Source organism: Bos taurus, chromosome 2 (assembly GCF_002263795.3).
Source record: "Bos taurus isolate L1 Dominette 01449 registration number 42190680 breed Hereford chromosome 2, ARS-UCD2.0, whole genome shotgun sequence".
In the NCBI taxonomy this organism is placed as follows: Eukaryota; Metazoa; Chordata; class Mammalia; order Artiodactyla; family Bovidae; genus Bos; species Bos taurus.
Genome location: NC_037329.1, coordinates 106998142 through 107276573, shown reverse-complemented (window position 1 = coordinate 107276573; position 278432 = coordinate 106998142). Strand labels below are relative to the sequence as shown.

Sequence of the window (278432 nt, the reverse complement as noted above, 5' to 3'; positions counted from 1 at the left end):
GGACTGGGTAAAGAGGCAGTAGTCCTTGGGATCTGTTTTATTAAAAGAGGAGTGGGCTCCTAGGTTTGGGTGGCTGTGGGGCCGGTAGGGGCTGGGTAGGCGTAGGCAGGGGCAGGGCCCGCCAGCGATTGGCCCAGCTGCCAAGGGAGGGTTGTGCAGATTCAGTCTGGCTAGCCAGCGGGTGGGAATCGACAGTCCGGCGCAGTCCCTCCGGCAGCTGACTGCCATCTCTTCGACTTAGGTGGGGAACCAGCGCAGCAAGCCCGGGAGCATGCAGCGCCAGCTGTGGCTCGGGGGCTTCCGGGGGCTCTGGCTGCTCGTCTGCTTCCTGCTGCTGAACAGCCGCCTGGGGGGCTCCAGCGACGTTAGTGGTCACGGTCAGGAGGAAACCTGGGGTGGGGTGCGGGCAGGGCCAGAGAGTGGTTCTGAGTGAAGTGGGTCTGGGGACCTCAAGGTTAGGAACTTCGGAGGAAAACAATGTGTTTAGGGAGTAAGAAAAGAAAAGTGCGCGGAAGGACGCGCAGGCTTGGAATGGGGATCGGTGTATGGGATCTGGACCTAAGAGAAGCCGACTCAGGGGAAGATTGGGAATTAGGAAAAAGGACGGAAAAACACAGGGGCTCAGGGAAGTAAAACTGGCATGTGCGGCCACAAGAGAAGCAAGACTTGCCGAGGAGCGGGGGAAGAGATGCCTATGCCTCAGGGATAGTCAGGGGCCAGAATCTCTGGACAGTAGGAGCAGGGATCCCGGGTATCCGGGCCCTGGGAGAAGACTGGGCCGAGAGATGAACCAAGACTTCTTTGTAAGCCCCTGGAGCCTGGTATTTGTGATCCAGTTTCCGGGAAGAATGGGAGGGCTAGGCTGGGGGAAAAGAAGATGAGGCAGAAAAGGTCCATCTTCTTCCTCCCCCTTCACTGCGCCATCGCTGACTCACATTTGAGCAGCCAGAGACCGACTGCGCAGACTCGAGGATTCCAGCACCCGGAGCTTCTGGCAGACGCCGCAAACTCCTAGGCTGGCGCCAGCTCTGCTCGCCCGATTCTTGGGTTTAGAGGCCAGTGCAGAGAATTCACGAAAACCTGTAGGAGGAGGCCCGGTGGGTGGGGGTGGGGAGAGAGTAGAACCCTCAAGCTTCTTAGGGATGCCTAGCTCTCTTTACAGCTCAGAGCTTCCTCCATGCCAGGATTTGGCCACCGCTCAGCACCGCGGACAGCGCCAGGTGCCCCTGTAGGTTTGACTGAGGGTGTCCGGGTCACCCTGCCAGTTCTGGGAACGCTGCCCCAGAGAACGATATCTCCTTCCAGAACTTATATTCCTTCTTAGTATGACGTTTTCCTCCTTCTCAAAGCCAGGGAAATAATAGAATCCATTTAAATCGGGAGGAGAATTTCCTTTCCATAATGACTCATGGTAATTCCACCGTCGGAAACAAACACCACCACCCCCTCAAAAAAAAAAAAAGAAAAAAGAAATAAGCAAACAAAAAAAAAACCAGACTCCAACCCTACCCCATCTACTTGGAATGAGAAAAGTGTATAGCATTAGGGATTATCTCCATCCCCCTAGCCTTTCCATATGCCCAGTGGCAAATTTTAGCCTTCAGGACAAGGCTCCAGACACTCAAAACCTATGCATACCAATACTTTCTTCCTCTAAAGATTTCAGGACTCCTCTCCAATTGTCATGCGTGTGTGCTCATGCCGTACTCACATACTCAGTTGTGTCCAGCTCTTTGCGACCCCATGGATTATAGCCTACCAGGCTCCTCTGTCCATGGAATTATGCAGGCAAGAATACAGGAGTGGGTTGCCATTTCCTCCTCCAAGGGGTCTTCCTGACCCAAGGATGGAATGATTCTTTACCACTGAGCCACACTCCAGTCCCCTTCAATCCCCTCCAGGCTTTAAAGCCTTCCCTAAATGCAATTCCCCTACTTTCCATGCCCAACCTGTTCACCTGATTATCCATTTATGTGTGTGGCTTTTTGAGTATCTGCTTACCTCACCCTCCATGGGCTGCTCTTTGCCTGTAAGCTTGGCTCTTATCTGGAAGTTGCTACCAAAAGTGAATGAGGTGGCAGGGGTTAACAAACAGGGAAGGTGGTGATGGGGGGAGGGAAGAATAAAAAGGAAGACCTGAAGGGAGGAGGGGGTCAGGTGAGGGGGACAGGGACCATTGAACCCAGGGGAGATAGTGGAAGGAATCTGCTTTATTTCAACTGGAATTTGGAAGGCTTCTAGTCAAGATCCTTTCTCACACCACTTTTTTGCCCTCAGATGGTCAGAGCCAAGTGGGAGTGGGGCAGCTCTGGCCCCTCCCAGGATTTACCACCCCAGTCTTCAAGCACTTGCAAGTTTTACTCCAGCAGATTATGCCCCACGGTGAGTAAGAGCTAGAGAAGAAAGGCTGGGGCTTTGTTACATACAGAGGTATAGTGAGGGGCTTTTGATCTGAGAACAGGCTTTCTTCCCCTAATGTCTCTACTTGACTCTCTCTATCATGTTCACTTCATGGAGAATGGGGAGAGACCAGAATGGGGATGGACCTGGAAGGGCAGGCTGTTTGCCCTCAAACCCCTGGAAGGGCCCAGCACAGGCTTCTAGAAGAAGCCCCTGGAAAAGGTCAGCATCTAATTCCTTGAGACTAGCCCCAACTCCAGGCACTAGCAGATTTTTTCCAGAACCAGGAATCTTTAAATTCTCAGCCAGGAAAACATACATATACACACACACTTAAACCTCTGAGTAGGAAGCATAATAAATTGTATGACAAATACAAAAGAGGAAGGAAGGGAGTGGGAAGTCCTTTGAAGACAGACGGTTGACCATTTCTTAGAGGAGATTTTCATGAATGAGGGAAGAGTCAGATAGGAAATCTGGCCAGAATTCATATTACTACTATCATTACTGATGTCTAATATGTGTGTAATGCCTTAGCACAGTCATTCTCAACATGCATCCTCAGACCAGTAGTATCAGCATCACCAGGAAACTTCTTCAAATTGCTAACTCATGAACTTCACCCCAGACCTCCGGAATCAGGAACTCTAGAAGGGAAGAACAGCAATCTGTGCTTAACAAGCCTTGCAGAAGATTCTGATGTACCCTGAAGTTTGGGGATCACTCACTGCCTTAGAGTTTTCACAGCACTCTTCACATCCCAAATCTCGTTCAATCCTCACAATAGTATCAAATGAGTTAATGAAAAAAGTACAGCCCTAATCTTAGCCGAATATATATTACATGCCAGGCACTGTGCTAAGCAACTTTTATGTGCCATCTCATTTAATTCTCTCCACAGATTGTGACTCTTTGTCTTACTTTGAGGGAAAGGGGGAGTGTTTGCTTCACTCTGGTCCCTGGAGTGGGCCAGTCAGAGCATCCCAGGTGTTAATTCACCACATCCTTTCACCCTGCAGATTTGTTCTGGAAGGATGACATGACCCAGGAAGTGATGACCCAGAAGATGGGTCGCACCAGCAAACTCCATCCTGAGGATCCATGTGTGAGGAGTGGGCCAGCAGCCTTCCCCACCAGAACCCCGGGGGTGAGGTGTGTGAAGCCTATGGTCAGCCCATGCCGTCTAGTGGAGGGATGGAGCAGGGAGGGAATGGGTGTTCAAACTGCAGGAAAGAACTGCCAGGAGTACTCTGTGAATGATTCAGAGGTCCTGTCTTGGATCTGCAGGAGAAAATTCCATGAGCCTTAGTGACCTGCAAAGGCAGAGGAGAGGGGTTCTGGCAAGCCTAGGTCCCATTTGTCATCCTCATCTCTTCTAGGGGCAAGCAAGAGGAGAAACTTCGACTCCTGTTCCCCAAGGTGAGACTCATGTGTCTTCTCAAGACTTCTAAAGCCCTGACTTTGAGTTCTATCTCTTTTTCTCTGGGGCCCTGACACCCTTTTCAGCCTCCTTCTTGACTCCTGGCTTCCCTCCTCACAGAGCCCAATGGTCAAGGTGAACAAGGATCAATGCTTTACCTCCAAAGTGGTTTCAAAGGTTCTGAAACATGAGGTGGCTAACCCAGTCAAGGTGAGAGGCTCTCGCTTTTTCAGGGGAGGTTGGAATTGCCAAGGACATGTTTAAAGGAGGGAGGCAGGTGTGAAGGAGAGAGTGGGTATTGGGCTGTGAACAGAGAAGCTGAAGAAAAGATCTCTCCCAATTGAAGGGTACCCCCACTTTCCTGCCTTTCTCAGACTACTTGTGAACATCCATGTAAGAGATTGGGGTCGTGATGCAGGTTCCAGGCATCTCTAATGATCATCGCAGACAATCATGCATCGGCATTGAGTTTACAATAGACATGGGAAACTGCAGAGTTTTCAATATTGAGTAAAAGGTCCTCCTTTCTCCACACACTCCCTTGTATACAGGAAGTGATAGCAAAGCTTCTTTGGATGAACAGGAGAGAGAGTCCAGAAGACTTCAGCAATTCCTGACTTTGCTCTACTTTGTACCCTGGGCAAGTCACCTGGGCAAGGCTCTGGGTTACCTCCTTAGGAGGCTTGAACTCTTCAGAATCCAGGTTGAAAACACCCATCTAGCCCTCCCATCTATCTTTACATCTGAGACTTTGAGGCCCAGGCTAGTCCAGCAACTTACTCAGGGTTGCATAGGAGGTTATTGGCAGACCCAAGACTGGACCGAGGTCTCCTGATTCTTAATCCTTTCCATTGCACAGCTCCTGCCCTTCTTTCTGCTCAGACACTGCAGTGGGGATGGGGCTGCCCCAGACATCAGACCTCCACATTGACAAAAGTTTTTTGTTTCGTTTTTTTTTTTTTGACTAAGACCTAAATTACAAGAAGGTGGTAGCCAACAGAAGATATGAAGGAAGGGCCTCCCAGGAAGAGGACAACACAATGAACATGTCTGGAGACAAGGATACTATGGCATGTCTGAGGAACAGATGGGAAAGTCAGTGGTAGAAGATTAGGTTGGAGAAGTAGGTCCAGGGTTGACCACACACCAGCTCATAGATCTTGGTGAAAGTTTGGATTTTATTCCAAGTGTGGTGGCAAGTTGACTGGGAGATTCTGAGGAGGGGGATATTATAATGTGGTATGATATTAAGAGGCCACACCAGTGATATCGGGGATGGACTATAAGGAGAGTGAGAGTGAACACTGAGACCTGTAAGGAGCTGATCAATCTGGTCTAGGGGAGACAAAGGTGTTGGCTGTGGAGCTGGCTCTCCAGAAGCAGTCTGCACCTCTGGGGGCTTCTAGCCCCTCATGCTCTCCTAGGAAACCACTTCCCACTCATAGGATGGCAGCTGTGCTTCCAAAGCCCAGATCGTTTGCTGGCTCCACACACCCAGAGCTGAGTGACAGACCCACCTTGAAGAACAGGTTGTTGGAGAGCTTTTGTGAAAGCAAACAAGGCGCTGCCATTCTTCTCTAGCCCAAGCCCAAGGGCAAACCATGGGACAAGAGCTCTGTGAATTCTGTGTGGGAGTAAAGGTGACAGGCCCTCAATTGATGGGCTGAGTCACTGCGGGCTGACTCAAATCAGGCTGTTATAGAGGCATCTGGGGGAGGAGTAGGTGAGAGAGGGGCCACCTCCCCACGTACTGATTCCGATCTTCTGTTTCTGGTTTCAGGGCTTCTTTGAGTCGCCCCCCACTGTGGGCCACAACCTTGTCGCCGACTGAGACTTCATGTGAAGCCTCTTTGCCCCGGTGCCCTCCTCATTGCCCTCCAGAGGGGCAGTTCTGGGATGATCAAAACCTGGATCAATAAAGTGACTTTGATGCGAACACTCTGTGACTTTCCTTGAGGCAGGACAGGTCAGGTTTGGATGTGAGAGAGGTGGGGCCAGAACAGTGACTGGGGTGAGGAGAGCACAGTTCCCCAGTGCTGCTGGAGAGTGCTTCTGTCTTGTTTTCCTTCCAGTGACCATTCCTGAAGTGAGGATAGTAAGGGTGGGACCACAGCTGGAATGGCAGCCTTCTTTACACGTATCCAGCCATGCTGTGTGGTCCAGTTGCCCATCCTTCCATGTCATTGGAAAAGACCCTGAGGCTGGGGAAGATTGAAGGCAAGAGGAAAAGGGGCCGACAGAGGTTGAGATGGTTGGATGGCATCACCAACCTGGACGGGCCTGGACTCTGCTGTTTTATAAGGGTCTCCACCTCCAATATTATAGCCCCTGCCAGGGCTGCCCCATTCTTTGTGCTCCCAAAAATCAACACACAGGTGCTACAATCAAAGTGTACACACGTTAAATGATATTTTGCTGACTCTTCCCAGTTTGCTCCTGGTAGCTTGTTCAGTTGCTCAGTCATGTCTGACTCTTTTCAACCCCATGGACTGCAGCACCGCAGTATTCCCTGTCCATCACCAACTCCCAGAGCTTGCTCAAAGTCATGTCTATCGAGTTGGTGATGCCAACCATCTCAACCTCTGTCAGCCCCTTCTCCTCCTGCCTTTAATCTTTCCCAGCATCAGGGTCTTTTCCAATGAGTCAGCTCTTCACATCAGGTGGTCAAAGTTTTGGAGCTTCAGCCTCAGCATCAGTCCCTCCAAGGAATATTCAGGATTGATTTCCTTTAGGATTGACTGGTTGGATCTTCTTGCAGTCCAAGGGACTCTCAAGTCTTCTCCAACACCACAGTTCAAAAGCATCAATTCTTTGGTGCTCAGCCTTCTTTATGGTCCAGCTCTCATATCCATACATGACTACTGGAAAAACCATAGCTTTGACTAGACAGATCTTTGTCTGAAAAGTAATGGTAGCTTAAAAATCTTACAAGGGAGTGAGTGATCTGATCATTCATACTCAGCCCAGTCAAACACCAGAATGTCCTATTTGCAAAGCTTTATACTTTCAAGGTACTCTCAAACTCATTTAACATTGCCAGATGTAAGCACATGGGCAGATAACAAGATTTTGTTCCTCTGAAGAACTGGGATTTGGCCACACATCTCATCCAATTAAACAACCCAGAGAAGTTAAGTGACTAGTTCTTGATGGCACAGAGTCATGGTCATGCTGCTATTTTTTCTCTCTCCGCCTCTACTTGGTGTGTTCAGGAAATGTTTCTAAATCCAACACTAGACCAGTCGCATTCATTTGTACCTAGTTCTCATTAAACTGGGCAACTCCTGCACTTACCCACATATCCCCCTTATTCATTCCCTTTTTATTTCTAAGAAGGAAAATGGGGAGAAAAAGATGGGTATTTTTAAAAAGGAAGGTAAGTTTAGTTCTTATTGCAGAGGAGCAGGTTATATGATTTGGATGATATAATTTGATAGAAAATGGGAAACCAGTGAAGGTCTGTTGAGCAAGGGAGTGACACCATGAAAGCTGAGCTTAAGAAGAACAATCTCACATTTCTGTGTAAGGATGGACTAGAGACTGGGAAAGGGGTGGAAACATGCCAGAAGAACTGCTGAAATAGTGTGGCATGCCACGTAAGGACCTGAATTGGAGTCAAAGAGGACATATAAGAGAGATAGTTTGAAGGATAAATTAATAAGCCTTGGCAATTCTTATGGGTTGAATCCTGTCCCCCCTAAAACTCATATGTTGAAGTACTAATCTCTTGTACCTCAGAACATGATGTTATTTGAAAATAAGAATGTTATAGATGTAAATAATTTAAGATGAGATCATTAGGGTGGACCCTAGTCCAGTATGATCACCTTCCTTACAAAAAGAGGAAATTGGAGACAGACATTCATAGAGGGGAGATGACATGAAGAGATACAGGGAGAAGATGGCCACCAATAAGCCAAAGAGAGGGGCCCTGAGTAGATCCTTACAGCCCAAGAAGGAACCAACTCTCGTAACATGTTGATTCTAGACTTCTAGCCTCCAGAACTGTGAGACAATAAATGTCTATCATTTAAGTCCCCAGTTTGTCATACTTTGTTTCAGCAGCCGTAGGAAACTAATTCAAGTGACTTTTGTTTTTGTTAGAGATGTTCTGTCTCAGTGAATAATGGACATCTGGATGGTTGGTCAGGGAAGAAAAATGGATGTTCTCTTAAAGCTTAAAGCTAAAAGCCTACTCAAGGACATCAAAACGGCAATCTCCTAAGCCATTACTTATTGCCTGCATGCCTGATTATTTTCATCAACATATAAGTATACTACAATATCTCCTTTGTTCAGTTTAGTTGCTCAGTTGTGTCCAACTCTTTGCGACCCCATGGACTGTAGCATGCCAGGTTTCCCTGTCCTTCACAAACTCCTAGAGCTTGCTTAAACTCATGTCCATTGATTCAGTGATGCCACCCAACCATCTCATCCTCTGCCATCCCCTTCTCCTCCTGCCTTCAATCTTTCCCAGCATCAGGGTCTTTTCCAATCAGTTGGTTCTTCACATCAGGTGCCCAAAATATTACAGCTTCAGCATCAGTCCTTCCAATGAATATTCACAACTGATTTCATTTAGGATTGATTAGTTTGATCTCCTTGCAGTCCAAGGGACTCTCAAGAGTCTTCTCCAACTCCACAGTTCAAAAGCATCAGTTCTTCCATGCTCAGCTTTCTTTATAGTCCAACTCTCACATCCATACATGACTACTGGAAAAACCATAACTTTGACTAGATGGACCTTTGTCAGCAAAATAATATCTCTGCTTTTTAATGTGCTGTCTAGGTTGGTCATAGCTTTTCTTCCAAGGAGCAAGTGTCTTTTAATTTCATGGCTGCATTCACTATCTGCAGTGATTTTGGAGCCCAAGAAGATAAAGTCTGTCACTGTTTCCTTGTATCCCCATCTATTTGCCATGAAGTGATGAGACCAGATGCCATGATCTTAGTTTTTTGAATGTTGAAATTTAAGCCAGCTTTTACACTGTCTTCTTTCACTTTTATCAAGAGGTTCTTTAGTTCTTCTTGACTTTCTGCCATAAGGGTGGTGTCATCTGCATATCTGAGGTTATTGATATTTTTCCCCACAATCTTGATTCCAGCTTATGCTTCATCCAGTCTGGCATTTTGCATGATGTACTCTGCATATAAGTTAAATAATCAAGGTGACAATATACAGCCTTGATGAACTCTTTTCCCAATTTGGAACCAGTCCATTGTTCCATGTCCGGTTCCAACTGTTGCTTCTTGACCTGCATACAGATTTATCAGGAGGCAGGTAAGGTGGTCTGGTATTCCTGTGTCTTTAAGAATATTCCATAGTTTGTTGTGATCTACACAGTCAAAGACTTTAGCATAGTCAGTGAAGCAGAAGTAGATATTTTTCTGGAATTCTCTTGCTTTTTCTATGATCCAACAGATGTTGGCAATATCTCCTAAATTTTTTTCCCCTCAATTTCTGCTTCTTATGGTAATAGTTCACTAGATAATTCAAACTATCTGACCTTCTGACAATTTGTCTTAATCTGGTTCCTCCTCAAATCAAAGCCTGAAATAAGGGTTTACCTGGGGATCATGTAAATTAGGAAGAAACACAAGCTGGAATCAAGATTGCTGGGAGAAATATCAATACCCTCAATATGCAGATGACACCACCCTTATGGCAGAAAGTGAAGAAGAACTAAAAAGCCTCTTGATGAAAGTGAAAGTGGAGAGTTGAAAAAGTTGGCTACTCAACATTCAGAAAACTAAGATCATGGCATCTGGTCCCATCACTTCATGGGAAATAGATGGGGAAACAGTGGAAACAGTGTCAGACTTTATTTTGGGGGGCTCCAAAATCACTGCAGATGGTGATTGCAGCCATGAAATTAAAAGACGCTTACTCCTTGGAAGGAAAGTTATGAGCAACCTAGATAGCATATTGAAAAGCAGAGACATTACTTTGCTGACAAAGGCCCATCTAGTCAAGGCTATGGTTTTTCCAGTGGTCATGTATGGATGTGAGAGTTGGACTGTGAAGAAGGCTGAGCACCGAAGAATTGATGCTTTTGAACTGTGGTGTTGGAGAAGACTCTTGAGAGTCCCTTGGCCTGCAAGGAGATCCAACCAGTCCATTCTGAAGGAGATCAGCCCTGGGATTTCTTTGGAAGGAATGATGCTAAAGCTGAAACTCCAATACTTTGGCCACCTCATGCGAAGAGTTGACTCATTGGAAAAGACTGTGATGCTGGGAGGGATTGGGGGCAGGAGGAGAAGGGGACAACAGAGGATGAGATGGCTGGATGGCATCACTGACTCGATGGATGTGAGTCTGAGTGAACTCCTGGAGTTGGTGATGGACAGGGAGGCCTGGCGTGCTGCGATTCATGGGGTCACAAAGAGTAGGACACGATGGAGTGACTGAACTGAACTGAACTGAACTGATTTAAATTAGGATTAGATTTCAAGATGAAGACTGAGAGAATGCTAAGGCTGAAATATGGGGACTCTCTCAGGCATCAAGTACAGTGTACCTGACAACTGTCCTCTGAGATAGAGAAAAGGAGAGTATTCTATAGCCCAATTTCCATTAGATCAAAGGTTTCTCTGTAAGATGCTAAACTCCTCATACATTCAGGTTTTTCTCGCATGAGAATGTCTGAGCAGATTCCCATGGATACCTAAAGCTGTGGTGAAAGAGAGGACTCAGGCCAAAAACAAAAGATCTGCCCTGTTTCTGCTAGTGGGTCAGGTGCTATCAGCTTACATCTGTACGTAGGTGGTGACTGCAGTGATGGCTACAGTTAAAAGGTAACCCAGGAGGATGCAATAAATGGTGTCTGATATACCTTAAAAGCTAAAAGTAAAAATACCCAAAATCTTCTTAAAAGCATTAAGAAACTAGCAAAAGACTGAAAAGTGATACACTCGGGTCAAGATCCAGGAAAGGAACAGAATCCAGAGGTGGTAAACCCAATGTTCACAGTTGCTTTGGCCTGGGGAAATACTGCATTTTAAGAAGCAGACAAAAAGCTGATTTAGATAGCCTGTGGAGCTAGAGGAGCAGGTATCAGTGTTCAAGCCCTTGAAAGGAAGAACTGCTCCCTGTTTTGATCTGGGACCAAGAAGCAAACTTTAGGAATAAGGAGAAAATGAAGTCAATCTACCCTTACTCAGATTGCAACATGTATTAAGGTTAAGGTTATACCAGATCACTAGTGCTTTTAGGCACCTGTAGAAGTAAATTAAAATCCTCTAAGACTTTAAATTATTTCTACAAATAACTTTTCAAATGCCATACTCTGCACGATAGATAGGGGTTCCCTGGTGTCTCAGTGCTAAAGAATCCACCTGCAATGCAAGAGAGCTGGGTTCATCCCTGGGTTGGGAAGATCCCCTGGAAGAGGGCATGTCAACCCACTCCAGCGTTCTGGAAAATCCCAAGGACAGAGGAACCTGGTGTGCTACAATCCATGGGGTCACAAAGAGTTAGACACATGAAGTGACTTAGCATAGCCCAGCACAATAGATAACAGAAACAGACTCACTGCAATCCAATGTTTCCAAAGCAAAGCAACTGTGCTTTACCATGTTTAAGTATATAAATGCCAAATTGTAATTTTTGACAAGGATCTAGAAATCACAGAAAGTAATATTGGAAGATTTTTTTTTAAAGAATAAAACATATCAAAATACATGAGGCAAAAACTGATAGAACTGAAAGGAGAAATAGAAAAATTAGCTTTTATAATTGAAGACTTCAACACTCCTCTGTCAGAAACTGATAGATCAAGCAAGCAGAAGATCAGTAAGGATATAGATGACCTGAACAGAACAATTATTTGATTTGATCTAATTAACATTTTGGCAAAGAAAATGGCAATCCACTCCAGTATTCTTGCCTGGGAAATTCCATGTCCATGGGGTCATAAAGAGTTGGACATGGCTGAGTGACTATCACTTTCACTCAAAAGTATAGAATATACCATCCAACAGCAGCAGAATACGCATCCTTCTCAAGCTGATGTGAACTGTTCATCAATACAGACCACCGTAAAGCACGCCTTAACAAATTTAGAAGACTAGAAATCATAAGATACATTCTTCAACCACAATGGACTTAAACTAGAAATCAATAACAGGAAGATAGCTAGAAAATCCCCAAATATATGGAAAACACCTCTCTAGACAATCCATGGGCCAAAGAAGAAATCTCAAGAAAAATTTTAAAATATTTTGAAATAAATGAAAATGTAATTTATCACAATTTGTGGCATGAAGTGAAAGCAGTACTTAGAAGGAAATTTATAGCATTGGATGCACACATTAGAAAATAAGAATGATCTAAAATCAATAAATTAAGTTCACGCTTTAAGAAACCAGATAAAAAAGAGCAATTGAAGTTTAAGCAAGCAGAAGAAAACACATAACAAAAATTAGAGCAGAAATCAAAAAAAACTGAAAACAAGAAAATAATAAACAGAAATCAATAAAACTCAAAATTGGTTCTTTGAAAAGAAAGAGAATCAAATAAAAATTCAAAACCTTAAAAATGTGAGAACCCAAATTTTAAATTAATTGAATAGATATAATGGATTCAGTTCAGTTCAGTTCAGTCGCTCAGTCGTGTTCGACTCTTTGTGACCCCATGAATCGCAGCATGCCAGGCCTCCCTGTCCATCATCAACTCCTGGAGTTCACTCAAACTCACGTCCATCGAGTCGATGATGCCATCCAGCTATCTCATCCTCTGTCGTCCCCTTCTCCTCCTGCCCCCAATACCTCCCAGCATCAGAGTCTTTCCCAATGAGTCGACTCTTCTCATGAGGTGGCCAAAGTATTGGAGTTTCAGCTTCAGCATCATTCCTTCCAAAGAAATCCCAGGGCTGATCTCCTTTAGAATGGACTGGTTGGATCTCCTTGCAGGCCAAGGGACTCTCAAGAGTCTTCTCCAACACCACAGTTCAAAAGCATCAATTCTTTGGCGCTCAGCTTTCTTCACAGTCCAACTCTCAAATCCATACATGACCACTGGAAAAACCATAGCCTTGACTAGATGGACCTTTATTGACAAAGTAATGTCTCTGCTTTTCAATATGCTATCTAGGTTGGTAATAACTTTTCTTCCAAGAAGTAAGCGTCTTTTAATTTCATGGCTGCAATCACCATCTGCAGTGATTTTGGAGCCCCCCAAAATAAAGTCTGACACTGTTTCCACTGTTTCCCCATCTATTTCCCATGAAGTGATGGGACCAGATGCCATGATCTTAGTTTTCTGAATGTTGAGCTTTAGCCAACTTTTTCAACTCTCCACTTTCACTTTCATCAAGAGTCTTTTTAGTTCCTCTTCACTTTCTGCCATAAGGGTGGTGTCATCTGCATATCTGAGGTTATTGATATTTCTCCCAGCAATCTTGATTCCAGCTTGTGCTTCTTACAGCCCAGCATTTCTCATGATGTACAAAAAAGATCTTCACGACCAAGATAATCACAATGGTCTGATCACTCACCTAGAGCCAGACATCCTGGAGTATGAAGTCAAGTGGGCCTTAGAAAGCATCACTATGAACAAAGCTAGTGGAGGTGATGGAATTCCAGTTGAGCTATTTCAAATCCTGAAAGATGATGCTGTGAAAGTGCTGCACTCAATAATGGATTAGAGACTGCTGAAACAGAACTGGTGTACTAGAAGATAGGTCACAAGAAACTTGGTCCATCCCTCCAAAAAATACAAAGAGGCAAAGGGCAGAAAATGTAGAAAGAAAGGATAAGAAACCAAGAGCATTCAGTGAAGAGGTCCACTATTCATTTACTTGAAATCCCAGAAAGAGAAGAGAGAATAGGACATAAGCAATATTTTAAAAGATTACGGCTGAAAAATTTCCAGAGCTGTTAAAAGATATCAACACACTGATTCAAGATTGGCAACAAATATCAAGCAAACTATTAAAAAATAAAAAACTAAAACTAAAGCAAAAAATAAGATGAAACTGCAGGAAAGCAAAGACAAAGGAAAAAAAATTTAAAGCAGCTGCGAATTTGGTGGAGGAGAGGATTACTTTCGAAAAAGCAACATTTAGTCTGATAATTGACTCTAAGACAGCAGCAATAAAAGCCAGAAGACAGAGAAATGATATCTTAAGTGTGCTGAAAGAAAGTAACAGTCATCCTAGAATTCTATAACTAGCAAAATTATCCTTCAAAAGGAAAGAGCTCCACTTCTGTCTGGGTTGCAGGAAACTCAAAAGATAAAGACTCTCATTCTAACAACAAGAAGATAGCTGGTTTAACCACAGAATCTTTTTTTTTTTTTTTTTTTGAGCACATCACAGGAAATGTCTGGTATACACAATGAGACTTCTAGGGTGCTAGAAATGTTCAATTTCTTGACCTGGATTACATGGGTGTTCATTTTGTAATGATTTATTGAGCTGTTCCCTTTTGCTTTATGCATTTTTCTGTTTTTTATGTTTCACAATTTACAAAGTTTTTAAAAAGGAAATAAATGGGGTGAAGTGATAGATATAGCAGGGGCAATTGTGGATGGTGTAGAGAAGACTTTCTGAAGTATATTTTATTATGTGAGTTTGATCTTTAAACAATGCAAATATTTTACATATTCAAAAAATAAAAGTGTAAGAATAAAAAGCAAATCCTAATACTGAAAATAAACAAACCAAATTATATATCAGATTGGTAAAAAATGACTAAACAAACAAAAGAATTATTTCAAATGACTTTAGAACACAGTATTTTGATGGCATGGGAAATAGATGGGGAAACAGTGGAAACAGTGTCAGACTTTATTTTGGGGGGCTCCAAAATCACTGCAGATGGTGATTGCAGCCATGAAATTAAAAGACGCTTACTCCTTGGAAGGAAAGCTATGAGCAACCTAGATAGCATATTGAAAAGCAGAGACATTACTTTGCCAACAAAGGTCCTTCTAGTCAAGGCTATGGTTTTTTAGTGGTCATGTATGGATGTGAGAGTTGGACTGTGAAGAAAGCTGAGCGCCGAAGAATTGATGCTTTTGAACTGTGGTGTTGGAGAAGACTCTTGAGAGTCCCTTGGCCTGCAAGGAGATCCAACCAGTCCATTCTAAAGATCAGCCCTGGGTGTTCTTTAGAAGGAATGATGCTAAAGCTGAAACTCCAATACTTTGGCCACCTCATGCGAAGAGTTAACTCATTGGGAAAGACTGTGATGCTGGGAGGTATTGGGGGCAGGAGGAGAAGGGGACAACAGAGGATGAGATAGCTGGATGGCATCACTGACTCCATGGACGTGAGTCTGAGTGAACTCCAGGAGTTGGTGATGGACAGGGGGGCCTGGTGTGCTGCAATTCATGGGGTTGCAAAGAGTCAGACATGACTGAGTGACTGAACTGAACTGAACTGAACCCTAGGGGTTATAAGGACAAAATAAACTACCCAAAGTCTTAGGTATATTCGCTGTTTTATTAGGAGAGTAATATTTATATTATTTGTGAGTTATTGTGTGCATATTGTAGGATCAAACATATAAATGATTGTGTTGGTGTTATTAGAAACCAAATTTTTCAGTATAATAAAGAGATACAGGTATAAAATTAAGAGGTCAGTAAAAATCACAGCTAAATTTTAATTGGAAATAGTGTGAGTGAGGTGTGTGTATATGTGTGAGTGTATCTTTATATCCTAAGTCTATGCACTGAAAGGACCTAGGAGCAACATCAATCATCTCAGTAGTCATTATGACCCCTAGGATCCACATTATGGTCCCTAAAATCAGTCTTTACTAAAAGCTACCAAATCTCTGGAGGAATGGCTGCTTCCATGTCTGGGGCAAGGAATAAAAAAGATTAACACATCTTCAATTCAGTTCAGTCACTCAGTCGTGTCTGACTCTGTGATCCCATGAACTGCAGCACACCAGGCCTCCCTGTCCATCACCAACTTCCGGAGTCCACCCAAACCCATGTCCATCGAGTTGGTGATGCCATCCAACTATCTCATCCTCTGTCGTCCCCTTCTCCTCCTGCCTTCAATCTTTCCCAGCATCAGGGTCTTTTCAAATGAGTCAGCTCGGGTGGCAAATAAGTTTCTAAACAGTAATATAAAAATTGTCTACCAATATATTATTCTATAATACAAAGCAAGGAAAGGAGCTTTAAGTGATTAATGGGATGTTTCAGAAGGAAACAAGAGCCAGTTTTAAAAGGCTTTCACTTACTTCAGGACAATTTTTATATTACTGTGATTGACTGATACACATTGAATATATAAAAATCCATACTTCCATAGTAATGCTCAAACAAGAAAAGTGATAACAAATATGTTTAGAAACTTATTTGCCACCCTTGACAGTAACTGTTATACCAACTCATTACTCTGCAAATGAAGAGTTAAAGAGAAGAGACTACCTTCTGAATTCCGAATTCTTCTTTATGAAATAAGATCAGCTAAAGGAAATAAGATCGGTTAAAAGAATGATAGACAGCTCTCTGCTCCTGCCTGTTCGACAGATAGCCGTAATTTCTGTGCTGTGCCAGCCACATCCCTGAGACAAGATGGTGAAGGTCGGAGTGAATGGATTTGGCCACATCGGGCGCCTGGTCACCAGGGCCGCTTTTAATTCTGGCAAAGTGGATGTCGTCGCCATCAATGACCCCTTCATTGACCTTCACTACATAGTCTACATGTTCCAGTATGATACCACCCACGGCAAGTTCCACGGCACAGTCAAGGCAGAGAACGGGAAGCTCATCATCAATGGAAAGGCCGTCACCATCTTCCAGGAGCGAGATCCTGCCAACATCAAGTGGGGTGATGCTGGTGCTGAGTATGTGGTGGAGACCACTGGGGTCTTCACTACCATGGAGAAGGCTGGGGCTCACTTGAAGGGTGGTGCCAAGAGTGTCATCATCTCTGCGCCTTCTGCCGATGCCCCCATGTTTGTGCTGGGCATGAACCACGAGAAGTATAACAACAACCTCAAGATTGTCAGCAATGCCTCCTGCACCACCAACTGCTTGGCCCCCCAGCCAAGGTCATCCATGACCACTTTGGCATCGTGGAGGGACTTATGACCACTTTCCACGCCATCACTGTCACCCAGAAGACTGTGGATGGCCCCTCCGGGAAGCTGTGGCATGATGGCGGAGGGGCTGCCCAGAACATCATCCCTGCTTCTACTGGCGCTGCCAAGGCTGTGGGCAAGGTCATCCCTGAGCTCAACAGGAAGCTCACTGGCATGGCCTTCTGCGTCCCCACCCCCAATGTGTCAGTTGTGGATCTGACCTACCACCTGGAGAAACCTGCCAAGTATGATGAGATCAAGAAGGTGGTGAAGCAGACATCAGAGGGCCCTCTCGAGGGCATTCTAGGCTACACTCAGGACCAGGTTGTCTCCTGTGACTTCAACAGTGACAGTCACTCTCTACCTTCGATGCTGGGGCTGGCATTGCCCTCAATGACCACTTTGTCAAGCTCATTTCCTGGTACGACAATGAATTCGGCTACAGCAACAGGGTGGTGGACCTCATGGTCCACATGGCCTCCAAGGAGTAAGGTCCCCGGGTCCCCAGCCCCAGCAGGAGCATGAGAGGAAGAGAGAGTTCCTCAGCTGCTGGGGAGTCCTGCTCCACCTTGATCCTCCACCACACTGAGAATCTCCCGACCTCCACACGTTTCCATCCCCAAGGCCTTGAGGAAGGGGAGGGGTTTAGGGAGCCCTGCCTTGTTGTGTACCATCAATAAAAGTACCCTATATGCACCCCCCAAAAAAATGAATGATAGAAAATCATGATTTTAGTCAAGGATCATCAATGAATGGCAAAACAATTGGGTGAAAAGTTGATGGGGGACTAGATATTCTCACAGCACCAAAATATTTTTTGACAGATTGCATCCATACTGGTCACAAGAGAAAAATGTAACTTTACCATAGAGATCTGGCTGTCTCTACCTTAAATCAGTGATAAATTTTAGCATCACTAATAGTGAGACAGCAAGACACTATGCACTTCCTGAAATAATGTAATTGGAATCATGTAGCACCACCTGTGAATTTTAAAATATTTTTACCTGATCCAATCAAGACTTAACTCCTATTTTCCAGGAAATACAGGGGCTACACAGTATACATACAGGGGAAATACAGGGAAACATGTCATGAGGAAACAGACAAATCCGGAAGGTGAGGAGTTAGAAAACCTGACCTGATCTCTTCTACAAGAAACTGTCAAAAATGGGGGGAGGGGTGGCGAGGAAAGCACTGTTTATGCTAAAATTATTAAAGAGAATTAAGAAATATAACCAAATACAATGGTGGTCTTTGATTGACTGCTATTTTGAACGAAACAGTGGAAAAAGGACATTTTTGGAAATGGTTTGAGACATTTCAATATGAACTGAGTATGAAATGCTATTTAGAAATTACTGTAAATTTTGTTAGGTCACAATGGCAATTTGGTGGTATAGGAAAATATCCTTATTTCTTGGAGATGCATGTTGAAATATTTAGAAGGGAACTTGGGCTTCCCTAGTAGCTCAGCTGGTAAAGAATTCACCTGCAATGCAGGAGACCCCGGTTTGATTCCTGGGCTGGGAAGATCCCCTGGAAGAAGAATAGACTACCCACTCCAGTATTGTTGGGCTTCCCTGGTGGCTCAGGTGGTAAAGAATCTGCCTGCAATGTGGGAGACCTGGCTTCAGTCCCTCAGTTGGGAAGATCCCGTGGAGAAAGGCATGGCAACCAACTCCAGTATTCTTGCCTGGAGAATCCCATGGACAGAAGAGCCTAGCAGGCTACAGTCCTTGGGGTCACAAAGAGTCAGGACACAACTGAGCAACTTTCACTATACAATGTCTATTGTTTACTTTTAAGTATTAAAAAGAAGTAAATATAGCAAAATAATAACTGTTAAGTCTAGGTGATGAGTATATGACTATTTACTATGCACCACTATCTTCTTTATCTTTTTATTTATTTTTTTGTATTTTGGAGAAGTTTTACTGAAAAGCAAGAGAGTAAAGTGATCAATTTTGAACTTTAGAAAGCTCACTCCCAAGCTTATTGGGTGACAAGAATGGAAGCAAAAGTCTAGTTAGATGATTACTGCAATAGTCATGAAAGAGCACATTGGTTGGGGTAGGACCATGAGCATGGAGAGAAGTGGGATGATGGGAGATATATTTTTCAAGCAGAAACCATAAGATTTTAATAGACCAGCCATGGAAGGGGGTGAAAGAAAGGTGAGGCAAGGCTAACAAAAAAAAAAGCCAGTACGTATCCAGTGTTTAGTACAATGGCTGTTCTAAGTGAGCCACATGAGTGTAATTCTCTCAGTCTTCACAGCCACCTCGTACTACTGGTACCTTCATTTCACAGACCAGGAAACTTGGGAGTAGAGAGGTTAAACATCTTGCCCAAACTTATACCCCTAGTAGGTGGTATTTCTAAAACTGGAGTCCAAGCACACATGTGTAACCATTCCTGCTCTTAAGGATGACAATCAGTCAGTCAGTTCAGTCGCTCAGTTGTGTCCCACTCTTTGCAACCCCATGGACTGCAGCATGCTAGGCTTCCCTGTCCATCACCAACTCCCGGAGCATACTCAAACTCATGTCCATCGAGTCAGTGATGCCATCCAACCATCTCATCCTCTGTCATCCCCTTCTCCTCCCACCTTCAGTCTTTCCCAGCACCATGGTCTTTTCCAGTGAGTCAGTTCTTTGCATCAGGTGGCCAAAGTACTGGAGTTTCAGCTTCAGCATCAGTCCTTCCAATGAATATTCACAACTGATTTCCTTTAAGATTGACTGGATGAATCTCCTTGCAGTCCAAGGGACTCTCAAGAGTCTTCTCCAACACCACAGTTCAAAAGCATCAGTTCTTCGGTGCTCAACTTTATAGCCCAACTCTCACATGCATACATGACTACTGGAAAAACCATAGCTTTGACTAGATGGACCTTTGTCGGTCAAGTAATGTCTCTGCCTTTTAATATGCTGCCTAGGTTGGTCATAGCTCTTCTTCCAAGGAGCAAGCGTCTTTTAATTTCATGGCTGCAGTCACATCTGCAGTGATTTTGGAACCCCCCAAAATAAAGTCTCTCACTGTTTCCATTTTTTCCCCATCCATTTGCCATGAAGTCATGGCACCGGATGCCATGATCTTAGTGACAGAGAAATCATTAATTGAGATGCGAAAGAGGACACATTCTATTCACTTTTATGCTCCACATCTTAAGGTTATCCTTATCACTTATCCTTCCTGGTCCCCACCCAACGGGAACCCTTCCTGCCAACCCTGAGACTGGGTGATAGAGGCAGTGGCCCTTGGGGAGAAGAATATGTCAAGTTGAGGCCAAGCGAAAATTCTAAAGAGGCACCTACAGTTGGGTGTAGGAGGGCTGGGATAAGTAGGAGCCCCACGAAGACTGCGCTTTTACGCCATGAATGACGCAAATCTACGCCAGAGCCGGGGGTGGGAATGTCGTCACCAGCCGCCTGGGGTTGGCAGAGTTGCGGCGAGAGGGGCGTGTAGACCCCGCCTCGGTGGGTGGGGAGTGGCAGGCCCCGCCTCGGCCCCGCTGGCAGGCTCGGGCTGGCGTCGCTGCGGCTCTGGCTGCCGGGCTGGAGAGCCGAGCCGGGAAGGATGCGGCTCCCGGGGCGGCCTGGGGGTCCCGGGGGATCGGGGGGTCTCCGGGTGCTACTCTGTCTGCTGTTGCTGGGCAGCCGCCCGGGAGGCTGCAACGCCATTAGTGCCCACGGTCAGGAGGAAATGGGGGGTGGGGGCGGGTGCCGAGAGCAGAACTCGGTGGGGTGTGCTGGGGGTGTGGAGGGGAGGGAATGGGAAGTATCACGAAGGTCGGAACCTCGGCTGGAAGGTGTGTGTGGAGTGGGGTAGGGGGAGGCCCGGTGAGCGGAGAGAGAAGAGAGGGCGTCTGCGAGGAAAGGGGCGTAGGCCTGGAGGTGGGGCTGGGAACCCGGGGGCGGGACCTAAGAGAAGAGGGCTCAGGGCAAGTTTGGGGTTTGGGGAGAAGGAATGAGGGTGCCTGTGGACAGAGGGACCTAGAGACGGGATACAAGAGAAGGAAGTGTCCCCGAGGCGCCAAAAAGTGGCGGCGCTGAGGGGTGGAGGAGGGGAAGGAAGGAGAGAGAACCCTGATTTCCAGGCAGTAGAAGTCGGGCCCACGAGCTCTGGGGTCCCATATTTCCGTAGAGGATCAGGCCAAGGGAAGCGCCAGGGTTTCTCTCTTAGCGTGGAGAGGCTGATCGCTGTAATCTGATCTCCGATAAGAAGCAGACGGCTGGGGAAGGGGGCCAAAGAGGGTGAAGAAGGAGGGGTCGTCTCCCGCCCCCTCCCCACAGTCAGGCCTGGTGCTGACTCACATCTGAGCGGACGGAGACAGTCAGCGCTGACTCATGGGCAGGGGGAGGGTAGGGGCCAGGGGCGCGTGGGGGAAGGGGCGCAAGCTCGCAGTCTGACGCCCTCCGTCCCCATCTGGCTTGGAGGCCAGGGCAAGGTACTTCCTGTGGCGCTGCGGGTTGGTTAGGGTGGAAGATGAAGGCTGGAATGGCGGAGAGGTCAAGTCTTTTAAAGGCTCCTCACTCGGTCGCCCTTCCCTCCCCCATAACTGCTTCCAGGCAAACCCTCAGAGGCGCCGGGCTCAGAGCTTCAGCACCGCGAACAGCGCCAACAGCGCTAGGGCCCCGAACTTAGAGGGACAGTGTGGGGAGCACTGCCTTAGAGCCATTCCACCCTTTCCCACGCGAAGCGGAAGTGTGCTAGGGTTCCCATCTCTTCTGAGTCCCAGGCCAGCATAAGATACTTTTGGAGATATGGGAAGGAAAGTCCCTTTTCCCTCTGAATTTGGACATAAACTACCCCGCAGTAATTCTATCAGAGTAAAAGTTTATGATTCTCCACCATCACCATCCCCATGCACCTGAAGGGCTTCTTCTCCCCATTACTTAGTTAAACAAACTGAGGCTTTTAGGGAAAGAATCCAAACTTGCAGATCTTTGAAATCCAAAGCCAGAGTCCCCTCTTAAGAAGAGGAGGCCTCTTCCCTCCTCTCCTCCCAGCTTAAAGCCTTCCTTAGAATGAAAGACTGGATCCCATCTGCTTCCCCCTTCCCTAGCCTGTTCATCCATCTGACCACTGTATGCATAGCGGTATCTGAGCCTCTCTGCTCACCTGTTCTCTACAGGCTGTCTGTTTGACCGCAGACTCTGCTCTCATCTTGAAGTCTGTATTCAGGGTGAGTGAAACCAAACATAAGACTTACAAGTCGGTTGGGGGGTGGGGGGAGGGTACACAGTGAGACAGTAGTGTGTGTGTGTTGGGGGGGGGGTGCCTGGAAGTCAGAAGAGAAATTGCACTTGGAGAGAAGGGGGGATGACCTGGAGGAGCAAAGCCCTCTGAAGCCAAAAGAGGAGATAGAGACAGAGCTGTCTATTTGCAACCTGGACTTTGGAAGGCCTCTTGTCCAAGCCCTCTGCTGACACCACTTTTGTGCTCTTAGATGGCTTGTTTGGACAGTGCCAGGTGGGAGTGGGGCAAGCCCGGCCCCTTTTGCAAGTCACATCCCCAGTTCTTCAACGCTTACAAGGTGTGCTCCGGCAGCTCATGTCCCAAGGTGAGGTCTAGATGCACTGGAGGAGAGAGGCTGTAACTTGGTTAGATGAAATGGGGAAGGGAGGGACCATCTGACTCCAGGTTTTCTCTCATGGGACATTCCTATCACACCCACTGTGGAGCCTCAACTTCCCAGACCTTACTGGAGACAGGAGTGGGAGTAGAACCCTAGAGATATGCTGTTCACACTTAGATTCTCTGGAAGAATCCAGAGAAGGCTTCTGGAAGAAGCCACTGGAAGAGGCCAGCATTCATCTCTTTGAGATCAGCCCACTCTCTGGAACTGACTGAGTATTCCAGAGGTAATCCTGGGGTCCTCAGCCAGGAGAACACCCCACTCATTCAATTCATTCATTCAAATAAATTCATTCATTTATTGGGTACTTCTATGTGGCAAACATAGTTTTAGGTGTTTAGGATTTATCAAGGGGTGAAATGAAGATCTCTGCCTACTAGGGTTTATATTCAGGAGATGAAGGGAGGTGCTACATTATATAAATTAGAAAATACTAGTATGTTAGAAGGGGATAAGTGCCATGGAAAAAAACAATTACAGCAAGATAAAGGGATCAGAAATGGTGAGGTAGGAAGCCATACTATTAAAATGAGTGGTCAAGATAGATCTTAGTGAGGCTATGAAATTTGAATAAATACATCAAGGAGGTGCGGATGTTTTCCAGAAGGTTATCTTAGGAAAGAGTATTTTGGTTGGCCAAGGATCTAGAACAAAAGCCCTAAGCATGAGTTTGAGGAACACCATGGAAAACACCTCTACAGAAGGCTGTAGAGGAGTGATGCAGAGGCAGAGCAGAAGATGCAGTCAGGTAGGTAATGATGTTCTAAGATTTTATAGGAGAATGTGTGGACTCTGACCATACTCTGAGTAAAAGAGGAAACCATCACAAGGTTCGAGCATAGGGGTACTTGATATCACTTCTACTTTAAAAGGATCACTCTTGCTGCTGTGTTGAGAATAGGATGTAGGGAATCAATGGTACAAACAGAAATACTAAACATTAAAATATTAACTATTCAGAAGTATAAACTTGGGGAAGGGGCGGGGCTCAGTTTTGATTATACTGAGTTAAGATGTCCACTCAATTAGAATGGAAAGTTGAGTATATAAGATTGGGTTTTGAAAGAGAGAGAGAAGTCTGAAGTAGAGATATAAATTTGGAATTCTTTGGTGTATAGATGGTAATTAAACCCATGAGATGGATGAAAAAGTCAAGGGATTGAGTCAATATGAAGAAAAACCCTAAAGAATTCTATTAAGAGGACCAGGAGAAGGAGGGGAATCAACAAGAGAGGCTGAGAAGGGAGACCCAATGGGGTAGAAGGAGAAACAAGAGTGTTTGGTGTCCTAGAAGCTAAGTGAGAGTGTATCAAGGTGGAAGGAGTGATCAACAGTGTCAAATGATGGTGGTAGCTTAAGTAAGATGAGATCTGAGAACTGACCCTAGATTTATTTATTTATTTTTCCTTTCCCACGGGATTTACCAGGCAAGAATACTGGAGTGGGTTGCCATTTCCTTCTCCAGAGTAACCCTAGATTTAGATATACAGAAGCCACTGGTGATCTTGATGATAGTTTTAGTAGAGTAGTTGGGGGGGGAAATCCTGAATAGAGTGGGTAAGAGGGAATGGAAGGAAAGGAAGTGGATACAGCCAGCAGAGATAACACTTTCAAAGAGTCTTGCTACAAAAAAATGGGGTGACAGCTGGAGGGGAATGTGGGATTCAAACAGTATTTTTATTATAACATGGGAGAAATTGCATTGTGTTTGTATATGAATGGGAATAATTCAGTAGACAACAGGAGAAAACAATGATATAGGAAAAGGGGGAGAATTGTGGGGAAGATGTTCTTGAGTAGGTTAGCAGGGGATGAAATCTAGTGCCCAAGTGGAGGATTGGCCTTTTATAGAAACACAGATAGTTCATCTTATGTTAATAGGCAAAAAGGCAGGTATAGATCCCATGATATGAGTTAAAAGCAGTATGAGTATTAATCCAGAAGCAAGCAAAAAGGAATGGGAGTAGGTGGGACTGGAGAGTAGGAGGTTATCCTTTTAGAATAGATGACTGACTTTTCCTGCAAGCAGAGTTCATTGAGGGAAATGGTCAGACAGATCTGCCTTCAGGATAAGATGATGATAATGAAGGCTTAAAACAGGTGTATAAGTGCTTTGGAGGTTTCCAAGCATTTTTAAGTCCCTGATTGCATTTAATCTTTACTACTGAACTGAACTGAACAGACCCATAAAGTATACGTTATTCCCACTTAAACCACCACCACCACAAATAAAGAAAACTAAGGTTCAGGATCAATAAAAATAAGGTGAATAATAATATTGATGAGAGTAATAATGATAGCATTTATTGAATACTCATAATGTGTCAGGTACTATTCTAACCATTTTATATTGTGTTTTAACTATGACAACAATTTTAGGAAGTATAAAGCCCCATTTTCCAGATAAGAGCACTAAGGCTCACAGAGGTTCAGCTAAGGACATACAGTTAGTAAGTGGCAGAGGATTTAAACCCAGTCTCACCGGAAGCAGTCTCACTTCCAGATTTGCACCTGGGGGTGGGGTGGGGGGAGGCGGAAAGGACAACTCAGATCACCCACCAGGTTTCTGGACCCCCTCCACTGCTCCTGGGCTCTTCCCAGTTCAGTACACTGCAGGGTAGAGGGTGCAGTTTTGATCTGCACTGGCCCCTGTTACTGAGCCCTCAGACTGTCCCAAGCCTGAGGGACAATCTCCATCTCACTCTTTTCTCTCCCTGGAAGGACTGTCCTGGCATGATGACCTCACCCAGTATGTGATCTCCCAGGAGATGGAGCGTATCCCCAGGCTTCGCCCCCCTGAGCCTCATCCAAGGGACAGGTAGGCATCATTTGTCATCAGCTCTAGCATTGCAAGGCTGGTGCATCTGTGGTCCTCCTGATGGAGAGAGGAAAGTATGTACAGAGACCAGCAGGCTGGGGCATGGGTGAAAAAGGCTCTGGAGTGGTCAATTGATATTCCCACATGCCCAACATGAGCTGAGCTCATCCCTGGGGATCTAGCAAAACAAGGGCATTCAAAACTGGGGGATTTTTTTTTTTTTTTTTTTTGCCGGATAAAGTCTTTTCTTAAAATTTTTATCATAGCATAGTTGATTCACAATGTTAAAGACTACTTTGAAACATTTGGACATTTGGTATTTTAAAAGAAGCATCAAAGCAGTCATCATGGAACAGATTAGAATTTTGTCAGACTGAGGCTGTTTAATGTTCAGTTTTATTACTACATGGTAAGAGGTACCATCTTCCTATTATGGTTAGGGGCTCTAAAGGCATCATTCAGGCTCTGTAAAGCAAAGGAAAGTAAATGAGGGCTTGGGGCTCAGAGGATGATACCAGGTGAAGAAGGCAGAGTTGGGTAGGACAGGACACGGCACTGAATGTTTGGATGTGTGCTTGGGGACGTGCACACAGGGGCAACGGGGCAAGTTGCAGCCACAGTTCTTCTAGAGCAGTTCCCAGCTCCCTTCCTCTGCTCCCCACTCTCCCCTTTTCTGTCCTTAGCTTCATGCTTCATCAGCTCTGCTGCTGTGTTTCAGGGACCCAGGCACGCTTACCAGGGAGGTGATGACCTCTACCCAGGTGTAGACCTCTGGCCCTTCTCCATGCTACTCTCTCCTCTCCTGAGGCTACCTCATCTCTTGAGAGATCAGGTTTACTTTAGGCTAAGCCTGCCTGGCCCCCAGCATCTCTGCCTCATAGATTCTGTACACTGTTGCCCCACACAACCAACACACATGCACACACACACACGCACGCGCGCGCACACACCCACCCACACCCACACACTTTGCTTTCCTCCTCAGATCTGGCTTGGTGCCCAGGAGACCTGGTCCCGCTGGGGAGCTGCTTTTACAGGGCATCCCCACTGGCTCCGCCCCAGCTCTGCAGCATCGGCTTCCTCGACCTTCAGTAGGTGGGGGCAGAGCTGGGGCGGGCTCCCCCCTGTCCCCTTTGCAGGCTGAGCTGCTGCCCCCTCTCTTGGAGCATCTGCTGCTGCCCCCACAGCCCCCGCATCCTGCCCTGAGTTATGAACCTGCCCTGCTGCAGCCCTACCTGTTCCATCAGGTGAGCTCTAGACACTGGCCCCCTCCCAACCCTAATCCCCATGCTGACATCTGCTCTTATCCCAATCTCTGGTTTCCCACAGTTTGGCTCCCGCGATGGCTCCCGGGGCTCAGAGAGCTCCCCAGGAATGGTCAGTGTTGACCCCCTGCCCAAGGCTGAAGCCCCTGCCTTCCTCAGCCGAGCTGGCTCCAAGGGCATGTTTGGGGCTCACCCTGGCCACTCCTATGGGGACCCTCCAGGGCCTCCACCTGCTCAGCTTTTCCAGGAGTCAGAGCTGTTCTACCTGGCCCAGGAGTCACAAGTGCCCAGCAGGACCAGGGCACCAAGGCTGCCAGAGCCAGGGGGCAGCAGCCGGGCAGGGGACTCCTCGGAGGGCTATGAGGAGGAAGGACTAGAGGGTCGTGAGGAGAAACCTCCCGCCCCAGCAGAGCAGCCAGGTAACCGTGGCCTCAGCATTCACTCCATGCCTATGGGGCTGCTTTCTGCGGGGGCAGAGACGGGGGGGTCTGTCCTGACTATGCATGCACTTGTTAATTTGTCCTTAAAGTCATCTGTACACTCAACTAATGCCTACTGACTGCCTTCTCTCTGCCAGGCATAAGTAGGCATTGAGGATACAGTAGTGGGTGGAGCTGACATGCCTTCTCCAGCTAGGGAATCGAGGAGTCCCTACTGGGCCTGAAGTTTGGTCTTGACACCTGAAGGGCTTTCCCCCGAAGTGTGGACAAAGATGGGAAGGGGAGGGCATCCGTGTCCTGGTGTTTGAAAAGTTCCTAAATGTGGGGGTCCCCACCCACCTGCAAACTCATCCCGTAAGTTCATCCTGGCACCAGTCCTGAGCTCCGTGTCTGGCTCCCAGCAGATGTGACTCTGCAGAGAGTGGCCGCTGTGCTGGCGGGCTATGGTGTGGAGCTGCATCAGCTGACCCCAGAGCAGCTCTCTACCCTCTCGACCCTGCTGCAGCTGCTGCCCAAGGGTTCCAGACAAAATCCAGGTGAGTGTCAGGGCAGAGAGACTGCCAACCCCACAGAGGCCTCTTGCCCCACTTCTCAAGGCCACAAGAAACAGTCTAGAGGGGAAGGGCCAAGCTCAGGGGAGGGAGTTGGTTTGAGACACGGAGTCATTGACAGCCACGGTCAGGAAGCAAGGGGTGAGGTGGTGAGCTGAGGAGTTAGAGCCGGAAAGGACTGGGAGATGGAAGTAATGGGGAAAGAAGCCAATGAGGGTGTGAGCTGGGGATCTGGAGGCACCGGGAAGGCTAGGCAGAAGATGCTGATGACCTAAGGTCATTGCCAAGAAGCCACTAATTGACAGGTAAGAGAGGACTGTGCAAAGAATAGCTTTGAGGGATGTGGCCAAAAATAGGGAGGAGTTGATCAAGCAATGGTTGCTCAGAAGGTAAAGAGTCTGCCTGCAATGTGGGAGACCCGGGTTCCATCCCTGGGTCGGGAAGATCCCCTGGAGAAGGAAATGGCAATCCCACTCCAGTGTTCTTGCCTGGAAAATCCCACGGGTGGAGGAGCCTGGTGGGCTATGGTCCATGGGGTCACAAAGAATCAGTTACGACTGAAGTGACTGAGCGTGCATGCATGAAGCAGAAGGGACTTCCCCAGGTGGTGCTAGTGGTAAAGAACCTGCCTACCAATGCAGGAGACATAAGAGATGTGGCTTTGATCTCTGGGTTGGGAAGATATAGAGGAGGGCACAGCATCCCGCTCCAGAATCCCGTGGAGCCTGGCGGGATACAGTTCATGGGGTCACAAAGAGGCGAATACAACTGAAGTAACTGAGCCCATGATGCAGAAGCCCAGAAGCATGGGGCTTCCCAGGTGGTACAGTGGTAAGGAATCCACCTGCCAATGCGGGAGAAACAAAAGAAGTGGGTTCAATCCCTGAGTCAGGAAGATACCCTGGAGAAGAGCATGGAAATCCAGTCCAGTATTCTTGCTTGGCGAATCCCATGGACAGAGGAGCCTGGTAGGCTACAGTCTCTGCAGTCACAAAGAGTCAGACATGACTGAGGGACTAACACACTCAGAGGCATGAGGCCATGCTTAGGATGAACTCAACAATAGCCTTGGTTACTGACTGCGGGGAGAGCCCATAGTAGATGCCACAGACTCAGAGCTACCAGCCCTTTCTCCTACCTGCGTTGTGTGGACCTTGGCCTTGGCCCTTTGCCCAGAGTTTTGTTTTTCCTGTCTCTACAGGAGGAGCTGTAAACGTTGGAGCTGACATCAAGAAAGTGAGTTTGCAACACCTCCCTGACCCGTAAGGCAGCAAACGCCCTTAGCTGAAATCTAAATCTCAGGCTCAGGACCCAGAATCTGTATTCTCTGACCCTTCAACAGAGGCCCGGAGGCTGCAAGTCATTGCTTAAAGTCTCACCTCAGGCTAAAGGCAGAGCTGGAACCAGAAGCGAGAATTCTTGATTCATTGCTTTTTTTTCACTGCAGTCGTGTCAGACCTTGCTCTTGAAATGAGATCCTTAGGCGAAGGGAGGGAAGGGAGCAGGCAGGCTCCTGACTGCCCTACAGCTTGAGGCTCTGTCCGTTTCACACATTGGATTTCTAAGATTGTGTGGCTAAACAAAAGTCGAAAAAGCACTGGCTGCCTGTTCATCTTCTCCCCTAACTCCAGCTTTCCTCACTCTGGAATTTCTCCCCACTCCAGCCCCATTCTGTCAATTATTACTTATCATGAATAATCATTCATTCAGCCCTTTATTCATTCATTCATTCATCCACTTGGCTCACTTTCCTGGATGCCCTCTCAGTACCCAATGCTGACCTGGGTCTGGGGATAGAAAGAGAAACGAGTCATAAGCACCCCTATGGGAACTCAGGGTCCAGATTGTAGACCCCCTTTCCTTAACCCCTTCACTGTTAGAGACCTTACCTCTATCCTCTCTTCTAAACAGACAATGGAGGAGCAGGTTCAGGGCGAAGACCCAGCAGAGCCTCCACCCCCAATGCCCTCCCTGCCTGGATCCCCCACTGGCAGTTCCACCTCCAATAAAGCCCAGAAGGAGCTGAGCACCGGAGCCTCTGAGCCCCCGAAAGCTGCTGGCCCCCCCGCCACTCCAGTCCTGGTAGAGAAGAAAAGCCCGCTGGGCCAGAACCAGCCCACCATGGCGGGGCAGCCCTCCACTCGGCCATCAGCAGAGGAATACGGCTACATTGTCACCGACCAGAAGTAAGGGCTCCCGTGCGGGGCAGCCTCTTGTTCCCTTGGGGGTTGGGCTGGCCTGCCTTGGGAGGCAGAGAGCAGAAACGCAGATGTGAAGTAGATGGGGGTGGGGGGGACTGCTCTGCACCTCTGGATGTCTTGACACCCTTGGAGGGTGTTTCAAGAAAGTGGCCAAGAGGGTCCCCACTTTCCTTCCTCTACCGGCTCTGCAACTCCAGGCCCTTGAGTCTGGCTGCAGGAGTGAGGCTGCTGGAGATCCTGGCTGAGCACGTGCACATGTCCTCGGGCAGCTTCATCAACATCAGGTGGGGCTCAATCTGGCTGGGGCGGCAGGTAGCTTGAAGGGGGTGGAGCCTAGGGGGCTCAAGGGAGGAGGGGAAGACAAACTCCAGGTAAGGGGCCGAGGTCAGGTCACAGATGTTTCCAGCTTCATTGAAGGTACAGCCACACTTTGCCCTGCTGCTGGCCTGTCCAGTATCTTCCCTCCTGAAACATCCTCGTATGGCATGGGTTTCAGCCCCATCCTCTAATAGGGAGAGGACCAGAGCGGATCTCTCATTTTGAATCTGGGATCTGTGATGGGTGAGGCAGTAATATACCTCCTATTCGGCAGTGTCGTGGGACCAGCCCTTACCTTCCGCATCCGGCACAATGAACAGAACCTGTCTTTGGCTGATGTGACCCAGCAAGCCGGTAATTACTTCTTCACCCTAGCCCTAGTTGTATAGACCCAGACCGGTGGCTGATGCTCTCCTTGAAACATTCCCAGACCCAGGAATATTCCCAGACCCGGGCCATATGGGCCCGGCCTGCCACGGGGCATTGCATGGCATGGGGTGGAGACCATATTGGGGCTGGAGAGGATCTGACCTCCGTCCTCCCTGCAGGGTTGGTGAAGTCTGAACTGGAAGCACAGACAGGGCTCCAGATCTTGCAGACAGGAGTGGGACAGGTATGAGATAACTGAAGAATCAGTCAAAGTCCCCACTGGCTGATGCTGCCCACCAGAAATGAAGGCAGTCTTGGCAGAACAGGAGCTGAAATACACCACCTTTGCTGAAGCAGCCCTCCTCCATGCAGTTTTCTTTCCAACCAGCAGATGGCCCCAGTGGCTCCAGCTCCCTGTAATATCAGCCTTCTATAGGCAGCCAGCTCACCTGGAAGAACTACCTGAGATGGCCCAGCCGTCCATAGATATGCTAGAGCAAAGTCTCAGATTCCAAGGGAAAACATTACACAGAAAGGATTTTGAACTCAAAATATGCTTCTATTATGCATCCAACACTGATGCCTCATGTTCTACTATTTGACTTCCTGGGTCTCTATACTTCTCTACATCCATTTTTTAATGCAAAAACTCCTAGGGAGAGTCACCCACTAAGTCTCTGGCAGTACAATGTGGTTGAGTTGGTCCCATGGGGATTGAGAAAGAGGGATCTTGGGTCTACGTGAGTCCCTCTGCCTGTACCACCATGTCCCTGCCTCTCAGCTTTTCCCCAGGAGATATCCTAGCAGGGAGTGGGGTGTGGGACAGGAGTGAGGAGCAGCTCCTAAGTCTCCCTGCACCACCACTGCCCACCTTGATTCTAACCTTGTTCCCACAGAGGGAGGAGGCAGCCGCCATCCTTCCCCGACCGGCCCACAGCACTTCTCCCATGCGGTCCGTGCTCCTTACTCTGGTGGCCCTGGCGGGTGTGGCTGGGCTGCTCGTGGCCCTGGCAGTGGCTCTGTGTGTGCGGCAGCATGCACGACAGCGGGACAAGGAGCGCCTGGCCGCCCTGGGACCCGAGGGGGCCCATGGTGACACGACCTTTGAGTACCAGGTGTGCAGCCCCAGAAGCTTGTTGATGAAAGGGAATGGAAGGGGCTCAGGAGTCTGGGTCTCATGTAAGATGAGGGCAGGGAGTTGGATATCCAGGCAGGGGCTGGAGAAGCCCCAGCAAGGGGATGTCGTGGGGGCATTTTGAATGGATGGGAATTGAGAACAGGTGGTTCCTGAAGTTCTCCCCAATACCACCATTCAGGGGGTTCTGGATTCTGCTCTGTAATATCTGAAGTTGTCATGGGCCACACCCAAGCAGAACAGCCCTGGAAAGGATGAGGCAGAAGACCCAGGGCAGAAGACCCCACCCCAGAGGAGACAGGTTTCATTCAAAAGCAATCCAGGACCATCCTAAGGACTCTGTTGAAAAGGCTTCAGGAGAACATGGATCCTGCCCTGTCCTTCTTCTGCAGGATCTATGCCGCCAGCATATGGCTACAAAGTCCCTGTTCAACAGGGCGGAGGGTCCACCCGAGCCCTCTCGGGTGAGCAGCGTGTCCTCACAGTTCAGCGATGCTGCCCAGGCCAGCCCCAGCTCCCACAGCAGCACCCCGTCCTGGTGTGAGGAGCCCGCCCAAGCCAACATGGACATCTCCACGGGACACATGATTCTGGTCAGGATGGGGCATGGGCCCAGAGGCAGGGAGGGGACCGGGTGGTGGGAGGCGCAGGGCTGGCAGTGGGGGCCGGCGCCAGGCTGTGGTGTCCTTGCAGGCCTACATGGAGGACCACCTTCGGAACAGGGATCGCCTGGCCAAGGAGTGGCAGGCCCTGTGTGCCTACCAGGCGGAGCCCAACACCTGTGCCACTGCCCAGGGTGAGGGCAACATCAAAAAGAACCGCCACCCTGACTTCCTACCCTGTGAGTGAGTCCTGTTGGCCCAGCCTTCTGTCTTCTGGGAGTCCGGAGGGCTTGGGGTAGGGGCTGGGCTCCTGGCTGAGGCTGAGTGGCAGAGGTGCCAGGACCCCAGTGACCAGAGGGGTTTCTGGGGTGGGGTTGGGGTCTGTGCAGATGACCATGCTCGCATCAAGCTGAAGGTGGAGAGCAGCCCTTCTCGGAGTGATTACATCAATGCCAGCCCCATTGTGAGTGGCTCCCATCTCCTCCCCCATATTCATCCTGCCCCTATAGACTCCATTTCCCACTCCCCAAGGCCCTGGAATTGTGGGCCTGATATCTGGCATGGAAACGGGAGTTCTGAGGCTCCCCCAGACCCTGGCCTGCTCCCTTTGACCAGACCTCTCCATAATGGCATTTCCTATTCTGGTTCATGATGTATTTTCCCTGCCCCCAGATTGAGCACGACCCTCGGATGCCAGCCTACATAGCCACACAGGGACCGCTGTCGCATACCATTGCAGACTTCTGGCAGGTGGGCTTTTGGAGGGAGGGTGTCTCCAGGGACCGGGGTCCCTTGTGGGCAGCCAGGGCCAACCAGGTCCCAGGGAGGTTAGAATGGAGCTTACCTGGGTGCTAGACATCATCTGTCCCTAGATGGTGTGGGAGAGTGGCTGCACTGTCATCGTCATGCTGACCCCGCTGGTGGAGGATGGTGTCAAGCAGTGTGATCGCTACTGGCCGGACGAGGGTTCCTCCCTCTACCACGTATATGAGGTCAGCAGAACCCCACGGCCAGGAGAAAATGGGGGTGGGGAAAGTGGGCGGTGCACCCTTCATACATGTGTGACTGTATATGTATATAAACATCCGTGTATTACACATATTCACACATGCTGTGCTGTGCTTACTCACTCAGTCGTGTCCAACTCTTTGAGACCCCATGGACTGTAGCCCGCAAGTCTCCTCTATCCGTGGGGATTCTCCAGGCAAGAATACTGGAGTGGGCTGCCATGCCCTTCTCCAGGGCATCTTTCTAACCCAAGAATTGAACCCAGGTCTCCTGCATTGCAGGTGGATTCTTTACTGTCTGAGCCACCAGGAAAGCATTCACATACATACATATATGCATATACATGTGTGTATGTGTGTGTCTAGTCTAGGGCTGAAAAGCACTTGTAGGGACCTATGATGAAAGGTACAGATATAAAACTATAAAACCACTGAAACTAAGGTAAGAAGCTAAGAGCCAGGAGTACAGTTTTGAGACAGGGAAGATAAGTATACTCGAAGACCAAGACTTAGTCCTACTTTTATTGAGTCTAGTTTAGATCTGAGTTTCCTGGAGGCCAAAGCAAAGAAAGAAATGCTGCCAATCACACATGTTGCTTATGAAAAATAGAAAAACACTGGGGGTGGTCTGGGCAGAGACAAAGTAGAGGAAGAAGAAACATTCCTGACCAATAGGAAGTGACCCCCCCCCCCAATAAAACAAGAGATGTTATTTGCACAACAGAAGCTTCTTGTCTCTAAATGAGCTCTGGATAACAAATTTTCAGCATTAGATGAGCACACAATACTTTCTCATTTTAAGCTTTAAAAATTGGTCCTGCTTGGGGTTAAAGAAAAAAATCAAATGAAAATACAGAATTTTATCAAAGTTTATGGTGTGTAACACAGACACTGTGCTAGTCTTTGCACAAAAGAGGAAGGAGACACTGATTTCAGGAAGCACACAGGACTTCCCGGAGGGTCCAATGGTTAAGAATCCGAGCTGCCACTGCAGGGGGCACAGGTTCGATCCGTAGTCGGGGAGCTATGGTCCCGCTATGCGGCCAAAAAGACTAGTTGTGTCTAGGTGGAAAAGCCTCCAGTTGTCCTGAGCAGTCCATAAGTCCTAGACACAGATGGCTAGGGTTCTTGGGGACAGCTGAGTGAGCTTCCTGACTGGCCTGGGAGGCCGGGAGGATTTGGAGAGGCCCTGCCGCGCTCAGGCCTGCGCGCCCACCCTCGCAGGTGAACCTGGTGTCGGAGCACATCTGGTGCGAGGACTTCCTGGTGCGGAGCTTCTACCTGAAGAACGTGCAGACCCAGGAGACGCGCACGCTCACGCAGTTCCACTTCCTCAGCTGGCCGGCAGAGGGCACCCCGGCCTCCACCCGGCCCCTCCTGGACTTCCGCAGGTGAGCCGGCATCCCTGGGAAGTGGGGCAGCCCGAGGAAGGCTCCCAGAAGCCTGGGAGAGAGCAGCCTAGGAGCAAGGGGGCCGGGAGCCGGGCTCTGGCGCCTCCCCGCAGCCTATCAGCTCCTCCTGGGGCCCCAGGTCAGGAGAGGCAGGCCCTCTCGCCCGACCTGGAGCCTCAGCTTCTGGTCTGCTGGTGTCCCCTTCTAGACACCCCCAAACCAGGACTGACTCTGACCTCCTGGCGTCCCCTTCTGAACACCACCCCCCAAACCAGGACTGACGCTCTGTCTCGCTGTGCCCATCCGTCCATTGCTGTGGTCCAGCTCCTGACTGCTCGCTCTCTCTGCTGGCTGGCTGCCTCTTCCCTCTCTCTTGCCCTCTTTTTCTATCTCCCACTCTTTCTCCATAACCTTCTTCTCCCTCCGCCCCGCTATACCCTGAAAGGCTCATCTTGTTTCTAGCCCCCTCCCTCCCTCTCTCCTTCTCCTTGGTCCTTGCTGTCTATTTCCTCCTGTCCTGTGTTTCCTGGTGTCCAGTCTCTATGTCTGTTGTCCCCCTGCTTTCTCTCACTCCCCCCTGCCTTCCCCCTTCTTTACCCTCTGTATCTCTTTGCCTCTGTTTTTATTTCTTTCCCTCTTTCTCTCCCTTCCTTCCCACTTTTCTCTCCCCCACCCTCCCTCTCCCCCTCAGCTCTCTCTCCATCGTTCTGTCTCACAGTCTGTCTCACTCCCCAACTCCATCCACATTTCCCCGCTCTGCACCTCTCCCTGTTTCATCTCTCAGCTGTTTCCTTCACCTCCCTCCCATCTCTGCCTATTTACTCTGCCTCTCTTTGTCTCTGTCTCCCCCCTCCTCTCTTTCTCTACGTGTCTCTGCCTCTCCGTTGCTCTGTCTCCCCTCTCTGTCTCCTCCCTCTTCTCTCTCTCTCTCACGGCTGCCAGCGTCATTTTTGTGATCTGCAGCTAGTATTCTCACTCCAGTTGCATAGTCACAAAAGTGATCACTGGCAGGTGTGGCCGCTGCATGGATGGGACATGAGGACGTGTGGCCCAGGGACCACCCTGAAGGGTGATGGGAGAGCTGGGGGCTGGGGAGATTCAGGGAAGGGACAAATACTATCAAAGGGAGTTGCAGGTGGGCGGGAATCTCTGGACTCTTGGGGACTCATGGAACCAGGTGGGGGCTGGGACAGGAAACCAACAGGGGGACTTGCCCTCTTCAGATGCTAAAACCGTGTCCAGGCCTCCAGAGTGCCCTGCCTTCCCTCCACAGATAGGTGGCTGAGAAGCCTGCTGCCATGGCAGGGACCTCACCCACACTGCAGCTTCCTCCTGCTTCTCTGCCCCTTGCCGGGCCGCTCTGAGGTCTCTAGGTGCTGGGCAGAAAGCAGAGGAACAGAACTGGGGCAGGAACCTGGGGGTAGTTTCTGAGCCTCAGGACAATGGTTTCTAACTGGGGTCCATGCAACCTAAGGTACAGGCTTCTTGAAGGCACCATCAAGGGTATCAGGGGTAATTTTTGTTTTCCATATTTAAAAATCTTTATAAAATGAGTTCATGGACTTATTTTAAGGCTGCACAGGTAAGCGAAAAGGTTATGTTTCTTTGCTTCAGGCTGGAATTATGTAAACTCAATTGGCTTAGACACCCAGAACAAATTAATTGCTGCTTAATAAATAATGTTTTGGTGAAGGTCTATCAGAGGGAAGGCAAAATAAATTTTGAAGTCTTAGAAAATGACTGATCAAGTTCCTTGACCTCCATCTGTTTTCTTACCTGTGAAATGAGATTGATGACTCATACCTTAAGGGATTGTTACAAAAATCAGTAGCATGAAATCTATAAAATCTACTTTAAGTGCCAGGTACATAGCAAAAGTAAAAGTGAAAGTTGCTCAGTCGTGTCAGACTCTTTGTGACCCCCTGGACTATACAGTCCATGGGATTCTCCAGGCCAGAATAATGGAGTGGGTAGCCTTTCCCTTCTCTAAGGGATCTTCCCAACTCAGGGATAGAATCCAGATCTCTTGCATTGCAGGTGGATTCTTTACCAGCTGAGCTACCAGGGAAGCTCCAGCATATAGCAAAGGCTCTGTTAATTCCAAGTACTATTTGTTGTCATTATTATTAACTGATTGGGAGCCACCGTGACAACTTCTGTTCAGCCCCAGCCCTGATCTACCAGCCGATACGCTAAGGAATCACGTGGACTTCTAGAAAACCATTCAAGTCACCTGGCCCCAGCAAGTCTGGGGGTACCAGACTGGGAGACCACTAAGTTCCAAGCTCCTCTGAAATGCTCTAATAACCCCTCAAAAGGTTTTCCCTTGCCCTTGTCCTTTGGGAGTATCAGGAGTCTGCAAGTGACTCTCAAGTCAGGAATGTCATAAGGAACAAGGGCAGGTTAGACTGGGCCATGAGAGAGGGAGAACCCACCTGCTCCTTGCTGAGCTGTGGTCCAAGAAGCAGAGTCTGAGGTCCAGGTGGACCCATAGTCTGAATATGACCCAATCACAGAGCACCTGTGCTGGGGTAAGACTTATCCAGGGAGACAGTGGGCGGCAGTATATTCAGAGCTGAGGGGTTGTCATCCCCTCACCAGAGGAACTCTGCACCCAGAGCTACAACCAGACCTCACTGCTGGTGAGGACCACAAGGAGCCTGGGTGGGAGGGGAACACCCAGGGGCAGAGCAATAGTGTGCTCTGACACTCTTGAAGTCACCTGAACACCTATCCTCCCTGAACTTCAGGCAGGGGAGACTGTTAATATTATGACATTTTATCTTTAATAGTGCCATCATTTAATGAGCACCTACTGTGTGCCAGATTTAGCACTTAGTCCTTTATATGGATTATCTCATAATCCATGTAATAAGAACCCTAAGAAGGAGGTTACTATTACTATCATACCCGTTTTACAGGTAAGAAAACTGGGGCTTGAAAGGTTTTTATCGGTTGATCTATCAGGTTTTATCTGATAAATCAGAGCAACTGATTTATCAGTTGTTCCAGGTGCATAGCCTAGGCCCATAGTGACAAGGCAAGCCCAGTGCCCCCCAACACCATCTCTGGTTCTTGGCCTCCAGCCACAACTCCTCCGTCCAGCCGTCTTCCCTCCTCAGCCCTGGGCAGGTGGGGAGAAAAGGAAGACAAGCCCACAGGTGTGTGTCTCAGCTCCCCTTTGCCTCTGCTGGTGCCCCCTGGCCTCATGCCCATTTCTTGTTGCAGGAAGGTGAACAAGTGCTACCGGGGCCGCTCCTGCCCCATCATCGTGCACTGCAGGTGCGTATGCGATTGGAGGGGGTGGGGGGTGGGGGGACAGGTCAGGCCCAAGCCAGGGGGCCCTGAAGGGGGCACATCCTGGTTCCCACCCCTCTCCGGTCCTGCTCTCCGTGTGCATCTCCCAAGCACACTGTTTGACTGTCCCCTTGATACTAGCAAACAACAGCCCACGGGCCAAATTCAGCATACCATCTATTTTCTTATTGGCCCATGAGCTAAGAATGATGTCCCCATTTTTAAATAGTTGAAGGAAAAAAAAGAACACACGACAGAGGCTATATGTGGCCCACAAAGTTGAAAATATTTACCATCTTGCCATTTACATAAGACGTTGGCTGAAGGAAAGCCTGCCCAGTGGCTAGAAATGGCTATTCCCATTCCCTCTCACTGCCTCCACCTCAGGGTGGAGCCAGGGCTCTCCTTTTCAGTTGGCTCATTGCCCAAGAGACACCCCATGAGTCACAGGCTCCCCACTCAAGGCCCAATTCCCAGGACCCAGGAGCTATGACCCCATCCCTAATCCTCGGCTCAGTCATGCCATCCAACCCCGCAGCTAACCCTAACGGCTCCACCACCGTCTCTACCCCAAGCCTCCATGTCCCCTCCCCTCCCCCTTCCTGCTGGGTCCCCAGCTCAGCCTGTCACCATCTCCTACTGCAGTGATGGTGCAGGGAGGACAGGCACCTACATCCTCATCGACATGGTACTGAACCGCATGGCAAAAGGTAAGGCCCCTCCCCACCATGTCCCCAGCCCAGCCCCAGATTAGAGTCTCCCCAGCCCCTGGGGTCACAGGAGTTCGTGGAGGGCAGGTCGCCACACCCCCAGGTAATCCTCTGAGCCTCCCATCCCAAGATGCCCTAGGCTTTCTGGGTCCTACCCTCCTCTGGACACCCTCTGAGCATCTGTGTATCCCCACACCCCTCCCACCAGGAGTGAAGGAGATCGACATTGCTGCCACCCTGGAGCATGTCCGTGACCAGCGGCCTGGCCTTGTTCGCTCTAAGGTGACTGTTTCTCTCTACACCTACCCTAGCCATGACCTTTCCCCAGGGAAAGTTGCAGTGGCCTGCCTCTCCTGCCTGCCTCCAAATCTCCCCAAGGAGGGCTCTCTCCTTCTCCCCCAAGTAACCGCCCCAAAGCCCACCCCCCCATCCCAGGGCAGGAGCAGAGGCCGGGCCTCCCCATAACCCTCCTCCCTCTACCCTTCCCCAGGACCAGTTTGAGTTTGCCCTGACAGCTGTGGCGGAGGAGGTAAATGCCATCCTCAAGGCCTTGCCCCAGTGAGACCCCTGGAGCCCCTCTGTGGGCAGCCCAGCCTCCACTCCCTCCTTGCCTGTGTGAGCATCTATCTGTGCACTCGCTCTCACCACCACACCCGCCACCTTGGCCCCTCCTGGGCATGTCCAGCCCTTCCAAGAGGAGCGTGTAAGGAAGGGGAAGCAAGATGGGGCATACAGGAACCCCTGGTGTCCCCTGGGGGAGCTGGCAGCCAGTCAGAAGGAGAGGAAAGTCATGGGCACCAAATTCTACCCACAATTTCCTCCTGTCCAACTTCCCTGACCCCCATTTCCCGCCACTCTGGATGCTCCCAATATGTCTGTGTGGACGCCCTCCGCCCTCCAGTGTGGCTAGAATGGGGCAGAGGGGCCACCATGCCCAGATCGTCCTCCTCCCCTAGCCCCTGCTGCCCGCTGTCCTGCCTCCATGACCCACACTGTGGCCCTTGCCCCTCCTGCCCCCTCCCCTCACCCTTCCGCCACGTGCCACTCAACTCGCTCCCCCTGGCACAAGAGAACATTTCTGGAAAAATCTACTTTTGTATCAATGTGAATAAAGTTAGTGTGTCGTGTGTGCAGCTGCAACCCAGACCTCCTACGCATTTCTCTGCTTTGCTTCCAGGCTTCAGCCCCAGCCTCAGCCTGGAGCAGGCCCTGCTGCGTTTCAGGAGGTGCAGACAATTATGGGAGAGCCGGGCGGTGGAGTCAGGCTCTTCAAGGCTTGCATGGAAGCAAATGACAATCGGGCAGTAGTTTTTATGCTGTACTTCCTACATGTCTGATAGCCTCCAAGGTGCTTGACAACCATTAACTGGTTTAATCTTCAGGACACGCTACCAATTAGCCCCATTTTACAGACAGAGAGACTGCACAGAACTTGCCTGAGGTACCACAACTAGTTAAGTGGTGGAGTTGGGATTCCAACACAGGCATGCTTGGCCTCTTTGCTGCATCTCCTCTCAGTTCTAGGGCAGCAGCTTCGCACCCTTCGGCCTCAGGAATAATATACATCATGCAGGATGGAGGTTAGGACTAAATGAGGTGATACAGGCCAAGTGCTCACCACAGCTTAAGCAGAAGTAGCTAAACTCTGGTAACGACTCACAGACTAGGCCTGTGAGATGTCACAACATTCATTCACCTCGGGGCAAAGGGCACTTTCTCCCCATTCCCCTGGAATGCCCCCACTCTGTATGGCCTCAGAGGAGACTCCATCCGCGTGTTCCTTGGACAACAGTGGTACACACAGAAATGAGGCAAAAACAGCCTTGAGCCTGGAGCTACTCAGGAATTAGGGCCACCTCACCTTGCCAAGGCTCAGAAAGTCAAAGTGTTGGTCACTCAGTCCTTTCCAGCTCTTCACGACCCCATGGACTGTAGCCCACCAGGCTCCTCTGTTCATGGAATTTTCCAGGCAAGAATACTGCAGTGGGTTGCCATTTCCTTCTCCAGGGGATCTTCCTGACCCGGGGATCAAACCTGTGTCTCCTGCATTGCAGGCAAAATTATTTACCATCTGAGCCTCCAGGGAAGCCCAAGGCTCAGGCCCCCACATGAAAGATGGGCAAGTACCACCTGTCCTGCTCAGAGAGAGAAGGGACAGTGAGTGGATCTCTGGCCCCCCACCCCTCACCTGTGCTCTGCTGCAGCTCAACACCACTGTTGGTAATCAAAAAGGCTGGAAGTGGGCAGAAACTTCCAACAGATTCTCTCTCTCTCTCTCAAGACAGAGGCCTGAAATTCCTTTCAGGGCATGCCGCTTCCTTGTTTGGAGGAAAATACAATATAGGTCCTTTGGCCATTGAGGATGAAGCCCAGTGCTTACCCCCAAATGGAAGAGAGAGTTGGAGGCGAACCACACTGCCCTGCATGAGGATGGAAAAGTGCTTGTCCTGTGGCTGGGAGGGCATCTCTGCAGGTGTCTGAAGAGACAGGATGGGGGAGGTACCTAGTTTTCACCTCCCTGGGCCCTGGACCCTGCGTGGGGCAGGCTTACGCCACTCCATGCAAGAGAGGCAGGCTTCTGACACGGGATGCTAGCCATAAGCTAAGAGGACCTGTGGAGGGGGTGCTCAGTCTCTGGGCCTCGGGAGGAGGTTTGGAGAGGTGTTTCACCACGTCTCTGGCTTTCTGTTGGCCTCAGCTTTCAGTCCAGTCAGATCTGGTCCTAGCTGTGCTTGCAGACCCTGCAGTAGTTGGGTGGTGGGGTCCTGCATTCGGAGAACAACAGCTGCCTGTGAAAGCCCGCTGTGGGGCCCCCAGAGGTGAGGCATGTGAGCACGGCCTGGGATTCCACACCATATTAGGGGAGGGCCGCCTAGTCAAAGAGGGGACTTCTGCTGTCAGCCGGGAAGGCTTGCGACCTCTGGATGCCTGAGAAATAAAGGGAGGTGTGTCACCCGCTGGCCCCACAGGGTTGGCTGGTGGGAAGGAAGCACACAGGACACAGCACACCACCAAGCTCTCGAAACTCAGCTTTATTGACTTCCAGTGTTTCCCTCTTGGTCTGAGCTCAGCCCAGCTGGCTTTGATAGGTCACTGAGACTCAACGGCACAGGGGCTGGCAACACCCCGGCTCCACCACTTCCCTCCCCGGCCACTGGGCTCCCCAGGGAGGGAGGAGGAGAGGCAGCTTCTGTGGTGTTGGAGAGAAAGAATGGGCAGCAGGGTCAGAGGCCAAAGGAGCCATACAAGCAGCAGCATGCCCGGAGCACCCATCACATGCTGATTCCAGCCACACACACACACACCCACACACACACACACACCCCAGAGCGCTAGGGTGGCCTTCCACCTTCCAAGCTCTCACCAGCCCATGCCCATCAGCCCTCTTGAGACCATGCCCTGCTCAGCCAATCCGCCCTGGCTCATTCTCAGACCCCAGGACTGCCCACAGGAAAATAACCTCTCCCAGATGCCTCAGGGCTTTGATTTGTACACTCTAACCCCAGCGCTAGCAAGAGATATCAGGGGAAACGAAGCTCAGACCATTCCCCCTTCATCCACATTCTTGCCACCCCTGCCAGGGACAAATCAAATGACAAGATGTCCCCATCTCACAATGAGTTAACAGGCCGACCAGAGCTGGAACTACATATCCCAAGATGCACAGCTCAGTTAACTGCACACCACTTCCCCCAAGCATGATCTAACAGAAAGGAGGCGAGGTGCATTGCATTCTGGGACTTGTAGTCCCTAGGAAACAGCACCAAACACCCTGGGAAGCGTTTACAGGCTAAGCCTACCTCCCACCCGGCCCCCGCCCACCGCCCAGGCCCGGCTCTATGCTCAGCACGGGTGAGGGAGAGGGATGGAGGGTCCCCTCCCAGTGCACAGGGTTGGGCGCTGTCCTGTTGGAACTGTGCAGCAACTCTGGGTCCCGGACATCCAGCTCAGAACACATCTGGGGAGAGAGCAGGGGTGGGGTGACAGGAGAGAGGATCAGCCGCAAGCCGTGGAGGGCAGAGCTAAGCATGCAGCCCTGGGCTAGCCCTGTGGCCTCTCCCTGAGCCCTGATGCATGGTGCGGGAGGATGGGGTGTGGTCCCTCCTAGACCTCCCTCCTGGGGCACCCTGGCCCTATCCCCCCTCTCCAGGGTTAGCCGGCCTCACCTCTGGCTAGTCCGGAGGCTGGGGGCAGGCTGAGGCAGCAAGAGGAAGGGAGGAGGAGTAGGCTCCGGTTCTGAATCTGGACGGGCCGAGAGGCTCCCGCCCCACCCAGCTAGCCTCCCCGGAAGACCTTATGGCCCTACGGGCCACAGCATCTTCCTCGCCACAAAGAGGCCTTCTGGGGAAAAGGAAGAAGGGAGTCCCAGCCAGGCAGGAGGCAGTGAAAGCAAGCGATGTAGCTCGCGGGGAATTGCAGAGAGAAGAGTGCAAGGGAGGAGAAGCAGCACCAGGAGGGAAGCAACAGAGACGTCAGAGCTCAACACTGCGCGCGGAAACCGGGGTAGGGGTGTCTGCAGCAGACCAGGAGAGCTGTGGCTGCCCACTCTGGCTCAGAGAACCTCAGGCCAAGTCCTCCTTCCTTGACATCATTCAGCAACACAGGTGGCAGAAGGCCTGGACATGAAGGCCGGACCCAAGCCACTAATGCCCCTTAGAAACTCCCCGTCTAATAAGAATTAAGTTCATCCTGGCTCCTCAGGCCCTCCCGCTGCCCTGAGGTCCCCCCACCCTGGACTTCACCAGGGACCTTTCAGCCGTGGGCTGAGTACAGCAAATCCACGCTGGAGGGAGGGGTGGACCTGGGAGGGGGCACCGAGGTGGAGAGGGTCTCCTGCAACTCAGGCCATGCCCTTCTCTGACCAGGACTCCCAGTGCCCCTGAATTGGGTGGGCTGGGCCTGGTGATCAGAGGATGAGGCAGCGTGTGGCCTTCTCCTCCGGAGAGGGGCTGGGCTTGGCTGTGTCACCCCTTGCACCCTCATGGGGCTCCCGCACGCCTGGATCGTGGTTCTGGGCCTTGGGCTGCCCCTGCCGTCGCCGCTGTGCCCCCCGCCCACCTGCTGGTTTCTTCCCAGCTGCCTCCATCTCTGACAGGCTGTAGGCCATGGCAAGCTGCAGGTCCTCATCCTCTTCAGAGAGGCTGCCGTCAAGGGGTCGTGACACAGGGGTCTGCCGGACCTGCGTGGCCCCTGACCTGGAGGTGACAGACTGCTGCTGCTCACGACGGCTCAGCTCCAAGCCCAGGGCCAGGTCGTCTGGGATACCTGCAGGAGTCACAGCCACCATGAGGCCCTTTGATCCAGGCCGCGGGAAGCCTGCCAGGTGGCCTCATGCACTCTGGGCACTCTCAGCCCCTCCTCTGGAAGGCATGCATTTTGAAACCTAGCATGGTTATGAGCATGGCCAGTTATTCAGCTTCAGCAGGTACAAGCTGTCTCTTTGGGCAAATTATTCAATCTCACTAAGCCTCCCTTTCCTCATCCATAAAATGGGAATGACAAGAGTGCCTACACTGTCAAATGGTTCCAGTGATTAAATAAGACAGCTTGTGAAGTGCCCTTATTAGCACACAGAGCTCCCAGAGTCAGCGGGCACCAAAAGGTGACCATCCTGTACCGCATGGCATTGTGGGAAGAAGAGGTCAGCCCCAGGAACCCTGCATCCTGTAGTTTCATTCCTGGCTTCACCCTTCACTAAGTAGGTCAAAGCCTCGGGCATGGGGCTGCCCAGGAGTTAGGACCGTTTAGCTATGCTCAGGCTCCATCTCTGCAAATGAAAAGTAGGGCGAGTGCAAACTGCCCTGCTTTCCCCTGGTTCCTATAAGAATATTGGGGATATGGTGGTGTGTGTGCAAGGGCTTTGAAACTAGTCATGTGCTCTGCAAACTCCAGACATCCCAACTCATGACAATGGTGACTAGCGGGCACTCTGAGAGCCCACGATTCTGTGTCCCGGCCCCCCTACCCCTTCCCTGGATCACCATCTCCGATCCTGCCAGTCTGGCCTCCCTGGCCTAGGGGAGTACAGAGAGGAGTAGGTTGGGGAGGGGGCTCTGGGGCCTCGGGCTTCCTGCCAGGGATCAGTGGCCGGGCCCTTCCTCACCATTGATTGTGACAGACTTCAGCTGCCCATCCTCCTCCACTTCTACCCGCTCCTGCCCGTTCTCCATGATCCTGTGGGAGACAGCATGGTTCACTGGGCAGGCGGGCCTGAATCCTGCGGGAGTCTGTCCGGGCTCTGCACTGCACTGGACAAGACGTACTGGGCTCTGCCCTCAGGGAGCTGCCTCTCGAGTCGTCTGCAGCCCCTCCACTGCCACTTCACCCTCCAGCCCTGGCATGGTCCCAGAAGCAGCCCTCACCTGCGTGTGGTGATGCGGCGTCCTTGGACAAAGGTGGTGGACGTAGAGACGGAGCGAAAAGCACCAGCCCCAGGACTGAAGGAGAAAGACGAGGAGGAGAAATCTGGCATCGGGACAAGGGGGGTGGGGGAGGAGGGGGCATTAGACAGAGGCTGCACTCGGCAGGCAGGCTGTGCTCACAAAGGGCCGAGAACCTCTGTGAGGCAGGGCTCTGGAGACATGAGAGAGAAGGCGTGGGAGAACAACAAGCTGAGGTGAGGGGCTCCAGGACTCCAAACGCTTGCATGCATGGGAAAGAATGGCACTTACCAGAGTGCCCAGGAAAGGAGGAAGAGAAGGTGAAGAAAGGGCCCGAGTGTCGGGAACCCCGGTTCTGAAGCTCTGAGAAGGGGCCCAGGTCATCTGCAATGAGTAAGCAGATGAACCATCATCTGGTGAAAAGATCCTCCCCCGCCCCCCACTGTGTGAACCCTTCTTTTTTTTTTAAACATTTATTTGTCTGCACTGGGTGTAAGTTATGGCATGTGGGATCTAGTTCCCTGACCAGGGACTGAACCCCAGTCCCCTGCATTGGGAGCACAGAGTCTTAAGTCACTGGACCACCAAAGAAGACCCTGAACCCTGCTTAGTCTTAGTCTTGAAATAGAAGCTGCTAAGCAACTGGGTACATTTCAGCTTGGACTGATTTATAAATCAAATTCATTTTTAGTGTTATATATGAAAAAGTTCCCTGGTCAATTGCGGCCACCGTTAATACAGGAAGGCGGGCAGAAGGAACATCTCCTTCAGTTTTAGGCATAAGCCTGGTGTGATGTCAGGCAGACGCTCTGCCATCTGCTGTGGGACTCTAAGCAAGTTATCTGAATGTGCCTCAGTTCTCTCATCTCTAAGTGGGGATAAAGTTATCTATCTCCCAGGGTTCATTTAACCATTCAAATAGGTAGCGTCTATTGTTGTTTGTAATGGCATTATCACTGTCCCATGATGTTCTGAGTCTTGCTTGCATGGCTGTCACTGTGGAGGTTTAACAATGAATTACTGTTGTTATCATTTACGTAAGGCGAGTCTCTGAAGTGTCACTATAAGGTCACGAGGGTTCTGGCATGTGTGAGATTCTGTCCCAGCGCTCACTTGGATCCACCCCCACAAAGTCTTCTGTCTGTGGAATTCTGTTTCCCTCTCAGCTCCTGCCTAAGGCCTCCCGGCTGATGGAGGGCGGGCCTGGAGGGAGACGTCCAGCTCGTCAGACGCCCACCAAGTCCACTCACCAAAGAGCTCTGCAAAAGGGTCTCCACTCCCGAAGAATTCCCGGAAGACCTCCTCTGGGCTGCGGAAGGTGAAGGTGAAGCCAGGTCCGCCACTACCAGCTTCCGCGCGAGACGGGCCGGTTCCTGGAGGAAAGGCAGCATGGGGAGAGGGCTCAGGGCAGGCACCCTGCCCTGAGTGAGGGGACCCCACCCAAGGCTCGGAGACTCCAGGAGCCTGGAGTGAGAGCAAGAATCCACTGCAGAAGACTGGCCTCCCTATTTCTCCCTGACCCACTTCTGTCCCGGGGTGTCCCCGCTCCACCTACCTGCCCCAGTCAGCCCTTCCCGGCCATAGAGGTCGTAGATCTCACGCTTATGCTCTGAAAAGAGAGACTGGATCATTTCTCCCTTCCTCTAGGATGACGGCCACCTCCCCCCACCCCCAAATTCCAGGCTAGGCCCGTCTGAAGACTGTCCAGAGACTGACACTTGGGGGGCAGGAGGGTGAACAGGGGACATGAACATGGCCATGGTTTTAGCAGCAGCTCAGCCCTTCACACAAGGGATCCTTCCCATCTGTAAAATGGACACAATAACAGCACCGACCTCATAGCTGCAAGGATTAAATGAGATAATCCACCTAAACTGCCTAGCACAGTCCCTGACACTCAGTGCTTCATAAATGTTAACTAATGATCACTGTGTTATCATTAATCAGGGCTTTAACCTAAATGTCAAAGAGACCTTCCGTGACTACCTAACAAAAGTTGGTGCCTGTGATTCCCTATTCCCTATCACATTACCCTATTATTCCTTTAGAATAACCTTGTCTCTGCATTTACTTGGTTAATGTCCATCTTTCCTGACCAGACTGTGATAAACCCATCAGGGCAAGGACATAGCCTATTTGTCCTTCATTGTTCCTCTGCCCAACAAGAGCCTGGTACCTTGAGCACTCAGTGAATATTTTTTGAATTAATGAATGAAAGACCTGGAGTCATATTCCTTGAGCAAGTTACCCCATTTCTCTCAGCCTCAGTTTTCTTGCCTGCCAAATGGGATGATAAATCCTGTCTTGAAGAATGGCTATGAAGACTCATGGAGATTACACCCCCTAAGGCCTGGCTCAGAGAAGGCTCAGCATACTTTGGTTCCCTGCCTTGCTTCCTTCCCCTTATCAGGACGTATGCCGCAACTATCAGACCCTGGGGAACAGACACTGAGACAGGGGATCAGGGGAAAAATAAAAGGGTGCTTGGCACAGAGTAGGTGCTCCTCTCAATTGAAACAAAGAATTCCAGAGTCCCTGTGATAGAGGAGCACTTAATTGCCAGGTTGAAAGAGGCATGGAGGTGACGAGGGTGGTGGCAGCATGGCTTTGGGAAGCAATGTGATGGGCATGAAGTGGGAGTGACAGGTGCTGGCCTGCCCTGACCCCTGACCCTGGCCCTTACTGTCGGACAGCACTTCATACGCCTCGGCCACCTCCTTGAACTTCTTCTCAGCAAACTCTTTATTATCTGGGTTCTTGTCTGGGTGCCACTGTAATGCCTTCTTCCTATACCTGCAGGAAGTGGGTTCAGAGGGGAGGGTCAGGGGACAAAGGCAGGCACTTCCCACACGGAAACACAATGACCCATTTCCTGTTAGCGCACCATGGCCCTTCCACCACTCAGATCCAGGTCAGTCCCAGCTGCTAGGGCTGCCTCTGCAGCAGTGTTTTAATGGAGTCCCTCTCTCTCCCCTCTGCAGCCAGTGCTAGGACTACATACTTGCATCAGCAGATGATAACCTGAGAGGGAGAAAGTCCCAGCCCTAACCCTTCCCTGGGGCTAGCTTGGGTCTGGGGTTGCTACACGTGTCCATGGAGGGTACAGAGGCCGCTGGTCCCTCCTGGTCTCAGTGCTTGAGCATGTCTGCACTGCATGCTCAGAAAGCCCACACTTAAGACGCTGGGGGATGGGGTAGGAGTGAAGACTGAGGGAAAGGACGGGAGGGTGCACTGGAAAAAAAGCCCACACTGCAGCTCCTAAACAGAACTTCTGCCTACACATTTTCCCCTATTCATCCAGGGGTTTCCTTCCTCCCTACAGGGGGTCACTCTCTGAGGAAGCCTCCAACCCCACCCCAGTCCTTTCTAAGGACCTGGCTCTCTCCGCACTGCCTCTAAAGGGCCCGGGGGTGGTGGCTGGGGGGGTGGGGTGGGGTGAGTGGCTTTCTGATGCACGGCGGAGGCACTTACGCCTTTTTGATGTCATCAGCGGACGCACTTCGCGGTACGTCTAGGATCTCGTAGTAGGATGCCATGGCAACTCGTTAGTCGTCAGGCGGGTCTCCTTGAGGGCTGCGGGGTAGAGAAGGTAGAGTCAGACCCGAAAGAACCGAGAGCCCCTCCCTGGGGCTGAAGACCCCCTCAGGGGGCTGCAGAGCCCGCTGGCTCTCCTCGCGGCCGGTGACTAGACTCCCTCCGGCAGCCTTATCGGCCCTGGCAGGCGGGTGCCACCGGCTATCTCGGGACTCAGAGCCGGGGCGCCCTATCGCAGCCCGCAAACGCCAAGGGCCCCCCAGCCTAACCGGGGCCTCCCGCCCGCACCTCCTCCGCCAGGAGTTCCTGGCCTCCTGCAGCGCCCCGCCCCTGCCCCCCTCCGGGAACCGTCTGGCACCGGCTGCCCGACTCGCGGCTGCTGCGTAGGACGCGGCCGGCCCAGCTGTGCGCGCAAGCGTGCGTCAGCGGCACGGAAACTACTAGAGACCCAGAGGAGGCCGGCTCGGCCTGTCACCTGGGGGGTGGACTGGGGGCCGTGCTGCTGCAGGGGCTGCCGGGAGATGGAGGCGGAGCCGGCTATTTTGGGCTTGCACCAGAACAACGTCATCCCCAGATGGGACCTGGGAGACAGCGGCAGGTTCCATTCAAGCGTGACGCATTCGCCAACAAACAAGCCTCCCAGTCCCTGGCCCCTCTGTGGCCTTCCTACAGACAGGCTCGGTGACTCGGGGAAAATCGCCACCTCAAGGGCCCACAGACTCCCCTCGGGGCCTAAATCCTCCCCTTTCTTCAGATCCCTGCTCCAGCCCCATCCTCAAAAGAGGCCGCCCAATTTTCCTGAGTAGGTCAGACCTGCCTCTCATAGCTGTTCTTGGCATATTTCCTCACACTGGTCAGAGATACAGATTAGCATTTGTTTATTTGACTGACATTCACCTCCCTAACTAGGATGTCAATTTCGGAGGGTAGAGATTATGTCCTTTTTTTTTTTTCTCTCTCTCACTAGAGTATTAAGGACAGTTAGTGGGATTCAAAAATAATCCGTTGGATGATTAAATAATGAACAGATGGGAACATGTTGTTAACGGTTTTGACACATTTGGGGTGGGGGGCAGAAAGAGAGGAAATTCCCCAGATTCGAGGTTTTTCTTTCCAAACTGATCCTGAGTAGACCTCTTCCATTTTAAAGTGATTTCTAGCCCATGGCCTCATGGGAAATTGAGAGAACCTTCTAGAACTGGCTTCTACTTGCTATCCAGGCCAATGCACAAACATTAATTGAGTATCTTATATATTGTAGATGCTGCCAGGATGTAAAAAGAAGACTGTGGCCCAGTCCCTAACTTAACAGAGCTCCAACCTAAGATACCAGCCCAGCAGTATAGACCACTAGGAAAACCCAAGGCTTTGGAAACAGACAGACCTGGTTTTGCAACCTGGTGCTACTGTGTGACAGGAAAACTTCTAAGGACTCGTTTTTTTTCTCCCTAAATACAGGTAATGCCTAGGGCTCTTTGAAAGTCACATGAGGTATAGTGAATAGGCGGTACAGGTGGGAAAGAATCCACCTTCAAATGCAGGAGACACAAGAGATGCAGGTTTGATCCCTGGGTTGGGAAGATCCTCTGGAGTAGGAAATGGCAACCCACTCCAGTATTCTTGCCTGGAAAATTCCATAAACAGAGGAGCTGGCAGGTTACAGTCCATGGGGTCGCAAAGAGTCAGACACTACTAGGCACACAGCACAGGCTCTTAGTACAAAAACTCTGGCATCATTACAGGCTGAACAATAATGGTTATGTGAATCCAGTATTTTAAGCTGGGTGACCCAGAAATACTTTCATCAAAGAGAAGGGCTTGAGCCAGACATGAAAGCAGAGCCTGGAGTGCATTTGTCCAGTTTTCCTGGCTGCTCACAGTCTCTGAGCCTCCTACCTACCTACACCTGGTGAATTCCCACAGTGTAGGCTTTGATGGGAAGCAGGCCACTACTTGCCACAAAACCTGACACTTTCTCTCCCAGACTCCCTGGCTCCAAGGGCGCAGGCAAAAGCCAGACACTCTGCCAGTCGGGAGGGCCAACTGGGAATCTCCAATCTGGAACAAGTCACAGAGAAGCAGGGGCAGTTGAGAATTCATTTCTACAGCGGTGGCAGTAGAGCCAGCAGTGGCCTCTAGTGTCTGGAGGAGGGAATGTCAACCTCAATGCCTGGGTGGGAGGAGGCCTCTCTGCAGTGAATGGAGGGGACAGGGGTCTTTTAGGCAGTCTGTCCCATGCCCTGACCTTGACTGTGGTACGGACTGCCCAACTTCCCTTGATGGCTACCTGTTTGCAGAGTCTTATTTGGCAGCCCTTGTATCGATACTGTATGCTACCCAGTATCTCTCCAGTTATATGTGTGTGTCTGTGTGTGTTGGATGGGGGTGGGATTGGGTGGATGATTTCCTGTTGTTGTTTTTTTTTGCCAGAGTTTCTACTGTTTCCAGTCTTGACTGACCTTGGTATAAGAGGAAGGAATCAATTAGGTTCAATCAGTTCAGTCATTCAGTCATGTCCGACTCTTTGCGACCCTATGGACTGCAGCATGCCAGGCTTCCCTGTCCATCACCAACTCCGAAAGCTTGCTCAAACTCAGGTCCATCGAGTCGGTGATGCCATCCAGCCATCTCATCCTCTGTCATCCCCTTCTCTTCCTGCCTCCAATCCCTCCCAGCATCAGGGTCTTTTCCAATGTGTCAGTTCTTCACATCAGGTGGCCAAAGTATTGTAGTTTCAGCTTCAGCATCAGTCTTTCCAGTGAATATTCAGGACTCATTTCCTTTAGGATTGACTGGTTTGATTTCCTTGCAGTCCAATGGACTCGCAAGAGTCTTCTCCACAGTTCAAAGGCATCAGTTCTTCGGTGCTAAGCTTTCTTTATAGTCCAACTCTCACATCCACACATGACTACTGGAAAAACCATAGTTTTGACTAGACGGACCTTTGATGGCAAAGTAATGTCTCTGCTTTTTAACATGCTGTCTAAGTTTGTCATAGCTTTTCTTGATTAGGTCACTCCAAAGTCTTCCAAATCTCTTTCTTTTTACTTCTCTTATCTCAACAGACTTTTGTCTAGCACTTACCATGTATGTGGTATTATGTTAAGACTAGGAATATAAAGAGATTTAAGTTTCAGTCCCTGTACTGAGGGAGATGAAAACCTTGTTGGGGCACAGACAAACGACAGCTGAAGGGAATTATGTGGAACACGAGTAGCAAGCAAAGGGTTAATTTCCTTTGTTCACAAAGGATTCCAACAAACTTATGAGCAAAGACGAGCAATGTAATTTTTAAATGGGCAACGGGCACAGAAAAGACAGTTCACAGAAGAGAAAGTACTGGTTTTTAAATGTGGAAAGCTGTTCAAACTCATTCATAGTAAGAGAATTATAAAGGAAAGCTGCAAGAAAATACTTTCACTCCTCAGATGATTGATGCAGATCAAAAAGTGTACGTTATATGGGAAAGGCTGTGAGCACAGGAGGTCTCATATATTGGTAGTGGGAGGGGTAATTTGGATATAAGTTTTAAAGAGAGCAGTATGAGATATATATCTAAATTAAAGGTGTGTGCCCTTTGACCCAGTAATGCCAATTGTAGTAATCTGTAGTTGTACATATATGCAAAAAAGTATGTGCAAGTGTTGCAGCATTCTTTTCAATAGCAAAGAATTAGAAATAACCTAAATACTACACCATTAATAGCAGACTGGTTAAATAAGTAATGATACAATGCACTATGGAATACTATATTGTCACCAAAAAGAATGAGGCATATCTATATGTAATGCTATGTTATTGTTAAGTGAAAAAACAAGATGTAGAACAACGTATATTTAAATGTGTGCACACATTAGTATACATTAGTGTGCACACTTCAGCAGTCTGGAAGGAAATACCATAATAACAAAAAGCATGAACAATGATGGCTGCCAAGAGGGGAATAAATGAAGGGGACTTATTTTTGCTGTTTGTAAATCTCTTTGGTACCTTTTGAATTCTGAAGTGTGTGTACATAATAACTGGTCAAATACACATGTAATCTTTTAAAATCTAGTTGGGGAAATGGGATATCAGAAAGAAGCTGAGTGCTACGCTACAAGGCGATCCATGCCAAGTATCAAATGAGCAATAGAGACAGAAGAGAGAGACTCTAGAGGAAGGAGAGGTCTCGGAGCTGGATGGGTTCTGGGTGACTGTGACCTAAACTGGAAGGAATGGCAACAGTGAGGCAAGCAGGGGGAGGGAGGCCAGAAGGGAATGCAACTTTGGAGGCAGGCATGTTCCTGACACATCAGAGGTAAGGGAGGAAATGTGTTGGGTGGAATCCAAAGTTGGGGCTCTGTCTCTTGTGTCTGCCTTCAGGAGGTAATTGTACCCTGGCTTTAGAAGCTTCGGGGATGAAAGCATTCCCCTACACTGAGGGAGTCCTCAGGAGCCGGGCTAGATGGGCACTCCCAGCTACCCCATGGAGATCTGGGTTGCCACCTCCCACACCCACACCCAGCCCAACCTAAGCCTGCCAGAACTTGCCCACAGAGTTACTAACTGGGAGGCCTCACCAGATCCGAGAGGAGGTGGTCCTCCAACTGCCCAGAGTGGGCTGGCTGGTACAGCCATCAGGAGGGGAGCCTGGCCACCTCTGTGGATGCCCAGCCATGTTGGCAGGTGAAGACCTCACCTTTCTCAGGGCCTTCCCTCACCTATTGGATGTCAGTTGTGGGGAGCTTTTGAAGCTTGGCCCCAGAGACGCCTTGGCCCTTGTTCAGCCCTGGAAGCTGGGTCCCTGCACCGGCCCCCCGCGCCCTCTCCCACGGTGCCTGGGCAAGGGAGTGTCAAGCGTCACCCCCTCCCTGCCTTTGAGGCAGCTGAGTCACCGTCTGGGCACCGGGGACCTGGCAGGTCTAGACGAGGTGACCTCTGGAGTGGTGCCCCGATCTATTGCAGGTGGGAGGAGAGAACACCAAGGAAGAGGAGGCAGCAGTTTTGGCCAGACTGACCCAGGTTTCAATCCCCACTCCTCCACTTCCTCGCTGAGTAGCCTTGTGCAAGTCACGTGACTTCTCCAGGCCTCTGTCACCACATCTATAAAAGAGGCATTCATTAAACAGATTTGAGAATCTAATATGTGTCAGGCAGCATTCTAGATCCTGAGAGAAGAATAGGCCTTGTTCCCATGGACCTTCCAGTCCGGTGGGTACAATAATTATATTTACCTCAGGATTAAAGAAGGTAGTATTGGGCATTCCCTGGTGATCCCATGGTTAGAATTCCATGCTTCTACTGCAGGGGCACAGGTTCGATCCCTGGTCAGGGAACTAAGATCCCGTAAGCCTTGAGGGGTGACCAATAAAAAATCATTAATTAAAAAAATCAAAAAGATAGTATGAATGTGGGGCCCAGTATATAATAGGTGCTTAATAAACAACAATTTTTCTTGGGTTTTAAAAGCTCCTCAAATAACCCCTCTTCCCTCCCCAAGTTTGAATCCAGTTGATAGAAAGACACAGGATAGAGATTTGAAATTCAGCCCTTTTAGAGGGGAAAAAAAAATCAATAAAAGCAGACTGGAGGATACAGCTGAGCTAGCTATTCAGCCAAAATGGGTTTCAGAATAATTAAATGATTCTCCGAAGCCCATCGCACAAGTAGACACACAATTGCAGGCCTCTGTCTTCCCAGGACAGAGCTTACCTGTCAGCTGAAATCCTCAGAGAGGCATTGAGAGGGAGGAAACTGTTGGGCCGGGCGTGCCTGTTTTCTGCTCTAAACTTCTCACCATCGTGGTGCCGCCACTCCATCCTCTAATTACAAAATAATTATTGAGACAAGAGACAAGAGTGACAGGGACAGGTGAGGGGGACCATATGGGGAAGGGGAGGAGTCACTGCCTTTCCAGTTTTACCTGAGTGGCCTCCTGGGCTAGGCCCGGGTGCAGGTGTGTGGAGGTATGTGTTTTATTCACCCCGTTCTGAGAATCACCCACCTTTCCTGCCCTGGTTTGTATCTCACAGGCTGCACCCCCTTTTTCCTAGGTCTTCTCTTACCAACTAGTGCGTGTCTCGGTTCACCCAGTGGGAACCACTGGCTGGAGATTGAGGGTGTAAGGAAAGGCGAAGCCAGTCTGTTTCTCTTCCCGTCAAAATCAGAAAGTAACTCAGGTGATGCTGCGTCTCCTGCATGGCTCTGGTATAGTATAGTGTTATTTGCTCAGTCATGGTCTATGGGGTCGCACAGAGTCGGACACGACTGAAGCGACTTAGCAGCAGCAGCAGCAGTCCTACTGTTCGCAACCCCATGGATTGTAGCCCGCCAGGCTCCTCTGTCCATGGAATTCTCCAGGCAGGAATACTGGAGTGGGTAGCCATTCCCTTCTCCAGGGTATCTTTCTGACCCAGGGATCAAACCCATGTCTCCTGCATTGCAGGTGGACTCTTTACTGTCTAAGTCCACCAGGGAAGACCCTGACAAACACCCACCCTCCTCCCCACTCCTGGTCCCTCTGAGTAGCTCTACTGTGGCTCCAGATGTCACCTGGTGATCTTGGCTCCAAAGCTCTGGCACCATCATCTCATACCTTGACTCTTCCAGCCCTAAGGGTGATAGCAGCTTCCTGGCTTTGCTGATTTTGGGATTTCCTTGCCAGCATCCAAGCCTGGGAAAGGGAGGCTGCAGGGAGGACAGTGCCAAGGACAACACTAGGCACTGCATCTCTGGGGCTGCATTAGGGGTGGGGGTTGCCCTAGTTCTAGACCTCCAGTGATCAAACCATCCCTTCAGCCCAGAAGGCATTACAGAAAATCTACACACAAGGATTTGGGGGCAGTCGTCCGGTTGGAAGTTGTGCTTGTGGCATAGGTTTGAAGACAGGTCGTTTGTCTTTATCTAAAAGTGATGAGTGAGATGATGATTTCAGGGAGGTAGACTCCCTCTTGACCCCCAGCCATTGCTCCACGGTTGCTGCCACTGTGCCACCATTCTTCCTTAATGCCAGCTTCGGGACTCTCTACCTCTCTTCACTCAAACCTCCTGCCTGAAGAGGACAGGAGGGGCGCTAGTGAGCACCAGCTCTGTCAGACACCTCTGTCAGACACCATGTCGAATCTCCTGGCCTCAACCAGGCTCTTGTTGCAGCCCTGTGTGGCTCAGACCAGCTTCACAACTTAACAGCGCCTCACCTCCTGCCCCCAGGTCTTCCCTGTTGACCCTGCCGCCCAAGTGTGTGCAACCTGGAGGTACAGGCGAGTTAATGCTTGATGCGGGGAAGGTTTAACCAAGGCGAGAATGGAGCCAGTGTAGAAATTCCCCACCCTCACCTCCTCTCCTGCCCAATCTCCCAAGGAATGGTTCTAAGATGCCATTTATCCCGCTACATCCTCTCCAGGATGAATTCTCCCTCCTTCTCTGCTTTACCCACCTCAGCCTTCATTCTGCTCCCTGGAATGAAATCTGAAGTCAGATCTGCTTTCTGGGGAACCCAGGCTAAGATACTAGCCTTCTTATCTCTTATGAAGGAACCCACCCCCAGTGGTTTTCCCAAGAGAAAAAGACTTTTGGGAGACAATGAGGCCACAGCACTTTATTTAGGACAGACACAAAGGATTCCGCTAGTATTCATCCCCCTCCTCCTCTTCTCCCTCCCCCTCCACACTATCCATGCCCACCTCCTCATAATCCTTCTCCAGGGCAGCCATGTCCTCCCGGGCCTCGGAGAACTCACCCTCCTCCATGCCCTCGCCCACGTACCAGTGCACAAACGCCCTCTTGGCATACATCAGGTCGAACTTGTGGTCCAGGCGGGCCCAGGCCTCAGCGATGGCGGTCGTGTTGCTCAGCATGCACACGGCACGCTGCACCTTGGCCAGGTCTCCCCCGGGCACCACAGTGGGGGGCTGGTAGTTGATACCGACCTTGAAGCCCGTGGGGCACCAGTCCACGAACTGGATTGTACGCTTGGTCTTGATGGTAGCAATTGCGGCGTTGACGTCCTTGGGTACCACGTCTCCACGGTACAGCAGACAGCAGGCCATGTACTTGCCATGGCGGGGATCACACTTCACCATCTGGTTGGCAGGCTCGAAGCAGGCATTGGTGATCTCTGCCACCGACAGCTGCTCATGGTAGGCCTTCTCTGCAGAGATGACTGGTGCATAGGTGGCCAGGGGGAAGTGGATGCGAGGGTAGGGCACCAGGTTGGTCTGGAACTCGGTCAGGTCCACGTTGAGGGCGCCGTCAAAGCGCAGGGAGGCTGTGATGGAGGAGACGATCTGGCCGATGAGGCGGTTGAGGTTGGTGTAAGTTGGACGCTCGATGTCCAGGTTGCGGCGACAGATGTCATAGATGGCCTCGTTGTCCACCATGAAGGCACAATCTGAGTGCTCCAGGGTGGTGTGGGTGGTCAGGATGGAGTTGTAGGGCTCAACCACGGCCGTGGACACCTGGGGGGCTGGGTAGATGGAGAACTCCAGCTTGGATTTCTTGCCATAGTCAACAGAGAGCCGCTCCATCAGCAGTGAGGTGAAGCCAGAGCCAGTGCCCCCTCCAAAGCTGTGGAAGATGAGGAACCCTTGGAGTCCCGTGCACTGGTCAGCCTAGAGCGAAGAGAAACGTGGGATCTGAAGCACTACTGACCAACAGCAAAGAACCAGCTTGTGCTCTTTGCGATTTCCCCAAAAGTTTCATAAAATCCTTGGAAGACTTTTCCAGGGGCAAAATATAGGCTCTGATATGGCAGTCCCACTCTCCTCTCCTTCCCCCTCCTCCTCTCTCAAACCTCCCGAGACCTTCCACAGACATTTCTCTTTACTCTTGTGCCAACAGTCATTTATTATCATAACTTTCCAATTCCACCTGGTTTCCTATCCATGCCCGCCTCCTGATCTAACTTCTGATGTCTCTGGAGGGCTTCTTTACTGAGATCAGCAACCTAGAAACCTGGTCCACATCCTTGCTGAAGGCCCAAGTTGATCAGAGAGCCTTGGGCTGGTGTTACTTGGATCCCTGTTTTTCACAGGGCCTTCTGTCCACATCCCTACAATACAGGCTGACAATCTGGGACTGCGTATGGGCGTTCGTAGCTTGGCCAGGCAGCCAATCGACTGGTGGCCACTCTGCACAGCATTGGGCCAGTTATTGTAGGAGATAAAGGGGACACCCAGTTATGGACTGGAACCCACCCTTTGCCTCCCCTCCTTACTAGTCCTGATCCTGTGTGTTTAATTCTTGTCTGGGAGACTCTCCCAAGGATGGAAACTGCCCTTCTTCATCTGGCCTCCAGATCACTTCACGACAGGAATGCAAATTTCCCTTCCCAGCCCTCAACCCTTCTCTCACCAGCTTCCGAATCCGGTCCAGCACCAGGTCAATGAGCTCTTTTCCGATGGTGTAGTGGCCTCGGGCATAGTTATTGGCAGCGTCCTCTTTGCCAGTGATGAGCTGCTCTGGATGGAAGAGCTGGCGGTATGTGCCCGTCCGAACCTCATCTGCAATGGACAGAATTGTAGGTGCCCTGCCCCTTGCAGCCTGGCTCCCAGAGCCCCAGGGTACACAGAAGGGGTGGGGTCACCAGGCCCATTCAGGCAGTCGCTATTGCTCTTGGCTTTAAGGGTACGTCAATAAAAAGGAAAGGGATGTGTGGTGACCTTGAGACTCTGGAGCTGAGTGATAGCAGATCTGGAGTTCTGATTGGCTGCAGCAACTGGAAACCGCAACTCCAGGGCTCTCCAGTTATGGAGAATGACTTGCCGGGGTACCTGGGACAAGGCGTGACAGGGCCTGATCATCACTCACCGATCACAGTGGGCTCCAGATCCACAAACACCGCCCTCGGCACATGTTTTCCAGCCCCAGTTTCACTAAAGAAGGTGTTGAAGGAGTCGTCCCCTCCCCCGATGGTCTTGTCACTGGGCATCTGCCCATCTGGTTGGATCCCATGTTCCAAGCAGTAGAGCTCCCAGCAGGCATTGCCAATCTGCACGCCGGCCTGCCCCACGTGGACTGAGATGCACTCACGCTGAGTGGGCAAAGGGCAGAGAGAAGGGTATCATGTCTGGACATGATTCCTGCCTTCCTTCCTTGAGTGGTTCTCCAGCTGAGAGCAGAAGTTCCTAGACTTTGCTCTCTGTGCCCCATCTCCCGGGGGATGTAGGGTGCGGATAAAACCCTCAGGGGAAGCAGAAGATGTGACCATTTCTAAGATTATAGAGTCCTTCTCAGTGACTAAGCATCTTAAAGAACATTGAGGGGCTCAGATGAGTCTGCCAGAGCACAACAGTCAACTGACTCACATCCAGAAAGAAAGTAGCATCCATTAATAAGAAAAGCAAGAACCAAGTGAGGTTTCAGGGCTGAGAGACAAGGATGAGGTTTATAAGAGCAGAAAGAACTCTGGATTCACTTTACAGTTAGAAATGCCAGTGAAGAAGGGGAACGTGGGCCTGGAATGGATGTGTGTGTGCTGTTCTTTCCTCTTGGCTATGTGTGGTTCTGGAGTGAAGAGAGTCTGGGAGGAAAGTTCTTCCTCACATGGTTCAAGGCTGGTGGTCAAAGAACTCTTGCCCCTGAAGCAGGACTGGGGTAACCCGCTTGGTCCTAGAAAAGAGAAAGGTCTCTGCTCTGGGGAGCACCCATGAGCATCAGAGAGACTTGACTCACTTGCTTCATCTTGTATTGAGCCTCCATTATGTGCCTGACGTTGTGCAGATACTGGAAATTCATAACACTTAACACTTGGTCCCTGTGCTTAAGAAGCTCACTGTCTAGGAAAGGGAGACTTTTATATGATTAAGATATGTGACAGTGTGGGAAGTGGGATCCCAGAGTGTTTCTTCCTGCTCCCTTTGAGAAGTGTTTATGGCAGACCTTAAAAACAAAATGAAGGAATTCCCTGGCCATCCGGTAATTAGGACTCTGTACTTTCACTGATGAGGGTCAGGGTTCAGTCCATGATGGGGAACTAAGTTCCTGCCAGTCCCATTGTATAGCCATAAAATAAAAAAAGAAAAACACAAAACTCAAGCACACCCACCAAATTTCCCCAAGCTTTAAGGCTTAATCATGTGGCAGTTGTGGAGACATGAGAATTCTCACACTGCTGCTAGAAGCCCAAAGTGATGCATCTGTCTTGGAAAGTGATTTAGCAATATCAGAAAAGCTGAAGATGCTCTTGCTCTAGAGAAATTCTCACACAGGTACACAAGAAAACAGGTGCAGGAACAGTCATAGCACCATAGCGACAGAAGCCAATTAGAAGGCCCTCAACAGGAGAAAGTAGATAAAGAATGATTCAGAAGTGGGCGTGGGTGAATACAAGAAAGAATCTTACTCCAAAACATTCTTACCAGAAAAGAAGAAAATTAAGAGGAATCATGACATGATACTATTTATGTGAATCTTCAACTTGTATGCATCATCTACAGATACATTTTTATGTTTGCTATATATTCTTGGAATGTGTTACAAAAATAAAAAAAGCAAAGGAAATATTAACACCCAATTTGGAATAATGGTTTTATTTGGTAGAGGAGGGAAGTGAATGCAGTCAGAGGATTCTATTGCTTAAGCTGGGTAGCAGGTGTTCATCATATTATCCTTTATACCTTTTTGCATATCTGAAATATTTCAGAATTTTTTTAAAGAAGATGCTTTCTCCACAAATTGAACACTTCTCTGATTTTGTAAATGTGATACAAGGGCCTTAACTTCTTGTGATTTTTTTGGATGACTGGGATTAATACAGAGACCATCTGTATCCCAGCCCCATAACTTCCCCACTTGCCTCAAGCAAGAGTCTTCAATACTCTGAGGGCATCTTCCATGAGAAATGACAATAATAAGAGCCCCCTCCTAGAATTACTCTGCAGATGAAAGAATGCAAGTTGCCTGGCTCACTGCACAACACAGACTAGGTCAGGCCATATTTCTATTGGATCCCCTTATCCATTCCCCCATCACCCAACCCCGGGGGTCATAGTAAGAGAAAGTCACAGGGACTTCCCTGGTGGCTTAGTGGGAAAGAATCTGCCTGCCAACGCAGGAGACACACGTTCGATCCCTGATCCAGGAAGATCCCACATGCCGCAGAGCAACTCAGCCCGTGTGCCACAACTACTGAGCCTGTGCTCTAGAGCCCGGGAGCCGCAACTGTTGAGCCCTTGACCTGCAGCTACTGAAGCCCGAGCGCCCTAGAGCCTGTTGCTCCGCAACAAGAGAAGCTACCATGACAAGAAGCCCACACCCCGCAGCTAGAGAATAGCCCTTGCTTGCCACAACCAGAGGAAGCTTGCATAGCAACAAAGACCCAGCACAGACAAAAAGAAAGAAAGAAAAATTTAAAAAGAGAAAATAATGAATTAAGCTGGGAAGGGTTCAGGGTCAAAGGACTCCAGAAATCCCCAGGTCCATGAGGGAGGGCTGACTCAGCTCATCAATCACCCAGCAGGGCCGATGCCTGCTGCTGTATCTCAGAGCCTGCCCAGGTCCCATGCACAGAGCCAGACATTGACCAGGCCTCCACAGCTGAGGGCCCATGCAAGGCATGTCTGACGTGGAGAATGCCTGAGACTCTGGAAACAATGCCCCTCACTCTGGGTATGGGCACAGAACCCAGGCCCTGGAGTCACACAGACTTGGCCTCAAACCCCTGTCCCTCTGGGACGTGGACAGAGTTGCTTCAAGGCGGCTTCTCCCATTGCCTTTCCTTGTTGGTTAAAATAGTATAATTTCATACTCTGCAGGCTTTGTCATTTGGGTGCTTAGTTCCATATGTTAAGCACTGATTAGGCGCCAGGCACTGTGCTAAGCGGTTCACACACGATCTCATTTAATCTTCATAACGCCCCCCTTAGGTAGGTATTTTTATTACCCTATTTTACTGACTCTCAGAGGAGTCAAACAACTCGCTCAAGGTCATGAGCAAAACCAGGAATATTCAGAGAAGGGACAGCCTGGCTCCAACCACACTTCTAACTGCTCTTCTGTCCTGCCTGGGGGGCAGGTTTTCGTAACAGATATCAAATAAGCCCCACCCCACCCCCACAGCACCCTCCCACCCCTAATTTCTCTCCCCCCGGTACATAGCTGAAATGAGGAGTCAGATCAAGGCACAGGGAAAGGACTGGCTAGGAGGATGGGTCCTTACAGCTGGGGGCTGGAACCAGAGGCCAGCAGGGGCAGGTTTACAGGAAATTACCTGTACTTTCTACTTGCATCCTGCTCATCCCACTCTCCCTACCCCTAAATTCAAAGCCCTTCAGCAGCTGCTCAGGCTCTTACCCAGGTCCTAGTTACCATCACCTGTCCCTCTCCATCCCCTAAACAGGCCCCTGCATACTAGCACATTTGGGGGGCCACACTCCCATCTGCAAGTCTCTTTCCCTTTCCCCTACCTCACCTGCCTCCACACTACAGCCCATGAACCCCTGGACACAAGGGACCCTCATTTGCATCCTCAGCCCCCACCTCTGCTTACCATGCTGCCTGGCTGGGACTAGCTGGGGTCGTCTGTCTGTCTGCTGCAAGACCAAAGCTGGGGACAGGTCTGTGAGGGACACAGAGCCTGCTGGCCTCCTTATACTCTCTGGTCTGCTCTCAGTGGGGGGGAATGTTGTTAGAAACAGCCCCAGGAGGGCAGGTCTGTTGACTTGGTTACCAGGCAGCAGGCAGGCGCTGGGCCCGGGCCCAGGCAGGGGAGGAGGTGCCTGCAGAGGAGGGGCCCGCTGGTAGCCCCACACAGGTATCCAGGTCTCTGGGTACACGGTGTCTGTTGCTCAGTCACACAACCCGTGGTGCTTCAGCCTGGCCCTCACAGGTGGGAGAGGATTTAGAAACTAAGCTGTCTGAGCTGCAGCACTACCCCCAACCCCTCCCAGCCCCCCAGGGTTGGTGAGGACTGGAAGAGGAGTGGGCGGGGCTAAGAAAAGCCTGCAGTGGACCAGAAATAATGAGTTACCTAGGGCAGGAGATCAACTTGGGCCTTTCTGGGTGGAAACTCAGAATACCAGAGAACAGCAGAAACTAGAGCTCAGGATAGCCCCATCTCCAGGAGACGTAAGAGACATGAGTTTGATCCCCAGGTCAGGAAGATCCCCTGGAGAAGGAAATGGCAACCCATTGCAGTATTCTTGCCTGGAAAATCCCATGGACAGAGGAGCCTGGTGGGCTATGGTCCACAGGTCACAAAGAATCAGACATGATTGAAGTGACTTAGCACACACTTAACTTCTTTTGCCTGAGTTTTCTCATCTGTAGACTGGGGAGAGGTTGTATACTGTGAGATTAAACAAGATGCATGTTCTTAGTCCAGAACTGGCTGTAGTCCACAGGCAAGGCAAGATACTTAGCAGGGTTTCAAGGCCATTCCTAACAGTCTCTCCCTGTTCTAATGCAAGTCTTTGCTTGTCTAGTCTGGCCTTATTTCCCACAGAAGTAGTCACCATATGGCCTGGGACAATAAAAATGTTACTCTCTCCCATTTGTATCCTGCTTTGTTGTTCCCAGGGCAGCCTCAACCCCCCACCACCCCCCCACGCCCTTATCTCCTTTGAGTCCCTCAACAACTTTGTGTGAGGTAGGCAAGGGAAGGCCTCTACTCCCTGAGGAAGAAAAGGAAATTGCTGCCTCTTGGCACGAGGGAGTTAATTAGGGGCAGAATTATGGTTCCTCTGGGACTCAGGGTCTGTGCCTCTCCCATTTCCACATGGCAGAGTTTTCGATATTCCTCATCCTCTCCTGTGTTTTTATTTTAAATTCCGTGGTCAGTGGTGATCATTCCCTTACATACTCCTCAACTCCCTTGTCTCCCTTTAGCTTCAGTTTCCTTGACTGACCAAACCACAACTCTGGTTAAATCCATTTGTTCACCAATTCTGCCTGCACTGACCCACTAAACAGTGGCTGTAGAAAACCCCAGAACTATATTGACTGATCTAACTTCAAATGCATGACCACTAACCTCAAATGGTCCCTAATGCTGCCTGGAAACCACGTTGCCTCTCTCCAGTCATACTTCCAGCCAGCGCCGTGACCAGGAATAGGAATGTCAGATTTAGCAAATAAGAGTCTTGTCTATTAATAGCAACCCTCTCCAGGAAGTAGTTTCTAATGTGAATCTTCAGTCAGTATGGCAAATGGTGAAAGAATTATCTTGAGGGCGGGGCTTTATCAGAGCCCTTTTCATCCTAGTATACCAGGGTGTGACCCAGAGTATTAAGATGGTTAACCCTGGTTTGGGCCATGAACTGAGGTCTTCTCTCTCCTGCTGCTGCTGCTAAGTCACTTCAGTCGTGTCCACCAGGCTCCCCTGTCCCTGGGATTCTCCAGGCAAGAACACTGGAGTGGGTTGCCATTTCCTTCTCCAATGCATGAAAGTGAAAAGTGAAAGTGAAGTCGCTCAGTCGTGTCCGACTCTTATCGACCCCATGGACTGGAGCCTACCAGGCTCCTCCGTCCGTGGGATTTTCCAGGCAAGAGTACTGGAGTGGGGTGCCATCGCCTTCTCTGCTTCTCTCTCCTACCTGGAACTAAAAGGCCAGGATCCCTGGAGAGAAGACACAGCCAACCAACACTTCAAAGGTGAGAAAGCCCAGTCTACACTGGGTTGATCCACGAAGCCATAGACCTCTGGAATTATTATCCAGATGGAAGGATTTGGGGCCCACTGTGCCCCAGAGTCTCCTGCTAGCACTCCAACTTCTCCCAACTGGTCTTTGAAGTTAGGCATCTCAAAGTCAACCTTGACAACACTAATTCTGCAGAGAAAATTCTCTTCAAGGCAGGCAGGGGGAGGAATCTCATATAAAACAAGAGTAAAGAAACTTATTTTTTAAGTTTTTTTTTTAATATGGATCATTTTAAAAGTCTTATTTAATTTGTTACAATATTGCTTCTGTTTTATGTTTTGTTTTTTTGGCCATGAGGCATATGTGATCTTAGCTCCCGGATCAGGGATTGAACCCCCACCCCCTGTACTGGAAGCCAAAGCCTTAACCACTGGACCACCAGGGAAGTCCTGAGATTTTTTTTAAAGAGCATGTAATGTATCTAAGTTATAAAATGAGAGGTAATCAATATTCTTCATTCCTTGAACAATGTTTACTGTCTGCTGTGTGCCAAGCACTGTTGCCAGAGATACAGTGGTAGTAGACAAAAAGAGTCTGTGCTTTCAAGGAGTTTGTATTTTTGTGGGAAGACAGAATAACTAAACAAACAAGAAAATTTCAGATAGCAATGAACACTTAATGAAAACAAAACAGATAATGGCACAGAAGGAGACAGGGTAGGGGGAGAGTAGGAGAGGGGGCTACTACTGAGAAGAAGCCACTCTCCAGGAAGGTGATGTTTGAAATTAATAAGGAATGGGACACACCAAGATCTGAATTGTAGTGCTCTAGGCAGAGAGAATAGTAAGTGCAAAGGAGCAAGTCTGGTGTGTATAAGGAAATGGAGGGAGGGAGTTCACAGAGGTAAAGGGACCTGGGAAGGAGAATGGCTTTAAAAAAAAAATTATTTGCTTATTTGGCTGCACCAGATCTTATCTGAAGCCTGCGGGATCTTTAGCTGCAGCATGCAAACTTAGCTGTGGTGTGTGGGATCTAGTTCCCTGACCAGGGATGGAACCCGGGCCTCCCGAATTAGGAGCTTGGAGGTTTAGCCAATGGGCTACCAGGGAAGTCCTGAGAATGGCTTTTATTACAAGTGTGATGGGGGATGGGGGGTTAAGCAAGCCTCATGGCCTACTTCGTGTTTTGTTTTAGAGAGAGTATTGCAGCTGCTATGTGGAAAGTACATTATAGAGGTTCAAGAGTGGGAGCAGGGAGCTGTGAGGAGACCATGGCTAATATCCGGTAATGAGGGGATGGTAGCTTGGACTAAACTAGGGGTGAGGGAAGTAGCTGGGTTGAAGCTATAGGACATGCTAATCTGGGCTGTGCAGACCTACCCAACAGCCTTACCTGACCCCTGCCTCCATGTCTTCTTTGCTGTCGTGGTCCTGATTTTGTATAATATTTCACCCTTCCACTTGGTCAAGGAAGATGGCCTTTCTCTAGACCTAAGGGTAAGTATGCTGCTGCTAAGTCACTTCAGTCGTGTCCGACTCTGTGCGACCCCATAGATGGCAGCCCACCGGGCTCCCCCGTCCCTGGGATTCTCCAGGCAAGAGCACTGGAGTGGGTTGCCATTTCCTTCTCCAATGCATGAAAGTGAAAAGTGAAAGTGAAGTCGCTCAGTCGTGTCTGACTCCTAGTGACCCCATGGACTGCAGCCTACCAGGCTCCTCCACCCATGGGATTTTCCAGGCAAAATACCAGAGTGGGGTGCCATTGCGTTTTCCAAGGGTAAGTATAGGTTAGTCCAAACCATTCATGGTAGTTCCAGTCCCCCCTTCCAATGACTAGTTTAGGCCTGAGGTCAGGGAGATACAAGGGAAAGTCTGTTGGGGTGCTTTAAGGAAAGGTTTTTCTCTCTGATAAAAAGAGATGTGGGAGGAAACCACCGCCCCCCTTTCCTGCCTTAGGATGGTGTCATATGAGGGCATGATACTTGGAGCTGTGGTAGTCATCCTGTGATCAGGAGAGAAGACATCACCAGGCCTTTGAGGATGCCAGAGCAGAAAGCTGGATATACTGGACTTATTGGTCACATCACTGAACCAATCCTGGAACTGCCCTCCATTCAGATTTCTTAAACACCCATTGTTTAAGCTGCTGGTAGCTAGGCTTTCCATGATTTGAAGCTAAAACATTCTAATTAATAAAAGAGGGGAGGAAGAAAATGAAATAGGAATAGAGGACAGTCCTCCATTTTTACCTAAGGACTTGGGAGGAAGGTGGTATTATTTACTCAGACTTGGGGCTTCCCTTGTGGCTCAGCTGGTAAAGAATCTGCCTACAGTGCAGGAGACTCGGGTTTGATCCCTGGGTTCGGAAGACCCCCTGGAGAAGGAAAAAGCTACCCGTGCCAGTATTCTGGCCTAGAGAATTGCATGGACTGGTATAGACATGACTGAGCGACTTTCACTTTTGGGAGCCTAGGACAGAAGCAGGTTTGGCAGGGAGTGTGATAAGAATTCTACTTTGTGTTGTGTTGAGATGTCTAAGGGGTTTTCAAGGTATGATATCAAAAAGCCAAACAGTCATGTGACTCTGAACCTCAGAGGAGAGGTCCAAAATGGAGGAGTACTTTTGAGAACCATCAACATATAGGTGATATGGCTTTCTTTTTATTCTATTCTTGCACTGCAGCTTGGGATGTTTATACTCTAGCTATTCTTTTTTGAGTAACCCTAGATAAGTTACAATTGCTTTTAATTACAGACATTTAAAAATACACCCCACAGTAGAGATAACATAATAAAATCCCATATACTCATCACCCACTTTCAACTATTGCTCCTTCAGGGAGAAAAAGCATGTGGAAAGCCTGGGAATGAGCTATGAAGAACACCCTTTAGAGGTAAGCCATCAAAGACCACCAAGAAGGAGTGGCTAGGACAAAAACCAGGAGCAGAAGTGTCATCAAAGCCAAGAAGGAAGTACTTCAACTATGAAACACTATAAAGGAAGGATCAGTTATTTTGCATACTGCTGAGAGGCTGAGAAAGATGAAGAGAGAGGCATGATCTCTGGTTTGGCAAGATGGAGGTCACTGGTGACCTTAGCAAGAACATCTCAGTGGAGCATGTGAACCAAGCCAGCATGGACAGCAGGAAGGAGAGAAGACATGGAGCTATCCCATAGGAAAGATGGTGCTGTGAGGAGGAGGACAGCTAGTAGACGCTCCTACTGAAAAAAAAAAAAAAAAATGGATGTGCGGTAAGGCTCAGCTCCACCTCTCCCAAATGGAATCCATGGAGACATTTTAAACCTTGATGGGGACTTTCCTGGTGGCTAAGACTTTGAGCTTCCACTGTAAGGGGCTCAGGTTTGATCCCTGATCAGGGAACTAAACTCTCATGTGCCATGTGGCACAGCCAACAGCAAACAAAGAACTTTGATGACCTTGCCACACTGCTTCAAGATGGAGGTGAGACTCTGAGAAGGAGTTAGGAAAGATGGAGATAACAGTAGGCACAGTGAAGAGAGAGAGCTATCCAAAGAGAGAGTTGACACCCACGCTGGGTGAGTGGACTAAACAATACCTCATCAGGGAGTGTTTGGCATTGTCTTCTAGATTCTATGTGAATGTCCAAGAGTTTTCTGTTTGGTAATATGGACTATTACCTGCTCACCTACCAAGAGCTTATGGCCCTTATTCAGGGGATCTGTCTATATCCTGAGAAAATAGATATACACTCAGTCATGCCTGTTTGTGCATGAGCATGCACGCTCAGACACACATTCCCAACCAGATGCAGACTCTATATTCCACCAACATGCCTTGGGTGTGTCTCCCTGCACCCTTGTCTTCTCCGTTTTCCCTGCCAGGAAGCCTGCTTAGGGCTGTGAACTCATTGCTGCAAGAGCCAAGCTAACATAAATGTGTGATGTGGGTTGAGCATGTGATGTTAAATGACAGTGGGCACTGGTCTTCTGTGTCAGGGAGACACAGCATAATGAGAGCTGGGTGAACTGGAGCAGCTTGTTGCCCATCCTAAGAACATAGCCATCACCCAGCTACATTTGTTGCCGCAATGGTTTCCTATCCAGGCTGTAACAAATTGCTACAAACTTAGTAGCTTAAAACAACACAAATGTATTATCTCACGTTCTGGAGATCAAAAGTCCAAATATATCTTATGGGGAATTCAATATTATGATTTATAAGAAAAAACTGGCTACTCATATGACCAAAATGTATTTCTTATATATTATTTGGTCTTTGCCCATTCTTCTTGGCTCACAGTTCCCAAAACCCTGAGAATTCCCTAAGTGTTGAGAGTGGCCAAGGTGTCTTGGTATGTTAATGAGGTGACTTTTGGACCCACCTAAGGATGGGGGCCGGAGAAGGCAATGGCACCCCACTCCAGTACTCTTGCCTGGAAAATCCCATGGGGTCGCTAAGAGTCGGGCACGACTGAGTGACTTCACTTTCACTTTTCACTTTCATGCATTGGAGAAGGAAATGGTAACCCACTCCAGTAGTCTTGCTTGGAGAATCCCAGGGACAGAGGAGCCTAGTGGGCTGCTGTCTATGGGGTCACACACAGTCGGACATGACTGAAGTGACTTAGCAGCAGCAGCAGCAGCAAGGATGGGGGCTGCTTGCCAGTGGAGCCAACTAAGCAATTAGAGATTTAGAAATTTCAGTCCCATCATGCCCTTCTGACCTCCTGAGAGTGTTGGGTAGCTGGAGATTGAGTTCAATCACCAATGGTCAGTGATTTAATCAACCATGTTTATGAAATGAAGCCTTCATCAAAACTCAAAAGGATGGGGTTTGGAGACCTTCCGGGGTGGTGAACACATGGAAGATGCTGGGAGAGTAGAGCACCTGGAGATGGTATGGAAGCTCATGTCCTTTTACCATACATTGCCCTCTGCATCCCTTCTATCTGACTGCTCCTGGCTCATATCCTTGTATAATAAACCAGTGATCTAGTCGGTAAAACGTTTCTCTGAACCCTACGAGCCTCTCTAGCAAATTAGTTGAACCCAAGAAAGAGGTGATGGTAAGCTCTAATCTGCAGCCCATCAGTCAGGACGAGTAACCATATGGACTTGTGGTTGGTATCCAGAGTTGGAGGGGGGTTGTTGGAACTTCCAGTTTGTAGCAGGTGGGTCAGAAGCTTAGGTAACAACTGGGACTTGTGACTGACATCTGAAACAGGAAATGGGGGGACAGTTTTGTAGGATCAAACCTTTAACCTGCGGAACCTGATGCTATCTCCAGGCAGAAAGTGCAGAATTGAGCTGTATTCTAGAACCCCTTGCTGGTGTCTGAGAATTGCTTGGTGGTGTGTGGGGAAGCCCCCTCTCCCACCACTGGAATTGGAAACCTATTTACGGATAAATTCAAGGCGTTGGCATGGCTGCTTTCCTTCTAAAGACTTTAGAGGAAAATATGCCCCTTGCCTTTTCCGTCTTCTAGAGGCTGTCTGCATTCCTTCACCATGGCCTCCTTCCATCTTGAGAGCCTTCACTCTGACCTCTCCCCTTCCCTGACTCTGACTCTCCTGCCTCCTTCTTCCATTTAGAAGGACCCTTCTATTTCTCTTGGTAAATGTCACATTCCACTTGAAAGTAGGTGGGTTATTTTCAAATATCTTTTGATATTAATTTCTAACATGATTCTACAGTGATAAGAGCATTCTGTATGATTTCAATACCTTTAGACAGTGAAAGTTTTGCACCTTGTTTTATTCCAGTGTCTTCTAGTTTACAGTCTAGGGGAACTTGAACAGAATTTGTATTCTATTGCTGTGTGAAAATTGTATAAATCTTAATTTTGTTGAATTGGTTCATAGTGCTTTTCAGGTCTACTAGATCCTTCTACTCTGTAGAAGAGAATTGTTAATTTTTTGAGAAAATGGTATTGTATTCATTGTATTAATTTTTGAGAGTTTGATATTGAAAGCCCAACTAAAAATCTTAATTCATCTACTTTTAAAAATAACTATAATGTATAGTGGAACTATATGTAACCTTGTTCTGTATTTTCCAAGTCTCCTGTTAATGTGTTATCATACTTTCATAATTAAAAAAAATTTTTTTAATTAAAAAAAGGACTTGTGATTACACTGGGCCCACCCAGAAAATCCAAAATCTCCCCATTTCAAGACCTTTACCTTAATCATATTCACACTGTCTTTAGCCATGGAAGGTAATGTAGTCACAGATTCCAGGGACTAAGATGTGGACATCTTGGGGGGAGTGGTATTCTGCCTATCACAGTTGCTAAATGGGAATGCAGGCCTAGAATAGCCATCTCTTCCAATTTGTTTCATGATAAGCTAGGACCTGGATTTTTACATGATTAAAACAGTTAACCTAGCAGGCCTGAGACAGCTATCCTTGGAAAGACTTGCTCACATGGTTGCCCCTCGGCTGGCATCTGAGAACTTGGCTCTTAGAGTACTCCCAGTCAACAGCTGATTGATCAGGATGGTTTGTTGTGCCTGGACAGTGTGTGTAAACAATGTGATTTATGCTGAACACCCATTTTTCTTCTGAGTCTGGAATTTTGGCACATGCAAGGCAGAAGTGCCTCTGTGAACAGCCCCCACTAAAAACCTTGGGTGCTGAGTCTCTAATGGGCTTTCTTGGGCAAAAGCACTGCAGGGAAATGTTGCTCCATTTTCATTTAGGAAAACGAGTACATTGTGTAAGCCCTTATGGGAGGGACAGGACATGGATTCCTTCAGACTCCTGTTGTGTCTTTTCCCCTTATTATCCAGCTGTGTATTGTTCTTGCATCACTGTAATAAACCCTAGCTGTGAGTACGAGTTTATGCTGAGTCCTGTGAGTCTGTCTAGTAAGTCTCCTAACATAGGGGTGGTCTTTGGCAATGCCCCATACAGAAAAAGTTCCTAATTTTTTTTTCATATTCTAAACGCAATAGCAGTTAACACTGTGGGGGCCAGATAAAACATTTCAGAGAGGGAATTTGTTTTCCAATTTGAAATTTCTGGCTTCTTAAGAATTTTACCTTAATTTCAGTCCCATCTCTATAGTGAAACAATTCATCTGACACACACTTAGCAAATGTTACCATGTGCCAAGTGCCATACTGGGAACTGGGGAACACAAAAGTGAATGAGACACAGTCTTTTGCTTCAGCAAGATCACTGTCTAATAAAATGGACATATGCATGAATAACTGCAGCATAGGTGCTACACGCATGAAAATAAATGAACAAAATGCTCTAAGAATCCAGGCAGCTGGATACATAGTGCTTTATTGTGTACGTATGCATCCTCCAGTTCATCTGGTCCTCACAATCCAAGTTATTATCCCAGTTTTACAGAAAAAGAAGCTGAACCTGAAGAACAAATAGGTTTTGGGTTTTGCCTAAGATAGCACAAGTCTCTTAAAATACTCACTCTGCAGGGTTGGGCTGCACAAGGAAAACAGAGGGCTAGGGAACGTCTGAACGAGGCCACGTGTTCTGTAGTCACCAAGGCTCCTTGCTCTGTAGAGACCGTGACCCCATTTCCCAAAGCAACCTCATTATGTGTCCTTGCCAGGTTTCTTTTCTATGAATGAGTCTTGTTCTCCCAACCATATGGTTAGTCTACTGGGAAAAGAGACCTTGTCATATTTCACGGTATTTCTTTCCATGCCTTGGTAAAGTAAGGTATCAGTTAGCTATTTTGTTGGTAGAAAGTTGCCATTGCTAGTTATTTTATCCTGCTGTGTTACATTGTCAGGCAGTCTTGGCCCTAGGAAACACTAGGAGAAACAAATAGGAGAGACAGGTGAATCTTTTCCCAGGAGACAGGATGTACCAATAGGCACGTAGGGTACTTCTGATGATTTCTGCAGTGAAGAGAGACAGGTAGAAAATGTAAGGCATGCAAGGGAAAGCAGAAGTAGGTTGAAAAGCCCATTCTTGCGAGACATGGGGCTGAAAAGTAGAAAGAAGGAATAGCTTTAGCTGAGACCTCTGCCTGAGCTCCGAGGGCTCTGAGATGCAGGTAGCAGATCCTGCCCATGGCTTAAGGACAGAAGAGGATGGGAAAGTCAACACCAGCCATGACATCAGAATCTCCATTTTTTTTTTCCTCTTCAGAGTCAACAAACGTTATAACACCTTACAATGCTTTCTGGGGGTAGGATCGTTATCTCCTTTCACCCGTGAAGATGCCAAGAACTCAGCGTGGTTAAGTCACTTGCCCAAGGTCACTTAGGGCAGTCAGGATACGAATCCCAGAAGCTCCGGCGGTTCTGGCTGCAGGAAAGTGGGCAGGTGGCTATGGCGAGGGCCGGCTAATAGTGACGGTGCTGATGACGGGGCCACTGACCAGTGGGCAGCTGGAGAGACGCGACAGATTCCGGGGGTCGGCCCTCGCAGACAGACTGTGGGGTTAGGCTCTGCGGAGCAACCTAAGGGATCGGCAACCTGGGGCTCAGACTGTGCAGCTCCCGGTCCTCGGCCGCCCGCGGGCGTTGGCGAAGGCCAGCCGTCCCGGCCGGGGACCAGCAGGCCTCGTGCGACTGCAAGCAGTTCCTGGGGGAAGCGCCAGAACCAGGCAGTCGGCCGGAGCCTCCAGAGAGGCGGGGCGGGGAGGGCACAGGCGAAGGCTGGCTGCAGCCACTCCGGAAAAACAGCCTCTGCAGCACCCTGCCTAAGTCAGAACACCTTAGAGACAGGCGCCCCCACAACGCAGGTGCAGGAGAGACACGTCCCGGCACCGCGCTTTGCGTCCCAACAGCGGAGCTCGGGAGCTCCGAGTGTCGGCGCAAAGCGGGGAGAGAAGGGTTTAAGCTCGGGTCGCTACTGCTCACTCACGCGGGACAGGTGAGGGACTCTGGCACGCCCCGGGGAGGGGACTCGCCCTGGCCCCACCCCCTCCGGGCCGCCTACCTTTCGGGGGCGTGGCGTTTGGGCCGCCCGGCTCCTAGTGGGCGGTCGGAGCGCGCGGGCCCGCCTCCCGCATATAAGAACGGTGCGGCACTGCAGCTAGCGCAGTTCTCACTGAGACCCGTCACCCGGACTCTACGTGAGACCCACCACCCGGACTCACCATGGTGAGTGCGGCCCCGCCGGCATCGCGCCCGTCCCCTAAGTTCTCCTGTTCTTCGGGGAACCTCTCTCTAGGGCTGCTCAGGGCCCTCTATCCGGAGTTTCAGGTCTCGAGGTGTTGTGGGGGGTTGCCTTCCCCCACCCCCTCCCGGTGGCTTTGGCTGGGCCAAGTTGTCCACTTTCGGATGCTAGGGAGGGTGGTAGAGCGGGGTGGGAATCATCAGTAGCAGAGAGGAGTCCTCCTGGAATCCCCTCCTGCTCCACCAAGTATTTGTGTCCTAACCCTCCTGAGGGGAGTCACGCGGTCCTGTGGCCCGTCCTTTCCGCGGTCGAGGGAGACCCCGCTTGGCTGCCCTCCGCCCCTAGCCTCTCTCTCACTCCCGGGTCCTTGGAACTGACCAAACACGTGTTTGGTGCAAGAAGGTGGGAAGGGGTCAGATCACTTGGTTCAGCATCCCCCTTTCCTCCGACTGTGGGCGCATCCCTTCTACCCACAGTACCCCCCCGTGACTCAGCACCCCTCTTTTGATCCTGGAGGGGTGGCGAGAATGGGGTTCGGCCTAGTGAGGCGAGCCGGAATCTCTCCAGCCAGAGTCCGCGTGCACGGACGGGCAGAGACAGCTGGCGCTGAGCGAGAGCGCGGGCCGAGGCCAGGTTGGGGGGAGGGGAAAGAGGTGTGTGTAGGGGGTGGTATTTATAGCCCAGGGACGGGGGCCGAAATCCAATCCTCGCTTTCCACTGGGATGGACCTGGAAAGAATCTAGAAGGGGCGAATACGGGGCCAGAGCGCGGGATGGCGCTCACCCCGCCCAGGGCAAGGCAGGTTACCTTCGGGGCCTCACCGCAGGTTCCGTTTCCTTTTCTGGGTGTTTGCAAACCGTCACCCCGCCATTTCGGTGTCGAAAAGGGAGGCCACGCCGGCCCTGCTCTGTACCACTTTGGCTCTTCAGAGGTTAATTCCAGACTGGCAGGAATGAGCCTAGGGCAGCGACTGCCCCAGTGCCCACAACCCTCACTGCCGGCGCCTGCCGTTTTTTGCTCTCTGCAGTTTCCGTGAGGGCACCGCAGTGGATGAACGCGGTGAAGATACCCAGGGTGTGGGGGTAGAGATGGGGAGAGCAGCCAGATGGGATTGATCCCCAGAGCCAGATGGGATTTAAAGGTGGTGAGAGCCAGGGCATCCTGCTGGCCAGCATGGTCAGTTGATGCCTGACTGGAAGGCTGAGACACCTCTATAGTTCGCAAGAATGAAAGGGCGAGAGGGTTATATGATATTCTAGTTGTTCATCCTCAAAGCAAAGAATTAATCAACAGCGGACCTCTAGCTATAAATTCGTGGCTCTAGAAAACCTTCTGTCCCTTCTCAGGCACTTGAGAAGCTGATCTGTGGGAGTAGGGATTGGGAACAGCTGAAAAAAATCACTTGTCCTTGTCTCAGTGACTGCAGTGTCTTGCCTGTCTCATATGCACTTGACCTCTCCGTCCTGCCTGAGTGCCCTGTGAATATGGCAGGGTCATATGGAGCCACAGCTCTTACTTGACAAGGTCCCCATGGAGAAGTAGGCTAAGGGAACTGGCCTGCCCTACTGGGTGCCTCCAGTTGGGAAGTCCTATGCAGGAGAGCCTGGGCAGGATGCCAGCCTCTTTGACCTCTGCTCAGGCCCTTTTGCCAACTGAGTCATCCTAACTGGTAGGTGATTGGATGGGAGAGAGGCTCATGAGGTAAGGACTTATGTATGTGGGGCTTATGCCATGTCCCCTCTCTTTACCCTTCAGCGTGAATGCATCTCAGTCCATGTGGGGCAGGCAGGTGTCCAGATGGGCAATGCCTGCTGGGAGCTCTACTGTCTGGAACATGGAATTCAGCCGGATGGACAGATGCCCAGTGACAAGACCATCGGTGGAGGGGACGACTCCTTCACCACCTTCTTCTGTGAAACCGGTGCCGGAAAGCATGTGCCCCGGGCAGTTTTTGTGGATTTGGAGCCTACCGTAATTGGTGAGCAGAGAAAGAGAGGGTGGAATTAAGGGGCTGGAAAGTGACTCTAAGCTTCTCTCTGGAGAGAGGATGTCTAGACCTGGCTTTCCTGGCCCTGAAAACCCCTTGCCCTGCTGGAAGCTGAAGAAAGGAGGCTGATCGCAGACTGGCCTGGGCAGCAGCTCTGGGTTTCTCTCACACACTGCTATCTCAGGCTGGCAGGAGATGAATGCTTCCATATATCTGACCACAGCCACCAGGCTGAGGGAGGGAGGTCTGTGCTGAGCATAGCCTTGTGGTTTCTGCTGTAACGATGTGGTGTATGCCTTTTCAGATGAGATCCGAAACGGCCCATACCGGCAACTCTTCCACCCCGAGCAGCTCATCACTGGGAAAGAGGATGCGGCGAACAACTATGCTCGTGGTCACTACACCATTGGCAAGGAAATCATTGACCCAGTCCTGGACCGGATCCGCAAGCTGGTGAGAATTGGGGGTAGAAAGAAGGAAGCTTTTGAAACGATGCTAATGGTCAGAAACATTTTTTTCCAAATCCATTTCATGGAGTCATCTCTAACTGTACATGTCCCAGAGTGTGCTGCAGCTGTGGGATACTCATTAGTCTGCCTTAACACCTGAGAAATTTTAGACTTTTGTGAAGCCAGAACATAAGAGATCCTGAGGCCCTTTCCCCACCCACATTGCTCTTTTCCTTCTTGTCTTTCAGTCTGATCAGTGCACAGGACTTCAGGGCTTCCTGGTGTTCCACAGCTTTGGAGGGGGCACTGGCTCTGGCTTCACCTCACTGCTGATGGAGCGGCTCTCTGTTGACTATGGCAAGAAATCCAAGCTGGAGTTCTCCATCTACCCAGCCCCCCAGGTGTCCACGGCCGTGGTTGAGCCCTACAACTCCATCCTGACCACTCACACCACTCTGGAGCACTCAGATTGCGCCTTCATGGTGGACAACGAGGCCATCTATGACATCTGTCGCCGCAACCTGGACATCGAGCGTCCAACTTACACCAACCTCAACCGCCTCATCAGCCAGATCGTCTCCTCCATCACAGCCTCCCTGCGCTTTGACGGCGCCCTCAACGTGGACCTGACCGAGTTCCAGACCAACCTGGTGCCCTACCCTCGCATCCACTTCCCCCTGGCCACCTATGCACCAGTCATCTCTGCAGAGAAGGCCTACCACGAGCAGCTGTCGGTGGCAGAGATCACCAACGCCTGCTTCGAGCCTGCCAACCAGATGGTGAAGTGTGATCCCCGCCACGGCAAGTACATGGCCTGCTGTCTGCTGTACCGTGGAGATGTGGTGCCCAAGGACGTCAACGCTGCCATTGCTGCCATCAAGACCAAGCGCAGTATTCAGTTCGTGGACTGGTGCCCCACGGGCTTCAAGGTCGGTATCAACTACCAGCCCCCCACTGTGGTGCCCGGGGGAGACCTGGCCAAGGTGCAGCGTGCCGTGTGCATGCTGAGCAACACGACCGCCATCGCTGAGGCCTGGGCCCGCCTGGACCACAAGTTCGACCTGATGTATGCCAAGAGGGCGTTTGTGCACTGGTACGTGGGCGAGGGCATGGAGGAGGGTGAGTTCTCCGAGGCCCGGGAGGATATGGCTGCCCTGGAGAAGGATTACGAGGAAGTGGGCATCGACTCCTATGAGGATGAGGATGAGGGAGAAGAATAGAATCTCTGCCTGGAGCCCACTCACTATGTTTATTGCAAAATCCTTTCGAAATAAAGTCTCCTTGCACGGTTTCTCGTCCCCTCTGTGAGTGCTTGAGCTTTGCTGCCTTCCCCTTTTGTGCTGCTGCTGCTGCTGTTTCTGCTGCTGCCCTCACTATGTGCTGCTCATGACTTTTTCCTTCCGTGGCTGAAGGTTAGACCTGCCAAGGGGCCCTTGCCAGGCCCGGGAAACATGACCCATGTATTATCCTAGGAGTGCCCAGGATAGGGGGGAGATGAGGACTGGATCTTGGACCTGTCCAACATGAACCATTAAAGGATCTGAGGCTTCACTTCCTTTCCAAGTAGGAGTTTAAGCCCAGCAGTTTCTGTATTTGAGAGTTAGACTGCTACCCTATTCTTCCTGCTGCTCTGCATTCACCGACACTGGAAGCAAAGCTTGGCCCAGACACCTCTGTGCGTTTTAAGGGCTTGGGAGTGGGGCTGAGCAGGCCCAGAGTTCCTGGGCATGGAGCCTAGTCATAAGCTTGGGGGCTGGGAGGGAACAAGGGTGATCTCCTAGAGTTGTTTGTCAGTGCACCTCCCAGCAGCTTTGCAGAGCTTACTTTTGGTCTTGCTGTTTTGCTGGGGCCTAGGGTTGTGCCATTAAAAGTCAGGTCATCTCCCCTCTGTTTGTGCTTTCTTTCTGGCCTCAGCTTCTCTGCTAGCTGGTGGGAGCCTCCTGCCGGGGCCCTGGGGAAAACTTCAAGGTTGCTAATAGGCACCCCAGGACCCACACTGACGTCAGCAGTTGGGGGGTAGGCACGGTTGGCAGGGGAGGGGGGCAGGAGCGTCACTCTCAGGAGCAGGAGACGCCAACCCTGCCCTCCCTGGTGATTCAGGGACGCAGTGCCCTTCCCGAGGGAACAGGTTTCCAGCCCAGCATAGGCAGGGCCCCTGTTTACTCAGCAGAGGAGGCAGGAAGTGGCAGCTGGATACTGCCACACCACACAGGCCCCATTAATCATTAACCATGTGTGAACCAGAACCATCTGGGAGAGATTCTGGACTAAAATGTCCACCACTTCCACTCCCCTTGCCCCTAGGCAGAGGCTGGAAACCAGTTGTGTGGTTGTCCCAAAGCTTCCTCAGGTGTCTCCACCCAGAACCCCTTCCTGGAAAACCAGCTCAGCTGCTCTGACTAAGCTACCCAGCCATGGGTATGAAGAAAGAATGAGGTGAGGGTGCTTTAAGGGGGCCCTTGGCCCAGTTCTTGGCATAGAAACCAGCTCAGGCCAGGGCAGTTTGAAGTTTTTGACTAAGACAAGCTAGGAGAAGAAGTGCCCACTCCCCCACCAGCCAGACCTAAGGTAGGGACACCTGCCTCCCAATGTGGAGGGATGGTCACGCCACCCCCGAGGCTTCGCCAGTCCCTCTTCTCCCCAGGCTCTCCACGGGAAAAGGCAGCCAGCCTTTGGGCGCCCTGCACCTCCTCTCACTCCAGGAACAACGAGACTGAGATCACACCAAGCTGCTTTCACTTTATTCTTGTTTTATACATTCTCCTGCCCCCAGATTTGGAAGCAGATCATGATGTATGCTCAGCAGTCCTGCTCAGAGCCTTGACTATATTCTATCAGTTCCCCTCTCCCCATCCCCCACCATGACCCAGGCAGGCCTCCAGTCCAGTTACTGCTCTTGGGGGTGAGACAGCAGAATCAGAGACAGAAGACTGAGCAAACTGTCCCAGCCCCCAGCTGCCCCCAGTGACAGGGACGCGGTCCTGAACTGAATGGATGGAGATTCTACGGAGGGCGGGCGGCTCCTTGCCAAGGCACAGGGGCCACCTTCTCAACGTGGCCACAGGTTTGTTCAGATGTGGGTAGTGTGCTCGTCTCGAGCCGGGGGCTGCAGCACCTCCAACTGACTCAGGAGCAGAGGAATGTGAGGGCGCTGCTGGGGGTCCACGGTCATCATTGAGGTCAGCAGCTGCCGCAAGGCTGAAGAATACCTGCAGAAGGAGGAGGGGAGGGTGAGGAGGGCGGCCGCCCCCTGTGCTCTGACTCCTGCAAATGGAAGGGAGGAGCCTGAAGTGCCCCTGCTCCTTTCAGAGCTCACCTGGGGCTCTGCGGGATGCTAAGTTGGTTCTGCACTGCAAGGGCCACGCTGTCACCCTTCTGGAACACCATGTCGTAAGGGCCTTCCCCAAACATCATGGCATATAGCACACAACCTAGGGACTGAGCATAACTTGGTTATTCCTTGGAAGGGGACCAATGGAGTCATCTCTCTTTCATTCTGTAGTGAAAGGAGACTACAGTATGCTGACTTTAGTCACGTGACACCACCAGGGCCCCAGAGAAACTGCCAGTTAGCTGAGGCCTCTGCATCTTGCGCTGAGCCGCTGCCTCCAGCCCTGACATTTAGTTATACTTATCCTGCTCAAAGGACAAGATTATACCACTTCCTGAGCAACTGAGTCCAGTGTCAGTGACAGTTCCTAGGAAGGAAGTCGAGGGGGGATTGGGACATACATGCTTCCTGGGGCCCCATGCACTGGAAACCAAAGACTTGCTCCTCCAGTTCACAGCAGCTACAGAGCAGCACTCCTCCCCTCCCACACTCCCACCCACACGCTCCTCACCCAGACATCAGTCCGCTCATCGATGACACAGTGGCTTTGCACGGAAAAGAGCTCCGGGGCCCGGTAGGAGATGGTGCACCGCTGGGCTGCCCAGTCCTGGAACAGTGGCCCCAGAGCTCAGAAGCAGGGCACAGGTCTTGGTCATGTGACCAAACTGGGGCATGCACCAGAAGGGCTTGAGGATGGGGAAGAGATGAGCAAAGGACTCTGGAAACTCTTACCTGGAGGGCCAGAGCTTGGCGGGAGCCCTCCACGTGGATGCATGCTTGATTCATGGACCCCAAGTCCATTAGAACCGGCTGCCCCTCGTTGCCAAGCAAGATATTGGTGGGTTTCAGGTCCCTGCAGGGAAGTAGAAATGACCCATGAGCGTCCCTGAACCAGAAGGCCAGGATCCTAGCGGGGCAAAAGAATCACAGGGACTGTTCCTAGAGAAGAGCACAGAGATCTCTCATTTCTCTTGATGAGGCTCTTCCTTTCTGTCCAGCAAGTGCATGGAGCCTCCCACTGACCTGTGGGCATAACCCTTGGCGTGAATAGCCTCAAGGCCTCTGCAGATACCCAGCAGCAGCCGAATGATTTGCTCTTCAGTCAAGAAGTTGCCTTTGTCCTTCAGCTTTTCTATCTCATTCCACAGCGTACCTCTCTGCAAAACAAGTTTCCCCGCAGTTGATGTTTTTAGCCTCCACTCCCTGAGCCTGATTCTTTCCCTATGTCAGAATCTATAGCAATTTCACCACACACCCTACAGCCCCAGGTGGGTTCCTTAAACCCCAAATCTGAAATGCTCAAACCAGAACATGACTTCTGCTTCCTAATGTGCTTGACTGCTCATAATAGCCCTTGGCACACACGGCTCTGTTGCAACCCCCTCCATAGCCAGGAGACTTTCTGACCTTGAAGAAGGGTAGCAGCAGCCAGGCCTCATGTTTAGTGCCTCGCTCTCTCAGACAATAAGCAACGAGGCGAAGGATGTTGGGGTGATGGAAGAGGCGATGCATGTCTGCTTCTCGTTGGGCCTCCTCCTGGTCCTGCTGCTCATGACACAGGATTCGCTTCAGGGCGTAGAACTGTCCATCATGTAACCCCTCCACTAGGTCCACAAAGCTGAACCCACTGTGGGCCAAAGGGGTCAGTGAAGGACCAAGGTCATCTCCCATACTGCTGGGATCCAGAGGAATTCCCTGGGGAGAAGTGCAGGGGAAGGGGGGGGGGGTGTCTTTCCCATTTACTAGCAACCCTCCCAAGGTGTGACTCTAAAAAGAAGTCTGAAGATTATTAACATTGAGCAAGGACACAGTCACTTCCTAGGTCCTATGGTCTTAATGCAGGGCTTCAATAAATATTAAATAAATAACAGCCAACCTTTATCAAGTGCTATGAATCAGGCAATAGGGGAGACACTTGACACGAATTATCTCATTTAGTCCTCACAGCCCTGCCATTGAAGCACAATTAGCTCTAATAAGCAGATAAAGCAACTAGGTTTTATCAAGGCCATACATGGTGACTCTAGGAAGACTGGTTCCACAATCCACTTTCTTGACCACCAAGGAGCTGGGCTCTGTCCGGTGAATTAGAGGCTCTGTGCTCCTATCCTGTGCTGACTGCTGTCCTTCAAACACCACAATTCTTGGGACTAAATGATTTCCAGAACACTCACCCCTCCCCCAGTTTATGGATGAAGAGATAGCGCTTATGGTCAATGGTGAGAGTTCCCCGAGAGCAGATGCAAAGCGCGTGGCCCATAGTGTCTCAGTCATCCTCCTCAAGGACGGCCTGAAGCTGCCAAAGGGTTCGTCCAGGTCGAGTGGTCTCTTTCAGGCAAGTTGCTGGGGCTCCAGCAGATCATGCTGGAAGGAAAAGAATGGCAGGTCATGGGCGGGGCACAATCCAGCAGACCCCCTAAAGGGCCAATGTGGAGCGCTCAGGCCCAAGTCTCCGAACCTAGAGAAAATAAGCCCTGGCAACGCCAGCTCCAAAAAGGCTGGGGTCAGGTGCCTTAAAAAGGGCCCAGTCCCCGCGGCGACTTCTAGGCCACTTCCTCCAACCCCGGCCCACCTTCAGGCGGCCCCTCACTCGCACACCCTACTGGGCTGCAGAGGCAGGGCACGGGGTAGTTCCGGGAAGAAGTGCTAGGCCCAGACCCACCACGTGCTGAGCCCACTCCGGGTCTCGGTCTGGGTGGGCCAGCCAGAACACCGCACTCACCCGGCTTTAGCTGCAGGGAAGCGCCAGAGACCGGAAACATTGGATACGTCATCAGTCCGCGCCGGCGTAACGGCCCGCAGTATCCTAGCAACCAATGAGCTCTAGGACGATGTGGGGGCGTGGAGCTGAGAGGCCGGGGGCGGGTTAGGCCTGGGGGAGAAAGGGTCCCAGAACCCGGGTGAGGGTTCCACACCTGGCCTGCAGTGGGGGTCAAGACGCAGGCACCTACGTCAAAGGGGAGCAAAGCTGGGCTCGGCCCGAGGCCCCCAGGACCTGCATCTCCCAATGCCAGAGGTAGGAGGCGTCATACCTCCCGTGCACCGGGTGGCCGACTGGGGGTCCAGCCCGGAGCTGGATGCTCAGAGCGGGCGGGAGCTGGCAGCCTGCACCCCTTTGCAGCTCTGATCAGTACAACCTTGGGGGCTCTGGCCTGTATCCTATTACCGTAGTCTGAGTAGTTAAGAGCTCAGGCTCTTGAACTAGACTAGGGTTCTGAATCTTAATAGCCCATTAGCTGTGTCACCTGCACAAGTTACTAGCCTCTAGGAACCTCACTTTCCCTAACTGTAAAATAGGTGTAAGAGTACCAAAAGTTAAATGCATGAACTCTGAGGCCAGACTGCCTCATTCAAATCCCAGCGCTACTAAACTAGTTATGTGACCTTGTTAACAGGCTAATATTTCTATCCTTCAATCACCTCATCAGTAAATGGAGATTATTATCTACTTCATGGAGTTGTCTGAAGATTAAATGAGAGGTGAAGTGCTTACTATAGCGTTTGATGCATAGCCCTGAGTAGTGTCCATAAGCAGAAATAACAATAATAACTATTATTCTTATCCTGGTCTTCACATCCCAGGCTTGGGACTGTGAAGGCAGTGAGTGATGGAAATTCACAAATTTCCAAACCTTGGAACTTTGATGTCTCTTGCCCAGGCAGGGGTAAATTGGAAAGGGGCGCACATCCAAAGATGATAGGATGGCCTAGATGGTCTCTTTTATTGAAACAGGACAGGATTCTCTAGGAAGAAGATTCCTCTTGTAGCCTGATCCCCACCCCAACTTCCACTCCCCTTTCATATACTGAGAAGATATCCTCTGGTTTCCCTTGGGTCTGAACCTGGATCTGACATTCATCTAGATTTAACCTGCCATATACTGAACCCTGTGATAGCAACAGAGGATTCAGGATGGACAAGGCTCTCCCTATCCTCAGGGGGCTCAATGTAGCGGACTTCTCAATGTAACTACTTCTCAATCCTGAATGTGCTCAGAGCACCCAGAAATCTTGTTAAAATACAAATTCTGATTCTACAGGTCTGAGGTAGGGTCTGAGACTCTGCATTTCTAACAAGCTCCCAGGTAATGTTGATGAAGCTGGTTCATGAACCAGTAGCAAGATATAGAGGGTTTTACAAACTATTAGAGTAGCAGGCCAGAGAAGGCAATGGCACCCCACTCCAGTACTCTTACCTGGGAAAATCCCATGGATGGAGGAGCCTGGAAGGCTGCAGTCCATGGGGTCGCTAGGAGTCAGACACGACTGAGCGACTTCACTTTCACTTTTCACTTTGATGCATTGGAGAAGGAAATGACAACCCACTCCAGCGTTCTTGCCTGGAGAATCCCAGGGACGGGGAGCCTGGTGGGCTGCCGTCTATGGGGTCGCACAGAGTCGGACACGACTGAAGCGACTTAGCAGCAGCAGCAGAGTATCAGGCAGCTGCAGGCTGGAGACAAAGTCCAGGCTAATCGCCTGGCAACTTGCGGTGGTCTCCGCCCACTTGCTCGCTGAGGTTCTCTCCCAGGAATCCTCCACGTGACCGCCGGACCACCGTCTGTGACTGGAAGAGCCCCAAAAGCGCCATGGCTCCCAAGAAACCTCTCTGCCTTCCCTTCCTGCTGCTCCCGCTCCTGACGCTGCTGCTGCCCCAGGTAGGATGGGAGAATCGAACCAGCCGCTGGGTGCGGTGAGACAGGGTCAGATCTGGCGGAGGATAGAGTGAAAGTGAAAACAACAAAATACTGGGAAGGGCTAGTTCCGTCTCCTCTGCTCTTGGCAGACGCTGACCCCGGACTCCAGCCCCCTGTGAGCACGGTCTCTCCCCTTACAGGCAGACGCTCGGTCTTTCGTAGTGGATCGGGATCATAACAGATTCCTCCTGGATGGGGCCCCGTTCCGCTACGTGTCTGGCAGCCTGCACTACTTTCGGGTACCGCGGGTGCTTTGGGCAGACCGGCTTCTCAAGATGCGAATGAGTGGCCTCAACGTAGTACAGTTGTAAGAAGTGCTCATGAGAGCCATGGAAGGGTGGGATTCGCTCCTCCTACCTGCCCTTAAGAAGGGGACCAGGACAGGAAGACCGGCTGGGTATGAGGATTGTAGCTCCAGGGCTTCCTTGCCAAGGGTGGGAAAGGGGAGGGCCAGGACCTCCTTCCCACAGCTTCCTGGAGATTCCTGCAGGCCTGAGCCCCTTGGCCTCCCTGGCTTCTCCCTGTCTTGGGCCCTGTTAACCTCTTCCTTTTTCAGTTATGTGCCCTGGAACTACCATGAGCCAGAGCCTGGGGTCTATAACTTTAATGGCAGCCGTGACCTCTTTGCATTTCTGAAAGAGGCAACTTTAGCGAACCTGTTGGTCATACTGAGACCAGGACCTTACATCTGTGCAGAGTGGGAGATGGTGAGTTAGTTGGAGAAGGGATAGAAGCAGAGCTTCCCATGTGCCCCGACTCTAGGGCCACTTCCATCACTACCCTCAACTCCCTCCCTTCTTACCTACCCTATCCTACTCTCAGACAACAAAGCCCACTCACTTTTTTGTTGTCATTATGTTTGTCTCAGGGGGGTCTCCCAGCCTGGTTGCTGCGAAAACCTAAAATTCATCTGAGAACCTCAGATCCAGGTGGGTAGAGAAAAAAAGACTGGACTCAGAAAAAAGCAAACAATAACAAAATGGGTCATTTGGGTACCCAAAACAGAGATCATTCATTCAAATTATTTACTGTTTTAATCCTGCCCAGCAGGATGCTGGGAACTGAGGGACCAGACAGGCTCAGTGTGGAAGACACATTAATTAAAAAAACAAAACAAAACACCCAAAACCTTTTTAAGATTATTTTTAAAATACTACACAAGAAAATGGACAAGGAGTTGAGATAGTGAATAACAGGGCCTCTTTTAGGTAGGAAAGCCAGAAAAGGCTTCTCTGAGATGACATTTCAGTTACTCTAGGAAAGGGAAAGCACTGGGCATATGAAGAGTGAAGTCAGAATGACCAGGTTGAGGAATGGTGTGCTATTCTGGGGGGAGGGCGGCGCTGTGAGTCTTGTGGGATCATGGTTCAGATGAGGGATTGAACCTGGCCCCTTGGCAGTGAGAGCTCAGAGTCCTAACTACTAGACCACAGGGAATTCCCAGGTATGGTATGTTTTAAGACCCAGAGGTAGGACAGAACACTGGCATGAGTGAGGCCAGCGTGGCTGAAGCACAGCGGGTAGGGGAGAGGAGTATGAGAAATTGGAGCTATATAGTGAGTGTTAATGCAGGACCTTTCAGACCATTGTAAGGGGTTTGCCTTTTATTATAAGCACAGTAGAAAGTCACTGAAAGAGTTTAACCAAAATTATCTGATTTGTTTTCAGATTACGTTAGCCTGCATGTGGAAAATGGATTGAGGGGAGCAAGGGTAGAGGTGGAGAAACTTAACTGGGAGACTGTGATTGTAGTTGAGGAGAGATGGCTCCTGGTTGTGGTAGTGGTGGAAATGCAAAGAAGAGGGCAGAAATGAGCTATAGGTGGGAGATAAAGGTCAACAGGACTCAACTGACAGATTTTGATGAGAACGGGAGCAGTGGCGGAGTGGCGGGAGGACAGTGTGGGTAGGATGAGGAAAGAAAGGAATCAAGTATCCAGCCAGTCAAGGTGGTGCTGCCATTTACTGACTTAGGGAAGACAGAGAAGACTAGCGGTGGCAGAAGGTCAACATTTGGGGGAAAAACAGTAGTTCTGGTCATGTTAAAATTTTATCATTCAAGGGATGCGATTTAGTGTATGCTTGGATTAAAGGAGGCAGTGCAGCCTGGCCCTCCTTTATACAGAACACAAAATGTAAAGGAATTAAATGCTTTAAAAATATAAAGATAGCCTCTAAAACGTCTTTCATTAACTCCACCTTTGAGAGTCTGCTATCTGCTAGGCATTGTCCTCAATGACAGGGATGCAGCCAATGAACCTGACAGTCAAGGTTCCTGCTCACTAGTAGGGGAGACCGACAGGAAACAATTACAGACACACACGCTCGATTTTAATTTCTTAAGCACTTGAGAAGGGAGTACGAGGTGATGTGAGAGAGTGTAACAGGGGGAATCTACCATCATCTAGGATATCAGAGGTTTTCTTGGGGAAGTGAAATGTAAGTTGAGTCCTGAAGCCTGAGTTGGAGTCACCTAGGTAAGGAGGCAGAGGTCATGCATGAAGACCCTGAGGGTGAGTCAACAAAAATCACCAACAGGAGTTGAGAATTGAAGGCATGCCACCTCATATAATGATCTTTCATTTGCTGACTTAATGTCCTGGACTGGCAGTTCCATCAGGGTGCAGGTCAGATATTCTACAATTTTGTGAATTCCCATACCTGAGTCTGGTGGGAGCCTGTAATCCCTAGAGTCCATGGGGTCACAAAGAATCAGAAGTGACTGAGCACACAGGCACACACACGTGTATGCTACATCATAGCGATCTCAAGTATTATATATGGTTATGTAATAGCTCCATGTGATGTGTTTTAACATTTTTTTCTGACATTTGAAAAGTGAATTCTCAAGAAATACTGCTTTGTTTCCTATGCTCAAATTTCATTGCCATGCAAATATACAAGTGCTTAGGATTCAGAGTTTCCTCTGACAAGTCACTGCTTCCCAGATGGAGTTATGGACAAGTGGGATGATACACAGTGCTTCCCCGAGTTCAGGAGGCACTCAAGATGCTAGCACTGATGTTAGGGGTGGGGGCCAAGGAGGTGGCAGTGCCCTAACCAGCAGAGCACTGCCCCTTCCTTTAGACTTCCTTGCCGCAGTGGACTCCTGGTTCAAGGTCTTGCTGCCCAGGATATATCCATGGCTCTACCACAATGGGGGCAACATCATTAGCATTCAGGTACCAGTGGAAAGTTGACTGGGCTAGGGGAAGGAGGTGCCAGTGGCCTTAATTTCTCCATCTCAGAGCTGACCTCCACTTTTCCTTTCCCCTGGCAGGTGGAGAATGAATATGGTAGCTACAGAGCCTGCGACGTGAGCTACATGAGGCACCTAGCTGGGCTCTTTCGAGCGCTGCTTGGAGACAGGATCTTGCTCTTCACCACAGATGGACCTGAAGGACTCAAATGTGGCTCCCTCCAGGGACTCTATACCACTGTAGATTTTGGCCCAGGTCTCCCAAGCAAGGGTTCAGAATGAAGTCTGGGGAAGGGGCACCTGTTTCATGTTGCTTACCTTGCACCTTTGCCTCCTTTCTGCAGCTGACAACATGACCAAGATCTTTGGCCTGCTTCGGAAGTATGAACCCCGCGGGCCCCTGGTGAGGAGCCAGAGGGGAGGCCAATCAAAGCAAGAGGCAGCGTGGGGAATGGGTGGTGCTCAGGTCCCATCTTCCTCACAGCTCCTTTCACTTCACGCTCTAGGTAAACTCTGAGTACTACACAGGCTGGCTGGATTACTGGGGCCAGAATCACTCCACACGCTCCATTCCAGCTGTAACCAAAGGACTAGAGAAAATGCTCAAGTTGGGAGCCAGTGTGAACATGTAATTGGGAAGCACTGGGGCCAACATGAAATCTGTAACTGGGTGTTGGGGATGAAGGTTAAGATTCAATGGGTCAGCTTCTACCTTTCTCCCCACTCTCCCCCACTTCAGGTACATGTTCCACGGAGGTACCAACTTTGGATACTGGAATGGTGAGTCTAGACAGTCTCTGGGGTGGAGGCAGGGAGGCAGCAAGGAATTAAGAGTCTGAGGAATGCGTGAATTAGGATGTCTAGAAGCTGGATATGGCTACCACTGCCCCTTCTGAGAGCAAAATTCTCTGCATGAATTTCTTTGCTTAGGCCTATCATCTGAAAGATGCATTGAATTAATTAAATTGATTTGACTAGGTGCTGATGAGAAGGGACGCTTTCTTCCAATTACTACCAGCTATGACTACGATGCACCCATATCCGAAGCAGGGGACCCCACACCCAAGCTTTTTGCTATTCGAAATGTCATCAGCAAGGTGCCCTACCACTTCATTAAGCGCCAAAGGCTTTTACTAATTTAGGGGGAGGGGTGCCCAAATTGTTTGTAAAGGGGTCCCATTAAGTCAGTGATTGTTGTCTGGACCACAAAACCCTCTGAGCAGCCTATTGCAGCATTTCTCACTTACTCAGATGGGACTTCCTGGGGAGATACAAATACATGCAATATTAGAGAATCTTTATGACCCCTGAAGCCCTTCCCTGGACCCCCGGTTAAGAACCCTGCACTAGGGTCTTGGAATAGGGTTTCTTTGTGTGCTTTTCCTATGGCTCCTGAGAGAATTTGGGCTCAGTTCCAGGAAGTTCCCTTGGGACCTTTACCTCCCCCCAGCCCCAAGATGACACTTGGACCTTTGAACCTACACCTGGTAAGCTCCTCTCCATTATTATCTGATTCTGCCCAGCCTGTCCTGCCCTCTATTCTGAAAGTTCCCTTATATTCTGATACTTTCTCCTTATTCTAATAGGATGGGAATTTGCTGGATTTCTTAGACTTCCTATGCCCCCAAGGGCCCATCCATTCAGTCTTGCCAATGACCTTTGAGGCTGTCAACCAGGTAAAGCATAATCCACCAACAGCTATACCAAGGGTCCCCTCAGTTATGCATCTTCCCCACAGTATCCTTTCTTGTCTCTCAGCACATCTTATTTACTCGTTCTTCCACACCTAGGTCCATGGCTATATGTTGTATCGGACCTATCTGCCCCATACTGTTTCTGAGCCAACACAACTCTGGGTACCTAACAATGGAGTCCATGACCGTGCCTACGTGATGGTGGATGGGGTGAGGACCTAATTCCAGGCGACCTGTGAGCCCATTTCCTTTCCTCCCCAGCAAAGTTTCTGGTATCTACCTTTTCCCATTGCCTGCTCACATTTGCAGAGGATAAGGTGGGATGAGGAAGAGTTTGACAAAGGATAAGGTTCTAGAAGGAACTGACAGAAGGGCTTCATTCTTTTTGCCCTCTAAATAATAGTGTCCCAATGTAGCTTCCTGGGTGGTGGCCACAAGCTAGATGCTGAGCCACTCCCTTTCACAGATCCTCTCATCCACAGGTGTTTCAGGGTGTTTTGGAACGAAACATGAAACATAACCTATTTTTGATGGGGAAAATAGGGGCCACACTGGATGTCCTGCTGGAGAACATGGGGAGGCTCAGTTTTGGGTCTAACAGCAGTGACTTCAAGGTGAGCTCGCTTTGCCCTCTCCCTCGCCCCCATACTCTTTACTGAACTCCCTAGAAAAGATAAGGGCCTAAAGGAAGAGCTATAGCCTTAGGGCTTAGAGAGCAAAGCAGCAGCTGGTGAGGGATCTGGACATGGCCACTAGGTGCATTCCAGGGCTTGAGTAGCAGTAGTCTGGCCTTAGTACTTAGTGAATGATAAATTTTCATTTGCCTTCTTCACAGGGCCTGTTACAGCCACCAATTCTGGGGCAGACAATCCTTACCCAGTGGCTGATGTTCCCCCTGAAAGTTGATAATCTTGTCAAAGGGTGGTTTCCCATCCAGCCGCTGAAACACTCACATCCTCAGACCCCCTCTGGCCCCACCTTCTACTCTACCACCTTCCCAATTTTAAACTCAGGCGGGGACACATTTCTGTTTCTACCTGGATGGACGAAGGTATTGCTGATGGTGGGGGTGGGGTGAGGGGTAGGGTGGTAAGAGGGGAAAACCATGGAAGAAGGGAGAGCACAAATTATTCCTCTGATTAGGAGCCCCCCCACCCCCCAGCAAGGGGATAATTCTACCCCTCTGAGAGCTGATCCTTCCTTTTCCTCTACTCCCCAGGGCCAAGTCTGGATCAATGGGTTTAACTTAGGCCGCTACTGGACAAAGCGGGGGCCGCAGCAGACCCTCTACGTGCCAAGACCCCTGCTGTTTCCTAGGGGAGCCCACAACAGAATCACATTGCTGGAGCTAGAAAATGTGCCTCCTCAGCCCCAAATCCAGTTCCTGGATAGGCCCATCCTCAATAGCACCAAGCACAGGACGTACGTCTATTCCCTCTCAAGTGCCTCTGAACCAATGGAGTTAAGTGGGCACTGAAAGAAAGGTAATCCTTGGACCTGGGACAAGAGCAGTGGGCAGGATCCCTTCATGCTAGCCATGGTGACCATAAGGAAACAAAGGCCATGGGCCTGAATGGAAGTATGAGTGCAGTTTCCTTGCCAAACTTTATTGTGATTAAAGTTCCAGAGACAGTACCAGCTCCACACACCTCTGTGGCCCTGTCTTTGCCCTGGTTCCTGAATGTCTTCACCCTAATCTTCCAAACACTCTGTGGTTCTGTGGGGGAAGAAGCAGCCTAGGGCCAGTGGGAATGTGCCCTCTCAGGGCCTAGCACTGGCCCCAGGTGGAGCTTTAAGAGATCAGGAAGAGGGCTTCCCAGCCTGACAGCGATGATCCCGTAGGCAGCGTGTGGAGCAGAAAGAGAAGTCAAGGTAGTGAAAAGGAACAAGGCCTTGGAGAGACATCCCACAACTCCAGCAGCGTCTGAATAAGAGGGAGAAAATGGCTGGAGAGGAATCCCAGAAACATTTCAATCCAAGCTTTCCCCTCCCACCCTGTCACTTCTGTTTTTATTCCAGAGGTTCCCAAAACATCTAAAATCCCTTCAACAGCCTTTCTGAACACAGAGCAGCACTTGCTCTACTTGTACAGAATGGCCCCGCCCACATCACAGCCCACCCCCCACACCTGCCCCCTCCACTTACGGAATATTGCTGACGGTGATGGCAGGGTCGGGGGTCTGAGGGTTGAGGGCTCCCAACTGGGCAGCTAGTCTGCGCTCTGCAGCCAGAGCTCTCTGAGGGGAAGAGAAGCTGTGTTAAGTACAAGGCCTCAGTGGTGGAGAGTGTGTCCAAGAAGTGATGGCTGCACACCAGGGAAGGGATCAGACCTCTGGGGAAGTGTTGCTGTGGAAGGAAGAACCCCCAGCCTCACCTTCTCCCGGTCGCTGAGGGCAGCAAATCGCTGCTGCTCTTCTTGCTCCTGCTTCTCCTGCTCCTGCTGCTTCCGCTGCTGTTCCTCCCGGTGCCGCCGGGCTGCCTTCTGCTCCCTTCTCCGAGTGGCCTGCCGTGCCTCCATTTCTGCTGTTAGCGGCCCCGGCACCTGGAGGATTTCCGGGAAAGCATAAGGTAAAGATCTGTACAAACTATCCTTGATAAGACTGTAGGAGAGTAGAAAAGATCTAGCCAGCATCTCTGATGCCTTCCCATTCTGCTGCTTCCTTCTTCAGCTGACCTGAGCTTTGCTGTAATCATAAGCATCTGGATTCTTCTCCATGAACCTCCGGAACTCATTGCGTGTCGATCTGTCAGCTGCAACTGTATACGGTGGCCGAGCTCGGGAATCCCTAAGTGCGAAAACCCCCCAGACAGGTTCAGTTTGCCTGCTGCACCTCCCAACATTGCCCAAGCAGACCAAGGGAAATACTGTTAATTAAGCAAGGCCAAGATTAGCGTCCAGATCATCCTCTGTACCCTAGCGGAGATCGGCATGAGGACTTCACTTACTGCACAGTGGGGTCCGCACCTGCCTCCAGCAGCAGGCGAACCACTGAGCCTCTCCCAGCTGCGGCTGCTGCGTGCAGGAGAGTGAAGCCACCAGAGCCCAAGGGGGCACTGAGCAGAGGCAGAACTCCAGGGTGTAGGGGGCTGGCAGTGAGTCGGTCCTTCAGCATCCCCACATCTCCAGCTCGGCAAGCAGCTAGAAGCACATCCCAGAGCTCCGACTGACAGGGGGACGTGGCCTCATCCAAGGGAGGCCGCAAAGGGGCTGACCCTGAAAGGGCCTCATCTTCCTTTGGTTGCTGGGAAAGAGTCATTTGTGCCCCAGACTCCAGGTCTTGCTTTCTCTCCCTCTTATTCCTTTTTCTCCTCCTTTGCTTGGGAAATACGTCAAACTCACGAAGATCCAGCGTTCCCAGTGTCACCTCTACTAGCTCCAACTCTACCTGGGAGCCATCTCCTCCTTCTGATTCTGATCCTAGGGGAAAAAAGTTGCTATGTTAGATCCATCTCAGGAATAAGAAGAGGGTAGAAGGGTGTGGGCTGCCCCAGATGCCTAAGAATGTACACAGAGAGATAATCCAGATCACTTGAAATAAAATTGTTTGTATTTTGTCAACCAAGATAAAGTAGTATATCAGGAGCTGAAGCCATTAGTATCATGTGAAGAAATGAGGCTCACAGCCCCAGGGCAGGCCCAGAAGAAGCTATTCAGGGACGAGAGTCCCTGGACATTCCCATAACAGCCTTAGGGTAGTCAAAACAGAGGAGCATGGAGCAGTTGACAGCCATGCAGGTGATAGTCTGCAGCATGGGAAGCAACCCCTAGCTCCAAACCAGTGCACCCAAGAAGGCAAGTAAATTATGTTAAGATCCACACAACACATGTGCCAGCATCGACTTCATGCTAAGACTTTCCTAAGAACTAGAGATACATCAGTGATCAAAAGTGATGATAGGAAATTTGGAAAAATCACAAAACATATTTCAGTAATTGCTACCACGTACTGAACAGATGTGTCTGTGTGTGTGGGAGGCGGGGCGGCGGGGTTAGTGTGTAAGGGCTTACCTATAAATAGGGAAGTGGGTAAAGTTATGACAGCAGGAGATTTACCACTGCATTTCTAGGACAGACATCCCCCCAGAGAGAGACCTGACAATTGCCAGGTGGTGTGCAAACCCTGTGTGGGAGCTTCCTTGTTCTGCCCGAGTGCCTCATTTTCATCACTGGGGACTTTGCTTTCTTCCTCGATAACCTTCCTTTCTCTCACTCTCTTCCTGTGTGTCTGAGGTAAATCCAACCTGCTTGTCTCCCGGGGGTCTTCTCCTGCCATAAAACAACAGACTTAGCTGAGGAGAAGCCAGCTCAGGTTTCTGTCAACGAAAATGGCATCAGACTGCAGTCCGAGGGCTAGAAAACCATCTGGATGCACGAATGAGAACCCGAGGCCCGGGTGGAACATTTAGGAAGTATGGGGATCTAGAAGGAAAGCTCACCATGGATGTGTAACGTGGTCAGCTTATGGACTACACGCTGTAGCTCTTGAAAGGTGGGTCTTCGGGTAGCGAGGGGGATATCCCAAAGTCGGGGATCTCCCCGGCGCAGGGGAGCCTCACGGCCCCCGAAGAACAAGGACCGGCCAGAGCGGGGGGCACGCAGAAGTATTGTCCCAGCCTCCTCCAGTGCCTTAGCCCAGGCTGGCCCTGCCAGCAGGTCACGAACTTCCTAGAGAAGACAGTAACTCAGCTCTGTAATTCTTCACTTGCTACTTTTAAACCTCCGACCAAAAACTGACGTACAGATGACGTGTAGGGAATGGGGAGTGGAGAATGAGAGGATTAAGACTCCTGGGCATCCACCCCATTCTACCTTCATCTACCCAGAAAGAACAAAGACAGGAACACAGGAGCCAGCCTCCCTGCTATACCATTTAATCAATCAAGAGGAGAGAAGTGGGGATTAGAGACACACCAGACCTGGGCACGTAACTCACCTTATAGAGTGCGGCTTCATTGTAGCGCCTCAGACTGGCCCCAGCAGAGTGAGCAGCTGCACCCCGGGCATCCCGAAGCCCCTGGGCTGTGCCCCGCTTGGCCCGCACTGTGTAGCGGTGAAAGGTTTTGTGTGTCAACACTTCTCGTCTGTAGACAGCACAGACTTAGTACTGGAAATCAGATGGTACTCCCAGGCTAAAAGGATCCATTCCATTCCATCCTTGCCCCATGCAGCACCCTCTCACCCTTGGAAAATGGCACCAGCAAAGTGCCCAGCAGCAGCCATGAGCACCACACAGTCCCTGGGACCTCCAGTCTGCAGGTTCTGAAGCAGCAGTTCTGATTCTTCAAGGGGCACCTGGAGACACAGGAGCAGCACAAACATCTCTGTGGCACTTACTGGGAATAAGAAACAAGTGCCAGTGCTACGTGATTCACAGGCACCATCTCTTTTGATACAACAGCTCCATGCTTGTCTCCATTTTATAAATAAGAAAGTTAGAGGTTTGCAGAGGTAGTCAAGACCAAGTAGGAGAACCACAATTCCAACCTAGATCCTTCTATTTCCAAATTGAATTCCACTGCACTTGACCCTTCTAAGATTCAGGCCAGTTCGACTGTGCCATCAAGCGTGACACCCACCCCGAAGAGGAAGGAAGGGAAGAAGTGAGAAACAGACTGTGCTGAGGGGAAATCTAGGCTGAGTGTACAGAAGGCTGGGACTGACCACACAATATGTGCTGGCACTTGCGTGGCGAGGGCCTAGGACACAGCGATAGGCATAAAGAAACTGGCCCTGGGCATTCTGGAAAAGAACCCGATGCGGGTGGAAGCCTTGGGGTCGCGTAGGCTTCTCCAAGTCAGCCCTCTCCTCATCCAGTATCTGCAGGTCCTCCTCACTGTCTGAGTCTGAGTCTTCTGATCCTGAGATGCTGGAAAGATCGCCTGAGAACAACGAAAGATACGAAAGCTTGGTGCCCCATCTCTGACCTTTCTTCAAGCTCCTCAACTAGGGTCTTTCTCCATCCCCATGACTGCTTCGCACATGCTCTCCCACCAGTCATCACCTGTCGAACTCTGCTTTTCAAAGTCCAGGGCAGACAGAAGAGGCTTGTCCTTGAGACGCTGCTTTAGGTTAAACCGATGCCAGTCAAGCTTGTAATGTTCCCTCTGGTATGAGGCAAAGAGGGAAGAACAATGTGGAAATATGCCTGACCCAGCCTTCTATGGTACCCGAGACCTAAAAAAGAACTCCACCAAGTATGACCAGGTAATACTAACTTCCTTACTTAAAATGTAGACCTTCATTAAAGACAAATTTCTACCTCTTTACCCCAACCATGACATTTTTGCTTCCACATTTAGCTCTGCACCTGGTCTTTTACCTGTTCTTGGTGGTTCTGGAAGACTTGGTCACAGGTTGAACAAAACAACTTCTCTGAAATATCCAGAGCTCCCTGGAATGGTCTTCTTTCTGGGCTTATTTGCTCCTCTGAACCTAAAAAAGGGGAGGGTAAACAGAGGTAGAATGGGGACCCAAATCCACACTAATCTAGGATTACACTCAGTGTCTGATACACAAAGCAGAAGATACAAATGAGAGAGATAGCATGTCATTGCCTTCAAGGAATTTAACAATCTAGTAATCATGAAATAAATGACACAGCAATCACTTTATAGAATAAATATGCTTCTGAAAAGATATGCATAGGATGAATATAAACAGTGTGTGTAAATAAACAACAGGGATTGTTTAGAGGAATCCTGAAAGTGAAAGTGTTAGTCGCTTAGTTCTCTGACTCTTTGCAATCACATGGACTGTAGCCCACCAGGCTCCTCTGTCCATGAAATTCTCCAGGAAAGAACACTGAAGTGGGTTGCCATGCCCTTCTCCAGATCTTCCCGACCCAAGGATCGAACCTGGGTCTCCCACAGAGCAGGCAGATTCTTTACCATGTGAGCCACCAGTGAATGGTTTCTGGTAAGGTTAAGATTATTTTTAAACTGTGCAAATAACTCTTCCCCAATACCATCTTTTTAGCTTATATTTCCAATTACTGTATGCAGTTGTTGTTTTTTTTTTTTTTTTTAAGTATAAGAAAACAGTTAAACTAAAGTAATATGAAACCAACAGTAAGTTGTTCTATACTCAGCAAGAAGGAATGATTTGATTGGAATAGTTACATGTGGGTGGTATCAAGGAATAGTGACGTGTTTTTGCAGGCAGTGGTGTTAATGTGATGAGGCATAAGCAATGGCAAGAGATTTGCTTGGAGACAATTCAGGAGCCTGTTCTAGAATCCAGCGATCGAGTGAAGTTTTTTTTTTTTTTAATCAGAAAACATGTACAAATGTTGCCTTAAATTCATAACAGTTAAGAAAAATATACACAAACTTCAGCGTAAAAGTAAAAAACAAACACTTCAGTTGGGAGCTGATAAATTTTATCCAGTGGAAGGAGATATCAACAAGAGCTCCTAAGCTGGGAAACACCAGTAAGAATGTGTTCCCTGGAGGAGCAATAAGCTCCAAAGTGTCCTGTCATCTCTCTCAGGTCCACCCCACATCTTCCCAGATACCTGGACAGGAAGTCTGCAGAGACTGGGCCAAGGCCTCCTCGGGAAAGTGGCTCACCAGGCGCAGGCCCTGAAGGACCGGAGCATCCGTGCTGAGGTCAAACAGGGAGACCGACACAGGAGCCTGGGTTGCAGCTGGAGCCGGCGACATGGCTGAGCAGAAATTTACTTAGAAGCAGCTGCTGGAGCAGAAAAGTGGTTAAGAAACAGAGCTTCCCAAAGCAAGCTCCTATGCCGCGTCCCCAGCCAGCGTGACTTCGTTTCTCCCACTCCGCAAGGCACCACGGCCACTCACCCGGGTACCAGGGGTGGACCCAAGGTTAATACGTGATCCCAGCCCGCTTTCTGAAATCCCGTCTCGGACCACACCAAGAGTGAAATGGGCGCGAACTCAGCAACCAAGTCGACTCCAGCAGAGTTAAAATCACCAGTCCCTTAACCAACTTCTCCTCGTTACCCGTGCGGTGAGTTCCAGCAGGGACTACACCGCGTGGACTCGCCCCGGCCCGCAGATGCTGCACTTAAGTTTAGAGGGAGAGGAGAGGCACCGGAAGTCTACAGTTCGAAGCCGGGATTTTTGCAACACCGTAACAAACTCGTCACTACGGAGGAGCGAAGAGGACAAAAGGCATTGCTTGCATCTGAGCCCCGCCCCAGCTGGAGTGCACAATTGGTTCCCTGACTTCCAGGGCCCGCCTCTAGCCTTTAGTCCCGCCTCGGACGCCGAGCATTGGCCGTCGTGTCTCCACCCCCATGTTCATTGGCCAGGCTAACTGCGGCTGACAGTGAGTGGCAGACGCCGGGCCTAGCGCTCCCGGTCTGGTAGAGCCCAGTGGAGGCGACGGAGCCCCTGGAATCACCCGGGTCACCCTTCCTGAGGTGAAACGCGAGCCCGGTTACCGAAATCTCACGACCCGTGTCGGGCCTGGCCAGGTATGCCCGCGGAGTCCTAAGCGGACTTGCGGCGGGTAAGGGGGGAAGGGGCACCGCGGGCGGGGCGGAAGCGCGCAGCCGGAATGTTTTGATAGCGGGGGCGCGCGGACGGGGGCGCGCGTGAGCGGCGGGGCCGCGCGCAAGATTGTCCGCTGTTGGGAGCCGAGCCCTTGGCCTAGGGCCGGGCGGTCTAGGGGCGCGCTGGGCTCGGGTCGTGGCAGCTGGGTGTAGGAAGGCAACCCAGCTCAGCTTGGGGTATCGGCTGTCGGACTGGCTCGATTCTTCCAACGTCCGCAGGAACCCCTGAGCCCGGGCCCGGCTGACAGGGGCTCTATGGGCCCTGGGTCTACACTGACCCTGTGAGTGGTGAGTTCCCTGAGGGCTTGGTCAGATTCTTAGGATCCAGGGCTCTCACTAACTCGGGGAATCCCACTGGGGCCAGGCTGGGCAGTGCTGCACAGCTTCAGGGTCTGCACTGACTGGGTGAGTGCCACCTAGATCATGCCTGTCTCCGGGACCAAGGGAACCCACAGTTGAGCCAGGATCTGGGTCTACACTGACCCAGTCAGGATATCCCATCTAGGAACTTTGGCTGCCTGCTGGGTGTTTGCTAGGGAAGCAACGGCAGCTCCTTTTTAGGAGAGACTTTCTTCTTGGGTTTTGGGTTTGGGACTTTGCAGACCCCAAAAGGTCCACCTAAATCCTGAGGCTGAGGTGGGGCATGGAGAAACAGTCCAGCCCTGTACAGACTCAGTCTCCACAGGTTCATTAAGCCACAGCAAGGGACCCTAGAGTTGAATGAGTGGCCTCATATGAGGAGGATGTGTGCATAGCCTTAGGTTAGGAGGGGTGCCTCACAGCCTCCCTGCCACTTGCTTGGCTTCCCCTGAGCGGGGAGTGGGGGAGATTGAGGGGGTAGGGGGGAGTGGTAGGGTTGGGTTTATTTCTGTTTCCACTCCCCACTCTCTGGGGCCTGACACCTTCTCCTCCAGCAGCTGCAGAGCCAGGGCATCGAGGGCTGGAGTGGAGCTGACACTGTCCATGGAGCTGGTAGGGCCATGTGCTTATCTCAAACCTCTGTTTACAAAGTGCTTCCAAACTGCTAGTCTCTTGGGAAACCAGGGTTTCTCTAGGAGGGGAGTGGGACGGCCCCTTCTCTCCACTGAATAGAAGATGAAACAGACCCTGCTGCCCACCCCCGCAAAAGGGGCAGAGTCTGTCTTCAGGCCAGCAAGGCCTCAGCAGACTCTCAGTAAAGGCTACGGGAATGACTGACCTCATTGGTCAGTGAGTGTCTCCCAAGCCCTAAGCATGTTGCTCTCCTTGGGTTACTACTCTTCCTCTGCCTTTAATCCAAGACGACTAGTAGTGAAGACCAAGCCCAAGGATTCTTTCTCATTCATTTCTGTTCTAGTAGGCAGGAAGAAGATGAAGGCAGGTCTAAACCTGGGTCTCTCTTTCCTCTGTACCCACAGGTTGACAGGGTGGACAGGGGGCGGTGGTGATGGCGCAGTTTGACACTGAATACCAGCGCCTAGAGGCCTCCTACAGCGATTCACCCCCTGGAGAGGAGGACCTGTTGGTGCATGTTCCTGAGGGGAGCAAGTGTGAGTTCTTGGACATGACAGCCAGAACTGGGACTTGGGGGGGAGATTTGGTGGAGGGACGCTGAGGGAGCAAGGGGCTTGCGTTTCTTCGAGGCTCTGACATCTCTGCTCCTGTACCCACAGCACCTTGGCACCACATCGAAAATCTTGACCTCTTCTTCTCTCGAATATCCTTTGTGTCTCTGTGTTGGAGCTCTTGAACCTTCAGCCCCTCTCTAAGCCAGGCCCTTTGAGGGGAAGAACTTGGTGTGGGTTTGGCTCTAATCCCTTGAAGAAGAGTGGAGTGCACCTTGAACCTAAATAGAGGCCAGGGAAATAATGACAGTTATAAATAATAATATCTGACATCTATTAAGAGCCATGTGCATTGTACTTTGTAGTATTAATTTATAAGGAACCTCTCTGAGGGTGATTCTCTTGATGGTATGCTAATAATCGTAATAATTAATGTCTTTTGACTTTGTGTCAGTTCTTTGTTAAATACTTTACATGTACTATCTCAGACCTAACAATCCTATAAGACAGGTGCTACTATACTACTACAGACAGAAGCTTAGAGAGGTTAAGTAACTTGGCCAGAGTCACGTGGCTCGAAAGTGAGAGAGCCAGGACTTCATCTCAGATACATGACACCAAAGTCTGTGCTCTTAACTGCTGCCTCTACCGACCACTTTTTCTTAACAATCGCACGTTTATAATCTACACCAGAAGAATGGTTTCACTTGTATGCTCATCGGGGAGATCTTTGAGCTCATGTAAGTACAAGGATGGATGGTGTGGTGAAGGAACACATCACAGTGTTTCCTGTCTCTGAGCTCAGCTCCTGGCCCAAACTGCCAGTGCAACTAGGTGCAAGGCTCCAAACCGCAAACCTTTATAGTTTAAGGCTGGGTGTGACACCAAGTTTTACAGCCTTATCTTTTTTAATCAATCTTATAAGGAAGGCTTTCCAAGTCCTGTCTCTTCCACAAAGAGAAGTCAGCCTCATCAGAGCTCCAGTAGAATGAGCATGGTTCAGTCAGGAGGTATCAGATGCCAGATGCTTACTTGAGAAAAATGTCTCTGTTCTGCCTTGGATGTACCTTAGACCCGCTGCTGAGTAGAGGGGCTTCTAGGAGGAAGGAGCCATGTGGCTTTGCCAAAGAGTAAAGGGTGGAAAACCTGCCCTCCCTAAGAAAAGAATTCAAATCTGCAAAGGGGTTCTACAATCTCAACAGGAAATCAGGGACTGGGGACCAGAGACCACACAGTCTAAAAACCTTTAAAAGAGTGAGTGGTGGCAAAGATTACCATGAGATAGAAAAGCAGGCTGATTCTGTGGTACCTGAAGCTAAGAGCCAAAAACAGGTGCTGCCTTGGGTCTCCTGAGGCCACGCAGTAGAGAGAGGCCCTCCTTTTCCCCAGAGGCTGCTCCCTAGTCTTGGTCTGCCACTTCCAGACTCTCACTTTTTCCCGGTTATTTCACTGGTGTCTCTCTCAGACCGCACCCCCTCTGCCCAACTCCCCAGGCAGTTCCTCTTTGTGGTTGCCTTTACCACCTTCCTGGTCAGCTGTGTGGACTACGACATCCTATTCGCCAACAAGATGGTGAACCACAGTCTTCACCCGACCGAGCCCGTCAAGGTCACTCTGCCAGATGCCTTTCTGCCTGCCCAAGTCTGTAGTGCCAGGTAAGCACTACAGGTCAGAGGGCACTAGAGCCTGTAGTTCAGCTAGCAGGTCGGGGATGGGGTGTGAGGCGGTAACATTCCCCAGAACACAGGCTCAGCCTCTCCGAATCTTTCAGGACAACAGCATTTCTGCCCGGAGGCCTCAGGCCACACTCTTTCTCCCCTTCCCTGTTCCCCTACCAGGATTCAGGAAAATGGCTCCCTTATCACCATCCTGGTCATCGCTGGTGTCTTCTGGGTCCACCGGCTCATCAAGTTTATCTATAACATTTGCTGCTACTGGGAGATCCACTCCTTCTACCTGCATGCTCTGCGCATCCCCATGGTGAGACTGGGAAGCTGGGCAGTTAGCACCACAGTCCAGGATGTCTTCCACCGCCTGGGAAGGGTGGGGTATATTCCTGGGCATCAGGCAACTTCCTCCATCCTTGGCAGGTCAGGCAGGGTCTGCTTGAAGGCTCCCAAGGACCCCTGAGCCTTACAGCTCATGGAGGGCAAGGGGCTGAGGCAACCACTCCACCTTCCATCCCCCGTCTCTTCCCCACCCCAGTCGGCACTTCCATACTGCACATGGCAAGAAGTGCAGGCCCGGATCGTGCAGACCCAGAAGGAGCACCAGATATGCATCCACAAGCGTGAGTTGACAGAGCTGGACATCTACCACCGAATCCTCCGGTTCCAGAACTACATGGTGGCCCTGGTGAACAAGTCCCTCCTGCCCCTACGCTTCCGCCTGCCCGGTCTCGGGGAGGTTGTCTTCTTCACCCGGGGCCTCAAGTACAACTTCGAGCTGATCCTCTTCTGGGGACCTGGCTCTCTCTTTCTCAATGAATGGAGCCTCAAGGCTGAGTACAAACGTGGGGGGCAACGGCTGGAGCTGGCCCAGCGCCTCAGCAACCGCATCCTGTGGATCGGCATTGCCAACTTCCTGCTGTGCCCCCTCATCCTCATCTGGCAGATCCTCTACGCCTTCTTCAGTTATGCCGAGGTGCTCAAGCGGGAGCCGGGTGCCCTGGGTGCGCGCTGCTGGTCGCTCTACGGCCGCTGCTACCTCCGCCACTTCAACGAGCTGGAGCACGAGCTGCAGTCCCGCCTCAACCGAGGCTACAAGCCTGCGTCCAAGTACATGAATTGCTTCTTGTCACCGCTGCTGACACTGCTGGCCAAGAACTGCGCCTTCTTCGCTGGCTCCATCCTGGCCGTGCTTATTGCCCTCACCATCTATGATGAAGACGTGCTGGCTGTGGAACACGTCCTCACTACCGTCACACTCCTGGGGGTCACCGTGACCGTGTGCAGGTGGGCCAGGGCAGCAGGGGGGGAGCAGGCTGACTGTCATTTCCGGGGAGGGCTTCCGTCTCACCACAGCCCTGATCCCACCAGGTCCTTTATCCCAGACCAGCACATGGTGTTCTGCCCTGAGCAGCTGCTCCGCGTGATCCTCGCTCACATCCACTACATGCCTGACCACTGGCAGGGTAATGCCCACCGCTCGCAGACCCGGGACGAGTTTGCCCAGCTCTTCCAGTACAAGGCAGTGAGTGGAGTTGGAGTCAGGGCCTGCTAGAGACTGGCTGACAGCTCGGTGCCGAGGGCTGGTCTCCCTCCTGCTCTCTTGTGACCTCGATCCCTTTCTTCCTCTCTAGGTGTTCATCCTGGAGGAGTTACTGAGCCCCATTGTCACACCTCTCATCCTCATCTTCTGTCTGCGCCCACGGGCCCTGGAGATTATAGACTTCTTCCGCAATTTCACCGTGGAAGTTGTCGGTGTTGGAGACACCTGCTCCTTCGCTCAGATGGATGTTCGCCAGCATGGGCATCCCCAGGTATTAGGAAAGGAGCGGGGCAGTTGGCTAGAGGTGATGCTGGCCTATGCAGCATCTTGGGGCAAACTGCAAAAGATACCCCTTCTGAGCCAACGCATCACAGAGTGGCACCCAAAATGCACCAGGGCACACACGGCTTTGTAAACAGGAGCCTGGAGTGGATTATAGCCTTAAACTTGTACCCTTGGCCAAGCTCCCCTGAGAAAGGCACAAACCAAGCAGCTAACACAGTATGTGGCTACTCGCAGGGTGGCCACTAGGGCCCCTGGACAAAATACAGCAGTGCAGTGTGGTCTCTGTCCTCCAGGGGCAAGGCCTCCCCACTCTGCCGCAGGAAAGATACCAAAAGGGCTTCTGTAAGGGGCCAGTCCTGCTCACTGCAGCCTCCTTTGTGCAGTGGCTGTCCGGTGGGCAGACGGAGGCCTCAGTGTACCAGCAGGCCGAGGATGGGAAGACAGAGTTGTCACTCATGCACTTTGCCATCACCAACCCTGGCTGGCAGCCACCACGTGAGAGCACGGCCTTCCTAGGTTTCCTGAAGGAGCAAGTTCAGCGGGATGGAGCAGCTGCTGGCCTTGCCCAAGGGGGTCTGCTCCCGGAAAATGCCCTCTTTACGTCCATCCAGTCCTTACAATCCGAGTCTGAGGTGCGTTCCTAGGGACTAGGATATGATGGGCAGAGTGGATGCCAGGAGCTGGGACTTGAGGGTGTGGGGCAGAAGGGTCCACCCCGTCAGTTTCCTTCTCTCTGTTCATTCAGTCTGTGCCACTGGGTCCTAATGTGCAGAGTCGTCAGGGACCCAGAGGCCTCCCTGTGCCCTGAGAATTCTACCACCCCTTTTATTCACAGCCACTGAGCCTTATTGCAAATGTGGTAGCTGGCTCATCCTGCCGGGGACCCCCACTGCCTAGAGACCTGCAGGGCTCCAGGCACAGGGCTGAAGTTGCCTCTGCTCTGCGCTCCTTCTCGCCTCTGCAGCCTGGTCAGGCTCCCACGGGCCGGGCTCCCAGCACCATGACAGGCTCTGGGTGAGTAGCAGTGGGCCATGAGGGGAGGGTGTGGCAGTAGCCCCCAGCAGTTTGTGCCGGTCTCAGAAATGTTGATGACTGCTGTCTGTGCTGGCGGCGGGGACAGGGTGGATGCCAGGACAGCCAGCTCCGGGAGCAGCGTGTGGGAAGGCCAACTGCAGAGCCTGGTGCTGTCAGAATATGCATCCACTGAGATGAGCCTACATGCCCTCTACATGCACCAGGTGAGTGGGCAGGAAGGGGCAGGGCCGTAGAACCAAGGTGGCAGCTGAAAATAGAATTGAGGGTTTTAGACATGGAGAAGCAAGACATGGGCTCGAATCCCTTCTCTGCCATTTACCTGCTCTGCAATTTCCATTCCCCATGTTTCCTCTTCCCATCCTTTTCAGACAAGCTTACTTTCACCCAGGGCTTTTCCACACTTGTGGTTTCCCCTGCTAAGAATCCACTTCCCTGACATATCCACATGGCTCCCTCCTTCTCATTCAGGTCTGTACCATCTCTGGCCACCCTGAGTCAAAGCCTCCCTTGCCTAGGGATCTGAATCTTCCAGTTCTGTTTTTCTCTCCATAGCATTTAGCATCATCTGACACTGTATTTTTTGCTTATTTATTTGTTTATTGTCTATCTCTTCCCACCCCATCCAAGTATATAAGCCCCAGGGAGTGAGTTGGGGTTTTTGTCTATTTTGTTTACTGCTGTATCCCTAGCACCTAAAAGAGCTCCTGGCACTTAAATTCACAAACAATTTATTCTGGAATCAAATAACTGGGGAAAATGAGAGCCATTACAATCTGTGCACAGGCTTTTTCCTGGAATCTGCTGAGAATTTAACTTGGAAAACATTACATGTATTGTACATGTTATTAACACGACAGGTACTCTGAGTGAGTGGTTCTAGATGAGGCAATATAAATCAGAACTGGCCAATACCATGGTGGAGGGAAACTATTTTAGATACTCTTCTGTCCCCAACTGCTTCCCTTGTGGCTCAGCGAGTAAAGAATCCACCTGCAATGGGGGAGACCTGGGTTCGATTTCTGGGTTGGGAAGATCCCCCTGGAGAAGGAAAAGGCTACCCACTCCAGTATCCTGGCCTGGAGAATTCCACAAAATGTACAGTCCATGGGATAGCAAAGAGTCAGACACGACTGAGCAACTTCACTTTCTGTCCCCAACTAACGAATCCCCCACTTCTCAGCTCCACAAGCAGCAGGCCCAGGCTGAACCTGAGCGGCATGTGTGGCACCGCCGGGAGAGTGATGAGAGTGGGGAGAGTGCCCCTGAAGAGGGGGGAGAGGGGGCCCGGGCCACCCAGCCTATCCCCCGCTCTGCCAGCTATCCCTGTGCTGCACCCCGGCCTGGAGCTCCTGAGACCACTGCCCTGCAGGGGGGCTTCCAGAGGCGTTATGGAGGCATCACAGGTATGCACTGGGGGTACAGAAGACACAGAGCCTTCAGGGAAGAGTGGTCCTTCTGGGGCCTCTAGGGGAGGAAAGAGGTCAGAGGGACCAGATCCAAGGAGACTAGTCCCTCCCTGGTGCCTCCAACTCCCCCAGCAGCCCCAGAGCCCGTCTCCTCATTCCTGTCTGTGTGCAGACTAAGAGTACTCACTTGTGTCTGCAGATCCTGGCACAGTGCCCCGGGCTCCCTCTCACTTCTCTCGGCTGCCCCTGGGAGGATGGGCTGAAGATGGGCAGTCAGCATCAAGGCACCCGGAGCCTGTGCCTGAAGAGGGCTCAGAGGATGAGCTCCCCCCTCAGGTGCACAAGGTAAGGGCTCCAAGACCCGAAACCGACAGCCAGAAGTAGTAACTTCCAGGCTGAGGTCAAGGTTCTCATGTGAAGGGAGGTGGCCTCCTGAGCAAATGACGCTGCAACTTCTCCTCCAAAGTAGACTTCCTTCTCTCCCCTCACCAACTATGAAACCCAGGACTTGATTTCTCCTTTGCTTACCTGCCCCAGAATCAAAATTTCCTTTTCCTTTATATCCAGGCTTCTGTTGTGTAAGCAGATTGCTGAAGACCATCTCCATCACCAACCCATTTCTCTCCACAGGTATAGACAAGGCGGAGGAGGGTCCCTATGCCTCAGGATGGAGGCCGTCGTTGCCCTATCATCCCAGAGGAGGGTCCCTGTGCCCCAGGATGGAGGCCATTGCTGCCCTGCCATCCCATGCGTCCGTCATGGAGGGCTCCTGAGTGCTGCCTGGCTCCACGCGTGTGGTGTTTGTGTGTCCGTGCCTGGCCAAGGGAGGTGCCAATGCTGGGCTCGCCACAGCCCCAGGAGAGAGAGGGGGGCCTAGGAAACAGGGCACACGGGACTCTAGCCTCATCCCCAGGACCCCCCTTGGCTCAGAGTGTGGTGCTAGAAACTGGTCCCCAGCCCAGCCCCAGTACTGCCACCTTTGCACCCACCCCTGCAAGTCTCCAGAGGACTGCCCACCCCAGAAGCTGCCAAGCAGGGAGAACGTGTGCCAACTGTGGAGTGGGGAGGTTGGGCCTGGACCCTCAACCTCTGCAGCCTCCCTCCCCACCCCCGAACAGATGAGCAGCTCAGGCTGTGGCCCTTACCTCACCCCCAGTTCTCTCCCAGTGCTGCAGCCTGCTCACCTCTCCCCTGCTTCCTGCACATACATCACTGGCATGTTTGCCACTTGCTCCCCTTCTGTTCCTTTGCTCCCCCCTTCTGTTCAGCTTTTGCTTTGTGTTGGTGTGGAAGCTTTAGCTCCCAGCTCCCCTCATGCTATCTTTTGACACTAAGAAGGAAGGTTTCTAAACTGTGGAGCAGGGATGGAAAGTCTTTGCTGTCTTCTCCAACATTTTAGGATGGGCCCCTGGGAGACTTGAGGCCTTCCTGGCCCCCATTGCTGCTTATTGTACCCCGTACCACCTGCACATGGGATGGAAAGGGCCGGAGTGTGACTTCGGCTGTCTGTCTCCCAGCAAGAGCGCTCTGGCCTGCATCCCGCTGTCCCGAGACGGCGATGGAGGGGCAACAGGATGGCTTCGCCCTCTGCTGTGGGCTGCCGCATTGCATGCTGGGACCCAACTCCTTTCCCTCCCCCCGCCCCCCTCCCCCAGCTCGTGTCCGCTGCGGGTGAGCGGTTGAACTACGCAGCCGAACTTACAGCGGAAAGGGGTGGGGGACCGTGTACAGCTTGACAACCTTTAATAAAGAAGGGACTGACTAGGTCGCGGCTTGTTGTCCGGAGCGGGCAGGGTTTGGAGGGGCAGGAGGAGTGGGGAGTCTGTGAACCACCCAGGTGGCTGGGAACTGCGTGTCCGCCCCGTGAGAAAGCTGGTCTATGCGATCACTTGGATATACCGACCTAGCGGGCGAGCAGAAGGGCAGCTTCCCGAACCATGGTTCCTTGGAGGTCAAGGACTTCAGCAGGACGTGCGGTCAGATTTCCCGCCCTGAGCACGTGACCATGCCGGCTCCGCCCGTCTATTTTGCCCTTTGCGTGCACCATCCCCCTCCTCGCCCCTTCGGAGACTTTCGGCCAATGGGGACCTGAGTAGGGGCCAGGGGCGGCCCCGGTGGGCGGGGCTGCTGAGGAAGAGAGTCGCTGGAGTCGGACGTTGAACACTCCCGTGGGCTCGGACCCGGCCGGAGGGCCACCTGCCGCGAGCAGCGGCCGAACGGCGGAGATAGCGTACGTGCCCGGCGTGAGTGCGTGGCGGCGGCGCGTGCGCGAAGCGAGTGGGTGGTGTGGCCGGGTCCACGTGCGACCCTGCCCGGCGACCCCCGCGGCTCAGCGCCCAGAGGATCCATGACCCGAGATACTCGGGATTCTGCGCCCCGCCCCGAGCGGCCGCCGCTCCAGTTCTTTTGTCCCTTAGTCCCCGCAGTCTCGGTCGGTGACCACGCATTGCCATGGTGACTGTGGGCAACTTCTGTGAGGCCGAGGGACCCGCGGGTCCGGTCTGGGCGAAGGGTGGGCTCAGCCCCTGCTTCTTCTTTACGCTCGTGCCCTCGATTCTGATGGCCCTGGGGGCTCTGGCCTTGGTGCCGGCTTTTCCCTGCAGACGTCCGGAGGGGCCTGGTGGCGCCGACAGGGTGTCTTGGGCAGCCGGCCCTCGCGTCGCTCCCTATGTGCTGCAGCTGCTTCTGGCCACACTTCAGGTAGCGCTGCCCCTAGCCGGCCTCGTTGGCCGGGTGGGCACTGCCCAGGGTGCCCCATTACCAGGCTACCTTTTCCTGGCTTCTGTACTGGGGACTGTGGCCAGCGCCTGTGGTCTGGCGATGCTCGTGACCGAACGGAGCCAGGCACTGCAGAAGCTAGCAATGGGCGTCTGGATCAAGTTCAGGCACAGTCCGGGTCTCCTGCTCCTCTGGACTGTGTCTTTTGCAGCCGAGAATTTGGCCCTGGTGTCTTGGAACAACCCACAATGGTGGTGGGCAAGGGCGAACTTGAGCCAGCAGGTGAGGGACCTCGTGGGGGGAGGGGGAAGCGTGGCGTGTTTGCTCACATTGCTTCCAGGCTTTTCAAATCCCTTTAAGAAAGGGAAGAAAGGAGGGGCCAGTGCTGCTGGGAGCTGATAGCCAGCTGGTGGGGAGTGGCAGTGCTGAGTCACTGTAGACTTTTTTAAAACCTATTAGATGCTGGGCCCCTGAAGAGGACCTGGGTGTGTGTACTACCCCAGTGCCCAGCCCTGTTACAAGTAGTGAAAATGGGACTTTGGCCCTCAGTGATAGTCTCCCCGCCTGTGTTTAATTCTAGGTTCAGTTTAGCCTGTGGGTGCTGCGGTATGTGGTCTCTGGAGGGCTTTTTGTCCTGGGACTCTGGGCCCCTGGACTTCGACCGCAGTCTTATACCTTGCGGGTCAATGAAGAGGATCAAGATGTAGAGAGGAGCCAGGTACATCTCAATTTCTAAAGCTTAGGGTCTATTGTAATTCCATTCCCCGTCATCATTTCTACTCATTGTAATAACTCACTTCTTTCCTAAATCTAAATCCCTGTTAGCCTTTCTGAGCCCATCAGGGGTCACGTGTGGGTCCAAGTTACCTGGGAGCTATAATCCCATACGTTTTCCTTAGGGGGTTTCTGGCTAATGCCATTTTGATTTCTGAGCTCCCCTCCCCTACATGTTTCACCATCCTAGGTTCCATCAACAGAGGGGCCACCGAGGTCTACCTGGCGAGACCTAGGCAGGAAGCTCCGCCTACTGAGTGGCTACCTGTGGCCTCGGGGGAGTCCAGCTCTGCAGTTTGTTGTGCTCATCTGCCTGGGGCTCATGGGGTTGGAGCGGGGACTGAATGTGTTGGTCCCCATCTTCTATAGGGACATAGGTGAGGGGGAGAAGGATGGGGTCAGCTTAGCACTCTGGTCCTTCATTGGCCTGGATGGTGGCAGAGACTAGCCCAGGGAAGTGTGACAGAGTTGAGAACTGGGTGGTTAGTAGAGGCTGTGGCTGGTGCCTAGGGCAGTTTCTCCCAAAGAGAGTGCTAGGGTCTCTGAGTGGGCTTGGACTCATTTTCTCCATAGTGAACTTGCTGACCCAGAAGGCACCTTGGAACTCCCTGGTCTGGACGGTCATCATCTATGTCTTCCTCAAGTTCCTCCAGGGGGGTGGCACTGGCAGTACAGGTATGAGGGACTCTGCTCTCACCCCGGTTGGTATTGGCCGCTGTCCCTCCTCCCACAGGCATCCCTCCCCCAGGCCCCTCGGTGCTCTCAGACCTTTCACATCTTGCTGCTGGGCTGACGTCATTGGGCCGCTCAGCCCTACTGAGGCCTTCCCTGGCTCCCCGCAGGCTTCGTGACCAACTTGCGCACGTTCCTGTGGATCCGGGTGCAGCAGTTCACCTCGAGGCAGGTGGAACTGCGCCTCTTCTCCCATCTGCACGAGCTTTCACTGCGCTGGCACCTGGGGCGCCGCACAGGGGAGGTGCTGCGGATCGTGGACCGGGGCACGTCCAGTGTCACGGGGCTGCTCAGGTGCCATGCCAATGGAAAGGGAGGGCAGGGCTGGGGACGCTGGTGGAGGGGCTGTCAGGACAACTCACCCAGCTGGAGGAGTTGCCTCTCTGTCCTCTTTTTTCTTCTGAAATTATAAAATTAATATACACATGCCCTCATAATAATTCCAATGAAGCAGACAGAGCAAATCTCTCTTGAATTCCACTCACTAGAGGTTCCCACTCTGTGTAGTATGTAGAGTTCTGCTTTTTTGCATTTTTTTACATATGTACATGTAGAACTAGTAGGTATTGTGGAGGTGTTTCCTAAAACAGATGGTATCATGATGTAGGTGTCATTTCTCAGAATGGCTTTATTATCAAAATGTTAGGGAGATGTGTTCTTATCTGGGCTTCCCTGGTGGCTCAGTGGTAAAGAATCTGCCTTCCAAGCAGGAGAGGCAGGTTCAATCTCTGGGTTGGGAAGATCCCCTGGAGAAGGAAATGGCAACCCATTCCAGTATTCTTGCCTGGAGAATTCCATGGACAGAGGAGCCTGGCATGCTACAGTCCCCAGGGTTGCAAAGAGTCAGACACAACTTAGTGATTAAACAACAACATTCTCATTCATACGTGAAGATCTTTCTCATGCATTGTAATTGATCCAAAGCATTCTATGGTTTATTGAGCCATAATAAGGGGCATTGATTCTTAAGGGGCATTTAGCTTGATTCTAGTCTGTTGCTATGGAAAACAAAACACTATGGCAAAATCCTCCTAGGTAGAATTGCTGGCTCTGAGCCCTTAAACTATTCTTCATTGCTTGACTTTGCCTCCTAGCTACCTAGTATTCAACATCATTCCCACACTGGCCGACATCATCATTGGCATCGTCTACTTCAGCATGTTCTTCAATGCTTGGTTTGGCCTCATTGTGTTCCTGTGCATGGGTTTTTACCTTGGTGAGTGATGAGAGATGGTTTGATGAAACCATCTCCCTGAACCATTTATGGAGTACCTTGAACATGAGTCCTGCCCCAACTCAGATGGCCCAGCTTTGAGAGGCTGTAGATCAGTGGGCTCCAATAGGCTCCTGCTGCTCCCCAGTGTGATGGATGAGCATCTTCTGTCACGGAAACCCCAACTCTCCCTAGGGAAGGACATCCTGGTCACTTTAGATTCCCGCTGTGAATCTCAAGTCAAGGAGGAACTTCATGTGATAGGATGCAGCTTGCTTCCATTGGTTCACCAAAACTGTTTTCACACAGGCTTTATGCGGACTGTGATGATGTATTGGACACAGCCCCTTCCCTCAGGGAGCTTAAGACTCCCTTCCTTGGGAATCTGGGCCCCTGGGTTATAGCACAGGGTTATTGTACACGTGACCAGCAGCAGACATACATGTGGTCACTGCTGCTGGGAGTGACTTGCTCTCTTCTGTTCCCTCTCCCTCTCCTGTCACTCTCTAGCCCTGACCATTGTGGTCACTGAGTGGAGAACAAAGTTTCGACGGGCTATGAACATGCAGGAGAATGCTACCCGGGCCCGGGCTGTGGACTCTTTGCTAAACTTTGAGACGGTAACGGAGACCTCGGTGGCAGTTTTGTGAGGTTTGGAGATGTAGAGGAGTGTGCCTGGGGTCATTGGGGCTGACAAGGAGCAGGGAGGATGCGAAGTGTGCTGCTTACAATCAGGGAGGAAGGATGGGGAATGGAGCTGAAAGCTGTGGCTGTGTGAAACAGCACTGGTTTGAAATTCATCAGGTGAAGTATTACAACGCAGAGAGTTATGAAGTGGAACGCTATCGTGAGGCCATCATCAAATATCAGGTGAGGATGCTGGTTTGAGGCCTACTGAGAGCAACAGCCAGGACTTGTGGAATCACCAGGCCTGAGAGGAGTAAAATTTGGGCTGTGAGGTTGATGTGCCTGGGCCCAGGTTGGGATTTGGTGACTGTCAACATGTATATGACATTCCTTCCTTGTTTGTCATTGCCCAAGAGTTTAGAGTGGAAGTCAAATGCTTCACTGGTTCTGCTAAATCAGACCCAGAACCTGGTGATTGGACTTGGGCTCCTCGCCGGCTCCCTGCTTTGTGCTTACTTTGTCACTGAGCAGAAGCTACAGGTGAGGGAACTGTCCTGGGCCTGGGTACTTTGTCTAGGCCATCAGGTTCATGGGTGGGAAGGAGGTAGCGGGTAGCTAGTGGGCAGGGTGACAGCCCACCAGCCTCCTGTGACCCTGTCCTCATCCCTGTATGTCCACAGGTCGGGGACTTTGTACTGTTTGGCACCTACATCATCCAGCTGTACATGCCTCTCAACTGGTTTGGCACCTACTACAGGTAACCTGATGCCAGCCCTCACCTGTCCAGGGTGCACTGTTATCTCCCCAGCTCCCGAGAGGAGCTCCAACCAGCCCTCTTCTTGCAGGATGATTCAGACCAACTTCATCGACATGGAGAACATGTTTGACCTGCTGAAAGAGAAGACAGAAGTGAGTGAGGAGAGAGGAGTGGGTTTGTAGGGAGTGGGAGCTGGCATGGTGTTCCTCGTGTCTGGAAGATACCAGGCCTGTAATGGCACACAATGGTGGCACTCTCCCAGGTGAAGGACCTTCCCGGCGCAGGGCCCCTTCGCTTTCAGAGGGGTCAGATTGAGTTTGAAAACGTGCACTTCAGTTATACTGATGGGTGAGCCCCTCCCCTTCCACTGTCCCGCAGTCCCCTTTCCGTGTCCATTTACACACTGCTCCTCCCCTTGCCCCGCCCTCCCCCCACCCCGCTTCTCAGCCCACCACCATCTGGGAAGACAGCCTGAGTGAGAGGTAGCAGGGCCCAGTAGTAGCTCTCGTGGTGGAGGGGACCCTGGCAGTACAGCCAGCCTGTCGACCATGCTCACCCTTCCTTGCAGGCGGGAGACCCTGCAGGATGTGTCCTTCACCGTGATGCCTGGACAGACACTGGCCCTGGTGAGAGGAGACCCAGCCAGCTGACCCAGACTCCTTGAGCTTCCCTTATTTCAGTGCCCATGGTAGCTGGGGACCCAGGCTGTGGAGGTCAGAGAGCCATGTCTTATTGGGTCACAGTACTGAATGTGGCAGCCTCCATGGACATTGATGGCCTCTTGGAGAGAAAGCCTTAAAAGCCAATGGGCCTGAGAATGTTTTTCCTTCCTTTTTAAAAAAATTTTTTTTTTTTTTTGGTTGTGGTGGCTCTTAATTGCTGTGTGAAGGCTTTCTCTAGCTGCAGTGAGCAGGAGCTACTCTGTTGCAGTGCACAGGCTTCTCATTGTGGTGGCTTCTCCTGTTACAGAGCACAGGCTTCAGGCACATGGGCTTCAGGAGTTGCAGCACGCAGGCTCAGTAGTTATGGCTCTCGGGCTCTAGAGTACAAGCTCAGTAGTTGTGGTGCATGGGCTGAGGTGCTCCGAGACATGTGGAATCTTCCCAGACCAGGGAGCAAACCCATGTGCCCAGGTGGGCAGATTTTTAGCCACTGCACCACCAGGGAAGTCCTTTCTCCCTCTGTTTTTCATGCAACAGGTGGGCCCATCGGGAGCGGGGAAGAGCACAGTTTTGCGTCTGCTATTTCGCTTCTATGACATCAGCTCCGGCTGCATCCGAATAGATGGGCAGGATGTTTCACAGGTAAGGATGCTCGAGGGAAGACTATAATTTATGGGCCCATATGTGAAAGAATGGTGGGTGCTGGGCATCCAGGGAGTAGAGAAAGAGCTGTCACCCCTGCAAAAAGCTGGGTCAGGAGACCTCAGCCTTTCTAGCGGCACATGGTCTGTATAAGGAAAGTAGTCATAGGAGTGATTCCTAGGATGCCGTATGAGGCACAAAGATCTGCAGCCATCCAGGGCAGCAGGGAGAGAAAATGAATTTACTATCAACAGGGAAACAGAGAGATTAAGTGACTTGCCCACGCAGCTGAGGTCTGGGGAGGTGAAGGCAGGACTCTCATGCAGAGTCTCTCATCTCATGTGCTTCCCACCAGCCCATCCTACCTTCCAGGCCTGGAGGGATCTCACAGGCCAGAGTATATGGTCTTTTGGCCCCAGGTGACCCAGGCCTCTCTCCGGTCTCACATTGGAGTCGTGCCCCAGGACACTGTCCTCTTCAATGACACCATTGCCAACAATATCCGCTACGGCCGCATCACAGCTGGGAACGACGAGGTGAAGGCTGCGGCTCAGGCTGCAGGCATCCACGACACCATCACAGCTTTCCCTGAAGGTGAGCCTCCCCTTCAGGGTCTACCCCCACCCAGTTCAGGCCTGTTACTGCCTCTGACATCCATTCTACCCCGTCCTTGCCCATCTGGTCACAGAAACCATGTGTAGTACATGTGACTTGAGAGAGGTGGGCAATTTCCGCAGGGTATGATACCCAGGTGGGCGAGCGGGGACTGAAGCTGAGTGGTGGGGAGAAACAGCGTGTCGCCATCGCTCGCACCATTCTCAAGGCTCCAGACATTGTTCTGCTGGACGAGGTGAGGGCCCTGAGATGCTTTGTCCCCCTCCTTCCTCCCTGAGCCTGTGCCCAGCCATTCCTGCTGAACACCGTTCTTCATGTAGGAGAGCCAGCACAAATGCATGTTTTACAAAAATACATAACAGTTTTCAAGCGCAAAACAAGGTCCTTTTTGATTCCTGAGGCCTCAGCCAGCCACTTGCATCCTCCTCCCACCAGGGATCTGGTGGGAGGGACAGTTTTACCTAAGTCCCTCTCTGTAGGCAACGTCTGCGTTGGATACCCATAATGAGAGGGCCATCCAAGCTTCTCTGGCCAAAGTCTGTGCCAACCGCACCACCATCGTGGTGGCACACAGGTATGGGACAGGCAGCAGGTGGGGTCCCCCTCGGGTGTCGTGGTGGGTGACTGACTGACCTCTGACCTCTCAGGCTCTCCACGGTGGTCAGTGCTGACCAGATCCTTGTCATCAAGGATGGCCGCATCGTGGAGCGAGGACGGTAAGGGACACAGCATGATAAACAGGGAAGGGCCTCTGAAGTGGGGGCCCCAAGGAAAGGTCGTGGAATCCCAGGGGTTTCTGGAAGGATCTCCCTCACCAGTTCCTCGTCATCTCAGACTGGTGGCGAGGACTCTTGGGGTATAAATAACAGTTGGTTGGGACTTACATTTTTCTCCTTGCCCCAGGCACGAGGCTCTGCTGTCCCGAGGTGGGGTGTATGCTGACATGTGGCAGCTACAGCAGCAGGGACAAGAAGTCCCTGAAGACACCAAGCCCCAGACTAAGGCATGATGACAAAAGGTGTGGCCACTTCCTTCCTGAAGGATAGCTCTGAGGGGAATACACTGTATCCCTCTTCCCTGCCATGTTTCATCCTGGTCTTGGTGCTAGCTACAGTGATGGAACGGGGACTTTCAGAAGAGCATTGTGGGGGAAATAAAAGTGTGGACTGTGTTAGGATCACTGACTTTGTGGTGTGGGGAACTACAGCAGGCCTCCACGGCAGGTCAGATGAGCATTCTTGATGGGACTCTTCTGTTTTTGATTGGAAAAGAGAAAGAAACACACCACTTTGTTGTCTTACAGACTGCCCATCCTTTATTGTTTCTAGGCCCCCCTCCCTGCCCCCTATACATGGAGGGGAGCCCCAGTATATGGGGGATGACAAGATGCAGGGGGGCCGAGTGGGACCTGGCCAGGGAGCAGTTCAGAGCGGCTCACTCCCATGCAGCTGGAGCGGCCAGCAGAGCCCTCTGTAGGCTCAGCTCCACATGCTGTTTCTCCAGATGCTCCCTGGAGGTGGCCTCCACGTCACTCCTCTTCGTCTTCACTCTGGCTGCTCCGGGCCTCCTCTCCCTGTGGACCCTAGAGGTGTGAGGGCCACAGTCTTCCTCAGCTGAGCCTCCCTCCCCAAGCCCAGGACCCTAGCACAGGTTGCAGTTGGACGGCTTCAAGCTGCGGCTTTGAGCCTGGAGCAAGGGGAAGGGAAGGAGAGGAAGACAGGGTGCAACGTCAAGGAAATGAGGGACAGTCCTTACTGCAGAGCTCAGCATGCGCTATGAGTGGAGTCATAAGGAAAATAAAAGGATAAACACCATCATAAACTCTACCACTTGGAAGAACACCCTCCCTGCCTTCCCCCCTACCCCGAAAACTCCTTACTTACTCCCAGCACAGGGCCCATCTCTACGCCATCCTCATACCTGCTGCTGTCGGTATTCTGCCTCACTGGCCGATAGTGCTTGTGCTAAAGCTAAGTCTTCTTCCTCCTGAGAACTGGGAGGGAGGAACAGCTTAATTAGTATCTAAAATGTGAGCATCTCCTCTGTTAGGCATCACTGTGCTGAGCCCTTCTAAGTACTGTTTCAATTCTCACATGTAGGTTTTTACAGGATGTTGGTATTGTCCTTATTTTATTGAACATATTAAGACCCTAATGGGCCAAAGAACTTGTCCAAGGTCATATAGTTCAAAAACTTAATTTTGAGCCCAAGTTCCTATTATCCTGCATTGGATGACAGCAGTCCCACCTCCCTCCCTCCAAACTGAGCCTTCATCCACACCCCACCCTTTTACCAGTGAGTAGGTACCTTGGGACCTGGGGTTTGGTCTCTGCCAGGGACAGTTCCAGGGCTCGTTGCAGAGCCTCATCCTCACTCTGCAAAAGGAAAAATAAGACCAGGTGCCTTGGACTTCACTCTCTGTGGGTCTGCTTCTGTCCATCCAACCTCTGCCCCACTCACCAAGCCACTTTGCAAAGTAATCACTGGAGCGGCTGTCCGGGTTGGAGACTGAGTTTTGGCTCTATGGCAGATATTCAAGAGGCTCAGGTCAAAGATGCGAAGGGAAAAAAGGGGGAGGGGAAACAGGCAGGCCTACCTGCTGGTAGAGGAAGAGGAAGGCAAGGTCTGGTTTGGGCTGGGGGTGGTCTTTGTAGAAGAAGCCAGGGTTTGTGCTCTGGAGATGGCAGCCAGTCTGTAGGAAGAGACACTTTGGGCATGCCTCCAGGCACCTTCAGCTTACAAGTTCCTCCCACCCCTGACCCAGGAAGTCAGGAGGGGAGCTCCTCCAAAAGATCTGGAAAACATGCACTTGAAAAAGAAAAGACTCCCTAGCCAAAGGAGATAGGGTGAAGCTTCCCAACTGTTAGGACAAAGGTTCATTCAGGTCCCAAAGGCAAGTAGAGAACTTGGTTGCAATTACCCTGCCCTACTGGTGGGGTGCCCCTCCCCAGAGCAATCATGGTCCAGTGGGTGACGGTGCTTGATGCAGAAATTTCGGCCACAGAGGTCGCAGGTCAGTTTCATCATTTCCCGCTGCCGGCAGCCAGCGCGTTCACACTTATTGGTGAAGATCTGAGGTGGAGTAGGAAGGATTGTCTCTGCTGAGATCTCTGCTCCCTTTTCAGTCCTGTCCTAACAGCTGTGCAGAGTTCCAGGCGTTTGTAGTCCCATGTGACCATGGTTGATCCCTCTAACACTTACCTTACGTTTTTGTTGAGCTGGATCTGAGCGACAGTCTCGGTCAATGTGCTCCCCAACAGCACGGTCAGGGGACTCCCCTCTGGCCACAGGTACAGGCACGTTACAGAGCGGGCATACAGGTACCTGGATATCCTATAGTTAGGGAGCAGGGTTCGGTCTGTGGCCTACTCCCAGTCCAGCCAGATCTTTGGTCCTGAGAGAATCCCCCTGAAAGAGCCTGGACATGCCCTCCATAAACGCAAAAGGAAATAATGTTCCCAGCACTGAGCCTCAAGAAGACAATAAAGGAGGGGAAATGTGAGGCGGAGGGCTTCCGGAGATTTTGCACGCATCCTCCACCCGCCCCCTTTCATCCTCAGACCGCCCCCTCACCTTTTGGTAAGCAGATCCACAGTGATGCTGGGCGTAGGCCACATGGTCTGCGCAGAAGATGCCCGAACAGGCATCGCACTTGAGCGGCAGAAAATCTGCAGGAAATGGGTCAGACTGCAGGTCCAGTGGGACCTCGACGTTCCTGCTCACTCAAGCCTTCCACTCAGGGGCAGGAAAACACTGCCGTACTAGGAACCAACTGGACCCTGGCCCTACTCCACTATCTCCTACGCCACGCCCCAAGCTCGAGCCCCGCCCTCCTCGGGCACTGCCAGCCCAGGAGCCCGCCAGTCCGCCCGGCCCCGCCTCTCGCGTGCTCCGCCCCTCACCCCTTCACCCGCTTACCCAAGCGCTTACAGCTCGGCTCCGAACAGTGAGCCCCAAGGTCCGGAAACTCCATCGCCGGGCCGGACGGGGACCTGCTGGGAGAGGACGCGATGCTGAGCTCCCCGAGGGCTCCAGCTCTGGGTCCAAATCGCGACCCCGTACTCTGGGGGGAACTCCTTGTCCCGCCCCTTCCTCCCCCCGACCCAGCCCGCTTTACCGGAGCGTCAGAGCCTCCCGGACCGCAGTTCTCACTCCTCCCTTGGCGCGCGCGGGCGCGTGACGTCATCGCGCAGGGCGGGCACGTCCCTCGCTGTCGGCGGGGGCGGGGCGCATCCCGGAAGAGCCGAGGGTCGCCCCTCCTGTTTTGCCAGGCGTCCGGGAGCTGGATGGTGTCTCCAGGGCTACCGAGTGGCCGCGGGTGGGTTTGGCCTCGAAGGCGTTAGGGCGGGCGAAGACAAGGAGAGATTACATCTTCGAGGCTCAGGTGGTTTGGGGTCTTTCACAACTGGGTCCTTCGCCTGCTTCTCGGCACCCTCCCCCAGCCATTTAGTTCACAATCGCTGCTATACCTACTCTACGAACTGAAAACACCGATGTTTCTGTGAGATACACATTTTTCTTCAGAGCCGTAGCTCCTCCACGTTTGGTTTCGCTGTCCTTTGGTAAGACTTCTCTGACCTTCCTCAGTTTGAGCCCAGTGCATCTCTTGTGGTTTCCCGTCGTTCTTTTCTAGCATCCTATCACCTTATTGTAATCATCTCTTCTCTCACTCCCTCACTGCCCCCTTCCCACATAAATATAGTGGTAAGACGAACCACGTCTGCCTTCCCTTGAGTCGGGCCCAGCACCCAGTGCAGTGCCTGGAACTGTGAATCACCTGCTTTAAAATGCGGATTCCTGAGCTCCCGCCCCCTCCCCACCCCCGGAAGCACGGGAGAGAATTCAGACATTATCCATTTACTACAATTTGAAAAACACATGCCTGGAATATTCTGAATGCTTACTTAATGTTTCTTGAATGAAGCTAGAGAGTCGCTGGATTGGTGTCCTGCGTGACCCTAGGGAGCCCCAGGTTGAGACTTCCATTTTTACACATTTTCTCACATGCCTCTCTGGCCCTTCGTGCATGGGCTTGCTTGCCCTCAGTTCAGCTCAGTCACTCAGTCGTGTCCGACTGTTTGCGACCCCATGAATCGCAGCACGCCAGGCCTCCCTGTCCACCAACTTCCTGAGTTCACTCAGACTCACGTCCATTGAGTCAGTGATCCCATCCAACCATCTCATCCTCTGTCGTCCCCTTCTCCTCCTGCCCCCAACCCTCCCAACATCAGTTTTTTCCAATGAGTCAACTCTTCGCATGAGGTGGCCAAAGTACTGGAGTTTCAGCTTCAGCATCATTCCCTCCAAAGAAATCCCAGGGCTGATCTCCTTCAGAATGGACTGATTGGATCTCCTTGCAGTCCAAGGGACTCAAGAGTCTTCTCCAACACCACAGTTAAAAGCATCAATTCTTCGGCGCTTACCCTTCTTCACAGTCCAACTCTCACATCCATACATGACCACAGGAAAAACCATAGCCTTGACTAGACGGACTTTGTTGGCAAAGTAATGTCTCTGCTTTTCAATATGCTATCTAGGTTGGTCACAACTTTCCTTCCAAGGAGTAAGCGTCTTTTAATTTCATGGCTGCAGTCACCATCTGCAGTGATTTTGGAGCCCCCAAAAATAAAGTCTGACACTGTTTCCACTGTTTCCCCATCTATTTCCCATGAAGTGATGGGACCAGATGCCATGATCTTTGTTTTCTGAATGTTGAGCTGTAAGCCAACTTTTTCATTCTCCACTTTCACTTTCATCAAGAGGCTTTTTAGTTCCTCTTCACTTTCTGCCATAAGGGTGGTGTCATCTGCATATCTGAGGTTATTGATATTTCTCCCAGCAATCTTGATTCCAGCTTGTGTTTCTTCCAGTCCAGCGTTTCTCATGATGTACTCTGCATATAAGTTAAATAAGCAGGGTGATAATATACAGCCTTGACGTACTCCTTTTCCTATTTGGAACCAGTCTGTTGTTCCATGTCCAGTTCTAACTGTTGCTACCTGACCTGCATACAGATTTCTCAAGAGGCAGGTCAGGTGGTCTGGTATTCCCATCTCTTGAAGAATTTTCCACAGTTTATTGTGATCCACACAGTCAAAGGCTTTGGCATAGTCAATAAAGCAGAAATAAATGTTTTTCTGGAACTCTTTTGCTTTTTCCATGATCCAGCGGATGTTGGCAATTTGATCTCTGGTTCCTCTGCCTTTTCTAAAACCAGCTTGAACATCTGGAAGTTCACGGTTCATGTATTGCTGAAGCCTGGCTTGCCAGAATTTTGAGCATTACTTTACTAGCATGTGAGATAAGTGCAATTGTGTGGTAGTTTGAGCATTCTTTGGCTTTGCCTTTCTTTGGGATTGGAATGAAAACTGATCTTTTCCAGTCCTGTGGCCACTGCTGAGTTTTCCAAATGTGCTGGCATATTGAGTGCAGCACTTTCACAGCATCATCTTTCAGGATTTGAAAGAGCTCCATTGGAATTCCATCACCTCCACTAGCTTTGCTTGTAGTGATGCTTTCTAAGGCCCACTTGACTTCACATTCCAGGATGTCTGGCTCTAGGTGAGTGATCACGCCATTGTGATTATCTGGGTCGTGAAGATCTTTTTTGTACAGTTCTGTGTATTCTTGCCACCTCTTCTTAATATCTTCTGCTTCTGTTAGGTCCACACCATTTCTGTCCTTTATCAAGCCCATCTTTGCATGAAATGTTCCCTTGGTATCTCTAATTTTCTTGAAGAGATCTCTAGTCTTTCCCATTCTGTTGTTTTCCTCTATTTCTTTGCATTGATCGCTAAGGGAGGCTTTCTTATCTCTTCTTGCTGTTCTTTGGAACTCTAATTCAGATGCTTATATCTTTCCTTTTCTCCTTTTCTTTTCGCTTCTCTTCTTTTCACAGCTATTTGTAAGGCCTCCCCAGACAGCCATTTTGCTTTTTTGCATTTCTTTTCCATGGGGATGGTCTTGATCCCTGTCTCCTGTACAATGTCACGAACCTCATTCCATAGTTCATCAGGCACTCTATCTATCAGATCTAGGCCCTTAAATCTATTTCTCACTTCCACTGTATAATCATAAGGGATTTGATTTAGGTCATACCTGAATGGTCTAGTGGTTTTCCCTACTTTCTTCAATTTAAATCTGAATTTGATAATAAGGAGTTCATGATCTGAGCCACAGTCAGCTCCTGGTCTTGTTTTTGTTGACTGTATAGAGCTTCTCCATCTTTGGCTGCAAAGAATGTAATCAGTCTGATTTAGGTGTTGACCATCTGGTGATGTCCATGTGTAGAGTCTTCTCTTGTGTTGTTGGAAGAGGGTGTTTGCTATGACCAGTGCATTTTCTTGGCAAAACTCTATCAGTCTTTGCCCTGCCTCATTCTGTATTCCAAGGCCAAACTTGCCTGTTACTCCAGGTGTTTCTTGATTTCCTACTTTTGCATTCTAGTCCCCTATAATGAAAAGGACATCTTTTTTGGGTGTTAGTTCTAAAACGTCTTGTAGGTCTTCATAGAACCGTTCAACTTCAGCTTCTTCAGTGTTACTGGTTGGGGCATAGACTTGGATTACTGTGATATTGAATGGTTTGCCTTGGAAACGAACAGAGATCATTCTGTCGTTTTTGAGATTGCATCCAATTACTGCATTTTGGACTCTTTTGTTGACCATGATGGCCACTTCATTTCTTCTGAAGGATTCCTGCCTGCAGTAGTAGATATAATGGTCATCTGAACCCATTCCAGTCCATTTGAGTTCACTGATTCCTAGAATGTTGACATTCACTCTTGCCATCTCTTGTTTGACCACTTCCAATTTGCCTTGATTCATCGACCTGACATTCCAGGTTCCTATTGCAATATTGCTCTTTACAGCATCGGACCTTGCTTCTATCACCAGTCACATCCACAGCTGGGTATTGTTTTTGCTTTGGCTCTATCCCTTCATTCTTTCTGGAGTTATTTCTCCTCTGATCTCCAGTAGCATATTGGGCCCCTACTGACCTGGGGAGTTCCTCTTTCAGTATCCTATCATTTTGCCTTTTCATACTGTTCATGGGGTTCTCAAGGCAAGAATACTGAAGTGGTTTGCCATTCCCTTCTCCAGTGAACCACATTCTGTCAGATCTCTCCACCATGAACCGCCCATCTTGGGTTGCCTACGGGCATGGCTTAGTTTCATTGAGTTAGACAAGGCTGTGGTCCTAGTGTGATTAGATTGACTAGTTTTCTGTGAGTATGGTTTCAGTGTGTCTGCCCTCTGATGCCCTCTTGCAACACCTACATCTTACTTGGGTTTCTCTTACCTTGGGCGTGGAGTATCTCTTCATGGGTGCTCCAGCAAAGCACAGCCGCTGCTCCTTACCTTGGATGAGGGGAATCTCCTCACTGCCACCCTTCCTCACCTTCAAAGTGGGATAGCTCCTCTAGGCCCTCCTACACCTGCGCAGCCACTGCTCCTTGGTCATGGGGTTGGTCCTCCCGGCCGCCCCTGGCCTAGCTTCCCATAAATTTGGGCATGGAGATAAGTAAACAGATGAAATGCTTAGAGTTGAAAATGTCCTCCAAAATGGAGAGAGAACCAGCTACAACTGGGAATGAGACAGCTTTCTTCTCTTCTCCCTCTCTCCCTCCAGCTTTTGGTTTTGTTTCCCTCTGTGTCTGCTGCTTACATCCTTACAGCTCTAAGGCTACTGGATGGAGAAGGCAATGGCACCCCACTCCAGTACTCTTGCCTGGAAAACCCCATGGATGGAGGAGCCTGGTAGGCTGCAGTCCATGGAGTCGCACAGAGTCGGACATGACTGATCGACTTCCCTTTCACTTTCCTGCATTGGAGAAGGAAATGGCAACCCACTCCACTGTTCTTGCCTGGAGAATCCCAGGGATGGGGGAGCCTGGTTGGCTGCTGTCTATGAGGTCGAACAGAGTCAGACACGACTGAAGTGACTTAGCAGCAGCAGCCGCAAGACTACTGGAAATTAAAATCATTTTTTCCTGGTTCCTCAAGCAGAAGGCCTAATTTCAGTTCCTACTGTGCCCATTTGCCTTGACTTGGATTGTCCGCCAAGCTCTGACCTGTGGCCTGGGGTCAGGGTATGTGATGTTCTGATGTGCCAGGTCTGAATCTCATGTTTGGGGGAAGGGAGTCAGCAACACTAAAGTGAAAATTACCAAACTGGCTTGGACAATCCTAGAAAACCCGAGAAAGTCCATTCCATTCCTCCCTTCATTCAACAATATACTGAGTATCCTCCCATGTGCTGTCACTGGATGCCATAGGCAAAGACTAGGAAGGACTAGGCAAGACGGCAGTGCATTTCAGGTACACCCATTCTGGAGTTGACAAGGCAAAACCTGAAGGGTAAGTAGATGTTGGCTAGGTGAAGGCCAAGGGAGCAAGGAAGCAGGTGGAAGTAGGTGCTATTTCAAGCAGAGGAATCAGCAGGGACAAAGACCTGGAGATAAGAGAGAACAAGATCCTTTAGATAAAACTTTTAAAAAGCTGATAACATCAGGATCTTAGAGTGTAAGAAACAGCTTGGCAGGAGATAAAGCTGGAGAGTTAGCAGGGGTAAAATCTCCTCAGATCATGGAGGCCACATTAGTTGTTGAGAATTTTAACATAAACATAATATCAGCTTCCCTTGTGACTCAGTGGTAAAAAATCTGCCTGCAATATGGCAGACTCAGGTTCGATCCCTGGGTCAGGAATATCCCCTGGAGAAGGAAATTGCAACCCACTCCAGTATTCTTGCCTGGAAAATCCCATGGACAGAGGAGCCTGGCGGGCTACAGTCCTTGGGGGTCACAAGAACTGAAGAACAACAAATGAACTATAGATAGCTTTAAGAAGGAGAGTAATATGATCAGATTTGTATTTTGGGAAAGTCACTCTGGCTTCAGAGTGGAGAACAGATTGGTAGAAGGGAGGCTAGGCTGAAGGCTGTTGCTATAATAGAAGCAAGAGATAATGATGGCCTGAACTAGGTGGGGATGATACTTAGAATTAATGAAAGCTCAGTATAGAACTTAGATGTGAGACAGATATTTTAAAATAAGTAACTTTCAGGACTTCCCTGGTGATCCAGTGGTTAAGGCTTTGTCTTCTAATGTAGAGGGTGTGGGTTCAATCCCTGGTCGCGAAGCTAAGCTCCCACATGTCTTGGGGCCATAAAAGTCGAAACTTAAAACAGAAGCAATATTGTAACAAATTCAATAAAGATTTTAAGAATGGTCCACATCAAAAATCTTTAAGTAGCTTTCCAGTGTATCACTGAGAAGATAAAATGTTTAAAAAAAGAAAGAAAAGAACTCTTTGGACTTTCCTGGTGGCATACTAGATAAGAATCTGCCAGCCAGTGCAGGGGACATGGGTTCAATCCCTCCTCTGGGAAGATTCCACATGCCACAGGGCAACTAATTCTGAGCGCAATAACTCCTGAGGCCACGCTGTAGAGCCCATGAGCCGCAACTACTGAGCCCTCGCCTAGAGCCCGTGCTCCACAACAAGAGAAGCCACCACAAGGAGAAGCCTCTGCACCGCAGCAAACAGTAGCCCCCACTTGCTGCAACTAGAGAAAGCCCGTGCAAAGCAACAAAGACCCACAGCAACCAAAATAAAAATAAGTAAATAAATGATTATAAAAAAGAAAAAAATTTTTTGGCCACACCACACGGATTATAGGATCTTAGTGCCCCAATAAGGAATTGAGCCCCAGCCCTTGACATTGAGATCAAGTCTTTCAGGGAAATTCTGGCAGCTTCCTCTTAAATCCATCCTCACCCCTGGGATAGGCTCTGGGCAGCAGTGTTTCTGCCAAAGATGATTGGTCTGGGAGTGGTCATCTGACCCACACTGGGTATCTGAGTTTGTGTTCCCCAAAAGCATAACCTGAAGCAAGGATTTTGATGCAGATAATTCATATAGGAGGTAATCCTAGCCAGAGTAAGAGAGTAGGGGAGAGGGAGACAGGGAAGGAAGGAAAACCAATGAAGAGTTATTGAACTGGTTACTACTGTGTTTCCCAGTTCCACTGGGAACCCTCGGAGAAGGCATATAAAATATGTCTCAGAATCATCCTTCTAAAAGACAGAAGGATGGGCTGACTCCTGTCTTCAAGTTGAAAGTTTCTCTAGGAGATGATAGCTCCCCCATATTCACCTGGCACAGTGAACCTGTACCTATGTGCAAGCTGATTCAAGCTTATTGAAGTATGAGGGATTTGGGGGGAATCCTGGAGGCAGAAATTCTGAATCTGGCTTGGCTTGGAAGTGGGAAGCCATCAGGACTCATAGGAGCTGTCCACAGTGACATCTGAAGTCCAAGATGCACCAAGCAGGCAAGGCACCAGGGGCATCTGCTATATTTGAACAATCAGATTCCTTCCTGGGAATTTGAAATAAAGGCCAGAAGAATCAGTATTCATAAAGCCATTGGATCTGTAGCATATAAGCTATGGGCTTGCCATCTGCCATACTACCATACTGTCATACTGACTGAGGGACAGGGAGGGATTGTTATCTACCATCCTCTGACTGATGGAACACAGTCCCATAAAAAGAGGCTGATCTTGTAGCTTACACAAGGGTTTTAAGTCATATCACTACCTGACTCTTGCCTCCTCCCAAAGTCTACACTGCCTGACAAAACTATGGCTAACTGCCATTATTGCATTAGTTTAACATTGTCCCTTTTAAGATAGTTATAAGTTATCTCCTTCAAAGTCAAAGTGAAGTCGCTCAGTCGTGTCCGACTCTTTGCGACCCCATGGACACCAGGCTCCTCTGTCCATGGGATTTTCTAGGCAAGAGTACTGGAGTGGGTTGCCATCTCCTTAGATTCAGAGTATTTCTCAAGGCACTATCACACTCTCTGGTCATACCATGAAGTCAGGCTGTTGATGTGTGGGAGACTCTTGATCTGGCTATGCACCTGTCATGGGGATTCAACTTTCAGCCTAGGCCCTTTAGAAAAGACAGTTGTTGAAGAGCTTGTTGTTTGTGAGTTCCAAGACTCCAAATCTGTGAAATCCAGCAACAGTTCTGATAGATACAAGCTTATGAAATTGCTAAGACTTGACAATTTTTTTTTACCAAAACAATTACATGTGGTTTAATCTATTAATAAGCAGCACATGTCACGGGCACGAATTATTTTTCCTCTGACTTTCTATCTAATCCTCACCCTGCTGGGTTTTTGAGCCCAGATAAGACAAATTAGCACTGTGAGAGTATGATGTACAGTCTAGAGACTTCCTGGTGGTTCAGCAATTAAGACACTGTGCTTCCAATGCAGTGGGTGCAGTTTTGATCCTTGGTCAGGGAACTAAGATCCCACATGCTGCCCAGTGCAGTAAAAAAAAAAAAAGTCCACACACCTTAAAATCAGATGTGTCAAATGTCTGTATACCTTCAGTTCAGTCATTCACTCATGTCCGACTCTTTGCGACCCCATGGACTGCAGCATGCCAGGTTTCCCTGTCCATCACCAACTCCCGGAGCTTGCTCAAACTCATGTCCATCGAGCTGGCTATGCCATCCAACCATCTCATCCTCTGTCATCCCCTTTTCTTCTTGCCTTCTATCTTTCCCAACATCAGGGTCTTTTCCAATGAGTCAGCTCTTCGCATCAGGTAGCCAAAGTATTGGAGCTTCAGCTTCAGCATCAGTTCCTCCAATGAATATTCAGGACTGATTTCCTTTAGGATTGATTGATTTTATCTCCTTGCAGTCCAAGGGACTCTCAAGAGTCTTCTCCAATACCACAGTTCAAAAGCATCAATTCTTTGGCAGTGAGCTTTCTTTATGGTCCATATGTGACTACTGGAAAATCCATAGCTTTGACTAGATGGACCTTTGTTGGCAAAGTAATGTCTCTGCTTTTTAATAAGTCTGTGTACCTTACCTCTTCAAACTTGTACTGTTTTCTGCTAACAGTGTATAAAGAGAGCATATTGGTTAGGATATAGGTTAAGCTGCCATAACAGGGACTCAAAAATAGTGGCATAAAGAAGAAAGAAGTTTAATTTCTTCCTTATGTAATTATACAGGGCTGGCTGGTCTGACACCACCTGTCAGGGACTTGGACACCTCCTATTTTGTTGCATCACCATCCCTAAGGTGTTGCCTTTGTCTACGTGGTCCCAAATGAGTCCTTGTTCTAGGCAGCAGAATGAGGGAGAAGAAAAAGAAGGCATCTCCTCCATCCTCTCCCTGGACCCCGTCCCCCGCTATTTAAAGGTATGACACTGATTTTGCCCACATCATTTCTGTGACCCTAGTATAGCCCAGCACTTAGTCACATGATCATACTTAGCTCCAGAGAGACTGGGAAAGGTAGTCTTTAGCTGGGTGGCCATGTTCCCAGATAAAATTTCAATTATGTCAGTTAAGGGGAACAGATATTTGGGAGACAACTAGTGTCAAAAAAGCAGGGGAGGGAGGAAGGGTGACTTTTATGATATTTGAGCCACCCTGAGCTTGAAATAATGAAGCAGATAGTGAAACACAGGTATACAATAGCCAGAAGGCATTTCTCTCAGCTCAGGGGGTTTGAGGAGGAGAACAACAAGACCAAGCAGTGCTTGGTCAGTCTTCAGTTGTAGGCTACTTGACCAAAAAGTCATTCCCCAGTTCCCTCCTTGAGGACAAAACTCTGATTTTAATCATCGTTTTCCAAGCAGTTGTGTTTCACATGGGTCCCTTTCCTGCTCCCATGAGGAGTCTTAAATGATCTAAGTCAATATTTTTCAAACTTTTAAACCATTGCTCACAATAAGAATTACATTTTATAACCTAACACACACACACACACCTAATACTTGATCTTATTGTGCTTGATATACTTTGACATTCTGTTATATTTCATTTTTAAAAAATTTTAGTTGCCAAACACTACATTGATTTCCATCTACCATCCCATAAGCATCTGAATGCAGAGTTCCAAAGAATAGCAAGGACAGATAAGAAAGCCTTCCTCAGCGATCAATGCAAAGAAATAGAGGAAAACAACAGAATGGGAAAGACTAGAGATCTCTTCAAGAAAATTAGAGATACCAAGGGAACATTTCATGCAAAGATGGGCTCGATAAAGGACAGAAATGGTATGCACCTAACAGAAGCAGAAGATATTAAGAAGAGGTGGCAAGAATACACAGAAGAACTGTACAAAAAAGATCTTCATGACCCAGATAATCACAATGGTGTGATCACTCACCTAGAGCCAGACATCCTGGAATGTGAAGTCAAGTGGGCCTTAGAAAGCATCACTACAAGCAAAGCTAGTGGAGGTGATGGAATTCCAGTTGAGCTCTTTCAAATCCTGAAAGATGATGCTGTGAAAGTGCTGCACTCAATATGCCAGTACATTTGGAAAACTCAGCAGTGGCCACAGGACTGGAAAAGGTCAGTTTTCATTCCAATCCCAAAGAAAGGCAAAGCCAAAGAATGCTCAAACTACCACACAATTGCACTTATCTCACATGCTAGTAAAGTAATGCTCAAAATTCTCCAAGCCAGGCTTCAGCAATACATGAACCGTGAACTTCCTGATGTTCAAGCTGGTTTTAGAAAAGGCAGAGGAACCAGAGATCAAATTGCCAACATCCGCTGGATCATCAAAAAAGCAAGAGTTCCAGAAAAACATCTATTTCTGCTTTATTGACTATGCCAAAGCCTTTGACTGTGTGGATCACAATAAACTGTGGAAAATTCTTTAAGACATGAGAATACCAGACCACCTGACCTGCCTCTTGAGAAACCTATATGCAGGTCAGGTAGCAACAGTTAGAACTGGACATGGAACAACAGACTGGTTCCAAATAGGAAAAGGAGTATGTCAAGGCTGTATATGGTCACCCTGCTTATTTAACTTATATGCAGAGTACATCATGAGAAACGCTGGGCTGGAAGAAGCACAAGCTGGAATCAAGATTGCTGGGAGAAGTATCAATAACCTCAGATATGCAGATGACACCACCCTTATGGCAGAAAGTGAAGAGTAACTAAAAAGCCTCTTGATGAAAGTGAAAGTGGAGAGTGAAAAAGTTGGCTTAAAACTCAACATTCAGAAAACTAAGATCATGGCATCTGGTCCCATCACTTCATGGCAAATAGATGGGGAAACAGTAGAAACAGTGTCAGACTTTATTTTTGGGGGCTCCAAAATCACTGCAGATGGTGACTGCAGCCATGAGATAAAAGACACTTACTTCTTGGAAGGAAAGTTATGACCAACCTAGATAGCGTATTGAAAAGCAGAGACATTACTTTGCCAACAAACGTCCATCTAGTCAAGGCTATGGTTTTTCCAGTGGTCATGTATGGATGTGAGAGTTGGACTGTGAAGAAAGCTGAGCCCAGAATTGATGCTTTTGAACTGTGGTCTTGGAGAAGACTCTTGAAAGTACCTTGGACTGCAAGGAGATCCAACCAGTCCATTCTAAGAGAGATCAGTCCTAGGTGTTCATTGGAAGGACTGACGCTGAAGCTGAAACTCCAGTACTTTGGCCACCTCACGTGAAGAGTTGACTCATTGGAAAAGCCCCTGATGCTGGGAGGGATTGGGGGCAGGAGGAGAAGGGGACAACAGAGGATGAGATGGCTGGATGGCATCACCGACTTGATGGATGTGAGTTTGAGTGAACTCCGGGAGTTGGTGATGGACAGGGAGGCCTGACATGCTGCAATTCATGGGGTCGCAAAGAGTCAGACAGGACTGAGCTACTGAACTGAACTGAACTGATAACCTTCAGTTTGCAGAAAGAAAAAAAAATAAACGCAACTTTTCTAAGCCAGCAAAACTTCCCCTTTGTTGAGGCATGTAAAACAATTTGTGTCTGGAAGAAAAATTTATCCCAAACTTTAGAGAAGAAAAAAATTGATCGTTCTTTTTAAAACATACTTCTAGAGTTTTCCTAATAAGCCAACTTAACCTTTACCTGATACTCTCGGGACTATAACTGTTGTCACGGTATATTTGATTAAGAATCCACTACCAATGAAAGCACAGAGTTTACGCTTCTGTAACGTTAACCTGTAGAAACTGATAAGGTGTTGTTCTTGTATAACCTTGAAGAAACATTAACCTGAAAGGTGTTATTTTTTAGCCCTGTGGAATGTTAATCAGTTCTGTATCTATCCTAATAATTTTGTTCATTTATTGATATGTATACATTTCTTACCTGAAAACACTCAGAGAATTAACTTTTTGTATTCTTTATCAGCTTCCCTCATTAATCATTTAAATGAAATCTTTATATGTGTATACAATCTGGATGAAAATTTGTTTCTGCTCTGGACATTAACTGTGACATCTAGCACTCAGGCAGCTGTTTTGTGACCATGAGTGGAGCCAAGCAGAGAGGACAAGCCAACATGTTGAAGATTTAGAGAAGAAAGATGGGAAAGTTCCAGGGTCACTGATATATTAACCAGCCTGGGGATATTACATGTGGTCTCTTGTTATGTAAGAGAGTAAATGTCCTTATTAGCAACATTTTCTACATTTTGCAACCCAAAGCTCTCTTGGTGATACACCTGTTGTGGCAGCTCATCTTAATAAAAATGAGCATTTGACTCACCAAGTTGGAATTTTTGCCATGTATTGGCAACATATATAGGTAGCTGTGATGGTAGCAGTGGAATGATCATTGAACTTCCCAATCAACTTTAGAGAGCCTCCCCTCACAGCTCTGGAAAGACTCCTGATACAGTGACATCATATTCTGTGGATTCATATTCTGTTTACTTGTTTTTATTTTTATTGATTTATTTTTGTTCACTTGTTTTTAATTTTAAATTACTGCCAGGGCTTTATAAATACTTTTAATATATAGCTGTCTGATTTTTAAGAAAATATTTATTTATTTGTTTTTGGCTATGTTGTGAAAGTTTTTCTCTAGTTGTGGTGAGAGAGCAGCAGCTCTCTAGTTGTAGTGCAGGGGCTTCTCATTGCTGTGACTTCTCTTGTTGCAGAGCACAAGCTCTAGGTGTCGAGGTTCAGTAGTCGCGGCTCCTCTGGGATCGAGAGCACAGGCTCAATAGTAGAGGTATATGGGCTTTAATTGTTCTGTGACATGTGGGATCTTCCCAGATCAGGGATTGAACCCATGTTTCCTGCATTGACAAGCAGATTCTTAACCACTGAGCCACCAGAGAAGCCCTAGCTGTCTGATTTTAAATATTTTAAATTTTTATTTATCTATTTATTTTCTTGTTTTTGGCTGTGCTGGGTCTTCATTTGTGTGTGTGGGCTTTCTCTAGTTGCAGAGAGCGGGCTCTAGAACCGGGCTCAGTAGTTGTAGTACACAGGCTTAGTTGCTCCATGGCATGTGGGAGCCTCCCAGATCAGGGATCGAACAAATGTCCCCTGCATTGGCAGGCTAATTCTTAACCACTGGACCACCAAAAGCAAAAGTATTTAGTCGTTCAGTCAAGTGTGACTCTTTGCAACTCCATGGACTGTAGCCCACTAGGCTCCTCTGTCCATGGGATTCTCCAGGCAAGAAAATGGTGTGGGTAGCCATTTCCTTCTCCAGGGGATCTTTCTGACCTAGGGAGCAGACCTGGGTCTCCTGCATTACAGGCAGATTCTTTACCATCAGAACCACCAGGGAAGGCCTAATTTTTTTTTTTCATATTAAAATATAATCATTTGGTTTTAAGAATTTTATTTATTCATTTTTTTCCCCTCTACACTCATGACTTTAGAGTTGTTGGCTTTCAATTTTTGAAACCTTATTTGGAACAGACCTCAGCTGGTAAAGAATCCACCTGCAATGCAGGAAACCTGGGTTCAATCCCTGGGTTGGGAAGATCCCCTGGAAGGGAACAGCTATCCACTCCAATATTCTGACTTGGAGAATTCCATGGACTGTATAGTCCATGGGGTCGCAAAGAGTCAGACACGACTGAGCGACTTTCACTTCACAAACAAAGAGAAATGCTGCCTCTCTCCCTTCTCCTACTCCATGAATGCTCAGATAGTCCAAAGCTTAGAGAACCCTAAAAGTAAATTCTTTGCAGCTCTGTCTTGAGCATGAGCCAGAGTGTTTTAACTGCCAGGGACCCCCAGAGACCACAAGAGAGAATGAAGCCCTCACAGTTTCTTTTTTCTCAGGCCACACTTTTCCTGACTGATGGGTTATAGTCCAGATTAAGCTATTCATGCCAATCAGCAGCCTAGGAGCTTCCCAAGATTTGAAAGGATGATGAACAGACCAAAGCCACCACCTCCCTACATAGTGAGGGTGTAGATTCCTTGTGTCCTGAATAAAAGAATAAGGAGGAACAGTGAGAAATCCAATTACACTTTCCACATTGAAAGGGCTGTGTCAAAAGATATCAATTAGCAATTGAGCATTGCTTCAGTAGTTTGTCTTGTGGATCTACAAACCACACGCAGACTTGCTAAGCAGCTTTGTGCTTCAGCTGAGCTGCAGCCTCCCACAGGCACAGCAGGAATCGGCTCCTCTGCAAATCAGCAGGTGGAGCCGCAGCCAGACACTTCCTATATCAGCTTCAGCTGGTTTAAAGCAGACAAGGTCAAAGTGAGGATGTCAGTAAGGATGTCTTGGGCCCAAATCTACTCGAATATTAATTTAACAATTTTCTCTTTAGTGGTTTTCCTCCTCCTCAGTTAACTCTTTAGCGAGCTTCCCCAGTGGCTCAGTGGTAAAGAATCTGCCTGCAATGCAGGAGCCACTGGAGACGTGGGTCAGGAGTATCCTCTGGAGAAGGAAATGGCACTCTCCTCCAGTATTCTTGCTTGGAAAATCCCGTGAACAGAGGAGCTTGGCAGGCTACAGTCCGTAGGGTCACAAAGAGTCAAACACGACTTAGTAACTAAACAATAACTGTTGACTCTTAGAGAAACAGTGCATACTGAAAGGGAAACAAAAACCATTTACTGACTGTCCTGTCCTACGATTACTCATCTCTTAGTTTATTTAAATCCCCATGAAAACCTTTTGAAGCGGATATTATGCATTCCCATTTTGTAGATAAAGAAAACTGAGATTGGGAGAGATGAAGTCATTGGCTTATGGAGATGGACTTTGAATCCAAGATTGGGCATAGCCTTGAGTCCCATGTTCTTTCATTAAACAACACTGCCTCTCCCACATCGACTCTGTAACCTCCTCGGTAACTGAAAAGATCTCAAGTGGTGATTTTCTCAGAGTGTGGAAAATCCCAAATCTCTACATGGGTTATCAATATTCAAACACCCTTTCAGTGCAAGTGAAGTGTGTTAGTCGCTCAGTTGTGTCCAACTGTTTCTGACCCCACAGACTATATAGCCTGCCAGGCTCCTTTGTCCACGTTAAAATTTTGAGCACAAAAAAGTTTGTTTATAAACTTTTTGCATTGTTGCATCCCACAGACTTCAAGAGGAATCAAAAGATGTCAATGGACAAAATAAACTTCCATTGCAAGAATAATAGTGTCTTTGTTCTAGAGCAAAGACACTTTAAAACAAGTATATTAGGAACAGGATGCCGTCAAAATTAATATAGGGACTTCCCCAGTGGTCCAGTGGTTAAGAATCTGCCTTCCAGGACTTCCTTGGTGGTTCAGTGGCTAAGACTCTGAGCTCCCAAAACAGGGGCCCTGGGTTCCATTCCCGGTCAGGGAGCTAGATCCCACAGGCCACAGCTAAGAGTTCTAATGCTGCAACTAAAGATCCCACATACCATAACTAAAGCCCTGGAGTGGCCAAATAAATAAATAAAACTAAATATATTAAAAAATACTCCAATGCAGGGGAAGCTGGTTTGATCCCTGACTTGGGAACTAAGATCCCACATGCCACAGAGCAACTAAGCCATGAGCTGAAACTAGAGAAAAGCCTGAGCACTCGAATGAAGACCCAGTGCAGCCAAAAATTTTTTAAAGTTAAAATAGGTCCTCTGCATCAGAATCTCAATCTAAAGTCAATGAAATTGAAGAAGATGGATACAAATCAGAAATTTTCCACTTGAAACAAAACTTTACCTTGCTACAAATTAAAAAAAAACAACAACAAATGTAACCACCTAAAGAAACAAAAAGATCTCAAAGTTACCAAATGTGGTGAAACTATTTGAACAAGAAAAAGTTGCAAAACTGTATTTGAAGTTAGATTTATAACCATCTCTTCACATTCTTTTGAGTAGTACCACACCAGAAAGAGCTTTTATCAATCCCTGTCAGGCTCTCCTGTCCATAGAATTCTCCAGGCAAGAATACTGGAATGGGCTGCCATTTCCTTCTCCAGAGGATCTTCCTGACTCAGGGATCAAACCCAGGTCTCCTGCATTGCAGCCAGCTTCTTGAGCCACCAGGGAAACCCAAAGGAAAACACGAGGTGTAAAACTAATGCCATGATTTGGAGCAAGGTATTATTCAAATATCTATCACTATTTAAATAACCAGGTGTGGACGTTCTTCGATTGGAAATGACCAGATCCCAGAAGATTTGAAGATGGGCCTGGCTCTCCCTTCACTGAGGTTTGCCTTGCTTTCTCAGGTATATGATACAGTAAAACAAACTTTGTGGTAACAGTCAGTTACTTGTCCTGAAGTGCCTTAGCTCTCCCATGGATTAATTGAAGACTCTTAATTTAGGCACATAGTTCAAATTCATATGATTTTACAGGTTACATGTATTTGATTCAATCCAAGACTTATCAGATTTTATACAAGGCCCTGGGCATAGAGGTGACTAACTTAAGGTCTCTACCCTGTGGTTGTTCAATGTGCAGAGGAGGAGGGGGATAGTGAGGGAGAGGGGCTCCTGGCATCTAATAGGTAGGATGCCGCTAAACATTTGACAATGAACAGGACAGCTTCTATCACCACCAGCAAAGAATTATTTGGATCAAAATGTCAGTAGTGCATATAGTCAATAGTACTGATAAAGCCTGATTTAGATGAAGTATAAAACTGGAGTTCTGAGTGAGTTCAAATTGCAGTGCCAATAACCACTAGCTGTTAGAGGTTGACAGATTGGCAAAATGACTTCACCAGTGTTTCAGTATTTATTTTACAGAAAACAATAATTTACTTTTAAAGCCAAATGTTAAGCATTTTAAAAAGTAAAATTTATTGATATCTTTGAAAGACACACACACACAACTAAATGTAAAAATGTAAGCTTAAAAACCACGAATGCTAAATATACATTAATATTTTAATATGGTTGTTAGGATATAAAATTAATGAAGTATTATTTTAGAGTAAAAAAACTAAATGCCAATAAAAGTAAAAATATAATTATAAATAATTGGAAATAAAATTATTTGCTCTTTAAGTGAAATTTATTTTTACATCTTTATTTTATTTTAATTTGGTCACCTGTTCTGTGGGATCTTAGTTCCTGGTTGTTTGTTGTTCAGTTGCTAAGTTCTGTCTTACTCTATGCAGTCCCATGGGATGCAGCACACCAGGCTCCCCTGTCCTTCACTATCTCCTGGAGTTTGCTCAAACTCATGTCCATTGAGTTGGTGATGCTATCTAGCCATTGGACCAGGGCTCAAACCTGAGCCCATGGAAGCATGGAATCCTAACCACTGGACCATCAGGGAATTCCCTATTTGCTCTTTTTAAAAATAGTGATCTCTTAAAGAAGTATGTTAAGATATCACTGTTAAATTGTAAGTGTATTTTTGGTACCAATTTTTCTAGCTGCTTTAAAAAAGCTCTTTCTGGTGTTGTATTTCTCAAAGGAATGTGAAGAGATGGTTATATATCTAACTTCAAATATAGTTCCCCAACTTCTCCTCATTCAAATAATTTCACCTCATTTGGTAACTTTGAGTTATTTTTGTTTCTCTAGGTGGATATAAGGGCTTCCCTCATAGCTCAGTTGGTAAAAGAATCTACCTGCAATGCAGGAGACCCAGGTTCGATCCCTGGGTCAGGAAGATCCCCTGGAGAAGGAAATGGCAACCCACTCCAGTATTCTTGCCTGGAGAATCCCATGGACAGAGGAGCCTAGGAGGCTACAGTCCATGGGGTCAGCAAGAGTTGAACATGACTTAGTGACTAAACCACCACCAGGTGGATATATATAAATATATTTTTAATTTCTAGCAAAGTATAGTTTTGTTTCAAGTGGAAAATTTCTGATTTGTATCCATCTTCTTCAATTTCATTGACTCTAGATTGAGATTCTGATGCAGAGGACCTATATTAATTTTAAAAAATTTGGCTGCACTGGGTCTTTGTTGGGGTTCTTGGGCTTTTCTCCAGTTGTGGTTTAGTTGGTCTGTGGCATATGGGATCTTATTTCTCAGATCAGGGATAGAACTAGCTTCCCCTGCATTGGAAGAAAGATTCTTCTTCTTTTTTTTTAATTTTACTTATTTATTTGGCTGCTCCAGGGCTTTAGTTGCGGTACATGGGATCTTTAGTTGTAGCATTTGAACTCTTAGTTGCGACCTGTGGGATCTAGCTCCCTGCCTGGGAATGGAACCCAGGGCCCCTGTGTTGGGAGCTCAGTCTTAGCCACTGAACCACCAAGGAAGTCCTGGAAGGCAGATTCTTAGCCACTGGACCACTGGGAAAGTCCCTATATTAATTTTGACAGTGTCTTGTTCCTAATATACTTGTTTAAAGTGTCTTTGAACTAGAACAATTATTCTTGCAATAGAATTGACATCTTTTGATTCCTCTTAAAGTCTGTGGGAGGCAACAATGCTTTACAAACAAACCTTTGTGTGTTGAAAATTTTAACATGGCTATACCTCATTTCTGCATATCTGAGGTTATTGATATTTCTCCCAGCAATCTTGATTCCAGCTTGTGCTTCTTCCAGTCCAGCGTTTCTCATGATGTACTCTGCATAGAAGTTAAATAAGCAGGGTGATAATATACAGCCTTGACGTACTCCTTTTGCTATTTGGAACCAGTCTGTTGTTCCATGTCCAGTTCGAACTGTTGCTTCCTGACCTGCATATAGGTTTCTCAAGAGGCAGGTCAGATGGTCTGGTATTCCCATGTCTTGAAGAATTTTCCACAGTTTATTGTGATCCACACAGTCAAAGGCTTTGGCATAGTCAATAAAGCAGAAATAGATGTTTTTCTGGAACTCTCTTGCTTTTTTGATGATCCAGCAGACACGACTGAGCGACTGAACTGAACTGAACTGATACCTCATTTATAAATCATTCAGAATTCAGATTTCTTTTTCCAATGTTGAAAGAATATTTCAACCTCAACTAAAATTCTATTTTGGTACTTTAAGATATGAAGATATGTAAGAATAACAAAATGCTAAAAACCAGTATTTTAATCACAACCAGCTATGCAACTTTGGGCAAGCCATTTTACCACTATGCCTCAATTTCCTCATCTGTAAAATGGGGGTAGGGTGGATGGTTCGTACAGTAAAGCAGGATGGTGACGATTAAAAAAAGGATACATGAATTTAACATATGTATATTTTTATATCCTGTGTATAATATATTGTTACAAATTTGTTCATTTATTTGTCTTTATTTTTATAATGTGTAGCTTGTTGGCCCAAATTCTTGAATATAATTTCCAGATCAGTTTGGTGTAATTGTTTTAAAATATGTCCACAAGGGAATTCCCTGGGAGTCCAGTGGTTAGGACTCAGTGCTTTCACTGCTGTGACCTAGGTTCAATCCATGGTCAGGGAACTAAGATCCTGCAATCAGCATGCCCACCCCCCCCCCGCCCCCCCAAAAAAAGTCCACAATTTTTTTCCCTACTTTTCCCTTAAAGAGCATGAGCTGGACTCAGTAACTTGCTTCTAATGTATATAGTGTGGTAGAAGTGATAAAGCATGACTTTTGACACTAGGTCATAAAAAGCACTGTGGCTTTCTTCTTGCTCTCCTGGACCATTTGCTCTAGCAAAGGAAGCTATCGTGTTGTCATGACACTCAAACAACCATGTGCTGCGCTACTGTTAGTCGCTCAGTCATGTCCGACTCTTTGCGACCCCATGGATCATACATAGCCTGCCCTACTCCTCTGTCCATGAATACTGGAGTGGGTAGCCTATCCCTTCTCCAGGGGATCTTCCCAACCCAGGAATCAAACCAGGATCTCCTGCATTGCAGGAGGATTCTTTACCAGTTGAGCTACCAGGGAAGCCTCCAAGCAACCAGGTAAGTATGATGAGGGAGAGGTTAGTATCATGAGGAACTGAAGCCTCTTGTCAACAGCAAGTATCATGGGAGCAATCTATCCACATACACATACACCTCTATGTGCCATACACTGTGCTCATATGAAGATTCTGTGTGATTTTTGCAAAAACAGCAGTATACTGAGTAAGCATTATACAGGTCTGCTATGGGGGAATGATGTGGGACATGAGGGAAACCTTCAAATGTGGGGTGTGGTCTGAAGTACATCTTAAAAGACAAGTGTTTAGCAAGTGGAGGAATGAGAGGTGGGAGTGTAGAGCAGGGGTGGAGGAGGGCAGTGCAGCTGAGTGGAGGAAAGGATAATCTTTTGGGGGTTGGTGCTGTAAAGAGCAAGACAGGGCAGATCTCAGAAGGCTTCTTAACGGTATTAGGAAGCTTGAATGATACCTTGTAGGAGAGCCTTAATTACTATTAAACAGCAGAAAGATCATCTAATTTGTATTTTTCAATTATTTAGTCACATGGTTGGGCATAAATTTTGGTAGGAGACAAGAGTTTGGGCAGAGAAACTGTTGAGATGTGGAGGGTGTGAATCAGGGCTATGGTGGGGACTGAATCAAGAAATAATTAGGACATCAATTTAGCAGCAACTCGGGATTGACTGGGTATGGGATGAGAGAGAAGGAAGTAGGTCTTTAGAGTTAGTGATGGAAACAGGCATGATAAAAAACACAGAAAAAGCCTATCTGTGTAGGGAAGATGGGGGGCGGAAGGTGAGGGGAAAGAGCATGTGTTCAGTTTTTGGTATGTTGAGCAGAACTGCCCATGGGACATTAAAACGGAGATGCCTAGTCAAAAGTTCTGTGAAAGGAGCTAAGATTTAGAAGTCATCAGCATATGAGTGGAAACTAAATGGGTGAACACGTGAAACTGTCCGGGTAGAGTGCAAAGAAAAAGTGAGCCAGGGATAGACTCAGTGTAAAACCAAAACTTAAGGGATTAGGAGGAAGTCCGTGAGACTTCAGACACTAAAAGCAAAATAACATGGTGATATACTGTCCTTGCATGATGGAAAATTCTTACACTCTCTGTCCTTGATCTTTGTACTTCTAAAGATCATTTAAATCTGTTTTGCAATATCCCTTGAACAGAGAAATTCTGCTCACACGGTTATTTTTTTTAATTTATTTTTTATTGAAGGATAATTGCTTTACAGAATTTTGCTGTTTTCTGTCAAACCTCAACATGAATCAGCCATAGGTATACATATAGCCCCTCCTTTTTGAAACTCCCTCCCCATCCCACCCCTCTAGGTTGATACAGAGCCCCTGTTTGAGTTTCCTGAGCTGTACAGCAAATTCCCATTGGCTATGTATTTTACATATGGTAATGTAAGTTTCTATGTTACTCTTTCCATACATCTCACCCTCTCCTCCCCTCCCCTCATGTCCATAAGTCTATTCCCTATGTCTGTTTCTCCATTGTTGCCCTGTGAATAAATTCTTCAGTACCATTTTTCTAGATTCTGTGTATATGTGTTAGAATATTTATCTTTCCCTTTCTGATTCATTTCACTCTGTATAATAGGTTCTAGATTCATCCACCTCATTAGAACTGACTCAAATGCATTCCTTTTTATGACCGAGTAAAATTCCACTGTGTGTATATACCACAACTTCTTTATCCATTCATCTGTCGATGGACCTGCCTACACGATTATTAATCAAACTCTTCTCAAAGATTTTCTACACTCAGAAGACCTACAGATAACCCTGCAAAGTGTGATAGCCACTGAAGTGATTTAATTTTACATTCCTTTCTTGGCTTAAACATTCTCTGTTCCTTCACAATTCCCCATCTGCTCCATGTGATGGTATTTTCAGTGTTTATTTCTGGTGATTCTCTTCGGGGCAGTCTTCAATTTGTCAATTTGTCCACAAGCGTAGCAAGGCACCCTATGGATGTATTCTAATTTGTGCACAGTACACCTTAGGTATTATATTCTTCCCAGTAATACAGCCTAAAATTAAGTTTATGAGCAGCAATGTTATACTATTAGCTGTTAGAACACATAAAGTGCACTGCCCTCCCCTGCAAACATAAACATATAACTAAGCCTGATGAACCATAGATGGAGGTTCGTAACATTGTACAGGAGACAGGGATCAAGACCATCCCCGTGGAAAAGAAATGCAAAAAAGCAAAATGGCTGTCTGAGGAGGCCTTACAAATAGCTGTGAAAAGAAGAGAAGAGAAAAGCAAAGGAGAAAAGATAAGATATAAGCATCTGAACTAGAGTTCCAAAGAATAGCAAGGAGAGATAAGACAGCCTTCTTCAGTGATCAATGCAAAGAAATAGAGGAAAACAACAGAATGGGAAAGACTAGAGATCTCTTCAAGAAAATTAGAGATACCAAGGGAACATTTCATGCAAAGATGGGCTCAATAAAGGACAGAAATGGTATGCACCTAACAGAAGCAGAAGATATTAAGAAGAGGTGGCAAGAATACACAGAAGAACTGTACAAAAAAGATCTTCATGACCCAGATAATCACGATGGCGTGACCACTCACCTAGAGCCAGACATCCTGGAATGTGAAGTCAAGTGGGCCTTAGAAAGCATCACTATGAGCAAAGCTAGTGGAGGTGATGGAAGTCCAGTTGAGCTCTTTCAAATCCTGAAAGATGATGCTGTGAAAGTGCTGCACTCAATATGCCAGTACATTTGGAAAACTCAGCAGTGGTCACAGGACTGGAAAAATCAGTTTTCATTCCAATCCCAAAGAAAGGCAAAGCCAAAGAATGCTCAAACTACCACCCAATTGCACTCATCTCACACGCTAGTAAAGTAATGCTCAAAATTCTCCAAGCCAGACTTCAGCAATACATGAACCATGAACTTCCAGATGTTTAAGTTGGTTTTAGAAAAGGCAGAGGAATCAGAGATCAAATTGCCAACACTTGCTGGATCATCAGAAAAAGCAAGAGTTCCAGAAAAACATCTATTTCTGCTTTATTGACTATGCCAAAGCCTTTGACTGTGTGGATCACAATAAACTGTGGAAAATTCTTCAAGAGATGGGAATACCAGACCACCTGACCTGCCTCTTGAGAAACCTGTATGCAGGTCAGGAAGCAACAGTTCAAACTGGACATGGAACAACAGACTGGTTCCAAATAGGAAAAGGAGTACGTCAAGGCTGTATATGGTCACCCTGCTTATTTAACTTATATGCAGAGTACATCATGAGAAACACTGGACTGGAAGAAGCACAAGCTGGAATCAAGATTGCCAGGAGAAATATTAATAACCTCAGATATGCAGATGACACCACCCTTATGGCAGAAAGTGAAGAGTAACTAAAAAGCCTCTTGATGAAAGTGAAAGAGGAAAGTGAAAAAGTTGGCTTAAAGCTCAACATTCAGAAAACGAAGATCATGGCATCTGGTCCCATCACTTCATGGCAAATAGATGGGGAAACAGTGGAACAGTGTCAGACTATTTTTTTGGGCTCCAAAATCACTGCAGATGGTGATTGCAGCCGTGAGAGTAAAAGATGCTTACTCCTTGGAAGGAAAGTTATGACCAACCTAGATAGCATATTGAAAAGCAGAGACATTACTTTGCCAACAAAGGTTCGTCTAGTCAAGGCTATGGTTTTTCCTGTGGTCATGTATGGATGTGAGAGTTGGACTGTGAAGAAAGCTGAGCGCTGAAGAATTGATGCTTTTGAACTGTGGTGTTGAAGACTCTTGTGAGTCCCTTGGACTGCAAGGAGATCCAACCAGTCCATCCTAAAGGAGCTCAGTCCTGGGTGTTCATTGGAAGGACTGATGCTGAAGCTGAAACTCCAATACTCTGGCCACCTCATGTGAAGAGTTGACTCATTGGAAAAGCCCCTGATGCTGGGAGGGATTGGGGGCAGGAGAAGGGGATGACAGAGGATGAGATGGCTGGATGGCATCACCGACTTGATGGACGTGAGTTTGAGTGAACTCCGGGAGTTGGTGATGGACAGGGAGGCCTGGCGTGCTGTGATTCATGGGGTTGCAGAGAGTCGGACATGACTGAGCGACTGAACTGAACTGAACCCTTCTTTCCGCAGCCTGTACTTCTAGTTTTTGTTTAGCCTAACTGTAGGTTTCATATTTCTGCTTAATTTTTCTTTCATTCATATGAAAAGCTTTCTTCTTGTCCCTTTCTTCATGAGGCAGGAAATGGCCAGAACACCTGGTAATGAAAAACTGTAGACAAACATCTAACAGCCAGCGGACCAGGGCAAGTGTCAAGAATGGACTCTCATGGAACTCCAAACATTTGGTTCATGTTCTGATGCAGTACAAGCTTCTGGCTCTGTCTTCAAACTGCAAGTTAAACAAGGAAATAAAGGTGGGGCCATGGCAGCAATTGTTTTTTGGATTAATTCTATTTTTTCCTGAATTGTCTGTTTGATGATTAGAACTGTTTGCCCATTCTCTTCAGACATTTCTAGATGATTACAAGTTCATGTTCCTCCAACAGCAAGACAGGGAGGACCCTTGAATCCCTGAAAGCCTTTCAGGCAAATGGAAGGAAAAAATTCTCACACACTTAGAAGAGATGCAGCACAGAAGTCAACCTCAAGGAGCCAAGCAGCATTGCCAGATCCAGCTTCCAGCTGAATGGAGGCCAAGGCTGTGAACTCATGAAAAAAGCCATCTGTCCAGTTCTGGGCTCTCCTCTGAATGCTGTTCTTCCCCAAAGAGCAAGGACTGCTGACACCAGTCTTTGTGAAGCTGGGATAAGCAGACTGCTCCTGTATCATTCCTACATCCTTGAGCATCTTCCCATCTGGGCCCTATTGATGGACAGGGGCTCCCTATTATAGGGTGACTGTTGGAGCCAGACTGCCTGGATTTGGATTCTGGCTCCATCGTGAACTAAGGCCATGGCTTTGTGAAAGGTAACTTCTATAAAATAACAGTATCTTATGTCAGGGTCCTGATGGAAAAAGTTAGTATAGATCACCTAGAAGAGTGCTGAGTGGGAATGTTGCATTGTTAGTGTAGACACTGTTTCTTTCATGTTCCTGGGCTTGCAATCAGTCTTGTGTCTCTTTTTGACCATGCTCTATGGCATGTGGAATGTTAGTTCCATGACTAGGGATCTAACCCTCGCCTCCTCTAGTGGAAGCGTAGTCTCAACCACCAGACTGCCAGGAGTTTTTTCTTTTAATATTCTTTTATTGATTGATGGCTGCACTGGGTCTTTGTTGCTGCACATGAGCTTTCTCTAGTTGTGGCAAGTGGAGGCTCCTTTCTAGTTGTGATGTGATGCACAGGATTCTCTTGTTGTGGAGCACAGGCTCTAGGTGAGAGGGCTTCAGCAGTTATGGTGCAGGGGTTCAGTAGGTGAAGATCAAGGACTCAGTAGTTTTGGCACATGGGCATAGTTGCCCTGCAGCATGTTGGATCTTCCTAGACCAGGGGTCAAACCGGTGTCCCCTGTATTGGCAGGATTCTTAACACTGGATCATGAGGGAAGCCCCTTGGAATCAATTTTAATACAGGTCTAAGTCCTGCTTGTTTGCTTCTATCAGGAGAGACAAATGAGGACTGAGGGAGTTAACCGTCAGTACATAGATAGGTAAGGACTTCTGACAGTAAGTGTTAAGCTTGTGGACAACACTAGAAAACAACTATTGTGGTGCACAGTGGTCTCAAATTTCTGACTGGGAAGCTGAAGCAGTCTCCTCCTGCACATACTTACTTGCACATGCTAAACCTTACTAAGCATATCACAGAGAACTCGGCTAAGGGCAGGTTAGAGCTGTCAGGGTAATTCTTGCTTCTGGCCTTGTTTTGCACCGAAGTAAATTAACAGCCAGGAGCAAATAGGGGACAAGGCAGTAGGGGCAGAGCACAGAGGGAGACAGAGCTCACAGTGAGGCAGGCAGCAGCAGTTCTAACCATCAACACTTTATTTTTCCAGTCAACACCTGCACAGATGTTACTGTCCATTTCCTGACCCTAGTAGGGGGTCCCACCACACTTGGACCATGGCCCAGAGAAACAGATCTTCTTACTCCTCCCTAAGATAAGAAAGCCCCTCACCCCACAAGACAGAGGCCCTGCTCACTACCACAGCGCTGGCGTATGTGCTGTGGGATCCCTGCTCTCATCCTGTATAGGGAAAGGCCAGGATGAACGAGGGCAAGGGTGCAGTGGAGGTTCCACGGGCTACAGTGACTTAAGTGCATTAACTACTGACCCGACCCACCACCCCAGGTTTCATCTGTACCTCCCAGACGGGAGCCTCCCTAAAGCTTAGCTGGGGCCAGCTGGGGAGGAAGAGCTGGTAAAGAGTGGGGATTGAGCTGCTAAGGACAGGACACAGCAGGGAAGTAAAGCGGAGAGGGGCTGGGATAGGAAAGAAAAATGATAAAGTGCCTGAACTAAACAACCGAGTGGGACACGAGGACAGAGCAGCACAGGTCCCTGAGGAAAGGAGGAAAAAGAAAAGGACAGACCGTCAGGGCTTGGGGCATTGTGGAATGAGACTAGAGATGAGGCGGGGAGGCAAGTGGGAAGGACTCCCCTAGCCCTGTTCATAACCACTAAACCCAAATGTAAAATTATTTACAAACTTAAAACAAATCCCAGGTACTGTCCCAGGCCTGGGACGGCAGGCAGGCAGGCAGGCAGGCAGGTGGAGGGTGGACTGGCTCCATCTGATAGCCAGCTTCCCCACATATTGCTCCTCCCCAGGATAGCAGGGAAAGGAGCCAACAGTGACATCCTTAGCCAGGAGGCCCTACTGTGCCTGCAACTCCTTCCCCCAGGCTTATGGCTCTGCCATGGCCTGAGCCTCCTGGTCTGACTGTACCAGGGACGGGGTGTCGGGCCCTAGGGGTGGAGGGGGTGGAGCATCAGGGGGCTCTGGGCATGTCTCTGGACCCAACCCCAGCTCTGCATTTAGCTGCTCCAGCTCCCCCTGATCGAGCAACTCGAAGTCCTCAGTGGTGAGTGCCTCTTCTTCCTCAGGGGCAGGCAGGGGCTGGGGTGAGTCCTGGGGCAGAGATGGGAGTACGGAGGGGGAGGGGACTGGGTCACTTTCGGCAAGGCCAAGTAGGGGCAACAGGGTGCTGGGAGGAGTGGTGAGGTCACCACTCACTGCTTCCGGGCTCAGTGTCTCCACTGGTCCTCCAGGGGAGAGCATCACTCCATCTGTGGGAGACCCTGCCCCATTGAAGTGCGTGTTCACAAAGTGAAGGGGGGATGAGAGCTGAAGCAAGGCTTCCTTGGATGCCGCATCTTCTTCCTCCTCCAAGTCCAGGTCCTGTCGTGAGAGGGCCTGAGGGGGGCCCAGCAGATCTTCGGGAGGGGCCAGGTCTGTCTCCTCTCCCTCCCCTAGCTCCCGACTCAGGGCCTCCTCTGGTTCACTTGGCAGGCTCTGTTGGTCCAAATCTGTGCAGAAAACAAAGGGCCAGGAATGGGCCTGCTGTTCTGAGTAGCCGCAACGGGCCACTCAGTTCAAGGATGAGAACTCAGGACATAGGATACTAGGCCAGGCCTTGGGTGTTAAGGTCTTTCAGGAACTTGGTGTACAACTAGGGGATGAGCTCCCCAAAGAAAACATTTATGAGGGCAACCACCAGAGAGCACAGCCAGCATCCCGACAGGGAACAGGAAGATTAGGAGGGACACAGGACTTCCCATACCCTCCGACACGTCAGTTAGTTGTGGAGTGGTTGCCCGGGAGACAGAGAAGCCACCGCTTTCCAAAATAGAAGCCTCCTCATCTGACAGCTCTGAGTCTGTAATGGCCAAGGCCAGTGCTGTTTTCTTCACATCCACCTGCAAGGGAACCACGATGAACGCAACAGACAAAGGGGTGAGAGAGCCCATTTCCAGGAGCATCCCTGCCCTGCCACTGACTCCCATCCCCTTGAAAGGTGGCTGCTCTAAAGCAGATTCTCCCCCAGCCTTCTACTCGACAGCCCATCGCCCCTGGACCCCTGGACCTCACCACCGGGGAGAAGCCAGCCAGTTCTGCCTCGCTCTCACTCTCTGTCTCCGCCAGTGGCTCATCACCTCCGGGTGGTGCATTCTTCCCCTGCCGCTCTGGAGAACAACAGCAGGGCAGTGACCAAGCAGGAACGGAGGTGGGGGACAAACATAGCCACAGTTCTGGAGAGTATCTAAATCCCAGGGTATTTCACAAGCCTCAAACCAAGGTCCTCCCTGCCTTTCCCTCCTGGGTCATGGGATCCCCTTACTCCTCTTGTCGTGTTTGTGATGCAGGGCATCAGCTTCTGCCTTCATGCTGTAGTCCAGCTGCATGAGGAGTGGCTCCAGGCGCGTGTACATCCTCTGGATCAGTTCATGATACACCACCAGGGGCCATAGCAGGATACTCAGCACTGAGGGTCAGAGAGTCAACTCAGAGCTCCCTATGCCTATTACCTAAGAGCCCTCATTCAACTGATGCCTAAACAGGAAAGGCTGAAGGAGACCAAGCCCCTTCCTGAGGCTGTGCCAACTTCTTCCCACATCCACTGCCCTCCTTCCACTAATCCCACAGCATCCGCCTGAAGATCTCTGTAAATGGGTAAATGGGCAAAGAGAGTGCAACAACCCCCCTTGGGTCAGTCCAAGAAAAGAGGACAAAGAAAGAGCTCTGGAAAGGGCAGGGGCCAGATGCTACTCACAGACAATGTAGGAAATCATAATCCCTGGCACATAGTGTCCCAGCACAGCCAGCACAGCACAGCCAGAGCAGACGCGAGCACAGAACTGCAGAGAAGAGCACAGGGTCTAAGAACAGGGGACTGAGGTATGCGTTCCACTTATCTGGGGAAAGAATTATCATTGCTCCACTGGTGGAAGGAAGGGTATGTCCTCTAAGAACGCAGTGATCCAGTTTAGTCAAGAAGATTCCCAGGATCACTGATTTAGGAAGTTTGCAACTGACATAGCCAAACACCTATAATTCAAACTTGGTCTCTCTTGGCAAGAAATAGTGTCAGGACACCAAAAGCTTACTCTGCCTCTTGTATCAGGCTACTGGCAGTAAGTTTTGCCTCAAGAAGGCCCCAGGCCATATCCTTCGTCTCCATTCAAGGAGTGCGAGTCACTCCTTCCCCATCCCCACCTCCATTTCTCCACAGGGTAGAGCACTGTTGTGTGATGAGGGGGAGGTTACCTGAGCTGGATTCTGCCTCTTGTACTGCAGCAGCTCCTGCAGATGAATCTGGAAGGTGAGCCAGCTCTCAGCCAGGTATCTGCACAACTCGGGCACACTGAGCAGGTGCGGCCGGGCTCCTGACCCCGCACCCTCACTGGGGAGACATGATATGACCCCTGGAGGCCTCAGACACCAGCTTCCTAGGCACTCAAATCCCTCTGAGAATGCCCATGAGCTCTGTAGTCTAAGAAAGTGGACAACCCTGCCTCCCAAAGGGAGGCTGTCTGGCTCCTGGGAAATAAAGCCCGGGGCTCCCAACCCTTTGCCCTGAAAACAGCAGGCACACAAACACCTACACAAGAACCCGGGAGCAAACTTGCTACAGTGCATTCACTATCCTGGGGGCTGTGCTTGCAGGAACTCCAAATTGCTCTGCACCATGGCGGTGACACTGGCACCAAAGCAAGACAGGGTTTGGACATTTGTCTGTTCTTCAAGGGGTGGTCTGCACTCACCTGTCAGAGTGTGGCTCCTCTGGGGATGATGCTATAGAGAGGGAAGAGAGACAAGTTACTCAGAGGCAGAGCTCTGGGAAACACTCCCCAAGCCAGAAACAGTTGCCCTTCCTCTGCAGTCCCAAAGTGCTTTCTCCAAATGCCATTTGCAGGAAGTATTACGTTGTTACGCTGTTTGCATGTCTCCTTCCTCAGGCTTTACCCTTTTCAACAATAGAAACCCCATCTTATTCACATTCACATGTACATACACCCCAAACAGCTCACACACAACCTGGCACCCAGTTCTCTAAACTGTCTATTAAGTAAACATGTGGACAAGAAAACCCTGGTAAGAATAGTGAAGCCCTACCATAAGCATATGAAGTGTATTCACAAATTCAAGAATATCCTCCTCCTTATGAAACTGGAGATAGAGTGACTTTTATAAGGTCACATACAGGGTAAACGGGAAGCAGGCAATGGAACCCAGGCAATCTGGAAGCGGAGTCTACAATCTTTACTACTACTACTACATACAATAAAGAATGAAGTCAGGAGGAGAAGAGGACGGCAGAGGATGGGATGGTTAGATAGCACCACCACTCAATGTATAAGAATCAGACACGATTTAGCGACTGAACAACCACACAATAACATGAATTTTGAGAAAGGGGAAATTTATTTCCCATCTGGGGAAGTAAGCAGTCATGCTTTGGGAGGCAGGTGGCCTGCGGTTCATGCGTCTCACCATTCAACCCAAGCCGGGTGGGTCAGGCACAAAACAAGTGCTCACTGGGGCTTGCTGAATGAATCAAGTCACACTCACCAGAGATGTCAGGGAGGAAGCGAGGCTGCCACAAATCCAGCAGAAAATAGGCCAAAAGTGAGATGCTGAGTAGGAAGAAGGGCCGTAGGGAGGACGAAGACAGCAACCTTAGGGAGAAACAGGCACTCAGCGGTGAGTGAGTGAGAGAGGCCCCTACACCCATCGCGAAAGGCCCACTGATGGGGGGAATGGGAACCTCCAGGCCGAATTCGACACCCGAAGACAGAGGAAAGGGGCAACCCAGGCTGACAACGATCTTTAAACCCCAGGAGGTGGACCAGCCCTCCAGGACAAGCGTCTTCCCCAGAAAGGGGAATGGTACTCTGCGCTCGCCCGCCCCCGTTCTCCCGCGCTGCCCGGCCCCGCCCCCTCCTCCCTGGCCGTTACCAGAAGAGGCCGTTGAGCGCGGCCGCCGTGACTAGGCTGTGCAGCGGCTTCTCCCACACCAGCAGCCGCTGCGCTGCGGCCAACACCGCCTCCCAGCCGCGGAGCCGCAGCCACAGCGTCGTGGCGAGGCGTCCTACCGCCTCGGCCGTGGCCGCCTCCTCCTCCGCCTCGCCGGTGGCCTCACCCATGCCCAGGCCCAGGCCCAGGGTCAGGCCCAGCCCCGGGCCCCCACCAGTGCCGGTGTTGCCACCAACACCGCCACTCGCCATAGCCCCGCCGCAGCCGCCGCCCGAGCCCGCGAGGAGCCAGGGCTGCGCGGCCGCCGCCTGGGGCGCGTCAGGCGGAAGGGGGCGCACACCGCGGAGAGGGCCGCCCAGGCCGCGGACGGGCGTCACGTGACGGCGGAGCGACGAGCCCGGCACGTGATGTGCCCTAACCGCCGGGATAGGGTGACCGGCGCCTGCGCGCAGGGGGTTGCCGGTGACCCTGCTCCTACGCAGGTGTGTGTTTTGGCGGCGCTGGGCGGTGTCTCCCTCTTCCTAGAGGGGCTGTAGCTCCGCTTTTGCCCACCCCAGCCAATTTTCTTCCCACTGTGTGGGCAGGGCGGCTAGGGAGGCCGGTCCTGACCTGGATTGCTGGTGTGAGGCGGCCCCAAGTGGCAGGAAGTCAGCTTCCAGATGACCCCGTGGGATCTTTCTGCTCTGGTTAGGGCGGCGGCCGTCCCTTTACTCAACCCTCGCCGTACTGGTCCTCCCAGTTCCTTCCCCTCAGCAAATAAACAAACACCAGCGCGTGACTCGATCGACTCAAAAACAGAAAAGTTGTTTCCGTCTCAACTTTCTGTAAACTCTCCCTCCTTTCACGCATCGGAACTCCTTCAAATACTTAAGCGAGATATTGGGGTCTCGAAGTCTAAAACTCTGTTTAGGTGCTATTTACTCTTGGCGGGGGCGTTAACACCATTTATTGAGGCTTACAACGTAACAAGCATGTTGTTAACGTGTTCCCTCAACAACATTTAATCTCGGCAATAATCCTACAAAAGTTACAGCCAAAAATCAGTGCCTTTGCTACTTTGTACACAATTCACCAGTTAAAATTTGTGTACTCTTGCTGACTTTATTTTTTAAATGTATATTGTTCTGTGTGTGCATACATCTCCCCTTTAAAAGAAAACAATTGCGAGCAACTCCCTGTCCCGAGTCTTTATTTACATTTATATCTACACCGGCACGAAAAGGTCAGCCGGGCTCGCTCGTCCTCAAGTGTGCCACGGTCCCCTAGGAATTGTCCCGATTTCTCAGACACGCTGGGGCTCAGCGATATCAGGAATTCTAGCCCAGCTCCTTCCCAGCGGTCGAAGCCGGCGGCTCGGCCCAGCTGGCAGCAGGAAGTGCCCGGCGCTGACTTCGCCCGCGACGCCCCCGCGGCTTGTAAACACCGGGCAGACGCGCGGCGCGGCGCGGCAAAGGCACAGCACGCGCCTCGAAGCCAGGACTCTTCTCTACTCGGTGAGGTGGGCGCCCAGGCTTTGGAGCTCCACGCCCCGAGTCCGGAGCCGGGAGCCCCGCCCGGAGCGGAACAGGAAGAGGCTCTGCTGCCCGGCCCCGCCTGCCGCGGCTGGCGCGAGGGGAGGGGGCTGCACCGGCAAGGGCGGTGGCCCGCGGGAGGGAGCCCGGCGGACAGGTGGGCAGGCGGGCAGGGACGGCTCCGCGGCCTCTTTAGAACTCGTTCCCTTCCCATCGTAAGGCAGTGGCTGGCGCCGCGATGGACCTGGCCGGGCTCCTGCTAGACGAAGAAGGCACCTTCTCCCTCACCGGCTTCCAGGACTTCACGGTGAGCACGCGGCCCGCCGCCTCCCAGCGCTTGGAGCCGCGACCGCGGGCGCTCCCTCCGCGCCCCCCACCGGAGCCCGAGCGGGGCCGCGAGCTCGCCTGATGGCTCTGCTGGGGAATTAGGCGGTAGCCGCTCGACCCGTGCCTACTCGAGGCCCTGGCTCCTTGGGCCCATGGGGAAAGCCGCGGGGTACAGGAATGGGGTAGGAGGTAACCAGCCCGGCCCCTTCTTGGAGAACTTCTCCTCCGGAGCCCTCGGTGAGAAGGACTCCACCCCCTGTGGACATAGTGCCGCTAGCAAACAATCCAGAGAATGCGGGGCTGGGTAGGGCACGGGCCCCACCAGCCCTGAGGCAGGCCTACCGCCCCGTAGCCCCCTTCCAGTCAGGAGCCAGGATCCTCCAGCATACGCTTCCCTGCCCTTCACCCTCCACCCACCTCCTGCCCTGTTTCAGTTCCTCCCAGGACACCAGAAGCTGAGTGCCCGGATCCGAAGGAGACTCTACTATGGCTGGGACTGGGAAACTGACTGTACCCTGGAGGAGCTCTCCAGCCCCGGTGGCAGGTTAGACAGTATTTTGTACGACCGGACAAGTGAGAAGCCTGAAAGTGGGGTTGTCAGCTGTCATCAAAGTGACTCTAGGTGTACCCTGTGAACTACACTGCCTCTTGGTAGCTAGTATGTTTGACAGGTGTAAGGACTAGGTTTGTATTTCATTTTTTCCTTAAATCCAAATGAGTAGGAAATATTGCTGCCTTACAAATTTATGTTATTCTTGATCTATATACTAGAAACTTTTAATTTTCGAAGCATATCTATCATATATTTCCCCCATCAACAAGGCATGTTTATCTTCTCAAATGAGCTACAGTGAAGGACGCACCTAGGTAATTGCAGGTGACAGGGAAATAAGCCTTCCTGCTGGAAGGAGCTGGAATTCAAATTTGGAATAGGCCTTTTGTTTCAGCGTGGGAGAACTGGATCTCCACTTTGTTACTGTGGTCCTGTCTCCAAGACCTCAGAGAATGTAGATCTGGGTCTTCTGCTGATAGCAGTGGGCACCACTGTGGGGGAGTTGTTTGCTCACTCTATTATCCTTCTGCCTCTGCAGATATTGCTGTGGAACTCCTCCAGAAGGCAGCCCCCAGTCCTATTCGCCGGCTCCAGAAGAAATATGTAGCCCACGTGTCCCGGTGAGTCCACAATTGAGAGATACAGAGTGAGAGTGTTTGGGTTCTATAGAGAGGGGAACAGTTACCTCTAAAGAGAACTTGTAAAGAAACAGGGATGAGCATCATAAGTTACAAGAACCAAAAGATCCTTGCGTTTAATTCCTAATGCTTTCTGATACCCAGAGAGGCTTGCATCTCTCCGTGTGCTATGATGCTGGCTCTGGTATACATTGAGCGGCTCCGGCATAGAAACCCAGACTACCTACAGCATGTGTCATCCTCTGACTTGTTCCTGATCTCCATGGTAAGATGCCCCCTTCCCTTTATCTCCCTGGTAAGCCCGGAGCCAGGTGTGAGCTCTACTGATACCACCTCTGGTTCCTCTGCAGATGGTGGCCAGTAAGTACCTCTATGATGAAGGGGAGGAAGAAGAGGTCTTCAATGATGAATGGGGAGCTGCTGGGGGTGTGGCCGTGCCCACTCTCAATGCCCTGGAGAGGGGCTTCCTGAGTGCCATGGTGAATAGCTCTTCTCTCTCTTGCTCTGTTTTCCTGACCTGCTTTTATGTTCTTTTCATCCTTTGTTTTTTATCTCCCAGCTTCTTGTGGTCTCTTCATTTATCTTTCTGTTTGTCTTCTTTATGTCTTCCCTTATTAGCATCTTCCCCTCTAGCTTTTCTGGAATAAGCACAGTCTTTGGAGGTTCCTGGCATGGTGAAGTCAGAAGTGGAGATCTCCCATTGTCAGTCTTCCAGGTCCCACAGAGTACACTCTGAGCCAGAGCTTATCTTACTGGGCTCTGGGTATTTGCTTCCAGACTTTGCCTTTCCCTAGATTCTGGGCTCCCTATGGGCATGAACCATTCCCAGGATTATTTTTTTCCCCTTGCTTTTACTGGAGGGTGCAATGTGAAACCAGATATGTGGTGATTAAATAAGTTAATACATAAAAGCTTTTGGAACAGTATCTGGCACATGGTAAGAGCCACGTGTTACCTGTAGTGGAGGTTGTAGTTGCTGCTGTGGGTCTGGTTATTAATTGACTGTGGCTCATGTCCAAGTCTGGTTGGATGCTCTTCTCTTTATCCACAGGATTGGCGGCTCTACACTGATCCTCGGGAAATCTTTGAGGTGCTGAGCTGGCTGGAGGGCTGGTAGGTTCTAGGAATTGGGAAGAGGGACTTGAGGATTTGGAGGCTGAGGCCTAAGCCATAGGAGCTAAACAGAGGTGAGGGTCTGGGGGGAGGGAGAAAAGGAGAAAGAGAATTGCCCAAGGTCATGGTTCTGAAACGAGTCTGCTCTCCTCTTTGTAATCACCTTTGGAAAAGTGGGAGAAGCTTATTTAAAATACAGATCTTGGTCTCACCCTTATCTTTGGAATCAACGGGTAGTCTAGGAGCCTGTACATTTAACAAGTTCCCCGGTGTTCCCTGGTAGGTCCCTGGGGGAATGAGGGTGCCGGTGGGCCAGCTGCAGGAAGATTGCAGACCCTCTCTCTCTTTTCTCCTATCCCTGCAGCGTGGCTGAGCAGCAGGGGCGCCGGCGGGGCTGGTACACCTACACAGACCTGTGTGTGCTGCTGGAGCAGCCTGCCTGGCAACTGGTGCTGGGCTCCCTCTGCCAGCAGCTGGCAAAGGTGAGGCAGGTCAGGAAGCAGACGGAGCTTGAGCTGGCTGATGTCAAGCAAATACAGAATGGCTCAGGAGATGGGGTTGGAAGTAGATGGTGACTGAGATCTCTTAAGTTGAGTCCACATGTCCAGAGATAAGGGATGGGTGTGTTAAAGACATTTAGAAGAGGGTTCAGAGGAAGGGGATTTGGGCACTGACCTTTCTTAACCCCTCTCCCCCAGCTGTCCTGCCTGTTGGCTATGGCATATGTGAGCAGCGTGGCCCTCGCCGTGGCATCGATGGCCGTAATACACCAGTCCTTAGGGCTGTCCTGCAGCCCCCCGCCTGGCCCTCCAGACCTTGGACTGGCCTCCAGGTGCCTTTTGGAACCCTGCATACCTTCTCCCATGCCACAGTGCCTGCCGTCTCCTGCTAATGTCTCCGGCTGCCTGGAAGGCAATGTAGTGTTGCGTTCACTGTGGGGCAGTCTGCTAGTCTCGCTGACTCCCCCACCATTGCCTCCTCCGGACCCTCCTGCTCCCCCCATTCTTCTTCACAACTGCCCCCTTTGCCAGAAGCTCCAGAAGGACTCCCCAACCTGCCGTGCCTGCCACCACCTCAACCATACTGTCCCCACGGGGCCCCCCAGTCCTTGGTCCCACTCCCATGGCCTGGCTCCCCCCTGGCCTTGGAGCCCAATGCCCCCTCTGCTTCCACAGCCCCAGCAATGTTCCCTTTTCAGCATCATGGAGCTGGCCCGCCTGAAGTCTTTCATTTTCCCAGGCTAGGTAGGGTTCTGAGGAATGTGTTAAGAGGATTTGGGAGTCCCTGAGAGCCTGGAGGGGCAAAGCTTGATCTGGGTCCTTGGCTGGTCTCCTGTCCTCCTGGGTGATGGAGCTTAAGGGGGTCGTGTGGCAGAAGGACTGAAGATCACTTGCTCTTCTGTCCCTCAGTGGCTGATTGCCTGGCCAGGGCAGTGGTGGTTCCAGGGAAAGCCTCAGCTCAGTGACCAGGGGCGTGTCACAGGTGGACAGGGGCAAGGCTCCTGTCTCTCCATGTCCCCTGGGCTCTTCTAGACTTTTGCTTTTGAGTTTCCTAGGATTGGGCAAGGGAGGGAGGAAACATTGACCAGGGTCTGTTTGATGTCCCTGAGGTAGGAGAGGCAGGGACTGACAGGGCCACCCATGGTGGGAGTTGCTGAGGGAAGTGGGAGGGGGGAAGCCTCCCATACCCGTGCCCAGTCTAGAAGAACCAGGGGCTTCTGGGACCTTCACCCGGCCCTTTTGTCTTCCAACATTCTCTTCTTAGTCCCCCGCTCCTGGGCTTTTCTCTCTTCCAGTTCCTCTCCTGGGTGTTCTCTTCACGGGCCTCTCTGGCCACTGCTTTATATCTGGATTTTTCACGCTTTTGTAGAACTAAGGTTTCAATAAACAGTTTTAGTTGCATGGCCTGGACTCTTCCTTCTGCAGCAGCCCTCAAAGAACTCTCCTCCCCAGATCTTCCTTCTCAGCCTCCTACTCCCTGATCCTACCGTCCTGCTGCTCATTCTCTCTGACCCCCATTCCAGAATGTCCTTGTTTGATGGTCATAGGTTCTCATACCAAGCTGCTCCCTCGTTCCTGCTCCCAGCACCCTGGGGTCCCTAACACTCCTCGACTCTAGTGCAGTGGGGCACAGATGGTGACTGTGCGGTGCCTAGGGGTAGCCCTGTCTGTCACAAGTTCTGAGTGAGCACCATCTTTGTGGATCCCAAGGCCATCTCATGGAGAGCATATCCAGCAGAGCCCCGTGAGCTCCTTGAGGGCAAGCCCAAGGACACTTTGTCTCCTGACTTCCTTTCTGGGCTGACAAATGGTGGTAATTAGCGTAAGGGCTTCCGTGGTGGCTTAGCAGGTAAAGAATCCGCCTGCGATGCAGGAGACCCGGGTTCAATCCCTGGATTGGGAGGATACCCTGGAGAAGGAAATGACAACCCACTCCAGTATTCTTGCCTGGGAAATCCCATGGGCAGAGAAGCCTGGTGGGCTACAGTCCATGGGGTCACAAGAGTCAGACACAATTTAGTGACTAAACCACCACCAAAGAGAAGACCAAGGCTGGGTTATCACTGGAAGAAGAAGAGCAGCCAGCTGAACCGAGATGATTTGGTACCACAGAGGAAGAGACACAGTAGGGGTGGTACTGCCACCTAGGGGGCATCTTGGAAACTTATGGGTCATTTTTTGGTTGACAAAAATTTGAAGGGATGGGACGTACTGGCACTTAGTCAGCCTATATGGGAAGCTACACATCCAGAAAGGCTCGAGAATTCCCTTATGAAGAATTCCCGAGCAACTTTTGAATGACTGGGTGGATATCATGTATGACTGTTTATCTGAGCCTGGAACTACTTATTTTCTCTAAGCATGTAAACACAGAATAGATTTTGCCCATTTGGAAAGACTCTGTTTCCCAGGAATGCATCTCTGTGTACATTAAATCTATGCTTTGTTCAGTACTTTACAAAGAACTTGTTCACTCTTTTGGAACATCGGGTCACGAATGGCAGCGCTGCCGGGGGTACACCTGTCATCAGGGAAGCACCAGTATCAGCTGGGATTGTAGCTGTCACATCTGTGGCAATTCCACTTGAGGGGTGGGCACTGGGCTGCTTCACTGTCTTCTAGTTTAGTTGGACCCAAGCTTTCCCACGGTGAAATAAGTCATTATAAATTACTTTGAGGACTTCCCTGCTGGTCCCGGGGCTAGGACTCCGTCCTCCTGATGCGGGGGGCCCAGGTTTCATCCCTGGTCAGGGGAACTGGATCCCACATGCCACAACTTAAGAGTTTGCACGCCACAACTAAAGATCTCACATGCTGCAGCAAGGATTGAGGATTCTGCTTCCCCCAGTTAGGATTGGAGCAGCCAAATAAATATTTAAAAAATAAACCACTTTGATTTCTTCTTTATATTACAATGAGGACATTGTATACAGAGTTGTGATCACAGTTGTCATACATGACGAAGGATGTACAAGGCTTGAGAACTACTGTAATTGCGATGGTTCCAAATGGCAGTGGTGAGGAGGCAGTACAGTCTATCAAACTTGCCCTGGCTATGCTGGGGGGGTTTCCTCCCCACCACTCCTATCCTGGGACAGGAGACCCAGATGGAGATTCTTGGGAGGGGGAGGGACTCGGAACTTGGTTCCCCGGTTAATGGGTGATGGAATTTGCACAAGAGCTGGGCAAAGGTGAAAGGGCTTCGTCCTGCCCCAAATCCCTCATCTCTTCGCTCTGCTTCATTGACACTACCGCCCCCTCCCTGCTCCAGGCAGCTAACTTCACACAAACTCTGACCTCTTACTCTCTCTTTCTCCCTACTTAACTCTGGCCCAGGGTGGCCAGGACGAGACAGAAGGCAGGGAGCATGAGCCAGTCACCCCCCAACGCCATACAGCTCCAGTCTGTGGGTTCCCAGGGCACCCTGGCTACCCTGCCACGGCCACCCGATGTCCAAAATCCCTCCTCTGACTCTTGGGCCTCTCTGTCTGGGCCTCCTCCTTGGGGCCTCAGCTGTCTTCTGGCTCTGCAGGTAGGAGGCAGAGGTGCCTGGGTCGCTGTTGGCTGAAGAGGGTGTTTGGAGGGTGTAGGTGTGGTGGCATGAGAAACCCTCTGGAAATACGTATTTCTGCCTAATCGCCCGCAGCATATCTTGGTGTTGGCTTCTCTACTCTGCGCCTCCCACCTGCTCCTGCTTCAAAGTCTCCCAGCAGGAGGACTCTCTTTCTCCCCTGCCCAGCTCCTGGCTTCCAGCCTCTTTGCATGTGGCGTGTCTACCTCCCTGCAAACTTGGATGGGCAGCAGGTGAGAGGAATTCCCTGGAGAGAAGGTGACAGGGTCCCAGCGGGGAGGCGAGGCTCAGGGAGGCTAGTCACTGCCCCACGTTACCAGACCTGCTGTTCCTACAGGCTGCCTCTTGTCCAGGCTCCATCCTTACAGTTTCTTATCCCCGCCTTGGTGCTGACCAGTCAGAAATTACCTCTGGCTCTCCGGACACCTGGAAACTGTGAGCACAGAGCAAGGGCACAGGGCGAGGGTGGAGTTGGGTGCTCCTCTGAGCACACAGGTGGACTTGGGTGCAGGGTTGAGATGGGGCAATGATGAAAGGGCCAGGCACCAGCCAGAACTGTAGAGCGATGGGTCTCCATCCTGTTTCCATCTCTCCTCTCCATGCCCCCAACTTCTCCCAGCCTCCCTTGTGCTGCGCCTCTGTGGGGGGCCTGGCTGCCATGGCTTGGAGCTCTGGAACACTTCTATCCGAGAGGTACGTGCTTGGGGATGTGGAGGAGGAGGGCTGGACTAAGAGTGCTCCCGGGGTTGGGGAGGTTCTTGTTTCCATTTTGTAGGAACTGAGGTGAGGTTTTTGTAGGGGAAAGAGGTGGTGGTGGGGAACCTCTCCTGGAATTGTTGGTTTTTGGTTTTTTTTTTTTGCCACATCATGCAGCTTGTGGGATCTCAATTCCCCAACCAGGGACTGAACCTGGTCCATGGAAGTGAAAGCCTGGAATCCTAACCACGAGGATTCCAGCGAACTCCCTGGAATTAGTTAAGAAGTCCAGGCTGAGGTCATCTTGATAAAGGAGAATGTTTTCTCTTTGTCCTTTTCTCCTCTCCACCAGGTGTCCGGGGCTGTGGTGGTCTCTGGGCTGCTGCAGGCCATTCTGGGGCTGTTGGGGGGTCCTGGCCACTTGTTCCCCCGCTGTGGGCCCCTAGTGCTGGCCCCCAGCCTGGTTGTGGCAGGGCTCTCTGTCTACAGGGAAGTAGCTCTGCTCTGCTCCACTCACTGGGGCCTGGCATCGCTGTACGTAAGTCCTAAGAGGCATTATGCCCAGTGGGTTGTGTGGGAGCAGGGGGAGGGGAGAGCTGCTACTCTACCAGTCCAGCAGCCGTCTCAGCAGGGATAACACTTGTGGGTTTGGAATCCAGGACTTTTACTGGATTCATTTGTTCACCTTGACTTGTACCTTGTCTCCCACTGATCCCCAAGGTGCCCTCCTGCCCTCTCCATGGGGGCATTCTTCTCTGGAACAACCTTTCGTGGTATTCTGCCCCTCCCATCTCCACTCCTTGCCTCAGGGGCAAGCTTCCTCTTGCCCCTAAAGCCCCTTCCCTTTTCTAGGCTGATTGTGCTCATGGTGGTCTGTTCTCAGCACCTGGGCTCCTGCCTGCTACCCCCACGCCACTGGAGGCCAGCTTCAACCTCTTCAACCCATACTCACATCTTGGCCTTCAGGCTCCTCTCGGTATGTGGGAGTTTGGGCGAGAGGCAGTTGGAGTTAGGAGGGCTGGCATGGATTGCTCACTTGGCCCCTACTTGGTTGTTGCTTACCCCTTTAAGAAGGTTGGAAGGTTCTGGGGGAGGGGTTCTTTTCTGAGTCTTGTCCCTCAGGTGCTGATCCCAGTGGCCTGTGTGTGGATTGTCTCTGCCCTTCTGGGTCTCAGCATCATCCCCGGGGAGTTGTCTGCCCCCACCAAGGCACCATGGTTTTGGCTGCCTCATCCAGGTAGGCTTTCTCCTAGAATGCAGAGCCTGCATTCAGGAAGCTTATAATATGTCAGGGAATACAGATACTAATTCAATAGTTACCTAAGTGAATGTAGAATTGCACGTAGTAAATACAGCAAAGGACATGTACCTTGTATGATGAAGGTTTACAATGGGAAAAAATCTGACTTTATTGGAGAGGTTAGGAAAGGCATTCTTTTTTTAATGGTTTTTATTTATTTTTATTTATTTATATTACTTTTTGACCATGCCACACAGCTTGTGGGATCTTAGTTCCCCGTCCAGGGATTGAACCTGGGCCCTCAGCAGTGAGAGATGGAGCCCTAACCACTGGACTACCAGAGATTTCCCAAGAAAGGCATTCTTGAGGAAGTGATCGCTGAGCTGAGATGTGAGAGACAAGTAGGAGCTTATTAGGGAAAGGCAAGAGACAAGAGCATTCTAGGTGGAGAGAACAGCATATGCAAAGACCCTGTGGTGGCCAGCAGCACAGCAAGTACAAAGGCCTGAAACAAGGCCAGTGTATCTGGAGTGAAAGGAATGATGAAGAGTGTGGTTGTAGATGAGGCTAGAGAAAGAGGTAAGGGTCAGACCAAAGGGACTTTGTAGATCGCAGTAAAGGGATGGGTTTTTACTCTGAGTTTGATGGTTTTGTCCCAAGACATTATCTTCAAAGACAATGAGGCCTTTAGGCTTCTTGTGTCACAGGCTTTTGCAGGCAGGGGGATGCTTCAGACTTGAGTCTGGCCCCAAAGTGGCTCCTTCTCCCTCCCCAGCTGAGTGGGACTTGGCCCTTGCTGACACCCAGGGCTCTGGCTGCAGGCATCTCCATGGCCTTGGCAGCCTCCACCAGCTCCCTGGGCTGCTATGCCCTCTGTGGCCAGCTGCTGCGTTTGCCTTCTCCACCTCCGCATGCCTGTAGCCGAGGGCTGAGCCTGGAGGGACTGGGCAGTGTGCTGGCTGGGCTTTTGGGAAGCCCCATGGGCACTGCATCCAGCTTCCCCAACGTGGGCACAGTGGGTCTTCTCCAGGTATGTGAACAGGGGTGTGGGGAGAGGAACCGGAGGTGCAAGAGAGGGAGGGGAACTGATGGCTTGCTGTGCCCAGCCCTCTGTCGGGCTCTTCACAGCAGCCATCTCATTGAGAGAGGTGCCTAGAAGTGGTGGGGACTAGGAGTGTGAGGGAGACACTAAGTCACTACTGAGCTCCTTCTGTGCCTCAGGCGTTTGTACCAGGGCTGAGGTTCTAGAGAGAAAGGAGTCAGATGAAGTCCCTGTTCTCTTGAGTACTTCAAGAGAGAGGCGGACACGTTAGGAGAAAAGCAAATAAGATAATTTCCAAAAATGATAAGTGCTATTAAGAAAACAAAGCAGGGGATGGGAAGGGGGTTGAGTAAGAGAGATCCCTTTAGGATGCTTCTTGGGAGAGTAACATTTGAGTTGGGATCCAAAGGATGAGATGGGGTTGGCCAAGCACAAAGCTTGAGTGGTTGAAGAGGTGTGTTCCAGTGTCTCTTCATCACATAGGCTGGACCTCGGCGAGTGGCCCACTTGGTGGGGCTGTTCTGCATGGCGCTGGGGCTCTCCCCGAGGCTAGCCCAGCTCCTCACCACCATCCCGCTGCCTGTGCTTGGTGAGTGGGCCTGTGCTTGGTGAGCGGATGTCTCAGCAGCACTAGTATTGAACCAGGATCCCCCAGCAGGGCCCAACTGGTTGCTTGTGGTCGACACCCTTTCTTTCTGAGAAGCTTCCCTAGTATATGGCTGTGAGTATGTGGCAGCTGCCCGCATTTTCTCAGCCACATCTTGGCCTCCTGACTGGGCTTCTGGGCTTTTTGGTGGTCTCTGCCCATCACAACCTGCCCCGCCCTATAGTAAGTACTCTGCTGTGCCAGCCCTCTCCCAACCTCTTCGATTACTTCCGTACGACACAGGTGGGGTGCTGGGAGTGACCCAGGCCATGGTTCTGTCTACTGGATTCTCCAGCTTCCACTTGGCTGACATTGACTCTGGGCGGAATGTCTTCATTGTTGGCTTCTCCATCTTCATGGCCCTGTTACTGCCGAGGTGGTTTCGGGAAGCTTCAGTCCTACTGAAAACAGGTGGGAGGAAGGGGAGGGAAAGAGGAGTTGCCTGGCAGTGGGCAAGCAAGGGCTCAAGGCTTGAGATTCTCTGGACTCCAGGCCCCACACCCTTCTCTGGGCTTAGGGATAAATAGTCTGTCCATTTGTTTAGCAAATATTTACTGAACACCATGCTAGCTTCCTTGGGATACAAAGGTACGTATAGATTTACAGTCTAGTAAAAGAGATGAATCCCATGGACGGAGGAGCCTGGTAGGCTGCAGTCCATGGGGTCGCTAAGAGTCGGACAGGACTGAGCGACTTCACTTTCTCTTTTCACTTTCATGCATTGGAGAAGGAAATGGCAACCCACTCCAGTGTTCTTGCCTGGAGAATCCCAGGGATGGGGAAGCCTGGTGGGCTGCCGTCTATGAGGTCACACAGAGTTGGACACGACTGAAGTGACTTAGCATAGCATAAAAGAGATGAGATGTGTAGAAATGTAACTAGAAAGGTTCAGATAAAGAGCTGGGATGCTCTGCAGTGAGAGAGATGGCTTCTGTTGGAGATGATCCCTGTAACTTTTATGGAGAAAGTAACACTGAGCTGGTCTCGAAGGATGGTAAGATTGAAACGCAATTGGTGAAAAGGTCATTCCTGGCAGAGGAACCACAGTAAACAAAGATGCTGAAGTAGGAAGTCATAGCATATGCTCCAGGAGCGGCAAATAACTTAGTTTGTTAGCTCAGCTTAGCAAACAGCAGTGATTTTAACTGAGGATGGTTTTGCCCCACAGAGAACATTTAGCAGTGTCTGGAGACATTTTTGGCTGTTATAAGCAGGGGAGAGGTTGCTTGCATTTAGAGGTTACTTGCATTTAGTGGGTAGAAAGATGCTGTTAAACATTCTATAGTGCCCAGAACAGCCTCTCTCAAACAGAGAATTATCTGGTCCAAATGTCAGTAGTACTAAGGTTGAGGAACTCAGGCTAGAGCATAGAAGGTGAGAAGTAGGAAATAAGGTTGGGGATTTTAATACCAAACTTTCCAAAGACAGGGAGCCTGGAATGATCAAAGCATATCTGGAGGGTACGTGGATGCTCAGAAGACAGGGTGTTAAGCAGGGGTCCTGTGGGAAGGGTCTGGGTGTGGGAAATAGAGAGCAAAGGGACAAAGTGGGGAGGGAGAGATAGAACAATTCAGAAAGATATGCCCTCCATCCAGTACTTAAGCTCAGGTTGGAAGTATTAGACCCTTGGTTTTGCATAGCGTCAGAGTCCCCCTCCTGCGTGGTCCCAACCCCTTGTAGGCTGGAGCCCTTTGGATGTGCTACTGCGCTCATTGCTCACAGAGCCCATCTTCCTGGCGGGACTCTTGGGCTTCCTCCTAGAGAACACCATCCCTGGTAAGTTGAGGCCAGGCCCCAGCAGACTGGGGAGTGGCCAGGAAGTCATCACTCCCTGGGTTGGGCAATGTCCTGACCACTTTGTCTTTTGCAGGCACACGGCTTGAGCGAGGCCTAGGGCAAGGGCTGCCACCTCCTTTTACTGCCCGAGAGGCTCCGATGCCTCAGAAGTCTAGGGAGAAGGCAGATCAAGAGTACGAGCTTCCTTTCTCCATCCAAAACCTGTGTCCCTGCATTCCCCAACCCCTCCGTTGCCTCTGCCCGCTGCCCCAAGACTCTGGGAATGAGGAAAGAGGGCCCTCTGAGCCTGGAGAGACAGCTGACTTGTTGCCTGACTTTGGGGACCAGTGCCCTCAGCCTAGCAGAGGACAGTCCCAGTAATTACTAGGATTCCTACTCTGGTTAGTTTAGTCCTACCTTTCAGCTTGCTGGAGAATCAGATGGCAGGCTCCACTTTCTCCTAGGGAGAGGATGTATGTGTGTGTCTCACATGGGCCCCCCCAAAGTCTCACTTCCCAATAGGTGTGTTTGCCTTTTCTTTTCTTAGTTAGGCCTGTTCCAGAGCAGGGACTGTGAATGAATGAGTGATATTTTGCCTGTGAACGATCTATACTCGAATGCTAGCATTCACTTAACTGATATTTATTGAGTATCTCCTATGTGTAAGGTCCTGGAAATACAGATATGGATAAGACAGGGTCCCTCCCTTCTCTAATACTTATGATTTAAAAAGACATGTAATTACTGGACTTCCCTGGCGGTCCAGTGGTTAAGACTCTGAGCTTCCAATGCAAGTGGTGTGGATTCGATCCCTGGTGGGGGAACTACTAAGATCCTGTAAGCTTGGTGGTGCATCAAAAAGAAACAACAACAATAAAAAACATGTAATTACTAACTAAAATCCAAAATGGAAGTCAGTCTTCAATAAAGATTAAAAGAATGCTATGGGAGCAAAGAGTAAGAAACAATGAATTCTGATTGGGGACAGTGGGAAAGACTTTACATAGAAGCAGCACTGGGGCTGGTCTTAACAAGAGGACTTTGGGTTGGGGAACATGGATGAGGAGAATTTTTCAGACTTGGGTGTCCAGATGGAGCAAAACTGTAAGTTACACAAGGTACAAGATGAGTTGGATTGGTGATGGAGCATAAGTATGGTGGTGGATGGAGGGAGAAAGGAGGCAGGAAGGTACAAGATAAGGTCAGACCAGGGACAGTATGCCTGGGAGACTCATCTCTTAACGACCAGCGTGCTGGTGGGACCCAAGAGAGACTATCTAGTGACGTTCAATCCCCTCATTTTATTTAAAAACAAAACAAAAAAGACACGTAGGGTAGGGAAATTTGACTTTCGGTTTTTCAACAAATCCAAATTCGTGGTCCTCTTTCCTGCATTTCGTCTGGCATTCTTTCTACTCTGCCAGGGCAACTCTGCTGTGCTGAGCTTAGTCGCTCAGTCATGTCCGACTCTTTGCGACCCTATGGACTGTATCCAGCCAGGCTCCTCTGTCCATGGGGATTCTCCAGGCAAGGATACAGGAGTGGGTTGCCATGCCTCCTCCAGGGGATGCATCTTCCCAACCCTGGTCTCCCGCATTGCAGGCGAATTCTTTACTATCCGAGTCACCAGGGACGTAGGGCAACTCTAAGGAGCGTCTTTATCCTTCCACTTCCCTACCAGGGCCCCGGTAGCCCTCCGGCTCCGAGCACTCCACTTATCAGCTCCTGGAGCCCAGATGCCCCGCCCACATCAGGCCTGGGCTCCGCCCCAGTGTCCCAAGACCCCACCTCCCTGTAGTGGGGGTGGGAAATGCTTCTACTCTAGGCCTTTTCGTTGGCGCGGGCGGGCCAGCCTGCCGCGGGGAGGGTGAGAGCTCTCTCGGCCGCTCACGGTAGGTGGGGTCGAGCTCTAATCCGGGCCAGGGCCGAGGCCAGGCAGCGAGAGACTTCTCGGGCCCTGCGGGCTGGTCCTGGCAATAGTGCCTCCTCCCCCCAAGTGTTCTGCCAGGAGGGACCCGCGCGGCCAAGGTTCTGGGCCAGGCCTCCAGGGATGGGCGGCGGGGGCGGGGTGGCGGGGGCCGCGCGTGCGCAGCTCGCCTCCCGGCCGCGGGGCGGGGTTTGCGGAGGTACTCCTACCCGGCAACTTGCTGCGATGAAGCAGCGGGTTTTTGGCCTTGTTGCCCCTTGGGGAGTTCGGAGCCGCGCCTCACGCAGCCGGCTCTGTAAAAATAGAAACACGGACTGGAAGGCCTTTCTAGCGAGGGCGAATGGAAACTGGCTGCCACCAGGCGGGGCTCCTAGGGTGGGGCTGTGGTAAAGGGAGAGAGGGTCCGCCCTCTCCCAGAGGGGTGAGGCGGGGCGGGGTCTAGCCCGGACGGTCGTTGGTGTTCTGCTTCCCTCTGCAGGATGGCGGAGGAACTGCGCCTAGAGGGGTTCATGCCCACCCGCCTTAGGCAACCCCGCTCCGCTGTTGGCCCTCCACACTTCCCCTCCCTTCATTCAGTAATTGTAACAGGTGTACATTTGACTTCCCTCATAGCTCAGTGACACAACTGAGCGACTTCACTTTTCACTTTCATGCATTGGAGAAGGAAATGGCAACCCACTCCAGTGTTCTTGCCTGGAGAATCCCAGGGACGGGGGAGCCTGGTGGGCTGCCGTCTCTGGGGTCTCACAGAGTCGGACACGACTGAAGCGACTTAGCAGCAGCAGCATAGCTCAGTAGGTAAAGAATCTACCTGCAATGCTGGGGACCCGGGTTCGATTCCTGGGTCGGGAGGATCCCCTGGAGAAGGAAATGGCAACCCACTCCAGTAATCTTGCCTGGAAAATCCCGTGGACAGAGGAGCCTGGCAGGCTACAGACCCTGGGGTCGCAAGAGTCGGACACGACTTAGCGACTAAACCACCACCACCACACTTGAAGCTAATATAATATTGTAAATCAGCTATACTTAAATAAAAAATTATTAGAAGGAAAAGAATAAAAAACGGGTGAATCTGGTTAATGTGAAGTCATCCTAGAAGGAAGTAAGAAAAAGCTGAGATATAGGAGGCCTCAGAACTGGACGTGTGTGGTGGGAGCAGCTTACTCTAGGTGTGGTGCTGAATTTCTCAAACTTTTTTGGGGGGCTTGTTGACCCCCCCAGCTGCATTTTAAACTCCTCCCCCGCCCACAAAACACCATACCAGTGTGGGGGTCTTGAGCATCCAGGCTTTCTAAAGTGACAGGCTCAGATAATCAGCCCAATTTTGATGACTGAGAGTGCACACTGGGGAGTGCCTAGAAAGGAAAGAATGGCTTGGTGACTTGCTGTTTGTGACAGACTTGAGGTTTGTGATCTTCGGCAAAGTGGGACTCTGGTCTGGTGAGGACTGGCTTCATCATTCCCAGATCTCCTCCGAGTAGGAATAGCAGGGGAACTGTGACTGAAATACCATCCTCCAAACAGAAGGTTTTTAGGCTTTTAGATAAAAGTCACAATATATGCATTTCTATTTCACCTGCCTAGTGACTGTACAAATTATGTTACAAGGCTGCACTAGGTTATGGTTGGAAGAATAATGGCTTAGATTGAGACGAAAATGACTGGAAGAACGGAGCCATGTTAACCATATTAATGAAATCCAAGGATTTTCATTGTTTTCTTTATATTCTTAAAGATCTACCTCCCCCAACTTCAGTTTGTATTTATAGACTTTCATTATATCACTTTCTTTTTTCTAAAATATAAATTTATTTATTTTAATTGGAGGTTAATTACAGTATTGTATTGGTTTTGCCATACATCAACATGAATCTGCCACAGGTATACACGTGTTCCCCATCCTGAACCTCCCTCCCTCCTCCCTCCCCGTACCCTACCAGCCCCAAGCATCCAGTATCATGCATCGAACCTGGACTGGCGATTCGTTTCATATATGTATATCACTTTTTTTTTTAACCCACAGAAAAAATGATCAAACTGCCTGTAAAGTAGCCATAGTTACTGAACATCTGTTTGGTTAAGGCTACACATTTAGTTATTGAAGTGGAAAGGTTGGCTTCCAGGATGTTCAGCAGGGCATGATATCATTGATGGCAGTGCCTTGGGTGGGGAGGTAGGCGATGAGGGAAGTGGAGTTATTTCATGGTCTCTACCTTTGCTATGTTCTGTATCTTATATTGACTTCTTAGTCATTCAGGGTCTTCTTGAAATGGAGTTGGGGCTTTTCTCTTTGCTTCTGGACATGAAGTTATTAGCTCTTTATTTGACCATAACTATGAATCTCTTCCCTCCAAATGGGTATATGGATGTATGCACAAATTTTGCGTATAATTCCAGAGAACTTACATGCATTGACTCTAGGTTAAGAATCCCTGACTTAGAGAATGTATCTATATTTAGGGAAAAATGTATTTAGGGGACATATAAGTGTATATATATATATATGTGCATACTGTAATTTAGGGAATATATATATGTTTAGTGAATATACACACCTCTAGTATTCTTGCCTGGAGAATCCCCATGGACAGAGGAGCCTGGCAGGATACAGTCAGTCCATAGGGTCGAAAAGAGTCAGAACACACACACACATATATTTAAAATTCTGAGAGCTTCCAGAGTTTTGTTTTTAGATATTGATCAAATAATTCGAGTTTCCTGCTTATGATACTTATGATGTTTTATAAAAAAGAACAATTTCTTCTCTTTTAGAAATTCTGGGAAAGGATAGCACTGACATATTTATTAGGAATGTGATAAAGTTGCGACAAGAATGGTGTGGGTTTCCACATTGTTTTACCATTGGAAAGCAGAAATTCTATTACCCTTTTATTGAGCCTTAAATGCTATAGAAGAAGGAGATATTTTACATCCTCTAGGAATTTAATATGAGGAAAAAGCTGTCAAAATTCTAGATAGATTTTTAGTGATAGGAGGTAGTAAGATTGATGCTCAGCTTATTACATACCAGGAGGGTGGAGGAGAGGTAGAAGAAAGTAAATCCATTCCTTCTGTTTTCTGAGGATTTTCATGAAGCATATTTGATACAGAACTGTCTGAGTGGTGTCAGACTTGCAGGACCCTGGAGGCATTTTGCTAAATTAAGATTCTGCTGCAGTTAGAAGAAAGTAAATCCATTCCTTCTGTTTTCTGAGGATTTTCATGAAGCATATTTGATACAGAATTGTCTGAGTGGTGTCAGACTTGCAGGACCCTGGAGGCATTTTGCTAAATTAAGATTCTGCTGCAGATGGAGGAACTGGAGCAAGGCCTGCTGATGCAGCCATGGGCATGGTTACAGCTTGCTGAGAACTCCCTCCTGGCCAAGGCGTATATCACCAGGCAGGGCTATGCCTTGCTGGTTTCAGATCTTCAACAGGTGTGGCATGAACAGGTGGACACTAGTGTAATCAGCCAGCGAGCCAAGGTAAGTGTGAAGAGAAGTACTGCTGTGGGTGGCAGGGGACATAATTTCTTCCCTAGTGAAGGTCAGGGAGCATTACCATCTCCCAGCTTGTTGGCCTATAGGTTACCAAGGAAGTTTAAATCAGGATAAAACAATTGCCACCAGTGTTCTGCATTTCCGCCTCTAACCCTGGGATCTTTCCATATGGGTGTGGGTGTGGGTATATTTCTGTAGTGTATTTAGTAGAAGGAAGAATTGTGAAGTAGGCCAAAATTGTTTTCTTCTTTCCTGTTCTGATGTTTTTATTTTCCCTCACCTTCCTCTTCTGCCTACTATCTTCTCTTTTAAAAATATGTCTTCATTTACATGGCTGTATCGGGTCTTAGTTGTGACATGTAGGATCTTTCTTTCTGGCTTGAGGACCTCTCTAGTTGTGGTTTGTGGGCTCCAGAGTGCACGGGCTCAGCAGTTTCTGCACACGGGCTCAGTTGCCCCTCAGCATGGGCCCCTCACTTGCCCCTCAAGGTTCAGGATATTCCCGAACCAGGGATTGAACCTGCATACTCTGCATTGCAAGGTAGATTCTTAGCCCACTAGACCACCAGGGGAGTCCCCTGCCCACTGTCTTCCTGTTAACCAGAGCTTTCCTTTGCAGTTATCTATAAGGGAATCTCAGGTGGCACTAGTGGTAAAGAACGTGCCTGCCAGTGCAGGAGACGTAAGAGACTTGGGTTCAATCCCTGAGTTGGGAAGGCCCCCTGGAGGAAGGCAAGGCAACCCACTCCAGTGTTCTTGCCTGGGAAATCCCATGGACAGAGGAGCCTGGCGGGCTGCAATATGTGGGGTCACAAAGAGTTGGACACGACTGAAGTGACTTAGCATGTGTGTACAAGGGAGTCAGTTTCCTTTTAGCTTTCTCACTCTGTACAAATCCTGCTGTCTTTTAAGGAGCTGAACAAGCGCCTGACTGCTCCTCCCGAGGCTTTTCTTCGTCATTTGGATGATCTGCTTCGCCCATTGTTGAAGGATGCTTCTTGCCCTGGCACGGCTACATTCTCCTGTGATCGTGTGGCAGAGGCACTGATACTACAGGTGCGGAGTGAGCTTTCTGGCCTCCCATTCTATTGGAATTTCCACTGCATCCTAGCTAGCCCTTCACTGGTAAGTGCAGTTTGAACATGGGGTAGGGAAAGGAGTGCCAGCTGCTCCTTCTCAAAGCGTCTCATATGAAGCTTTTGGTACTCTCTTTTTTTTTCTTTGTAAACCCCATTTGAAATTCTTCTCCAGTTAGAAAACTTTTCTTAACTAGAAAGAAGGCATAAAGTTTTCTTGACTGGTATTCCTTTCCTTACAAAAGGAGCAGAGTTTGGGTCTACATGCTTGACTGGGTATCTTTAGTCATTACTTGATTTATTGAACATTTATTAAGCATCTACTGTGGGCTAATTGTTGGGTGTTCAGATTTAAAACAATATAGCCTATTGGTGGCTCAGACAGTAAAGCATCTGCCTACAATGCGGGAGACCTGGGTTCGATCCCTGGGTCGGGAAGATCCCCTGGAAAAGGAAATGGCAACTCACTCCAGTACTCTTGCCTGGAAGATCCCATGGATGGAGGAGCCTGGTAGGCTACAGTCCATGGGGTTGCAGAGTCGGACACAACCTAGTGACTTCACTTCACTTCACTTGAGCCTATTCCTGGATTCATAATCTAATGAGAAGACAGACAGAAAGCAAGATAAAGGATGGTATATACGTTGGTCAAGATAAGCTCAGGATGATTTAGAAATCTGGAAAACATTTTTGAAAAGATCTTCTGAGCTGAGTTTTGAAGATGAGTAGGAACTAATTGGAGAAAATGAAAAAATCATTCTAGGCAAGAGTGCATTTTGAGAGGAGTGGAGGTGTATAAGTGTGGGGCAAGTGGGGGAACTTCATGACTGCAGAAGGTTGTGAGAAAAGAGGTAAACAATGGCCAGATCTTGAAAGATTCTAATGAGTTTGGATTTGATCCCAAAGGCAACAGGGATTCATTGAAAAACTTTAAGCAGGGGTTTAACCTGATCCAGTTTGTAATTTATTAAGATTACTCTGGGAGTAGGGTAGGGTATATGCCAGTGCTGAGTACCTTTCTGAACGTTATCTTTTAATCCTCACGACTGTTCTGCAAGGTAAGTATTATTATTGACATTTTTCAGAGTAGCAAGCTGAGATTCAAGGTAATTTGTCCAAAGTCATCCAGTTTATGAATGAATGAGCTGGAATTTGATTCCCAGCTAGGTCTGATTCATGAACCCATTTTCAGGGACTTGGGAGATAATGTCCTCTGCTCACTTGTAGCTCTCTAGGTCCCAAGAGCTTTTATTTATTTTTATCTTTTGACTGCACTGTGGAGCATGTGGGTTCTTAGTTCCCCGACCGGGGATTGAACCTATGGCCCGTACATTGGCAGCATGGAGTCTTAACCACTGAACGGCCAGGGAAGTCTCCCCAAGAGTTTTTATTAGTGATTAGTTAGTTGAGAGTGAAGAACTAGTTTGCAGGAATTACTTCTGGTAGTCTTTCTATCCTATATAAACAGAGCTTGTTTCAACATTAGAAGACAGGATCTTCTGTGGGTATTTGAAGGTTGTAGTTTTATCAGCAGAGAGAACTGAAGACAAGTGGGCACCATTTCCTACCTTCCTTCTTTAGTCTCCCAGGGGTGCTGTGATGCTGTGGCATCAATAGGGTGATGGGACAAAGTGCTTTTCAATAAACTGTTCTGTTTTTGATCTGGTATTTTTGACCCAAACTAGACTTGAGTGTTTGGAGAACCACTGCACATTAACTTCTGTATTTTTAAGGCTCATTGGCAATGCTTAGCAGGTAATCATCACTCACATTTGTTGATTTTATTTGAGTTTATGAAAATTTCCACCTTGCTTTAGATAGAATTTGTTTTTGTTTAAAACCCCTGTACCTTTTTCTAAGTAACACCAGGGGGCACTGTTCCCTCAATAATGCTTGTTGTGGCACCAAAACATTTGGGCAGCCTTGGGGAAGCCCTCCCAATAGCTACTCTTATTTTGTATCACACAGCCCTGGAAATTCAGACAAGTGAGACTGGAGAGGCAGTTCTTGTTGGAAGCTTATGAGCTCTAATAGTTATTCCTTTCAAAAGAATACAGTAAAGGATACTTGTATCAGATCAGATCAGATCAGTTGCTCAGTCATGTCCTACTCTTTGCGACCCCATGAATCGCAGCACTCCAGGCCTCCCTGTCCATCACCAACTCCCGGAGTTCACTGAGACTCATGTCCATCGAGTCAGTGATGCCATCCAGCCATCTCATCCTCTGTCGTGATAATACAATGGAAAGTAGTATGTTAAGAACACTTAGCTCTCCTAGGCAAATTTCTCTAGTTGGAGAGCGGCAGTTTAAAAAGAGGCAGCAGTATTTAGAGTCGAATGAGTCTTGGTTGGCCATGGGGAGAACAATTTATTAATAATTATGCTTCAAGATATATTATTCAAAGAAGAAGAATGCCATCTCAGGGAAACCCCTGTACCTGAGAAAGCTTTATAGGGGAAAATTTAGAACCAGTGGACATGGGCGAGGATGTAGGTGGATTCTATTTCAGGCTTGTATGTGTCTGTGAGGTCACACAGTCATAATTTTTGTTTGTTACTCATTCTTGTCATAGTTCTTATTTAATTCTTTTTGAATGAGTAACTCATGCCAAAGGCAAACACTTCAAATGGCATTTAAGGGTATGTCGTTAAGAAGTCGGTCTACTTTCTATTCCCTTCCTAGTCCTTCATTTTCCTTTTCTAAAACAACTACTTCTGTCACATTCTTGTGAATTCTTAAGGAAAGTTACATATATGTTTGTGTGTATGTATCTATACATTTATATATGAATATATGTATATATATGAATATACTCATACAGTCAGAATCAGATCTTTGGATATGTATGTATTTTCACAAATGTTAACATGCTGTTCACAGTGTCCAGTACCTTGCTTTTTTCACTTAGTTTTAGAACTTGGAAATCATTCACAGTAATACATTTAGAAGACCTGCCTTAATATTTTTTTAATGGCCACATAGCATTTTGATGAATGAATATATCAACATGTATTTAGTTGATCTGCTGCCAGTAGACGCTTAAACTGTTTCCATTCTTTTGTTGTTATATGTAATAAACACCCTTGTATTTACTTTTTCTATGTGTAAATGTGTGAGTAAATTCCTAGAAGTGGAATAACTGAATCAAGGAATATTTGCATCTTTAATAAATCGCTAACATAATGCCGTCTTGTTTTCTGGAGAGATTATGCAGTATAACTCCTCCTCATCATACAAGGGAGTGAGAGCTTCCCTCTTTATACAGGGAGTGTCCCCACCTCCTCTACCACATGGTGTATTCACATTAGTAACGTGTTGATGATAGTTTTCCTATCTCTGCAAGATATTATGGGATATATAAAGCTTTCTAACACAGAGCCCATTTCCACTTCTGGCCAACCTCTCTTCATCACCCACTCCTTCCCACTGTTCAGTCTTTCTATTATCTAATTCTTTTTTGTTGTTGTTATCTTTATTCCCAGTGTAATTCTTTTTTGTAAATAATTTTCTTTGTTTTGGCTGTGCTGGGTCTTTGTCGCTGTGCCAGCTTTTCTGTAGCTGCAGTGAGCGGGGGCTACTCTCCAGTTGCGGTGCACGGGCTTCTCTTAGTGGTGGCTTTTCTTATTGCGGAACACTTCCTCTAGAGCATTATGGCTTCAGTAGTTGTGGCTCATGGGCTCTAGAGCACAGGCTTAGTAGTTGTGGCACGTGGGCTTAGTTGCTCCAAGGTATCCAGGATCTTCCTGGATCAGGGATCGAACCCATCTCTCCTGAATTGGCAGGTGGATTCTTTACCACTGAGCCACCAGGGAAGCCCTAATGTAATTCTTGATATTCCATATTTTGAGTTTCAAATTTGTCACCTTTTTGGCAATTTTATGATTCCCAGGAGTCACATCCAAAGGTTTTTTTTTTTTTTTTCCCCGTAGTGGAAGGAGCACAGGGTTTGGAACCAGCAGACCTGAACTTGTAACTTAACTCCCCCACTTTGACTACTTGTCTCAGCTTGGATAAGTTACTAAATTTTTATGAGACTCAGTCTCTTCATCTGTAAAATGAAGATACCAATCATGACCTTACTACAGAGTTGTGAGGATTAGATAAGAGAATATGTGTCATATTACTTGGCATTAAAGTGGACCTACGAGAGCAAATATTCCAATTCCATAATTTTTCTTTTTAAAAAAGACAGAGACCGTGAGAGTACTTGGGGATGAAGTCATTTTCACATCCAGGTGTAGTTAGAACCAGGGTAGCATGTTAATCTGATTCCCAGTCTACTGCCTTTTTCATTAAATTCAAGCATGCTGTGTTTCATCTTGGGATTGATAACTGCTGTCCTGCTCTTCTGACTCTTGAACATTTCTATGGGAAATCTGAAGACGTTGGGGAAAATTATAAATAGCTTTTCCTCTAGACAAGATTGGCAACTCCTGCTTCTATATCCACCACACTTCCTGACTTCCTTAGCTGTTGGGAGCTCTGTAAGGGCAGAGGCCTCGCAGGGTCAGAGCACATATTCGACACCCGGTAGGTATTTATTGAATTGACTTATTGAACTGCATCTTTCCATATGTTGCTGTCCGTAGATGAAGGGAAAGGAGCGTTCCTGGCCTCGTACAGCGCTTCAGCGTTTTTCCTTGTAGTGTCTGTGAATTTGCTTTGAAATCTATTGCTTCAGCCACAATGTCTTATTCTAATTAATTGATCTAAGACAGGGTTCAGCTAATGTCGAAATGAGTTACACCCCAATGATTCAGAGTGGTGTAACCCAACTCTGTGAAATTATTTCAGAAGCTGAAATACTCAATGATAAAAAGCTTTTTAAAAATGCTATGTAGACATTGGAGTCCTATCAATAATTGAAATAATCACCACATTTAATTAGACATGGCATTGATTAAAAGCTGTTTCTCATCATGTTTCATTCTGTTTTATTTACTACCACTCAAAGGAATTGCTGTGAAAGTAACACCCAGAGAAAGGTTGATTATTAACTTTAGGAGTTTCTGTTATTTGAGTGCTGCTACCAAATAGATGGTGACGCTTCTCAGTTAGCAGTGGCAGTTATTTTCAAGTCAGCCCACCAACCACTGACTTGCTTTCAGATAAGTATTCACCTATTTTTCCTCCTGGTTTCCTTTGAAAAGGTCCAAACTTAAAACAGTTCCTAGGAAAGAGGGTTGAGTCTGGAACAGATACATTTTCCAAAAGCAGGACTTCTGCCACGCTCTGAACAGTACTGCCTGGAGGTTTAAGTTCATACTAAGGACTGAGCTGGGAGATAGTACTTGGTTGGGGTGTGGTGTGTGACAGAAAGCAGGGACCGGTCTCTATGGCTGGACTTGACTACTGGCCTCCCACGCTGCACTGTTACCCCTGCATTTCTTGGGTCCTGGTGCTGATATAAAAGCTTGTTGCCATTAACCCCTAACTTCCCCCACAGTATCACACACCCAGTGTCTTCTCTTATAATCTGTCTGTAGTGAAAGATCTCTTCCTCTCAGTTTGAGCTGTAATAAGCTTGAAGCCTTTAGTAATAAGTTTTACTAGAAAATTAATGGAAATACACACAGAAGAGTCTGAAGAATTCAGACTTCTGATCCTGGTCCAAATGAGTCTGGCTTGTACATCTTATTGGCCACTTCAGTACCTTTTCTTCATTTCAAGCCTGTGTGGACTATCTTGTCTAAAAGTTCTCCTATTCAGGTCTAGGGCAGGGATTGGCATATGTGGTCAGCAGGCCAAACCTGGCATGCTGCTTGTTTTTGTAAAGTTATATTGGAACCCAGCCACCCCCATTTAGTACATGTTTTCTATGGCGGTTTTCTTGCTACAACAGCTGAGTTGAGTATTGTGGCAGGGACTGTATGGGCCACAGAGCTGAAAATATTGACCATCTTGCCCTTACAGAAAAAATTTGCTGACCTCTGATTTAGGGCATTTCTTCTTTAGTGCCTCTTAAAAGAAACAATTCTCCTTGAGGGAAAGGAAAGGAACTTTCATGATACTTCCCAGGAATAAATGATCGAATTTAGCTATTTTTTTTTACTGGCTGTCAAAAAAATGTCACCTACACATTCACCATGTGTGGGTGAATGGAATAGTTACTCTATACAACTATGCATTATCATGTAAGTATCACCCTAGCTGCATTGCCATATGGCCATGCTTGCATCCTTCTTTACCTCTGGTTAAGAGCAAGCCGTGTGGAAGGCTGGCTTATTCCTTCCTAGGCTGGTCTTTTGGTGACTGGCTTACTTCAGTTACAACAATGATCTTAGACTTTGCTGCATTTGTGGGGACAGATTGAAACTCTGGCCTCATTGTGGGCTGTTATCAGCCCTGAACATTCAAAAATCTAAGATCATGGCATCCAGTCCCATCACTTCATGACAAATAGATGGGGAAACAATGGAAATAGCAATAGACCTTATTTTCTTGGGATCCAAAATCACTGCAGATGATGACTGCAGCCATGAAATTAAAAGATGCTTGCTCCTTGAAAGAAAAGCTATGACCAACCTAGACAGCATATTAAAAAGCAGAGACATTACTTTGCTGACAAAGGTTTGTCTAGTCAAAGCTATGGTTTTTCCAGTAGTCATGTGTGGATGTGAGAGCTGGACTCTAAAGAAAGCTGAGGGCCAAAGAATTGATGCTTTTGAACTGTGGTGTTGGAGAAGACTCTTGAGAGTCCCTTGGATTGCAAGAAGATCAAACCAGTTAATCTTAAAGGAAATCAGTCCTGAATATTCGTTGGAAGGACTGATGCTGAAGCTGAAACTCCAATACTTCGGCCACCCAATCTGAAGAACTGACCCTGATGCTGGGGAAGATTGAAGGAAGGAGGAGAAGAGGACGACAGAGGATAAGATGGATGGATGGCATCACCAACTCAATGGACATGAGCTTGAGCAAGCTCCGGGAGTTGATGATGAACAGGGAAGCCTGGCATGCTGCAGTCCATGGGTTGCAAAGAGTTGGACGTGACTGAACTGAACTGATCATAGTGTCTGGGTCTGATTTGACTTTCAAAGTTCTCTACTTTCTGCTGTTGTTTGTCTTCTGTTACACTCCAGCCAGCATACTCTGTTCTAGCTGGACCCACTTTCTTGAAGGTTACCTGGATCTTCTGCTTTTGTCTCTAAATTTTTGCTGAGAGTTGAGTCCACACTTACCTCTTATCACCTGTATCACAGCCTTCTCTTTACATCGTGACTTGAGGTTATCTGTTCATGTGTGCTATCCTTTATTCTTCCCATTCTCTTATCTGTGCCACAAAGAAAATCCCTGGACCTCTTTCACATACTTATTAAGTTATTGTATCTGTGTTTACATTCATGTAAACATGTTGCATGCTTATAAAAATATAAATTCCTGTGCAAACATTTGTTTTTTTAGTAGTTTTCCTAATACCTTATACAGCATTAGGGAGTACTTAATGTGTATCTGTTGACTAATTAGTATCTCTTCCATGGAAGGTCTCCCAACATTTGATTCGTCCTCTGATGGGCATGAGTCTGGCATTGCAGTGCCAGGTGAGGGACCTAACAACGTTGCTTCATATGAAAGATCTAGAGATCCAGGACTACCAGGAGAGTGGGGCTACACTCAGCCGAGGTGAGAGGACATTCTTTTAGACATCATGTGGGGTTTTTCATTTGTTTGTTTTAAATAATTTTATTTATTTATTTTTGGCTGTGCTGGATCTTTGTTGCTGTGTGGGCTACTCACTAGCTGCAGCGAGTGGGGGCTATTCTCTAGTTGTGGTGCATGTACTTTTCATTGCAGTGGCTTCTTGTTGAGGAGCACAGGCTCTAGGGCACACGGGCTTTAGTAATTGCAGCTCCTGGGCTCTGGAGTGCAGACTCAGTAGTTGTGGCGCATGGGCTTAGTTGTTCTGTGTCATGTGGGATATTCCCAGATCAGGGATCAAACCTGTGTGTCTCCTGCATTGACAGGCAAATTCTTTACTACTGAGCCGCCAGGGAAGCCCAGGACATTTTTTGGGAGTTGGCTGGGGAGTGGTTGAAGGGCCTTCAGAAAGGGGGAGACTCATTTGTATGAGGGAGGTGCTTCCCCGGGTGCTGGGTGCTAACCAGGAATTGGAGATTAGATGACACTTCTTTTGCTTCAAGTATCTGGCTGGGGCCCAGGTGTCTAAGAGATGCTGTAACTGAGTCAGACATGCCCTAGGCAATGGCCAGGAAAGATTCTGGAAAGGGGCCAACAGCTGTACAAAATTGCATGAGGGCAAACATGACTTGGGACTTTAGAAGGTTGCATAGCTCCAACTTCAGATTAAAAATTCAATCCAGCCTGTCTTTGTGGTGGGAAGACCTTCGAGAGCACGTGCTGCCGCTGAACCTGTTGTCATGGCTAATCATCCTGTCCTCCTCCTGCTTGTGCTCTTCTCCCACTTGGTGTCTCGGGATGTTGCATCTTTATCCTTTTCCCCAAGAAGTCCTGGGCTCTGTTCCCTTTCCATCTCATAGGTAGGGAGCGTGTTCTAAGACTCATATTTCCTTTCTTTCTCCCTTCTTGTTACAGATCGGTTGAAGACAGAGCCATTTGAAGAGAGTTCCTTCTTGGAACGATTTATGGTAGAGGTAAAGTGTTCGTTATTTCCTTTCTCTTAGTGCAGACTTCACTTTACTTCCTCTTTCCAGGTGCCTGAGTAGTGACTTGCATTTTGGGTATTGGGTTTGATTGCATGATTGAAAAATCTATTTTCTAGAAAAGTCACCTATAGAAAGTCTGAAAAGCTTAAGATGGAGACACTGGGGAGAAGTAGGGGGAAAGATGTAAAAGGTAGAAGCGGGCTGATTAACATTTGTAAAACATCTCTGCTGCAGTACCTAGGCATTTTATTTGGTATTCTCTTGGAAGGCTTGGTTGACCAGTTGCTAAATATTTGCTTGTTGAGATTTGATCCCAGGTCTGGATTGTGGAGCGGGGGGCTAGTCATTATTCCTTGTCCCCTTGTACATCCTGCAGTAGGGGATGGTGAAAAGCACAGGGCTACCATTTGGGGACAGTCTTGTGGGCGCAGTAGGCTGTGGAAAATCACAGTGTTTATGCAAGGGGACTGGCAAGGGAATGAATGGGGAGAAGATAATTGTGGCCTGTCAGAAGCTCCTTCCTAGGTTTCCCTTCTAAGGATTGAGCTTGGCCAAAAGAAACATCTATTAAATGCCAAGCAGGGGGAATATTAATAATAGTGACCTTTGATAGTACCAGTCAATATTGATCTTTTCCTCTAACTCTTCTGGGAGCTGTTGGTTGTACCGTTAGTACCCTAGTATTATTGCACTATTTTCTAATTATACACGTTACCCAGGTTGGTACTTTATTGTGTAAGTAAATAATGCTGTTATAGTATTTATCATATGTATGGATTATTCAATTTTCTGTCTTGTCTTCTAGGCTAATTTGTCACCTCCTTGTGGGCAGGGACTGTGACTCATACTTCTTTTGAACCTGAAATTCGTGCTTTTCACAGGGCTGGGCAACAGGCAGGTGTTCTTGATTCAGATCCTTCTGTCCTGCCTCTGTCTATTGACTGAGCAGTAGCTGCATGATGCTTGAGGTCTTAACAGTGAGAACCAAACGTGAACGGAGCCCTCAGTCCCTCTACTAAAGCGGTTGTAATTCTGGAGGAGGAGAGCTGCATTGCTCAGTTTTGAAGCAGAACAGGTTTTAGGTATTCATGGGGAAAGAGAGACCATTAAACCAAAACTTGGGACAGAGAGATATCCTAGGCCATTTTTCTTTCAGATAGCTTCTCCTGTCTATAGGTTTATGTATTAAGGAGGTTAATGTAGGCTGGTATGACATGCTTGTTCCATGCCTCAGCCCCTTAGTCAAACAATGTTAGGCTTATTCTTAGCTCATAAAGGAGGTGCCTTCCTATCTAGTGCCTGCATTCCTATTCAGCTTGGTTTCTCAGCATTTTTTTTTCTGTATATTTTATGCGTCAGCCATATAGAATGGGTTTGAATTGCCAAAAATGCTGTTTTCTCTTGCCTTTGTGTCTCTGCACACATTGTTCCTTTATCTAGAATGCCCAATGCCCTGGTCTTTTCTACCTTGTGAACGTATATTAATCTTCCGAGTGTCAGCTTCAGCTTCTTTGGGAGACCTTTACAGACTGTCTTATAAAGATAATCCTGCTTTCCTGAGATGATAGTGCCTGGGTTCATGCCTCTGTTTTTTAGCAGTTATAGCTTTATAATGATGCTGTTTGTATGCTTGCAAGAGTATGTCTTTTTTCACTGAGCTATGGACTCTTTGAAGGGCTTCCCTGGTGGCTCAGATGGTAAAGCGTCTGCCTGCAATGTGGGAGACCCGGGGTTCGATCCCTGAGTTGGGAAGATCCCCTGGAGAAGGAAATGACAACCCACTCCAGTATTCTTGCCTGGAAAATCCCATGGATAGAGGAGTCTGGTAGGCTATAGTCCATGGGGTCGCAAAGAGTCGGACACGACTGAGCGACTTCACTTTCACTTTCATGGACTCTTTGAGGGCAAGAACCATGTTGAATGTGTTTCCATGTTCCCAGCATCAAACATAGTGCCTGGAAGTAATAGGTTCTCAATGAGTTTGTGGATAAATATGTTGATAAACCTATGCTAAAGGGATTTTATGAAAATTGTGGCTGTGTGGGCTGTGGATCCAGTGTTGCTTGTTAGACTCTTATTTGGGATCTTCAGTTTTTCTTCTGATTTACTTTGTGGCTTTGATAAATCACTTCTCTCAGAGCCTCTATTTTCTCATTTGTAAAATTGGAGGCTCATTTCACACTATTGGGGTGGGGGGAATACTGTGGAACTGAATGAGAAAGCATGTAGAAAACAGGTCTTAGCCCAGGAAGGAGATTGGTGTTTTCGAACCAACTGCTTCAAGAATACTGGTCCTGTAGGTTCTGGGTGGATCACATCCAAACTGCATAGGCTTGTAGAGTTTTATTCTATCTGGAAAATATCTGAGAGATAGATAGTAGCTTTTCATTTCATAGCTTAAGAAATTGGGCCTCAGGGACTTTCCTGGTGCTCCAGTGGTTAAGAATCTGCCTCGCAATGCAGGGGATGCAGGTTTAATCTCTGGTTGGGGAACAAAGATCCCTTGTGCCATGGAGCATGTTGCAATTAAGACCTGTCACAGCCAATTAAATAGATAAATAAAATAAAAGAAATTGGGCCTCAGAAAGGTTAAGTGACTTGCCTAAGGTCATATGGTGGTAGCTGTAGGTTTAGGACCATCCATACTTCTTGACTCATAGTCTAGGATTATCCCCATTTTGTTTTGCTGCTTTTACTGGTCGTACACACAAATTAGAGGAGAGTCAAGGGCTGGGATAATGTAGAATTCTTGTGACCTCTGGGATCACTGCACTGTCCTCAGAATGTCCTACAGAGCTGCTAGAACTGAAAGATTTCTTTCCAGGACTGCAGCATTTCTTATGGCCACTGCATCTTTTCAGCAACTCTGCTTGCCTGGGGTCCTACAAACAGGACACAGAAGGGTCATAGGGTCACCCAAGACTGAGCTGAAAGGATGTGCCATCAAAATAAGCAACATAGGAAGATAAACAAACCAGGGACAGAGAGCTCGGGATGAAGGTGCAGGGGGCCAGGGCCGATGTCAGAGGGCTGAGCGGTCAGTGCCTGGGGTCTGTTTTCCTGGTTCTCACTGGGACAGTTGCTAGGCAAGAGGCCATCAAGATAGGGCGCAGGGGGCAGTGGATGGGAGGTTTCTAGGACACTAAGTCCAGGAAAAATATTTAAGGATTGAACAGGGGTTACCTCTCCATATTTAGACCTTTTGTTTTTCCTCTTCCCTTAAGAGCCTGATCTTCATTTCCAGGGAGCCCAAAGGGGCCAATTGATGGTGACCTAACTAGAGGAGGAATCCTGGCAATGCCCATTCAAGTCAGGGCTGGCCCTGTTCTCACAGAGGGCAACATCCCCACGTTGAGCATTTCCTAGGACAAGGGGCTGAGAGGCCCCTTTAGGAATGGTAGACCCGTCAAGGATCTGGGGGCTGCGACTACACGCCAGTTGGAACGGTGTTGAGGAAGTTTAGGATGAGTGGGCTGCCATGGCCTTCGCTCAGCAGGGTCCACTGGAGGGAGTTCCTTCTCCTGGCCCTGTCCGTGCCTCCCTCTCTTCATCTGGTTGCCATCAGGCTGTGCGGCTGCTGGCGTGCTCTTTATTTATTTATCCCAGTGTAATGGGGTGAGGAGGGAGCTGGCCTAAGGCTGGCATTCCGAGGCCATGCCACGAGCCACAGGCGGTTTGCATGGGTGTGTGAGTCACTGGGGCTGCCTGCTGCTCAAACCAGAGGCGGCCGGCTCAGGGACAGCAGGCAGCCCAAAATAGAGCCCCGCCCTCTGCAGCTGGCAACCCCTGGCTGGGAATCAGCCCCGGACTCTGAAACCTGGGCAGTTGTGTGAAGTCGGCTTCCTCGGGGAGTGGAGCCTTCTCAGAGATAGAGATTTTGCAGTTCTTCTCTGTCTTCAGTGGAGAATATTCAGCATAGCAGTTACTCCCATGACTGCTTTCTGAATGCCTTGTCAGACTTATAATCTGTTCCATGTAATACCTTAACCAATTTCTTTTTTTTTTTTTACTTTTTATTTTTTTCCACTTCTTAAAAAAATTTTTTTCTTAACATATATATTTTATTGAAGTAGAGTTGACTTACAGTGTTTCAAGTGCACAGCAAGGAGATTCAGTTATACATATGCTGCTGCTGCTAAGTCGCTTCAGTCATGTCCGACTCTGTGCGACCCCATAGACGGCAGCCCACCAGGCTCCCCCGTCCCTGGGATTCTCCAGGCAAGAACACTGGAGTGGGTTGCCATTTCCTTCTCCAATGTGTGAAAGTGAAAAGTCAAAGTGAAGTCGCTCAGTCGTGTCCAACTCCTAGCGACCCCGTGGACTGCAGCCCACCAGGCTCCTCGGTCCATGGGATTTTCCAGGCAAGAGTACTGGAGTGGGGTGCCATTGCCTTCCCCAAGTTATACATACATACATATATTATTTTTGAAATTATTTTCCATTGTAGGTTATTACAAGATATTGAATATAGCTCTCTGAGCTATACAGTAAGCCTTTGTTGCTTGTTGCGTATCTGTTTTTTTTTTTTTTTTTTTTCTGTTTTTAAAGTAGAAATCTACCATTCTATTCATACTAAGTCAAACAAGTAGAATCAAATGTCATAAGTTTTTTTAGTTAGGCAAACATTCATGTTTTCTATAATATATATATTGCACATGTAATTTATAAATATGTATACAAAGGCTTTTCTACCATGCTCGATAATAAACTTTTTATTTTGTATTGGGGTATAGCTGGTTAACAATGTTGTGACAGTTTCAGGTGAACAGCAAAGGGACTCAGCCATACACATAGATGTATCCGTTCTCCCCCAGACTCCCCTCCCATCCCAGTTGCCACATAACATTGAGCAGCGTTCCATGTGACCAATTTCTTTTATATAGTTCTAGTTCTACAGCTATAATTCACATTGATTTGACTCAGCATCCTGAATGCAGCCATGTCCTCTGTGTCCTATCTAGCTTTAGGTAGTATTTTCATCCCTTGCCTGATTTCAGCCTGATTCTAGAGCAGAGACCTCAAGCTCTGAAGATCTTCATGGCTGCTCTTATGAAGCTGGAGCTTATGTCAAAGATGCTTGGGGAAGATGGGGAGTCTTTAACTGAAAACTGCTCTTCTGTTAAGTTCACAGACAACTTATACTTGGTTTCCTTGGCTGGCTCTCCATCCTTTCACTGGCCCTCACATGCTGGTGTTCCCCGGGGCTGGTAACCCTCCATCCTCCCACCCTTCACTCTCTCTCTGGTGATCTCATCCAGACCCTAGCTCCAGCTATTGCTAGCACACCGCTGAGTACTGGTTTTCTATCTCCATTAGGTTTCAGGCTCATATTTCTGCATCTTTGACATTTCCACTTGGATGTCCCACAGGCAATACCCTAAACGTGTACAAAAGTAATCATCTACTCCCCCAAACCCAGTTCTCTTCTATATTCCTTATCTTGAGGAGCTGTACAGCTATCTGTTTAGTTTTCTAAGCTAGAAACTTGGGAGTTATCCCCTCTTCTCTTTGTCCTTACTTGCAGAGCCTAACTTGTTAACCCCTTAAACATTTTTTTTTTAATTTCTTTATTTTGGTTGCCCTGGGGCCTTCTTGCTGTGCACAGGCTTTCTCTAGTTGTAGCAGTGGGGGCTTCTCTCTAGTTGTGGTGCTCGGGCTTCTCATCATGGTATCTTCTCTTGTTGCAGAGCATAGGGCTCTAGGGCAAGCAGCCTTCCGTAGGTGCATCCTGTGGGCTCAGCAGTTGCAGTTTCTGGGCCCTAGAGCACAGGCTCAGTAGTTGTGGCACACGAACTTAGTTGCTCTGTGCCATGTGGAATCTTCCTGGACCAGGGGTCAAACCTGTGTCCCGTGCGTTGTCAAGTGGACTCTAAACCACTGGACCAACAGGGAAGTCCTTGTTAACCCTTTTTTGAATCTACTCTTCTTCTCTATTCCAACTTCCATTGCCTAAGATTAGCCATCGTCTGCCCCATTTTTGGTTTGACCGTGTCACAGCTTCCTAATTTGTCTCCCAGTTAGTACTTATTTCCCTCCAATTGGACTGGAAGTTATGTCAGAGGAGTCTCTTTGAAACAGAAACCTGATGATGTCACTCTCCTGCTTAAAGTCCTTAACTGGTTCCCAATTGCCTGCAGAAAGTGAAAGTGTTAGTCCCTCAGTCGTGTCTGAATCTTTGCAACCCCATGGACTATATCCCACCAGGCTCCTCTGTCCATGGGATTCTCCAGGCAAGAATACTGGAGTGGGTTGCCACTCCCTTCTCCAGGGGAATCTTCCTGACCCAGGGACCAAATGTGGGTCTCCTGCATTGCAGGTAGTTTCTTTACTGTCTGAGCCACCAGGGAAAGTTCAAACTCCTTGCTGCCACACAAGACGGTTCATGATGTGGTCCTGCTGACCTCATCATGACCTTCCGCCTGACCTTATGTCTTTCCCCGGTAGCACCATGTTCAAGTATTGACAGCTTCCTGTCCATACATCTCATGATCCATTAGCCTGGTAGTCTCTTCTTTCTTATGCTCATGGCAATCTCTTTTCAGCTTTGCCAGCTCCGCACTGGTGTCATTCTTTTCTTGAGTCTCCCATGACAACTCTTCCCTCTCTCAGTCTGCTCTCCTTTCTCTAGGCATAAGTATACTACCCTGTTATCCCTACAGCCCCTTGTACTTTTTCTTTTTGACTATACCACGTGGCATGTGGGATCTTAGTTTCCCAACCAGGGATTGAACCTACGCCCCTTGCAGTGGAAGTGCAAGTCTTAACCACTGGACCGCCAAGGAAGTCCCACAGCCCCCTGTACTTACCACTGCTGTAAAATTTGTCAACAGGGAGGATGTGGAAATGAAAAAGAAGGGTAGGGAGGCAGAGGACAATTGAGTTGGCTGATCTTTTCTTATTTAGGTTTTTCCTTTATAATGCTCCTCAATTCCTTTTCCTTAGTATACTTTCGTAACATGGCTTCCACAGCATAATACTCTTCTGTTTTTTTCTGTCTCAGTTGTTCCTTCTAGACTCTTTTTCTGGTTCTTTTCCCTCACCTCGTGATGTTGGAGTGCGCTAGGACTCAATCCTTGATGCTCTGATCTTTTTTTCACTCCTTTAGTGATCTCATCTAGTTGCATGTCTTTAAATATCATTGCATTGATGAATCTCAAATTTAGTCTTCATTCTAGACCTGACCCCCAACTCCAGACTGCCTGCTCTCTCTCTTCTGCTCATTTTGACATGGAAGTCTAATAGAATCTCACCTTTAACATGTCCAAAATTGGACTCCTAATCCTAACCCTCAAATTTGCTTTTCTAAAACCTCCTTCTCATGTTGATGGAAAGGGCTTCCCAGGTGGCGCTAGTGGTAAAGAACATGCCTGCCAGTGCAGGAGACAGTAAGAGACGTGGGTTTGATCCCTGGGTTGGGAAGCTCCCTTAGAGAAGGGCAGGCAACCCATTCCAGTATTCTTGCCTAGAGAATCCCATGGACAGAGGACAATTCATAGGGTTGCAAAGAGTCAGAAATGATTGAAGTGACTTAGCATATCTATCACAGCACATGTTGATGGAAGCTTCATCCATTCACTTCCTAGAGCCAAAAACCTTGGAGTCATCCTTGGAGTGAAATCTGTCCTTTTCCATCCTATATCCTCGTGGCTTTACCTTCAAAGCATCTGTAATTTCACCTCTGCTGCTACTACTCTTGTCTGAATCACCAGCATCTCTTACCTGAAGTTTTACATGAACCTCTTTATTAGTGTCCCTGTTGCCACTTCTCTCTTCTGGGCTTATTACCAACAAAATGATCTTATTAAAACCAGATCCCATCATGATACTCTTCTGTTCAAAGCTGGCTTCATATTTTATTTATGGAGTAAAACCCAAAGACCTGATGGCGGTCTGCAAAACCCTACATGATCTAGACCTCTCTTCCTTCTCTCCCCCCATCACTTCACTGAAGCTACACTGAACTTGTTGCTGTTTTTCTACATTTTGAGCATCACCTCCTTTAGGCCTTTATATTCCTATTCCCTCTGTCTGGAATGCTCTTTCTTCAGGTATTTGTAACAGCCAAAACCCTCCCTTCTTTTCTGCCTGTATTAGTTATCTATTGCTGTATAACAAATTACTCCAGAACATCGTGGCTTAAAACAACAAATATTTATCCTCTCACACAGTTTTGAAGGTTGGGAATCTAGAAGTGACTGGCCAGGTGATTCTGGACTCAAGAGTTTCTTCTGAAACCACAAGTCAGGATCTCAGCTGGAAAGGCCGTTATCAGAAGGGGCTGGAGAATTCATTTCCAAGCTCTCCCATGTGACTCTTGGCAGGAGGTGCCATTTCATTGCCACATGGCCTATCCATAAGGCCACCCACATGACACGGCTCTGGCCTTTCCAGAGCCAGTAATCAGAGAGGCAGACTGAGAGACCAAGACCAAGAAGGCAGCTGAAGTCTTTTTATAACTTAATCTCAGAAGTGACACCCCCATCTTGACACCATCTTGCTATATTCTTTTCCTTAGACGTCAGTCACCAAGTCCAGGTCACACTCCAGGGAAGGGTAATTGAAGGGGAGGAGACTTCCCTGGTGGCTCAGATGGTAAAGAATCTGCCTGCAATGTGGGAGACGTGGGTTAGATCCCTGGGTCAGGAAGATCCCTGGAGAAGGAAATGGCTACCCACTCCAGTATTCTTACCTGGATAATTCCATGGACAGAGGAGCCTGGCAGGCTACAGGCTATGGGGTCGCAAAGAGTCAGACACAACTGAGCAAGTAACACTTTCATGTTTGTTTGTTTTTTTCTTGAAGGGGAAGCATGTCAAAAAATGTGTAGACATATCTACATGGAGTACAGTCATGGCTTTGTTCATGTATCACCTTCTCAGTGGGTTTACCCTGATTATACTATTTAAGATTGTAAGCCACACCCCCACCCTTCTGCACCTGGCACTCCCATTTCACTTCACCATGCTCTACTTTTTATTTTTTCACCATAGCACTTATATTCCATATTAACATCAACTTTATTTTATTATGCTTATGGTTTATGGCCTGTCTTCCCCCTGCCAGAGTGTTTAAACTCAGTGAGGACACGGATGTGTATTTTGTGCACTGGTTTATCCAAAGTACCTAGAACAGTGCTTCCGCACATGGTAGGCACTCAGACAGTATTTGTTAATGGGTGAAGAAATCATATCTTCTCACTTTTCCTTGTTTTTACTCTTATGAATAGTAAACCATGAGACCATCACCTTTTGGTAGCCTGAGACTTAGACAGTACTGCTATGAACAGATGAATAGCTTAAGGAGAGGACCACTGTCAGATTCCCATTCTAGTACCTGCCTTGTTTCTTTGGCACTTAGCCAATTTGAATCTTTCATTATTGAGAGATCCTCTGTGTGTGTGTGTGTGTGTGTGTGTGTGTGTGTGTTAGTCACTCAGTCATGTCCAACTGTTTGCAACCCCGTGGACTGTAGCCCACTAGGCTCCTCTGTCCATGGCATCCTCCAGGCAAGAATACTGGAGGGTTGTCATTTCCTTCTCCAAGGGATCTTTCCAACCCAGGGATTAAACTCAGGTCTACTGCATTGTTGGCAGATTCTTTACCATCTGAGCCACCAGGGAAGCCCATTGAGAGATCCTAGAACCTCTTTTTTAAGAGCCAGTTAAGAAACTAAATATCTCAAAAACCAAATGAATAAGAACCTGACAAAATCCTGGAAGGAACATTAGTCATAGAGCCCAAAGCAAGTTATTAAGTTTCTTCCTTCTTCAGTCTTTCCTCTCTCTGGGCTCTGCTTCCAGTGTTGGAAGGGCTGCTCCTCTGCCGTGTTTCTGCCTTTCAGTATGGAGACGAAGACATAGCATTCAGAGGATGTTTTTTTCAGTCTCCTTCATGGGCATCATGAAGAAGGGCAAGTCTAGATGCATGAGCACATCCTCCCTATGATTGCGTGTGTCAGTTCTCTGATCCTTGCAGCTAGTTCATCCTTATAGTAGTCAGTATTGTGCATGTGTACTATGCCAGGTTCTATGAGCATAAATGATAATGTTGTCATCAAAGAGCTCACTGTGCTTAAAGAGTGGTTATAGGGGCCACAGTAGTGGACTGATTGGAAAAAGCTTCCTATAAGAGATAGGACTTGAATTGGACTTTAGGTTTTTTGTGTTTTTTTTTCAGATTTTCCTAGGGAACTATGTGAAAGACATTTTAGGTGGGAAACACATAGACAAAGGATGTAAATTAACAAGAGTGGGTGAGGATCAGTAGAAAATAAAGTTAGTAAGGTAGTACTTGAGTTGTGGAGCAGGGGGCTTAGATGCTGGCCTGGAAGATTGATGCTTTGTGCTAGTGGTAAATATTTTGTATTTCTTTTCTGCCTGTAACCCATTTATTTACCCATTTCAGTCCAGTTATTAACATCTGTCATTACATGTAGTGATGTTCAAATAGGGGCACGTCTCCTAGGAGGGAGATGGGGCGCTTCCTGCTTGCAGTTAACTACTGTTATAGAGTGGGAAACCATGGGAAGTTTTGACTGTATAAGTGACATATGAAAGTGATCTTTTAGGAAGATTAGGCTGTCAGTGCTTTGCCTATGTGATCTGAGGAATAGTGGTGCCATTGACAGACTGGAAAAATCATGGGTGGGGCTCAATTAAATCTAATCTTGGGCCTATAAAGGAATGGCTTTCCTTATTTAAAACACAAGTCCACCAGTATTTGAGGTCTGGAATTAAAATCTCCAGGGAGGCAGGGATGGCTGCACATGTTTCTCAGCCATATTTCTTCTGAATTTTGCCTTTTCTTTGGGGTTTTCTCATTGGGATTCCTGTAGTCACCATCGAGCCCTGCTATCAGGGCTCACCACTTCTTTTTGTCCCAAGAATATATAGAAAGGCCTCTTTGTTTATTTTTCTTTTACAAAGTTTTATAAGGGCTTATACTTTCAAAAGGAAATGTATTAAAAATATGAAAAAAAACACCAAAAATCTGAGGAAAAAACTAAAAGGAAATTGATATAGAAAATACAATGGGTTAAAATTACTCATTTCTAGAAGATAGGCTCTCTGATTCCGGGAATCCCAATAGCGAAGGGCTCTGTCACATTTAAATTCTTTTATCCTGAGTGAAAGTGTAGTCACTCAGTAGTGTCCGACTCTTTGCAACCCCATGGACTGTAGCCCACCAGGCTCCTCTGTCCATGGAATTCTCCAGGCCAGAACACTGGAGTGGGTTGCCATTCCCTTCTCCAGGGGATCTTCCTAACCCAGGGATCGAATCCAGATCTCCCACATTGCAGGTAGATTCTTTACCATGTGAGCCACACGGGAAGCCCTCTCTTATCCTAACACACTCAAACCCAGATGACTGCATGGGATAGGTATAGTATAGAAACATGTGTGTCAGACTGGATAAAAGACAGCAGGGTTTGTAGGGGCCTGTGGGAAACTAGATGGTGCACATCTAGATACATCTAGACCCAGACTGGCTGACACAGTATAACAAACACCGCTGCCCGGGTTGGGCATCTTGCTTCATTCAAAGGAAGTTACCCACTCTTCTAAAATGAAAACCACTTTTTTTTTTTTTTTTTTCTGTTTAGCTTCGCCAAATCCATTTGGTTTTAACTCTGGTCTGAGAAATCCACTTAGTTCAGAATTGAGTCATGAGGCAATGATCATTGATGCCTTATTTCTGGCAAATATTAAGTCTTTTTAGGCCTAACCTATAAGCTTCATGGGCTTCCCAGATGGTACTAGTGGTAAAGAACCTGCCTGCCAATGCAAAGACATGGGTTCGATCCCTGGGCTGGGAAGATCCCCTGGAAGAGGGCATGGCAACCCACTCCTGTATTTTTGCCTGGAGAATCTCATGGACAGAGGAGCCTGGTGGGCTACAGTCCATGGGGTTTCAAAGAGCTAGACATGCCTGAACATTCACACGTACAATAAAAGCTTCACACACCTCTGGAACATCTCACCATAATTCACACAGTTGAGTCTCCCCCCTCATCCCCTTGTAGAGGAACAGTTTCATAAAAGTCCATTCATTTCAGTATGACCACTTAACATAAGCCTTAGCTTGTTGAAAAAATAGTCAATGCCTTATATATAATCAGAGTTAATTAAAATAACATGAGATGAGGATCTTTTTTTAATACATGTTGCATTTAAATTGATTATAAAACATAGAAGTGGAAATGTTCAGGAAAAGAGTTAAAACAGGCTTAAGGACTCTGTGGGAGAGGGAGAGGGTGGGAAGATTTGGGAGAATGGCATTGAAACATGTAAAATATCATGTATGAAACGAGATGCCAGTCCAGGTTCGATGCACGATACTGGATGCTTGGGGCTAGTGCACTGGGATGACCCAGAGGGATGGTATGGGGAGGGAGGAGGGAGGAGGGTTCAGGATGGGGAACACATGTATACCTGTGGTGGATTCATTTTGATATTTGGCAAAACTAATACAATACTGTAAAGTTTAAAAATAAAATAAAATTTAAATTAAAAAAAAAAAAGAAATAGAGTTGAAGCTTAGGTTGATAAAAGAAATAGATTTGGGAATATTGTACAAAGGAGCAGCATTTGAAGGCATTAGAATGGAAGCATCTTTTACTAGGAACAGCGTGGACAAAAGAACAAAAGTCCAGTGATTGAGAACAATCTTTCTCAATTTGGGGAACAAACGTAATTGGAAGGTCGTAGGAGCCAGTGAAGGAAATGTGGGTGAGATAGGAAGGGAATCTGGGTAGAGGAGTAAATTAGCTAAGGAAGGGGAACTAGCAGTTATCTAATACATACTGCCTGTGCTAGACACAGTGATAGGTGCTTTAGCTAAGGTATAACTTTTAATCCTTACAACAAACCCATGAGGTTGGTGATATTATCCTCATTTTAAAGAAGCAGAGGCTCAAAGGCTAAGTAATTTGCTGCAGGTCACTTCAGGTCATGGAATTTGTTTGTTTTTTTTTTTTCCAAATCCCTTGCTCTTCCTATCACTGGGGAGGTGATCCACTGTGCTACGCACAGGAGAGAGGCCAGACTGACTGCCCAAGGAAGATTATCATGCTGTTCGGGATCTTGGGCAACATCAGCAGATTCTAGGCAGCTAAAGAAGGGTTGATTGATATGATGGAGACGGTGAATATAGAACTTTCACTGGGAAGTTTCACAGTGAGAAGGTAATGAGAGCTAGCTGGAGAGCTAGAAGTGGTCCAACAACCTCCCTTTTTAAGATGGGAAAACACATATGTGTTTGAAAACAAAGGATAAGCCCCTGGAGAAGGAGACATTTATGCTGGTGGTGTGAAAATGGACCTGCGGAGTGGACAGAGCGAGGGGCTAGGCCTTGCTCTGGGATTTGCAGGTGGAGTGAAGGCACAGGTGACATTTTGAAGATTGAGGACTTGATTTCTGCCTATTTCCATCTTCTTTCCCCAGGAGACATAGCCTTTTCATCTAGGAATTTTGCAGTTCTTTCCAAGGGCATTTAATTCTCCTAACTTAAAAAGAGCATCAGATGGTTCTGTGATGTTTCTGTAATGCCAGAAATAGTGAAACGGACAGAAGTCAAAGTATAAGCTATACTCTTTCCCTCGTCTGAGCTCCCACAATGCTTTGTATCTTTCCTGTGTCACGTCTCAGTTTGGCCTTGTATATGAGAATTTCTATACTTCTTGCCCCTTTTGGGTGATAAACTCCTTCAAGAGCAAAACTGTCTTGCTCATTTTGTTTCCCTTCTGAGTCTACAGCAGTGCCCAGTAGTAGGAGGTCCAAAATAATGAATGCTTGTAGCTCAGAGGTCTTGGCATTGGAGAAGTTTCTCCCGTTGTTCAATGTCTCTGGTCATAGAAATGAAGAGAAAAAACAAAAGTATCAAATGACTTACCTTTAAGCTTTGCCTCATCTATTGACTTTATAACTTCAGCCTTATACCCATGTTCTCTTATGATGGCTTTTGCTTGTGGGTGAAACCTCCTTTGGATAGTGAGCCACAGTGAAACATGAGACAGGGAGGCCTGGCATGCTGCAGTCCATGGGGTCGCAAAGGGTCGGCTATGACTGAGCGACCGAACTGAACTGAACTGAAGCATGGGAGTGAGACTGAGGTCTGTCGGTTGGCAGCTCACCTGTCCAGTGTTTAGGGCACAGACGGCAGGATTCGTGGGTGTCCTTGCTATCTCCTATAATAAAACTGTCAAGGGGAAATTGCCCCAGAGTCCCAGAAAGCATTTTTTTCATTCTGTATGGGAGATCTTTGGTCTATTTGTTTGTTGTTGTTGTTTTTTAATTTGGAAATTTAAGCTCTATGTGGACAGTACTTTTTAAGCACCAGTGAAAATATTAAACAACATGGAGTCATACTGAAAAGTTAAAACATGGTCTCTGTCCTTGAAAGTTGGACTTTTGAGAGATTAGGCATATTTACACATATGCAAAGAATATTCTAAATACATAAAATATGTGTTGTCTGAGAGGAGCAATAGATTCATTTGGGTGGCATCTGGGTTTCATATCAGGCTAGTTTGGGTAAGGTATTTCTGGAAGAGGGAAATCTTGAGCTAAAAGTTCAGAGGGATTTTGTATGGCACAGTCCATGGGGTCGCTAAGAGTCGGACACGACTGAGCAACTTCACTTCACTTTTCACTTTCATGCATTGGAGAAGGAAATGGCAACCCACTCCAGTGTTCTTGCCTGGAGAATCCCAGGGACAGGGGAGCTTGGTGGGCTGCCGTCTATGGGGTCACACAGAGTTGGACACAACTGAAGCAACTTAGCAACAGCAGCAGCAGGCTGTTGAAGGAAAGACATGTCTAGGGACTTTATTCAGTTATGCAATCTGAGAAGCTCTCCCTGGATATGGTGGTTTGAGGGTCCTGCAGAAACTCTAACGGGCTTCCCTCATAGTTCAGTTGGTAAAGAATCTGCCTGCAATACAGGAGACCCTGGCCCGGTCAGGAAGATCTGCTAAAGAAGGGATAGGCTACCCACTGCAGTATTCTTGGGCTGCCCTTGTGGCTCAGTTGGTAAAGAATCTGCCCACAATGTGGGAGACCTGGGTTCTATCCCTGGGTTGGGAAGATCCCCTGGAGAAGGGAAAGGCTACCCACTCTAGTATTCTGGCCTGGAGAATTCTATGGACTGTATAGTCCATGGGGTCACAAAGTGTCAGACACTACTGAGCAACTTTCACTTTCACTTTTTCTTCAAACTCTTTGGCGTCTCTTAACTCTTAAACTTGAAGGCTGAGCAGTTCTAATGCTGCTTTGAATCTTTTACTCCAACGAAATCCTTCCAGCTTGGTGTAAGTGAGGCTAGGAATGAAGAGGAGGTTTTGAGACAAGGATGCTGCTGCTGCTTCCCTGGTGGTCCAGTGGCTAAGACTCTGTGTTCCCAATGCAGGGGCCTTGGGTTTGATCCCTGATCAGGGAACTAGATCCCACATGCTGCAACTAAGACCCAGCACAGCCAAATAAATAAATAATAATAATAAAAAGAAGAAATAGTCAATGAGCATCTTAGCATTTAGTTCTCTGCAGTGCCTGGCAGCTGGAGAAAGAGCAGAGTGAAACTGCTGAATTTAGTGGGTACCTAACGAGATGCTAGTTTCAAGCAGAATATCCCCCCAGGTTGGGGTCATCTCTGATACTGAGATAATAATAATCAATATAACATGGGTGAGATTAGCTATTTACAGAAGGAACCCACCCATCTGTTTGTAAATGTATTGATTCTGAGATGAGGTTACAAATCTCAAGGGCCCAGGCCAGTACCTTAAGAAGGAAATCATGGTGTCTTAGATACCTTGTTGAGAAGATTAGAGCTGTAGAATTTTAAGAGCTGGAAGGGGCTTTATCAATCTAAGGATATATCAAGGCTCTTTGTTTTACTCATAAGGAAATTAGAGCTTGCAAAGATAAAAGAATGTACTGGGAAACCGGTGGTAGATTGGCACCAGGACCCAGGGCTCTGAGCTTGCCACCCAGTATTCTTCCATCGTGTCACATTGCCTTGCTACATATTACACAGCTTCACCTAGGACTTCATGTGGGCACTAGGCAAGACTGAGGCCCATCTACGAGCAGAGGGAGACTCCTAACTATCTCATAACTTAATTACAAGATGGGGAAGTGGCCATGGCTAGAGAACTGCCCCAAGAACTGCCTCATTGTATAGAATGCAGGAAGAGAAAAACCAGGGAGTGACAGTTGATTAATTTGTCTACCCCAGTGCGGCAGCAATGCTAGTGTAGAATAAGGATGAATGGCCAGCTTTTTCTGCAGTGTATATGAACTATTCCATTAAGTCATTTGTTGTTTTTGCCTTTTTTTGTGTGTTTAGTAAGGAGGGCTCTCGGTTTTTATCTATCTTCTCAGGAAAAATCAGCACAAGGTGTATCAGCCACTAGAATGGTTATAGCCCCTACCTTATAAACTAATAAATTGGCATTTTAATTTCTAAATTGGTCTCTTGTGATTTTAGTTAGTATCAGTCAATCCTCTGGAGTCTGTTTATCCCTAAATTAACCAGTGAAGACCAAGTTAGAGACTCTGGACCTTTGGTGATGCCTTCCAAGTATAGACTCCCACAAGATGCTGCTTTAGCAGCCATTCAGGGTCTCTCAAACTGTATATCTCTTTCCCTGTCTCGACACTTCTTATTGAAAGCCCTCAATCTCAGGGGCTCCTCTAACTCTCTCTTGGAGTATCAGGGTGATTTTAAATGCACCATAGATCAGTCCTCAGAGAATGCTTATTGAACGCTCTGCCTTTTGCTCAGTGCGATAGATGGACACGTGGCCCCTTTCATTGAACCTAACATGTACAGTAAGAAATCCTCCCATCAGTTTTGAGGCTTTGCCCAGCTGGAGAAGCTCTTTGGATGGTGACTGGCAGGTATGAAATGCTAACTGGAAGGGGGTCTCTCTCAGCACTCCCTTAACTTGTAGCTTTCCTTTCTTTGACTTCACGCACCAGGGGATGGGGAAAATATTGGTGCCCCATTGTCTCGCTCTGTCCTGTCATGCCTGTTTTAGGAAATTTAGTGTCAGAGGACTTCCTGGAGTTTTGTTCCCCTGAACTATCGAACCCTGATACCTCAGAGTTCGAGGACTGGTTCTGTACTGATCTGGTCAGAACCGCCTGGCTCAACTAGCAATCAGCTGACACACAGACCCCATAGCCTCTCTCTACTGAATCAAATGGCCATTGTACTAACCTCGTATTGAGGCTCGGAATGTCAGTTTCAAGCTTGTCCTCATATATAAATATAGGTCTCTCTAGATATAAAAAGTGAGAGAGTCTGTAAGTTGCTTTTTTTTTTTTCTATACCCCCTTTCATGGGGAAAGCTAATGAGATGCATATCATTAAAGACCCGATGTTTTGTGGGATGGAGCCTTTTAAACTGGATGTGCCTGGCTTAGTCATGGCAAATATTTACCAAAAAAAAAAAAAAGGGACATACCATATAAAATTAGAGTTCTGAAAATAGTACTGAGAGAGGGAGAAAGAAAAAAAAAAAAACCCAGGACAGAAAATACAGGCCAGTCTGTTTGGGGAAAAGGGAAAAAGAGATAAAATGAGAGAAACCTCGCAGTAAAAACAGCATCTTGGTAAACAGACTATAAAAAAAATTGTGACCTGCTTTCTGGCAGGCCTGGCGGCTGTTGAGCGGGTGAAGGTGGCAGAGCTGGCGTCTGTGTGGACACACGGTGCCCCGGGCGCACGGCTCCCCTGGCCGCGCGGGGCGTTAAATTTAGCCACATAATGATGGGCTTGAGGATAGCCTCTTGTTGACCACACCATAATTACTGCTTCGCTTTATGAATTTTATTTTGCTTATTCTGTTTCCTCCTTCTTTGGCATGAAGGAGGCTTGGAGTGGGGGGGGGAGTCCTGCCCCCACACCCCTCCTCTTACTGGACAAATAAGTCTTCATAGAAACTTGGACTCTTGAGCCATCAGGGTAAAGAGTAAGCTCCCTTGATGAATCAGAAAGGGAGGAAGCTTTCCTGGTCCCCCAGGCTCTTGATGGATCCTCATAAAGTCATAAGTAGGACTTGCCAGCCCTACTTCAGAGTGCTCTTGGAGAAAATGTCCCGAAGTCTCTGGTCTTAGAAGACAGTCTCCTGTGAGTCTGGGAGGTTGACACTCTTACTCTGTTTATACCCTGAGAGCTAGACTAGCAGGTGCTGTCAGATGTTTGTTTGGGTCTTTGGTCCTTGCTCCCTAGCTGGCAGCTAGAAGTTTAGTTTTAACAACATTCTGTGTCATGAAGTGGTGCACTGTTTTATATACGTTAGTCTTGGTGATAACTGGGTTCTTGAAGCCGAGACTCTAATATAATTGACTCTTCAGGTAACTTAAAAATACATGTTGAGAATAAGTTGTTGAAACCTCAGATATCGTTCTTCTTGGGCCCTTGGAGAGGTGCTAATCTTCTTGATTTTAGAGTTAAGCTAGCATCGTTGGCCAGAGCATACCATGGGCTTTGTTGGAATGGTGCTCTGAGGCCTAGCTTTACCTACCACTCCCCAGAAGTATTTCCTTGGTCTCAGACCAAAAGTACCATATTGGGAAGAGAAAGTAGACTGTAGAAAAGGCATAGGAAGAGCTGTATGGAGAACGTACTGGGTCATGGGGGGTGAAGTTCTTGAGTAGTGACCTAGGCTGGCAGCTCCCTATGGCCCCACAGTGGCCCTCCAACTGAGGAAGTGGTGGAAAAGGAAAAGCAAACAGGGGTTGTGGTCAGGGTACCGGCTTGTCTCTCACTGGCCAGGACTGTCCTGTTTGTGTGTTACGGGTGGTTGGGCTCCTCCCGAAGCCAGGCAAGAACGTGTCAAGGAGAGGCTTCTTGCAGCCCTTGTTTTCCCAAAACAAAGGAAGCTCCTTGCATTGCTGGAAGTCGCGTGCTTGGATGCTGAGTTTGTTATTGCCTGATAACCTGGCCGCCAACTCCTGCCCTCCTCTTCACCCCACACAGCCAGTGGCCTAGGGGGAGCAGCTTCCTGTTCCTCATCCTCCACAGCAGATTCACTCTTTATTGTAACCAGAAGAGGGGAAAGAGCTGGTCCTCCTACCTCCAGACCTCTCCTCTTCTCTTCCTGTGAAACCTTCTAGAATGGTGCTTTTCAAAGTAACCTGGTCTTACTGTGCATAACTCACTGCAGCACATGCCACACATGACAAGATCAGCAGTGCTCGAACCGTTTTATACCCTGTTCACTGAGGTGAGTCCTCTGAACTTGTGTTTGGCTGTCATGGCAATATCAGGTTCTATACAGACTTCCAAATGCTTATACTTAACTTTTGTACTTAGCCTGTGTGTGGTAACAAGGAGTCCATGGACCAGGACCAGTTTAGTGATAACACTTTGAATAGCATTATTCTAGAACCAGAAGACCTAGTGAGTTACAGCCATTCTCTACTGGACATAGAGGTCCTACCCTAGACCTGTCCAGTGGGGGATGAACATAAAAATAAATTCTGAAGGAAATTTCAGGCAGTAAGAAATAATCTGATTTCAATTGCCAGTGATACTCAGGTGGAAGGCTGGACTGGAGGATTAAAGGTTTCTTTCCCAGTGCCAAGGTTCTGCTATCCTAAGGTTAAATGCTAAGGCCAGGAGATAAAGTTAATGGCCATGATGCTTTCCCCTTAGGGTATTGATCCTAAGCCTTAAACTGTGGCTCTATGTGACTTAATGAGGTAAAGAAAGAAAAGGAGGGGATGTTTTCCATACACTTCATTTGCTAGTCTGTCATTATCATCCAGATATAAGGTCTTTCTTATACAGATTGATCATGTGTCTGGGCAGTATTATCTTAGTCTTCTGTTAGGAGGCCCCCAAATTGTTTCTAGAGGTTGAAAGATCTAGGATTGAGGAGAAAGTAAATATTGGCAAACTTGGTGGAATTCGAGTAAGAGATAAGAAATGGGCCTTGGGTTAGAAATGTGAACTCTTGGCTGGGTGACCCGACAGTCCTCATTGGAGAGTGGGGGCTGGGCAGGGACGATACTCAAGAAAGGACAACAAACCAGATGGAAGCTCCTGATTAAAGTAAATCTGGTCACGTGTGCCTGCTGAAAATTAATCGGTCGCTCACTATTGACCTTAGGATAAAGTCCAAGCTCCTTAGTGAAACCATGAAGGCCTGTAATGATCTGGCCTCCGCCTGCCTCTCCCACTCTTTTGCTAGGCCACAGTTCAGTTCAGTCGCTCAGTCGTGTCCGACTCTTTGCAACCCCATGAACTGCAGCACACCAGGCTTCCCTGTCTATCACCAACTCCCGGAGTTTGCTCAGACTTGTGTCCATCAAGTTGGTGATGCCATCCAACCATTTCATTCCCTGTTGCCCCCTTCTCCAACTGCCCTCAATCTTCCCCAGCATCCAAGTCTTTTCTAATGAGTCAGTTCTTCACATCAAGTGGCCAAAGTATTGGAGCTTCAGCATCAGCCCTTCCAATGAACATCCAGGACTGATCTTCAGGATTGACTGGTTTGATCTCCTTGCAGTCCAAGGGACTCTCAAGAGTCTTCTCCAACACCACAGTTCAAAAGCATCAATTCTTTGGTGCTCAGCTTTCCTTATGCTAGGCCACACTCACCCCCAAATCTACACTTCCAAATCTGTACCCCTAAACCCATCCCCAATCTTCACTTCAGTCCAGTGAACTATGGTCAGCTCCTCGAGCTCATTGTTGTCTTGTCTCTAGTCCTGGGCATGTGCTCTTCCTTCTGGAAGTGCCCTGCCAATCAGCAGCAAAGCCTTCTCATCTGGATGACTGCTGTTCATTGTTTGGGTTTCAGAGGGGATGTCACTTCTGCCAGGAAATTTTCCCTGGCCCTCTGAGCTCAGGTTGAAAAGTGAAAGTCGCTCAGTCATGTCCGACCAACTCTTTGCAACCCCATGGACTACACAGTCCATGGAATTCTCCAGGACAGAATACTGGAGTGGGTAGCCATCCCCTTCTCCAGGGGATCTTCCCAACCCAGGGATTGAACCTGGGTCTCCCACATTGCACACGGATTCTTTACCATCTGAGCCACCAGGGAAGCCCAAGAATACTGGAGTGGGTAGCCTATGCCTTCTCCAGCGGATCTTCCCAACCCAGGAATTGAACCAGGGTCTCCTGCATTACAGACGGATTCTTTACCCGCTGAGTCACCAGGGAGCAAACGTTAGTTGTCACCCCACCCCTTTTTTTTAAGGCTACTGTGTGGCTTGTAGGATCTTAGTTCCCTGACCAGGGATCCAACCTGGGCCCCCAGCAGTGGAAGCATGGAGTCCCAACCACTGGACTGCCAGGGAATTCTCTATTGCCCTTCTTATGTGTGACTTTATTTGTTCTATCATAGGCCCTATCAACACTGCACTGTAAGTACTAGTTTTTCTGGCTCCTTCTACTACATGGTAAGTTCCCCAAGGGCAGGGATAGTATCAGTCTTGTTTAATCTGTCTGGTCCATTTTAAGTACTCAGCAAATTTTTTGGTACTATGTATTTTGCAGAGAATTTTTGCCTTTTTTATTTAATTTGATTCTCATAACTATCTGGTGAAATAAGCAGGTTTCATTGAGGAAAATTCAATGTAAATATATTGATCACCTACTCAGATTTTTTAAAAGGCTATAAAAAGAGAGAACAAACTTACGTATAAAAATTTTGTTTTCATGCCCCTCTGGCCACTTCAGGATAAGGAAATATGATGGATTGGCTCAGAGAAATTTAATGACCTTGTGTCCACAGGTCATTGCAGTTGAAGCCAGACCTCATCCTTTGACTTTCTAGGACAGAGCTTTTCCACTATCTCACACTGTCTCAGAGACTCTGTTCTAATGAAATATATTTGAGAAGAGAGGATACTCAAAGAGTAAAAAGCATTCCTGTGACTCCCCTTATATATGCCCACTGAAACACTGGTCCGAAATGATAGAAAAGCGGCCAAGCCCCAAACCCGAGCATTATCACACAGAAGGTCAAGGAAAAATGTTAGGACCATAGGATGTGGACGTGACCTGAGACACAGAGGCGAATCCTCTCTCTAGAGGGGAATCTCTCTATCTGGAGAGGGATCTAAGAAACACTGACATTTTCAGCTGCCAAAATGTTTTCCTTGGGGCTACCCTGGGAATAGGATGGCCGAGTGGGATGAGAAGAGAATGGGGTGGGATACTTTCTTGCTCACCCTCTTCCAGCTCTAACAATTTCTCAACCACTGAACAAGTAAGGCAGAGCTGGAACCATTCAGGCTGCCCCTTGGTCCTTTTTTATCCTTCAGCTCTTGGGAGCTGGAGGGAATTGGTATCACCCAAATCAGTGGAAACCTCGTCTGTAGGCAGAGCTGACCACAAGGCCAGGTTTCAGAATTATCCCTGCACCCTAGCTGTTGGGTTGGGAAGAGCACGGCTGGCTTCTCTGGCCAGCAGGGATCAGTGAATTCTAGCCATGCAGGACCCAGACGCTCTTTGTCCGGCAATGTTTTCCCAGTGTCTCCTGGGGAGTGATTCAGGGCCAAGGTGACAGTGGGTTTGGAGCCTAGATGAAAGGATCGCGGGGACCACAAGACAAGATCCCTTGTGTGGTGGCCGGCTGGAAAGAGGAGGGAGTGAGTGTGTGTGGAGGTCAGTGACGCAATTCCCCTGGCTTGCAGCGATGGAGGAGGAGAAGGCTCCGCGGGTATGTCTCCTTATAAAGAGGCCCTTACCACATGAAGCAGGGGTGAAGGTGAGCCCACTGTGAGTCACCCCGGAAGGGACGCCGTGTGCCCGAGCCCAGAGGAGAGGCCTTGTGGATTTCCCACCCTTTCCTTCTATGATTTTATGCGTAATACGGGTTGGTTTAGTCACTCAAGCTGCGCTGCTTCTCTTTCTGTCTTCGAATCCATTCTGTCTCGTCCCCCTGCACCATCCCTGACGTGTGGAGATTCTAAATCAATTTGCTCTTGATTTTTATAGTTTTTTTTTAAATCCGAAGTTTGATATCTGTTGATTTCCAGAAACCCAAAGCATTACTAATTGTGTTTGCCTTGGAGAAGATGGCCTGGTGGCTCTTTGCCAAGCATGGTTGTTCTTAGACTATATTTGCTCTTCCTCCTTATCTTCCACCAAGGCAGGTTCATATCCTGGATTGGAATCTGAAGAGATTCTAGGGGCCCCCCGAATCCAATTGCCCCTCAGTTGAAAAGCGACTCTAGTCTGGGCTTTATTGAGGTCTGGGACTGCAGAGAGCTCCGGGGAGTGTCCCTGTAATCAGCCAGCCACCAACCCCACACTGCCTTGTAATAAAGCAGCTCTATATTTGTTCTGTTTATAGTCTCCTCTGTAATAATGCCACAGCCCTCACTGTGCTCTCTTTGGGGAGATTTTCTGGGTAATAGAAAATTTTGAAATGTTAAAGAGGGTGGTAGACTTAGAAAACCTTTTTTATCTATGATGTGCCTTAAGTTGGGAAGATGCCTGGGAAATCCAGGCAGCCAGTGAGTGCTCGTGGGGAGGAGTGTGCTGTGGCGAGTCTGTTGTGTGTGAGATGCTGTTTCTCTGGGGACCATGCAGGAGAAGGGGAGGTGTGGGAGACACTGTGGTTGTTGTAGGTGTGGAGCACACTGCGCTTGCTCATGGTGGCTACAAGTGAAGTGTATGGTTGGAATGGGGAGTGTGAGAGGTGTGCAGAGGGGCCAGTGCAATGATGGAAAACCCTGTTTGGGCAAATTTCAAAGCTGTCAGATATGTTGGATGGTGAGACTAGAAGTTTAGCCTTTTAAAGCTCACATTCCATTCATTCTTTGACTGCCATCCCCTGTCCTCCGGTCCCCAACATTTTCAGGCCTCCAGTGTTACTGACATTCCTTCTTCTTCTTCCTGTTCCTTTCAGTTTCTCATCTCTTTCTTTGTTAAACAAGGAAGAAGTTAGAGACAGACTATTCAGGAGAAGCAGTGGATGGGGAGCCACACTGATCTGGGCCAGTGAGAGCCAGCCTGATAGCCCAGGCTGATGCTTTGAAGTCGAGTGCTACACGATGAATGCTGGGGGTTGTTGTCGCCAGGGCTCTCGCGAACAATTCTGATTCCTCCTTTTTCCCTCCCCACCTCTACCTCTGCCTACCCCTACCCCCCGGATTCTATAAATACTTTATTATATGGCACTAGTAAAACTTCAAGTATTTCTTTTATTAGAGCTGCATAATATGGTAATTGTGTGACAGAACACAGCTCCGTGAGCAGCCGCCACCCTCTTCCTAGGTGTGGCCTCTCACCACCTCAGCTGGGGCTCGGCCCACAGGCCTCTCTGTTCTTCTGCATGTGTGTGTAAAGGGGGCTGGGTCAGATTTGCAGACAGAACTAAGGGGTCAAGGCCTTAAGTAGGATCAGGCAAGAGGAGTAAAGAGGTGTTTTCTAGTTTTAAGCAAAGTCTGTTTTGGGGTGGGAGTTCAGCGAGAATCCAGTGATTAGCATTAATTCCCTGCATGGGGCACTTAACCTGCCTTTCAGTAGTATTGTCATGTGCCATAGAAGTAGGCTTTTTTTTTTTTTTGAAATTTATTTATTTTTTAATTGGAGGATAATTACTTTACAATATTGTGTTGGTTTCTGCCGTACATCAACATGAATAACTTATTTATTTTTGGCTGCACTAGGTCTTCATTGCTGTGTGAGGGCTTTCTCATTGCAGTAGCTTGTCTTGTTGCAGAGCATAGTCTCTAGGGCACACAGGCGTAAGTAGTTGTGGCTCACGGGCTTAGTTGCTCTGCAGCATGTGGGATCTTCCTGGACCAGGGATCAAACCCTGTGTCCACTCATTGGCAAGGTAGTTCTTCATCCCTGGACTACCAGGGAAATCTTGGCAGTAGGTTTTGAACTTAGACCCAGAGCCAGGAGTATATGGGTTTCTTTGGTTGACTCTGATTCAGGGTACTTCTCCTTTATTTTTAATAACACTCATCATTCTTTCTGGTGTCTCCTGGGTTCAGAATCTGTAGGTGCTGAAAGAACCCAGTCTCTCTATCTCTTGCTCCTTTGGTGTTAGAACATCTTTGCCCTTAAGCCCAAGTCACTGGTCTCTATATCCGCTTTTTCACGGAAGATGTGGGCTGGAAATTCTGCAGCCTGCAGGTCTTTCATTACTGTTAATGTGTGACCTGCTAACTGTATTTTGTTGTCTAAATGAGCCTGATTATTATTATTATTTTTTTTTTGAGCCTGATTGTTTGATTCTGGTTTTTGTCCAACGAAATCTGACTTTGAACCTTCCCTAGCCCTCTACGGTGGCTCTTGAACTAGGTAAGGGTATCCCTACCTGTTCTGTGCATTGAGGATGACTTGAGCTTTCTGCATCCTTACTTCTGCAGAGCTTGTGAACTGGGATTTCTGCCTGGATAGCAGCTGGCAGTGCTTTCAGTGCCAGGGACGTGGGCACAGTGTTTAGTCCTTTCTTAACTGCCCCTGTGCCCAGTGTTTGCATAGGGGCCAACCCCCAACCAGACTCTGCCATTCAGTCTTTACTCCGCATGGAGTCGTATGGGCATATGCTCTGCCCACCTTTTGGGGCTAGCCAAGGTTAATATTAGACCTTCTAGCTGGGCTGCTGTTCCCGAAAGCCACAGGGTGTTGTTAATATTCATGTGACCGCAGAGGCTCATCCATATTCATGAGGTATCTGCAGCCTTCCTTCGGGCCCTTAGCTTGGAGAAAACAAGAATGATTAGAGTTTCTAGAAGTTAAAACTAACCCTATTTCCTGGAGTCTGTTGAGGAGGAGGCAAATCTTAAGAGTAAATGTCTGGGCCAAGAGAAAAAGGAGTTTTCATGCCAATATCCTGAACTGGTCTGACGACTCAGGGGAGTTGTGCTGGATGGCTGCTGTTCCTGCCCTTGTCCTTGTCCCAGTGTGTCGAGTGCTGCTGGGTTTAGGCTCTTGCACGAGGTGCTTTGGGGGGTAGGAAACTAGCAGTGGTGAATATTTAGTGAGTGCTAGGGATACAGCAATAACTGACATGATTCCTGCTCCAAGAAGCACGTCAAAGAGAAGGGGAGATGGTTAGGTGTACACGAATCCAAAGTGAGAGTGCTCTTCTGGAGATTACACACAAAACACTGAGCTAGGACAAACGAGGAAGTCATTCTCTGTGGGGAAATTAGTGAAGGATTCCCTGGGAGCTCTTGAAAGGAAAGGAAAGTAGAATTTCCTGTGGTTCCTTTAATAACCCTCAACGAGGCGTAAAGCCCCTCTAAATGCTCGCCCTGGGCGCCCTGCTTACCAGCCTTGCCTGCTACACCTTTTGTCGGATGCTTTGGCTATTCCAGTATCTTATTCAATAGAACTTCTTTTCTCTATAAAGTATCCTTGTACTTCCTAGGTGAGAAAATTTCCCCCTTTTTTTTCTTTCAGATTTAACTAGTAAGAGTTCCCGACTGCAACGTAATTTTTGGCATAGTTTGGTTATTTAAAAACATGAACAGAATTCCAAATTATGTAATTAAAAGAAGCGGAAGAGAGCCTGAGGCCACCCTTCTATTACAGGATTTTGGTGTCATGTTTGAAAGATGCACAGAGCCTTAGTGCCCATAGGAAAATCAGAACAGTAGTAAGAGTGGTGGAAATAGAATTTTAAAAAATCCAAGGAAAATAGGATTAATTAAGAAGTAGATTGAGTCATAGCTCATTCTTTTACATATGAAAAATTAGTGCCTGTAGGATGTGCTTTTCGGCATTTCAAAATTATATTACAAGAAAGGATGAACTTGCATTATAGCAATAAGGATATAGTTGAAGTAGAAAGAACAATTTTTCACCTGACTAGAATGTTACCAGGGAAACTTTGGAAACTACCCTGCTAGAATTCTTTAAGACTGTTTCCCTAACAACAGGTGTCATCTAGCCCTGCTTAGAAAGCAATAGGAAAGGGTATGGCTAACCCTAAGATTCTATGATTAACTCTATTCCCCTCGATTTGCTGGCTTGTGCTACAGCCCAGCAGAAGCTTCTTCCTCTTCTACAAGATGACAATACTTTTTATGGAGCCCCACATATTTCCTGTGGTGACATTTGGGGAAATACTTGCATATAATTTAAGCTGTCAATCCCAGGCAGCCCTCCATACTTTCTACTAAAGACCTACTAAATCCTTCTTGAGGTCTGAGGAAGCTGACCTTGGAAGCTGGCATGCAGTTCCTAGAGTTAGGTCCATTAATGGGTTTTAGGAAAAAAACTCTTCTTCATAATGAATATGAGGAAGGAATAATATTAACAGTTCTCTTTCTGTACACATTCATTGTCCCACTCTGTGTATCTTTCTCCTTATATCTTCTTATATTTCTTCATTCTGTTTACAAAGTCTGTTTACATTTTTGTCTTGATCTTTGCTATTCACCCAGATATTCTTTAAGATGGGTGAGAAATTGCTAGACTACCTTAAAGAATCAAATAAATGATGCTAAAATGAAGGGTCCTTGAGAACTGGGTGCTTGTATGTCTTATTCACCACTGTACCTCCAGCTTGTGCCTCCTAGGTGCTACAGAAATATTTGTTAAATGGATGAACAAATGTTTATATTTGTAAGATGAACTGACTGCTCAATGAGCATGTTGCTTATTAGAATGTTTGCCCAGACCATAGTGAGGACCACAGGAATGGTGGAGCAATGCGAAGTATCTAAGTCATTGCTTGTTGGTGACACTGCTTTCATTCTGCTGTTGGATGACAAAGGATCATGTCATCTTGGTGCAAAATTAGAATTTCTACCAAAACCAAGAAAACCAGTATGATACAGAAATATTTTAAAACTATATAGAACTTATTGACTAGAGTAAGGGCTTGTTGAGTGTTCACAGTTCTCACATCAGCAAGACTCTTGGAGAAGGAACTTCAGAGACCCATGGCTGTTAAGACTGGAACTCAGAACCCAGTAAGATGGTTCTGGCTAACTGGAGTTCCTACGATGTTGGTCCAAGGGAACCAGGAGAAGCGTGGAGTCCTGAAGTTGTCCATTGTTTGGATTCCATTCCTTTAGGGCTTGTGATGAATTAAAGAAGGTGAATTTGAGGTCCATCCAGTTTTAGGATGTAGTGTACGCAGCTGTCAGGAAAAAGACAGCAGGTGGCGCCAAAACATTGTCCTACTTCTGGCACTGGCTTGGGGAATACTCGAGGTGGAGAGGGTTCTCTCAGGGACAGGGATGGGGGCTGGTTACCTTGGTTGTTGCTCAGGTAAGAAATCCTTGCGGACTCCGTGTCTGCTCCCTCCCCCTCACCCAGGGTCTGGACCTCCACTGTCCTACTTCAGCCAGAGGACTGGTGAGGAGAGGGGGTTCCCAGCAAACCCAAGAGTGGAGGAGCCCATTAACTTTCTGTCCCTGACAAGACTGGGTCTCCTTCAGGGCCCGATGCTGCCAGATGCCCTGGTTCCTAAGGCTCTTGCCTCATTCTGTGATCCTCTATTTTTTCCTTTCTGTGAATTTCATTCTATCTTTTGACAGATGTCCATCTTAGGATACCTTTCTTGTTTCGGGACACTTTCCTCATGGGTAGATGTCTTTTTTTTTTTGGACCCCAGTTTCTCTGAGAGGCAGGGAGTGGTGACTGGGGAACACTGGCTCCCAGACGAATTTAAACTGGAGGTACTGCCCAGAGGGTGGAGAAGGACAGGGAAAGCTATTTCATGAGAGGCTCTTTGGTTCTGAGAAGGCTGCAGGACACTGTCCAGACCATGGGACACCAAAGCGAGTGTTACGAGTCACCTCGGGATCTGCCAGAACTCAGAGGCGGGCTCCTTGGCGTCCAGGTGCTGGAGCAGGCACGGCTCCCCGGCCCTGACCAATTCCCACAGCCCCGTCGCCAGCTCTCTTCCATCATTGTCCCCAGTGCCCCTTGCCTTCCCCACTCCCTGCGCACACCCGCCGGGCTGTCTCCAACCTTCATTCCTTGAGCTTGTTCCTTGGGCCTCCCTGCTTCCCCGGGGCGGGCTTAAGGGCTGGGCGGAGCTGTCCGCCTGAATCCCCTGTGGGCCCTTTGGTTCCTGGTTCTATATATATCCCTGTCCTTCTCTGCGCAGGGTTTGATACGGCTTTATGGGCATTTCCATGCGCTTCACAGGCACAGCCATCACAGAGGCGTGTTTTACCCGAGAAACCTCAGCGGGGCCTGGCCTGTGGCGGACTCAGTCTGGCCCCTGAATCAAGGCTCTCTTCTCTCCCTGCCCTCCCTCGCCCTCCCCCTCTGTGTCCCTACTGCCTACCCCCAAGTGAATAACAGAGCTCTGGGGAGCACTCAGCCTCATTGGCAAAGCGTTTTGGAACTCAAGAGACTCATGGAGAATTCTTGAGTGTCCACTTTGTCCACTCAGTTAGCTGGGGAAGGTGTGAACGCTGACATCTGGCTTAGACTGCTGTAATAGGGCAGGTGGGCATTCTCGAACAGAATGGAATCTAGCAGCTGCTGGCAGGTTCTCTTGAGGCATGTGAAAAAGGAAGAAGAAGAGCCTTATGAACTGGGGCCAGAGGAGCCAATGGGGGCCTAGTGTGAGGATCAGAGGCAGACCTGGGTCATATGAGTTCAGAGTGATGAAAAGGGTACTCAACCCAGTGGGTAGGGAAGATGCTCCTCCAGGGGCCTCCCTTTTGGCTCATTCTCTGGCCAGGAGATGAACTGGTGGAATCTGGTTTAGAAAGAGAAAGTTTTCTTAGAACAAAGGGGAAACTTGTTAAGCAGGCTAAAATTTGCATGAGGAAGCAATAGACCCTCCCCCCATTTTAGGATGTCTAACATCCCCAGGAATCATAATAGGTACCATTTTGGGGGGTACCTCTGAGTGCTGGGCCCTCTGCCTATAAACCTTGTTAGGACTCTTCACCACCTTTTTATGAGTTGGTATTTCTCATGGTATAGAGAGTGAAACTGAGATTCAGAGAGTATAAGCTTCCTGAAGTCACTTAGCTAATAAATAAGGGATGAAGCCAGCTTTCAAAGCAAGTCAGCTAAATCTGAACCCATGCTCTTTCCGCTGCAACGTGCTGCCTCCCTAAGGAGCCCATATAAGCAGGTGACAGAGCTGCTCCTGACTTAGTCTGTGGTCTGAAAAATGTTTAGTCTCTTTCCGTTATTTAAAACTTCACATTTCCACGTGGTTCTCTGAACCTGACACCTGTGTTTACTTGTGAGCTTCCCTGACATTCTGGCTGATTCTTCCAGCCTGGGAATTCCCAGGGCACCGGGACGCTTGGCTGTGCCCATGAAGGACTGGCCCATCTGTGTGTGCATCTCTTTGTTATTATCCAGCTGAGTTCAGGCAAGCAGGCAGCGCACTGTACCGTTGTTGCCGCCGGGCCTTCTCCTCTGGCTTGGAGACATCGGTCCATTTGTGACTCTGCTGTCCAGAGTGGCCTGGCTAGGTATTTTCTTTTCCCTGCGATGTTTACTGTTCTTTCGTGGGATTTCAGATTTCCATGATGGCGGAAGGCTTGTAAAATGTAGGGGTGGGGAAGGGTTACAGTGGCAGGAGCCTGGGCCAGGCCAGGTCGAGCCAGCAGCACAGACAGCTTTTATAATGGTGTGCAGGGCTGGGAGGCTTGTAAAGGCGATGCAGGCAGATAGGGGGATAAATCATGCAAGCAGTGGGCAGGGTGGTGAGCCGAGGTTAGGAATTAACTTTGTGTTGGATGGAGCCCAGGTTGTGGGATGGGAAGAGAGGCCTCTCCTCTTTTCCTCTCCTCTCAGCTCTGTTCTTTGCCTCTCCTTTCTGTTGGCCCTATTCACTGCAGGCTGTGACATGTTTGCGTAGCCCTTCCTGTCCCTCCTCCAAGTTGCCTGAGCTAAATCAACAAAGAAGAGGGTACCCCAGAGCAAGGGAAGAAAGTCCTTCATGCTTCCACCAATCAAACTGCTTTGTTCTATTGCAAATACGGAATGGAACTGGCTGCCGCTTTCCTTTCTATAGCCATGTGTATATCAGGGTGCCCATCCCGAGTTCCCTTCTGCTTGTTCTCATGTGTTATGACTTTTACCTAGAAAATGGACCTGATTCCTTTAGGATCGTAAAGAAAGCAGAAAATACACTTTCAGCTCTTGTGAGGTTACCCATCTTGATGTAAGATCTTGGCCTGTCTGAGCCAGGGTGTAGACCTTGACAGGCTTCTTTTGAGGGCTCAGGCAAATCCAGATTGCTTCTTTCAGGAATTATATTGGATGATGGCCTCTTTTCCTCATGGAGTCTCTGTGTCTCATGTATGGAAATGAGGAGGGAGCTGGGAGCAATGCAGAGTCAGGCCACATGAGCAGTCAGAGTGGACTTTGTGTGTGAAAGAAGTCAAGGTTAAATTTTCTCTGAAGACGTGTGCATGTGTATATAGTGGCTGAGGGTTAGGAGGTAGGTGCTTATGCAGGGGTAGTGTTTAGAAGCCTCTTCAGGTCAGAGCTACATCTGTTACGATCTTTATTCTTCTTTATTCCTTCCTCTTTATTTGTACAGCCCTTCATGTGATGCTTTACAAATTGCAAGTGATCAATAAATGTTTCTGACTATGTGCTTTGGCTCCTGATTGGCATGAGCAGTCAGCCCCTTCTTCCATTGCTCTCTTCCCCCTCAGCATCTCTCAGCATAAATTGTCCCTCTAATCATCACAGCTTTCAAGTGGATGGCTCAGCCCAAACGAAAGTCATTGACTGCATTTCTTCCTCCCCAGATCTGTAATAATAGCACTGCCACTTTTCTTTCTAATTAGGCCCTGATTGAAAACTGGTTGTATTTGGACTTTTCTTCTTCTGTTCAGCTTTTTAGTTCCAGTGGTGGAAAAATATTCAGCTGAGGTTTGGGTTTTTCTTTTCTCCTCCCCTCCCCGCTCCCCACCCCCAGTTTTTTTTCTTCTCCTTTTTCCTTCTTCTTCTTTTTAATATGGTGGATTCTTTTGGAAAAGCTGTCCCCAGCCTGTTGGATCCCCACTCACAAACCCCAGCCTTCTCCTAGAAGACCGAGTCTTTTCAAGTGGTTTGCGTTGAACACGTCGGAGCCCCCAATGCCTGTGACAGTTTCTGTTAATTATAGAGGCTCTTTCCCCCTCTCACATTAGTCAAAGGAGTTTTGTGTATTTTAACAGCGCTTTCCCTTGGCTTGAATAAGACTCTGTTCAGACATTTCCTAGGGCTGGTGAGTGGGCAGCCCTCACTGGTACCCAGGAGCAGTGTTTCCTTATTTACTTCTCTAGGGGCTTCAGAGATTACAGGGGGAAGGATCTTTCCTCATGTGCTTGAAATTTAGTTGTTTCTGGGTTACAGACATAGTTCTTACCCAGTCAAAAACTCCTGCAGTGTCTGAGCCTCAGATAGGGAAGAGATATGCACTTGTGTATGGAAATGCTCTCCAGGTCTGTGAGTCCCTTCTTTGTGCTTTCTCTTTGCTCCCGGCCTTATCTAGGCCCTGTGTGAGAGTCCCCTGCTTGTCCTTACTGTTGGGCTACATCAGAGTGTTTCTGGGAACCCTAGCTTCATCTGTAATTCTTAGGCCTGAATAAGCATTACCTCTTACAGCCCTCGGAACATTTTTGGAGCTGTCATCTTTGATATTAAAAGTGCCCTTCTGTCCTGAAGGCTCCCAGAAAGACATTTTGCTGGCTTAGTCAGGTGAAGGCCTTCTCGGTGGAAATCAGCCCTGATACATGATCTGCCCTGATAAATGAGTTTGAGCAAGCTCTGGGAGCTGGTGATGGACAGGGTAGCCTGGCATGCTGCAGTCCTTGGGGTTGCAAAGAGTCGGACACCACCGAGCAACAGAAATGAACTGAACTGAACATGATCTGCTGCGGGACTGCCCTGAGAAGTCAGTCTCCCAGTTTGGCTAGGAGAGAGCAGAAGATCATGGAAACAACCAGCGTTCAACTGCATGTCCTCAGTGGGGCTGCATTCTGTTGAATTTGGACAGCCTGAATGTAGTCTGGGAGGGGATCTAGAGGTTCTTACAGATGATGCTGTGCTGTGGGTAGGGTTAAGAGACCCCCTCATCAAGCATCTCTGAACATGTCAGTTTTAAAAAAAAATTTTTTGGAGTATAGTTGATTTACAATGTTGTGTTAGTTTCAGGTGTACAGCACAGTGAATCAGTTATACATATATCCAGTCTTTTTTTAGAGTATATAGGGTATACTCTATATACTGTTTACAGAGTACTGAGTAGAGTTCCTTGTGCTATGTAGTAGGTTCTTATTAGTTATGTATTTTATATATAGTAGTGTGTGTATGTCAGTCTGAATCTCCCAATTTATCCCTGCCCTCCTCTTATCCCCTGGTTTTTGGACCATAAAGAAGGCTGAGCACTGAAGAACTGATGCTTTTGAATTGTGGTGCTGGAGAAGACTCTTGAGAGTCCCTTGGACAGCAAGGAGATCAGACTAGTCAATCCTAAAGGAAATCAACCCTGAATATTCATTGGAAGGACCGATGCTGAAGTTGAAGCTCCAATTCTTTGGCCACCCTGATGCAAAGAGCCGACTCCATTAGAAAAGACCCTCATGCTGGGAAAGATTGAAGGCAGGAAGAGAAGGGGACGACAGAGGATGATATGATTGGATGGTATCACTGACTCAATGGACATGAGTTTGAGCAAACTCTGGGATATAGTGAAGGACCGGGAAGCCTGGTGTGCTACAGTCCATGTGGTCACAAAGAGTCAGACACAATGACTGAACAACAACCTTAAGTTTGTTTTGTATATCTGTCACCCTATTTCTGTTTTGTACCTAAAGAATATAAAAAAGATAAGTTCATTTGTACCCTTTTTTTTTTAGGTTCCACATAGAAGTGATATCATGTACTTGTCTTCCTCTGGACATGTCACTTCTAATTGCTGGATAATAATCATTTGTCCCACTGTGACCTTTATTATTTTCTTGGAGATTTACTTAGCTGTGAATTTCCCTTAAGAACAGTTTGCTTTTGAAGATCTTGTTTTCAGCTCCTGCACCATGTTCTGAGCCAAGACACCCCCTGTGTCTGAAGCACTGGTTTTACTCTGGATGAGAACATTGAGGCAGGAGGATCTTGAAGCGTGACAGACTGGCACGTTCTGTTCAGGCTTCTCCTGGGAACACTAGCACTTAGAGTGAAGATGGATTTTTTGGAGTATTAAATGGGTGACACTCGTAATTATGGTAACGCCTAGTTCCCTTTTTCTGGAACTAGAGAATTCTTGAAAATGATATCATTTCTGGCTATAGCTTAACAGGTAAGGAATCTTAAGCCCCTACAAAGAAGATCTGCTAGTTTAGCTAGCCTAGATTCTTCTGTGTTCACAGAAGATGGAACTAAAACTTCCAGGGGGGAATCCTTTGCTTATGGAAAGGATGGGGCTGGAGTAAAGAAAGGACTCTTTTTGACAAAAGAATAACACAAGCTCTTAGAGGCCCTGAGTGGCTGGACCTGGGGGCATTCTCTTTGTCCCTGCAGAAGGGTAAATCCAGAGTGTTACAGAAATTCACAATGATTCCATTTTAAAATCACTTCTTGGGTCACAATCCAGGGAAACTGATTCCCCACAAGGAGTGTAACTTCCCCACTCTCTTCTTTTCTTTCCTGTCTCCCCCTCCCCAATTTGTTTGGAGTCTCTGCCTTAGCACGTGTTTGGTCTACCGAATGCAAGTCATCTTCCTGTCCTGTGACCACAGAGACTGCAGCGTTGGAAATTCCTCCTGAATTGCTGACATGGTTGTGCTGTACATTGTTTATGTTTTATGACACTCGTTTAACAATATAAACTGTAATATATTAAGGTAAAACATTGAACAAGAGAAGCAGAGTCGAAAGATACCAGTGACGTGTTTGCTTAGCACAGAGGAGGTAAAGGACTTCCATTTTATCACTGCCTTTCTCACTTGCCGTAAGTGATAGATACTGGTTTGCTCCATGCTTTTAAGGCGTGGAGTGTAAACAGTACAAATAGTGTGCTACATAAAGGCACAGGAGCTGTCTATAAAACTGGTGATTAATTTCAGCAAAATCTATTCATGTATTGTTCAAAGTTGAAATACTTTCAGAGTTCTGATTCTTGGTGGCACAACTAGAGGGGAAGGTGTTGTCATGCCTTATGTAGAGATTGGATCCAGGAATTTTTTGTGTATTCTTATTGGTCATGACGGAGAAGGCAATGGCAACCTACTCCAGTACTCTTGCCTGGAAAATCCCACAGACGGAGGAGCCTGGTAGGTTGCAGTCCATGGGGTCGCTAGGAGTCAGACACGACTGAGCGACTTCACTTTCACTTTTCACTTTCATGCACTGGAGAAGGAAATTGCAACCCACTCCAGTGTTCTTGCCTGGAGAATCCCAGGGACAGGGGAGCCTGGTGGGCTGCCATCTGTGGGGTCGCACAGAGTTGGACACAACTGAAGTGACTTAGCAGCAGCAGCAGCATTGGTCATGAAAGTCACAAGTGTAAAGAAAAGTGTAAAAAACACATCAGAGGTTTGGAACAGAACTAAGTTACCCTGCATCTGTGATGTTTGTTCCTGAAAAACTTTAGTTTGTCAGAGATCAGCTTTCAGGGAAATAATATTGATGAGTCCTTTCTCCTCTTGCTTATCTAGATGCTTTGCAGCTGAGAGTGTGGCTTTGGGGGGCTATTTCAGCAAGCTGACCTCCTTGTCATCCTGTAGCAAGGGAAGAATTGGGTATGTGCCTTTGTTGTTGTGTTAGTTGCTCAGTCATGTCTGACTCTTTGAGATCCCATGGACTGTAGCCCATCAGGCTCCTCTGTCCATAGAATTCTCCAGGCAAGAATAGTGGAGTGGGTTGCCATTTCCTCCTCCAGGGGACCTTCCCGACCCAGAGAATTCGAGTCTGTTACATCTCTTGCATTGGCATGCAGATTCTTTACCACTGAGCCACCTGGGAAGCCTGTAGGTATATGCCTTTAGGAGGCTTTTAAACAAGTCCAGAAGAAGCTTAGGCTCTCCCTTCTGACCCCTGACTTTGCTCTTAGAGACTGCAGTTTATTGGCTAGTTTGAGCATAAAGCTGCACAGTTAGCTGGAATAGAATGAATAAAAATTATGATTGATATCTGTGTGGTATTTATAGTTGGCAAAGTGCTTACACTCACATTGTCTTTTGGTTGTGGGCTTCGTATAATTCACAAATTAGGGCAATGTTTTTATATTACCACCCCTATTTTATAGATGAGGAAGCTGGGGTCCCCAAATGTCCCAAGGTTACATAGCAAGTGAGCAGCGGAGCCAAGACTCAATCCAAGTCCATTTAGGTTGTTCCACTGGGTTAAGTTGGTCACCTGGTCTTCTACCTTATGACTCTTGGTTTGACTAAGGGCCAGGGTTCAAAAGGATAAGCTCCCCAGTGTTTTCTCCATTCAGTTTCAATCTCTGTTCTACTTCTCACTATTTTTAGCAGTTTTTCCTTCCTGATACTTCCTTTCCCCTCTCTATCCCTACTTCTCTGACCCCCCACTTTCAGAGACGGTTTTATTTGCTTTCCTAGAAATTCCTCTTTTAAGGCTTTTGGGAACTTTGACCCACCAGTAGTAACTACGTTTAAGAGAGTGTTTAAAATGTCTCCTGCCCCTCTCATTCATCCCCCACCCCCAAAGCGTGGCCTCGCCCCATCCTGCCATCACGCCGGCCAAGCGCGTGGGGCAGCTGTGGTCAGTCCCATTTATAAAACTGGTAAATATGGGACCAGTTTCTGTCCCCTCCAAAGGTCAATATTTGTGCAGAGTTTAATTTTAACTTAACAAGCAGTTGTTTTCTGCAGCTGCCCTGGTGTGTTGTGTTGTGTGTGCTTTCCTTTTCCTTCATTCCCCCCGACTGTGTGCGTCTGTGTGTGTGTGTTTATCTGTATCCACACTGTAGACTTGGTCTGGTCTTCAGACCTGCAGCCCACTGGCTCAGCCAGGCTCTGTCTCACCAAGGACACTTGAACTGAAGGCAGCTAGATAAAGCGCAATGAGCCTCTCATGTGGAGATAACAAACTTTTTTCTAGGGGGTCAGGGGACAGAGAACACTATTGAGCCTTCAGTAATCCTAATATCATCATTAGGATGTCACCTTCCTCTGCAGGAAAAATTCTAGAAATGTGAGATTTGAGAGAAACGGTCCCTTCTTTTAAAATCTGTACCATCCCCCTCCTTTGCTTTCTAAGGAGTATTAACCCTCATGCAAGAACCCTGGATTCTAATTTTGGTAGTTGCTTCTTGCATAAGGTGAGGGGAATGTGTAAGATAATCTCTTAAGGCTTCTCCAGTTTTTTTTTTTAAGTTTTTAAAAAAATTATGTTTTTTTGGCTGTGCTGGGTTTTCGTTGCTGTGTGTGGGCTTTCTCTAGTTGCAGCGAGCAGGGGCTGCTACACTCTAGTTGCAATGGGTGGGCTTCTCATTGCAGTGGCTTCTCTTGTTGCAGAGGGTGGGCTCTAGGTAAGTGGGCTTCAGTCATTGTGCCCCACAGCATATGGAATCTTCCTGGACCAGGGATCTAACCTGTGTCCCCTGCATTGGCAGGCAGATTCTTAACCACTGGACCACCAGGGAAGTCCTCCAGTTTTTAATATGCTATGACTTCCTGAATAATAGAGCATCAGCTTGGGTATCAAGAGTAAATTCTATTCTACTTTCTAGCTTTAAAATAATTTAACAATTAATTCTTGAGCTAGCCATTTCCCGCTCTAGTCCTTAGTTAAGGCGATAATGACCTTTGTTCCTTGGAAGGATTTTGTGTTAATGGGTGAGATTTTATTTAAAAGAACTCTGAACTGTTTAAATAAAGAGAAACATTTTAATACTAAGTTCATCTTACCTAACTACCTGAGTCCCCTTTCACCAAGGTATTTACATTTTTTTTCCCTGCTTGTGATCAGTGGAATGTGGGCTTCAGCCTCAGTGGCCACCTCCTTACCGTTCCTTGGACATCCCAGACACGTGCCCCACCTTAGGACCTTCGTACTTGCTGGTCCCTCTTCTGAGAATGCTCTTTCCCCAGATACCTGCCTAGCTGGTTCCTCCACTTCCTCCAGGCCTTTTCCCTGTGCCTTCTGGTTGAGGACTTTCTGGCCACCCTATCTAAAATTTCACTCCCACCCCTACCAGTACCTTCTGTTCCCTTTCCCTGCTCTTTTTCCTTAGCAATTATCATTACCCAACATACCCTGGTGGCTCAGATGGTAAAGAATCTGCCTACAATGCAGGAGGCCCAGATTCAGTCCCTGGGTTGGGAAGATCCCATGGAGAAGGGCATGGCAACCCTCTCCAGTATTCTTGCCTGGAAAGTCCCATGGACAGAGGAGCCTGGTGGACTATGGTCCATAGGGTTGCAGAGAGTTGGACACGACTGAAGCGACTTAGCATGCACAACATACCCCAGATTTTACTTCTTACTTTTTTTATTATGTTGTTTTCCTCCCCTGTGGAAGCATGGATTCTCAGTGAGGGCAGGGATCTCATTTGTGTGTTCGTTGCCATCTGACCAGTGCCCCTAGAACAATGCCTGGCATGTGTATTTGTTGAATACATGGAAGGATGGAGGAGGAGGGAAGGAGTAATTTCTGTAAACTGATGATTCTTCCCAGGGGGTACATAACCCATAGGGGAGGTGAGGAGAATGCTTGGAGGCCTTTTCATACCCTTACCGAAAAAATTCCATTATGTGCCCCACCAACCCCAGGATGGTTAAGAGTCATTGCATGATGACCTATAGTTGCCGATGAAAATATTTGGTATGGCTCATGTGTGTTGGTTGGGAAAAAAGGTCGAGAACCACTGTCCTAGGCAGGCTGACAGCCGTGCCCCCTCTTGGCCTGGGTGTTGCAGACAGCCCTCATGATAGGAGATTTGTTGTTTGCTGTTTTTCTCTTCCTTCCCACCTTTCCCTACCTCCTATATACCCCCATTCTGTGCCCCTTTCCCCTCCCTTTTCCTTTATTCTCAGCCAGACACCCACCCACCTCCAGCACACAGAGGCTGCCTACATCGTGAGTGGTTGCAGTCAGGACACAGAGAGCCCTTGACGGCAGCAGGCACTTCATGTGACATCAGCTCTGTGGCTTTAGGGGGAAGGCTGTGGCTCCAGGTCCCCAAGGGAGGGGGCTGTTTTTCTCTTCTTGATCGTTCACGTTGGTGCCCGTCTGACTTATAAACTTTAATGGCCAGTTTTAAAGGTTACTGCCATGGGGCACCTTTGTTGCCAGTTTTAGTTTTTTAATTTGGAAACTTTTTTCCCCTTGTGGTCTTGGGAGGAAAGATTTGGGGCCATTTGGGGCTGGGAATTGGTATTTGTGGGTGATGATGAGATAACATAGCAGCAGCATTCTGGTTCTGGCTCCAATAACCAGAATCTCTGGCATATTATCCAGAGGCCCAAGTGAACCCCAAAGTGAAAAGGGGAAGACTGACATTGGACTGTATAGTCTTGGGCAGTATCAGTTGAGGGACATAGAGGATTGGGAGCTTGTTGGGCGGTCTGAGAAGAAGAGCAACCAAAGTTTAGGCACTGGAGAACCAGGAAAGGAAGGAGATGTCTCACATTAATTCTAAGCCCCTTACCTCTTCCTTCACCTCTAGTTGTAATCCTTTGCTCTGAATATGAACATCATTGACAATGGTCAGGTATACTTGATAGTTGAGAATGTGGCCCATTTTGGTTGCCTCAATGTAGCATGGATATAGACCTAATACAGAAAGCTTCACTGAGTCTTTTTGCCAAGTCTTTTTGCCGTTAATCTGTATGCCTTTATTTTTTAAAAAAGCAAAACAATGAAACAAAAACCTTTTTCCACTCCGGGTAACTTCACAAAGCTTCATATATCCAAAAATGGTCATTGCCCACCTCAGAATCATCTGAATTCCTAGGGGAAAAGCCATAGGATAGAATAATACTCAAGTAATAGCATCTTGGAATCAGAAGGGATTGTTTATAGATGGAACTCTAATAAAACTAAAAAGTACCCAGGTACTTGTCTTGTTGTGGGGTAGTAATACAAACAAATGGGTAGATCATCTAACAGATAGACCCCAAGAAGGGGCAAGCATAGCAATCCACAAATGCTTGGACACTTACTCAAGAGACATACTCTTTATGGCCTGTTGGCTAATGTCCTTGATAGCTAAAACCTGTATCTCCCTAGTATCTGAATGGATTAGCCTGAACTCAGGATTCATTTTTGGATGATCTTAAAGAATTCAGGAAAGGATACTGGTGTAGAAGGTAGGGATAGCTCAGCTCCCCAAGATATGCAGTAGGCGGGCAGACTCCTTGGAACAGTTTTGATACCTTCCACAAAACCTATAAAATAGGGTCTTGGATTCAGATCTCACTCCAGGCTGTTCTTCCTGGGCTGGACAAAGCTGGGTTTGCTTCTTGTTCCCTGGGCGGGGGAGGAGGTGTGGGGGTTGGCTCAGGGCTGGGCCACAATTAGTGACCTGGAAGCTGGGCTGGGCACCCAGAGGCTATAAATAGCAGGCATGGAGCAGTAGCTGAGCGGACTCGAAGCCCAGCCAGACTAGCCGCGTTTCAAGTGGTCTGGGTGGGATTTTTTTTTTTTCCCCTCTGTTAACTATTTGTACATCTGGTTTCCTCAGTGTTAGTGGGGGCAAAGGAGGAGGGCGGGACTGTGAGCAGAACCAGAAGTTCATATGTGGAGTAGCTTCTTGGTTAGTTTTGCCATGTATGTATCTTGGTGCTTTGGGGGTCCTTAGACTTGTAGGCATCTGGGACTAAAAATGGTGACTGCCAGAAGATAAGATCTCAGAGCAGGACACGTAGTATGGGAAACGCAGAGCTCCCTAAAGCATGGTGAGCATTCCTGAAGAGGGAGAGAAGTGGTCTCACATGGAGCCACCCAGATTATTTTGGAATAGAGGGGGGCTTCTTCGTTCTCAGGACTCTATGAAACAAGCCCTCTGTCACAGCCAAGCCAGTCTACTCACCTTCCTCCTTACAGGCATTGCTAACTCTTGCTTCTCTGCTTGAGTTCTTGTCATGTGCCCTGGATTTGAAGGCAGAATACTTTTTTTTTTTTTTTCCAATTATTGCAATATGGTTGACATACAGTGTTTTGTTAGTTTCAAGTGTGGCTTGACATTTGTATACATTATGAAATGATCACCATTTAAGTCTAGGAACCATTTGTCCTCATATAAAGTTATTACGATATCATTGACCATACTCCTTATGCTATAGATGACAACCCTATGGCTTATTTATTTTATAACATTTTATAAAACATTTTATAATAACATTTTATTTTGTACTTCTTAATCCCCTTCACCTACTTTGCCCCCACCCCTTACCCATCTCTCCTCAAGCAGCCACCCATTTGTCCTCTGTGTTTATAAGTCTGTTTTCATTTTGCTTTATTTGTTTTACTTTTTAAATTCCACATATAGGTGAGATCATATAGTGTATGTCTTTGTCTGACTTATTTCACTTAGCATAATACTGTCTAGATTCAACCATGTTGTCACAAATGGCAAGATTTTATTTTTTGTGGCTGAATAACATTCCATTGTGTATATAAATATATATGTGTGTGTGTATAATATCCTATTATATTATATATAACATATATATAATATTCCATTATGTATGTGTATGTACATATATGTATATGTATATATTCTTTATTCATTCATCTGTTGACACTTAGGTTGCTTCCTTAACTTGGCTCCTGTATTTAATGCTGCAGTGAACATTAGTGTTACTTTGACTTGAATTCCAGTTCTTCCACTCATTTGTCACTTGAACTAACAAATATTTAAGTTCCCTGGGCTTCTGTTTAATACACCTGTCAATGAGCAATTTTAATAAAATACCCCCTAAGTTTTCTTCTAGCTTTTATAAACCCATATATTGATTTCAGTCAGTCCATTTCTATTTTTCTTCTCCAGAATGTATATCTCTTCTTCATTTGCATATATCATATGTTTCCTTGAAGCTATTTTCTTGCTATATTCACATATTTATATTTTGTCTCTTCAAGTAGATTACAAGTTCTTTGAAGCAGGAAGCCCTATCTTCTCTATTTCTACCACTCACTGCACTTACTATGAATGTTGTAGGCGGCATTGAAGCCCACTACCACTTTCCTGGGAAGCTAGCAGGCAGACTTGGAGGGGATTGAAACAGGAAGCAATGAATCTGTTTTCAGCAAACTGCACTTTGAGAGGTGACTTTGTTAGTGTAAAATGGAAAACAGCGATTTAGAGCATGGATAGGAGATTGTATGTGTTTTTCTGAACCACAGGATTCTAGTCCTGTTGATTCTCTTTCTTTCTACTGTTTCTTCTTTTATTTTCTCTTGGAGGAGCTTTTACTTATGGGTATAGTCTGAAGCAATGGTTTTTTTGGACACTGCTTTAATATAATCCTGAGTATGGGGCTATATTTTGCATAAAGGGTAAAAGGACTTTCTGTTCCAAGCATAGGCTCTTTGTATTAGGTTTCAGTTCTTCTAGTTTCAGCAGTCCATCTGTTTGTAGACCTGTATGCCTGAAGATGAGGATAATAACACTTGTTGATATCTGTGGAAATGTATGTGACATTGTTTTCTCTGTCCAAGGAGACCAGTGCTTCTCCTGGTTAGCTTTCCTGTCCCAGGGCTTTGATCTTCAGTCCTTTGTTTCATCCTTTCTCCTACTTTTAGCTCTTTGGACCAGGCTAAACAATCCCTCCCCTCTTGGGTGTTTACACTCTCCCAAAGTCAGCAGCAGGTTATCGTGTCCAGTCTCAGGCGTCACTGAGGCCGTCTGCCTGGCTTAAGCCCCTAATCATTCCTTTTTCATCCTTTCCTCTCCCACCCCAAGTCAGTTACGTGGCTCTTTCTAGAGCTCCCCCAAACTTATTTCCACAGTTTTGGTGCCAGAATGCCCAATACTCGCCACATGAACCAGGCAAGAAAGAGACCGTTTCTCTAACCCCAAGGCATGATGCCTCCCAACCCTGGGATTTGAGGCCAGGAACTTAGTTTTGTTCTTCATGTAACAAACATTTATTGAGCACCTATTATATACTTTCTTCTTATTAGACACCAAGAACGTAATTCTGTTTTATTAAACTTAGCAGACATTTAAGTAATGACTATTTACAAGGTATTATGTTAGAAGATGGGAGTTCAAGAGTAACTGAATCCAGAACTTGGCCCTCAAGGAGCTTATAATCCATTAGAAGGGTCCCAGACATGTATATACTGAACTATAATGTAATGCAGAATGACATGAGAGCAAATGTGGGTCTAAGTAATGAGCTTTGGAAGGAAAGAATAAAGTAGGTTTGATTTTGGCTCTTTGAAGGAGGTGGAATTGTGGGCAGCAGGAGAGGATCAGGGAAGACTTTGAAAAAGAGAAAAATTTGAGCTGGACCTTAAAGGATAAGAACTTCCCTAAGTAAAGAATGTGGAAAGGGATATTAGACAGAGTGAACAACATTCATTCTTTGTTCCCAGAAATATTTTTTGAGAGGATGGGAAAAGGACATATTAACCAGAACAGCACCTATTCCTTCTTTAGATATTTGTTAGTGCCAGCTGTGTGCCAGTCACTGTTCTAGTGGCAGTGACAGAGCAATGACCAAAACAAAGTCCTAGCTCCCAGAGAACTGATAGTTTGAGGAGTTGTCTAAATGAATGTGGTCTTTTTTTCTCTGTCCCACTGCTATATCATTCCTCATGCTTCCTACTGTGCTAAGTTCTTTGAACTGAGAAAGATCGTGTCTTTCAACTCTATGGACTTTGTAATCTATTTGGTGTCACCTACGTCTTTCTATATTATTTCTTTTTAGCTAGAGTTATGATATATCAGTAACAGGGACCAGATTCTGCACAATCCTTAGACAGTAATGATGACTGATACTTTTGATAAACACCCATTAGAGGGTGTCTTTAGAGGGGCTTCTCTGGTAAAGAATCCTTCTGTAATACAGGAGACTGCCTGCAATACAGGAGACCCAGGTTCAATCCCTGGGTCGGGAAGATCCTCTGGAGAAGGAAATGATAACCAACTCAAATATTTTTGCCTGGAGAATCCCATGAACAGAGGAGCCTGTCAGGCTACAGTTCATGGGTCTCAAGAGTCTGACACGACTTAGCAGATAAACCACCACCACCACCATGTCATTAGAAAGTGATAAGGTGTCTTTATTTTAGTGTTATTTTTATCTTAAAATATACTTTCAAATTCTTTGAAAATTGATAATCTGTATATGTAACAAATAGTAAATATTAAACTAGAAAATGCGATTACCTAGAATATCCTCTTCTCAGTCAAGCAGATGATTGATAGTATAATCATAGTTACCTTGGCTGAATCTTCTCCGTTTCTTTCAGTTACTGTACTGATTCTCCGGGCCCATATTCTGCCCACTGATGTATGTTTCTGTTTTACCCATGGTCTTTTCATGGCTTTAGGCCATTTTAATTTGGTCAAGTTAAGCCCTTCTTCCCAAGTCTGCAATTGCCTTTGCCTCAATTCTAAGAGAGGCTGACAGCAGGAATGAATCCAAAATTCCATTCATTTTACATTCACCACATCTGGGTTTCTTTTAGCATCATTTTTCCTCTTGAGAACATTTTCAAGGTTCTCCCAATTTTCTAGTTTTTTTTTTTGGGCGGAGGAGGGGCGCCTTTTATAAGATTACTAAGAAGTTTCCAGGACTGATTATCTAGTCTTGAGTCTATTTATGTATATCTCCCTGCCTTCTCTCTCTCTTTTTTTTAATTTATTTATTTTAATTGGAGACTAATTACTTTACAATATTGTAGTGGTTTTTGCCATACATTGACATGAATCAGCCATGGGTGTACATGTATTCCCCATCCTGAACTCTCCTCGCTTTCTCTACCACCTTCTCTAGTTTGGTAAATTCTAAAATTTTAAAAGGTAAATCCTTTCCTTTTTTCATTTACTCTGTAGGTATCTTATTCTTGAGACCCAAGATGTGGGTGAGGTTTATTGTCTCTTCCACTTTGTTTCCTATAGAACCATTGATTGTCTAAAGAGTAGTCTTGATATGTCTTGCATGCTCTTAAAAACGGACACTTCTAGGCAGAGAGCAGCAATTAGTTTTCATGTCTCGATTTCACTATAGCAACTACCCTTGTTCAGCAGTTCTGGACTTCTTTAGCTAGATTTTGCAGTTGTTAACACCATTCTCAGCCACTAGGGGACACTTTGTTTCCCTTGGCTCTTTTGGCCTAATTGTGGGAGAAATATCCCCTTGTCTTTAGTCAATTGGGCTTCCTTTGTGGCTCAGCTAGTAAAGAATCTGCCTGCAATGTGGGAGACCTGGGTTCAAAACCAGGGTTGGGAAGATCCCCTGGAGAAGCGAAAGGCTACCTACTCCAGTATTCTGGCCTGGAGGATTCCATTAACTGTATAGTCCATGGGGTTCCAAATAGCTGGACACAACTGAGTGACTTTCACTTTCACTTTTAGTCAGTTGGTGTCTGGTCCTGGGGCCACCACATTCAGCCCTGTGGGTTGTATACTACACAAATAAGGTATGATGCCCTGGTATCATGGGATGCAGTGGTTCTGCATTTAGTTCAGCCAAGGCAATTTCACTTAAAACAAAACAAAAAAACCTTAGACAAAACAGAACCCAAAATACCAAAACCAGAATCAAAAAAACAAAAAACACATTCGGTTAGGAATAAATTCTTTCCCACACCATCACTACATTATTCATATAAATAATGCAAGTTCTACTAAACAAATACCTTACGTATGTGTGCTCTGCGAGTTAGACAGGTCTGGGTTTGACAGTCGGGGTTGACTGTACCATTTACTGGCCATATAATTTTGGTTGAGCAAGTTACTTAACTTTTCTGAATAGGGGCTCCAGAGTTCAGGTGGTTTGGGTTCTACTCAGTTATTAGCTATGTGACTTTAAGAAAATACTTAACCTATCTGCCTTCAGTTTATTTTTCCATGTTATTTTTAAAATGGGCATATTAATGTACTCCATGGAGTTGTAAGAGCTCAATAAGATAATATACTTAGGTACTTTTCATAGTGTCTAGGCATGTAATAAACACTCAGAAATATTGCTTATGTGTAGACTATTCTCATATTTCTTCCCATTTAGGAATCAGTATATTTAATAAGGATGGTATCCTGTTGGTTCAATGTTTATGTATATAAATGAATTTGAAATTGGTTCCCATTATCCTTAAACTGAAATATCCTTCCCCACATAAACAGAAAAACAAAACAAAAAGAGCTCACATTAAATCAAGAATGAGATCTTCTTTTATCAGCTGACAAAAATTAAGATTGATTATTATAACTTTGGCAGGAGTGTGGGGAATTGGGCTTTCCTGACACAATTTTAGTGGGAAGGTAACTTGATACATTATTTTGGCAGGACAGTTTTTAATCGAGCAGGTAGGAATGTAATCTGCAGAGTTAACATGCAAAGATGTGCACAAGTATATTCAAAGGAGCCTTATTTGTAACAGGGAAAATTGGAAACAGTTTAAATGCCTATTATTATGCAGATATGAGAAAATTATGGCTTATCCATTCAATGTAATACAAGGAAGTCATTAAAAAGAATGAGGTAGACCTTTCTATACCTTGAAAAGGTGGCCATGATATACTGTTAAGTGACCAAAGGAAAAAACATAAAATCCCATTTTAGGGGGAAAATCATCTCTGTGTGTGTTTATATAAGAATATAAACATATTCTGGGAGAATATACACAAAGCTGTTCACCGTGATTGCCTCTGAGGAATGGATTGGAGGTAAAGAGAGAGAGTCTTTTACTTCTGTAGCATTTAAATTTAAGTGTTTAGTGTAGAACTTAGATATTGTCAATATGTTTCTTTGTAATTTTTTTAAAAGGAAGAAAAAGTAAATTGATGAGTTTACCCAGCACCAATTCCTTATCCTGAGAGAGTTCTTTGCCTTTTTTTTCTTAGTCCAATCAGTTTAGCTTTCAGGGTTCACTGGTCCTTGTTCCTTTCCTCAGTCTTGTCTGGTTGGGTGGGTGTGTTGTGGGGGTAATTCTCAGTCCCTCTGGGAATTTACATTCTAATTCTCTTCCAGAGTGTAAGCTTTAGAGCCCCTCTGGCCCTCATAGATCACCCTAATTTCTGATCTTCTAATGAGGAAAGCACTTTCCTAATCGGCTCTAAGAATTCTACTTACCTCTTTAGACCTATCTGGACTAACCTTACATCACTTTCACCCTTCTTAGCTCCTGGACCCTTGAAAACCCCCTTTTCATCTCCTGAGAGATATGCATCTGGTTGGTTGACTTCCTAATATTAAAACTGTTGCAGAAATTTATCCTTTTGCTCTAGGCTAGTTCTAGTCTGCTAACAAAATAACAGAAGCCTTCCTTCTTCTTTGTTCTGAAGATTTGTGTCCTCTACACCACCACTCCCCTTAGTGGACCTCCCACTGGATTCTTCCTTCCAGTTTGAGGAGCACATCTTGCATTTCCCTATTCTGTCCTTTTTTTCCCACCTTTCCACAATTCTGAATGCTTCCACTGTGCCTTCTAGGATTAACAATACAACACAGCAGACTCTTCCTTATCATCAGTCTCTTATCTGGGCATTTCTTTCTCCTTCCTGCTCAGAAACCTGGCTTTCCCCTGAGGATTCTTTTTTCCACCCCTCTCACATGGTGGCTATTCTCCCATAGTCCTCTTACTGCAGACTGGCTTCTCTGGTGGCTCAGACGGTAAAGAATCTGCCTACAATGTGGGAGACCTGGGTTCAATGCCTGGGTCAGGAAGATCCCCTGGAGAAGGGACTGGCAACCCATTCCAGTATTCTTGCTTTGGAGGATCCCATGGACAGAGGAACGTGGTGGGCTATAGTCCATGGGGTCCCAAAGAGTCAGACACGACTGAGCAACTAACAGACACACACGAAGATGGGGGATACGTGTCCTTGGTTCTTCTAATCACTGCTTTCTGACCGTTCTCCCTCCTCTTCCCTAAAAAGCCTGGCTTTGAATCTCATGTCATCAGATTGTATCATCCATTCTTCATTGTTGTTGTGACACACTGACTCTGAGTCATCCCAGTTCATTTCTTGAGGACTTTAGCTCCTGACTCACCATCACTTTCTCTCAGTTCAGTTCAGTTCACTTCAGTCACTCAGTCGTGTCCGACTCTTTGCGACCCCATGAATCGCAGCACCCCAGGCCTCCCTGTCCATCGCCAACTCCCGGGATTCACACAGACTCAAGTCCATTGAGTCAGTGATGCCATCCAGCCATCTCATCCTCTGTCATCCCCTTCTCCTCCTGCCCCCAATCCCTCCCAGCATCAGAGTCTTTTCCAATGAGTCAACTCTTCGCGTGAGGTGGCCAAAGTACTGGAGTTTCAGCTTTAGCATCATTCCTTCCAAAGAAATCCCAGGGCTGATCTCCTTCAGAATGGACTGATTGGATCTCCTTAGAGTCCAAGGGACTCTCAAGAGTCTTCTCCAACACCACAGTTCAAAAGCATCAATTCTTCGGTGCTCAGCCTTTCACAGTCCAACTCTCACATCCATACATGACCACAGGAAAAACCATAGCCTTGACTAGACGGACCTTTGTTGGCAAAGTAATGTCTCTGCTTTTCAATATGCTATCTAGGTTGGTCATAACTTTCCTTCTAAGGAGTAAGGGTCTTTTAATTTCATGGCTGCAGTCACCATCTGCAGTGATTTTGGAGACAAAAAAAATAAAATCTGACACTGTTTCCACTGTTTCCCCATCTAGTTCCCATGAAGTGATGGGACCGGATGCCATGATCTTCGTTTTCTGAATGTTGAGCTTTAAGCCAACTTTTTCACTCTCCACTTTCACTTTCATCAAGAGGCTTTTTAGTTCCTCTTCACTTTCTGCCATAAGGGTGGTGTCATCTGCATATCTGAGGTTATTGATATTTCTCCCGGCAATCTTGATTCCAGCTTGTGCTTCTTCCAGCCCAGTGTTTCTCATGATGTGCTCTGCATAGAAGTTAAATAAGCAGGCTGACAATATACAGCCTTGACATACTCCTTTTCCTATTTGGAACCAGTCTGTTGTTCCATGTCTAGTTCTAACTGTTGCTTCCTGACCTGCATATAGGTTTCTCAAGAGGCAGGTCAGGTGGTCTGGTATTCCCATCTCTTGAAGAATTTTCCACAGTTCATTGTGATCCACACAGTCAAAGGCTTTGGCATAGTCAATAAAGCAGAAATAGATGTTTTTCTGGAACTCTCTTGCTTTTTCCATGATCCAGCAGATGTTGGCAATTTGATCTCTGGTTCCTCTGCCTTTTCTAAAACCATCTTGAACATCTGGAAGTTCACGGTTCACGTATTGCTGAAGCCTGGCTTGCAGAATTTAGAGCATTACTTTACTAGCATGTGAGATGAGTGCAATTGTGCGGTAGTTTGAGCATTCTTTGGCATTGCCTTTCTTTGGGGTTGGAATGAAAACTGACCTTTTCCAGTCCTGTGGCCACTGCTGAGTTTTCCAATTGTGCTGGCATATTGAGTGCAGCACTTTCACAGCATCATCTTTCAGGATTTGAAAGAGCTCAACTGGAATTCCATCACCTCCACTAGCTTTGTTCGTAGTGATGCTTTCTAAGGCCCACTGGACTTCACATTCCAGGATGTCTGGCTCTAGGTCAGTGATCACACCATCGTAATTATCTGGGTCGTGAAGATCTTTTTTGTACAGTTCTTCTGTGTATTCTTGCTACCTCCTCTTAATATCTTCTGCTTCTGTTAGGTCCATACCATTTCTGTCCTTTATCAAGCCCATGTTTGCATGCAATGTTCCCTTGGTATCTCTAATTTTCTTGAAGAGATCTCTAGTCTTTCCCATTCTGTTGTTTTCCTCTATTTCTTTGCATTGATCACTGAGGAAGGCTTTCTCATCTCTTCTTGCTATTCTTTGGAACTCTGCAAATTATCTTGACTTCTGCTCTCTCTTGTTCCCTGATTGCTGTGGACATACTCTAGAGCACTGGTTCTCAACCAGGGGAGACTTTTGCCCTCAGGGAACATTTGGCAACATCTGGAGACATTTTTGGTTGTTACCATTTGTGGTGTGGGTGCTGCTGGCATCTAGCGTAGTGTGCAGCATCCAGAAACATTGCTCAGCATCCTAGAGTGCACAGGATATGGCCCCCATGACAAAACATGTCTAACCCAAAGTGTCAGTAGTGCCACTGCTTAGAAGTTACCTTAGGATCTACTGTGGACTTTGTCATCAGCCAGTAATCGCAACCTCTCCGTAATCTCAATTTTATACATCCTACTTTCTAACCATTTCCTTTTCTTATCATTCTGGCTCTCTAGCTCTACCTTGACTCAACATTCCTTTAATTCCACAGAGACCTCCAGTCCATTGATCTTAACCCTCCTTTCATTGTCCTGACCCCTTTGATGTCCTGCTTCCTTTCCTTACTCAGTTTCTATGGTCAATCATTATAACCACTTCCTTATATGCACTTTTGATTCTATTGCCCATCTCAAGTGTTGTATACAGTTAAACCCAACTTTTCTACTTTTTCATACCTGCATGTGCAGCCAAGTATAGTCAGGGAGGAAAAAAAAAAAGCATGCCAAACTAATTTCAGTTTAATTTTTATTTTTTTCTTACTTTTGGCTGGATGGGCTCAGTTGTTGTGGTGCTCAGGCTTAGTCACCCAGCAGCATATGGGATCCTCATTCCCTGGCCAGGGATTGAACCTATGTCCCCGGCATTGGAAGGCAGATTCTTAACCACTGGACCACCAGGGAATTTCCTCAATTTAGATTCTTGACCAAGAACCTCAGATGCACTCTTAATACTGCCAGGCAGTCATACTTCCCTAATTCATTCACTCTCCCATCATTCTAAATGACTGTTTCATGCCTTTTTCTCTTTGCTTAAGTCCCTATCACCTTAAGTTTGCTTTCTGATTTGCTGGGGGTTGGGGTTGGGGGAAGAATCAACAAAAAGTGAACTGTAACAGACTTACGTCTTCTACTTACTACTAACATATATATCCTCATCCACTGCCTTTCTGCTTGTTTGCATAGATAACTTAGCCATCTTCCTATCCAAAAACAATTCCTCTATTTGTGCAGTTAGATGCCATGTCATCTAATAAGGAAATTGCTCCAGTAATTCTTCCCTCTCTAACTTTTTGCCTTGTATAAGTTTATCATATTAGTGTACAAATGTGCTATTATTTTTTCTATATTTTAAAATTTTATTTATTTTTGACTGTGCTGGCTTTTCTCTAGTTGCGGAGCACAGGCTTCTCATTATGGTGGCTTCTCTTGTTGCAGAGCATGGGCTCAATAGTTGTGGCTCCCAAGTTCTAGAACACAGACTCAATCGTTGTGGCACATGGGTTTAGTTGCTGCACAGCAGGTGGTATCTGCCTGGACCAGGGATTGACCCTGTGTCTGTGGCATTGGCAGGCAGATTCTTTACCACTGAGCCACCTATTTTTCCTATCTTAAAAATCCTTTAAGATAGGATTTTTCTAGTTTTTTCCGATCTTTAAAATCCTTCTTTTGATATTTTTCCTATCTTAGAAGGAAAGGGAAGCCCTATTTTTCCTATCTTAAAAATCCTTCCTTTGATATCTTGCTTTACCCAGAAGTTACTCTTGTACTTCTTTGCCCCCTTTGCTGCAAAACTCCTTTCAAGAGCTATCTGTTTTCATGATGTTCAATCTCTCTCTTGTTCTCTCTTAAAACCATTTCAGTGGGGTTTTGACTTCCTCCTCTACTGAAGCTGTTCTTGCAAAGGTCATTGCTGACTGTCTCCTTGCAAAATCCAATAGTGAGTTCTAGGTCCTCATCTTTTTTGATCTACAGGAAGTGTTTGATATAGTTGGTCATCCAGTCTTTCTCGACACACTGTCTTCCTTTAGCTTCCAGAGCTGTGCCCTTTCTTGGCTTTATCTTCAGCTTCTTGGTTACTTACTCACACCTCCTTTGCTGATTCCTTCTCTTCTGCACTCTCTCTGGGGCTCAGTCCTTGGTCCTCTTCTCTACCCACATTCACTCTTATTGGCGATTGCATTCCATCTCATGGCTTTAAACACCATCTTTACATGTGTATCTCCAGCCTGGATTTTCTTAAACCCCCCGCCTGTGTTTCCAATTGCTCGTTCAACATTTCCACTTAAATGTCTAATAGACCTCTCAAACTCAACCTGTTCGAATTGAATATTTCCTCTGCTTTGTGCTCCCACAAGTCTTAAAAAGCCACTCTGGAACTAAACTCAGTGGAAGTGGGGAAGGAAGAAAGCTGATTTGGCCAAGTGTTTCCTTAGCTTTTGTCTCATATCCACTGCCCACCTTTCCTTTCTAGAAAGGGACTAGTACAGCCTTTCACAACCCTTGGTCAATCTTTTCTTTTAGACCCTCCCTTTGGTGCTCTTCTACTGTGGCTGGTGGCCTTTGGGATGGAGTGGGGGATGGGGATTGTTATTCTCTGGGGTGGGTATCAGAAGGAATAAAATTCCTCTCCTACCCTCTTCCTGTGTTTCTGTGGGTTGGAGGGCCAAAGCCTTGACAGATAATGTTTTATGATCGGCAGGTGTTCCCACTGCCCTGTAACCAGAGCTTAGATTTGGTCCTTCCTTCATCCCCTCACCTGGAGATGAACCCTGAAGTAGCTGTTCTATTCCCTTGGGTCAGCCTGGTGTCAGGGCTGTCTATTCTCGCCTCCTAAGTGAACCTGAGGGTAAGGGTTTAGCAAACTCAGTGGGAACCTTAAACCCACAAGATTATGGCTTCCTGCAAGGAAGTGGAGAGTGTATCAGTTAGGAAACACTTAATAAGGTAACTAGGGCTTTCTCTCCTCCTCAATGAAACCTGTATCCTAAGGAGTATGAGATGTACTGTACCTAGAAATGAGTCCCTGGTCTACACCCGGGAAAGCAGACAAGGAGTGCAAAAACCCCAGGCTGAGGGACTAGAAAGCCTCAGGAAACAGCTTTTAGCCTCAAGCCTGATTATATCCATTTAGGAAAATTCCCTCCTAATCAAGCCTGCCTTGATCCCCCCATAGAGTCATTCTTCTCTCTTTTTTCAGCCCCCTTCTCCCACCATCACCCTCGACTCCACCATAGCATGACCACACTCCTGAGTTGTGGTCTGATTGAAGTGCATCTTTTAACCTCTGCTTTTCTCCCAGTATTCCATCTTTTACTGATATCTCTTTAATCCTCGTTAGGCCTGCTTAGTTTTCCCCAGACACTGGATTGCAGAGTCATCATTGGACAACTTTGGGTCACACCCTCCATCACCACCCCAGCCATGCATTAGGCAGGTGCCCTGTTGTGAGTATTTTGTTGTGAGCTGAACTGGTAGCAAGAAACTGAGGGCTAGCAATTAACCTGCTAGCACTTCAGCTTTCTAACCCTGAGGCCTCCTAGGCCTCTTGATTTTCTGGAAAATGACTTTGAATCCAGAATTTTTTTCTTAGAACCTCAGACTTCTTGGAATCTGTGCCCATCTTGAAACTTAGAGTCCAGGGGTGCCAGGCACTGGTACAAGTCTGAAGAACATGTCTCCCAATGGGTTTACTATGCTTGGACTTTGATGCAGTGTTATGTTAAGTATTTTTTACTTTTTCATTTGGATATTTGATTTGATTTGGTTTTCACTATCTTTTCAATACTCTTACTATAAAATGTTATTAGAAAATATATGATATATATAAGGTATGCTGTGCTGTTAGTTGCTCAGTCGTGTACGACTCTTTTTGCCTCCTTGGACTATAGCCCTCCAGGCTCCTCTGTCCATGGGGATTCTTCAGGCAAGAATACAGGAGTGGGTTTCCATGCCCTCCTCCAACGGAGCTTGCCAACCCAGGGATCGCACCCAGGTCCCCCACATTGCAGGCAGATTCTTTACCATCTGAGCCACCAGGGAAGCCCAAGAGTACTGGAAAGGGTAACCTATCCCTTCCCAACCCAACGAACCAGGGTCTCCTGCATTGCAGGTGGATTCTTTACCAGCTGAGCTACTAGGGAAGCCCCTTGAGAGGTATATAAAGGATAATAAAACAAATACCATCTGAATTTTTAAACAATTGACAGTAACATTCAGTCCCTTGTCCCCGCACTTCTCCTTTCCTCTTTTCCCCCAGTGGGATGAAAAACAGTGGGAAGAGCAATGGGAGATGCCTTGGAGGTCATTCTGTTCTCTTCTCCACAGAAGTGGCCCCAGGCCTACATCTGTCCAGGGGGAGTTAAGTGTTGACCATCAGCATTGCTTTTGTAATAGGAAAGTTGTTCAGGACACAACTTATCCCCCTCAGTTTTCCCCCTCAATAAAATGGAATATCGCTTAAAGATACATCTTCTAAGAGGCCTTCTGACAACTTTGGTTTCTTCTTCTGGCCATTTATACCTTTTTCTTGCTTTTGCCCTCCCTAAACCTAGAGCTCTACAATGATTCAGATGATACCAAAACGTCTTCGGTGATTTGTCATCCTAATCCATTTCATCAGGCTCCTACGAGCTCACTCTGTAAACTGCCCAGGTTTGCCTGCCAGGTTTAGCCACATAGGAAGAAGAAAGGCATGTTTCCCTCCTCCTCAGAGGCTTTGATATTGTCAGTATCTGCTATAGTGGGTTTGTGTACATTAGCAGCCATGGGCTTTACAGAATTAAGGTTATACATACTCTGGGCTCTAAAGGAATTCATAATCCAGTAGGATGTTAATGTATACAAATAAACACAATGTATTATAAACATGGTTCGGTACACTCATTTGTTTAAAGGATTATCTCAGTAGTTAATTGTAAAGAAAAAAATTCCCTCAATTAGTTTAAGTAAAAAGGAAATTTAGTGAAAAGGCACAAGAAGATGTGTCAGTACCTAATTTCAGGATGAGATGGTTGGATGGCATCACTGACTCAATGGACGTGAGTTTGAGCAAGCTTCGGGAGATGGTGAAGGACAGGGAAGCCTCCATGCCACAGTGCATGGGGTCTCAGAGAGTCGGACATGACTGAGTGAACAGCAACAACGACGACACAGAAACTTTCACAGAAACCGGAAAGGCAGTGTCTTTTCCCCGAGATCTCCAGATCCTCCCATCTCTGCACCTCACAGTGACCTGCTGCCTGGTTTGTTTCCGATCCTAAAAGTTATTGACTGACGTGTGGCTTTGGCTTGCCTTGTTCCTCTGACTAGGTCTGCGTGGTCTTTCTGTTGATAAGTAAGCAAGCACTGTTACCCAATGAGAATCTTTATAGCAGAAGTTTTTCACCCTGGTCCATGAATCCTTTGAGAATTCATGCTTAGGATTCAGAGTTCTGTGAATTGGATAGGAGGAAAGTTGCATCTTTATTTTCATTAACCTGTAACTGAAATTTAGCATTTCTTTCTATTATAAACATAAGCAAGGTTAGAATGGTTATCATCAAAAAGCCTACAAATGATAAATATTGGAGAGGGTGTTGGGAAAAGGGAACCCTTCTACACTGTTAGTGGGAATGTAAATAGGTGTAGCTATTGTGGAAAACAGAGTCGGACATGACTGAAGCGATTTAGCAGCAGCAGCAGCATTGTGGAAAACAGTATGGAGATTCCCTAGAAAAACTAAAAATAAAGCTACCATATGACCCAGCAATCCCACTCCTGGGCATATATTCCAAAAAGAGGAAAAATGTAATTCAAGAAGATATATGCACCCCACTGTTCATAGCAGCATTATTTACAATAGCCAAGGCATGGAAACAACCTAAGTGCCTATCAACAGATCTTTGGTTTAAGAAAACATCATATATATACACACACACACACATACATATATATTGCAATATTAGCCACACACAAAAAAGACAAACATCATGTATCACTTACGTATAGAATCTTCCCTGGTGGCTCAGATGGTAAAGAATCCGCCTGCATTGCAGGAGACCTGAGTTCGATTCCTGGGTTGGGAAGATCCCCTGGAGAAGGGAACAACTACCCACTCCAGTATTCTGGCCTGGAGAATTCCATGGGCAGAGGAGCCTGGCAGGCTGCAGTCCGCGGGGTCGCAAAGAGTCAGACTTGACTGAGCCACTTTTACTTTTCATATACAAAACAGAAACAGACTCAAAGATAGAAGACAAATTTACGGGCTATCAAAGGAGAAACAGAGGGTAGGAGGGGTAAATTAGGAGTATGAGATTAACAGTTACAAACTACTATACATAAAATAGATAAACAATAAGGATTTACTGTATAGCACATGGAACTATATTCAATATCTTAACCTACAGTGGAAAATAATCTGAATATCTATCTATCTATATCTGATCACTTTGCTGTAACCTGAAACTAGCACAATTATTGTAAATGAACTGTATTTCAATTAAAAAACTAAACAAATATATGCAGAAAATCACCATGTCATTAGCAGTTTTTGTGACTTTGTCACCAAAAGAAATCACAGATCATTTTATAGTTTACAGATATTGTGAAATATAGTTTATGCTCATCACTGTTTGAAATTCTGGTGGCTATTTGATCCACTGTGAGAGCTTATAATTTAATGTGTTAATAAAGATGTACATGTAAGCATTCTAAAAGCAAGAACAGTTGGTTCTGGCAAAGGATGTATGTCTGGGGTGGGGTGCGGTGGGAGGTAGGGATAGGGAGGTGAGAGTCTCCTTTTAAGTCCTACAGAGAAGGAATAACTAGAGTCCTCAGCACTTTTCAAATTCAGTGCTCCAAGATTCTCACTATGCCTGCTTCCAGTAGTCTGAGCTTCTTTAACATTAAACCTGACCATCCCAAGGTGGCTTCTTGCAAAAGCCAGCCTGAGCGTGAGCAAGGGATGCTCCACGAGGCTTTAGTTAATAGAGTCAGCAGCAAATTCTCTGGGAATAGGCCAAGGGAACACTGTTTTCCAGGACTGGGAGATAATAAAATGGAAAGAATTATTTTAAAATCTGCTTCAGATTCTTTATTAAATGAACAAGGTGTGTATGCAAACACATACATACACATACATGGTCTCAATCCTTTAATAGCAGGAGATGGTTGTGACCCTGATCCCCTAGTCCCAAATGCTGATAGGAGTAGCTTTACAAGGAGAGAATTTGCTGGAATGGCTCTGAGGTTGTGTTGTTTGGCTTCACTTAACCTCAGCTGGGCTGTGAGCATGGGAATCTGGGACTGCAAAAGGATAAGATGTCCCTAGAGTTGCAGCCTCTTGTTTCTGGACTCAGTGAGAGACTGGCAGCCCAGGACTCATTCCTGACTGGGCTAGTCTGAAGAGGTTCTCAGCCAGGATTGGGATAAACGTCCATCCCAAAGATCTGCAGCAAATATAGACTATAAGCTCTATGAGGGCAGCAGCCATGTCTCTATCCCCAAGCTGAATTCCCAGTGCGTACTTCAGAGCCTGGCACATAGAGGTACTCAGTGAATATTTGCTGAATGAACCTGAACTCTAGGAGTTTACAATCTACTGGGAGAGATAGGAAACAAGTAAACAAATAATTGAAATTTATTATGACTGTTTTGAGGAAAAAGAATAGAGTGCTCTAAGAACAAATACTTTAGGTAAGGGTGCCAGGAGAGGTGCCATTAAACTGAGATCTTAAAGATGAGAAAGAACCAGCCACTTGAAGAGTAGGGGAGATAGATACATAGGAGATGCCCATAAGCCCCTGCCTGGTTGGTATTAATGCTTAGAAGGAAGTCAAAGTCTGCCTGCCTGTTTATCTAGATTCTTGTAGGCTGTTTGTAGAAAAAAGAAGGGGTCTACTGTTGATTCATGGTTAGTCTGTTCACCACTGCCCCCACTCTACCCCCGTTCTTCACATATCCAGCTTGATTTTATAATGCCTCAGACCTAGTGTTTCTGACTGGCAGTCAAAGACTCCAGTGTGTGCCCAGCAATGAGAACAATTATTTGTTTATGTGACTGACTCCCCAACCAGACTATGAGCTCCTTGAAGGCAGAGAACTCTTTCTTATCCTTAGGACACAGCATACTATCTGGCACAGTCAACAGTTTTTTTGTTTAATGACTTAATAATAACAGTTAATATTTAGTGAGTACTTTCTGGGCTTCCCTGGTAGCTCAGATGGTAAAGAATCCCCCTGCAATGTGAGAGACCCGGGTTCAATCCCTGGGTCAGCAAAGTCCCCAGGAGAAGGGAATGGCAACCCACTCCAGTATTCTTGCCTGGAGAATTTTATGGACAGAGAAGCCTAGTGGGCTACAGTCCATGGGGTCGCAAAGGATTGGGTATGACTGAGTGACTAACACTTTTCTATGTGCAAAGTGTTGGTGAGCACTTCACATACATTACTTCATTTAATCCTCAAAATTACTCTAAAATGCAGGCAGTATTCTTATTCCCATTCTGAAGTTGGAGAAATTAAAGCTTAGAAAGATAAAGTGATGGACTTGGGATCTGAGTGTTTTGCCAAATTGAAGTGCTCCTGGCTTCCCTGGTGTCTCAGAGGGTAGAGCGTCTGCCTGCAATGCGGGAGACCTGGGTTTGATCCCTGGGTTGGGAAGATCCCCTGGAGAAGGAAATGACAACCCACTCCAGTATTCTTGCCTGGAGAATCCCATGGATGGAGGAGCCTGGTAGGCTATAGTCCACGGGGTCTCAAAGAATTGAACACGACTGAGCGACTTCACTTTCACTTTTCACGTTGGTTGTATTCAAGTAGCTGAGGTTGCTTAGAACTTCAGGTGAGTGGAATTAATATGTTACATACATGATCTCATTTAACAATCCTTGCAACAACCCTGATTGATAGGAATTATTCTACTCATTTTATAGAAAGAAAATTGAGGCTCAAAGAGATTAAGACACTTATCCAAAATCATGGAAAAGGGGACTTCCCTGGAGGTCCAGTGGTTAAGACTTTGCCTTCCAGTGCAAGGGGTGTGGATTCGATCCCTGGTGGGGGAACCAAGGTCCACATGCCTTGTGGCCAAAAAAAGCAAAACACAAGACAAACAACATTGGAACAAATTCAGTAAAGACTTGAAAAATGGTCCCCATTAAAGAAAAAAATCTTAAAAAAAATATAAAGACACTTAGCCAAAAATATGTAAGTGGTGGGCTTATTTCCAAGGCTAAGCCTACGTGACTCTAGAGCCCATCCTCTGTCCCCATTTGGTGCTAATGCCAGTCACTTGGCCACTAGGCAAGAATCTACTGTTAAAGTCTTTTGAAAGAGAAAAAAAAAATCCTTTGACAGTTGTCCAGGCCTGCCTGTTGGGAGGCTGAGAGTCTATTCCTGAAAGAAGTAACAGAGAATAGACAGAGGAGAGTGGGAGAATAGAGACTTTATCTTTTCTTTTTTTTTTTAATTTAATTTTATTTTTAAACTTTACAATATTGTATTAGTTTTGCCAAATATCGAAATGAATCCGCCACAGGTATACCTGTGTTCCCCATCCTGAACCCTCCGCCCTCCTCCCTCCCCGAGACTTTATCTTTTCTAAAAAATAAAAATAACAGTTTTGTTTTGAAAAATTGGGGTATGGTTCACATACCATAATATTTACCAAAAATATATACAATGAAAATGTACAATTCTGTGCTTTTACAATAATCATAAGACTGTATAACTACAACTGCTATCTACCTCCAGGACCTTTTTATCACCCCCCCCCCAAAAGAAACAGTGTACCCACTTGCAGTCATTTTCCATTCCCTACTGCCCCATTCTTGGAAAACACTAATCTACTTTCTATCTCTGTTTGGAGTCACCTCTCCTAAATGTTTCATACAAATGGAATCATACAATATATGGTCTTCTGTGTTTGACTTCTCTCACTTAGCATTGTTTTCAAGGTGCATCTATTGAAGCAAGTATCTACTTTATTCCTTTTTATGGCAGAATAATATCTCTTTATATGGATATACCACATTTGTTTACTCATTCATCAGTTGGATATACCACATCAGTTTATTCATCCATGGACAGTTGGGTTGTTTTCCACTTTGGGGTTGTTATGAATAAAGCTGCTATGAACATTTGTGTATAAGTTCTGTATGAACATACATTTTCAATTCTCTTGGGTATATACCTAGGAGTGCAATTGCTCGGTCATATAGTGACTCTATTATTTAACTTTCAGGGGAGTTGCCAAATTGTTTTTCTCCTATTAGTAAACTTTTAAAATAAAAGCATAAGATGCGTATAGAAAAGAGCCTCTGTCATAAACAAAGAGCTTGAAGAATTACAGCATGAACATAGTTGTGTAACCAGCACCCAAATCAGGAACTAGAAAATTCCTGGTACTCAGTACCTACTGTCTCCAAAGGGTCACTGTCCTGACTTCTAATACGATTGGTTAATTTTGTCTGTTTGTGGAATTATATGGTCTATACTCTTTTGTGTCTGACTTCTTTCACTCAACAAAATTTTTTTGAAATTCATCCATGTTGATAGTACTTTGTTAATTTTCATTTTTGTATTTTATTGTAAGACTGTACCACAATTTATTCATCCGTCACTAAGTCATGTCTGACTCTTGGTGACCCCATGGACTATAGCCCACCAGGCTCCTTTGTCCATGGGATTTTCCAGGCAAGAATACTGGAGTGGGTTGCCATTTCCTTCTCCAGGGGATTGTCCCCACCCAAGGATTAAACCTGGGTCTCCTGCATTGGTGAGACTGATTCTTTACCAACTGAACTAACTGGGAAGCCCTGGATGCTTCATAGTTACGCATATATTTAGATTTCATAGATACCGCCAAGCAGTTTTCCAAAGTGACTACATTAATTTATACGCACACACACAATATATAAGAGTTCTGGTTTGTACCACATCCTTGCCAACACTCGTATTATCTGCCTTTTCCTTTTAGCCATTTATAGTGCATGTGTAGTGGTATCCTATTGTGGCTTTTTAACTCCCCCAGTAACTAATGAGGTTCTGAACATTTTTATGTCATTATGGATCATTTAGCTATGACCAAGCCTTTTGTCAATTTTCTGTTGGGTTATTTGACTTTTTCCAATTAATTTCTCGGAGTTCTTCAAATATTCTGAAAATGAGTCAGTCCTTTGTTGATTATATGTTTTACAAATATCTTCTCCCACTTGAGAGCTTGCTTTTTTACTCTCTAAATTGTATCTTCTGATGAACAGAAGTTCCTAACTTTGATATAGTTCAATTTATCAATCTTTTCTTATGATTTATGTCCTGTTAAGAAATCTTTGCCTACCTAAGGTCATGAAGGTCAGGCCCTTATCATGAACACGCATGTGTGTGTGCGCGTGTGTGTGTGTATGTGTGTGTTATGGGACGGTGCATCACCCTGTAGAGGAAGATTTCAAGAGGTGCAGAGGATGGGCGGGGTGGGGGTGGGGAGGCCCTGAGATCACAGCCGCCGTGATCTGTGTTCCCAGCTGTCAAGCATGTAATGGGGAGTGAAAGAGAATCCCTCTGGTGGTAGAGGTCCTACAGATGATACTAACTACCAGGTCCTCTAAATCACCTCTGTGCCCTGCAGACCCAGCTGACTGTCCTCTCTTCCCCGCTAAAACAGGGGGAAAATGAAATATGTGCTCCTGCGGGGTGCTGGGGGCACAGTGCAAGGGTCACGCACTTCAGTCAGATGCCTGCTGTATGGCTGTGATTTTCTTTCTGTCATTAGGCCTGATGCTTTTTTCTTTTTGGTTCTCACCTCCTCATTTCATTTCCATTTGGAGAAAGGATGGTGAGGCGGCTGACTTGAGAGGGGGGCTAAACTATCCTTCAGACTGGTTGTCCTGGAGAGGCGGGTCGGTGCCCCCGCCCCGAGCCAGAGCTGACAGGAGCTGCTTGTTCTTCCTGGAGAAGGAGTGGGAGTAGAGAGAGAAGGAATGAGAGTTGCTGCTGCATTTTCTGAGGGGCTCTGAGGATTCCTCCCCCCAGGAAACCACTCACGTCCCCCCCTACTCCAGCCCCTTTGCTGCTTGTTAGTTAGAAAGCCGGGGTTTGTGCTGGGGCTGGGTGGGGCTTCAGGGACAGTTTAGGCTCCGGCTCTCCAGAGGGGAGGGGGTGGTTATGGAGCGAGCAAAGGGTCACCGCTTAGGCTGTACCATTTGCTTGTCACCTTGAGAAGTTCCACCTTGTCTAGCAAAACCTCCTTTCAGAGGCACCACCACAAAGGGCTCTTATGAGAGCAGCGGCCCCTGCCCCCACCTTCACTTCCACTCCCTTTACCATTATTTTTCTTTTGGGGGCAGAGCTGAGGGGCCTTCCTGCTATGACTTTGAGGGGCTGTACTTATTTGAAAAGGAGATTTAGAGTTGAGAGCCTCCCCGTACCAGAGATTCATTTCTCTGATTTTCTAGTCCCATTAGAGGACAGTCAAGGAGTTAATAAGTAAGGTGTTTCTTCTTTGGAGGGTGTTTTGTCTTTCCCCTCTGTCAGTCTCTTGGGCTATTTGGAGATTTAAGAAAGAAGGCAAAAGAGGTACATTTTAGTACTATGAGTCTCAGAACCAGGGGGGACCAAGCTCCTCCTGGGGAATGGCAGGTGGGGGATGGGAGGGACACATGGCTATTTCTGGGGGTGATTTTTTAAAAATATTATTTTATTTATTCATTTTTGGGTGTGCTGGGTCTTCATTGCTGCGAAGGCTTTTCTCTAGTTTTGACAAACGGGAGCTGCTCTCTAGTTGCAGCGTGTAGGCCTCTCACTGGGGAGGGCTCTCTTCTTGAAGACCGTGGGCTCTAGGGCTCCCAGGCTCAATGGTTGTTGCACACGGGCCTAGTTGCTCCAAGGTATGTGGGATCCTCCTCCAGGGGTGATTTTTAAGAAGCCACATAGTGGAGTGGTGCAAGTGTGTGTATGTTCTGAGGTTCAGCTTCCTGGGCCTTTTGCTGCCCCATTCTGCTACTCTCTAGCTGTGGCGTTGGTCAAGTTTCATAACCTCTCTGAGCCTTTCTTTTTTCCTGTATAAATTAATGAGACTGATTATTAGATTAACAGATTACTTAATAGGTTTACTGTGAAGATTAATTAAAATAACACATTAAAGTGCTTTGTAGGACATGTATTAACTTTGAAAAGGCATCCCAATATACATTAGGTGCAGACAAGTATTATTTAATTCCACTTATACTAGGTACCTGGAATAGTCAAATTCATAGAGTCAGAAGGTACACTGGTAGATGCCTGGGAGGAGACGGGGTGGGGGCGGTGGGGTTGGGGGGTGGAATGGGGAGTCATTGTTTAATGGGGACAGAGTTTCTGTTTAGGAAGGTAAAAATTTCAGGAAATGTATGTTATATATTTGTATGTATACACGTATGTTATACATAAATGAGAGTTATACAACAGTGTGAGTGTACTTAGTGCCACTGATTTGTATAGTTAAATATGGTTAAAATAGTATATTTTATAGTATGTGACTTTTACCACAGTAAAAAAAATTTTTTTTTACTGTTTTGCCTAGTGCCTAGTACACTTAAAGCATTCCCAAATGTTAATCTTACTAATAAAATTCAAGCTTTCTGTTTGGACCTCTCTTTATAGTCTTGCTTTCCATCTCCCTTCTCTTCTGACTGTGCAGTTCAGGGAGATACCTAGGCCTTCCTTAAGCAAAACCAGAAAAATCTAGACTTTATCTTAAACTGTTTTGAATTCTGTACCTATTTTATCTCAGTTGCATTTCCAGCTCCGTGAGGGAGAGTGAGGCACAAAATGACCCCATTTTGAAGAGCGGGCCACATAAGATAGTGACGTAGATTTGACTGGACTATATCCATGCTTGGATGGGTGAGTATACGCATGTGTCCATTCTCCCACCTAGTTGTAAAGGTAGGGAGGACAGAGGTGAGCTATAATGAATGTGTAAGGTCTCAAACAGAAGATTAGGTTCAGGCCTATTTGTGTTTTTTCCTTAGCAAAGCCCTGTGCTGTGGGGGTGGGTGCACAGGAGCCAGAGGCCGACAGGAGAGCCTGGCGAGGTCAGTCTTGGTGGGGCATGGTGGTCAGGGTGGGCCTTGTGCGACCCAGACCCAACAAAGCCAGACCAGACCAAACACAGGAGCAGGTCAGCTGTCTGAACAACTTCACAGACGATCTCAAGGGCAGCTTGCCTTGTATCCTTAGTGTGCCGGATCTCTCCCAAGTCACCAAGGTTTGTGATCACTGAACTGAGGGAATTCAGAGGGGTATTCTGTGAGGGTCAACACACACAGGGACCCCTTGGGCTAGGAATCGCCTGAAACACTGCATCCAAGTGAGCTGCTGTGGAAACGTTTCAAGGGAGGCGAACAGAGATTGAGCTGGTTGTCTTTTAGAAACCTGGACATTAATAAAAAAAATTTTTTTTTTAAATGGGACTTACCCAGTGGTCCAGTGGTTAAAACTCTATGCTTCCAATTCAGGGGGCAGAGGCTCAATCCCTGGTCAGGGAACCAAGATCCCACATGCCACACAGTGCCACCAAAAAAAGTGAAAAATAAAAACCTAGACATCACCACCACTTCTCTTTTCTCTGCCCTATTACTGTTTTGTTTTTTTTTTCCCTCAAACTCTGAAGAAACTGTGAGATTAATCCCATCAAAAACATATGACTAAAAAAAAAATATATATATATATATATATGACTACTGGAACTTCCCTGGTGGCGCAGTGGAATCCTCCTGCCAATGCAGGGAACATGGGTTCGATCCCTGGTCCAGGAAGATTCAACAGTGCGGGGGAGCAACTAAGCCTGTGGGCCACAACTACTGAGCCCAAGCTTTAGGGCCCGAAAGCCACAGCTGCTGAGCCTTTGTGCTGCAGCTACTAAAGCCATGCACCTAGAGCCTGTGCTCTGCAGTAAGAGAAGCCACTGCAATGAGAAGCCCACGCACTGCAACAGAGTAGCACCTCCTCGCCACAATTAGAGAAAGCCCACTCAGCAACAAAGACCCAGTGCAGTCAAACATAAATAAATTAAAAAAATATTTTTAAAAAACCCCATATTTGGATGACCTATCTGCAGATCATGTTTTTCTACTTTCCAAATAGCCTTTTGTGAGTGTACATTGCTTCACAATGGAAACACCATAGCAGAGCCTCTTGCCCAGGCCTCACTAGGGAGCAGGAAACAATGGTGAGAAAAGGTTCCTGGTGGAACCGTTGTTGGACAGGTTGGGCCATGTAGAATACTTTAGCTAAAATTTTTCAGAGAGTAAACTGTGCTTTGTGTGCTTCTGAAGTAGGAAGCTATATTCTATACTCTTATACTCACCACCTCCCCAAAAAAGAGGGTAAGGAGAATGGAAGTGAAACCTAACCTTGTGGGTAGGTCCTGTACACTGGGAGAGTACGGGGGATCTTTGAGAGGCAATGAGAGCATTTGGGGGGAGGTCAGGAGACATCATTTACAAGGAGCAGGCAACCCTTACATGTGTTATCTCATGCAGTCCTTCTAACAGCCTCATAAAAGTGGATACTGGTCTCTTCATTGTTCTGGTAAGGAGACAGAGGCTAAAAGAGGTTAATAATATAGCTGCTAACTGGCAAGGCCAGGGTTTAAAGCCAGAACCTTGGTCCTTACTAGAGACTGAGGATTGGGCTTATGTGGTGATAGTGGACGATGAGCTCCCCAGAGGTTACGAGCTAGGTTACTGACCTAGCTGTATCCCCATGACCTAAGCTTTGACTAGTCACTGAATTGTTGGAAGATCATATATTTTGGAATGCATTGGGGAGAGGTTCATAACTGGGTGAGATGCTGGCTGCTCTATGTCCTAGAGCATTAGGGCATTTCTTGAGCTTCCTTTGTCCTGCAAAGGAAGAGGACAGCATTTCTTGGCAATTTATTCTACTCTCTCCTTTAATCCTTTCACAAATTCTGTGATGTAGATGTTGTCTGTCTCAGTCCTCCCTTCCCAGCCCCCATATCTACCCATCCCTCCATCTGTTTCTCTCTCAAGATAAGACATTGATTAAATACAACTTGCCCAAAATGTCACAGCCAACAAATAGAAGAACTTAGGTACAAATCTGAGTCTTTGGGGCTCTAAAGCCAGAACTTAAATCTTGTTTTTACTTCTCTTTTCTTTTAGAGAGTTTTTTTGTCCTAATTCCTAATAGTTTTGCTTCTTCTTTGAATGAGAAGCCACTTTGGGCTTCTTCTTTTTAAACTTTCTGATACTTGCATTGGTCATTGGGTTCACCTTTCTTACTCAGTCTCCCCCTTTTATTATCCACACTGTGTCTGTGCTATTGATCCAGGGGCCATTTCAGGTTATCTCTGATTTTATTTTAGGTTTCTGGATCATCACTCTGTAGCCTCTGCCTTATGTCCTGGAATAGACTTATCCTTGATTCCTCTCACATTCTATATACCCAATCCATCACTGAATCCTATCAGCCATTCATCCAGTTCAGTCACTCAGTCATGCCGATGGGCTGCAGCAACCCCATGGACTGCAGCACGCCCAGCTTCCCTGTCCATCACCATCTCCTGGAGTTTGCTCAAACCCATGTCCATTGAGTCAGTGATGCCATCCAACCATCTCATCCTCTGTCATCCCCTTTTTCTCCTGACTTCATTTTTTCTCAGCATCAGGATCTTTTCCAATGAGTCAGTTCTTTGCATCAGATACCCAAAGTATTGGAGTTTCAGCATCAGTCCTTCCTTTAGGATTGACTGGTTGGATCTCCTTGCAGTCCATGGGACTCTCAAGAGTCTTCTTCAACACCACAGTTCAAAAGCATCAATTCTTCAGTGCTCAGCTCTCTTTATGGTCCAACTCTCATATCCATACATGACTACTAGAAAAACCATAGCTTTGGCTAGATGGATCTTTGCAAAGTAGTGTCTTTGCTTTTTAACATGCTCTCTAGGTTGGTCATAGCTTTTCTTCCAAGGAGCAAGCGTCTTTTAATTTCATGGCTGCAGTTACCATCTGCAGTGATTTTGGAGCCCCCAAAATAAAGTCTATCACTGTTTCCATTATTTCCCCATCTATTTGCCATGAAGTGATGGGACCAGATGCTATGATCTTAGTTTTCTGAATGTTGAGTTTTAAGCCAACTTTTTCACTCTCCTCTTTCACTTTCATCAAGAGGCTCTTTTCTGCCATAAGGATGGTGTCATCTGCATATCTGAGGTTATTGATATTTCTCCCAGCAATGTTGATTCCAGCTTGTGCTTCATCCAACCCAGCATTTTTGCATGATGTACTCTACATAGAAGTTTAAACAAGCAGGGTGACAATGTACAGCTGTACTTTCAATATATCCAGAATCTGATCAGATCCACTGTTGCCACCCAGGCCCAAGCTACTGTCATCTCCCACTTGGTTAGTGCAACAGCCTCCTAACAGATCTGCTCACTTGTCTTTCTGCACTCAAAGTGATCTTTTAAAAATGTATGTCAGATCGTTTTACTCTCTTCTTTATAACCTCCAGTGGCTTCCCATCTTACAGAATAAAAGATCATATGCTGTATTATCTTATGATTTCACACAAACATGTGTCCACATACCTGCCATGCTCTTCCTCTGATAATAGAGGGACCACCTAATTTATCATTCAAATTGGGACACTCGTAAGAGAGAAAAGGAGCTCTACTGATAAATTACAGTAAACGCAAACTGAGGCTGACCAGGCAAACTGGGAGGAATCTGGTCACCAGGTCTAGAGAGCCACATGGAGCATTCTCTTACTTCCCCTACGTCTTTATAGTGTCACCTCACAGTGAGGCCCTCTTTGACCACTGTTTAAAATTGCAACACGTTCCTGCCCCGACCCCATATTGCCTGTGCTGATTTATTTTCCTCTGTGGTGCTGACGCCATCTGATAGAGTGTATGTTGTGGTTTTTAAAATTTATTTGGCTGCGCTGGATCTTGGTTGTGGCATGTAGGAGCTATTAGTAGTTCCTTGACCAGGGATCAAACCCAGGCCCCCTGCATTCAGAGGGCAGAGTCTTAAGTCACTGGACCACCAGGGACATCCCTAGAGTTTCTTTTAATTTAGTTTTAGTTGGAGGATAGTTGCTTTACACTGTTGTATTGGTTTCTGCCATACATCAACATGAATCAGCCATAGGTATACGTATGTCCCCTCCCTCTTGAACATCCTTCCCACTCTCCACCTGATCCCACCTCTCTAGGTTGTCACAGAACACTATCATACAGCAGATTCCCACTGGCTATCTGTTTTACACATGGTAATGTATAAGTTTCAATCTGAATCTGCTGTTTTCTCCATTTGTCCCACCCTCTCCATCCCCTACTGTGTCCACAAGTCTGTTCTGTATGTCTGTGTCTCTATTGCTGTCCCACAAATAGCTTCATCAGTACCATCTTCCTAGATTCCATATATGAGTTAATATACAATATTTGTTTTTCTCTTTCTGACTTACTCACTCTGTATATTAGGCTCTAGGTTCATCCACCTCACTAGAACTGACTCAAATTCATTCCTTTTTATAGCTGAGTAATATCCCATTGTATGTATGTACCATTATCTATTCATCTGTCGATAGACATCTAGGTTGCTTCCATGTCCTGGCTATTGTAAATGGCACTTCAATGAGTACTGGGGTACATGTGTCTTTTAGAATTGTGGTTTTCTCTGGGTATATGCCCAGTAGTAGGATTTCTGGGTCATACAGAAAATGGCAACCTGCTCCAGTATTCTTGCCTGGAAAATTCCAGGGACAGAAGAGGCTGGTGGGTTATAGCCCATGGGATCACAAAGAGTTGGATGTGACTGAGCATACACACACACACAAACCTACATGGTATTTTTTATACCTGATTTTTTTAAGAACTCTCCATACTGTTCTCCATAGTGGCTGTATCAATTTACATTCCCACCAACTGTGCAAGAGGGTTCCCTTTTCTGCACATCCTCTCCAGCATTTATTGTTGGTAGATTTTTTTGATGGTGGCTATTCTGACTAGTGTGAGGTGATACCTCATTGTAGTTTTGATTTGTGTTTCTCTAATAATAAGTGATGTTAAACATTTTTTCATGTGTTTACTAGCCATCTGTATGCCTTCTTTGAAGAAATGTCTGTTTAGGTCTTCTGCCCATTTTTTGATTGGGTTGTTTGTTTTTCAGATTTTGAGCTGCATGAGCTGCTTGTATATTTTGGAAATTAATCCTTTGTCAGTTGCTTCATTTGCAATTATTGTCTTTTCATCTTGTTTATGTTTTCCTTTGCTGTGCGAAAGCTTTTACATTTGACTAGGTCCCATTTGTTTATTTTTATTTTCATTACTCTAAGAGTATATGTTTTAATTGTTGCTTGTTGTTCAGTTGCTAAGTTGTGTCCGACTCATTGCAACCCCATGGACTGTAGCACACCAGGCTCCTCTGAACCTGGAGTTTGTTCAGTTTGATGTTCATTGAGTCAGTGATGCCACCCAATCATCTTATCATCTGCCACCTGCTTCCCCTTTTGCCTTCAGTCTTTCCCAGCAAGTCAGTTCTTCGCATCAGGTGACCAAAGTATTGGAATTTTAGCATCAGTCCTTCCAATGAATATTCAGGGTTGATCTCCTTTATGATTGACTGGTTTGATCTCCTTGCAGTCCAAGGGGCCCTCAAGTCTTCTCCAGTACCACAATTTGAAAGCATCAATTCTTCAGCACTCAGCCTTCTTTATGGTCCACCTCTCGCATCTGTGCATGTCTACTGGACAAACTATAGCTTTGACTATAAGGACCTTTGTTGGCAAAGTGATATCTCTGCCTTTTACTATGCTGTCTAGGTTTGTCATAGCTTTTCTTGCAAGGAGCAAGCATCTTTTAATTTCATGGCTGCAGTCACCATCTGCAGTGATTTTGGAGCCCAAAAAATAAAATCTGCCACTGCTTCCACTTTTCCCCCTTCTATTTGCCATGAAGAGATAGGATTGGATGCCATGATCTTAGTTTTTTTAATGTTGAGTATCATTCCAGTTTTTTCATTCTCCTCTTTATATGTTTTAATTAGTTATATTTACTGTTACTCTCCCCTCTCTAGAATGTAAACTTCAGGAGGACAAGGGATTTTTATTTCTTTTGTTCAATGTACTGTATCCCCAGCATCTACATAATCCCAAATACTGTAGATAACCAGTAAATATTTGCCAAATGAATGGATGAGGAAGCAAGAATTCTGTTCTAAAGAGTCTTTCTCCTTGGAGTTCTCTTCCTAAACCAGTTTTCTTATTCCTTTCTATTTATTTTGGTGACCTTAAATTGAGACCTTAGAATGGTTTTTGAGTAAATTGAGACCTTAGAATGGTTTTCCAGTGTGCTCTTACCCCTATGAGGAGCTAATGATGCAATTAATAGGAAATGGCAACCCGCTCCAGTGTTCTTACCTAGAAGATTCCATGGACAGAAGAGCCTGGGGCTATAGTCCATGGGGTTGCAGAGTCATGATGGAACACACACACCATGCTTTCCTAACCTGACTTGGGCCCCCTAGGGAGGGAAGTTTGTACAAGAGGGAGAAGAGGATTTTTACCCTTGGGAAGTCACATGTTTGGGGCCCTGCCCTGGAAGTTATGATACTGAGACAGGCAGTGTCAGATCTTGGGGCTGTGCTAGAACCAAGGACCTACTCAGCTGGTCCTGGGAGCTCCAGTTTGCTCCTTTCCTCTTTCTCCTCTGTCTTATAAGCCTGTGTACTTCACCTGTGGGTCCATATAGAGTAGAGTGAGCAGTGTCTCAAGGTCCAGCCTTTCCTGACCCAGACTTCTAAATGTTGTGGTTTTTTTTTTTTTTTTTTCTGAAGCAGCCTCAGAGGAAAGAGTGGATGAAATGGGGGTGAGGTCTGAGGGTCGGATCAAACCTTTTGTTTCTAATTGGAAGTGGTAACTGGGATGGCTCCAACATCCTGTTGGGGTCAGGGGGTAGGAGGGAGTCTTAGAATTTCCAGACCACTGGGAGTGAGTTTTAGACTCAGTGAAGGTGGGAGTTATTGTTAAACAGGAGGGAAGTTTGGGGCCTAGCAACGAAGAGGAGCCGCCAGAGGGACAAGAAGGGACGATCAAATGCCCTTTGTGATTTCTGTGACTTTGGTTTTCCTAACGCTTTTGATATGGCCATAAAGCAGGGGCCAAAGTCCTGGTGGGCTGGAGGTAAGAGAGTGACAGAGCTCTTGGGACTAGAGTGTGATGTGGCTCTTAGTCATAGTACTAGCAGGAAGTAGAGAAGAGGTTCTAGTGTAGCAGAAAACCTAGAAATGCAAACCTAGAGGAAACGCCTGATTACTCAACGTGACATCTGCAATACTATATTACCCTGTATCAGTAACAGTTTGAAGTCAGGGAAGCCTCGGCAAGTAGTTGTAGAGCAGAGAAATCCACTTTATGAAACAAAAGGAATTCCTATGGGCATATCCTTAATTCAGAAAATAAAGTCCTTTGCAGTTTGGTGGTTATGAATTAGCTGTCCAGTCTCATTTCCCATCAGATATTCCCACCTATGTATGGGCTTCCCTGGTGGCTCAGATGGTAAAGAATCCACCTGCCAATGCAAGAGATGCAAGAGACACAGATCCAAGACACAGATCTTCCCAGGTTGGGAAGATCCTCTGGAGTGGGAAATGGCAACCTCCTCCAGTATTCTTGCCTGGAGAATCCCATGGACAGAGGAGCCTGGTGGGCTACAGTCCATGGGGTCGCAAAGAGTCGGACACAACGGAATGACTGAGCACATGCCCACCTGGCCTATCTTTTCACACCTTTGTGCCTCAAAGACTTCCACTGCAAAGTCTAACCTTGCAAAGGCTTAACTCCATCACCTCTGAAGTGTTTTGCAGGACTCTCAGTGAGACTTTGTCCCTTTCTTCTTCTTCGCTGGTTCTTATTGCTCTTTGTTTATAGCTCCCTTATAGCATAATGCCTGAAAGAAAAAAAAAAACAACAACACATACAGTTTCCTTCTATCTGAAAGTGAGAGCATTCCTATGAAACTTTCATAAACTGAAATAGTGTAAAGTGAAGAAGTACTTACCTTTCTTCATAAAAGTGAAAATCTTTTTTGGATTTCTTCTAGTTAGCAAAAACAGATACTAATGTAGGCTTTTCCTAAAAGCAAAGTTGTTGTTTAGTTGCTGAATCATGTCCAGCTCTTTTCGACCCTATGGACTGTAGCCCATCAGGCTCCTCTGTCCATGGGATTTCCTAAGAAAACTGGAGTGAGTTGCCATTTCCTCCTCCAGGGGATCGTCCCAACCCAGGGATCGAACCTGGGTCTCCATGTCTCCTGCCTTGCAGGTGGACTTTTTACCTCTGAGCCACTGCTACTACCGCTAAGTCACTTCAGTCGTGTCCGACTCTGTGCGACCCTGTAGACAGCAGCCCACCAGGCTCCCCCGTCCCTGGGATTCTCCAGGCAAGAACAGTGGAGCCACTGGGGAAGCCAAAAGCAAAGTGGCAGAAAGCAAATTTACAAAAAGTGGGGGATACCTGAATCGTCCTATTTCCTATGTGTTACTGTAAACTCTTGGAGGCAGGGCTTCTGACTTATTTATCTTTGTACTAACTCTGTCCTGTTCTGAGGCAGGAAGGACTGCATCCACTTCCCCTCCCCCAGTCCTGTAGTAACTGGCTCATGATAGAATCTAAGTAGCCTTTTTGCCAAGTAGGATTGATTCTGGATTAATCAGATGAACACATTATACAGTAGACTGACCTGGCTCTTCTTCCCCTCTCCATTCTGGGCAGTGACCCGCTCGTGGCTGGTACACCTTGCTCCTGGCTCAAGTGTACTATAGCAGGAGGCACCGCTGTTTGCTTTTCTTAGTCCTGACTCCAGCTTCTCCCTTTGATCTCTGCTGCTTGCCCCAGCTCACCCCTACCATTGTCCTGCCCAGGGAAATAATGTTTCTCCTTCCCAGGCTCAGGCCTCACCAACTCTTCCCTCGAATATTCTGAGAATGATGCCCAAGGAATCCTTGATGATGGGGAACAGATAGAACAGGATTATGGGTGTGACCCTTCAGCCTTCTGAGGGTCCCAGGTAGGGCCAGTTGCCTCCTTGTTATCTGCTCGCTTTTTTCTTTTCCTTGTCCCCCAAGGGATCTTGTTTCTGAGCTGGAAGGGAATATATACAGATGATCTGTGATGCCAGGAATAAGGGCCTGTAATCCTAGGGAAGGTTGTATTGTCCATTGGACTGAAATTCTATGCTTCAGAGAGGTCCCTAGGGTAGTTGTTATATGTGAGGGCCCTGAAGCCTCATGGTCTGGATTCTAATCCTGTCCCACCAGTTACTAGCTGTGACTGAGTAACTTCTCAGCAGGGTAGGGTCATCCTCATGCCTACCATGTCCATTCATTCACACGTGGTTACTGAGCCACTCCTGTGAGCCAGATTGTTCTAGGTGCCAGGGAGATAGCAGTGAATAAGACAAAATGGATTGAACATTTAAACACTTAGAACAGTGTCTGTGCTGTGCTTAGTCGATCAGTCGTGTCCAACTCTTTGTGACACCAGGGACTGTAGCCCGCCAGGCTCCTCTGTCTGTAGGGATTCTCCAGGCAAGAAAACTGGAGTGGGTTGCCATATCCTTCTCCAGGGGATCTTCCCAACCCAGGGATTGAACCAGGGTCTCCTGCGTTACAGACAGATTCTTGACCAGCTGAGCCACCAGGGAAGCCCTAGAACAGTGTCTAGCACATAGTAAATATGTGTTCTCTTCCTAGTGCTTTTCTGAGAAGGGATACTCAGATGGGATGACCTTTGGCAGAAGCTGCAGGATCAGATCTCTCTGAGAAGGGGAAGGTTGGAGGAAGGGCTAAGATACAGGTTCTGGATTTGGACTTAGTTCCAGGACAGCAATAGCTTGAATGGCCTTTTATTTCTTGCCCTTTCTTTTGAGACTAAATACATGCACTGGTTAAAGGTCACTCTGGAAATTGTATGAGTCTGTTTAGTTCTGTAGAAAGGGCAGGAGAAGATGCCCCCATGGACTACCTAGATTCCGGCTGGCTTTTTTGTACAGACAGCACAGTGCCCACCCAGCCATGTGTGGGTGACTCTAAGAGAGGCCATGCTTCCTGCGCAGCATGAAGGGACATCCCAGAGACATGAGATGTGAGGACAGAGAACACCTGTTTGTCTCTCTGCTGTCAGGGCTCTCTGGCCATGGGATAGAGGATTTCTGCTGGAGCAGATGGCTTGGGGGTTGGAGAGCTGAACTTAGGAACGAAAATGAGGTGAGGCAGAGGTCCATGACCTATTTCAGTTCATTCCTTAGGGAATGCTGCTGAAGAGGACATTACACTCTGAGTGTGATTGCTGCTGGAAGCAGAGTCTGCATGCAGCTCCTGATTCACTGTCTGTGGTTTCCAGTGAAAGGTCAAGACTGACACAGTGTTTTGCAGGTTGGGTTGGAATAGAAATCTATGGAGTAGAAATCTTTCCTGGAATCAACCAGTTTTTCAGCTACCACCATGCTTGGGGGAAAGAGCTGTGTAATCTTGACCATGGTTCAGCAACTACTTCACTGCTTCTCCCACTCTCTCTTCCATCCTTCTCCCACCGTGGGTTTGCAGAAATGCATGCTTTTATAGCACAACAGAAGTGCCCTCGATGTGAGATGTGGGCAATCCAAGATTCTCGGGTTTATTCCCATGTGAGCTGCTGGCATGGCTTTCCTTTGAGACCTGCTCACCTGACTGGGAACCGTGACAATCTGCATGCACAAGGACAGATGAAGTGGCTCTGGGCCTTTTCCCAGATCCTAAAGTACAGCCAGGTTTAGGTCCACTGGACACCATACTCTTTCATCTCATTTTGATTGTACTTTCTTCAGTTTTCAGCCATTACTTAAATTCAGTTCAGCCAAGTGTATGAAACTTGAACTAGGCAAAACATTTTGCTGTGAATGTAAACTCAGAGTTCCTTCCATAGTGAAGGAAACAGATAAATATGGTGTGATTATGGCAGGGTTTCTCAACTTTTTTTCATCATCAACTTCCAGAGGAACCTTTTAAGACATTTCCCCCTAATTATCTCCCCTAAGAGAATGGTAATACCGTGGGTATACCAGAACTCTGTTCATGTACTGTTTGTGTATCTGTGCAATTACATGAAAAGAGTACGATGTTTTTATCCCTCCCACCAAAAGCAAATTTGCTCCTCCCTGGGGGGAGAATATCACCCCTATGGTGAGTTCACTGATTATAGTAAAGCACAATGGGATTGCATAAGTAATGTAAAATGGCAGGCAAGCCTCCCAACTTTGTAAACTTTGTTTCTCCCACCTCCTTTGACTGAACATCATTATCCATCATTTATTCCTGTCTTTCAGTCTGTCATTTCCATTTTGCTCTCTTTCCCTTTTCCTTGATTTCATTCTTTTTTCTCTCCAGTGTAGAAGTTTCAGAGTAAATTTGATTAAAATAGTAGTCTGGGAACTTCCTTGGTGGTCCAGTGATTAACAATCTTCCTTGCAATGCAGAGGATGGGGGTTCCATCCCTGGTCAGGGAACTAAGATCTTACATGGCATGCAGCAGTTAAGGCTGTGCACTGCAATTGCTGAGCCGGTATGCGCCACAACTAGAGAGTCCATGCACTACAATGGGAGATCCCACATGACAACTAAGACCAGATGCAGCCAGATAAATAAATAATATAGTAACCTACAACTCAGGGATAATTTAAAGAGTGTGATTTTCTAAGAACGTTCTCTAAAAGGTTATCCTTTTGGAGGCGAGAACCTACAAACCTATGAGGTATTCATGGGGAGGCATAACAGATGTAAGTATTGAGAGAAACAAAAATATTCGTTTGGAGTTGCCTTTCAGAAGAGACGACCTCCCAAGAGGTCTTTATATCAGTCCCAACGGGTTTGGCTATGTATGTCTGTATTGGATCTAGTGTGTTAGTTGTTCAGTCATTTCCGACTCTTCGCAACCCCATGGACTGTAGCCCACCAAGTTCCTCTGTCTGTGGAATTCTGCAGGCAAGAATAGAAGAGTGGGTAACCATTCCCTTCTCCAGGGGGTCTTCCTGACCCAGGGATCGAATTCTGGTCTCCTGCATTGCAGGAGGATTCTTTACCATCTAAGCCATAGCTTTACCATCTGAGCTATAACCAACCTAGATAGCATATTAAAAAGCAGAGATATTGCTTTGCTGACAATTTCCATCTAGTCAAAGCTATGGTTTTTCCAGTAGTCATGTGTGGATGTGAAAGTCGGACTATAAAGAAAGCTGAGCACCGAAGAATTGATGCTTTTGAACTGTGGTGTTGGAGAAGACTCTTGAGAGTCCCTTGGACTGCAAGGGGATCAAACCAGTCAATCCTAAAGGAAATCAGTCCTGAATGTTCATTGAAAGGACTGATGCTGATGCTGAAACTCCAATACTTTGGCTACCTGATTCGAAGAACTTACTTATTAGCAAAGACCCTGATGCTGGGAAAGATTGAAGGCAGAAGGAGAAGGGGACGACAGAGGATGAGATGGTTGGATGGCATCACCAATTTGATGGACATGAGTTTGAGCAAGCTCCGGGAGTTGGTGATGGACAGGGAAGCCTGGCGTGCTGCAGGCCCTGGGGTTACAAAGAGTCAGACAGGACTGAGTGACTGAACTGAACTGAGCCACTAGGGAAGCCCCATATTGGATCTAACTTTTGTATATAAACTCTTTTGGGGTTAATGCCAGTGGGATATTGAGTTTTTCCCTAGCAATCCCATGTAACCCATGATAGCATCTCCTCTCCCCTGTAGAAACTACCAGAGGCATGCAGTGTTGGTGATGGAAGACCCTTCATCGCAAATCTGCAGAGTATGTATATGGCAGTTACCAGACAAGCGATCCAGGTGGGACAGAAGCATCATGACACTGGTACGTAGCTCTAGAGGTGTTGGTCTCCCTGGGGTTAGATTTAGGGTCTAGGTTTGTGCTGTCCATTATGGTAGCTCTAGGCAATAGTGACCATTTACATTTAAATAAATAAAAATTAAATAAAATGAAAAGCTCATCTCATTTGTACATTTCAGGTGCTCAGTAGCCACATATGACCAGTGGCTACCAGGTTGAACAACACAGATCACAAGTATTCATTCTATCACTATAGAAAGTTTTATTAGGACTAGTCTACATGCCTAGGAGAATTTTGTTGTTGTTCAGTCACCAAGTTGTGTCCAACTCTTCACACGCAACGTCATGGACTGCAGCACACCGGGCTTCCCTGTCCCTCACCATCTCCTGGAGTTTGCCCAAGTTCATGCCCATTGAATCAGTGATGCCACCCAATGGAGAATTAGAGAACCAGGAAAAAAAGTTAATCCCCTTACCTGAGATGTGACAGGCAATACGGAGAACAGTTAGCTGTTTTGAGTCACAGAGACTCTTGTCCTACATGGTTACAATTGGCCTGGGGAATATTCACAGTAGAAACAGCTTTCCAAAAGTTAATTGGAAGTGAATTTGTGTCTGTTTACATTCTAGTACCAAGGCTTGGACAGAAGGGCCTGGGATGCTACAGTCCACGGGGTTGCAAAGAGTTAGACATGACTTAGTGACTAAACAACCACAACAACCAAGGCCAGGCCTTTATCAGAATGCTTTGTAAATGCTAATGCCTTCCTGGTAAGAAGAAGGCATTTAGCACTATCTTCCTTTGATCTTTCTGGTTTCAGGAGATCCCCACACCTCAAGCAGTGCTTTCTCACAGGGAACTGATAACCAACGTTTGAACCAGCTAGAAGAGCCCGTCTCCTCAACACCATCCCTCCCCGGACCTGAGACAGAGCCCACAGTAAGTCATGAGCAGCTTCCTAGATAGCATTTCAGGAGTTGAGAGTGTCTGGGGAATTTCCTGGTGGGCCAGTGGCTAAGACTTCTCACTCCTAATGCAGGGGGCCCAGGTTAGATCCCTGATCAGATAACTAGATCTACATGCTGCGGCTGAGAGTTTGCATGCTGCAACTGAAGACCCCACTCACTGTAACTAAAAGATTCCACAGGCTGCAGCTAAAGATCCTCTGTGCCGCAGTGAAGACTGAAGACCCCATGTGCCGCAACTAAGACCTTGCACGGCCAGATAAACGAATAAAAAAAAAAAAAAAAAGAGTTGGGAGAATCTGCATCCATAGCTCCCAAGCTGGTGGTCCCTGGAATTGTCACCTAGTTGACCCTGCCTTAACCCAACATGGGGGGATATTTGTGACCTGGCGTCCAAATTGTGGATTGTGGATTTCTAGATGGAGAGTCATGGTCTTTTCCATGTTCCCTTGCTGTCGTCTCTCTGCAGTTCTTCTGAATGATGGACCTTGGCACCCTTTCAGCCTTATTGCACTTCCAGTGATGGTCTATAAAGTTTTTCCCTAGGGGAAAAGGGATGCGGTGTGCCTCTCATTCATAGACTTCCATCGCATTCACAGCCTGACATGGACATCAAAACCCCCTTCTTAGCCAGAGCCATGGGAGCAAGGAAATTCTTTTCCTAACTTAAGTGCAACTGTTCAAAACCGCTATTAACTTGGATTCCTTTTTTTTTCTAGGTCTCTTCAGGCCCTATGCAGAAACCTCAGCTGTTGAAAGTCAAGAGGAAGAAGCTAAGGGGGCTTTTCAGTTAACTTGTCACCATCTCAACTGCTGAGGATGGACTCGGAGAGTAGTTTCCTAGTGTTACCTTGGAAGGAGCGCCTTGTGGCGGCAGCATCTTTGACACAGAGTTATACAGTCAGAGACTCCACCGTAAGGGTCAGATAACTGAAGCTCATGTTGACAGGCATGGCTACTGTTAACAAGGGAATCCTGGCTCCAATCCATTGGGCACTGGCCTTCCTTGTCTGAGTGGAAGACAGTTTCTGGGAATCCTACACCCTCCTTTCTTTCAGGGAAGGTTCTCTAGACTTAGGATCTACCATGGATTTTAGGTATATGGGGCAGGTCAGCAAAAAGGCACAACATACTAAGGAAGTCTTGCCTGTCTAGAGTCCTTAGCTACTCCCAGATGCTCCTCAGAGACACTGTTTTCTCTAGCACAGAATAAAAAGCGCTCACACTCCTGCTTTTGAGATTGCTTACCTGTGGAACATATAACCAACCCATTACTGGATCCCAGCCCACTGATGTCTCTGGATGAAGTCAAGGCCCTTGTCCAATCCTTCAGGATTCTTTTTATGCTTCTCTTCTGTGGCTTGTGCTAAGCCTCCATTGGGGAGCACTGATCTTGAAACCTCTTTCCATAGTCTTGTGCCCTATGGCTTCTGTGCTTCTTGGTCCAGCTTGATATGGGGTATTTTTTAATCTGTTTCTGAGGCATAGACAACAGGTTACAGCACAACATGGGATTGAAATGACAAAGAACTGTGAGCCCTAGGGCCAAGTTAGTTTCCTGGAGTGGGAGAAAAAAGAATTTTGCTCTCCCATCCTTCACTTCAGATGGCAGAGTAAATAGAAGAACTAGAAAAGATAAGATGAGTGGGAATAGGAAATGGCCACAGTTCTCTGGGACCAACAGAATTGACTTATGGAATGAATAGTGCTTAGCAGGAAAAGATATAAAGCCTGTATGAAATAGACTTTCTCAGTTATAAGGTCAATTTTTTGGACAAATCTAGCAAAATTTGGAACTTCCCTGGTGGTTCAGTGGTTAGGACTACGTGCTTTTACTGCCACAACCCCAGGTTCAATCCCTGGTCAGGGAACTAAGATTCCACAAGCTGCATGGCTCAGCCAAAAAAAGGATTTAACAGACCAGCATTCGTAAAGCTCCTTGGCCTTCTACTAGGTTTTCCTCTATGGGTAATACCATCTGAATCTTTACCTTGGAGAGACAGGAAGGAGAGTAGAACTCAGGCGTTCACTGGGAGCTGTTAGGTAGAGGAAGGGGTCGGGGCAGAACCCACAGAGGCCTTTTCTGGTTTATTTGCTTATGATGGTCAAAGGCTCCTCAGTCACATGGTCTCTCTTGGCACTGAGAGAGAAGCACATAGCACTGGAGTTTCTGTCCCCAGGTCAAGTCTTGGGAGGAAGAGGACCATCCAAGTAATAAGAAAGTAATGATGATTATAATAACAGCAACAAACAGTTACCAGCTACTGAGCAGTTCATGAGTACCAGCCACTCTGCTAAGTGGCAGTGGTGGTTTAGTGTGTGTGTCTGACTCTTGTGACCGCATAGACTGTGGCCTGCCAGGCTCCTCTGTCCATAAGTTCCCAGGCAAGAATACTGGAGTGGGTTGCTATTTCCTTCTCCAGGGGATCTTCCCAACCCAGGGATCCAACCTGCGTCTCTCTTTTCTCCTGCATTGGCAGGTGGGTTCTTTTGAATTTGTGCCACCTGGGAAACTCCCCTATGAGAGGTCACACAGCTAATAAGTAGCAGCCAGAATTTGAGCCCAGACTGCTGAGTTCTGAACTGCATTATTATATACCTCACTGAAAACATTTTCCAGGAAGGATGTAAAGTCATTCTTTTCTGTCTTCAGCTGTGACCATTCTTTTCCCATGACCCTGCCTGTTTTTAAGAGGATATTCTTACCACTCCCAGTTAGCTCTTCAGGGCTTTCCCAATGGCTCAGTGGTAAAGAATCTGCCTGCATGGCAGAAGACGCAGGTTCGATTCCTCGGTTGGGAGGATCCCTTAGAGTAGGAAATGGCAACCCACTCCAGTATTATTGCCTGGGGGGGAAAAAAAAATCCCATGGACAGAGGTGACTGGCAGGCCACAGTCCATGGGACTGCAAAGAGTGGACCTGACTGAGCGACTAAGCATATTAGCTCTTCAAGAGAGGAGCCTTGGCAGACTCCAGGACTTACCCCAGGCCTTCACCTGCTGGCAGAGTCTGAGAGCTCCACCATGGTCATTCCCAGTTGCTGCTGATAAGTTTCTTTACCTCTAGGCCAGTGCCCCCGTCTGTGCCCTGGTGGTGACTGTCATTGAAGTACATAGGGAACTATGTAAAAACAATCTATCAGATGACTCACTGTGTTGTTTAGTTTCCCTTGGCATAGTATAGATAGACAGATTTCAAGGTATGAGACCACATGGAAAATGGAGAGACTTCCCCAGCAAACTGGAAGAAAATAAGGGTTCTTCACGCTAGGTAATCCCTCTGCCCTAAAAGCACAGTCTCAAGAGAAGGCATTTTTTAATCAGAGTGGGGATCAGGGGCTTGTGAATCCCCTAAAATTATAAATAAAATCCTAAGAGCATTTTTTTTTTCATATTCTCAAAAGAATGTGTAACTTTTTAAAAAGGTTAAATGAGAATATGCCTAATGACTTCCCTGCCCACTGCCCTTTGTATCCCCAAAGCTTGCTGCCCCCATGGGACTATTGCCCAAAGGCACATCCTTAGGAGAAACATTGCTCCCCGCGGCTCTGCCTCGGGCATTCTTGCCCTGAAGCCCTTGCCCCCCAAAGCAAGGGGTGGTGTTTGAAAATCTTTCATCCCAGGGCAACTCCAGGGAAACCCCTGCCTTGACAAATTGGCCTAGCCAGGCTGTATTCCAGCCCTGCCCCCTGGCTTGGGCCCCTCCCTGAGGCCCCCAGCCTGGCCCAACCCCCACTCCGCATGCACATAAAAGGGTCGAATTCTCGTGGCTGCTCCATAAATTTTATTCCGTAAATATTAGTTTTCCCTGTGTTTAATAAAGCAGTGGCCCACCTCCCCGCCTACCCGCCCGCTCCCCGGGGCCGGGGCTGGGGCCAGGGCTGGCTGGTGGGAGAAGGGACTCTTTCAATTGCTTTGGAGTATTTTTAGAAAAAAAAATAATATAAGGTGGTTTACAGCAGCAAGCCAGCAAACCAGGAGCAGGACTAGAGACCTCGAGGAAGTTCCTGCAGGAACTTGAGCTAAAAAGTAGAGAAATAGCGCCACCTAGGCTGCAAGGCCTTCTTGGCCTTGCTGGTGGTTCACCCCTCCCCCACAGTCAGCCCAGGCAGACCAGCTCTTTGCTGGAAGACAAATCTTCATCCCTTAGCACTGCAGCTGGGCAGCACCTCCTCCCCTCCGGCTTCACTGAGGGCTTCCCCAGCAGCCCCCCAAAGGCAGAGCCCAAGCCAGAACCCGGAAAACCCCACGAGGGTCATTCTCTGTTCTGTCACCGTTCAACCAACCTCCAGATCAAAGAGGGTCTCCAAAGGGTAGTAAAGTTAGGGAAAAGGGAGGAAGGAGCTTCTAGTCTCTGCCCACTGAATCCCAGAGTCCCTAGAGTGTAAGGTGGACCTCCAGATCAAAGAGGGTCTCCAAAGGGTAGTAAAGTTAGGGAAAAGGGAAGTAGGAGCTTCTAGTCTCTGCCCACTGAATCCCGGAGTCCCTAGGGTATAAGGTGGACCTCCAAATCAAAGAAGGGTCTCCATAGGGTAGTAAAGTTAGGGAAAAGGAAGGAAGGAGCTTCTAGTCTCTGCCCACTGAATCCCAGAGTCCCTAGGGTGTAAGGTGGCAGAGAGTGAGATCTGAGCTCCTGTACTCTGGACTGGAAAGAATCTGTTCCTCTTGGACTGTATCCTTCCACAGGTCTGATGTGGTTCACCTTCAAGGAGCACTTGGGGGAGGAAGAGATGCTCAAGTCTCCTGAACATTCAGCACAATGCTTTTTAAATTTTGTCCTGTGGTCCATTTGAACTCCCTTTTCTTGCCTTCCTGTTCACATAAACCTCCTGACCTCCTCCTCCCTGGTCGGCTGGGAGATAAGCAGGAGCCTGGGTCTCATTCTCTACAGAGGTGGTGGGAATGGGAATGGGAAAGGCCGTGCCACCTAGATTTGGTCTCGTTCTTGACAGTATTCTTGCCTGGAGAATCCCATGGGTAGAGGACCCTGGCGGGCTACAGTCCATGGGATCACAATGAGTTGGACATGACTGAGCAACTAACACTTGACATTGTCATCAGGGGCATTTCCTTCTTCTCAATTATTCTGTCCTTCATTTCCTCCTATTTACAAAGCTAAGGGGATTTGCTCCACAGAGTATTGGGGAAACCTAAAATCCTCTTAATTAACCTTCCTCGTGACGTGGTACGCTCATTTTATCTGTTCTTGCCACCTCCTCACTGTGCTATTAACATAATCGGCATTTATATACACATTTCCTATGGGCTTTTTGTTTCCATCCTTACACTGGGTTATACTCAAGAGTATCAGTTTGAGAACAGGGTCAGTTTTTAATGCTAACTCAAAAAATAGCACTGTGCTGGTATTACACTACTAAAGGGTGCCGCTTTTTGTTAACTGGGTTTTCATGCAATCATGATATGCTTTTCTGAGCTCTACCCAGAAGTATTTTTCTGTCTTTTAATTTTCCTGAAGAAGAAATAGTTCAAAAGGAGCAAGTGACTTTCTACAAGGAAGCCACCAGACTCAGAGCTCAAGACCTTTGCTTCCTAGTCCCTGTTACCAACATGAGTAAATGCAGGGACTTGTAGAATTGTAGTGGATTCTGCTAGGCACTTAGATGCAGAGAAATGCCAGATTAAGGGAGCCCACATTGTGGAGGGAGGGTTTTCCCCAGCTGCTGTGCCCTCCTATGAGTTGCCACAGGTATTCTTGTCAAGGGCTTCTTAATGCTCTAACTTTCTTCCAGGTTCTCTTGGACAGAGCTTCAGAAGATCCCACCCTGAGGGGAAACATTCAGAGAGGGGAGGGTGTGAAGTAGTATCCTCTGTCTCCCCGCCCAGACCCATCAAGGAATACTGTCTCCTGAGACTTTGTTTATGGTGGCCTCAACGCTTTCCCTCAATTCTGAGGTCTCTTTTCTACCCTGTCTCTTGGGAAGTCATGAGGTAGCACCAAAACATTCTAGAAAAGGCTCAGCCTCTTAGCTGTGGAATCCTACCTGCTCTCAGTCTCTCTGTCCTGGAATCCAACTGATTTTGTGTGCTTTCTACACTTCTGGACCCTCTGCGTGAGTGCTAGCCTCTCAGCACCTAACTCTCATGGGTTCCTGAGAATCTGGGCCAGCCTAGGGGAACCCGGAAGAAGCGCTGGAAGAACTGCAGGGTGTGGGGAGCGCACAGCCATTGACTCACCTGGGCATACTGTGCCAGGTTACTCGTCCTGCTGGGCTGGGGGCCAGGGTTTAGGGGAGTATGCAGTGTCACACTCTTCCTACCCCCCACCTCACTTTGGGGTCAGAACTGGGGAGTAAGGTCTGGGGGGCTGCTGGGAGTCCCTTCGGAAACCTGGGTGTTGTATTTACTTTTTCATATTGGCAGCTGGAAGGGGAAGCCCATCCCAGCTCAGCATTGTTGTCTAACGTGGTTAATCAGATCCCATAATCCTGCTGTGGAAATATTGGGCCTCACTCAAAACAATAGAGACCAAGAATATTGTGGTTAAATTTCAACCAGCTGCCTCCCTGGCCTGTTTGCCTAACCCCTACCTCCCTCTCCTGGGCCAGAGTCCTCCTGGCTTTATGGACCCCTGATAGGATCGACAGCCGGTCAGAAATGGGTGACAGGAGAAGAGAGGATGGAGTAGGGGAAGGGTAATCCTCTTGACTGGCACTCCATCCTGCCTCCCTGCTGCCCCACCTCCAGGCCTTGAAGAGTGAGGAGGGGGTGGTGAAATGAGTTTCTACTTGTGGGGAAACCCCCCACCCCCCAGCAGGGTCTGGATGTGTGTTCTGGGGTTAAGAACAGTACTGCTAGGAATCCTGGGTGGTAAAGAGAGCCTTTACTCAAGACAGAAAAAAGACTCCTGCCAGATGAGAAGAAAAGACTGCCGATTTCATCTGTTACTGCTGCCTGGCGCTTCCAGGGCACAAAGAAATGCCAGTTGGTCGTAGGTCGCATATAGGGAATAGAAAGGCACTGGTTGGGGGAGAGAGAGCTGGTAATAAACATTTCTGTTTCATTAGTAACCTGATAAAAGAGCAATATAAGTTATACTGTGGTGGTGTATGAAGGTGGTACTGATATCCCAACTTGAGTGGTTTTCTAGTAGTAGTAATGTCCATTATGTAGCTCTTTAATAAGTATGAGTTAACTGTGGCAGGGTAATTTATATAATTAGAATAGCAAGACAGGAAATAGGTGAGCTGTACAATGGCATTTTGAAAAAAAGAAAAAGATGCAATGTCTGGCTGTGCTAAAGGGCACAAATGAACATGGTGCTACGTTCAGGACAAGGCAGAGGACGTTCCTCTTGTAGGTTCTAGGACACCCAGCTTGTGAAGTGGCCAACTTTGAGTTGGTACTTGGCTCTCATGCACCCAGGATGCACTGGGCACAAGGTGCCACCACGCTGCTTTCGGAGGTGTCACCAGTGAAGTAGAGTGAGGCCCCAGTTCCACACCGCAGACTGTTGAACGGTCAAAATGTACATATGTTCTTAGGACTTGAAGAATGAAATAGCAGAACTGTGCCTGTACTTAATTTCTTCATATAGGCTTCCCAGGTGGGTAAAGAATCTGCCTGCAATGCAGAAGACATGGGTTCAATCCCTGGGTTGGGAAAATCCCCTGGAGGAGGGCATGGCAACCCATCTTGTATCATTGCCTGGAGAATCCCATGGACAGAGGAGCCTGGCAGGCTATAGTCCATAGGGTTGCAAAGAGTTGGACACCACTGAAGCGACGGAGCGTGCAGTCTCTTCACATAGGGCAGGGATGGAGCAACAGCAGAGAAGCTTGATTTTTCCCACCTGGGGTGCTATGTGATGATTCAGGGACAAGCATGGCTCCTGTAGGTCATTTATCAAAGCCATTTTAAAGCAGGGACAACAGGTGGGAGCTGAGTTTCCCACCAGAAAGACATCTGGAAAATACCTCCTGGGACTGAGAATCTAAAAGATGTGTATGCTTCTGGGTAGGAATCTCAAAAATACCTTCATGGTAGTCATCAAATGGAATGGAAGCAGGTATGAAACTGATATCAAAATCATTTAAATATGACAGAAAACATTTCAACCATTAAGAAGCTTGGGTAACTAGTGGGAAGAATTCAATGTGAAGAAAGAGCCCCCGTGGAATCTCTAAAGAATGCTGTACTCCTGGCCAGGAAGGGATATGTAAGGAACCAAGGTGGTTATACTGCACAGAGACTTGAATTGCAAAATGAGAAAGTCCAACAGGAACATTCCAGATCACTGCAAAGGAATTCAAAGGCATGGCATGGGTTTGTTGGAACTGTGTTGGGAATGAGATACAAAAACCCATATTCAACGAGAAACAGGAATACTTAGATGTGTATTAACTCACATATATTTGAATGCTCATTCACCAGCACTGTCAGCAATGGGGGTACTACGCTATGTGCTGTATTTTGCCACAAAGACTTATCTTCTGCTCTCAAGAAGTCTGCAGGCCAAAGATGATATTTAAAGCACAGTTTTTTTCCCGCCAAAGTTTTTCAAGAGTGTGTGGTAGAAAGTAACAGCCATGACTATGTTTCTCTTTTTAAAATTTTTTAAATTTATGGATAAATCCTGTTTTATCACTCCTTTTACTTAATTATCTTGTGTCTATAGTTACATGACATAAATTCTTTTAAAGGGTCAGTTATCTTCACTCTGAGCTTCGTAAAATGTTTGAAAAACACCCTTGTGATCAGAAAGTCAACCTTATTCACTCCATTGCCCCCTTGCTTCTTTTTTTGGGGGCGGGGAGGTACAGCATGCCACATAGCTTATGGGATCTTAGTTCCTTGACCAGGATGGAACTCAAGTCCTCAGCAGTGACAGCGCTGAGTCCTAAATATTGTACCACTGGGGAATTCACCAGCTTGCTTCATCTTTGATCATACTGGTCTCCTTGTTATTTCTCTAATATGCAAACACCTGAGGGCTTTAGTTCTTTGCATTTCTCTCTGCCAGAAATTCTCTTCCCTTAGGTATCTGCTTGAAATCCTCACCCCCTTCAGGTCTGGGCTTAAATCACACCTTTTCAATGAGTCCTCCACTGACTACCCTGCTTAACAGTGTCACCTGCCTCCTGACCTTGGATGGCTGCCCACAGGCTGGCTGTATTCGCAACCTTTCACCCTGTTTCAGGTTTTGTGTTCATAGTCCTTATTCCTTTCTAACACATTATATATATTTTTTTAACTTTTATTTATTTATTTTTATTGAGGTATAATTGGCTTATAATGTTGTGTTCGTTTCTGGTGTACAGAAAAGTGATTTTTTTCATATTCTTTTCCACTATAGGTTATTACAAGATATTTAATATAGTTCCTGGTGCTATGCAATAGGACCTTGTTGTTTGTTTATTTTATATATAGTCATATTTTGTTCATTTCTGTATTTATTTTTGTCCCCCTGGTGCCTCCCAACTAGAATAAAGCTCCATAAGGACAGGAATCTTTTTTTTTTTTTCTCACATCTTGAGTACTTGACACAGTGTCTGGCATTTAGTAGGTTCTCAGAAACACTTGTTGAGTCAATATATGAAGGATTATCACACTCACCCATCCCCCCCACACACACACCCCCACCTCCACATCAGCAGTATCTTGAAGTGGTTTTATAAATCTGTGGATATCAATGAATGTAATCATTTTTGTTTGGGGCAACCAAGGCGAGGAAATTGGAAAATGAGTACTGAATGTGTACTAAATAAAAGTACGCATATGTGTGTATGCTCAGATGTGTCTGACTCTTTTGTGACCCCATGGACTCTAGCCCACCAGGACCCTCTGTCCATGAAATTCCCCAAGCAAGAAAATTGGAGTGGGTTGCCATTTCCTCCACCATCTTCCTCCTGGGGAATCTTTCCAACCCAGGGATCAAACCCGAATCTTCTGGAGTTTCTTTCATTGCAGGCAGATTCTTTACCTCTGAGCCCATCAAGGAAACCCAGTCATAAGGTGAGAGTGGGAGTTAAATACCATTTTGTTAGCTATAACCATAACAGAATGAATTTGTCATTTTGCAGAAACTAAGAATACAAGTTATTAAAATGCAAGTGGCTGTATACCTTCTTTCTTTCTTTGGCTATCGACCCTTGGCTATATGTCAGGCATCCCTAGGGTGCTATCTTGACCAAGAGAGACAGCTGAGTGTGAGTGAACTAATACAGAAAGCTGACAGGTGTGTCAGGAGTGTTGCTTGAGTATTAAGAGTAGAACCCTGCCCCCTTTACTGAACATTCACTGAACTAGTATATTCCAAGAGTCTCTTTAAGCAACTAATTTCTTCCAAATAGAGACACTGGGATGGAAATAAAGCTCATTAATCAGTAAACATGTTATTATCCATATTCAGAAATATATTTATATATGTGTGTCTTTCTGTCTGCAAAGGTCTTTCTGTTTATAAAAGTTTCCCACAGCCTTTAGTCTCTGACTTGAAGGGAAAATACTCTTTGTAACTAATTCTGCTACTTTTTCCTACCCTGTCAAAGTCATCAAAGCAAGGTCTTTAGAGCTTGAATTTCTCTGAAGTGCCTTGTAATGAGCTTATTGTTAGGGCAAAGGTAACTTGACATTCCCATTTTTAATCAATGGCCAGTATTCATAGCATTGTTAGTTTTGAGTGGCTCTAATTGAATCTCCAAATGTGTCCTGCCCTGATCAGAAGCTTGAAAGACAGGCATGCTTCTTTCCTTCCTGCATATGGGTGAAATTTGGTGGAGTTGCTAACCTCTTCAAAAAATCAACCATAGGAGTCAGGCTGATGCCAACCAGTTGGGGAAATGATTAGTCAAAGAGAAGTATGAAGCCTAAAAGCCCAAGATGAAGATAACAAGAGTCTCCTGAATTTAGAGAGAAAAACCATTGACTTGAACAGAGGTTAACAGCCCAGCATGCTTGCCTTAAGAATTACTCACCAAGAAGCTGGATTATTATGGAGTCTTCCCTGATGGCTCAGCAGTAAAGAATCTACCTGCAATGCAGGAGACATGGGTTTGGTCCCAGGGTCAGGAAGAGCCCCTGGAGGAGAAAATGGCAATCTGCTCCAGCATTCTTGTGGAAAATCCCATGGACAGAGGAGCCTGGTGGGCTACAGCCCATGCGGTTGGAAAGAGTTGGACACGACTGAGCATGCACACATGCATGCAAGCAGGCCTGGATTCCAACTCCTGCCCTTCCAGCTCCCTCACAAACTCTGAACCTCAGCTCCTCATTCATAAAATGAAGATGGTTGTGTATACATCATAAGGTTTGAGCGAGGAGATCACATCAGATAATATTCGGGCTCCCCCCCTTTTACTAGGTCATCCAACTTGGCTCTTCATGATCACAAGAGCCACTGCCCTTTCCTGAATGTCCTCTTCATTCCTTTCAGTCATTCCTTCCTCTCCTTCAAAACTGATTTCTGGATTTCCCTGGTGGTCCACTGGTTAAGAATCCACCTGCTAGTGCTGAGGACGTGTGTTCTATCCCTGGTCTGGGAAGATTCCACATGCTGCAGGGGCAACTCAGCCCATGTGCCACAACTACTGAGTCCTTTCGCCCTAGAGCCCTGGAGATGCAACTAGTGAGAAACCCAAGTGCTGCAACTAGAGAAAGCCTGGGCCAGCAACAAAGATCCATTATAGCCATAAATTAATTAATTAAATTAAAAAAAAAAACCCTGATTTCTTCCAAGAGGTCTAACCCTAGACCAGTCGTTTCTTAATTCCATATTCTTCTAGATCAAGTTCATCTTATCTATTAACCTATCTAATTTAGAATGCATTATTCTGTCCTTGTTTATGAGTGGCATTCATGGCTTTGATTGCCTTTTATTTTCATGATTTACCTTTGAGGTTGAATAGTAAATACCTTGAGGACAACAACTGTCTCTTCTATTTGTCTGTTTGCATTTTCTGTCCTTTTGGGCCTATTATACTAGCTTGCACGGGGTAGATGATTCCCTAACGGGGTGGCCCTAAGCCCCACCACTGTCTTGTACACACATATATGAGCATTCCTATGTATTTCCCGTGGATAAGTACTAGGAATCAGGTGTTTTATAACAATTTTTAAGAGAAGTTTTGCCCTAAATTAGATCTTTCTCCCTTCATCTCTAATGAAAATTCAACTCCTTTCCTAAATGTTTTCTGCCCTTAGAGATTAGGGCCATTATCCTGCTTATTATCCCATATGCATGGTCTTGAAGAGTTGTTAAATTCAGTTTCAATCTTCTTTTCTCCAAGTGAAAAAGTTTCTTTAAGCTTCTCTTAGAGGTTCTACCTTATAACCACTTATTAATGCTGCCATTCCTCTCATTTCTTCTCTTAAGCTGTGATCCTGTTGAATACAGATCCCTGGGTAAGATCTGATCAGTGTCACATAGGAATTATTTATGTGGTGCTGAGATGGCTGGATGGCATCACTGACTCGATGGACGTGAGTCTGAGTGAACTCCGGGAGTTAGTGATGGACAGGGAGGCCTGGCGTGCTGCGATTCATGGGGTTGCAAAGAGTTGGACACGACTGAGCGACTGAACTGAACTGAACTGAACTGAATGTAGTTTGATCCAGGATAGGTGATCTAGGATAGGCGACCATGGAAACCTATGGGATTAGCCCCTGTTTGTCTGGATTGGGAAAGGTACCGACCTGGCTGAGTAGTGCACCCCAGAAATCTGAACAGGATTGGGGGGCTGGGTTCTTGAACCCGGGAACTCACATGTTAAAGCATTTTGAAGGCTTTCAAAGAAAAGAAGCAATGTTAGAGTAACCTGTCACTGGCAAGTAATCTGTGACACGGAATCTGAATGCAAATAGAAGGGCGAGCACAGGGTGTGGGGAGGAGGCACAAGCCAAGGGAAGCCAAGGGAAGCCAAGGAAACGACCCCCATCACCCTGGTGGAGCCATCCTAAATACCCCTCCTGTGGGCCTCAGTTTCCCCTTCTATATTACGAAGGGCTTGGATTAAACATTCTGTTTTGAGTCCCTTCCGATTCTGAATTTGTATTTACAAAATTGATTAAGAGAAAATGTGAGTATATCTGTGAAAAGCTACCAACGTCCCAAACTCAGACTGAACTGGGTGAGTGAGTGCTGCCCAGAGAGCCAGTCTGCTGGGTGGGCACTGGGGCTCTGGGGTCAGCTGGTGCAGGTCCTGCTGGAGTGGGACTGGGGTTTGAATCCTTCTGCCAGGAGCAAGTTGCTTTTCTTCTTAGAACTGCAAAATCTTCATTTGTAAAATGGGGAGGATACTAACGCATTTGGAATTGTAGATTTAAATTAGATAATGCAAGCAGAATGCTTGTATAATAATATCTAAAAGCTTCCATTTATCAAACACATAAGCAGTATTAATATTCTTGAAATGAGAATTTTTAAACTTTTCTCACCCTTTTATTTCTATCTCTATTAAATTTGTAGAAAATATTGCAACCAAATCAGGTAATTTGTTGTAGTGGTGTTTGTTTTTTAACACACTTGCCTTTTCTCGTTTTAACAGAATGAATCCTAATTCATTCAGCCTTCCTGAATATCCTATTAAGATACACACACTATCCATGCTTACATCTCTAGCTGCCATCACTCATTCTCTGTTCTTTTTCATTTGTGAAATAGAACCGAGAGAGTAATTATTTAGCAGCTCCCTTGTGCCGGCGGCAGCCAGTCAGGATTCCTTATTCCGTTGATGTCACTATTTAGGATGCTGTTCTCTACACCTTGGCCTATGCCTCCGCAACTTCACTTTGCTCCTTTCAGCAATGTTTTCACGTCCACCTCGTCCTCCATCTGACTCGTCATGAGGCTGGATGCCCCACTCCCAGCTTCGCACCGGGTTGATACAGAATTCAGCTCCACCAAGCTGAGAGGGCGCGCCTCCCCGGGCCAGGGTGGGGCACCAGGTTACCAGCGGCCTCCTGCCTTTTGGGTTTACTTCCCCGCAGGGGACACCGTAGGCGGCTATGCGGTCCGGCCACTGTCCCCCACCCCTCGCGTCCGGCCGCGCCGTGGGTTGCGGTCTCCGTGGGGGCGGCAGCTCCTGTACTGGAGGTTTGCGCCTGGCGGGGCACCCCGGAGCCGCGGGGAGCCCAGAGGCGAGGCCAAGGCCGGGTGGGGCGCGTCCGGGCGGGGAGAGCACACTCAGGCAGTGCGGGGGGCGCAGAGGGCAGGGGCGGGCAGACGCACGACGGAGGAGCGAGCGGAACGAGGGCTGGCTAGTGCCGGGGCCGCCCGCCCGAGGGGGAGGAGGCTGCGCTGCCCTTGCCGCAGGTTTGCTGTCGAGCGCGCAGGAGGCAGGGACATGGGTAGGGTGCGGTCTGCGCGGGGCCCGAGCCCGGATCTCTTCCATTTCCCCTCTCACTCGGCCCCGGGCTGCGCCGCAGACGGCAGCAGCTCCCGCTCCGCCCCAGCCGCCTGACCGCGGGGCCGGGGTGCTAACCGCGGGGCCCGCCAGCCGGCCGGCCCGGCCAGCCCAGCCCAGCCCGGCGGCCCGCAGCCCCGCCGCCCGCCGCCCCCCGCCGCCGCCGCGTTGCCAAAACAAACGGGCCGGCCTATTTATTGGCGGCCGGCGAGCCGGGCAGCTCAGAGTCGAGGCGCCGAGGGGGACAGCGCGTCGCCACCAGCCAGGGCCCCGGGCCCCCGCCCCGCACCTGAGTCCCGCCGGCCGTGCGCCGCGCCGCGCAGCCCATGGCGCCCCCACCTGGAGCCCCCAGGAGCCACCCGGACGCCTGAGCCCCCGCAGCGCTCCGGTCTACTCGTCCACCCATCAGCCCACCAGGCGTCCTCGCCCGCCGCTCCTCGGGGCTCCCCGGCCATGTCTCCCGCCCGGCTCCGGCCCCGCCTGCGGTTCTGCCTGCTCCTGCTGCTGCTGCTGCTGCTGGTGCCGGCGGCGCGGGGCTGCGGGCCGGGCCGGGTGGTGGGCAGCCGCCGGCGGCCGCCGCGCAAGCTCGTGCCGCTCGCGTATAAGCAGTTCAGCCCCAACGTGCCCGAGAAGACCCTGGGCGCCAGCGGCCGCTATGAAGGCAAGATCGCGCGCAGCTCCGAGCGCTTCAAGGAGCTCACCCCCAACTACAATCCAGACATCATCTTCAAGGACGAGGAGAACACCGGCGCCGACCGCCTCATGACCCAGGTGAGCGCGACCCGCCCTCGCAGGGCGCCGCCGCCGAAGCACCGCCACCTGCCCGGCCCTACCCGCCCCCTGGCACCTTTCCTTGACTGGCTGGCACGCCCCCTGGCACCTGCCCCTCTCGGCAAGATGGGCCGGCTGGGGTCCCGGCGGAGTGCTGGCATTCCCCGAGCCCGCTGGAGGCGGTGAGAAGAGTTCCCCTCTGCCAAGCGCCACAGCCCAGCGGGTTGGCGGTGGCCCCTTCGGCCCTGGAGTGCTGGCAGCTCAGGTCAGACGCGGCACCTGGAGGTACCTCTACCCGACTGCCTCCCGCGCCTGCAAGATGCACCAGTCCCTCTGGCCTAACCTTCCGCATGGCTGCGCCCCTTTCATGTCGAGGCGATTCGGCAACCCGAGAGGCGAAGCTCCGGGCGTGGAGGGTCCCACTGGCCTTTCCTCCCCGCGCGCTCTCGGTTCGCTGCTCGGCCCGCTCCGGGGTCTGGGTTAAAGGAACAGCGGGCAATGGTAGAGCCAGGAGGCGGAGGTAGGGAAGGGATCTTGCAGGGGAGCCCACGTGTCTGTCCCCAGAGCCGAGCGGCGCAGCTGCAGTTGAAGGGTAGGGGTGCCGGGCAGCCGGGCTCTGGGACCGAACTTGGGGGAATCCCTGGGTTTGGTACTGTGGATAGATTGAAAGAGAGGGGCTGGGGTGCCGGCTAGTCCTAAGTGCTCCGAACAGGAGGCGCGCTCAACCCAAGGACCTGGGGGAAGGGTGGGGGTGGCGGGGCGGGGAGCACACTTTCTTCCTTGAGGCCGAGTTCGAGGGAAGGGGACCTAGGTCCCCTTCCTCGGTGGGCTTCCACTGCACGTATGCAGCCTGCTTTCTAGATGCTTTGGGGAGGGCAGTTAGACCACGGCCCGCAGCACGCGCCCAGGCGCTGGGGCTGGCCCGCGGTGTCGGGCGAAGGTTGACTGGTGGCTGGGCCGGGCCGTGCGCCGAGGAATGCAGATAAGGATCCGGGCCACGGACTGGGCAATCATTGACAGCGCGTGCCCGGGCTCTGGACCCGAGTAGGGGAGGGGTGGGGTGAGGGAAGAGGGGCGGGGAGCAGGGGCCGCGGGACAGACATAGGTGGGTGGCTAGAAGCCTGGCGGCCAGGAGCACGCGGAGCTCCCTCTGGGGGCAGTGAGCGCCCCCAGCTAGACTGCAGCCTCGGAGGACCGACGGGGCCTTGGGTTTTAGCCGCTGTTGGCTCCTGGGAGACCGAGTCCAAGGGTCTGTGGGGACCCTCGGCTCTGAGGGGTGGAGTAGGTTGAGAGGTGGGCTGCCCACACCTGGCAGCTCCTGGCACCTCAGAGTCAAGGACTGTGGAAGGACCCCTCTTCCCAGGCTCCTCTCCTCAGTCAGCTGCGGGGTTCCTCAGGCTCCAGGTACGAAGAGAGCCAGCGCAGACGATGGTCTCTACCGTCCTCCCCGCAGCGCGGTTCGTCTTCCACTTCATGGGAGGCGGAGCATGAAGTGGGCACCCCGAGATCAAACGCTCCGTTTCTCGGGTCCTTTCCCAGATAGGGGCGGCGCAGGGGTACTGAGTGCTCTTGACACAGGGAGAACGCTGCTTGGCCTTTATCAACCCAGAGCCCACCCCTCGCAGCGGGAGACAAGCCACGTGGTCCTCCATCTGGCCAGGTCAGGCGCTAGCCGATCACCAGCTCTGGTTCCCTGGCTGCCGCTTCCCGGGAGCGGGCGTGGCCGGTTTGGGATCGTGAGGGTCCCAGCGGGAATGCCTCTTGGCGCCGAGGAATCCCGGCAGGCTTGGGATTCCCCTCCAACACACCCCCCAGGCTGCCGAGGCGCTCCGCACCTGCCGCGCCCAGGCCGCTTCGCGGGCCTCAGCCCTGGGGCTACGGTGACACCTACTGGGCACCTCGAGCCTTGCACGCCTAGCAGGCCGGCCTCAGGCAAGTCAGCTCCGGTACGTCGTTTACCTTCCAGGCAGCAGGCGGTCCCCCGCTGGTCTCCTGGTGAGACAGAAGGGCCCGGCGCTCAAAAGGTGCAGTAACTCCAAGAAGAGAGAGAGAGAGTTTAGAGACAGGCCCCCACGGGTGAGCGGATGGACGCGCCTTCCAGATTTGTGGCGCCACTGCGCGGTCCAGATCCCGGTGGGGTCAGGGGATGCTAGAATGGAAGGAAGCACTTTAGGGTTCTCTGTTCCTAAGAGAGAAGGACAGAGTACCCTCCCCGGTTTCCAAGCTCCAGCGAGTGCGGTAGGAGAGTAAGGGGCGGGGCTGCGCGCTCACCTGCACACGGGCCAGCCCCTCCCCCAACTCTGTCCCCTCCCCTCCCGCAGCGCTGCAAGGACCGCCTGAACTCGCTGGCCATCTCGGTGATGAACCAGTGGCCCGGAGTGAAGCTACGGGTGACCGAGGGCTGGGACGAGGACGGTCACCACTCGGAGGAGTCGCTGCATTACGAAGGCCGCGCGGTGGACATCACCACGTCGGACCGCGACCGCAATAAGTACGGACTGCTAGCGCGCTTGGCAGTGGAGGCCGGCTTCGACTGGGTGTATTACGAGTCCAAGGCCCACGTGCATTGCTCCGTCAAGTCCGGTGAGCCGCTGCCGGGGGACTGGGCCCGGGGCCGGGGCCGCAGGGCGTGGGCAGGCGGCGCTGGGCCAGCGGGAGCCAAGAAGGTGAAGAGGCCCGCCCAGGGATGGAGGCGGGGACCTCGGGGACCAGGACGTCAGCGGCGCTCCCCCCTGCTGCTCTTGACCACCTGCTCCACCCGTGCCTAATAGTGTCATGGCAGGAGCCTAGGGAGACAGGGTCCTGTCCCAGCGATGCTGGGTGCTGACCAGGCGGTCCACAGTCCAGAGCCTGCTGCAAATGGTGCAAGACAGAGCAAGCTGGCCAGATGGAGAAAGCCAGGCTGACAGAGAGACGGCCTCCCCATACAGAGTGGTGCAGAACTGGGAGGTGGGGGTGGGGCCAGGGGCCAGGCTGTGCCCAGACATCAGCATGACTGACTGGGAGCCAGGAGCCCAGAGGTTCAGAACGCACAGCCTGGCTGCAGGTCAGGCCTTTTAAGGCACTATGTCTGCTCCTCTCAAGGGGCGTAGGCGTCCCCGACCTCTTCCCCGGGGCCCTGAAGCTGGACTTTGGGGGGCAAGGACAGCCGTGAGGGCAAGAATAAACAGAATGGACTTAATAAAGTGGATTTTCCCATATTGGCCGCTTTGTTGATCAGAATTGGCAGGCACTGGAACCTCGCCCCCTCCCTCGAATCTTGTCTGCATCCCTGCCACGTGCACTGAACCCGGTCATGGATGCTTTACATGGTTCCTGTGTGGACTGCCTGCGGGGTCCCCTGACTGCAGGCTCAGCCTTCCATGCTGGCCCCATGCAGCGATCACACTCACAGACCTGGCACATTGAGACCAGGCTCTCTTTTGTTCCTCATTCCACCAGGCTCACAGTGGTGACCCCATCCGGACCTTTCCCCTCTGCACTTCCCTGTCAACTATATTTACTTCAAGTCACATCGACCCCTCACTTGCAAACACAGGCCCGATGCCAGTTCCCAGAGGGGTCACTTCCCTGCATTACTACTGACTCCCAAATAGTATCTTGCATCCCACCCACTGATGCCATTGTGTCCTGTCCCTACACAAGGACCCAGCACATGAACTGAAGATGGTGATTTCATCCTGGCCACTGAGCTACACCCTGGCCTGGCCATTCACTCTGAGTTTCCCCAGGAGTCTGTGTTCTCGCCACTGACTGGCCTTCCTCTCTATTGGTATATAGATGCCAAGGGCCAGTTCTGGCATAGAACTTGGGATGTCAGTCCAAGAGGACAATTTGGGGGGAGCATCTGAAAAATGGGTGAGAAATAATGGGACATCCAGACCCCAGAAGCATGAAGTGACTTACCTTCTCGAGGCTGCAGCTTTGGGGTGTCAAGTCACAGCTGGCCACTTCCTGACCCAGCTGACCCTCAGCCTCTCTGACTGCTTCAGTCTTATCAGGATTGGGAGCGGCGGGGGGAGGGCTTCACCTGGGCTTCCTAAGGACCCTTTCCCTCATGCTCCCTGGGCTTGGAGCCTCAATATGCTCCTCTCATGAGCAAAGCATTAGACTAGGGAGGAAGGCAGATCATACTGCGGGCTGGGGGTGGGTTCAAAGCTGCAGAGAAAGTGGTGGGCAGGGAACATGACATGGTGATGGGGGAGCAGCCTGGGAGCAAGGGGCACCTCTGGCTGTGCTGGGGAGGACTGCAGTGACTGGGAATCCAAACTCCACCCAGTAATGCCTTCATGTCCCTTCTTCCCACAGAGCACTCAGCCGCAGCCAAGACAGGTGGCTGCTTCCCTGCTGGAGCCCAGGTGCGCCTGGAGAGCGGGGCACGTGTGGCCTTGTCAGCTGTGAGGCCCGGAGACCGAGTGCTGGCCATGGGGGAGGATGGGAACCCCACCTTCAGCGACGTGCTCATTTTCCTCGATCGTGAGCCGGACAGGCTGAGGGCCTTCCAGGTCATCGAGACCCAGGATCCCCCGCGCCGCCTGGCACTCACACCTGCCCACCTCCTCTTCACAGCCAACAATCACACTGAGCCAGCTGCCCACTTCCGAGCCACGTTTGCCAGCCAAGTGCAGCCTGGCCAGTATGTGCTGGTGGCTGGGGTGCCAGGCTTGCAGCCTGCCAGAGTGGCAGCTGTCTCCACGCACGTGGCCCTGGGGGCCTATGCCCCATTAACGAGGCATGGGACACTGGTGGTGGAGGATGTGGTGGCCTCTTGCTTTGCGGCTGTGGCTGACCACCACCTGGCTCAGTTGGCCTTCTGGCCCCTGCGACTGTTTCACAGCTTGGCGTGGGGCAGCTGGACCCCAGGGGAGGGTGTGCACTGGTACCCCCAGCTGCTCTACCGCCTGGGACGTCTCTTGCTGGAAGAGGGCAGCTTCCACTCACTGGGCGTGGCCGGGGCAGGGAGCTGAAAGGATCCTTCTACTGCCCTCCCAGAACTGCCCACATGGGTCCAAAGGCCTCCCCACCAGGAGGGCATTGGCCTTGGAAGGGACCTGAGTGGGGACACTGGTTCCCACCATCTCCTCCACCACAAAGATACATCATTGAGACTTGTACTGGACGATGCCAGTGTCCCCCAGCCCCATCTTGGTGTAGTGACAAAGCTGCAAGCTGAGCTGGCGATGGGGGAGTGGTCTCTCCTTCTATCCTTGAGGCCAGTGGGTCCCAACCCAGCCAGCCCTCACTACGATTTTTCATTCCTGCCTCCCCCAGTGGGGAGGGCCCATTCTATCCATCTTAGGCCCCTCTTGGGTGGGCTTGCACCTCAGTTGATGCTGCTAGATTCCCTGGGAGCCGGCAGGGAGCTGGCTGGACTCAATGCTGCCCAGAACTGAGCAGGCTGCAGGATAGGGCAGCCAGCCTGGCCATCCTGAGGCATGACCTTCCTCTCTGGCCACACTCCTCGGGACACATACGGAGACTGTTGCTGTCAGTACACAGAGCTGTGTGTTCCAGCCAATGTGATCACAGTGCCCAGGACAGGGGCAGTGGGCTGGATGTCCTGCCCAGCCTCTGCCCAGGCTATACATTCCCATTTCTGCTGAACCATGACCCCTACCCCCTCCTCCGGTCAGTCTCCCCCACCTTATTTATTGGCACCGAGGGGGAAGCCCATGGGAAAATTTGGGGATGTTTTGGTCTTTTCTTCCTTTTGTAATAAAAATTATTTAAGTTGTTAGAGCCCTGGAGTCCAGGACACCAAGTAGGGCTGATACACTGTTAGCCTAGAACCGTGGGTGGGGCCATCCAGGGCTGTGTGCACCTTCCTCCAAAGACAAAACCTTCAGCGCTCCCACCCTCTTTGCAGGCCCTTTCTCATCCAGTAGGTCTGCCAAGTCACAACAGAGGGCTGTTCAGAATGGGCTGCAAGGCAGATGTGAATTCTACAGAATCTCTTCATGATCCACAGTGAAAAGTTAGAGACTCACGCCCCTAGAAAGACCAGAATAAGTAGGGAAAGCCCCTTTACTCAGAAACAAGGAGATGTTTCTAGATAAGTAAAGTTATCACGGAATTGTTAGATCAGTTCTTTCTCTGGTCTAACTGTGTTTAGGCGAACTTTGGGGTCAGCGTGCAGAGGCCTTGCCTGGCCCTAGTTAAGGTGCCTTCCCTGCTGATTCTGGTCTTTCTCAGGGCCTGAATCCTGATTTGTGGTCCCACTTCTAGGATTCTTCTTTAACAGATCCAGATCAGGATGTCCCTTGTGATCCAGTAGATTAAGACTCTGCCTGCCAATGCAGGGGACATGAGTTCGATCCCTAATTCAGGAAGATTCCAGATGCTCAGGGTGACTAAGCCTGTGAGCCACAGTTACTGAACCCTGAGCTTCTAGAGCCCATGCTCTGCAACAAGAGAAGCCACCATGGTGAGAAACCTGCACACCAAACTTGAGAAAGCCCATGTGCCACAACGAAGACCCAGCTCAGCAAAAAAAAAAAAAAGAAGATCCAGATCAAGGCCTAGGAACTTATTTTTACAAATACTCCAAATATGGCAGATAGTCCATAGCTTACACTTTGAGAAACATTGCTTAGTCGGAAGGACACCAGTTTATTGCCAAAACAGGATGACCCCTGTCTTCATTTTTTCTTGGTCTCTGCATCCCACAGCAAGTTTTTCTGTACTCATTATAGACCAGCTGAGATTCCCATGTCCATCGATAAAATTGTTAAATATTCAGGAATACTCTGAAGCAGTTGAAATAGGCCATAGTGGGAATATTTACACCATAGAAATTGGCATACGCTACCAAGTTAGGGCTCCGCTGACTGTGGAGAGCTAGTTGTGAAAGCACACCCCTGGGCAGGTTCTAGCCTCTGATAGAGATTTCTGTCAGAAAGTGGTGGGGGGATGATTGCCCTGACTCTTACCTTACTATCCCCACTTCCATGGAGGAATACTCTAGAGAAAACTTCATTGCTCTGGAGACTGTCATCTGAGAGGAAGAGGCTCCCACAGGCTGTAATGACAACTGCTAATCATTTCGTGAAGACTAACCATTGCCAAACATTGTTCTAAGTGCTTTACATGTAGCACCCGCTTCATTTTCATAACAACCCTATGTGGTATATATTATGCATGCATGCTAAGTAGCTTTAGTCATGTCTGACTCTTTGCGACCCTATGAACTGTAGCCTACCAGGGATACAGTAATCTTTTGTCCATGGGATTCTCCAGGCAGGAATACTGGAGTGAGTTGCCATGCCCACCTCCAGGGGATCTTCCCGACCCAAGGATTGAACCCTCATCTGTTATGTCTCCCGCACTGGCAGAAGAGTTCTTTACAACTATCACCACCTGGGAAGCCCAGTATATACTATATTCTTACCATTTTCCAGATGAGAACACAGAGGTACAGCAAGCTTAAGTAACTTGCCCAAGATGATGCAGCAAATGACAGAAGCAGGATTTGAACCCAGGCGTCTGGCTTGCCTTTTCATACTGTTCATGGGGTTCTCAAGGCAAGAATACTGAAGTGATTTACCATTCCCTTCTTGGAAGAAAAGTTATGACCAACCTAGACAGCATATTAAAAAGCAAAGACATTACTTTGCCAACAAAGGTCCATCTAGTCAAAGCTATGGTTTTTCCAGTAGTCATGTATGGATGTAAGAGTTGGACTATAGAGAAAGTTGAGCACCAAAGGATTAATGCTTTTGAACTGTGGTGTTGGAGAAGACTCTTGAGAGTCCCTTGGACTGCAAAGAGATCCAACCAGTCCATCCTAAAGGAAATTAGTCCTGAATATTCACTGGAAGGACTGATGCTGAAGCTGAAAGTCCAGTACTTTGGCTACCTGATGCGAAGAACTGACTCATTAGAAAAGACCCTGATGCTGGGAAAGATTGAAGTGGGGAGGAGAAGGGGATGACAGAGTATGAGATGGTTGGATGGTATCACCGACTCAATGGACATGAGTTTGAGTAAACTATGGGAGTTGGTGATGGGCAGGGAGGCCTGGCGTGCTGCAGTCCATTGGGTCGAGAAGAGTTGGACACAATGACTGACTGAACTGAACTGATCTGGTTCACAGGTCCACTATTCTCACCAGAGGCTTTTCCTTTGGTAAACTTGGGTCCTTTCCAGAAGGCATGCTCAGCATTTCAGGACTGGAAATCTACTTTGTCAGGCCACTTGGAGTGGACTACATGTCGCTTTGTGGAAGACACTCACAGACCAGGTCACAGGAACCAGAACATCTATGAACACATTTGCAGTGAGAAACAAAAGGTCAAGGTCAGGAGGCTCTGGTCCATTCATCTGCACATTCTGTCTTTTACAGAAATTTTGCATGGGGTGGGGGAGAGAGTGAAAGAGAGATTGAGGCTCTCCCTTATGGGAGGCCTACCTGCCCCTCTTATGGGGCCTGGGGACACTTTGTCCTGTAGACACAGAGCCATTTGGTGTCCCTAGACCTTCTGTTCTAAAAGAGCTTCCTCAGGAAATACACTTATCTTCAGAGATGGCTGCAGAGATTCAGAAAAGCACTTTGAATCCAGACCCTGGAAAGACCAACCTTGGGATAGAGGTGAGGCCCCACAGTTTTTCAGGGAATCCTGACCCAGAACTATGGTGATGGTACCAGCTGGATGAGTAGAGT

The 278432-nt window shown here is 48.1% G+C and overlaps 17 protein-coding genes, 1 non-coding gene and 1 pseudogene across 56 annotated transcripts in view; 13 read left to right on the top strand and 6 right to left on the bottom strand.

Annotated features, from left to right (window-relative positions):
* RESP18 (regulated endocrine specific protein 18) overlaps window positions 1–5756 on the top strand; it is a 9954-nt gene extending 4198 nt beyond the window's left edge. For 2 of the 3 annotated variants that reach the window (XM_059892941.1, XM_059892942.1), the window contains exons 2-7: window positions 242–377; window positions 2278–2382; window positions 3420–3552; window positions 3780–3819; window positions 3941–4030; window positions 5601–5756. In XM_059892941.1, the coding sequence (XP_059748924.1) occupies window positions 242–377; window positions 2278–2382; window positions 3420–3552; window positions 3780–3819; window positions 3941–4030; window positions 5601–5651 (555 nt within the window). In that variant the 3' untranslated portion in view covers window positions 5652–5756. Of the gene's footprint in view, window positions 1–215; window positions 378–2277; window positions 2383–3419; window positions 3553–3779; window positions 3820–3940; window positions 4031–5600 lie in introns of those variants that run through there. The other variant, NM_001077897.2, reaches the window with a different exon arrangement.
* Window positions 5757–16293: 10537 nt separating this feature from the next.
* On the top strand, window positions 16294–17397 carry LOC783612 (glyceraldehyde-3-phosphate dehydrogenase-like; annotated as a pseudogene).
* A 2998-nt stretch (window positions 17398–20395) lies between these two features.
* PTPRN (protein tyrosine phosphatase receptor type N) lies at window positions 20396–39752 on the top strand. Its single transcript, NM_001075131.1, has 23 exons — window positions 20396–20561; window positions 22005–22055; window positions 22320–22433; window positions 25230–25326; window positions 26312–26573; window positions 26656–27010; window positions 27436–27567; window positions 28784–28818; window positions 29494–29768; window positions 29981–30067; window positions 30376–30455; window positions 30650–30714; window positions 31367–31585; window positions 31998–32198; window positions 32299–32446; window positions 32597–32670; window positions 32880–32957; window positions 33080–33199; window positions 34439–34605; window positions 37834–37887; window positions 38548–38612; window positions 38821–38894; window positions 39103–39752. The coding sequence occupies exons 1-23, from the start codon at window positions 20447–20449 to the stop codon at window positions 39172–39174; spliced, it is 2940 nt and encodes a 979-aa protein (NP_001068599.1). The 5' UTR covers window positions 20396–20446; the 3' UTR covers window positions 39175–39752.
* On the top strand, window positions 35534–35623 carry MIR153-1 (microRNA mir-153-1). Its single transcript, NR_031028.1, has one exon. It is a non-coding gene; the product is annotated as a microRNA mir-153-1 (primary transcript).
* A 1877-nt stretch (window positions 39753–41629) lies between the features above and the next one.
* DNAJB2 (DnaJ heat shock protein family (Hsp40) member B2) lies at window positions 41630–48968 on the bottom strand. Of its 6 annotated transcripts, none has more exons than XM_024975649.2 (10): window positions 48885–48968; window positions 48464–48565; window positions 47676–47785; window positions 46548–46601; window positions 46243–46365; window positions 45284–45376; window positions 44975–45077; window positions 44716–44786; window positions 43671–43877; window positions 41630–42570 (listed from the first exon to the last, which is right to left on the bottom strand). In XM_024975649.2, the coding sequence occupies exons 2-10, from the start codon at window positions 48526–48528 to the stop codon at window positions 42560–42562; spliced, it is 837 nt and encodes a 278-aa protein (XP_024831417.1). In that variant the 5' UTR covers window positions 48529–48565; window positions 48885–48968; the 3' UTR covers window positions 41630–42559. The 6 variants fall into 6 exon arrangements, with proteins under 6 accessions (XP_024831417.1, XP_059731172.1, XP_005202914.1 ...); NM_001034592.1 differs by having other exon boundaries at window positions 41631–42570; window positions 48815–48905; XM_059875189.1 differs by having other exon boundaries at window positions 41630–43877; window positions 48815–48968.
* Window positions 48527–53651, top strand: LOC132342849 (WAS/WASL-interacting protein family member 1-like). The gene is made up of 4 exons (XM_059877542.1): window positions 48527–48536; window positions 48577–48581; window positions 48682–49328; window positions 49788–53651. The coding sequence occupies exons 1-4, from the start codon at window positions 48527–48529 to the stop codon at window positions 49828–49830; spliced, it is 705 nt and encodes a 234-aa protein (XP_059733525.1). The 3' UTR covers window positions 49831–53651.
* A 2431-nt stretch (window positions 53652–56082) lies between these two features.
* TUBA1D (tubulin, alpha 3d) lies at window positions 56083–62051 on the bottom strand. Its single transcript, NM_001046410.1, has 4 exons — window positions 61995–62051; window positions 58316–58538; window positions 57860–58008; window positions 56083–57117 (listed from the first exon to the last, which is right to left on the bottom strand). Exons 1-4 carry the CDS (start codon window positions 61995–61997, stop codon window positions 56134–56136), a joined length of 1359 nt encoding a protein of 452 aa, NP_001039875.1. The 5' UTR covers window positions 61998–62051; the 3' UTR covers window positions 56083–56133.
* Window positions 62052–73096: 11045 nt separating this feature from the next.
* Window positions 73097–76894, top strand: TUBA4A (tubulin alpha 4a). Its single transcript, NM_001078158.1, is given in 4 exon segments — window positions 73097–73151; window positions 74923–75145; window positions 75459–75607; window positions 75852–76894. Coding segments are annotated over 4 exon segments (1347 nt in total). The 5' UTR covers window positions 73097–73148; the 3' UTR covers window positions 76824–76894.
* Window positions 76895–78322: 1428 nt separating this feature from the next.
* Window positions 78323–81701, bottom strand: STK16 (serine/threonine kinase 16). Of its 6 annotated transcripts, none has more exons than NM_001046255.2 (8): window positions 81657–81701; window positions 81109–81298; window positions 80342–80561; window positions 79958–80091; window positions 79667–79787; window positions 79446–79541; window positions 78920–79041; window positions 78323–78812 (listed from the first exon to the last, which is right to left on the bottom strand). In NM_001046255.2, the coding sequence occupies exons 2-8, from the start codon at window positions 81192–81194 to the stop codon at window positions 78674–78676; spliced, it is 918 nt and encodes a 305-aa protein (NP_001039720.1). In that variant the 5' UTR covers window positions 81195–81298; window positions 81657–81701; the 3' UTR covers window positions 78323–78673. The 6 variants fall into 6 exon arrangements, with proteins under 6 accessions (NP_001039720.1, XP_059730567.1, XP_059730568.1 ...); XM_059874584.1 differs by having other exon boundaries at window positions 81507–81697; XM_059874585.1 differs by having other exon boundaries at window positions 81597–81697.
* A 79-nt stretch (window positions 81702–81780) lies between these two features.
* On the top strand, window positions 81781–90169 carry GLB1L (galactosidase beta 1 like). Of its 4 annotated transcripts, NM_001206002.2 has the most exons (17): window positions 81781–81950; window positions 83466–83592; window positions 83772–83938; window positions 84188–84338; window positions 84500–84560; window positions 86718–86812; window positions 86911–87085; window positions 87174–87232; window positions 87336–87457; window positions 87569–87609; window positions 87808–87926; window positions 88242–88316; window positions 88416–88505; window positions 88620–88733; window positions 89006–89137; window positions 89359–89574; window positions 89743–90169. In NM_001206002.2, exons 2-17 carry the CDS (start codon window positions 83524–83526, stop codon window positions 89998–90000), a joined length of 1944 nt encoding a protein of 647 aa, NP_001192931.1. In that variant the 5' UTR covers window positions 81781–81950; window positions 83466–83523; the 3' UTR covers window positions 90001–90169. The 4 variants fall into 4 exon arrangements, with proteins under 4 accessions (NP_001192931.1, XP_059731105.1, XP_059731106.1 ...); XM_059875122.1 differs by lacking the exons at window positions 81781–81950; window positions 89359–89574 and having other exon boundaries at window positions 83477–83592; window positions 89743–90167; XM_005202852.5 differs by lacking the exons at window positions 81781–81950; window positions 83466–83592 and having other exon boundaries at window positions 83847–84028; window positions 89743–90167.
* On the bottom strand, window positions 90110–96664 carry ANKZF1 (ankyrin repeat and zinc finger peptidyl tRNA hydrolase 1). 6 transcript variants are annotated; one of them, XM_010802328.4, is made up of 14 exons: window positions 96330–96649; window positions 96038–96216; window positions 94844–94956; window positions 94526–94628; window positions 94186–94403; window positions 93704–93816; window positions 93458–93605; window positions 92961–93189; window positions 92617–92790; window positions 91470–91941; window positions 91198–91309; window positions 90898–91065; window positions 90669–90760; window positions 90110–90447 (listed from the first exon to the last, which is right to left on the bottom strand). In XM_010802328.4, exons 2-14 carry the CDS (start codon window positions 96183–96185, stop codon window positions 90324–90326), a joined length of 2214 nt encoding a protein of 737 aa, XP_010800630.1. In that variant the 5' UTR covers window positions 96186–96216; window positions 96330–96649; the 3' UTR covers window positions 90110–90323.
* Window positions 96665–96850: 186 nt separating this feature from the next.
* Window positions 96851–106289, top strand: ATG9A (autophagy related 9A). 10 transcript variants are annotated; one of them, XM_005202865.5, is made up of 16 exons: window positions 96851–96967; window positions 97963–98017; window positions 98443–98574; window positions 98698–98741; window positions 99265–99329; window positions 100083–100244; window positions 100428–100569; window positions 100795–101543; window positions 101628–101781; window positions 101891–102070; window positions 102468–102716; window positions 102920–103098; window positions 103205–103322; window positions 104300–104522; window positions 104725–104870; window positions 105156–106289. In XM_005202865.5, the coding sequence occupies exons 3-16, from the start codon at window positions 98472–98474 to the stop codon at window positions 105159–105161; spliced, it is 2520 nt and encodes an 839-aa protein (XP_005202922.1). In that variant the 5' UTR covers window positions 96851–96967; window positions 97963–98017; window positions 98443–98471; the 3' UTR covers window positions 105162–106289. The 10 variants fall into 10 exon arrangements, with proteins under 10 accessions (XP_005202922.1, XP_024832905.1, XP_015314720.1 ...); XM_024977137.2 differs by having other exon boundaries at window positions 97960–98017; window positions 100055–100244; XM_015459234.2 differs by having other exon boundaries at window positions 96851–97002; window positions 97960–98017.
* Window positions 106290–106654: 365 nt separating this feature from the next.
* ABCB6 (ATP binding cassette subfamily B member 6) lies at window positions 106655–114442 on the top strand. 2 transcript variants are annotated; one of them, NM_001098156.2, is given in 19 exon segments: window positions 106812–107525; window positions 107824–107961; window positions 108208–108394; window positions 108591–108692; window positions 108860–109043; window positions 109844–109965; window positions 110473–110582; window positions 110767–110832; window positions 111004–111129; window positions 111270–111346; window positions 111435–111498; window positions 111609–111694; window positions 111915–111972; window positions 112546–112650; window positions 113070–113244; window positions 113388–113500; window positions 113745–113839; window positions 113913–113981; window positions 114169–114442. In NM_001098156.2, coding segments are annotated over 19 exon segments (2532 nt in total). In that variant the 5' UTR covers window positions 106812–106976; the 3' UTR covers window positions 114275–114442.
* Window positions 114443–114553: 111 nt separating this feature from the next.
* ZFAND2B (zinc finger AN1-type containing 2B) lies at window positions 114554–117426 on the bottom strand. 7 transcript variants are annotated; one of them, XM_025000152.2, is made up of 10 exons: window positions 117383–117426; window positions 117184–117260; window positions 116839–116933; window positions 116467–116598; window positions 116186–116337; window positions 115862–115957; window positions 115726–115786; window positions 115573–115640; window positions 115186–115258; window positions 114554–114951 (listed from the first exon to the last, which is right to left on the bottom strand). In XM_025000152.2, exons 2-10 carry the CDS (start codon window positions 117236–117238, stop codon window positions 114907–114909), a joined length of 777 nt encoding a protein of 258 aa, XP_024855920.1. In that variant the 5' UTR covers window positions 117239–117260; window positions 117383–117426; the 3' UTR covers window positions 114554–114906.
* A 25621-nt stretch (window positions 117427–143047) lies between these two features.
* On the bottom strand, window positions 143048–148954 carry RETREG2 (reticulophagy regulator family member 2). 2 transcript variants are annotated; one of them, NM_001205608.2, is given in 9 exon segments: window positions 143048–144807; window positions 145062–145197; window positions 145370–145464; window positions 145620–145763; window positions 146052–146136; window positions 146546–146681; window positions 147043–147073; window positions 147851–147957; window positions 148238–148573. In NM_001205608.2, coding segments are annotated over 9 exon segments (1626 nt in total). In that variant the 5' UTR covers window positions 148507–148573; the 3' UTR covers window positions 143048–144184.
* Window positions 148955–149913: 959 nt separating this feature from the next.
* CNPPD1 (cyclin Pas1/PHO80 domain containing 1) lies at window positions 149914–154297 on the top strand. The gene is given in 9 exon segments (NM_001015538.2): window positions 149914–150073; window positions 150528–150628; window positions 150630–150637; window positions 151185–151266; window positions 151429–151549; window positions 151635–151763; window positions 152336–152397; window positions 152762–152879; window positions 153096–154297. Coding segments are annotated over 9 exon segments (1236 nt in total). The 5' UTR covers window positions 149914–150004; the 3' UTR covers window positions 153642–154297.
* Window positions 154298–156264: 1967 nt separating this feature from the next.
* Window positions 156265–162823, top strand: SLC23A3 (solute carrier family 23 member 3). Its single transcript, NM_001191386.2, is given in 13 exon segments — window positions 156265–156429; window positions 156544–156701; window positions 156806–156927; window positions 157088–157161; window positions 157517–157698; window positions 158017–158140; window positions 158287–158401; window positions 159180–159191; window positions 159193–159434; window positions 159930–160035; window positions 160336–160503; window positions 161773–161868; window positions 161963–162823. Coding segments are annotated over 13 exon segments (1851 nt in total). The 3' UTR covers window positions 162250–162823.
* An 850-nt stretch (window positions 162824–163673) lies between these two features.
* NHEJ1 (non-homologous end joining factor 1) lies at window positions 163674–255873 on the top strand. Of its 2 annotated transcripts, none has more exons than XM_015459118.3 (8): window positions 163674–163760; window positions 167106–167282; window positions 168210–168353; window positions 175860–175998; window positions 176929–176987; window positions 253583–253700; window positions 254498–254616; window positions 255362–255873. In XM_015459118.3, the coding sequence occupies exons 2-8, from the start codon at window positions 167106–167108 to the stop codon at window positions 255434–255436; spliced, it is 831 nt and encodes a 276-aa protein (XP_015314604.2). In that variant the 5' UTR covers window positions 163674–163760; the 3' UTR covers window positions 255437–255873.
* Window positions 255874–269649: 13776 nt separating this feature from the next.
* Window positions 269650–275512, top strand: IHH (Indian hedgehog signaling molecule). Its single transcript, NM_001076870.2, has 3 exons — window positions 269650–269773; window positions 272095–272356; window positions 274082–275512. The coding sequence occupies exons 1-3, from the start codon at window positions 269765–269767 to the stop codon at window positions 274738–274740; spliced, it is 930 nt and encodes a 309-aa protein (NP_001070338.2). The 5' UTR covers window positions 269650–269764; the 3' UTR covers window positions 274741–275512.
* Window positions 275513–278432: the final 2920 nt, after the last annotated feature.

Bases quoted from the DNA above. Each gene is read 5' to 3' on its own strand.
- PTPRN (NM_001075131.1), top strand. From the start codon at position 20,447: ATGCGGCTCCCGGGGCGGCCTGGGGGTCCCGGGGGATCGGGGGGTCTC. The intron at 27,568-28,783 runs GTGAGTGTCAGG...CTGTCTCTACAG, and splicing joins GGGTTCCAGACAAAATCCAG to GAGGAGCTGTAAACGTTGGA. The intron at 38,613-38,820 runs GTAAGGCCCCTC...CCCTCCCACCAG, and splicing joins ACTGAACCGCATGGCAAAAG to GAGTGAAGGAGATCGACATT.
- LOC132342849 (XM_059877542.1), top strand. The intron at 49,329-49,787 runs GTAGGTCAGACC...TATATATTGTAG, and splicing joins AGGCCGCCCAATTTTCCTGA to ATGCTGCCAGGATGTAAAAA.
- DNAJB2 (XM_059875189.1), bottom strand. From the start codon at position 48,528: ATGGCATCCTACTACGAGATCCTAGACGTACCGCGAAGTGCGTCCGCT. The intron at 47,786-48,463 runs GTAAGTGCCTCC...CACTTCCTGCAG, and splicing joins GCTGATGACATCAAAAAGGC to GTATAGGAAGAAGGCATTAC. The intron at 45,078-45,283 runs GTAAGTGCCATT...TCCCGATGCCAG, and splicing joins CTCCTTTCCTGGGCACTCTG to ATTTCTCCTCCTCGTCTTTC.
- TUBA1D (NM_001046410.1), bottom strand. The intron at 58,009-58,315 runs GTGAGTGATGAT...TGTCCATTGCAG, and splicing joins TCTGGAGCCCACTGTGATCG to ATGAGGTTCGGACGGGCACA. The intron at 57,118-57,859 runs GTGAGAGAAGGG...TCTTCGCTCTAG, and splicing joins TGGACCGGATTCGGAAGCTG to GCTGACCAGTGCACGGGACT.
- STK16 (NM_001046255.2), bottom strand. From the start codon at position 81,194: ATGGGCCACGCGCTTTGCATCTGCTCTCGGGGAACTCTCACCATTGAC. The intron at 79,788-79,957 runs GTCAGTGGGAGG...ACTTCCCTGCAG, and splicing joins GCCAAGGGTTATGCCCACAG to GGACCTGAAACCCACCAATA. The intron at 79,542-79,666 runs GTAAGAGTTTCC...CCACTGTTCCAG, and splicing joins GCCAAGCTCTGGCCCTCCAG to GACTGGGCAGCCCAGCGGTG.
- GLB1L (NM_001206002.2), top strand. From the start codon at position 83,524: ATGGCTCCCAAGAAACCTCTCTGCCTTCCCTTCCTGCTGCTCCCGCTC. The intron at 83,593-83,771 runs GTAGGATGGGAG...CTCCCCTTACAG, and splicing joins TGACGCTGCTGCTGCCCCAG to GCAGACGCTCGGTCTTTCGT. The intron at 87,086-87,173 runs GTCTCCCAAGCA...TCCTTTCTGCAG, and splicing joins CACTGTAGATTTTGGCCCAG to CTGACAACATGACCAAGATC.
- ANKZF1 (XM_010802328.4), bottom strand. From the start codon at position 96,185: ATGTCGCCGGCTCCAGCTGCAACCCAGGCTCCTGTGTCGGTCTCCCTG. The intron at 92,791-92,960 runs GTGAGCTTTCCT...GTTTTATGGCAG, and splicing joins GACCACGTTACACATCCATG to GAGAAGACCCCCGGGAGACA. The intron at 90,761-90,897 runs GTGAGGCTGGGG...TCTTCCCCTCAG, and splicing joins CCCTCAGCGACCGGGAGAAG to AGAGCTCTGGCTGCAGAGCG.
- ATG9A (XM_010802366.4), top strand. From the start codon at position 98,472: ATGGCGCAGTTTGACACTGAATACCAGCGCCTAGAGGCCTCCTACAGC. The intron at 99,330-100,082 runs GTAAGTACAAGG...CCAACTCCCCAG, and splicing joins GGGGAGATCTTTGAGCTCAT to GCAGTTCCTCTTTGTGGTTG. The intron at 102,717-102,919 runs GTGCGTTCCTAG...TTTTATTCACAG, and splicing joins CCTTACAATCCGAGTCTGAG to CCACTGAGCCTTATTGCAAA.
- ABCB6 (XM_059877230.1), top strand. From the start codon at position 106,977: ATGGTGACTGTGGGCAACTTCTGTGAGGCCGAGGGACCCGCGGGTCCG. The intron at 109,966-110,472 runs GTGAGTGATGAG...GTCACTCTCTAG, and splicing joins GTGCATGGGTTTTTACCTTG to CCCTGACCATTGTGGTCACT. The intron at 110,833-111,003 runs GTGAGGATGCTG...TCATTGCCCAAG, and splicing joins AGGCCATCATCAAATATCAG to AGTTTAGAGTGGAAGTCAAA.
- ZFAND2B (XM_005202824.5), bottom strand. From the start codon at position 117,238: ATGGAGTTTCCGGACCTTGGGGCTCACTGTTCGGAGCCGAGCTGTAAG. The intron at 115,958-116,185 runs GTAATTGCAACC...CTCTTCCTACAG, and splicing joins CACCCCACCAGTAGGGCAGG to ACTGGCTGCCATCTCCAGAG. The intron at 115,641-115,725 runs GTGAGTGGGGCA...TTCCTTTTGCAG, and splicing joins TTACTTTGCAAAGTGGCTTG to AGTGAGGATGAGGCTCTGCA.
- RETREG2 (XM_024999993.2), bottom strand. The intron at 145,465-145,619 runs GTAAGGGGATCC...GTTGTTCTCCAG, and splicing joins TCACAAACACGACAAGAGGA to AGCGGCAGGGGAAGAATGCA. The intron at 144,808-145,061 runs GTATGGGAAGTC...TTTTCTGCACAG, and splicing joins ACTAACTGACGTGTCGGAGG to ATTTGGACCAACAGAGCCTG.
- NHEJ1 (XM_015459118.3), top strand. From the start codon at position 167,106: ATGGAGGAACTGGAGCAAGGCCTGCTGATGCAGCCATGGGCATGGTTA. The intron at 168,354-175,859 runs GTGCGGAGTGAG...CTTCCATGGAAG, and splicing joins CAGAGGCACTGATACTACAG to GTCTCCCAACATTTGATTCG. The intron at 254,617-255,361 runs GTAAGTCATGAG...TTTTTTTTCTAG, and splicing joins GACCTGAGACAGAGCCCACA to GTCTCTTCAGGCCCTATGCA.
- IHH (NM_001076870.2), top strand. The intron at 272,357-274,081 runs GTGAGCCGCTGC...TTCTTCCCACAG, and splicing joins GCATTGCTCCGTCAAGTCCG to AGCACTCAGCCGCAGCCAAG.